Source organism: Podarcis vaucheri (assembly GCF_965113315.1).
Source record: "Podarcis vaucheri genome assembly, chromosome: 16".
Lineage (NCBI taxonomy): Eukaryota > Metazoa > Chordata > Lepidosauria > Squamata > Lacertidae > Podarcis > Podarcis vaucheri.
Window position 1 is genome coordinate 17141654 of NC_138754.1, and position 211595 is coordinate 17353248.

Below are 211595 nucleotides of genomic sequence, written 5' to 3' on the forward strand. Positions count from 1 at the left end.
AGTACTTAACCTGAGGTACCACTGTACAGTGAAACAGAAGTCACCAGATCCTTATATATAGTGAGAGGGTGGGGAGGGATATTACTCAGAAATAGACTGGAAAGAGAAGTTGCTGAATTGCAACTTATTACCAAACTTAAAACCATGGAGAGACCTGGTCTGAACAGAGACATTGGATTCTTATCTCATTATACATGATACAGCTATTTTTAGTCATCTCACCCCTTGCTTTTTCCTGTAAGACCAATTGCAGTCGTTAACAGTTGTCAACAGGTTAACCACACTTATCAGCCAATCACCCATTCCCACCACCCTTCTGAGTAATACCCCTCCCCACCCGCTCACTATATATAAGGGCCTGGTGACTTCTGTTTCAGTGTATCTGAAGAAGTGTGCACGCACACGAAAGCTCATACCAGTAAAAAACTTAGTTGGTCTATAAGGTGCTACTGGAAGGATTTTTTATATATATTTTGTTCCAAACATCCACACTAGATCAAATTGTCTCAAATGCTGAAGTGTGGCTTAGGCATCACAAGATCCTGAAGATTTATTGCAAGCTTTTTTCATTGGCGTTCATGCAGCTATTTTTAACAATTTCATAAGTGTCAAAAAATATCAATGGCTACTGAAGAATAGCTGAAGAAGCCACAAAGAAAAGCATTGCATAACACATCTGGGATGGCGTTTTAATGGCGGAAATCTTTTGGACTCTACCACTAAACCTACACGGGCAGCACCAAGGTCACACCCATACCATACACTTAATGCACATTTATAGCATATGGCTTCTCCCAAAGAATCCTGGGAAGTGTAGTTTGTTAAGAGTGCTGAGACTGGTGACTGGGAGCGGCCGCAGAGACCACATAACACCGGTCTTCTAAGACCTACATTGGCTCCCAGTACGTTTCCGAGCACAATTCAAAGTGTTGGTGCTGACCTTTAAAGCCCTAAACGGCCTTGGTCCAGTATATCTGAAGGAGCATCTCCACCCCCATCGTTCTACCCGGACACTGAGGTCCAGCTCCGAGGGCCTTCTGGCGGTTCCCTCACTGTGAGAAGCCAAGTTACAGGGAACCAGGCAGAGGGCCTTCTCGGTAGTGGCGCCTTCCCTGTGGAACACCCTCCCACCAGATGTCAAAGAGAACAACAACTACCAGGCTTTTAGAAGGCAGTCCTGTTTCGGGAAGCTTTTAATGTTTGATGTATTATAGTATTTTAATATTCTTTTGGAAGCCGCCCAGAGTGGCTGGGGAGGCCCAGCCAGATGGGCGGGGTATAAATAATAATAATAAATTAATAATTGTAGCTCTGTGAGGGGTAAACTACAATCCCCAGGAGTTTCCGGGGTGAAAGCCATGTGCTTTAAATGTATGGTGTGGATATGACCTAAGTCTACACTAACCTGCTATGAGGAAGTGTCACCAGTTAGTTGTAGGACCCCCCCCCCCCCATTTTACAACATTTGAAAATGGGAACAACTCAGTCCTTGTAACACCCCCATTCTCACACCAGTGACCAATCTGCCCCCTTTTTCCACTCTCCATATGCAAATCACGACAGGTTTTTCTCTCCTGGCGTGCTAATCTTGGTACTATTTGGCTAGCCACATACATTTCTTGCTATCTTTTTTACACTTCAGTCACCCAAAAGGCCGCTTAAGCCATTTCCAAGCGGGGTCAATAAACAGTTTCACAGACACAATAAGTGTTTTTCAAATGCTCTGCTTTCTGAATTTAATACACACAAACCGAGTATAGCCTGCACTTGACATCTGAATATAAAAATGCATTGACTTAAAGACTGTTGCTTTTTTCCCTGTGTAAAAGAGAATCATGAGGCAAGACATATGGACTTCTGGGATAAAATGTTACTGATATTGGGCCAGTGAATAAAGTTCATGCAACAGTATTCCTTTGGGCTCTCTACCGGAAAGAGGGACTAACACAGGTATTGCCAATCTGGAGCTCTCCAGATATTTCTGGACTACAGTTCCTATCAGCCCCAGCCACCATGTGTCCAAGTGCTGGCTGGGGCTGGTGGGAGTTGTAGTCCAAAACATCTGGAGGGCCCCAGGTTGGCAAAGGCTGGACTAACAAGCCACCCCAAGTACCAGGATCCAGGATATTCTGTCATCCACAAAGCCCATGTGGGCGATCTTGTGTCCCCATATTACATCCTGCAAATTCTTGAGTGCAGCATCATGGTAGCCACATACAAATATTCATTACTACCAACCAAACAGCATGGACTTTTATTTTCCAATTCATAGTGGAGAAACACTGTTTTGTCTGGTAACTGTCACTCATTGCTTCTGGGATGTTTGAGAGCTTCTAGGTACATACATGATCCCATGTGCATGTCTACATGCAAAATCCTTATGCATGTTTATACTTAGAAGTAAGTCTTGCATTGCTGAGCGGGACTTCCTTCCAAATAAGTATGCAAAATATTATGACAGCCTCAACCTTCAAGGCAGTGATCTCGCTCAGTATCCTTCAATGTTTAAAGAGAGAGCTAAACAGAAATTTGTCTCTTGCATCTATAAGTACATTCAGGCCTTCAGGGTAAAAGCCGAGTGGGATGTAGGCTATATAACAGTTCTACTTCGGCCTCATTCACACCATACATTTAAAGCACCATGATACAGTTTTCAACAGAACATGGCTGTAGTCGTTAAGGGTGCTGTTAGGAGAATCCCCTATTCCCACCCAGGGCTAGAGTTCTTACAGTGCTTTTACTGGCATTCCCTCCTCACAGGGTACTCTGAGAATTGTACTGCTGTGAGGGGAATAGAGGCCGCCTAACAACTTTCAGCACCCGTAACAAACTACGCTTCCCAGAATTCTTTGGGAGAAGCTAAGACTGATTAAAGTGGAGCTTTATATGCAACCATGCAATATGTATTAATAGTTAAGGGGATGCCTGCCTGCACAGAAGATACACACATTCCAGAATGGTAAACTTACAGTATTTCTTTTCTTTTCTCTTAGTCATTTCCGTCGCATCGATTTAAGCCTACTCACTCACAATAGCATTTATCCTACATCGCTATCTACCACCCTACCTACCGCACAGGACTCAAATCTGAGCAGCTACCCCAATTTGCAGCACCCACGTGACATGTTGTATCACCCGTGGGTGCAGCTCCTGCAGCTCTTGCTTTCTCAGGCCCTGCTTGTGGACTTCTGGCTGATCTCTGCTTGAAGCAGATGATTCTTAGCTAAGGTTGGTTTGTTCCAGCAAGACTCTTCTTCAGTCCTTTGTGTCCTGATTGGGTGGGTGGGGAGGTGCCACATCAGTGCAGAAGTCCAAGGTCACAGCAGCACCAGGCAGCACAGTTGAAGGCCAGATTTGAGAACCAGCTGCCAAAGCGAATCACCTCCGCTGCTGCTGTGCTGCTAAAAGCACCTCTTCCGAGTTGGACGCACGTCGCCCTGCCTTCGTCAAGCTCAGTTTTCTCCTTGGCGGGAGATCCTGAGGAAGGGACAGAGCTTCCAGGCTTGGAGAGAGTTGGCCTTCTGGGATAATGTCAGGCAACGCTGGCGCAAGAAGCGGCTTCCCCGGGACAAAGGCATCTGCGGCTGTGCCTGCGCAGGACAGGGGTCTCAGGGGCCGCTGCCCCAGAGGCTTCAGGGCGGGCTTGGGGTTTGGGGGTGGCTTCTCTGTTCTGGGAGGGCCATACAGCCCCTCCACATCGCCAAAACAGTAGGTCTGCATCCTCCTCATTGGGGCCTGGCCCACGTGTCTCTCCTTGGCAAGAGCGACAGCCTCGTCAAATGACATGCTGTTCCCGTTGCGCCAGCTGGCCCATCTCTGCTTCTGGGGAGCAGCCCCACCAGCCTCACCAAGTAATAGAGGCGCTGGAAGTTGCTTTTGGGAGGGCTCACCCTTCCCTTCTTCACCCCTGGCGGTGGTAGTGCTGCTGCTGTGTTTATCCAAACTTTCTAGCAGAGAGCACTTTGTATTAGGGAGCTCATCACTGCTCTTGGGCCAAAGGCTGCATTTGTCCAGTGGGGAGTGCAGTAGCTTTGGGACCGCGTCTGCTCCTCTGCTCTCGTCATCTCTGTCATATTTCTCTAAACTCACAGGCAGGGAATTCCGCTGCTTCCGGAGGGTCCCTGAATCGCCCAGACAGTAACCTGGAGAGGTGGGCAGCTTGGAAGAAGCCAGGGGAGTTTTTACATTTTCAGTGCTATCTGGAGTGCTGCAATGTACGTCCAGGCTGGCTGGGCGAAGGGGCCTGTGCAGAGAGCCTTCGCTGGGCCCCTCTTTTATCCCATTTCTACAGTTCTTTTCTGGGACAGGTGGGCTGCACCACATGAGGGAGGCTTCCTTGGTTGGAGATATTGGCATTAAGGACGGAGGGATCTTGGCAAACTGGGGTTTCGGAGGCACGACCGGGAAAGATTTCGCCTGCTGCACTCTGATGGCATGCGAGGTCAACCTCATGGAGACGCTTCCATCAGAGAGGTCGTGCTTGAGGGCATCGGAGGATTTCACCGGCATTGAATGTGGTGGTGTCTGTGGAGGACTTTCTGGGCAGCCCTGCAGAGAAGGGGCCCCGAGCGACGAGGCTTCAGACCCACTGGAATTGTCAGGCGAGGAGCCACCAGGAGGGGCTCTCTCAGCTGGAGCATCTGGCTCAAGACTCGGCGCAAGCATTGGAGACATATCGGAAGAAGCATTTTCAGAGCAATTGTCCATCAAAGAGGAAAGAGGAGTTCTGTGCAAATCCGGGGGTGAAAGAACTTTTGCTGCCTGAGGATGAAGAGCAGTCTCTCCTCTCTGTTGCTGCTCTGCCGCTTGTAATGGGAACTCGTAGTCTGGGTGCCAGTCATACAATCCATCCACCTCCAAGGTAGTTCCATCTACCTCCATGCTGGGGATGCAAGGAGATCTTGCAACCTGCTCAATGCCTAATGCATTGTGTCGTTCCCGCTCATTTTCAAGGCTTGGTTGGACTGCATGGCTTTGATTCTCTTGAACCGAAGATCTTTGCACAGGGTTTTCTGGAATTCCATCGGGGCATTTGGCATGCATCAAGCACCCTGTTCCTAGAAGCAGGTCATCTTCACCTCTGGCGTTTATGCCTTCCATCTGCAACGCTGCCAAGTCAGGATCTACCTGGGTGGTCTCAGCTTCAGCCTTCATGAGTGTTTCCAATTGACTGAAATCACTACCAGAATCCAGGAAGGCCTGCAACTCTTCTTCAGATGGATTGCCTGAATCTGGATCCAGCTGAGAATTGTCTAACCTGAAGTCGTGAACTGGAGGACCATCCAGGAGAGGTTCCTTGTCAAGTTTAAAGAGATGGGAGCTGTCTGGATCTTCAGGTGAGGGCTGTCCGGCCAGACTGAAGGGCTGATCGTCCAACGTGCTCCTTGGGAGACGGGTGTCATCAAGAGCCTGGTCTTCATCTGGCTGCTGGAAATGCTGTAATTTGCCAGCTAAGGGGCTGAGGTCATCAAAAGCACTCAAGTAGACCTCTTCACTGTCAACCTCCTTAGAAACCTCTTCGCCATCTGAACATCCCACAGCCAGATAATATTGGTCATCTTCCTCTTCCGAGTGCTCGTTCATACACTCCTCAATGGACAGGTAATCTAGTGGTGAAACAGCTGAAAACATCTCCAGCTGGAGTTAGAGAAATAAAAGAGTTATAAATAAGACTCGTCTTTGGTTCAAACACACCCGTCTTTCTTTCTTTCTTTCTTTCTTTTCCCTTTTAAAAATAATGAATATAGCAAACACAGAGAACAACCTCCCTTTCTCCATATGTTTAGGCACCCAACAGCAAGGCGCTTTGAACTACAACTCCCATCAGCCCCAGGCCTGTTTTGCCTGGGGCTGAAGGGAGCATAAGAAACTGCCTGTTTCTTTATTCATTGCATTTCTCTCCTGCCCTCCCTTCCAAAAAAAAGCCCAGGGCAGCAAAACCCCAAACCAATACAATTAAAAAGTAAAATAAAAACTTACTTAAAACACGCCATGTGCCCAAATCCAACTACTGTACTGGATTTTAAGGGGATTTATGGGTGGAATTTGTATGAGTTTTAATGTGTTTTAGTTTACTCTACAGTGGCTTTAAATTACACTTGTAAATTTTTAGTTGTAATTTCATTGTTTTATCTTGTATGTGAACTGCTTTGAGATATTTTTTCCTACTATCAATATATAAATTTTATGAAATAAATAAATAATGAATGAATGAATGCTAATAATGGTCCTCTTAGCCCATCACCCTGTTCTCACAGTGGCCAACTAGATGTCTCACTGTGAAGCCCCTGAGCAGGACCCAGGCATAAGAACCCTTTCCCCTCCTGTGGCTTCCAGCAACTGGTATTCAGAAGCTTTGCTGCCTCTGACCCTGGAGGCCAAGCATAGCCATGAATTTTGTCCAATCCTCTTTCCAAGCCATCCAAGTTGGTGGCCATCACTGCCTCCTGTGGGAGGGAGTTCCATAGTTTATGCACTGCCTGAAGAAGTCCTTTGTTTTATCTGTCCTGGGCTTTGCTCACTTTGGATCACCTCTGCTGCTGAGCACTTGTTTACGTCTTTTAACACACTTGCGTATTGTCTTTAAAAAACAGCCCCATCCATTATATGCAAGATTATATGCCAAAAACACGCTTAATGTGTATAAAAGGGTCAACGCCCATGCTGCACTTTATTTCTGCAGCATAATTTTATATTAATGGATCCCCGCCCCCACAGAGCTCTATGCATTGTTGTGTGTACCTGCTTATGGAGATTGTAGGAGCTGTCTAGCTCCAAAGGACTCTTTCCTACCTTGGAGCTGCCAAAATGGTCTGGTAGGAGCTGATGTGCAGCTCCTGCTAGGACAGAGACTCAAGGATGGGGTGGAAGAGCACCTGCCTTTTTAACTAGGTAAAGATTTTGGGTGACATAGTCATGGACCTCACCTGCATCCCGCCTCCTATCATCTCATTCATGAACCCACTGCTCATGTCGTCCTCCGTGAGTGGGGAACTGTCCACACCACTGCCTGCAAAACCAGGCGCTATGCTGGTGCTCTTCCGGGGCTGGTCTCCATCCATGCTTTCACCCAGCCAGGCATCTTGGCTGTCCAGGAAAGAGAAGGAGTCCTGGACCTCCAAAGACATCTGGTTTTCTTCCGAATCAGACAGGCCTCCTGCCTTTGCATCTGTTTCAATAAGGGGAAGCAGAAGAAGAAGAGGAAGAAGAAGAAGAAGAGAGCAAGTCAGTTCTTTGCGACAGGGACTAGCTCCTTGGTGAGCCCCAAGTTCTTTGTAATGCAAGTATTTAGGAAAACTGCAGATGGCGAGAACAATCTTAGGAAGAAGGGGGGGGACAGCACCTCCCTCCCCTGTGAGAGAAAAGGGGGGATACTTGCTCTGACCCTAGTCTGCATCACTTAAAAATAAAGTAAGTTAGTAAGTTAGAACTATTGGGTTGCATCCCATGTTAGCCATACTCAAAGTAGCAATTAGTGGACATGGTTAACATTTGCCCATTACTTTTATTATGTGTAGAGCTTAGTTGAATACAATCCATTTTATTTATTATATACACATTTTTGCAGATTTATTTGATGAATCAATGAAGATTCATATAGGTAATCAGCTAAGATTCCTCTAGTTGATTAAATATGGCACATTTCAGGTGTTCATCTATTATTTTGGGAATACCTAACAACTGTAAGTAGGGCCAGTTCCCAGGTCAAGAAGGGTGCCACCACGGAAAAGTCCCTCTCACCTGCTGTCATCTGTTTAACTTCTGAAATGGGGGGCACCTGGGGCAGAGCCTCAAAAGGGTGATGTTAAGGAATGGGCAGGTTTCATGCAAGAGAAGATGGTTCTTCATGCAGCTGTGTAATGCACCAGTAGGCACAAACTGGGGAATCTGGCAGCAAGGCCCAAGTGCCACCAGGAGCAGAGAACCTCTAGCCTGCAGGCCTATCTTGGCTCAAACCACACTCACCTGCCTATCAGCTGACACCACTCGTGACAGCTGATCTTCAGCTGATGGGCATAGGTTCAATCCTGCAGGATTCCATGCATACTTTTTCCTGATTCAAGTAGGGGGCTTGCATAGACCCCTGCCTGGTAAAATGAAGGTTGGGGGGGCAGGGAGAACTCTGCCAAATTTGGCTCAGGAGCCAATTTTGATAAGGATCTGGCCCATGGAGCCAAAAATAGTTCCACACCCCTGGTCTATACCACCAAGGCAGCTTGTAGATGGAAGAAATGGTGGGGAGATACTTACCTCCAGCGTCTTCCTTGTTTGTGAGGCCGGGTGTCAGCTTCTCCTCAGATTCTTTCTGCTTAGAAGGCTCGTCCTCTTTGGCCTCAGAGGTCTCAGAAGGGTCCTTTTCCAAGGCACAGTGGCTCAGGGCAGGGCACTCGAGCCCCCGGGTTAGCCGGGACAAACTGAGGTTGGAAGTGATGTGGAACGGGACCGTGACAGAGAAAGGCCCAGAGATGTGGACGCCGGCGCACTTCTCTGCGCGGTTCCGCCCAGTTTTGGGGGATCTCCCTTGAGGAGCCACCCCGACAAGGCTGGACCTGCTGGCTTTCGGGGTGGTGGGCTCCGACTTGGCAGTGGCTTCGCCCTCCGACTCGCCTTGTGCTTCTTCGGCCTTGGGCCTCTCTGTATACTCGTCAGACTCCGACAGCAGGAAACTGTTATCGAGAGAAGCCGGGCCATCAAAACTCTCACGGCACAGAGTGAGCTGCTTCTGGGAGATTTTCCTCCCCAGCTGAATGTCATCTGCATCCAAAGGAAAAAAGCTGGATCAAAGAGGGTCCCAAAAGACAGGGCCTCATGCCTGGGCCCCAAACCTCTTCCAAGGTTGCCTTCCAGTAGCCTTAATACTGTGATGAATTTGCTATGAGATTACTGTGAATAGGTATGCTGCTGGGTTTTTTAAAATTATTATTATTTATCGGTCAACCCAAAAAAGTGCAAACATAACATAAAGAAAGAAAGCAAAGGATCTGAAACTTAAATTGTAAAGGGTCACAGCCTGGAAGGACAAAAGTACAAAGATACGGCACAGCTCCAAACGGATAATTAAGTATTAACTCTTAAAAAGATTTCCTTTACAAATAGTAAGGATGTATGAGAATAAAAGTATTATCCATCTGTGAATTCCATCATTATGGAGAATAAAGGTTCTATATAGTATTAAATGAACTAGACGTTTGAATATGCCAATGTGCCACAATATTTGTATAAGAAATCATGTCATATGTCCAAAAGAATTGAGTTCTGCCCTTTAGATACTTTTAGTTTAAGGAGATACCTTTTCAAGAAGGGCAATCTGCCAAACCCTTGAATACCAGCAATCCAAATTATTAGGATTAAAGTCCTTCCAGGATTTGGTGAAACACCCAAGTCCTTCTGTCTCCTCCATCTCTATGCTCTAGGAGGAATAGAAGTGGGGCAAAAGCCAGCCAGGCCCTCGGCAGTGAATGTAAACAACCCCAGAGATTTCTGCACCTACCATCGCTGGCACATGGCATGGAGCTGAGGGAATCCATGCTTTTGGCCGGCCGCAGACGCATCTTTCCCATTTTGTCATCTGGAACAGAAAGGCAGGATTGAGCCAACCAAATCCGGGCCTCAAAAAACAACAACCTTTTTTCAGCTGAATTTTAATAGTACAGTGGTGCCTCGCAAGACGAAAATAATTCGTTCCGCAAGTCTCTTCGTCTTGCGAGTTTTTCGTCTTGCGATGCACGGTTTCCCATAGGAATGCATTGAAAATCAATTAATGCGTTCCTAGGGAAACCGCCTTCAGACCAGGTCCGGGGACAGTCTGTCCCCGGACCTCTTCTGAAGGCTGGGGGGGGGGACAAGGGCTTTTCTTCCCACCCCCAGCATTTTAAAAAACCCCGGGACAACGGAGGACTTCTCCGCTGTCCGGGCGATCTTAAAATGCTGGCGGGCGGCATTTTAAAATAGCCCCGGGACAGCGGAGGACTTCTCCGCTGTCCGGGGCGATTTAAAAGCCCCTGGGAAGGCAGGCAGGGGGGACAAAGACTTTCGCCCCCCGCCCGCCTTCAGAAGGTGTTCCCGCCCCCCCCGCCCCGCTTCGGAGCAGCGTTCCGAAGCGGGGTGGCTGGGGTGGGGGTTCCCGCCCCCCCCGCCCGGCTTCGGAGCACCGGGAGAGGCGATCTCCCCGCAGCCCCTTGCTTCAAAAGAGGTCCGGGGGCAGCGGGAAGCGCTTTCCGCTCTCCCCGGACCTGGGGCTGCGGGGAGAAGATCGCTTCTCCCCGCCGCCCCTTGCTTCAAAAGAGAAGACCCGCTGTCCCCGGGGCAAGCTTCGTTTTGCGAAGCAAGCCCATAGGGAAATTCGTCTTGCGAGGCAACTCGAAAACGAAAAAACCTTTCGTTTTGCGAGTTTTTCGTCTCGTGAGGCGTTCGTCTTGCGGGGTACCACTGTATATATTTTTTCCTTTTACAGGCAACAAAATAAAAAAGCAACATAAACATAACGAACCAAAAGAACCGCAGGATGCATACAAAAAGTGGGTATTTATTTTTCATAGAATTGTCATTGTATCCCTGCCAATGATTTCAACTGTTTACAGAGGTCTTTTAAATATATTACAAAGTTATTCCAATCTTTTAAGAATACTTGATCTTCCTGGTTTCTGACCTTTCCCATCAATCCAAATTTATATTTTTGATGTCGGTGAAGAGTCTCGCATGTTGGCAGATGAAACATAAGATATAAAGTCCCACCACATTGCAAAGAAATGTTCAGGAGATGTTTTTTATACTGTACCATAGTGCTAAGCTTAAATCTTTTAGTGTCTTCCATTGTTGTGTTAACAGAGATTCTAGCAGTCAACATCCAGAAAATTAATCCTTTAGAGAAAAAGTTGTCTCATATATCATGGTCCCATATATTTAATAAAGCTCTTTAATAAAGCTCTGGTGGAATCTACAACCAAAGTGAGTGGTTCTGCCCCCTGGAGGCAAAGGGGTGGCAGGGGGGCACTAGAGGTGTAAACGACTATCAGACTCTGAAAAGCTGCTATCACTGTATCGAGTTCATCCATTTTGTTGAATTAATTAAACGAAATAGTTTTAATTGCATTTTGAATTAAATGTGCAATTAATTGTTACTGTTTTGAATTTTATTGTGTTATTATAGTCCTTCCATTCTGAACAACGGTTTTATAGGGCAGTGGGCACTGGGGATGAGTGTATAGAACCAAAGGTACAGTGGCCCAAAATTTCATGGGAACCATTGATCTGCACTATAATGCAGCACTTGGTGCTTTTGTTGGGAAAAATAATCAATGAGATAGTGACAGAAAGACCCACTTTTAGGCCATATATGTGGCACACTTAACTCTTAGTCCTCTTGAACAGTTACAGTGAGCTTTAGCGTTAAGCCTTTTACCTTTGTCCTCTGGCTTGTTCAACTTGCGTTTGGCATCATGGCTGGATCGGCCAAGGTTGAAAATTGACTTCCATTTCTTTGCCTTAAGGGATCCTTTTCTTCTGTGAAGAATTTGAATGGAGGTTATAAATTTTGCATGCAGGATGGTCACCATGTATCTAGAGCCACTTCCAATGGGATCCTTAGGACTCAGAAGTGAGGGGAGAGGGAAAGGGGTTCCCTGTCTGGCTGCAGCTAAAATAAGCATCAACAAATCTCTGTGCACGGATTTACTATTCTCATTCATGCAAGAAAAACAACAGCAGATAAAATAATCAGGGCCGGGGGCAATTGTGCAGTTTGCTGGGAGATGAAGCGGTCTGGAATAGCTGTGACCAACGTTGCCCAGTCTGGGGGCAACCCCACCACATAGGTAGGGATGTGCCTTTTTCTCTGCAGCCCAGCCAGCAAAATGGGCTTCATGCCCTCTGGTTGTAGTCGCTTTGCAAAATGGGCATCCGATGCCATCCTTTGTAACTAGAATCTGGAAATTCTCAGCAGGCAAATACAGAAGTGAACATGGGAAGGGGAAAGAGAGGGAAGGGAGGTGTGTACTTGTTGTCGGTGAGCTCGATGATGGTGTGGTAGGGTCGCATCTGCGGTGGGCCATCCCCCTGGTTCAGCGCAGTTGGGATATTGCAGGAAAAGGAGTATTTGTCATCGCCAAAGGTCACCGGTGAGCTCGCAAGGAGAAGGGACTTCCTGAGAGATTCACGGCTCCCGGCTATAGCAGTAATGGAGGAAAAACAGCATCATCAGAAAATTAAGTGAGCGCAGGAATAAAGCCAGACAGCTAGTTTAGTGCAGGAGAGACAGTGTGGTACAGTGGTTAAAGAGTATTGGACTAGTACAGTTGTACCTTGGATCCCGAATGCCATGCAAGTCGAACGCCGCAAACCCGGAAGTGAGTGTTCTGGTTTATGAACATTCTTTGGAACCTGAATGTCCGATGCCGCTTCCGATTGGCTGCAGGAGCTTCCTGCAGCCAATCAGAAGCTGTGCCTTGGTTTCCGAATGTTTTGGAAGTCGATCGGACTTCCAGAACAGATTCTGTTCAACTTCCAAGGTACCACTGTACTTGGGAGTTTAAATCTCCCCACTCGGCCATGAAGCTCACTGGGTGACTGTGGACCAGTCACCGACTCTCAGCCTAACCTTCCTCACAGGGTTGTTGTGGGCATTAAATGAGGGAGAGGAGAACTTTGTACAACACCTTGAGCACTTTGGGAAGAAAGTTGGGGTATAAATGCAATAAATAAATTAAATAAACAAACCTTATGCTGTCACCACAACCTCTCTCGGGAGGTCCTCAGATTTTGAAAGCTCTTTGGGAAGTTCATTAGGGCTGCTGAAGTGCCCCCCACCTCCAGAGGCCCATGTACTGAACGTGTATGGAGGGGTATTGCAATGGAGGGCACTACAGGAAGTTCCAACTCTACATTTCTATAATTCTATGGTATTCGTCTGTCACACATAAAGACCTACCACAGAGAGGGACGTTATTGAAAATCTGATCCACATGGGTGAGGATAAACTCCACCACAATGGACTGGACGCGGACCTCCATGAAGGCTGCTGTGCCATTGAAGCCACACGACTCAATGTCCTTGGACCTGAGAAGAGAGGGAGATGGGGTGAAGCCTAATGAAGCAAAGGTGCACACGGGAGTGGGTGTGGTGGGTCTTGCTGACACTCGTTCGTTGAGCAAGAATCTCCTGATTGTCAGGCCAGTCTTCTTCCTCCTTGTTCAGAAATCTAGTTTTCCAAATTTGCCTTTGTTTCAGTCTAATCCCCCTTCGCCAGGCCTTAAACAACGTTGCTGTCAATGATGGTTCACCAAGAACTGATAAAAGCTGCTGTGTCTCACCTGAGCAGGTTGGGAGCCCAGACGATGGCCAGGTTCCGTACGTGCATGTTGGTCTCGGAGCTGAAAGAGGCCATGTGAACTAGATGCTTCATCAGGAACTCCAAGGTCCTTGTGGTGGATGCGAAGCCAAAACAAAGATTGGGGGGGGGGGACAGATTGAGGGTCAACTGAATTAGAAATCACAACCACCTGCATCCATCAATAGGAAGTGGACTGTGAAATCTCCTTACCAGCCATACTAGCATTCAGTAATCCTCAGGGGGACAAAAACCAGGACACTCCTTTTTATGTCCCGAGCTCTCACACATGTGCGAGACCAAAAGACGCTATGAGGATTGAGCTAGAAAAAGGGCTTTTTGGCCCTTGCAGGTACCTGTAGTGGGGCGCTGGGAGTTCCTTCAGCACATCCTTGATCTTTTCCAGCCGACCCTCCTCCATCTGGATGGCCACAGCATCCTGGGTGAAGTGGGAAAGAGGTACTCAGCTCACCATTTTGTTTGCTCAATTCCACAGCATGCCTCCCACCCTGCCATGCAATACCAAACGCTGAAAGCAAATAGTTTTGGATATTGGGTACAGTCCTCTGCCAGACCTGAGCCACAGTTGCCATTGCATTGCAGGGGGTTGGACTAGATGAGCCTTTGGGTCCCTTCCAACTCTACAATTTGATGATTCAATGAGTAGCATGCAAATCTATACACAATAAGGGCAGATCCACACCGTACATCCAGTGCACATTGAAAGCACATGAACCTTGGAAACTGCTGTATTGGTGAGCACAACAAAGCAACCCTTTATATGTATTAGGGCAGGGAACAGGGAACCTCACACCCTGGGGGCTGAATGTGGCCCTTCAGGACTCTCTGTCTGGCCCTCGGGAATCTCCCTAGGCCACACCTCCTCTCTCAAGCCACATCCCTCACTGGCCCTGCTTTGCCTCCTTCTGCCTGGCTAGAATCTAACCTTGACCTCTGATAGCGACTTTCAGGGAGGGGGGTAGGACTAGATGACTCTTGGAGTCCCTTCCAACACTGTAATTCCATGACTCTTGCTTGAGGCAGAGGTGGGTGTAGAAACTAGCCTGCTGTTCAAAGCTGAAATTTAAATCTGTTGCCCTGCCCTTGGCCCCACCCACTATTGGCATATGGCTCTTGGAAGGTTCCACAGAAGAGAATGCGGCCTTTGGCCTGCCCTAGAGTGAAGGCCCTTAGCGCGAAATATGCCCTGGGTCAGCCATACTCACGGCAAACTTATCATACAGCTGATAGGTGAGGAGCGGGTTGGGCAGCTCCCTGAAGTAGGCTTTGCAGAGCGAGCTCACGCAGTGGATGTCCTGGAGGTACAAGTCTTTGTTGAGGTCAGGGGAGCCCCGGTCGTTGTCAAATTCCAATCTGCAAAGGGCCAGGAAAGGGGAGGAAGGAAAAAGGCAATGGAATACTGTATATAGTAACACCAGAAGATCTGGACTGTCTGAAGGGCTGTCACATGGGAGATGGAGCAAGCTTGCTTTCTGCTGCTCCAGAGGGCAGGACCCAAACCAATGGATTCAAATGACCAGAAAGGATATCCCGGCTAAATATTATGAAGAGCTTTCTGATGGCGAGAGCTGTAAGACAATGGATCGGACTCCCTCAGAAGGTGGTAGATTATCCATTGTTGGAGGTTGGGTGGCCATGTGTCAGGGATTCTTAAGCTGTTATTCCAGGTAGGCTGCTTTTGGGCAGGGAGGTTCCATTTATGAATCACAGCTTACAGCCATCAGTTGATACCCCCTGCTCCTCTTAATTTTCCAAAAAAAATCCTTTTTTGAAAGCCATCTAAGCTGGTGACTCCAGTACCACATCTTCCCGCAGTGGGTTCCACACATGAATAATGGCAGCTGGCTTTTACCTCAGCTTCTGGATGTTCGATGAGACTCCCGACAGCCGGTAGATCCCGTCCACGATTCCGTGCTGCTCCACAAACTCCGTGCAGCTCTTCAGAACCTGAGGAACTGGGAAAGGGTTGAGAGTCAGCCTGGGGAATGGTGGTGCCTCTTGACAGATGGCCAAAATCACCCTGAAAGGCAGCCTGCTGTGGTCCCAGGGGGGCTGGCATCATCACCACCCAGCAGTGCTGACCATGGGGCCTGGGGCCCACCACCAATGGGACCTCCATTCTGAACAGCCACAGGGCAGCTCTACACCATACATTTGAAGCACATCCAAAACACATGACTCCCCCACCCCCCCAAAGAATTCTGGGCGCTGTTAATGACACTGGGAATTGTAACTCTCTGAGGGGCAACTACAGTTCCCAGAATTCTTTGGGGGAAGTCCATTGCAGGGATAAGTAGCAACAACAAAACCCACACCCCGTCTAAATATTCACCAGTTGATTTAGGTTTACCGACCGAAAATAAGATCGAACAGTTTTTTAAAATCTCCAAATCCCTGACAGAAAGGGCAATATAGCCAGTGTGGTGCAGTGGTTAGAGAGATGGACTAGGACCTGGGAGACCAAGGTTCAAATCCCCATTTGGCCATGAAGCTCACTGGGTGGCCTTTAGCTTATTCACAGTCTCTCAGCCTAACCTACCTCACAGTTTTCTGTGAGGATATAAATAGGAAAGAGGCAAATTATGTGTGAGGTGAGAAGCCTGCCTTTTGGGACTTCTTTATTTTTGCGGCAGGGGGATTTGCAGGCTGGTTGAGTTAGTAGATTCAGGGCTGTTTTAAAACATGATTGTTTGCACTTTTGTTTCATGATTTTGTTATCACGCTGATTTTATATCATATGGTTTTAAACAACATAGCTCCGTTGAGCAGCTGGAGGAAGTGGCCTATGCGTATCTGAAATAGCTCCTTCATGAAGTAGGGAAGGTAGCAGTATACAAACCAACTGAAAACTGAAAACTTGCTTGTATTTGCTTTTTTATGGGGATCTTGAATGAATCAGAAGTCCATTCTAGTGTCAGAGATGGGCAGGCTTGGAGATGCTTGGAACCCAGTTAACATTGTCCGCTGGGGCTCTAATGTCAAGTTCTACACTTAATAGGGAAATAAAATAGATCTGATGTGCAATGTGCAATGTGCAAGTGTGGAGACACACACACACACACACTCTCATCAAGGGTAGATGTCTGGGTGGAGTCGCTGGGTGATTTCATTTCCGAAGCAGAGACAGGAAGCAAAATGCACACAGAAGGAGAACTGAAGCTCTCAGCTAAGTTACGGTATGGTATAGCAGTTTTTAAGAATGCGCTTCCAAGAAATTACATATTCTAGATGTAAAGGCTGCAGCCCTTCCCCACTTTTTACTCCCCTCCTTCTACCTCTGCGTTCAGAGGTGCAGAGAGACTCTGTAGCCGCCTTTGGAGAGAGTGCAGAGATGGTCAGAGAGTCTTTTTTATGGTTTTTAAAAGGGTTGCTTTGCACACTGTCCCCAGAACACAACCCTTGTGTAAGTTGCAAGGCAACTGTACTTGCACGTGAAGATTATTACTTCATGGATCTGTTGCAATGGACTTTATCTCAGGAAAGCTCTTGGAATAATACCTTGATATGTCTTTAAGGTACCACAACAAGGTTCTCTGCTGTTTATCCCTCAGGGATGTCCAAAGGGTATGCTCCACTGCAGATAGGGCCTTCCCCACTATTTCTCCCCAGCAACATGTACTTAGAAGTGCCCTGCCTCATTCATGAATAAACACAGGCCATGTTCACACCACTCATTTAAAACACTACGGCGCTACTTTAAACTACCTCTCTCACTTACCCTCCTCCTTTTCACCTGGGCCAAAGCCATACCATGCACTGAAAGCACTCTGACACCATTATAAACATGTCATGGCTTCCCTCCCCCAAAGAATCCTGGGAGCTGTAGTTTGTTAAAGGCTCTGACAGAAGGTTAGAAGGTGAATAGAGTTCACCTCACAGAGCTACCACTTTCAAAGCACTTTCCTCACAATAAACTCTGGAAAAGCCTGGACCTGTGTCTAGATGGAAACACAGAACAAAAGGATGTACGGATGAGCTGCTCAACTCATCCCTAATTTCATGCAGCTAGAGGGCATCTGCCTCTAAATCTGTGTGTTTTTTGGACTGTTGATAACATGCACCGATAACCAAAAGAGCCATCCCAATGCATCTTTAACCAAAAGAACAATTATTCTACTGGCTATTATCAATGGACGGCAAGGGTCAATGGATACAGCAGACAGGAGGAACAAAAGAACATAAGAAGAGCTTGCAGGATCAGACCCAGGGTCCATTTAGTCCAGCATCCTGTTTTCACAGTGGCCAACCAGAGCCCAAGCACACTCTCCTGTCCTGCCATTTCCGGCTACTGCTTTTCAGAAGCATTACCACTTTCAGTTGTGGAGGTAGAACATCGCCTTCATGTCTAGTAGCAATCAGCAGTTTCCTCCTCCACGAGTTTGTCCAATCCTCTTTTAAAGCCATACGTGGCCATCACTACATCTTTCGGGAACAAATTCCACAGTTTAAGCACTGTGTGAAAGACTTCCTTTTCTCTGTCCTGAATCTTCCAGCATTCCACTTCCTTGGATGTCCACGAGTTCCAGTGTTATGAGAGAGGGAGGAAAGCTTTCCTCATGCCGTGCAGAATTTTATAAACTTCTAACAAGTCACCTCTGTTATGTATTGAAGTGACGTTCAGTGATTGGATAGTTTTTATGCAAATGAAGGATCGAAAGTGACGTTCAGGGATTGGATAGCTTTAGAAAGTTGCTACAGTAACTGTTGTACTGGAGCTCTATATAAGCAGGCTGACTGAGCCCTTCAGTTCAGTTCTGTTCTGGCATCTGAATAAAGAAGAGCTGTTTGAAGAATCGCTGTGTTGTCTGATATGTTCGCCCACAACTTAACAACACTCTTACTCACCCTTTCTCCAAACTCAAAAGCCCCCAAACGCTGCAACCTTTCCTCATAGGAGAGTTGCTGCATTCCAAAACTTCAGTTTTAGAGATTCTGGTAATGCCACAGAAGGTATGGAGGTTTCAAGCAGGCCCTTATTTTCATCTATGAGATTGCTGCAGGGTTTGAGCTTCCTAGGAATCTATCAGCTCCATCCTGGCAGCTCCGCCCCGTTAATGTAACCGGCAAGGTCCATCTCAGGTATGCGTGCCTAGAAAAGTGACACCTTGTCTTTGGGAGATCTGCTTCTGCTGATTGTCCCCCGATTGCGAAGCAGCAGCCCAGGTGTGCCAAAAGCAGCCCTGTCATTAACTGATACCATCTAATTGTGCTCATTACACACCTCCTATCGCTCTTCCTTGAACGCTTTCCCGAAAAGCGGAGCGGTTGTATAAACCTTGACAGTGGCCCACATGCAGCGCCCAGAGGACTGGATTAGAGCATGTCATGACATAAAGGGAGCTTGCTCAAGAGCACACCACCCCCGGTGTAAACCTTATCCCATCCTTCCGCTAGAGAGGGCCTGCAGGAGCCTGGGAGAACAAGAGCAGGGGTCTGCTTCTCCCGCACGGGCAAGAGCTGCTCCCCAAAAGCTTTTGTGCAAACATGCTTTGCTTTGCAGAGGTGATAAAAAATGTTGGGTGCTGGGTGGGAGAGATGAGCTGTATTCAGCTGCGGTTGCCACCTGTTTTGATGTGCTCTGCTCCTCTGCCTTTTAACAGCAATGCAGAGACTTAGCAAGTGAAGCTTTTCTTGGTATGGAGATCAAATGATGGAAAGGCCTCACCTGAATTTGGGCATGCCCGGAGGCAGTCAAATTATGGCGTACAATTGTTGTACACCGGTTATTATGCTGCTCACTGCCTTGGGCTCTGCTGAGAGGGAGGGTGGTATGTTAATGAAGATAATAACAATACTAATACTAATAGGCAATGGGAAGACACACAAAGGGAAGGGCCACAGCTCAGCGGTTGAACACCTGCTTTAAGTGCAACCTGTGCCAGGCTCAGTCTCTGGCATGTCCAAGCAAGGCTGGGAAAAGGCTCTCTGTCTAAAACTCTGGAAAGCCGCTGCCAGTCAGTGTAGACAGTACAGAGTTGCATGGACCAATGGTCTGACTCAGAATCCCACACCCCACAACACTCCTCAGATGAAAACAGGGACATGTTCTGCATCAGTGTCTCTCCCCTGCACCTCTTCCTCAGAGGATGGGTCAGGGATGCAGACGCAGCAGCCATAACAGCTGCTCTTCAGCGCCCACTAATGCTTCCAGCCCTGCCCACCACAAACATGAGGTCCCTGGGGCTTTCCATACAAGGGCTGAAAGTTCCCTACAAATTTTTCTTGGGCTGAAAAACACACTCATACTTTCTGCATTGGGGACTGAAGCTCCCTGTAGAGAAGTAACTCCAGGACTTTGGTGGTTTAAGCCAGGGGACCATTTGACCTGGCTGAGCACGCAGCTGATGACTTACTATGTTTAACTGAATGTTTTACTGATAGCTTCTCCATTTTTACTTGTGTATATCTTTGTATTTTTTGTTTCAAACGTTGCATATGCATTTTTCTCTTTCTTGTTCTAATTATCTTACTGCGTTTTATGCTTAGGGATCTTGCATATTAAATGGGCACATAAATATTAGGCAAGGATTGCCTAACTTTTCTGTTTAGAAAGGTTACAGCATTTTTGTATGTGTGTTCAACAGATAACCTTTGCCTTCACCCGTCCTTTTGAGGCACTTGCTGTCTAGTTTTTCTATAATTTACAGTTTCAACTAAAGGCGTTTTGTTTGCCTTAACTGTTTCCAAGTTTTCTTCCACCTAAGCTAAGCCCTGGAAATGTATGCAGGCATTTAAGGCAGAAGGTTATACCAGGACCTGGGAGAGACCGGGGTGGAAATGCCCACTCAGCTTTGAAGCTCACTGGGTGACCTTGGGCCCGTCACTGGCTCTCAGCTTGACCTACCTCACAGGGTTGTCGTGGGGATGAAATGAGGAGGGGGAAGAACAATATAAAAGCCGTAAGGATATAAGAAGAGCCTACTGGATTGAAGGAGGTGAGGACAGGTGATCAGGCCAAAGGGGCCCCATCTAGGCCAGCATCCTGTTCCCACAGTGGCCAGCAGAATGCCTGAGAGAAATCTGCAAGCAGCAGTGGCGTAGCGTGGGGGGTGCAGGGGGGGCCGGCCGCACCGAGCGCAACATCTGGGGGTTAGGGTTAGGGGGCGCAAATCCATGGGTTAGGGGGCGCAAATCCACGGGTTAGGGGGCGCAAATCCACGGGTTAGGGGGCGCAAATTACTTGCCTTGCCCCGGGTGCTGACAACCCACGCTATTCCACTGGCAAGCAGGACCCAAGCACAAAGAGCCTTTTCCCCTCCTGTGGTTTCCAGCAACTGGCCTTCAGAAGCATTGCTGCCTCTAGCTGTGGAGGCAGAGCAGAGCCATTGTGGCTAATAGCCACCGATAGCCCTCTCCTCCATTAATCTGCCTGATCCTCTTTTAAACCATCAAAGTTGGTGGCCATCACTGTATGAGCTCTTTGGGGGAAAGGTGGAATAGAAATGCAATAAATAAATAATCAAATAATTGTATTGATAGTACAGTGGTACCTCGGGTTACATACGCTTCAGGTTACATACGCTTCAGGTTACAGACTCCGCTAACCCAAAAATAGTGCTTCAGGTTAAGAACTTTGCTTCAGGATGAGAACAGAAATCGGGCTACGGCGGTGCGGCGGCAGCAGGAGGCCCCATTAGCAAAAGTGGTGCTTCAGGTTAAGAACAGACCTCCGGAACGAATTAAGTACTTAACCCGAGGTACCACTGTACTACTAATAGTATTAAGTAAGCAGCCTCCGGCATGCTCTGCCACTGTTGCTTGTTGTGTCTTCTCTCGCTTGCTCAAGCACCTAATTGATGCAATCGCCAAAATTGGACCAGCAAAACAAGGAAGTTGCAGGAGCCACCTCCCTTCCCTTCCCCTCCCCTTGCAAATTCAAACAAGAACACCAGAACACCGCTTGCTCCCCACAGCTCACTTCCTGTGTGTCTCATACCCTACCAGCCCCTGATCTGACAGCTCACAGGTCTCAGAGGCATGAGAAAGAGAGAGGGAGGGAGGGAGGGAGGGAGGGAGAGAGAGAGAGAGAGAGAGAGAGAGACTTGAGTGGAGTTTTCCACTGGGGGTTTGCTTCTTTGCTGCTTCTTGCTTCTAAAACCTCATCCCAGGTGATGCAATAGAGATCCCAGTGCTGCTGAGGGTGGTTTTTTTACCTGCCAGGTGAATGATGGCTGCCCTGTTTTAGATGAGATTGCCCTCCATCTGAAGGAACAGGTGTCTATACCCTTTTATCCATTTTTACACACTGGAGGTACAGATTGTCTCTTTGGTACGGAGCCCCTTTTGCCATAGCTCAGTGGGTAGTGCATCTGTTTTGCACGCAGAAGGCCCCAGGTTCAATCCCTGACACCTCCAAATAGGGCTGGGAATGTCCTCTGCCTGGAGAGCTGCTGCCAGCCTGTGCAAGCAACACCGATCTAGATGGACCAAGCACTTAGAGAAAAGACAAGCAGGAGGTGACAAGACAGCGGTTTATAAAATGACACCTGGCATGGAGAAAGTGGATACAGAAAAGATTTTCTCACGACACTAGGGTCTGTGAACATCCAAGGAAGCAGAATGTCAGAAGAATCAGAGAAAAGAAAGTACTGTATTTTTCCGTGTATAAGACTATATTTCCCCTGTATTTTTTCAAGTTTAAAATTGGGGGTCGTCTTATACACGGATAGTGCATATGGGGGATTTCTTTATTTGGAGTCCCAAAAAAGAGGGGTCGTGTTATACACGGAAAAATACGGTACTTCCTCACACTTGCTCCCACAGGAGGCAGTGATGACCACCAATTCAGGTGGATTTAAGAGAGGATTAGAAAAAAGACATGGAGAATGGCCATTGATGGCTACTATCTCAGATGTCTGTGCTGTGCTTCCACGGTCGGTGGGAGGGAGTAATGCTTCTGAAGACCAGTCGCTGGAAACCACAGGAGGGGAGAGGGCACATGTGCTCAGATCCTACTTACTGGTTTCTCACAGGCATCTGGTTGGCCAATGTGAGAACCTAATCCTTAGACTAGATGGGCCATTGGCCTGATCCAACAGGTTCTTATGCACTGAATCAGTTAGTATAAGGGCTTATCCACACTTAACTTTTGCTCTGCACTTTCCAGGCACAGGCCTGTGTTTAAAAGCTCCATGTCTGAGTGTTCCCAGCTCCCCCCCCCCCCCGCCAAACTTTCCCTGTGAAAACCCACTCTTTAGCTCTCAATCGCAGCAAACATTCATCTGGGTTTTCTATGGCTTGCCATTTCCTCTGATTGAGCTTTAAAGAGCAAGTTTGCATAGGGAAAGCTCTGGGGCAAAATAGAAAATGCTTGGCCCTAGAATCTTTAAGCGTGAATCATGCCTGAAAAAGAGTGGAAGAACATATTAATGTTTAAAATAATTTATTCTTTAAAAAATCCCGAAGCCTTTCTTTTAGGAATTCTAGGTGCCGAAATCCCAATGGAGCAGAAAAGATTATTTATGTATGCGACCACGGCTGCGCGGATGTTATTGGCCCAGAGATGGAAAGAAGTCCCGACCAAGAAGAATGGCAGATTAAATTGCTGGATTATGCCAAAATGGCAAAAATGACCAGAAGAATCAGAAATCAAGAAGACCAGAATTTTAATAAGGAATGGGGGAATTTATAATTTATCTGAAGAATCATAGTAAACAGTTAAAATTGTTAGTAGGATTAGAATGGCACTTGTAGTTTCATGGCGAATTTTGGATATAATGGAGATGTAAAAGATTTGGATTATCATAAAAGATGCAGGAGGAAATGACTAACAATAGGAACCACAAAGGGGAGGAGGGAAGCCTAGGAGATTCTATGGAATTTTGATTTTATGATGTATGTTGGATATGTGAGTGTAAAAAGTTAATTTGAGAAACAAAATAAATAAAGTTATATAGAGAAAAGAAAAGAGTGGAGGAAAGGTAGGTGTGGATAAACCCCAAGACTGTTTCCTATATCCCTACATTGCCCAGGTTAGGCTGGTATGCCAGCTACAACCCAAAATATACATGAAAAAATACGGTATATCTCACCTATCTGACTTGGTTGCACTCTGGACAGCTTCCAACATAAATAAAAACATACCGGTAATAAAATGTTAAATATTTTTTAAAAAACCTCTATACAGGGCTGCCTTCAGATGTCTTCTAAAGGTTGTATCTTCTTGACTCGGGGTTCACATAACTCCATCCTCTCCAATGAAAATAGGGATGTCCTACCATACCCTCCAACATTTCTCCGATGAAAATAGGGACATCCTTAGGAAAAGTGGGAACGTTCTGGGATCACATCAGAAACAGGGATGGCTTCTGTAAATCTGGGACTGTCCCTGGAAAATAGGGATACTTGGGGGGTCTGCTAGTGCTGGGCCAGCTGCTCTGGCTCCTGGTCCGCGTCTGGGATCAATTCAAAATGCTGGCTCTGAGCTTTAAAAGTCCTTCACACCTTGGGACCAGGATACCTAAAGAACTGTCCATCTCTGCACTGAGACAGAAGTGGGCAATTTCTACACCATGAGCCATTCTTGGACCACCCCATTTGGCTTACCAGACCATTCTAGGGAAGACATTCTAGGAAAATATATTTGCCTTGTGTTAAACCTTCTATCTTTAGGCACCTGGTTAAAACAACACTATTTGTATCTGCTTTTAGAGAACGAGGATGTTGAGATTAGCATGGCCGTTCATTCTTACTATCTGAAAATGCTTCAGACACCCTTTGCTTTATACTATTTAGTTTTACATTTATGCTGATCATTAAAAAATATATATTCTGATTTTTTATTATAGTCACATTTTAGAAGCTGATTTGAGATTTCTTTTCTGAGGGAGATGGGGAATTAAAAGGCCAGGGCACATAGCTGCCAACTCCCTGAGGCCCTGGGTGCCCAACCACCCACAAAATTCCCCTTGAATGCGCCGGACACCCACAACTTTCAGTGCGAGGGCCTTCACGCTGCATGGCACCCATGGCCCGGGCACCCACAGTCACGAGGCCAAGCTGGCACTCCTGCCAGGGCATGAATATTCTAGATAAATAATACATATATATTTTTAAAAAATGAAAACTGGGCACAAAATCATGCTGGGTGGTACTCCCCCCCCCCTTGGTACTGCTTGGGGGGGGGGGGGTTGTGTGTGTTGCTGATGGACCAGGAGACAGATACCCATAGCAGAGTCTCCTGTGTGGGTTCCAACAAATCCATGATACCCCACCCCCAAGTTTGGAATACCCTCCCCAAGGAGGTGCTGACATTGCAATCTTTTTGGTGCCAGATTAAGACGTTTTTAATTTGACCAGGTGTTTTAAATTGGTTAGGAACATAGTGAGCCAAGCTCCCAGTTCATCTACTTCAGTATTGTCTACACTGACTGGCAGTGTCTCTCCAGGATTTCAGAAGAGAGACAAACCCAATCCTGCCTGGAAATGCCGGGAATTGAACCAGAGTCCTTCGGTGTGCAAAGCGGATGCTGTATCTCTGAGTTATGCTTTCCCCCAGGATTAATGGCTTCTGTTATTAATAGTTTTGTAGCCGCTCAGGTGCTTGTATATAATAATATAATATAGTATAGCATAACATAACATAATATAATATAATATAATATAATATAATATAATATAATATAATATAATATAATATAATATAATAGCATAACCATATATCATCACCCTGGACTCCTTTGGAGGAAAAATAAAATTACAATATATAATATATTATAATAATGTGCCATCGTACATTGTCCTGGAATCTACTGAATGAAGGGTGGTTTTGAAAAATGTTTCAAATAAATAAAAAACAATCAAGTTTTTGTTTTGTTTTGGGGATGTCAATGTCACAGTCAATGTCACTCATTTTACAATTTCAAGAACTTACTCACAAATGCAAAGGTTTTACAAAGCACTTTGTTCTCAATGCCTTTGTGGAGCTTGGAGCCAGCCAGGAAGGAGATGGCGGGACCCCTCTAGACGCCCAGCCCAAGACCACTGAAGCCGAATAAGGTGTTCTGAGCCACCCTTGAGGCGCAGGACCCCTTTTCTCAAACCATTTCCTACTGGGGGCAATGGATGCTGTACGCTACCAGGTAAAGACATTTCCGGCCTCCGAAAAGACAAATCACTTACCATCCCGGCCAGATAACTGCAGATGCTCTATTAGGTCACACCCAAAGACCCGATCCTTGGCCTGTCCCTTCCGCTTCACCTTCTGCCGGGCTTTCATGGCGAGTGACATGTGTGTTGAGGCGTGTGAGCGCTCAGCCTTCAGTGGCTCTCGTCTCCTTCTGCCCCCAAGGCCACTGGGGGCTCATTGGGCCCCCTGTCCTCTCTCTGCAGAAGCTGTTCAAAGGCCCTCCGACGCCGTGGAGACCTTCTGCTTCCTTAAACCCATGGCTGCTCCCCGTGCCATCAGCTCTCCATGACGAAATGGCTCTAGGCTATCCAGAGGCCGATGCGCTCCAATATTTTTTCCAGGTTCTGCGCGGAGAGGCACCCCTTGACCAGCGCTGCTGCAACGAAACGTGTGATCTGGGTGCAGGGAGGAAACTGCTGAGGCCCAGGGCCCAAAGTAAAGTGTGGGGACACGAGAATTGCTACGCTTCTGTTCTCACCCAGAGCCCAACAGGAAGTGAGTTCAGCTTTGCCTCTAAACCCCAACTTCCCGTTCAGAACATCTTTGAAACCACAAAGAGCAAGCTAACTCTTGCGCAAGAAACTCGTTCAATCTCAACCACACACACACACACACACTTGCCAATAGACCCATGGACGTAGGGTTGGAGGACTAGGCCACATGGCCACATGTCTCCTTTATCGGTCCACCCATCACGAATTTTGTCGAAGCCTCTAAAAAGGATGAATCCAGATTTTTGGCCCACGGGCAGAAATGTTGTGAGGGTCCTAAGCAGGTGTGTGGGTGGGTGGGTGTGTGTGTGAAAGAGAGAGAGAAGTTACTTGAAGACTAGTCAGGCACTGCATCAGACTTTTAATAGATGAGGTGCTAGCAGCTTTTCACTTCTCTTCTTTATCTTTTCCACCCTTCCAGAAAGTTGGTAATTAGAAGAACTGCTCTTCACACGAACTTGTAACTTGTACTGTACTTGAGTTTGCCTCTTTTCCCTCCCTAGTCAAGTTTCCCTTTTGTGTCTTGTTTGCAGTGACCCGCAAGCCACTCTGAGGGCCTCGTTTGGATGGAGGGTGGGATAAAAATGCTTAAAATATAACGTAATATAAAATAAATAAAATCCAGAGGCTGTTATGCCAAACCAGCAGCAATGACATTCTTAATCTGCTCCATGGCACTAAAGTCGGGGCTGACCCACACATGAGGCAAGGTGAGGTGTCCGCCTGAGGCAGCAAATTCCCCGGGGGCAGCAGATCCGGCCTCCAAGGAATGCGTCGCCCACTGTTGTTGCTGTTACACTTCCCACTTGTTCCCAATGTAGATCTTTATTTTCTTCATTCCTGAAGTAGGTCTTCACTCACTCCTTCTTCCCTGGCAGGTTGGGAGGGTGCCATTTTGTGGTTTGCCTCAGGTGCCGAAATGTCTTGGGCCAGCCTTGCCTAACAGTTATCTTCAATGGGACCTTAAGGTTCAGTTAGGCTTCACTGGGGTTGATACAATTGCAGTCTGCATCTCCTACAAGGAGTAGCGTGCATGGAAAACAGTTTAGCATGTGTGAGAGTGTGCATTTCAGGAACTGCCTTCAATCTGCTGCATTGTATTTCACACATTTGGTCTGATCCAGCAGCCAGGCTTTCCTTACACCCTTATGGATACTTAAGGTATCCATAAGAATAGCTGCTTCTTTTGATAAGGAACCGATAGTGGTATTTACGTCATATTTTAGCACAGGGGATCCATTCATTCATGGGTGTAGCCAGGCCCTTGATCAAGTAAAACAATAGGAATACTTAATTAACTGACCTAACAAAAGTCCTGCTGCCCCAACCACGTTTTGCTCCCTCCCCTAACAAAAACCCTGGCTACGCCCATGCATTCAGCCATCAGAGACATAGCCTCAAGGCCTGACTTGAAATCTCCAGGTTTGCCTGGCGCCTTCCAGGTAGAAGCTGGAGGGTGAGCAGGAGTGCCTTTAATGTTTTAAAAATAAAATAAGAAGGCTGTGCATGCAGCTTGCAACTTTCAGCCCAGCAGAAGCTGGATCCAAATTATTGCATAGAAGGGGGGGGGGCGCCCTTCTCCACTCCACTCTCCCAATTAACCTCTGTCTTCAGGATCCAGCCTCTGACATCACCCCTAGGTTTCCATTATGGGCCCTGAAATCTGAGGGTCTGGGATGTTCTTGGCCTGGTAACCTTACGCACTGGCAAAGCTTCCTTGTAAATTTGGCCATTTTTTAATGCAGTTTATGCTAGTGAACATCGTTACATCTTGTGGTGGTGAATCCCATAATTATGAGTTGATGCACATTCTTTGGCCTGAAATTTTACTTCTGATCCATTTCCTTGGGTGGTTTACTAATTTTCTAGGATTGGATTATGAGAGAGGAATAGAAAAAGTCTCCCCGACCACTTTTGCCAAACCAGGCAAAAATCTGTAAAAATTTACAAATCCATCCAACAACACACAAGTCCTGGGGTGCCAAAGGTGCAATTTATTTACAACAGCAGAAGTGCATGTAAGAGCGCCCCAAAGTCCCTTCCTATACACAGAAAGACACTTGCATAATATTTCTCTATATATATCTATACACACACACACACACATTCACAGGCATCCATTGCTAGGGATTTTATATACACATTTACAGATTATACAAGAACCTCAAGGGTCCTAGAAGCAGATGACACAGCCTTTTCCTAAAATTCTTTTAAAAAAAAGACAATCAAGAAATCATAATAATACATGTAAAAGGACGTAAAAGAGAGTCATATAAATTCACTTTGGAAGCGCCTTATCCTTATGGGTGCAGAATAAATGCATCCTCTTCGGGATTGAGGCAGTGGGCACGAAATTTGGGCACAGCCCTTGCTGGTGGAGAACAATGAAAACAAAAGAGGGGTTGGGCCACCTGAATTCCCTGTATTGCTCTGAGGTAGATCAAGATGTCTAGCAACTTGACTGCTTGGAGTTTGACCACCCATGGTTCACTCAAAACCCTATTCAACTTCAAAGCTCACTGAGCTTGGTGTCCCTGGACATATTGTAGTTTATCAGTTTTGGCCTACCTTGCTGGGGTGCCATTACAGTTGGTCAGCTGGTTAGAGAAATGGTAGTTCATTTGGACCGCAGTCCTAAATGCACATTACAAAGGAGTAGGCACAGTTAAAACAAAACGCTGTGTTGTTGACCTGGAGTCCAAAGGATCTGGAAGTTATCAGGTTGCGGGGAAGGCTGAACTATAGACTTAAACTGGCTTAATAGTCAATTTCTTCCCAGGAAGCTATAATTCTATGGCGGTGCAGACACACAACTCTAATATTCCCAGTGTTCAGTCATGAGTGCTATTGCTTATGTCCCCAAAGGACTGGGAGCCCAAAAACAGTCCAGTGAGGACTGAGTGTGACCATGGAGAGTTGTTTTTTTCTTGAGGGGGCGTGCAGAAAACATGGAGGGGAAATAGAATGGAGTAAGGTACAGCTTGGCTGGCTGGCATAGTGAACAGGAGCGCTCACACAACAACATTTTGGGTTGAATCCAGCGCAAGTCATGCTAAGAGTCTACCCACTGAAATTAATGAACATGACTAACATGGGTCCATTAATTTAAATGGACCTACTTTGAGTAGAACTTAGCTGAATACAACCCTTCATTTCCAGTCCCACTTGTAGATCTTCTAAACATGAAATTCTGAAGGCCCACATCAACTCAACCCACAGTTCCTTGGGTTCTCTGCAGGCAGGCATGACGGCTAAAGTGGTATTAAACCTAAGTTTGTGGTGCAGACTTGGTTGCCATTTTAAGTGGCCCAGGCCAGGCCACAACAAGCTTTTGGAGAAAAACTGGACGGATGGATAGGGAATAGATAAATCAAATAGACATATAGATATATACATACATACATATGACAGATGCACATACTGTATAAGGGATCTGGATGTATATATATCAAGAGATCCCTATTCTATCTTTGTTCTAAAACTTTTGGTAAAGTGTATTTATAGTTATTTGTGCAAGAGAAGCTCCATTTTGGAGTGTGCGAGGAATTCCATACCAAAATTAGCTTCTGCCCCCTTTCCTGGGTTTAAGACCTTCCTGTCAAAAAGGATGTTGGATAAACCAAAGCATAATAAAGACTTGTGTCCAGAGACTTCAGGACCAGATGAGTGACAAACCTTTGAGAACCAACATAAATCTCTTGTAAACAAATGCTCCGTTCATCATTTTGTAAAGGAACGGCTTCAATTAGATGCCTCTTTGACCACTAGATTAGAGAAGAGTTGCGTAGATGGCAGATTTGTAGGCATGTCTTAATTGTGGTGATACTGCTCTGAGTTATGAAATTCTCTGACTCGGTAACTCTGATGTCAGTTTGTGACTGGATCTTTTAGGGTAGGTTTGTGACCTCATGGGGAAAAACACCACCACTCTTCTCAGTTTGTACAGTTGCAGTGTCTCAGAGTTTGAGGTTTCTGAAACTGCAGGGTTCTTGCCTTAAGAGCCTCCAGGAGATGGAGTAGACTATCAGAAGCGGCTGAATCACATGGGAAGGCAATTCATGGCTTGGGTATAAAACGTTTGCCTTTAGCTGCACTCTCCTGTCCACGAGGCTCCACTCTGACTCATCACGCCCAGGTAGCCTCCTTCCCAGAACCTACAGGTGCTCTGTTAGATTTCATCCTCTCAAAAACCAGACTCCACCCCTAATCTGCCCTTGAGCTTCTAAACCCCTTCCCCTGTGTCTTGGGGTCTGAGCCTCAGGAGAGCGGTGGCAAGCACCCCAGCTTGCTTTCTCCTTCCAAGTTAAGAGCTGCCTTTCGGGATATCAAGAATAGCTGCAATAAGACATTACAACACCATACTGACAAAATATTACACTAACACCGGGGTGGGGGGGTGGGCTTGGCCTGAGAGCCTGCGCCAGACCCCTTAAACTGCATTTTATGGCAAACATAACTACCATTATTGCTACAAAACACAGCTGAAGCACTAAGTGTGGCATGGCTAAGCACTACGGAGGCTTTTGAGGGCAACCGTGCTTGTCATCAAAAGTGTGATCTTAGCAGATTTGGCCCACTTTGTTGCTTCTTGTTCAGTGCAGCTAACACCTTATTTCATTCATATATCCATTTTATCCTTCCAACAAACTCGTTAGGTTACAGCTAAGGGTGACTGGCCCAAGGTCATCTTTTGAGCTTCCCAGCTGACTGCTCTGAACTTGGATCTCCCTGGTCCTAGTCCAACACTCTAATCACTATTATTTATTAATTTTATAAAATTTATATGCCACCTGATTGTTTAAAAAACCCCTCAAAGTGGTTTGCTGCATCACTGACTATATCACTGTATTACTTATTATTAATCTTTTCTTTCTTTTGTAGTGAAATAATCCCCAAGACATGCAGAACAGGAAGCAATAAAATACAAAGAGGAAGCTTTTAATGAATGCTGTAAGGGCTCCTTGTCATCCCAGAAGGATCTCAATGCACTGCATTGGGGCACATTCCCACCATTTAGAGTGCTATGATACCACTCTAAACACTCCTGGATTCCGCCCCCCCCAAAGGAAATCTGGGAACTGTAGTTTGTGAAGGTCGCTGAGAATTGTTAGGATGCCAATATTGCCCTCACAGGACTACAGTTCCCAAAGTTCCCTGTGAGGAGGGATTGATTGTTCAAACCAGGGCTTTTTTTCCAGCTGGAACTTACTGGAGCCCAGTTCCTCTCAGGTGGGTGCCATTGATATTACAAGAGAACAAGGTGAGTTCTGGCACCTCTTTTCCTAGAAAAACAGTGCTGGTTAAAACATTCTGGAAATCATGGCTTTGGGGGAGGAATAGGGGTCTCCTAACAACTTTCAGCACTTTTAATGAACTACAGCTCCCATAATTCTTTGGGGAAGATATGAGTATTTGAAGTGGTACCATAGAGCTTTAAATGTATAGTGCGAATGTGGCCTAGGTGTTGTGTTGGAACTTTCATTTTAGTTCAACCTCCCACTAATTGCAAAAAAGCAACATTTCAGCTCACCCAGGGTAAGCCGGAAGCTCCTATACTAAGACTATATTTTATGTGATCATTTTTCTTAATGTACGTTTACTCCTGGCACGGGATACGGGGCACCTTCGTGGAACAAAACTTTAGGTATGCAAAGCTACCCTTAGCTGCCATCTGCTTCCGCAGAACTTTTCACAGAGGCGTCACCCAAGACATGGGCATAGCCAAGTGGGGGCAGGGAATGGAAGCTGCCTAAATCAATAAAAATCAATAAAAATACATAGCAAACTGAGGTTCTGCGCCCCCCCCCCAAAAAAATCCTGGCTATGCGCATAACACAAAGTACCTTGAAATGGTGTTTGCTAACATAAAGCGGCCGGATTCTGACCCAGTATGACCTCCCTGCAGTCTGCAGCGCATGGATGTTGTTCAAAAGCACCAGCAACATACCTCCCCATTTACTAGTGAGTACACAGTCTGGGGGATTTGAGGTTGTCCCCGTTGGGCAAAAACAAAAACCGCAAACAAGGACCTGGTATGCTTTTGCATAGACTGGGAAATGGCAGAGCTGCGACTGCTGCGTTGCAGGGGGTTGGACTAGATGATCCTTGGGATCTCTCCCAACCCTTCAGTTCTATGGTTCTACATGTTGGAACTGCTTGAGTCAGAAAGGCTAAGGGTTAGTTCCTACAGCCTCTCCGCCTAATTAAACTTAGCACGTGTATGACACCATTTGAGCGCTCAGAAAAACCTCACACACATTATTTCTTATCACACCAATCCGGTAAGGTAGAACAGTATTCTTATCCCCACGCTGTAAACAAATGAGACCAGGGGCTGGTATAGTGATTCAGCATCTGCCTAATGCTCTCTGGTGGCAGCGCTCACAATTTGCATGTGTGAATGGGGCCATCTCAGATCTAGATCTAACTTCGTGTCCTGGCAAGCACAACCCTTTTCCTGAGGAGACACTTCAAACATTTGGCTTGAGTCCTTGTGGGATAATCAGACGCCCAGTGGGGGAACACGGAGAAGCACGTGTGCTTTCATGCGTGTGCAGACACGCACCCCTCGGGGCCAGCTCAGCCATCTGTGACACCTTGTTTGATGGCTTCAGCAGCAGATGATTTTTTGGGGGGTGGGGGTGAACCAGCCATAAATCTCCACCATGGAAATTTTGTGACACCCCTCGCTCCCCCTGCCCCAAACAAACACACAATAGCTCCAATGCAAAAAAAAGGTTTTCAAAGGCACCAGTCGACTTGTTCAGCTGTGGCCCCTTGAGAGATGAATAGCCCAGGGGTTATATGCACATGTGAAACCAACTTAAGAGAGGGGATGAGAGAGAGAATATGATACATTGCACAAAACTTCCAACCTTCTATGACTGCGGATATACAAAGGGCAATGAGACCCACAATCCCCCTTTCCCACTTCACCACCCAAGATGCAAAAATAAATCTCAGAGTATCCTGGCATTTCACTGTTCCCCGTTCCATGGTGCTGGAAAGTCCTGCTGTCTTCCTGCTTTGGAAACAGTTTTGGTCTGCGTAGCTTGTACGAGTGGCAAGGGGTTTGCCCAAGCGAAAACCGATCTCCAGGTGGTTGCACTGGAAGTGGTGGCACAACCCACCCTGGTGGGATAGGGCTGCCAGATGTTTCATCTGCCAAACTGGAGCTGGAGCTGCTGGAATCCTTTGCATTCATGCACAAGTTGCGCTTTGGATGGGGCTGGGTGAAAAAGCATGTATCTCATATCATCCATGCAGGAATCGTATCAAGGACTGGGGAGGGTGGAATCCTGCCCACGGGCATCTCCCAAGCAGGGAATCTCCCTCGCAGGGCTCCCCTGAGGCCCGCCGGGATTCCTTGTCTCTGTGCCTACATTCAGTCTTTGGGAAGCTAGCCTTTCCCTTTCAAGGTAATAATAATTATATAAAATAAAAACAATGATTTTATTGCTTGCCTCGGCAAGACTTTGGGGAGCTTCTGTCCATAACCGCAGGGGGCTACAAACATTCAACTAATAATAATAATATTAATATTAACAACAATAATTAGAGGGGGAGGCACAATAGTTTCATGGTTCTGTCCCTGAGCCAAGATAAATGCGCTGCTGCCTGGTGGCATCCTCAGAGTCGTTTGCTCTGTATGTGTGGCCTCAAAACATTTAAAAAAACAACACGACACAAAAACACAGGCCAGGTAATGTCACTGTCCCGCCAAAGTCAGAAAAGAAAAGGGGTGGGGGAAGCTCTCCCAATTTCCGAACCGGCTGTTGATCCACCCCACTGGGAATGAGTTGGTTCCCTTCTCGAGTGGACGGAGCAAGAGAAGACCATGGCCAGGATTCCCGGGGAAGAAGAACGGGGTGGTGAAGCCTGCGGAGATCTCCAAGGGCAGCTGCATGGCGGCCGGGTGGCTCAGAAGGAGGTGACAGCCTTGGCTCCCTTGCCCAAGGGAGGCTCCGGCAGGCCATTGGGAAGTGGGTTCAGTGCTCTGTCGGGTCCTGGGGCTCCGTGGCAGGGGGCAAAGGTCACACCAGGTGTCCCCGGCCATTGATGTAGATGCCGTTGGAGGTGGGCTTTGCCCGGAGGGTGCCGTTCTCTTGGACAAAGTGGGTCATGGCTTGCTTGATGTTTTTCTCGCTGTCCCGCTGCTCCTCTTCCTCCTGCTCCTTCTCCTCTTTCTCCTTCTCCATCTGGTCCTCCTGGACAGGGGTGGGGGGTGGCGGGGGGAGCTCTGTCTGCGTCTCGATCTCCCGCACCGTCGACAAGGTGGAGTAGCTACGTCCTTCGGCCTCCTCGCTCTGAGCCGGAGAGAGAAGCAGGGTGTCAGATATTTCTCCCATACGCACACAATGCTTTTTTTCTGGGGGGACGGAGGGGTATGCATACCCCTAAACATTTTGCGAATCTCTGTGCTTTTGTCCATTTACTGTATTTATTTTCCCTAAAAAATGGTGATTTTCTTGAGTCAAAATAAGAGTACCCCTAAACATATATTTTTTTAAGAAAAAAACTATCATCTATCTATCTATCTATCTCTCTATCTATCTATCTATCTATCTATCTTCTATCTATCTGTCTGTCTGTCTGTCTGTCTGTCTACCTACCTACCTACCTACCTATCGCAACAAAGTGGTTCACAACAAAAATACATGACACCAGACAATGAAAACCATATTTTAAAAGTTAAGATTTTTTATCTTTTAATTTGCTTTAGGTCTATTGCTGTTTTAACTTTTCAGAAGTCTTAAATGGTTGTTGGCTATTTTTCTTGCTAATAATTTTTTTATTTCTGAATTTATTTCTATTTGTTTTCAATCCAATAAAAGCCTCATTGTAACAATGCCAAATTATAATACCGTTAAAAATGCCACTCATTCAAAAGACAAATTATACAATATAGGTGCCGCCCCCCCACATGCTGCAATTGATGGTTTGATGATTTACTATACTTCTGCGTTCCAAAATCTTACAAATCTCCATTACACTCCAGTCAGAATAACAAACCCTTGGACCGCAGCTGTAATCATTTTATTGTCGCTGTTGATTTTCCTTAGAGATAACTTTCTTGTTTTGATTTTTTTTTGCAAACCGCTTTGAGGATTTTTGCAGACAAGTGGTGGATAGATTATTTGCAATAAATAATATATAGATCGACCATTGTGGCAAGATGTGCTCTTAACTGCCTGCATAGGCCTGGCAGAATAGAATTTTTTCCAGCAAGCATGTCATGCTCCAGATTGCTAGAGACTGGCTGGGCAGAGAGCAGCAGTGGGAGGCACCAGCCAAGGAACCCCCTGAGGAGGAAGGCTCAGAGCCTGGGGATTGGTGGTGGGACACAGAGGAGACGTCAAAGGGGGAAGACCGGGAGGAGGGGCTGGATACTGAAAGGACAACAGGGCTTGGTGCTCACCATGACAGAGCAGAGGCTGGTTTCACGCAGGCTGTCTGCCCGGAAGCTGCCCTGCCGGCTGTCCCGGCAGAGGCTGTCGGCTCGCAGGCTCTCCCGGCAAAGGCTGTCCCCACGGAAGCTGCCCTGCCGGCTCTCTGACCTCAAGGGAAGGTTTTCTTCCATCTGAAAACAAATGAGGGCATGGGGAAGGGAAGCGATGGCGAAGAGATGGTAACAGGGAAGTGAAACTTGCAGCGCTTGTTAAAAGTTGCCCACTCCACAATTAAGCCACTCATCCGTTCTCTCTTTCTTTCTCTCTCTCTCTCTCTCTCTCTCTCTAACCTACCACGCAGGGTTGTTGCGAGGTGGAAATGTGGGGGGGATGAAGCCACCCACATCTGCTGCCTTGAGCCCCTTGCAGGCATATAAGGCAGGGTGTAAGAGTCACATATAAATATTACTGAGCTGATTTGGTTCTCAAATCATGCCACCTGAGCTCTGGAGAACCTGGGGACTGACTGTGTGCAAAGCCTGCTGGAGGAAGCCAATGGTTCATCTAGTTCAATATCCTGCACTCACAGTGGTCAAGCAGACTCCATCCACCATGGGGAACCCGCAAGCAGGATCTGAGCCCAAGAGCAGCACTCTCCCCTCCTGTGGTTTCCAGCAACTGGTATTCAGAAGCACTACTGTCTCTATAGACACAGCATAGCCACCATGGCCTGTAGCCATTGATAGGCTTCTCCTCTATGCATCTGTCTCCCTTACGGCCATCCAAAGGGATTCTTTAGCTGCGATTCCTGCATTGCAGGGAGTTGGACTAGATGACCCTTGGGGTCCCTTCTCCGTGACTCTAAGTTGGTGACCATCGCTGCCTCCTATGGAAGCGAGTTCCATAGTTTAACTAGCGCTGCGTGAAGAAGTCACTTTTTAAAAAATGTGTCCTGAATCTTCAGTTTCACTGGATGCCCACGCGTTCAAGAGTTATGATGAAAGAGGGAGAAAATATTTTCTCTCTCCACTTCCTCCATGTTGTGCATGATTTCATAAACTTTTATCGTGTCACCTCTTCCCCCCGCCCCACCTGTAAGCCCCAAATGCTGGAAGCTTTCTTTGTAGGGGAGCAACAGCTCCATCCCCTGGATCATTTTTGTTGCCCTTTTTCTGAACCTTTCTTGCAACTCTGCAATATCCCTTTTGAGGTGAGGCAACCACAAGCATTTCCCAGGTCAGAGAAGGTGGCTTCAAGTAAGATCTGAGCTCAGCCCTTCTCATATTTAGAAAGGTGGCTTGTGTGCGTGTTTACATTATTCCACTTGCTCCCTCTAGAGGGTGCTGAAGGACTTCCATGGGCTCAGCTCTGCAGCAAAGGAAGAGGAGAAAAAGAGGCTTCAAAGTTCTATCAACTGCAGGCTTTTCATCACTTACCTTTCCTCTGTTCTTTCCAGGCACTGTCTGTGCTTTAAAGCTCTGTGTCTGAGCGCCTTTTTTTTTCTTTTTCTTTTGCACTGGAGCAAAAACCCTCCCTTTAAAGCTGAATCGGAGCAAACGGAAAACCCAGATTGATGCTTGCCCCAATTGAGCAAAACACTCAGACATGGAGCTCTGGAGCTCAGAGTTGTGTGGGGAAGTCCTGCCACGAGCCATGGATAAATGGGTGCCTCCAAGTTCAGAGGCAGTCTACCTGTGCAGACCAGGATGGTGTCTGAGCCTCCCAGAGCCATCTGGCCAACTGTATGAGACTTGAGATGCCCAGATCAAGCAAAGCATTTCCTTCAGCGGTGGAGGTTTTTGAACAAAGGTTGGATAGCTTATCAGGGATTCTTTAGCTGGGATTCCTGCATTCATTGCAAGGGTTGGACTAGTTGACCCTTATGTTCCCTTCCAACCCTACAGTTCCATGAAAGGAGAGGGGGCTCTCTATCCCCACCCACTTCCTCTCCATGCAAAAGCCCAGTCTGTGCCTTCTTATCCCTTCCCAGCCAACCCACAGGGACCCCCCACACTCTCTTTACCCTCACCTGATTCCGGGTGTCAGTGCTGTGGCTGGAGTGGAGGCGCCGGATGGAGTTCTCCCTGGTCAGGGTCAGCTCTTCTTCGCTGCCGGACACAAGGAGGGGGAGAAGCCAGGTGAGACAGCTATTTCCCCCCCTTGTCCTCTGCCTAACAGGAATATCTCAGACGTGGCACCAGGGGGCATCTTAGTTTGGCCAGAAGGTTCACCGTTCAAATTAATTTAATGAAGCCCATAACAACTTAGTTCCAGGGTGCCTTAGGCACAGCCTGAACCCAGAGAGCCCAGCTCAGCCCCTGAGATTATCTGCAGAAGTGCTGTTGGTCATACCCTGAGCTGGCAGGGCTCATTTGACAATGACGAGAAACCAAGCCTTTGGTGTAGTTGGCCTGGTCCTACAGGACACTCCACCACTAGAGATTCAGCAAGGTGTGATTCCCAGAACACAACCCCTGCGTAGGTTGTATGACATCAGGGGTGGGGCAGGCAAGCATGTAGCTGGACCAAAGGGCACTGACAAGCCCCGATGATCAACTGATTGCCCGGGCTTGCACGCCTCTGTACGAGGTGCTTTGCAAGCCCCAACCATCAGCTGATTGTCCATACAGGCGTCATCGTGATGCCAAGTGATTGGCAGGTGGGTGTCCCCACTCATCTGTGAAACTTAGCCCACAGTGGGGGAGGGGGGAGGTAAGGATCCAGCCCACTAGCCAAATCTAGTTCCTTAGTCCGGCTCAAAACGTAACGGGGGGACCAAGGTGATTACGGCTGGCATCAGAGAAGAGGGCTAATAACACCAAAACAATGTCATGTGAAGTGCTAGATGACACTTTGGGTCCCTTCCAATTCTATGGTTCTATCCCCATTTGCTTACTATTTCTCAGTGATGCGTTTAGTCTTCCTCTTGTGGTAGCAAGTCATGAGTATGACCACCAGGACCAGCAAGCCAAGCAGTACTACAGAGATGAGTCCTGCCCCAATCATGGAGATGGAGACCACGTCCACCTGCTTGGCCCGGTTGCCTGTTGGGAGAGATAAGAAAAGAGAGGTGAGTAGGCCATGGCAGTGATGCATGAAGTCCACTTTGAGCTTCTCTGCATGGGACTGGAAGAAACCCACAAATCACCCCCTTGCCCAAAGTCCTACAGCACCAGTTCCTCTGAAGTACAGATCTTTAGAGAGTTACAGAAGGAGTGGCTTCCTTACAAGGAGAGGCAAAATTCTCCTATGGCTGCCAGGTGAGAGAGGAGGGAAGGCAAGCCCTTTTATTCCCCCACCACACATCGGGGGGGGGGGAGGACCTAGTCCCCTATCTTCTCCCCTATATCAAATTCTGAGGAAACAAAAAATGTGTGTGTACAGCTAGTGGTAGGCACAGTACTGATTGGCTAGAAATGGGCACGTCACCAACCCTCAACACTGGAGCAGGTTTCTTTTAAGTTTTAAAAAAATATTTTACTTTTAAAAGAAACATTGAAACGAGTGTTTACAGAGGTATGATTCCCAGAGTGGTTTAACAGTCAATCCCTCTTCCCAGGGAATTCTGAGACCTGTAGGCTTTGTTAGGGGAATAGAGGCCTCCTAATTACTCTCAGTACCCTTCATGAACGACAGCTCCCAAAACTGTTTGGGGGAAGCCATGGCGGTTTAAAGCAGTGCCCTAGTGCTTGAAAGCTATGGTGTGAATGTGGCCTGGTTTGTTGTCTAGCATAGACAAGCCAAATCAGCTCTGCCGCCCGTTTCTGAGCTGTCCCAGAATGGTACCTTTTATGCTGATGGTCGTCTCAGCCTCCTTGGTTGCAAAGCCATTGGCCACCTGGCAAACATAGACGCCTCCATCTTCAGAGTTAAGGGGTCTCTGGAAGAGCAGGGTGTCCCCCTTGATTTTCACTCCGCTGGGGAGGGGGTCATTGAGCCTGGGCAGAGAGAGGAGACCAAGTCAGGAAGGGGTGGGGAAAACATCTTTATCTCTGCGGACCCAGATTCTTGCTGGGTCTTCTTTTAACACCTAGAGTTTAGCCATCATTCATTCATTCATTCATTCATTCATTCATTCATTCATTCATTTGCATTTATATCCCAGCCTTTTCTTTAAGGAGCTCAAGGTGGCATACACAGCTCTCCCCCTCCTCATTTATTCCCCACAACAACCCCGTGAAGTTAAGTTAGGCAGAGAGGCCACGACTGGCCCAAGGTCACCCAGTGGACTTCATGGCCAAGTGAAGATTTGAACCCTGGTCTCCCAAGTTCTAGTCCAACACTCCAACCACCACACCATGTACTCTCTGTACTCAGAGCCATGTATGTATATTTTCTACTCCAGGTTTATTTATCTATTGCATTTCTATACACGATTCTTTTCCAAGGACCTCAAAGTGATATACAGTGGTACCTCAGGTTAAGTACTTAATTCGTTCTGGAGGTCCATTCTTAACCTGAAACTGTTCTTAACCTGAAGCACCACTTTAGCTAATGGGGCCTCCTGCTGCCACTGCGCCGCTGGAGCACGATTTTTGTTCTCATCCTGAAGCAAAGTTCTTAACCTGAAGCAATATTTATGGGTTAGCGAAGTCTGTAACCTGAAGCATATGTAATCTGAGGTACATGGCTCTCCTCCTCCTCATTTAATCCCCACAACAACCCTATGAGGTGGGTTAGGCTGAGAGGCAACAGCTGGCCCAAGATCACACCCAGTGAGCTTCATGGCTGAGTGGGGATTTGAAGCCGTTTTATGCTGAAAGGGGAAGGGAAAATGTCTCTTTCTCCACTTCATGTGTAATTTCCTACACTTCCATCGTGTTGCCTCTTCTTCACCTTTTCTCTTAAAAACATTGCAAGTATGTCCCTATTTTCGGCTGCAGGGTGTCAGAGGGCCTTTGCCAGAGGGAGAGGCACCGCCCCAAAGTCGCCTCGCAAGAGGAAAAGAGGAATGGCAAGGGCCAGGAACTCCTGAACCAGATGCTCTCGCCCTTTCTGCCGCTTCCCCGCCTCAGCAACATGTCCAGGCTCGTGAGGGGAGGTGTGGGGCACAAGGGGAGGGGGGGCAGGGAAGAGGAGGGCGGGGTCAGCCATGACATCATGAACAATAGGTGCTGAAATCAAAGGGATCCCTTCCCTTTTCCCACGGGTCTCTTGCATAGCTGAGCTGGGTGCCGGAGCGTGTCCAGACAGCACCCCAAACTCTGCGCAGAGATTCGGCAAAGCGTCTGAGCCGGCGAGCAGAGCCCGGCCGAGGCAACAGCGCCGTGCCCTTCCCAACCCGCACGCACACGCAACTGACACATATGCACATGTGGGAGAAGACATCTGCATGTGGGGAAAGACGAGGACATATGTGCAGTGCGCATGGGTGCATCAACAGGAGCCTCTTGTCCACACACACATGCGTTTAACAGTGTTTGCAAAGGGCAAAACTTTCCTCCCTTCCTTTAGCTCCTTCCTCCCACCGCCTTTTAAATTTATCGATTTGTTCACAGCAAACATGACAAAAGGAAAGAAAACAAAGAATCAACATTTTAACTCAGATGTTTTCAACCTTTTTGAGTCCATACGGTTCCCTTGACCAATTACATTCTTTTTGCGGCACCCCTGTGGGGCTCAGGAGTCCAGTTATGGACAGCTTCACATCCTATTTTGAACACCCTCCCTTGTGGAGTGTTCCCTCAGCCTCCTCTCTTCTCCCTTCTCCTTGGGAGTCTTCTGGGCAGCCGCCGCTGCCCCTCATCTCTGAGCTACCGCCCTCAAAAGAGAGGTGCCTCCTCACATTGCCCCACAGGGGCCTGCAAAGCACCCCCGACCAGCCCCAGAGGCACCATTCGCCTGGGGAGTGGTAGCCAGGGCTGCTGCAACAAATAGCTGTGCAAGCTTTTGGGAGGCAGAGATGTGAGAAGGCATCAGAGGGACAGAGGCCAGTGTTGCTTGTGGCACCCCTATCGTTCAAGGCACCCCAGGGTACCACGGTACATGGGCTGAAAACCCCTGGTTTAACCAATAAAGCGTTGCAGTACAAAGACACACCACAGCCCCAAAGGAATAATAAAGTATTGATTGGATATTCCCTTTCCAAATAATAAAGTGTTTTTTTTAAAAAAAAATAAAAATAAAAAAGTATTCTCCACCTGTGAGTTCCATCAGTTTTATTGAGAATCAAGGTCCTAGGTAGTTTTAAATGAGCCAGACATTTGCATATACTGATGGCGCCTCAATATTTGCGTAAGAAATAAAATCATGCCATATTTAAAAAACAAATGGTCACCAAGGTCTGCCCTTTAGATACTTTTGCTTTTAATTTTAAAAGGCAATTTTGTCCAGGGTACTCCAAATGTGTCCTGGGGGCATGTGCAAATCTCATCTCAGAGCCTCCAGGGCAAGGAACCCACCTTCCAGCTTTCTACCCACCACCCCACCCCATTTTACAGTTCATTTCCAGCATTTGTTCCAGGATAACTATCTACCCTGCCTTCTCACTTTTTCTGCAGAAAAGGACAATAGTCATACCTTGGATCCCGAACACCTTGCGAGTCAAATGTTTTGGGTCCCGAACGCCGCAAAGTGAGTGTTCCGGTTTGCAGACATTCTTTGGAACCCGAATGTCCGACCTGGCTTCCAATTGGCTGCAGGAGCTTCCTGCAGCCAATTGGAAGCCACGCCTTGGTTTCCGAACGTTTTGGAAGTTGAACGTACTTCCAAGGTATGACTGTACTGACACTGAGTCCTCTGCCTTTGCAGGCGTGCCAGCAGGATGAAATCCTGGCCACTTCCTGGCCGATAAGCAGCTGTGCAGCTCTCTACAGAGGCCTTGTTTCCTGCTGAACGGCTGCACCTCTAAAAAGGCAGGCAGACCTCAAAAGAATCTCATTCCTGCCCCCCCCCCCCCCCCGCCAACAACCTGGCCTGTGCAAAGCCTCATCCATCCACCACGCCCACCCCCCAGCCCTGTGCTGACTTGGCTGGTTTTTCACCGTCTCTCTCTCTCTCTCCCCCCCCCCCCCCGCCACCTTCGCTCACCACAAAAGGCTACAAGGTGCATCTTGGCCCGGGGCTGCTTCCCCGAAACCCACAGCAAGTCTCAGCCAGTCCCTTGGAGCACAAAAAAAAAAGAGCTCAAGAGGCAGGCCGGGATGGCTGAGTGATGAATAAGTGTTTATGGAGGATCAGCCTTCCCTTTGAATGGGATCCGTGGGAGCTCTCTGCGGCAGCCAGCCCAGTTCAGGTGCACCGCTGGCTGGCTGGGAATGGAACGGCTTGGCGAGCAAGTGGTTGCCACTCAGACGCACTGCTGCAGCTGCCTTTTAGGGGGCAGGAAAGAAGGATCCCCAGCTTGGGTGCCTGGGGCAAGAGGGGCTGCCAGAAGTAAGCCTCGCCAGCTCTCTGTGGGACGTCAGGAAACGCATCTTGTAGCTGGCACCCAGACGGTGTCAGGCGGGCCAGGCAGGCGTCCAAGGCTGGCGCTGGGAGATGCCAAGCTGCCCCAGACTCCTCTGGTGGTGCAATCCTGGATTTGCATCCCAGGAAAGTGTCACGGGGGTTAGGGATTGCCCCAGGGGCGGGTGCTTGAGGGGTGGGGGCTGGCTCGGCTGTTGCTCGCCCCAACGGGCACAGGCTGCCTCCAGAGGCTTCCAGCGCTAGGGCAGGATTCATTCCCCTGGCTTCAAGCTGAGCTGCCTGCAGAGAGGGCACTCTGCCACAGAACTCTTCCCAGCCTGCCATGCCCACTTTGTCCTAGTAAGCCCGGGGTTCTTAAACTCTGTTTTTCTAGGGCATCTGTGAGGAGCTCCTTGGAAGCCTACTGGGGACTGCTTACTGGGAGAAGCTTACTGGTGCAGCTGGGTCATTTTAGAACCTGGCCTTAATGGTCTTGCAAGGCGCCCCCTTTGGGTAGCCAGTTGTAAAGCACCTACTTCCCATTTCTGTACTCTCTCTCCCCTAATTCCATGCTTCTACATTCTTGGTATCTCACAGCAACAAACCAAAACAGTTTGCCAACTCTGGATTTATTTATTTATTTTTCTTTTAATGCTCTGAGCATGTTGCATGCCTGCCTTGAATTCACAGCACCATCATGACTACAGGGGAAAAAATGGCATTTGCTTCTGCTGCCATGGGGCTAAATACATTTTACCCGGGATTAACAAGCACCATTGTGAGAATCTATTACCATGTGCATTCATGGCCGCCTTAAAAAAATACAGAAAGGATTCTATAGCAACCCACATCTGCCCCAGTGGGCCCTGCCTTGCTTCTAGCAGCCCAGGTGCCAATGCCAGGCTTGTTGGCTGTGGCTCCCATAACCTGCCACTCTCTGGGTGGTCACCTGGGGACCTTCTGGCTCCAAGACCCAGCTGCACTTCTGACCAGGCTCATTCTTTGCTCATGTCAGACAATGCTGAGGCCCCATGAGGCCTAGTCAGCGAAGTGGGAGCCATAGTTCTCAACTTTCAGATTTGAAAATAACGGATCAGCAGCCTCACCTGTCCCAGGGACAGTCTACGGGATATCTAACAATCCGGGATAGCAGCGGGAAGCAGCGCTGGAATAAGGGAATTTCCCGCAAAAAAAGGAAGGTTGACAGCTATGGTGGGAGCAGAATGGACTTGTGAAAAACACACCCAAGAATCATCTGCAATGCACAGGGCTTCTGTAACACATGGAGGCTAGGATATAAGAACATTTGAAGAGCCCTGCTGGATTAGGGCCATGCCCCATCTTGTCCAGCATCCTGTTCTCAGAGTGGCCAAGCAGGTGCCCCCAAGGGATGCCCACAAGCAGGACCCAGGAACAAGAGGCCTCTCCTCTCCTGTAAATGGTATTCAGAAGCATTACTGCCTCCAACTGTGGAGGCAGAGTACAGTCTCCATCGTGGCTATAGCCTTCTTCTCCATAAATCTGTACGATCCTCTTTTAAAGCCAAGCAAAACCATATATCCGAAAGGCACCACGGTCTCCATTGGCACTTCATTCCAAATAAATTAAGCCCTGGGTAAGTGCAGGCACCCTTGGAGTCTCTCACTGTTTGGAGACTGGGACTGACTGCAACACTCTTCTAAAAGTCAAGGTAGTGCCTGTCCTGCAAAACGCTTTTGCCCATTTTCCATGTGCGAAACGGCAGGCTGACCACAGCATGCCACCTTAAAATTAGTGTGTGTACATTGTTGCATGAGTGGGCAAGAGATAAAGACACAGCCACGCATTATTCAGAGATAGGGCATCTGCGGAATTCAAAGGTGGAACCTCCTTCTTTGGAGGTCTTTAAGCAGAGGCTTGACAACCATATGTCAGGAGTGCTCGCATGGTTTTTCCTGCTTGGCAGGGGGTTAGACTCGATGGCCCTTGTGGTCTCTTCCAACTCTATGATTCTATGATTCTATGATTCTATGAAATCGATTTTAACAAAGCATCCTCCAAAGAAAAAAACCTGGGACAAGATCAAGACTTGTGATTTATCTGGGACGCAGACTAGACAAACTGGCTCCTACGGCAAGCAGGGTTTTCAAATGTTTCAGCTGGAGAGATGGGCTGTTGATGTTCTTATACAATTGCATTTATGGATTTTTAATTGCATTTCTTATTCCGAATGCCTAGAGGCTCCAGGGCAGGCAGCATACAAATTTAATAAATGACTACTGCGTAAATTCCTGGAATTAAAAAGTCAGGTATACATTCTTTGATTTTAAAAAACTCCGGACGATTCACATTCCTATCCTACCTTTCCCTCAAGGAGCTGGAGGCATTCACGACCCATGCATCCTATTCGTCCCCCCACCACCACTGCCATTTTATCCTCACAACAACCCTGCGAGACAAGTTAGGGTGAGAGAGTCTGATCGGTCCAAGCTAAACCAGAGAGCCCCGTGACAGATATGAATCTGGCTCTTCAGCGTCCTTGTCTGAAATTCTCATCTCATCACCACGAAAGAGGTGGGGCTGCATCCCCAGGAGCCCAATGTGGCCCTTGGCACCTCTCTATCTTACCCTCGGAGTTCTCTTTGGGCCATGCCCCCCCTCCCAGTTTACACTTGCTCAGGGTTCCTGGTCCATGCCCTCTCAAGTGCTTTTGCTGGAATGTATGCTCAAGATGTGAAAAATGCCTTTTGCTTAGGTGTGTGTAGGAATGCCTTACTTTTCTGAGGCTGGAATGTAGCCTACTGTGAAAAGGTAAAAGTCATAGCCATTAATCCACCTGCTTTTGCCTCTGGCCACACCCACTACCTACCTATAGTCACCCCCACTGGCCACACCCACCCTTGGCCTCTGGCCACACCTACTTTTCTGCCCCTGGCAACTGCCCCATGCTGAATAAAGAAAGAAAACTTCAGGCCTCTTCCCTGTTTAGAAAGAGGAAGCCATCTCTTGCACCACAGAAAAGCGACTGACCGTGTCCAGTTGTAAGTTGGTGGGGGGTTCCCATCTCCGAGGCACTTCAGGAATGCCCCTTCCTTTCCTGCGACCCAATCTTCCCCCTCTTCGTGGCCCAGGACTGAGGCATCCGAGAGATCTGCGTGGAGGCAATGTTAAGAGAGGTCAAAGTGGCAGAGAGGAGAGAGCAGCCCACACCCCCTGCACTGTGCATTTTAAAGCAGAATCTCACCACTTTAAACTGCCACGGCTTCCCCCAGAGGATCCTGGGAAGTGTGGCCTGTTCAGGGTGCTGAGAGTTCTCAACAGAGTTCCCCTCAAGGAGCTGCATGCTCAAAGGTCTCAAAGACATCCCACGTGTGTGTGCGGAAGTCGGAGATTAACAGCGCAGGCCTGCTCATGTCTACTCAGAAGCTCAGGAATTACTCCCAAATAGATGCTAAAGAATCATTAAAATGATTCGACAAAATTTGCAAATTGCTGGATCAAATTCATGAATTGTGCCAAATCACTGTTTAGCCTTAGCTTTGGGCCGGATATCTTGGTTTGACAGTGGTGAGGCACGACAGGCCCAGGTCAAAAGGTGGCTCCTTTGGGCTTTCCTATCTGGCCCTCAGGACTGTCCTCATGCCATGTCCACCTCCCTAGACCCCACCCCTGGCTGGCTTGCACAGCACCCTCCTTGGGTCCTTTTTCGTGGTGGGAATGTGCCTTTCAACTGTGATCATGCCTCTTGCTTGCTCAGATGGAGAATCGAGGGGTGTGCATGTGTACACAGAGAAAACTGACTTTCTGTGTACAACAGGCCACACACCATACACCTAAAGCACATCCACTGCACATAACTTCCTCCCAAGAACTCTGGGAACTGCAGTTTTCCGTGGATTATGGGGAAATGTAGCTCAGTTGTGGAAACTACCGTTCCCCACAGCCGTTTGCTTTAAATGTGCCTTAAATGCATGGCCTAAACTTAAGAGCTAACCTTGTGGCTCTGGCTAGTTTTGCCTCCGGCCACAACCACCTGAAACACATTGTCCTTGAAAGGTAGGTCCCTGAGGGGATATGAGTGACTCTTGTGCCCAGAAAGTCCCCACACCACCCCTTCTGTGCGGCGATGGTTCGACCCACCCCAGAGGGCCGGCAGATACCCACATGCCACGTTGAGGGTGTGCGTGATCCTCTTCTTGTGCTGCAGCCCCGGGTGGGAGACGATGCAGGTGAGGGCCTTGCCGTGCATGCTCCGCCCGGGCACCACGTAGAACTCGCTGGTGACGGAGGCCGAGCGGGGGTGCGAGGAGACGCGGCTGCTGTCCGTGCCACGCACTTCCGTCTCCCAGGTCACTGTGGGCACGGGGTTCCCTTCCGCAGTGCAGGAGGCAGCCAGAGTCCGGCCCTGCCCCTCCTCCAGCGGGGGGCCAAGGTTCAAGGTGGGCAACGGGGGAACTGCAGCCAGAGGAAGAGGAAAACGAGGCTAAATATCTGGAAGAACTTTCCGAGGGCAAAGAGCGGTTAAGACAGTGGAATGGCTCCGAGACCAGAGAGAAGAGATGGTGGAAGAAGATTGGAAGACGTTTAAGGAATATTTGAAAAAAATATGTTAATATTTAAATCTTAGAATAGCTTTGGAAGTGGATTTAGGCTGCAGGGTTAGAAGTATAAGATAGTGCATTTTAAAATAGTATTATTTGCAAGTGATAAAATGTGAAGATTTTTATGGTTAAAGTAAGTGTGATTTAAAAAATGGTTAGAAATTATTATATATGTAAACTACTAAAGATGAGGTAAAATGAAAATCAGATAGGGGGGACTTGGGGAAGCCCACCTAGAAAAATAAGGATAAGACAAGAATCTATTTGTATTGTTTGTTTTCCTGTTTGTGTTGTTTATTTGTGTTATAAAATGACTAAAAACTTTTTTAGGGGGGGAAAAGATAGTGGAATGGCCTCCCTGGGAAGGTGGAGGGCTCTCCTTCGCTGGAGGCCTCTTGCCAGCGATTCTTTAGTTGTGATTCCTGCACAGCGGGGTGTGTGTGTGTGTGTGTGTGTGTGTGTGTGTGTGGTGGATTGTACTAGATGACCCCTTGGGGATCCCTTCCAACTCTACAAATCTATGATTTTATGAAAAAAGACCCCCACAGTGGTTTAACAGCCATGGTGGGTAACAGATTTAGTGTGAACATTCCCAGAAACTCGGCAAAGTAACTGGTTCCCAACTGTCAGATTACACCAGGATGAAGTGTGTGCTGGTGTGTGGGTGTGGGGGGGAGGTTGTGTACACGTTGAGTCTCAGACTTTAGGCTGCAAGCAGAGGTTGGGGTATATGAATACTTCTCCATGCAAAGACATACAGTGGAACCTTGGTTGTCGAACGTCATCCGTTCCGGAACATTCGACAACAAAGGATTAAAGGGCTGCCAGCAAGTTCAATGGAGAGAAAAGAAAAAAACTCCCCAGAAGCCGTTTGACTTCCAAAAAATGTTCAAAAACGGAAGCATTCACTTCTGGGTTGTTGGCGTTCAGGTTCCGAATTGTTCGGCTTCCGAAGCGTTTGACAACCGAGGTTCCACTGTATATGCATTTTGTCTCATTTCACTTTTAATTTGTATCCCCCCTTTCTGCACGGCTATACCCAAGGCAGTTTGCTCACCGGTAGAAAGCACAAAATATGCAACAAGGGTTGCACATCCCATAAACAACCCAATTCAAGGCAAATCAGTCACGATAAAAATATGACTTTAAAATAAGCAACTTCTATCAGATAAAATAATATCCAATAATCCAATATATGCATTTTAAAAAATAATAATCCCTGAAGATAAAACAACAACAACACTAGCATGTCAGGAAGATTAATGTAAGAGCGTTTTCCCTGACATGCTAGCTTTGTATGTGCAGGGATTGGTTTTAACTGCACAGCATTCATTTCTGCGGACCCTCACCTGAAGCCAGCCCAGACAGAGATCTACCACCCAAGTCAGACCCAGGGCTCGGTTTGAGGGTTCATTAGGAGGTCCTTACCTAGGATCTTGAGGGTCAGGCTGGACTCAAAACTGCCCCTAGGGAAGGTAATGAGGTGGCACTCGTATGCCCCCTCGTCGGCCTGCACCGCATTCTTCAGCAGGATGGAGCCATCTTCTAGGGATCCTTCGGACTGTCGCAGCACTCGCCCTGAATAGGCAAGCTGCACGTGGGTCCCGTGTTGCCAGTTCAGCACCGCCAACTCCTGCGCTGTCCCGTCCTCCCGCCGCTTCATCCACGTGATCTGAACCACCCTCTCGCCCTCTGAGACCTGGTAGGAACAGGGGAGGACCACATCTTTGCCAAGCACTGCAGTGATGCTGTTCTGGGATGCCAGGATTTTTGCCAGCACACCTGAGGAGACAGGGAAGGGTTAAGTGACAACCCGCAAGCTCATCTGTGTGTAAGTGGCATAGAAATAATAATAATAATAATAATAATAATAATAATAATAATAATTCCACTTTTTCACTGGACTGGGACTCAAGGCAGCTTATGCTAACAACAACAACAACAATTTGTATACCACCCTATACTCACAGGTATAGGGATAATATACAAAAAAGGGTAAAAAACAAAAAGCTAAATTCATATGAAACATAATCATTAGAAAAAATATTTACACCATAATATAATTCAAACAATACCCCAAAAAGTCTATTAAGGGCTCATCCTCACTTGAATCTGCTTGTCCCATTTTTTCTACGCACAATTCCGAGGTTTCCCACTTCCTCCAGGGAAACCAGTTGTTTACCACTGAATCCTAAGGAACGTCAGTCAGGTTCCCTGCAGATTGACACTTGTCCCAATTCAGCAGTAAACAACGGGTCTTTCTCAGGGAAAGCGGAGAGGGCAAAAGAAAAACTGCTCGGACCAGTGCCTAGAAAGCATGGGGAAAACAGAATAAAATGTGGCCCAAACAGAAGAGCCCTGAAATAGAGATGATAAAAACATCACTAATCTGGGCAATGTCAGTGCTACCCAAGGTCCAAGCATTCCAGGACAATTCAGCAGAATGTTGAGCAAAACAGCAGCAGAGCGGAGAAAATCCTGGGTGTGATGCTGAAGCCTCAAAGTCTGCAAGCTTTAAAAGTACAGTGGTACCTTGGCTGTCAAATGGCTTGGCTCCCGAACAAATTGGTTCCCGAACACCACAAACACAGATTGTTTTTTGGAAGCCGAATGTCCGACGTGGCTTCTGATTGAGTGCAGGAAGCTCCTGCAGCCAATCGGAAGCCGCGCCTTGGTTTTCGAACGGTTTTGGGAGTCAAAACGGGCTCCCAGAATGGATTAAGTTCAGCAACCAAGGTTAACCTTGGGTTAAGAACTTAATTCATTCTGGAGGTCCATTCTTAACCCAAAACTGTTCTTAACCTGAAGCACCACTTTAGCTAATGGGGCCTCCTGCTGCTGCCGTGCGCCAGAGAACGATTTCTGTTCTCATCCTGAAGCAAAGTTCTTAACCCGGGGTACTATTTCTGGGTTAGCGGGGTCTGTAACCTGAAGTGTATGTAACCTGAAGCATCTGTAACCTAAGGTACCACTGTATCTAGCTCACTCTCTCTCTATTCCTCTCCCCACCTTGCCCTGCTGCATCCTCTTAACAGCCATCCTGAAGAAAAGCTCTGGAGGACACAAAAGCTCACTCGCTTGTCACTTTGCATGAGGTTTTAGTTGTTGTTGTTATTACAGTGGTACCTGGTTTACGAACTTAATCCGTTCCGGAAGTCTGTTCTTAAACCAAAGGCGTGCTTTCCCATAGCAGCGGGGGACTCAATTTACAAATGGTACACACTCAATCGGAAGCAAAACATGTTCTTATTCCAAGGCATAGTTCACAAACCAAAACACCTACTTCCGGGTTTGCAGCATTCTTAATCCAAGTTGTTCATAAACTAAGCTGTTCTTAATCCGAGGTACCACTGTATTTGCCTTCATATTCCACTTTTTTCTCTGTGGAGCTTACACGGTTCCCCCCCGCTCAATCCCCACCATAACAACCCTGTGAGATAGGTGAGAGCAAGAGGCAGGGACTGGCCCCTGAGACCACCTCATGGCAGCCGGGTGAGGATAGCCCTACAGCGTGGCTTGTGGGTGGGCTTACATTTCTTTCTTTGCCATTAACTTATTTCTTTGTCGTTAACTGGTGACATTTTAACATGGCATTTTAACAAAACACACGAAACAGAAAAGCAGGAACCAGAAAGGACCCTCGCTGCATTTGAAGGAGACCTTGTGCATCTGGCTGCATTTTTATGGCATGTTAGAAAAAGGGCCTCTCTGCCCCCCTCCCTCTCTCCACCCCCCCCCCAGCTCCCACCCCACCTCAAGCCCTTCTGCCCCTGCAGCAGAGGTGTCCTCCTTGCCTGGCCTCCCGTGGATCCTTTCCAGAGCCGGAACCACCGGCTGCAGAAGGCTCCTCCTGCCTCCAGGGAAGCGGACAGGCCAGAGAGTCCAGGTAAACCTGCCTGCACAGATACCTGGGCTCTGCCACAGCTTGTGGGATCTCCTCCCTCCGCCTGCAAACTGCCAAGACTTCCCCAGGCAAGGAGGGGCTGTGCGTGCGGAGCTCCCTGTACAGGAAAAGGGATTCACCAGGTAGTGTAGATATTTTTTTATTTTAGGGCCCCATTGTTTTATTTTATTTTTAAACACAGCCTATAATTGCTGCATTTCTTAAAAAAAATATGCAGCTTATCATTGCCGTAAACTCTCTGCTGTTACTTATTTATTGCATTTATATCCCACCTTTTCCCCCCAAGGAGCTCAAAGTGGCTCGCATGGCTTCCTCCCTATCTCATTTAATCTCTACAACAACAACCTGTGAGGTAGGTTAGGCTGAGAGGCAGTGACTGAGCTCAAGGTGACCCATGTCTCCTCAATGGCCTTTTAATTAAGTAATCAACACGGTGTACAGTGCAACCCTACACATGTTTACTCCAGGGAAAGTCCGACTGAGTGCAACAGGGTTTACTTCCCAGAACGTTTGCACAGATTTGCACCCAGAAAGGCACTTTGCTGCCTATGTTTTCTCAGTAACCTTACAACAGCCCTGCAAAGTAGGGTACCATGATTACTGCTTTACTGCTGAAGCTGGGGGAAAGGAAGGTAGCAGTTTGCTGGAGTCCCTGCACCTCGCCGGCCACAAGTTTTTGCCCTGCTTTTCAGCCAAAACAGCTTTCAAATGTCAGTGGTAAGTCGGTTCCTGCCCTCTGGCTTAAAGACACAACACAAAAGGAAAAGGGGCTGGAAAAGAGGAGGAAAAGAATAATTTCGCTCAGGTACTATTTCTCTGTAACAGCTCTTGCAATGACCAGATGGAATGGAAATATTTCAGGCAGAAGTAAAAAGATGCTGATCTTTTGGCAGAACGGCCAGAGAACTCTACAGGCCTGTCCTTCTCCTGCTCTTATATCCCAATAGAACGGCTGCTGTAGATTATACCTTCATTGGGGTCTCTCCCTCCACACCACTTTCTTCCGCAGGAAGGGTGGGAAGGTAGGATGGACAGTTAGTCCGGAACAACACGCCAGACATAAAGACTGGGTTAAACTGTAAATTGCAAGAAGGAGAAAGCTGGAGGGTGGGCCTGGTAGCTTCTCACCCTGAGGAAAAGTCTTGTCTCAGAGACCCTGAGGTGAGATCTGCACATGCCCCAGAATGTGGTGGGAATTAGGCTGTATGAACATCTGAGGTGATATAATGGATTACAGTACTTCAGATGCCATGTGGAGGGTTTCCCTTTGGTACGTCCCCTTGCATGAAATAAGAAGAGTAGAAGAAGAGTTTGGATTTGATATCCCGCCTTTCACTCCCTTTAAGGAGTCTCAAAGCGGCTAACATTCTCCTTTCCCTTCCTCCCCCACAACAAACACTCTGTGAGGTGAGTGGGGCTGAGAGACTTCAGGAAAGTGTGACTGGCCCAAGATCACCCAGTAGCTGCATGTGGAGGAGCGGAGACACGAACCCGGTTCCCCAGATTACAAGACTACCGCTCTTAACCACTACACCACACTGGCTCTCAAGGAGTGAGTTTTCTCTCTGCAAGGAGAAAACTAGCAGATCTAGGGCACAGGCTAAGGTGCTATTTTTCTAGAAACATTCAAATTGGCATTCCCTGACTGTGGCTTGAAACATCTCAGTCAGTTTCACTTCACCTCAGAATCCAACCCCCTCATTCTCCCACCTGCACAGAGCCAAAACCCTGAAATGTTAAGCCAGGCCAGGGGACATAGTGATCCTGGATCAAAACAAATCTTCCAAGTTTAGTCCCATCCTGTTCTGTTTCAAAGAGGAAACCGAGGCACAGGAGGAAGGACTTTGTGGCAAAGAGCTGGCCTTTCCTTTAAGACAGCTTGCACCGATGGGGTGCCTCCAGATGTTTCAGACTACAACTCCCATCAGCCCCCACCATCATGGCCCTTCTGTACTACAACTCCCAACATCCCCTCTAGCACTGGTTGGAGTTAATGGGAGCTGTAGTGCAAAACATCTGCAGGGCACCAAGGCTACCTGACACCTAAACATTCCCTTGCCCAGAGGAACCTGGCACAAGAAACCTGATATGTGTTTTTTAGGTGGTGTCAGTAAATGGTGTTTGCTTAGGACTCTGCATTCAGTCAGCAAAGAAAACATAACCATGAAAGAGAAAAGCCTCTTTTGCCACACGGCTGCATCCGAGAGAGAGAGAACTCAGCTTCCTTCCTCATCCCTTCTCATGCCACCTGACTGAATCAGCCCTCTCACACCCAGGGAACGGGCGCCTGGCCAAAAGATACCTGGAAGGTAAACAGCAGCATGCAACACCATTTCAAAGGCGGCAGAGGCGGCAGGGATCTCAATGGTTAGGGCCGTCTGGAGGCGGGGAACCCAATTCCAGCGAGAAATGTGGTGCTTGTGCTTTTGCCAAAGCTGACTCAGGAGACAGAGCCTTGGCTCAGCTCGCAGAACTGTTTTGACAAGGAACCGGGGATGAATGCTTCTGCTGAGTCAGGCCAAGGGTCCAGATAACTGGTGTGGTGTAGTGCTTAGAGCACTCAATTGGGGCTTGGGGGACACCAGGGTTCAGAGACCAGAGAAGAATAAGCTAGAGTCTTTCTCCATGACATAATCGTTTTCAATGACATAATGGTTTTCAATGAGCAGAGGGGTTCAAGTGGCACAGGCAAGAGACATGGGCTCACCAACTCTGTAGCAGCCCTTAGAATAGGACCCCAGGTGCTCTGTTATGTTCTTGAACCACCAACTTTCTGTTAACAGCCAGATGCACTGACCCATTGCGCCACAGGGGGGAAGCAGTTCTTTGGGACACAAACCGTTTTGTTGTCATGCAATACTGTAATTATATCATCTTAAAGCAACCTTTACTAGCCTGCTGCCCTCCAGATATTTTGGACTACAGAAATAATAATAATTGTTTCATTCTTCATCTCACAATACAAGTGTATGGTTTTACAGCCAGCATTCTTTCCCAGTAAGCTCTAAATGCAGAATCCTTTATTCTCCCCTGCCTAAATTCAGTGCCCCAATCAAGCAGGTGGAGTATGACATATATTCCAGGGGCTTGGAATAATCACTACCACATCAAAAGGTAGCACTCAATATTGTTGTTTGTCGAATTGAGGGGAGGGACTGAGGGGGGGGGCTTTTTCATAAATCAAGGAACTTTCCAATTATTCCACAAAGGGTGTGTGACAACTTTGGCTGATGAGTTTTTGAAATTCCCAAACAGATACTTTTCTGGCACCCAGATATAGACTCTTGGAGGGAAAGGGTCTGCCCACCTCTGCCCACTCCTCTCCTCTCCCAATTAAATTCCGTCTCCAGGGCTCAGTGGTGGGAGGGAGCACAGAGGAAGAATCACCAGGGGCCAACTCTGTGACATCACCCAGGTCTCAAGTTTGAGCTCTCAAATCTCAGGGTCTGGGATGCTCCTGCCCTGGCAACCCTATTCAGAAATGGCTTATTTCCACTTTTTCATCACATACCTGTAATGAGTGAATTAGGGATCTTAAACCTTGCTGGCACTTGTGTGTACGAAACCAGGCACTGTAGTTACTTCAGATCACCCTTCACCAAATGTGAAGCCCTACAAATGTTCTGAACCACAATTCCATCAGCCATAGCCAGCACAGCTGGAATAGAATTCCAAAGCAACTGGAGGGCCTCAGGTTGGCGAAGCCTCCTTAGGATGAATTAACACGGCGTACGAGGATATGGTCAGGTACATTGGATGTTGTAATGAACAAACATTTCTGAAGAAGCCAGTCATGCTCTTGTTTGACTTCCACATTTAGAATGAGGAAGAAAATGCGACATCCTCACTGTTTGAGTCCTAACATGTTGGTACATCAGATAAAGACGTGAGTACCTGTCCGGTGAGTAAGTGACCTTCCTCCGCTGGCCCAGGAGGGTGTGAGCTGTGTCCTGCATGCGCTGCACTGCTTGGCCAAGGGATATTTGCTGATGTCATGCCATAGCACACATCCCAAAGTCTCATCATAACGTCAGCTTGACTAAGACTGACATAGTCAGTGGCCCAGGGTCAACATCTTGACCAAACCCTAACCGTGGAGTGGTTCAGGGCAGAAAATACTGAGTAGACACATGGCTCCCTAATAGAGTTAGTCAACAGTAAATGGATCTTGGAAGCAGTGTAGGAACATTGAATAGAATCACAGAATCATAGAGTTGGAAGGTACATCAAGAGTCCTTTAGTCCAACCCCCTGCAATGTAGGAATCACAGTTAGAGAATCCCTGACAGATGATCATCCAACCTCTGCTTAAAAAACTCCAGTGAGGGAGTCTGTTCCACTGCCAAACAGCTCTTAGCACCAGAAAATTATTCCTAACGTTTCATTGGAATCTCCTTTCTTATCATTTGAATCTATTGCTCAGCACCTCCCCTCTGGTGCAGCAGAAAACAAGCTTGCTCCATCTTCCATGTGACAACCCTTTAGATATTTGAAGATGACTATCATATCACCTCCCAGTCTTCTCTTCTCCAGGCTAAACATACCCAGCTCCCTTAACCATTCCTTATAAGGCTTGGTTTCCAGACCTTTTATCATCCTGGTTGTCCTCCTCTGCACACATTCAAGCTTGCAAATATCCTTCTTAAATTGTGGTGGACACAAGACTCCAAGTGGGAGCTGACCAAGGCAGAACAGAATGCAACCATGACTTCCTTAGATCTGTATACTTCTGCTTACGTAGCCTCACATGGGAAGGTTCCCACGTCAAGCCACTGGTCCACCTACCTCAGGAGTCATCAGCATGGTGCCCTCCAGATGTTCTGGACAACTGTCATAATCCATGGTGGCTGGGCATGCTAGCTGGGGCTTATGGGAATTGTAGTACACAACATCTGGAGGGCACCATGTTGGCTACCCATGACCTAGACCACAATTTTATCTTCAGGCTGGCAGAAGCCCTGCAGTCTTATTTGGGCCCCAGAAGAGCAGTGATGGAGAAGAAGCTATTTTTGAATAGCAAAAAAATTACACCAGAAATGGTCAGATCCAGACTGAGACTTGGGAAGTCAGTATTCCTCAAACTTTTGATTAAGAATTAGAGGAATTATGTTAAGTTCACATTGGAACCAAATCATTTTCAGTCATTTTACATTTGACAACAATGGGTACACTGTACAGTATTATATATCATCAGTGTATAACGTTGAGTACATTTCCCCAAATTCTTACTGAAACTTATTTAACGGGGGCTTTTACCCAATGACCTTTGATAATTGTAATTAATACCGAAGTGGTGCTTGGTTCCATGAGCCTGGAAAAAAGGCAGCTGAATGGTTAGAAGCCACAAGAAGAAGATGGGAGCATCCTCAGGTGTACAAATGACACACCCAATCAGTGCTAGTAATTGGTGACTATGCTGAACAGGATATGATGTCTCAAGACAAGGCCCACGTCTTCTCCTGCACAAAAGGCAACACTCTTGTGCAATGTCAGAGCACATAGCTATACTGTTCCTCACCATTGTACAGAGGAGGAACATTTAAATTACATATTTGCCAGCATAACCAGGAAGGCCAACATACAAAGCACTAGAAGCCAGACTACTGAATGGAAAAGGTTAGGGGGCAGACCCCATATCAGGGGTAGTCAACCTTTTTATATCTACCGCCCACTAATGCATCTTTCTTGATGGTAAAATTTCCTTACTGCCCACCAGTGCTCGATATTTGAAGGAGGATTCAGCTTGTGCCGTAGAACCCCCTGCCGCCCACCTAGAATCCTGAAATGCCCACTAGTGGGCGGTAGGGACCAGGTTGACAACCCCTGCCCCAAATGCATCTACTGTATTTTTCTGTGTATAAGACTAGCCCCCCCCTAAAAATAATGTCAAAAATTAGGGGGATACACGGATACATCTTCCCCCATTTTCTTAAATCTGAGTCCCCCAAAATAGGGGGTGTCTTATAGACGGAAAAATACGGTATTTCTAACCTGTATAGAGCCCCTGCTCCCTTTGGGTATTTTTTCAGGGGTTCCAGAGAATAAGTACAGTGGTGCCCCGCAAGACGAATGCCTTGCAAGACGAAAAACCCGCTAGACGAAAGGGTTTTCCATTTTTTGATGCGCTTCGCAAGACGAATTTCCCTATGGGCTTGCTTCGCAAGACAAAAACATCTTGCGAGTCTTGCGATTTTTTTCGCTCCCCCCCTTTTCTAAGCCGCTAAGCCGCTAATAGCCTTTTAGCCGCTAAGCCTTTAATAGCCGCTAAACCGCTAATAGTGCTAATCCGCTAAGCCGCTAATAGGGTTGCTTCGCAAGACGAAAAAACCGCTAGACGAAGAGACTTGCGGAACGGATTATTTTCGTCTTGCGAGGCACCACTGTATTCATTCACTCAGAATTTTGTCTCATGACCGTCTCCATCACTACCCCCCACACACACACGAGTGCAGAATGAGGGCAGGAAGCATTCCCCTTTCTCTGAACTGACTTCATGATGATACCTCAGAACCAATCAGATTTGACTGCCTGATGATATCAGACAGACAGCTGAGAGTGTGTGTCTTCATTATGTTTTGACTTCATAATGATACCAGGTAGCCAGTCAGATTTGTCTATAATAGGGCTGTCATATTTCAAAAGGTAAAAACCCAAAAGTTGTTGAGCTTTTTTAGATACAAATCAAAAAAGTCTTCTTGGCTCCAGAAAATTGCACATTGTTTTGGGGTAAGATACATTTTGAAATCATGCATTTTTAAAAACTGTAGACTGATGTGTAAATGAACATAAAACAGGCTTCTGAATGAACACATGTGAAAATATCACTAGAAGTAGACTGATCTGTTCACCCCTGCCCTAAACAGATGGCAAACAAAATGAACAAGAAAACCGCAGTGAAGGGGAGGTTTTCCTGAAATCTTTCACATGCATCCCAGATCTTTCTTACTAACCAATAAAGTTAATTTGACTCAGCCCTAGGAGAGATTATATGGGAAACGCCTAAAACAATGTTAACTCCAAGGTTCAGTAGCCATTTAAAACAGGGCTCAGCAATTTATTCCTGGCCTCAGACCATATTCATTACAGCACTCCTTGAATCTGAATTTGAAATTGGTATTCATGAATTTGAATACATTGGCCATCATTGCAAGTTTCAGAAGGCACCCAACCCATTTATATGACATGTCCAAGGCACTTTATGTACACATCCTCCTAGGAATCTTGTCAACAACCTTGGATGGTAGTCCAGTATCACAATCCCCAGAAGCGGAAAGGTGAGGGGCCTTGTTTAAGTCATGGCAGAGGTGAGATTCAAACTGAGAACTTCCTGATTCAGGATTCAGCAGCCTTTGCCAGCCAGATATGTTGGTTGGTGCCGAAGGGAGAACAAAACATGTGGAAGGCACCAGGTTGCTGAGGGACAGGGTTGTTCCAACATTTTTTCCTCCATTACTTCTATTCTACATCACTTTCAGTCCTGGTCAGCACTTTTTTAAAAAACAGAAAAGGGGTCTCAAAAGATATAATCAAATAAGGTTTTAAGCAGGTTACCTGCCAAGGACTGAAAGTGCTTTGAATTTTTTCTATAATCAACTGCTGTATAGATTTAATGAAACAAACAGTTATGACATTCAGAGAAGTGCAAAATCTGTGTTCCCACCCACACATTCATCTGCAAAATTTGGATCAGGCCATTTCGGAAAGGGGTTCATGAAGGCTGAATCTCTCAAGATAGATTCAAGGTAGGTCCTACCATAAAGGCTTTTAATGTTCAAAGCAGCCAACCTCAACCTGGGTCCCTGTATAGATACCTGGACTACAGCTTCCATCAGTCCTAGCTAGCAGTCCATCTTGGTCATGCTGTTTGAAACTGCAGCCTAGATAGCTCAGTTGGTTAGAGCATGGTGCTTGATGATGCCAAGGTTGCAGGTTTGATCCGCATATAGGAAAGCTGCATATTTCTGCATTGCAAGGGGTTGGACTAGATGATCCTCAGGGTCCCTTCCAACTCTACAATTCCATGATCTATGATGGGAGCTGCAGTCAGAAAGATCTGAAGGCAACACGGGCAAGGCTGTTCAAAATTCAGTATTAGAATCCCGAGACTTAAGAAAGAAAACCAAACCACATCCTTACAAGCTTCCAGAAAAGGAAAAAAGGAGAGGGAGGAACCACCGGGATGAATTAGTTAGCCAATATGACTTGGAGGAAGGATTTAATCCCAGTCTGAAAACACACTAATGAAATCTGGTTTTGGACATTCATGAATCTGAAATTTTGGTGAGTGTTAAACGTTATATTAAAAAAGCCCAGTCCATAAATCAAAACACGATGTTCAACTGCATTCCGATGAATGATACACTTAATTAAAGGCATGCAAGAGGCCTATAACATGAAATTTGAAAATTAGGTCAAGCCGCAGCAAATTAGAATGAATATCTAGTTGGCAATCTGAAGTGCTTTCAATATGCAAATTCTCAATAAAATTTTCTTCTCTCATAAAATGCAATATAGCACCATCTCATAGAAGCGAATTGCTTGAGGAGGGAGATGGCAGCACTGGAACACCAACTTCCAGTTAAGACTGGTGGTGACGTTCCTGGGGGAGAGGGACACTTCAGGCACTGTGTACTGCAATGGTGTCTTGCCCTTGAAGGAGTCCTCTTGGTGCCAATTTTTGCAAATAGCAGCCAATTCAAAGTGCCTGCTGTGGCTTTAAAGTCCAAGCAGGTTTGGATAATTAAGACAAACAAACATCCCTGCAGGACAAGTCCAGACAGTTGCCTAGTCCAGGCCAGATAGCACAGTTGGTAGAGCATGAGACTCTTAATGGCTTGAACCAGAGCCAGGGCCTTTTCAACTCTGGCTCCGGCCTGGTGGAACGCTCTGCCTCATGAGACCAGGGCCCTGCAGGGTCTGATTTCTTTCCGCAGGGCCTATAAGACAGAGTTGTTCTGCCTGGCCTTTGGCTTGGAGCCAATTTGATTTCCCTCCCCCTCTTTCTTTTTTCTTTTCCTTTCTCCTCCTGCGATGAGGCTACATTTTAATATTTTAATGTTTTAATATTTTAATGTTGTATTTTAATTTTGTTTTTAAGTTGTATTCATTCAACTTATTTTTATTATTGCTTGTTAGCCGCCTGAGCCCGGCCTTGGCTGGGGTATAAATAAAAATTATTATTATTAATCCCAGGGTTGTGGGTTTGAGCCCTGCATTAGGCGAAAGGTTCCTAGATGACCCACGTGGTCTCTTTCAACTCTACAATTCCATGACTCTATGATCCCAGCCAGGGCCACTTATTTGCCTCCAGTAAAAAAACCCCTCTGTGGGGGCATTAAGGCATTAAGTCCTTTTAAACTGTGGAACTCACCTCCCCCCTTCCCACCCATTAAGGCATTAAGTCCTTTTAAACTGTGGAACTCACCTCCCCCCTCCCCACCCAGAAGCAGTGATGGCTACCAGCTTGGATGCCTTTAAAAGAGGATAAGGCAAAGTCATGGGAGGTGCTACTAGCCAGGGTGGCTATGCTCTGCCTCTGTGGTCTGAATACCAGTTGCTGGAAACTGCAGGAAGAGAGGGTCCCTTTGCGCTCGGGTTGCCCTTGCAGCTGTGGGTAGGCCCGACGGGCCGTGGAATATTAGGGGGCATCAAGTTAGGGAAGGCTGCAATACCTGCGAGATCACCTTACCCCATATGTGCCCTCTGCATAACTGGGACTGTTACAGGGGGTGTCATCTGGGGTTGGGAACCAAGAGGTCCATCTCCCCCCCCCAAAAAAAAAATTCAAGCAGGGGGCCAGGACCCCTCAATATTCCATGACCTGTTGGGCTTACCAGCAGCCACCACGGCCATGTTGAGCCTCCTCCCGCCTCTTCCCATTTGTGAGAAAAGCCTTTTTTTCATGTGGCAGAACCCATATTTTGGAACCCCCTGACTACTGATATCAGGTAGGCACCTTCACAGTACACTGTTCGGCGCCTGCTAAAAACACTTTTGTTTAGACATGCCATGTATGGAACACTGGTCTGTGTCTTAATCTGTTTTTAGTTTATCACTGATTTTAACTTTTACTTGAATGTTATTGAACAGTTGTTTTTAACTGTTTTGGCAATGATTTTGTTGCTTTTCTCTCTTTGTCAACCACTTTGAGGCTTGTTGCAATCAAGCGGTTTGTGCATTTTATGGGGGTGTGGGGGAAAGCGAACCTCAAATGGGAGATTCTGATCAGGAAAAAATAATGTGAGGGGGATGGGTCCCCCTGTCCCCCAGTGCTTATGATTGATTGATTGATTGATTGATTGTCACATTTATATCCCGCCGTTCCTCCAAGGAGCTCAAGGTAGCGTACATAGTTCTCCTCCATTTTTATCCTCTCAACAACACTATGAGATAGATTAGGCTGAGAGTGACAGCGAGCTTCATGGCCAAGTGGGGGATCTGAACCCTGGTTTCCCATATCATAGTCTGGTACTCGAACCACTACACCACACTGTCGTTCCTGATCCAATCCACTGCCCCATTGCTTTTAATCAAAGAATACACCACCACTAGACAAGGCAATGACAGACTTTTCATGCCGTGTCTAATTTAGCCCTCACATCCTTAATTGTCCGTGATTATGTACATGTCACTGCGTGCCCTGACAACCCTTGCCTCCCTCCTCTCGCCTCTCCCTTCCCTCCTGTGACTGTCTAGCCACACTGTCAAAATTTTGCACTGTAAGATCCCGAGGGCAGAGACCTGTTTCGACGTTTCCTGTGGCTGCAAAGCACCAGGCCACATGTGTGGATGACACACAAAAAGAAGCCACGTTAGCTGTCAAAGGCAACCACAGCTCTTTGCTCCCCTGGTCAACACCTGCTCAGGAGGGATCATGGCATTCAAACTTGGGTCTCACTGAGGATGTTTTTCTTTCTTTTCTTTTTTTTTTAAAAAAAACCTCCATCAAAGCATCTGGATTCCAGCACTTTTCAGCTTCTGGGAGAGGAGCCCTTCCTTGTGCGTGACTGCAGGTGTTACAAAAAATAATAACCTTTCCAGCCGGTTCCCTTCTTGCCTGCCGCCGTCCCATCGCCCAGAGGTGTCTCTCCACCAAACCCAAGTGATATATGTACATATATATATATATATATATATATATATATATATATAGCCTCCAAATGAGAAAAAAGGTGCTCCTGAAACTCACCTCTGAGTGGGAGTTACGTGAGAAAGGAAGGCACCCAACCAGCCAAACCAGATTTCTCCAGGGTCATTTCTCTTGAACCCTTAATCCCACCCACCCCCCGCCAGCTGGGCTCCCTCCCTCCCTGCTCGACAACAGTCTTGCCAAACCTGCTCTCCGTGGGGAGACACAGCGAAGGAGAGCGGAGCATGCGCAGAGAAGGCGGGGAAGGCCAAGACGGATCCTGTTGCGCATGACTCACAATGTGCTCATGCATTTCTGGGGCCTGCTGGAAAGGTCAGTAGGGATGCTTTTTGCAATTGTAATAGTAATAATAATAGTAGTAGTAGTAGTAGTAGTAGTAGTAGTTGTTGTTATTACTATTATCAGCTGCAGTTCAAGAGGCTGGCAAATTCCATTCACGGAAGCCACACGAGTCACTCCCTACCCCCAGCTACATTCTTACTCTGTAATTTCTCCAAGATCAATTTATATAAAGGCAGGTTTCCTTGGATTCCTTCTGCTGTCCTGGGACAGGAAGGGTGTGTGTGAAGCAATGTTAGGATCCACTTGCTGATCTTTGGCTGATTTTAAGCAAACTAGCCAGGCTTTCCGACTCCTAACTGGTGAACAGCAGCAGCAACACCAAAAGGGCTGTGGATCCACAGACAGGTTACATATCCAGACCTGTGTTGTCTTCTCTGACAGGTGTGTGTGTCAGGCCACAAAAAGGGCCTTTCTCATTACCTGAGGCCACCTGGAGGTTCCAGGGGTTGGGCCAGGCCTTGTGTCACTAATTCTGGATGAAAACCCAGGGGGGGGGTGTTCCCAAAGTGTGGCCCACAGCCAATGGTGTTGTGGTGGTTACCGTGCAGGACTACTAGGTTTTCGGAGAGACCAGGGTTCAAATCTTCACTCATCCATGAAACTCACCAGGTAACTTTGGGAGTGCCACTTGCCTCTCAAATGCTCTACCACTAAGCTTCTGCCCTTACAAATCTATCACAGCAAACCCATCGCAGCTCGGCACACATTTATCATAACCATTGCATTGGGTGTCATTTCATGACCCCATTAAGTTTTTATTAATCAATCTTTCAATTAGTGCTAAAACATTTTCAGAACAACGTATTGCTATGCGTTTGTTGGTGCCAGAGTTTCTGGGTGTCAGACACCTATAATTCCTGAATTTAGTAAGTGTTGGGAGTGTAATCAATGCTTGGAGTATTAAGATGGGCTGTCAGACACTGGATTTAGCAGTGCCAAAACACAGGCCAAACAAGTTTTTCCATGCTCAGGAAATCACTTGAGAGATGGGCCATCATCAGCAGAGAACAAAGACAGGGAGGTGGGCCACCGGCAGAAAAGAGACTCTGTGGCAGCCAGCAAAGGAGGAGAGCCCCTCCCTGAGCTCTGAGATCGTTAGTCAGAAGACAATGCCAGAGTTTTCATTGGGAGGAAGTTTTTAGGATTTTAGTTGGCTGTGGTGTGATCAAGGTGAAAAGGTGTTAGTTTATAAAATACAGCAAGCTACAGAGTCAGAGCCATGGGTGGAGTCTGTTTGGATCCAAAGGTACAGCTATGGCAGAAGCAAGACTCGCTTGGCGTGTAATGCTCTGAACCCCTCCATTGCTGACTTTGTTGAATGTATGTGTAAATGAACCATATATCATAAAGACACCACAGTCTCTGCTGTGTCTCATTACCAAAAGAAACACGAACCAATGGGTAAGGGCTTGGACCTCTGGAATATCGCACCGCTTGAAGATTGGGGTGGCATGTAACAATATTTTCCCCAGAAAAAGAGATATAGCACCATAAACAACATAATGCTATAATATTATCATTTTAAAAAAACAAAAACTTTCTGATCATTGCCATTTACCATGCTGCTAAAACAGCAGTGAGTCAAAGAGCTTTTAAAAATCACTTCTAAAAAAAGTGATACAATTATGGTATCTCAGCACTATACCTCACTTTCATTTTCTCTCTTTTAATTACAGCCAGAGATGTGTTTCAGACCTAATTAAAAGACTGATTATTTTAAATAAAAAGTAATAAAATGGTACCCACTGCAAGGGTTATAGCGGCTGTGCCCTAACTTTCAAAAGCCCCGCCCACTGTACAAAAGCCCCGCCCACTGTAGTTCTGCCCCACCCACTGTAGTGGTCCCCACAGAGCAGGGTCCAAACATCATATGTGTTTGCAATTCTGCTTGCAGCTTAGAACAGAAGAGCAACAGGACCCGCCCAGCTGGAAGCAGGCCACAATCTCTCCCAGGAACACTCAATATCAGCGCAACAATTCTGACCTAGCTTATGGGGTTGTCGCAGGGATTGCAATATAATGCAGGGAAGGATGAGTGCTTTGATGCACTCTCTAAATGCTCGGAATTCCTGAGATAGGTGCAGTTTCGCTTGCATTGCAAGACTTTCCCCTTCCTTTCCCCTCCCTGGAGAGTCTCACAAGAAGCCCCCCAAATTTGCCTGGGGGGAGGGGGTTCCCCTGTGGGGGCAGGGAGAGGAGGAGGAGGAGGAGAGGGAAGACCTGCTACATGAGCAGAAATCTGTTCCAGCTTGGAAACGGCAGCGCTGGATACGACTCACCCGTTTTGCTGACGCTGCAGCTTTTTATGATCCTGCCTCCAGCACAGTTACCCTGCCCAGAAGTTTGCACAGTTATCACACAGTGGCGGACTGGGATTTGTAGCTGTGGCGGCAGATCAGTGGAATTCACTTCCAAAAAGAGAATGAAAGGAAGATCGCCCTGCAAACTTTTCTATTGAGCCAGCTGTGGCCCTTTTCAGAGGTGCCCCTTTGGCACACAACAGTAGCACCCTAAGGCGTGTCCTAGCGGCCCTTTAGGAAGGCGACTCTCACGAGCCCTTTGACAGTCACAGAGGTGTGCAGGGAGCAAGAAGATTTCGGGACGCGGCTCAGACTCCTGCTGTCTGCTCAGCAGTTTTGTGTCGACAGAGTCTGAGATTGCACCAGCTTAGTCAGAGCAAAAGACTGGCCCATTGGTTGCATGGCTGGCAACCGATATCAAACACACACACACCTCTGTTGCACTTGGCGTCAGGCAGACCTGCCCTCTCTGCCCTGCAGGAGAAGAGTCATTCACAATGCCCCCCCGCAACACTGTAGGAAGATTCAAGACAAATCAAAGAAATGTCTTCTTCAAGCAGCACGTAGTTAAACCATGGAACTACCTCGTGAAGGCAGCAATGGCCACCAACCTGGATGACTTTAAAAGAGGATGGGACAAAATCATGGCAGAGAGGGATATCAATGGTTACTAGCCAGGATGGCTATGATCTGCCCCCACAGTCAGAAGCAGCAATGCTTCTGAATACCAGTTGCCACAGGATCATAGCTGTCAACTTTCCCCTTTTCTTGCGAGGAACCCTATTCGGAATAAGGGAATTTCCCTTTAAAAAAGGGAAACATTGACAGCTATGCACAGGATGCCATAGGGCTAGAGAGCTCTTGTGCTTGTGCCCAGAGGAGTCTGGTCAGCCACTGTGAGAACAGGATGTTGGACTGGATGGGTCATTTTCTTATGTTATGACACTACTTCTCCATATGCAGAAAAATCCATGCATATTAAAAACAACAGCAGGCCTGCCAGGGAGTTGGGTTCTAAGCCCTATCCTGGGGTGTGCACATTTCTCCAGGAGGGCACAGTGAGGACACAAAAGGGTCGAGGGAAGCCGCCGCCATCACCACAAGCCCCTCACTTCACTCCCTCTAGTGAGTCACGAAAACCGACTTTCTCTCTGCTCTGTTTTCTCCTGCTCCAGGAGGCTGCCGCTGCCGCCAAGGTTTTACCGGCTGGGGAAGCTGCACCCGGAGCCAAGGGTGTGCCCAGCCTTGCAATGAGAAGCCACAGCGGCTTTGGGGTTTCGTACATTGCTTATTTCCTTGCTGTTGCAAACCCAGCCTCTTGCTGGGGCTGTGTCCCTTGCTCCGAGGGCTGTTGCTGCAGCGACAATGGCCGTAAACAGAACAACAGGCCCGGTTCCCTGCTGTCACCTTGTCACTGTGACAAGGAGCGAAACAGGAAAGCCTGGGCGAACAGGGAGGCCAGGATGCTGCTGTCCCAAACCCTGGAGCTACCCACAGCCGCAGAAGTCAAGGGAGCAGCAGGCAACATTATCCGTTTAACAAGCTCAAACTGTCCTTGTTTCCCATGCATAGCTTGTATTTTGGGTTTCGTGTCCCTGGTAAATCGCCCTCCCTAGCTGCATTCACATGGCAGTTTATTCTACGGTGGTACTTTGGTTCTCAAACTTAATCCGTTCCAGAAGTCCGTTCCAAAACCAAAGTGTTCCAAAACCAAGGTGCGCTTTCCCATAGAAAGTAATGCAAAATGGATTAATCTGTTCCACTTTTAAAAACAACCCCAAAACAGCAATTTAACATGAATTTTACTATCTAACGAGACCATTGATCCATAAAATGAAAGCAATAAACTATGTACTGCAGTCACACAGTCAATCTATCAGTAACTGAACTGGGTTCCACACAGTCACAAAAACAAAACAAAAAGAGCCGCAAAAACAAAAACGCAAAATAAATAGCAAAAACAAACAGACCTCAGGGTAACACTCAAATTGTCAGCGTAACACTCAAAATGGAAGCGTAACATGCAAAATGGAGCACGTTCGGCTTCCGAAAAAAGTTTGCAAACCTTACTTACTTCCAGGTTTGCACTGTTTGGGTTCCAAGTTGTTTGAGTACCAAGGCGTTTGAGAACCAAGGTACCACTGTATTTCCCTAACTGTTAATTTCTGTTATATTTGAGGTTTCACACAATGCAAAAGCCATTTCCAGAAAATTAATGGAAAACAGTGCATGTTTAGCGTTCATTTCTGTGTTCTTTGATTCCAGGGGGGAATCCATTTGCAGTCCCCTGAACCCAGAAAACTGCAGAAGTAAACTAACGAAATTTGGAGTGGTCATGCTAGTATGCAGTTCTTTCCTGCCATTTTCATGGGGGAACAGAAGCAGGCATGTTCAGAAAGAGTATAGCGACGTTGTCCAATGACATTTGTCATTGTGTCACTTTGTGTTCACATTGTGTGAATTAAATTTAACGTGGCATTCTGCTAAATCCATCAAAAAGCCATAATCCCATAAAGCAACAGGTGGCGTTGTGTGAAAGGAACACTAGAAAACGGGGTGGAAGCACTAGCATTACAATCAGGAAAAACAAATGCAATATTCTCTACTTCTAAATGCACCCCGTGCTTTGTCCCTGGGGATCCATTTGGCAGGATGTCTTAGCATTCTTTAGTGTGAGTTGCTAGCAGGGTCCTTCAGGGTTCAGAGTATCTAGAAGGAAAATCTCTAAGCAGCAGAAGGGTTTCACACATACATGCTTCAATGCACTTCAATGTGCGCACGTAAGAACGTAAGAGTAGCCTTGCTGGATCAGGCCAATGGTCCATCTAATCCAGTACCCTGTTCTCACACTGGCCAGCCAGGTGCCTCTACCTGCAAGCAGGATTTGTGTAATGCATCTAAGTTGGTGGTCATCACTGCCTCCTGCAGGAGTGAATTCTACAGTTTTAACTATGTTCTGAACTGTTGTTGTTTATTGTAAATCTGTATACCCCCCTTTATCCTCAAATCTCAGGACAGCTCACAGCTGTTGACAACCAATTATATTTGTAAAACTAACCTTTAACGGAAAGAACCAAGACCCTCTTGGCTTTAACCAGCAAAACCTGTTTATTTACAAATGTAGAGGTTGAGCTGGTGGGAAGCAAATCAACAGCCAAGCAGTTATGAGCCCCAAGGCAGCTTCAGTCTAGCATCCTTGTATCCTAGAAGTTACTTCTGGAATGCAAAAAGCTCTTCATGATAGCAACCGGTCCATGTTCAAGACTGCAAAATTCTAGTGGCCTTGATGAAGCAGCCACCAGGGATTGATGACCATGAGCCAGAATGAATCAGCTGTCTACTCTCAAGAGCCAGGCTATTGAAAGACTAAGCCGGGGTGAAAAGGGGTGCAATTTCCCAAAAGTAAGAGCATATTTCTCGTCATGTTCAAGGGTAGAATGTGCCAGTCCTACACAACAATGAAAAAGGAATTTAGCCCACTTCCTATGTTCTGCTCTTTACAAAGTTTTTAAAAAGTCACTCTCTCACACACACCCCGATTGGGACATCTGGTTGGTCACTGTGATAACAGGATACTGCACTAGATGGGCCTCTGGCCTGATCCAGCGGCGACTCTTATGTCCTTATGCTTGCTGCAGGCGTTCTCCAAAAGAATTTGATGATACATGATTTCAGTATTGGATACATGACATCTGATTCCCCCACCCACAACTGAATATTCAGCATGCAGTGGTATTTAGCACTTTACAGAGACTTGCAAGGGTGCACATAATTTCATAGCATAGACAGTGGCTACGTAATAATAGTGGGTTTCGGGAATGCTTTCCACTTGCCAGAGAACTGCTACATGTTAAAGGATTCTGGGGAATGTCCTATGATGAGTACAGTGGTACCTCGGGTTAAGAACTTAATTTGTTCTGGAGGTCCGTTCTTAACCTGAAACTGTTCTTAACCTGAGGCACCACTTTAGCTAATGGGGCCTCCTGCTGCCGCTGGAGCACAATTTCTGTTCTCATCCTGAAGCAAAGTTCTTAACCCGAGGTACTATTTCTGGGTTAGCGGAGTCTGTAACCTGAAGCGTATGTAACCCGAGGTACCACTCCACTCACATCAGACAGACACAAAAACAGTAGAGTCATACACCCTCACAGTTATTGTTGACACCTCCAGACTAAAACTGAACTGGATTTCCTCTCTTGACTTTTGCAAAGAACCTAAGTTTTTCACTATAGTGATACCCAGGGAAAGAGTTTCCCAGCTCTGCATCCATATAAAATCACTGGCCTTTGTATTTCAGGGTGTTTTTTTACTGGAAAAACCAAACTGCCTAACACTCTATTCTGAGACACTATGGTTCACATGGGCCAGTGCTGGGTCTCACCATCACAGAGAGGGGAATAGACACAATATGCCGTGTTGCACATTTTAGATAAAAATAACCAGTGATGATCAAGCACACTTTCAACTGCTTTTCTTGTTAACAAAGCCCTGCTTAGCTTTCAACTGATTCCCTAAAGTCTGCAGCACATTAAAGTTGACCGGATCTAAAGGACCCCTGGATGGTTAAGTCCAATCAAAAGTGACTATGGGGTTGTGGCACTCATCTCACTTTCAGGTCGAGGGAGCCGGTGTTTGTCCACAGTCAGCTTTCCGGGTCATTTGGCCAGCATGACTAAACCGCTTCTGGCACAATGGGACACCATGATGGAAGCCAGAGCACATAGAAACACTGTTTACCTTCCTACTGCAGCGGTACCTTTTGATCTACTTGCACTGGTGTGCTTTTGAACTGCTAGGTTGGCAGGAGCTGGGACAGAGCAATGGGAGCTCGCCCCATTGCAGGGATTCGAACCGCCGACCTTCCAATTGGCAAGCCCAAGAGGCTCAGGGGTTTAGACCACAGCGCCACCCATGTCCCATATGACAGGATCTATTGTCAGTATGTGCCACATCATTAGATAGCATTTGATCATAAACAGAGAAGTTAATAGCATTTGATAAATAACACAAATCAGTCATTAAGCTCTAATGGTTAAAAGCCTATGAGATTTTCATACTGGAAGATTGCCAAAATAAAATAAAACAAATCAAGGCGAGACCAAGAATTCTAAAAACTGCGTACTGAAAAGGTATTCAAAAATCTGCACAGCAGAACTGAGAAACCTATCATATCTCCAAATATTTGTTTTGGCATTGGATTAGACTCTGCAACTGCATCAGGAGCCTGCTGTTTAAATTGGAATTTACATACCTCTTCTGAATGAGGTTTGACAAGAGTACTCTAACCTAGCAGTTGCTAACAGGTGTGAGTTTCCCTGGAATATGCTTATCCACACCAGATGCAAGAATCAGCTCCCTTAGTCACAGTGAAGCGGGTATGCAGTTCCACAGGTGCAGCCAGCATAGTGTCCAACTAGGACCTGGGAGACAAGGGTTGGAATCCCCACTCAGTTTTGAAGCTCACTGGGTGACCTTGGGCCAGTCCTGGTCTCTCAGCCAAACCTACATCACAGGATTGTTGTGAGCATAGAATGCAGAGAAGGAGAAGTCTGTAGGCCACCTTGAGCTCATTGGAGGAAAAGGTAGGATATAATTCTAAGAAAAGATTAACTTGAAAAGATTAGAGAAGCACTTGGAACTCCAGGTGGCAAAGGACAGTTTCATCAGTGCCTAACACGGGTCTGGAAAGGAAGAAGGAAGTTCATGGGCTCTGCATTCCAAAGCCACCAACTTACAAATCGCCAGATCTCATTGTTTCTGAAAAGTTATGCCATGAACACATCGATGCATCACTTGCGGCAAATTATGACTCAACCAAGTTCCAAAAATAAACAAAACAATTTGATAGGCAATTTTAATGAAGAAACAAAAGACACAAATAGTGACACTGAATGAGTACCATGTTAATTTGAAGATGACTACAGGTTGTTTGCTCAGATGGCATTATATAGCTCTTCCTGTAATTTAACCACTTAATTGCTTGCAAGATTTTGGTGGGGCATGGCATGAGCACACTTATGCTTGTATAAGAAAATAAGAAGAGCTTGCTGGATGAGGCCAACGGCCCATCTAGTCCAGCATCCTGTTCTCACCGGACACCTGTAGGGAATTTGCAAGCAGTCTCCCAGCACAAGAACACTCTCCCTTCTTGCTGTTTCCAGCAACTGGTATTCAGAAGCATTGTTGCCTCCAGCTGTGAAGACAGAGCATAGCCACCATGGCTAGAAGCCATCAACAGTCCTCTCTTCCATGAATTTGCCTAACCCTGGCTCTGATCATGGAGACACAGCACAGGCATCCTGGCTAGTAGCCACTGACAACCTTAACCTCCCTGAATTTGTCTAATCCGTGTGTGTTTAGGTAAGCCACGTCCTGAACACCTGAATAGGGTTTACATTCCATCAAATTCAGCAGGATTGATTCCTGAGTAAGCTTAAGATTGCAGTGTGTGTGTGTGTGTGTGTGTGTGTGTGTGTGTGTGTAATTGTTAAGGGGAGTCAATGCCTATGACATGATTTGCATAAAATCTCACGATTTAAGCCTCTCTCAAATGTTGGGAGCTGGCACCTCCACTTAACATCCTTTGCCCTTCGCTTGAGAGCATGTACAAAGGCTGCAGTCCAGCACTGCTAAGCTCACTTAAATCTCACTTGTCGCACTAGGACTTAAGTGTACTTTGCATTGATCTGGATAGCAGCCAGCCTCTCTCCTTTGCAGTGGCCAAAGGATGGCCCATCCAATTCCACTGCCTTTCTTGTTGGCCTGGGGCATCTTGTTTCCTGCAGTGGAAAGTGTTGTCCGAATAATTTGCTCACTGGTAACAGAAGCCACTATGGCAGCTGACTCTGCTGCATCTTCCCATTGCCTCAGTTTCCTCCATCTTCCCTTCTCTCGCCCTCTCTGGCTCTCCAGAACGTCACTGTCCTGAAAGTTACTTTCCCTGTCCTTTCTCTCCTTCATCCTCAGAACCTATGGACAGCCCTGCAGCTGGATCAGGCCACAGGCCCATCTAGTCCAGCATCCTTTTATCACAGCCAATCACAGCACAAGAGCCCTCTCCACTCCTGTGGTTTCCAGCAACTGGTATTCAGAAGCATTTCTGTCTCCAACTGCAGAGGGAGAGCATAGCCACTGTGGCTAGCAGCCTCCTCTGAAAACTCTTGCGTAATCTGGCACAGATCTCTAGCCTTAATTCAGATGATCTAAAATACCTGGAGCTGGGAGGAGGACTCCATATTCTACACATTGACCACTCCTTACAACCTGCATTTTAACAGAGCAGAGATACTGTGCAGGCATAGTTACCTAACCCTGAGTAACTTGTTCGGAGGGGTAGGCCCAGGGGAGTCAGGGGCAAAGATGGCCACAATGACTCTGACTGCCCTATGGCCAAATGTCCAGATGAGCTTTTTTCTCTCTTAACCTTGCTCTAAAGCTGTCTATTACTAATTTATTACTAATTTAATGTTATGTTTATTGAATTACAATACATTAGTCATCTTTTTTTGCATTATGATGATAGTTGAAAGGAGAAAAGAAAAGAAAAAAAACACAGAAACATTTCCCTATCACACCCACTTGAAATGATACGAGGATGACTGTGTTAGCAAAAAACAACCATAGTCGCTCCTGTGTGGATTCCGCACAGTAGTATTATCTATTGAAAGAGTTATGGAAGGCTGCCATATTTCTATGAAGTAGTCAGCATTTTGGGTGGAGTTTAGAACTTTTAGCTGCTCAGTGGGTTTCTCCATTAATACATACTTTTTGTCTCCAAAGGGAGTCCTATTATTACTATCTACCCTTCACCAGCAGGACAGAGGCCATTCTCACTTTTTAGTTCTTCTTGTGCTTTACTGGGTTTTTAAAAACCATTTACAGTATCGCAAGCTGGCTACCCCCAAATAATGGCCCATCTAGTTCAACATCCTTTTATGATGGCAGCCAGCCAGACACCTCTATTAGGAAACCTGCAAGCAGAGCACTCTTCCCCTCCTGCAGTTTCCAGCAACTGGTATTCAGAAACATTGCTGCTTCCAACTGTGGAGGCAGAGCATAAGCCATCCTGGCCAGGAGCCACTGAGCGACTTATCCTCCTCCGCGAATTTGTCGAATCCTCTTTCAAAGCCAACTACTGTAGGTTGGTGGCTATGACTGCCTCCAGTGGGAGTGAGTTCCACAGTTTAACTGGGCACAGCTTCATTAGATGAAACACTTTTTTTGTCTCTATCCACTTTCTCCGTTCCGTGCCTACTTGTGTGAACTTCTATCATGTCACATAAATCGGACAACCTCCCCTTTTGACTCCTGTCCTTTGGTGGTGCATTATAAAAATCAAAAGCACAGTGTATAGTGAATACTTATCTACTTTTAAAGTTCTCATTCTTGATCTTATTTCTTCCTTTTCTTTATCTTCTTGTTCTTTTCTTTTATATTTTACCTTTCATTTGTTTTCTTTATTGTGAATATTGTTTTGTAGAGGTGTAAATAATTGTAAATATGAGAAGAGGTAAAATGTTTTCTAATTTTCTCTTGGTTACATGTATTTTCCTTTTTTTTTTGCATATTTGTATTTTTTTCTAATTTGTACTCAATAAAATTAATATTAAAAAAATCAAAAGCACAGCCTCGTTGTCAATGTCTCTGTCTCTCTTTCACACACACACATGGGCATCGCCTGCACCCGTCTCACATACCTCCGCGGCCCCGATCATGCATACGCACACACAGACACAAAAGCACCGGCTGTCTCCGTCTCGCACACACGCCCAGTATCAGCCACTCGGCAGTTTTGGAGCTTTCTGACAGATTCATAACAAATTGCCCAAGAACAGGCAGCACCAGCCAAACCGGCTGGCTGTCCCCGCAGGGAAGGGGCGAGGGCTTGGAGAATGCACGAGGCAGTGGCGGCGGCGGCAGCAGCAGCAGCAGGGCAGGGAGCCCAGCTGGGCTGGGATGGTGCCGTGTCTCCAAGGATGGAGCTCAGTTGCTGTTGCTGATGCTACCCCTGCAGGAGATCAGCCAAGAGTGGGGTGGGGTGGAGAGTTGCTTCCCATTCAGTGTCACGCAAAGCAGAACATTAACCTGTGGAACTCATGTCTACCATACCTCAGAGGTTTGAGGTGGGGTTTTGTATTAGTTGTCTTTGTTTTTTTAAGGAAGGATTGGAAGCAGGCAGATTCAGGCTTGCAGGGTCTCTTGCTAGGAGCCTATAAGGCCCAACAACCTGAGCCAGATATAAAATGTAGGTGTGGACAGGGCCTGGTGCAAAATGATGGAGCCAGTTACCTGCTGAAGCCCATGAGCCACAACTGCCTGGGGTGTTTTGTTTTATTTTCAATATCTGTATACAGGTAACTCGCAACCTACGTGTCTTTAGCTTGTGCAATTTCAGTTTTATGCAGTTGAAGGCCGGCCAGTTGAAATCACACAAATTAAATGCACCGAAAGGCGGAGACCTTAAAAGCTTTTTCTGAGCAGCGTTTTCCTGGCATGAAAGAGCTTTTAAGCTCTCAGACTCATTCACAGGGCTCCGAGAGGCTCTGGCGACATCTCGGACAGCCCCGTGAAATCTCCGGTGAGCCTCCCAGAGTCTGGTAAGCAAAGCAAAGAGCTTGAAAGCTCTTTGCTTTGTTTGGTTGGGAGTTAAGACGCATTTGGTGCGCTAGCTCTGAAAGGTAAGACTTCTCGTGTGGGGCCAGTTCCAACGGGGTGATTCAAGTATGTGCATTTTTGCATCTATGCGCTATTCCCAGAATATAACCTCCAGGCAAGATGCGAGCTACCTGTACTGCCCAATAACGAAAAGATTCTCTGGTTGGTTTTAAGCATACAAATACAGTGGTACTTGGTTCTTGAACTTAATCCGTTCCGGGAGTCCGTTCGACTCCCAAAACGGTTCGAAAATCAAGGCACAGCTTCTGATTGGCTGCAGGAGCTTCCTGCAAATAATAATAATAATAATAATAATAATAATAATAATAATAATAATAATAAATTTTATTTATATCCTGCCCTCCCCAGCCAAAGCCGGGCTCAGAGCGGCTAACATCAAATGTATAATACATTAACATAAAACCAGACAATCAATTAAAATACATCCTCAAATCAGATCAGGATCAGAATAAAATCCAATCGGAAGGCAACCGATTAGGGTTGGGGACCTTAAATGCAGCGGAAGCTGCATCTGATGTCCAGGAGCCGATTCGTTCAACAACTAAGCCATTCAGGAACCAAGGTACCACTGTATGCTAAAACAAGTACAAAATCTAAAATAACAAAACCAACAGAATAGACCCAGGACAACTTGCGCATACACACAAATTCCTGCACTGCAGGAGGTTGGACCAGTTGACTCTTGGAGTCCCTTCCAGCTGTATAGTTCTATGAAGTCAATCTCTGAGATGCTACGGATTCCAATAAAAAATTATTTAACAATGGGCAGCAGAGCTTCGCAAAGACCTGGTCAGAGGCAACCAATTCATAGTCATATTTTACCTGTGAAGAAGATTAGGGCTGAGAGATATACGATCAGCACAAGGCCAGACATGGCAGAATTTGTTTTTGCTTGCAGCAAATTGTGTCAGCAGCAGCACATTTTAAGATCCCATTTTACAGCTGGGGAAGACTGAGGCTCATAGCTAGATAGCTATAGATATACAGATATAGATATATATCCTGCCTGTGGATCAGATGAGTTAAGTATGCAGAGGCTCCTGTTGTCCAACGGCAAAGGAGTCATAGAGACTTGCTGGTCTACTCTGAGTAACCCAGAGATCAGCAAGAGGATCCTAACCCTGTCTTACCACCACCACATTCATTGGAGTGAGGCCTAACTTTCAGCCTCAGTTATTTTACCTTGGGCAGCAAAGCAGAGTTGAGATAGACACGCCACCGCCAAGGAATGCTGGGAACACAGAGACCAGGAAAATTGGCGTTTTATGCCAGCCTACCTAATTTGTACGTTCCAAAACAATACATGAACTGAAACTGGGTTATCCTCCGAAATCCGCACGTCTCTGAATGTTGCAATGCAGTTCTCCAACCACGTAAACGTATATGTTAGAGGAAATTGTGCATAAAAATACATATATCAGCTGAAATATATATTAGCTTAAAAATGCAAGTAACTTAGAAAAGTGCATTATATGGGGGGAAATGGCTTGCAAAAATGTGTGTACAGTGGTACCTCGGGTTAAGTACTTAATTCATTCTGGAGGTCCGTACTTAACCTGAAACTGTTCTTAACCTGAAGCACCACTTTAGCTAATGGGGCCTCCTGCTGCCACCGCGCCACTGGAGCACGATTTCTGTTCTCATCCTGAAACAAAGTTCTTAACCTGAAGCACTATTTCTGCGTTAGCGGAGTCTGTAACCTGAAACGTATGTAACCTGAAGTGTATGTAACCTGAGGTACCACTATACAAAGCAAGATGGCATGCAAGGATGTGTTAAATAGAAAAAAGGTGACCTGAAATGCAGGCAAATTTTCAAGAGGACTTTTAAAAAAAATGCTTTTTTTAAAAGAGAGAGAGAGAGAGAGAGAGAGAGAGAGAACACACAAGACTGGCAGATTAATCCAAGGGCAATGCCAAGGGGGTGAGGAGCAGGCAAGAGCCCCTCCAAACAAGGAGCACACCTGCCCAATTTGTATGTCTTGTTTGTTCTTCTTAGGGGGTGATGTGAAGTTGCTGGTGATGCTGTGTGTCTCTCCCAGCCAAAAGTACAGTATATCACAGAGTCACTGCAAACCCTGGAGTTCGGATCTCGCGCACGGCAAGTTCAGAGAGGGCAATCAAAGAAAAGAAACCAACCAGCGCTGAGCAAGTCCAAATAAGAAACCCGACTCAGGGTGATGGAGGGGCACAGGAACCAGAGTAGGAGGACCCATCATCAGAGCCAGAGGGGCCCCTGACTCCACAAACACGACAGGGTCTGAGGCATAGGGAGCAGTAGGCAGGGCGCTCCAGGAGGCTGAGGCAAGCAAGGGCCCACAGCCCAGCTCCTTAACTGTGTGTGCTTTTATTTAAAATGCATCTCTGGGTTATTTGTGGGGCATAGGAATTTGTTCATATTTTTTCCCCAAAATATAGTCCGGCCCCCCACAATGTCTGAGGGACAGTGGACTGGCTCCCTGCTGAAAAAGTTTGCTGACCCCTGCTCTACTGACTAAGCTACCCATAAGACACCTCAAGTATCAAAAGTCAGGGTAAGGAGGTGTATCTTCAGCATTAACCATAAGCTGTATAGTAAAGGTGACTGACACAGCTCTGTGGAGAGGGAGTTCCTGAGCTTATGCTGCCACAGAGAAGGCCCTCTCCCAGGTCACCACCACCCTAAACTTCTGAGGGTGGTGGAACCACCAAGGGGCCCCCCTCTGCCAAGCTCAGCACCCAAGAGGGTCTCTAGGGAAGGAGGTTGTTTTTCAGGTATTTGGGGTCTGAGCCATTTAGGGCTGTGCTGTACAAACTAAAGCGAGCACCTTGAGTTGGGCCCAGAAACGAACGAGCAACTCGTGCAGCTGTTTTAAAACAGGGCTTATATGAGATCTACTGGTAAATGCAACCCCAACCAGTAATCTGACCTCTGCATTTTGGCCAATTGAAGTTTCCAAGTCGTCTTCAAGGGCAGCCCCACACAGAGCGTGTTGCAGCAGTCCAGTCTGGCAGTTACCAGAGCACAGAGTACAGTGGCCAAGTTATGACTCTGGGAAGCTCACAGGAAGCCACACCCACTGCTGTTTGTTCCCAGTTTCTGGAATTTATTCAAAGGTATAAAATTGGAAGAGGTGCCCTTTATCTCTCACAGTCATTAACACAGACCTGTCCTCCATGGATTTTTGCTACGCCATTTAAAAAGACCTCAAAGCTATAAGCCACATCACTGCATCTTGTGGCAATGCAACACATGAGTTCATTGTGAACAAGCCACTTTCTTTCGCCCAGTCCTGAACCCATTGCCAAACAATTTGTAATCATTTGCTAACCCTGAGTTCCAGCACTATATGTGAGGCAGAAAAGTTCCCTGCCTCTCCACAATATCACAAATGTCTACTTTCATTCCTAATTTGAGTTTTTTGTACACAGCCAGCACAATTTCAAAGTAATCTCAGCAATCATGAGGACAAGCGGCGTGGGTTTGTTTTTAATGAAAGCTGTGGCTTTCAGAATGACAAATTCCATGCCGGTTGCTGAACTTGCCTAGCAAGCCACAGGCATAAGGAATGTGATGTAACCATGACCATTTTATATCCTTTGGAAGGTTCTCCCTTGCTAGGCTTCTGCACAATAATGAAATGTGCAAGGCTAAGGCAGGCTCTCTCCAGAGTCAATGGGGTCTCCACTCCAGTCCCCCAGCAGTCGCTGTTGCGGCTACCATATTAGTTTTCCACTTTTATTTTTATTTTTGCAATGCCCCATATATTTGTGAGAGCCGCAGTTAGGGTTGCCAGACTTCCAGGTCTGACCTGAAGTCTCCAGGGCTGGATCTAGGCACATTAAAAAAATGTTTCTGGAAAACACAGTTGTAAACTTTATAATGGGGAATCACGTTGCCGAAAGACGGAACTCCACAGTGCCATCTGGTCTCACAGTGCTATAACACATTTAAAACGCTTTAAAAAACCCCCAAAACTAATGTAGCTGAGTCCCAGGTTTGCTGAGATTGAATATCCAGGCAGGCAAGGATGTGTGTGTGTATTCATGTGCACAAATTATGGCACAAATGCTCGGGGGGGGGGGGGTCTGCCTTCCTCTTCTCCCCTCTCCAAAATTATCACCATCTCCAGGGTTTGGGAAACCTCAGCGTCTGGGATGCTCCTGACCTGGCAACCCCAGCCTTGACGGCTTTTTAAAAATGCACAATGCAATATCATAATAGAACTTCTGGGACACTGCATTTTGGCACAGCCAAGACTCGCCAGCTGCCACCAGAACTCCTGACTCCTCAGCCCTGGTGCTGGCACCGTAAACAAGAACAGAGAGGAAAAACTGGAGGAAGGACAAGATAATTTTGCAACCCAGTGTCTCAAACACACAGCAATAAGATTCCTTTACATTTTTACCTCAGTCTTTTGGTGGCACCTTAAAGGAGGCTAAGGGCTATTAGCCACAATGGCTATGCTCTTCCTCCACTTTGGGAGGTAGTCACTGAGCCACAACGTCCCTCACATAGGTCAGGCACCTCAGTGAGAATTGGGCCTTGTCCCTTGTACCACCCCACAACCTTCAAGCCCCACGCCAGGCCCCAATCTGCTTAGGTGGGCTTTATTCCCTTCCAAGAGAGCCCTCTCCAACTCCTCACCCCTTTCTGCACCCTCTGAGGCCTGCCACAGCCCAGGGGGAATACCCGCCGGGGGGTACAGCTGGCAAGATGGAGGCAAGAGTTGAGCACGGCACCTGCCATTACCTGCACAACCCAAATCCCCGGTCTTATCTGAGGCTTCCCAGCCCTGCCGGGACTAAGCCCGTCGTTTTAAGGGTTTAGCTGATCCCAGACGCCACATTTGGGATCCAGGAACCGCAATGGAGTGGGAGAGGCACCGTTGCCTCAACACGATAACAAAGTCCTCAGGGAGGAAGAGTCACAGGAGGGACATCCCTTGGGGCACAGCTGCAGGCTTCTCCCAGTGCTTCAAAATTCTGCACCATGCTCTAAATTCTACACCACACAAACTTTAATGTTCTTCAACATTTCTCTGACCACAGAACCATTTTGTGGGCATTGTACACCCGCACTACAGACCACATCCTGTGCCTCAAACCATATACTATCATGCATCAGCCCCATTCATGTGACCACCAGTGTAAAGTTGATACACAAGACCAGGTGAGGTGGAAAGCAGCAGGCCACACCACCCCTGGGTGTTCACTGTGCACATTGGTTTCGCCACACAAGCAGGGACTGTTCACATGAGCACTACCATAAGGACATAAGAGCATCCTTGCTGGATCAGACCAGAGGTCCGTCTATCCCAGCAATTCCTTCCCACTCAAAAGCCCCGAGGAAGCCTACAAGCAGACCATCAAGGCAATAGAGCCCACCCCTAGGGTTGATCCTCAACTACTGGTGTTCAGGGATACACTGCTATTGAACATGGAAGCTCAATGACGGCTCACAAGGCACTAAAAAGCCTGTCCTCCATGGATTTGTCTAATTCCATCTTAAAGTCAACGTCCTCCCTGCATCCTGTAGGGTCAGGCTGGGTGCTGCTGCCAGTCGGAGCTGAATCCAGTGCCTATCTTTCAGCACAGTTTGGAGACAACATCTCTTTGCCCAAGGTTCTTGAGGGCTCTGAGATTCAGCAGCCTGCTGTGAAAATACAGTTTTGAACTGGAACACACAGTTCTAATTGCTATTTTTTTGATGGTGATGTGTTTTTTGTATTGTAACTAGACCTATATGATGGTGTGGGACAGAAACTGACTGATGGAATGAGTAATAATTTCCTCCCTGTCATGAACATTAATTGTTCACTTGTAGACATGGGAACAGAGTTATTCTTGAAGACTCTGTACTGTGTCCTTCTGTTTCCTCCACTGACTGAAAAGCTAGGCGATGGACATAAAATGGCTGTGGTGGTTGATGGGAGTTGTGGTCCAAAATGGTCACACTGGCTGGGGGCTGATGGGAGTTGGAGTCCAAAACATCTGGAGAGCACCAAGTTGGGGAAGGCTGCTATGGAAATAATTGCCCTACAGTAAGTTATGACTCTTTCAAAGCCTCCCACAGCAGTTGAACGGGTGTGCATTGCCTGGCGCCTTTAGCACTCATGCATTTCAAAACACGGATGCACATTAGAGAGACATAATGAATCCACCTATCTACGAGGATGAGCCGAATGACCACACTAGCAACTAATCAACTTTTCACATAAAGCAATCCCCAAAGGCAGAAATTAGGACAATACAAGACGTAATAATTTCCCTGGGGAAGGTAGAAGAAAACAGGAATTGTAAACTGGGACAGTTGGAGCCTATGAAACCCTGGGTTTTGCATATGCAACTGAGGTAAGTCTCCATAATTGGGCTTCTGCATGGTGTTTTTGCTTGTCATGGGTTGGGGGGAGTCGAGTGAGAAGTCTGAAGCACCCTATTCAGGCACCATTCTGGCTTCCACCTAGCATTACTGGCCCTACACTACGGGGCTGTTGTAATGGGGGCGCATATTCAAAGCTTGGGACACTGCATCAAAGGCTCAAGGCGAATAATAAGTATAATTGTTAACTGGCAGTTCTTGCAACAGAGTGGAGACTGGGGCTTTTGAATTTAAGCATATATGATCTGGAGTGAGGGGTGAGCAATAAGGTGGATAAGTTTGCTGGTGACATCCAGTTATTCGGGGTGATAATTACAAAACAAGCTTATAAAAAACATCAAAATCTTCTATGGCATTAAATGGCACATGTGGTTCAGTGCAAATACGTGTTAAATGATCACATCCTAACGTCACATTTGCATTGATGAGGTCAGAACTGATCAGGAGGTTGCCAATAGTGTTGCTGTTGCTGTTGTAATTTGCTCAAGGGTGCTGAGAGGTGTTAGGAGACACACACACCCTGAATTCCCCAACCACAGCTACAATTCCTAGAATTTCCTGGGAAGAGAGATTGGTTCTGCAAGGGGAATAGGGGCCTCCAGCAACTCTCAGCACCCTACAGCTCCCAGAATTCTTTGCAGGAAGCCATGACTGCTTAAAGTGGGAACATAGTGCTTTAAACATATGGTGCAAATGTGGCATTTAAGGTCTCGGTGTTGCCCTCCTAGAACTCAGCAGGGAATTGGAGGAGGATGGGGACAAAAACCAGGACTAGCTGGCTCTGCCTCCAGCTTTCTGGCTCTGCCTTCCACGTCACCCATCCTAATGGGCACCAGCCTTCACTGCCCCAGTAGGAAACAGGATGCTAGACTAGTTAAGCCTTTGGTCTGATCCAGCAGGTCTGATCTTCTGTTCTTATATTTGCTGTAATGACTCTCACAGCTCCATGCTTCTCCTACAGCTGGCGAACTGCCATCCTCTGCACAAAAACACACACAGAGATATGATCCTGGGCTCTCCAGCCCTGATCTTCCAATAAGTGCCCCATATGCTCCAACCTGGACTAAAGATAGTCCCTGGGATGGTTTTCTTTTGGGGGGGAGGTCTTTAAGCCAAGTAAATCCATTCTCCCCATTTCCCCCCAAACTGTAGGATGCCTTGTTGCCCTTCTTTACAGAGAGTTGCCAGCATACTCATTCTTCAGGGTCCAGACCAGGGTCTTTAAGTGGCAGGTAGGCACAGGTTTTCAGCATGAACCCATTGCCTGCTGTACAAAAGACAATTCCCAGAGTTCCCTGGGAAGAAGGACAGACCGTTAAACCTCTTAAGAGAATTCAAGCTCTTGGAGGGTAACAGGGGCCTCAGCACCCTTAAACAAAGGACAGCTCCCAGAATTCATTGAACTGTAGAGCTGGAAGGGACACCAAGAGTCATCTAGTCCAACCCTCCTGCAATGTAGGAATCACAGCTAAAGAACCCCTAGCAGATGGGCATCCAACCTCTGCTTTAAAACCTCCAAGGAAGAAGAGTCTATCACCTTCCCAGGGAGTCGGTTCCACTGTCGAACAGCTCTTAGCATCATGAAGTTCTTCCTAATATTAAGTGGAAATCTTTCTTGTCATTTGAATCCTTTGGTTTGGGTCCTACCCTCTGGAGCAGCAGAAAACAAGCTTGCTCCATCCTCCATGTGACAGCCCTTCAGGTCTTCAAGTCAGCCTCCTCCTCACCAGGATGAACATACCCAATTCCCTCAACGGTTCCTCATAAGGCTTGATTTCCAGAAGCTTCATCATCTTGTTCCAGCAGTATAGTAGGCAGCAAACATGGCCACCTTATTTGCTCACCCCTCACTCCAGATCATATATGCATAAATGCAAAGGCGCCAGTCGCCACTCCTTAACCCCTCTGTTGTGAGAACTGCCAATTTATTAATATACTTATTATTCATCTTGAGCCTTTGATGTAGTGTCCCAAGCTTTGGACACTGTTGACTCATGTTAAGCCTACGGTCTACAAAGACCCCTGGATGCTTTTCACATCAACTGCTGTCAAGCCAGGGGCCCTCTGTCCCCATCTGACCATTCATACATAAGTGTTGGGCCTTACATTTGTCTCTATTCTTTGGGGGAAGTACATGTTGCCCCAGCAGGCACAGAGAGCCTGAAAAGCTGTATCTGATATCAGTTTTATCGCAGCAGCCCCGAGCGCCAGCTGGAAATAAGTGAGGTGGGGAGAAGGGAGCAAGGCCTCTTGGGAAGGACCAGAAAACAATAGAGTGAAGCTTAGAAAACCCCCAGGAAAGGGGGGCACGGTGACTGCCAACCGTTTGAGGCAAAGTTTACATTAATTATGAGACTTAAGCCCTCTAAATCCCCAATTCCATTGACTCATCGTCAGAGGGCACACAATGCAGGCATTGGCGCGGCGGGTGGGTAGGTGGTTTGGAAGAGAGGATGAACTCACCGGTTTGTCTCAAGTGAGCCCCCCTCCCCATCCTGCCACCCCTCTGCTCCCAAATCCTGAAAAACACACAGTAGGGGGGCGGAAAAGAGTGCAGAAATCTTGGCTGTCTTGCTGGAAGGTTTTATGCTGGAGGTGGGGGGGGGGGAGGGAACCATTTTCATGTGGTTTGGTGACGCTCCATCATTTACTTAATTTTTTTAAAAAATAACCCAGGGTCCCTGCGAGCACAAGATAATCACAGCACAGAAGACTTATCTCTGCAGTGCAACCTAAGAGCATAGGAACATAGGAGGAGTCTGCTGAATGAGGCCAGCGGCTCATCTAGGTCAGTATCCTGCTATCACAGTGGCCAAACAGATGCCCCAATGGGCAGGACACAAGCCTCCAGCACCTGGTATTCAGATGCATTTCCGCCTCTGACCGATCTAATCCTCTTTCCAAGCCATCCAAATTGGTGGCTCCTGCGAGAGCAATTTCCATAGTTTAACTGTGCCCTGTGTGAAGACGTCCTTCCTTTTATTTGTCCTGAATCTTCCAACGATCAGCTTCGTTGGATGTCCACGAATTATAGTGTTATAAGAAAGTGAGGGGAACTTTTCTTTATACACTTTCTCTGTTGTATCTTGGCGGGTTTGTATTTGGCTCAATCAGATTCCACAAATATTTCTCTTTCTGAAATAGACACACACACACACACAAAGAGCTTCAGTGGGTTTTTAAAAATGTATGGGCCAGAACAATAGAAGCTGGGGCCCTGAAAACAATACCGCCCCCCTCCTTAATGAACGTCAAGCCTGGTCTTAAGGAGAATTAACGCTACTGACGTAATGCCTCTCATCCACACTCCACCACACCTATTCAGCATTGATGTCCCTGCCCTTTTAATTTACAAAGTGCCTCACAACCCTGTCACTTGTGTGTGCCCTTCCTAGTCCATGGTTTGGCGGTGGGGACTGGAAGGGTGGGGCAGTTGCTGGGAAGCACTTCTGGGACCCCCGGAGATTTGGGAGAAAATCTGGGCAGCTGGGTGTTTGCTCGGATTTTATTTAGTGATGTACATTAGGGCTGTGCATTTATCTGAGACAGTTAAGGGCCCACGGAGCACTGTAAAACTCTCCCCGCCAGTCAGTAATTAATTGTTTTGAAATGAAAGCAATTTTGGGGATACCTTTCAACTGTAAGATTCTAAACCAAGTACACACGACATTAGCCACAATCCACAGGTATCCTGTAGCTGCTGGAGAAATATTGCTGTTTGATATGGACTGAGACAGACTCTTGGTCAGAAACGCTGGGCAGCTGGGGCCAATCAGTGTAGACAATGCTGAGCTAAATGGACCAATGATGGCCTGACTCAGTATAAGGCAGCTTCCAATGCCCCTGTGCTCCTGCCCTTCGGAGAATTCCAGGTTCTCTGGGTCTCTAGAAGTCAAATCTCTGAGTAGCCGATTGGACAGCCATCTCTTGTCTTGAGCATGTAAACACATGCGCATGAATACTACTAAGGTCATGTGCAGCCTGCCACTCCACACACACCTATCAGCTACTGACGGATATTCTGAACTGTTGATAACATCCGGTCAGTAGGACAATTGTGTATTCCAAACACATCTTCAATCTAAAGGGCAGTCAGGCTTTTGGCTTTCCAATCGACGAGAGGCTATTGCGTGTCAACGTTCAGAGCAGTTTACACACCAAACAACGAAGTCAACTGCTGCAAACTACATAAACTGCACCAAATACAGTCAAACAGCAGCCAAGAACCAGTGAGAGACAGTGCGGTGTAATGGTTAGACCAGGACCTGGGAGACCACAGTTCGAATTCCTACTCGGCCACCATGAAGCTCACTGGTCAACCTTAGGCCAGCCGTTGCCTCTCAGTGTAACTTACCTCACAGGGTTGTTGTAGGGATTAAATGAGGGAAGGGGAGAAACACATGTGCCACTCATTGGAGAAGAAGGTGGGGTATACAGTAAATGCAACAAATAAGTCACTGCAGACTCAGGCTCTGGAGCAGAACTTGTACCAAAGGCATCATAAAATAAAACTGTTTGTGCCTGGTGCTTCAACAATGATAGGGACCAAAGAAACGTCTCTGTGGAGGGATTGCGCCTATTTTTTATTTTATCTTTATTTGGAATACTTATAAGCCACTAAAACGTTACAAAACACCACAGCAGTATACAGCAATAAAAATACAAGTTAAAAACCATATAAAATAGTTCTCAGTAAACGAAAGCAGCTAACTGCCCACTCATCCTCCTAGGGAAGCCTGTAAAAATAAAAGTAAAAATTTCTCAGCTTCTAGATAAAACTCTAAATTTAAGAAAATGCAGCCCCACCACAGAAAAGACCCTGTTCTCCAACCGTCTAGGTTCTGAAGGTAAAGGGACCTGAAGCAGGGCCTCCAGGATGATCCAATTGGTGTACAGGTTCATAAGGACATCAGAAGAGGCTGCTGGATCAGGCCAATGGCCCATCTAGTGCAGCATCCTGTTCTCACAGTGGCCAATCAGATGCCCCAGTGGGAAACCCCACAAGCAGGACTGGAGGACAAGATCATCCGAGTTCTCGAGCAACTGGCATTCAGGAGCATTTCTGCCTCTGACCGTGGAGGCAGAACATTGCCATAATGGCTAGTATCCATGGATAGCCTTATCCTCCATGAATCTGTCCAATCTTCTTTTAAAGCTATCCAGGTTGGTGGCCATCATCACTACCTCCTGTGGAAGCAAGTTCTACAGTTTAACAATGCACTGTGGTACGCTGGGTTAAGTACAGTGGTACGTTGGGTTAAGAACTTAATACATTCTGGAGGTCCGTTCTCAATCTGAAGATGTTCTTAACCTGAGGTACCACTTTAGCTAATGGGGCCTTCTGCTGCCGCCGCAGCGCAATTTCTGTTCTCATCCTGAAGCAAAGTTCTTAACCCGAGGTACTATTTCTGGGTTAGTGGAGTCTGTAACCTGAAGCGCCTATAACCCGAGGTACCACTGTACTTTCTTTTTATCTTTCCTGAACCCTCCAACACTCAGTGTCATTGATCAAATGCCCACAAATTCTACTGTTATGAGAGAGGGAGGAAAACCTTTCAAGCTGGAAAAGGCAGGTGTTCAGAACTCAGACACACGTGCATTAGAATCATAGAATTCTAGAGTTGGAAGGGACCCTGAGTGTCATCTAGACCAACTCCTTGCAATGCAGGAACCACAGCTGATGAGAAGGGAAGCTGAAGGCAAAGGATCAATTGTGGGGTCTTTAGCAGTCTCCGGCCCCCAGCAAATGCCCCACCCTGCCTGTTGATGGTACCTGGTTGTGGTGACTCCCAGCAAGCGGAGTGCACCTGATATTTTCTGCAAAGAAGGCTCAGGGTTCCGAAATACTAGCTAGGCAAGGAAGTGTAACTGTGGCCGGGCAGCAAACAAGGAAGCTGTTAACAACATCAGAAAGGAAACCAAAAGGAATAAAGGGAGGCGGTGCGGCAGGGGTGGGGGGAGCAGAAGGAGAGGAGCCAAACAAGTTCAGCTGGCTCCCCAAAGCAGCCTTTTGTATGTCAGCAAAATGTGCGCCGCCTGCCCTGATATCTCTGCGTGTTTATAGGAGAAGTGCCCATGGGGGGGGGGATGTAATAAAGTTAAATCAGCGCAACCGCCAGCTCAGGGTAGAGGCAGCCTGTGACGCTGCGCCTTGTGCTGAGTCAGGCCTGGGTCCACCAACCCCGCCATCCTCTGCTCCAACTAGGGAGAAGGGAGGAATCACTTTGGGTGGAATAAGCCACATTTGAATGCTCCAAACGAACATGAGAGCCTGAGCAAAAGCCACATTCACACCAAGCATTTAAAGCGCTGCGATACCACTTTAAACAGTGATGGCTTCTTTCCCCCAAAGAATCTTGGGAACTGTAGTTTCTTTAGGGGGCTGAGAATTGTTAGCAGGCTGCATCAACAGCCTCCAACATTTCACTGATGAAAATAGGGACATTCTCTTCCATCATAATGATGATGATGATAGTAATCTTATTATTTATATCCTGACCATATGACTGGGTTGCCCCAGCCACTCTGGGCGGCTTCCAACATGTATAAAAACAAAATGAAACATTAAACATCAAAATAACTTCCTTATACAGGGCTGCCTTCAGATACCTTCTAAAGGTTGTGTAGTTACTTGTCTCCTTGGTTCAGGGGTCGCATAACTCCATACCCTCCAACATTTCTCCAATGAAAACAGAGACATCCTAAGGAAAAGTGGGACATTCTGGGATCAAATCAGAAACCGGGATGGCTTCTGGAAATCCAGGGCTGTCCCTGGAACATAGGGACACTTGGAGAGCCTGGACGTATAGTGTCCCGATCAGGGGAAGTCAGAGTCCGGCTCTATTCCGCCTTGCTCAGGCCACACCTGGAGTACTGTGTCCAGTTCTGGGAACCACAACGTAAGGAGGATATTGACAAGCTGGAACATGTGCAGAGGAAGGCAACCAAGATGATCAAGGGTCTGGAAACCAAGCCTTGTGAGGAACGGTTGAGGGAGCTGGGTATGTTTAGCTTGGCGAGGAGAAGGCTGAGAGGAGATATAATAGCCATATTCAGATATCTGAAGGGCTGTCACATGGAAGATGGAGCAATCTTGTTTTCTCTTGCTCTGGAGTCTAGGACTTGAACCAATGGATTCAAGTTACAAGAAAAGAGATTCCAACTAAATACAGTGGTACCTTGGGTTACATACGCTTCAGGTTACAGACTCCGCTAACCCAGAAATAGTACCTCGGGTTAAGAACTTTGCTTCAGGATGAGAACAGAAATCGTGCTCTGGAGGCACGGCGGCAGTGGGAGGCCCCATTAGCTAAAGTGCTTCAGGTTAAGAACAGTTTCAGGTTAAGAACGGACCTCCGGAATGAATTAAGTACGTAACCAGAGGTACCACTGTACCAGGAAGAACTTTATTGACAGTTAAGTGCTGTTCGACAGTGGAACACACTTCTACACTAGGTGGTGGACTCTCCTTCCTTGGAGATTTTTAAGCAGAGGTTGGGTGGCCATCTGTCATCTACGATCTAGTTGAGATTCCTGAATTGCAGGGGGTCGGACTAGATGACCCACGGGGTCCCTTCCAACTGTACAATTCTATGAATCTATTATTCTACTTTCTATTAGGCAATATTCTCCCCATTTTTCTCTTTGTCAACCACTTTCTGGTTTTGTTGACAACCCAGCGGCGTATAAATTTTATGAAGTAAATAAACAAGAGGCCAAAAGGAAAGTGAGGAAGGCGGAAATCTCCCGACGCTGGAGTCAGGCCCAGCCAACTCTGGGAGATGCTATCGCAAAAAAGCATGACAAGCACGCAGGAGCAGCTCTCCTGGGCACGCAACTCTGAGGTTGGTTGCCTCATGGGAACATTCCAGCCAGGGCAGGGAGACGCTTTCCTTGGGAGGGAGAGAGCGTGTCTCAGCAGAATAACTTAAGAAGAAGGAGAAGACAAGGAGGCTGGAGAGAAAGAGGGAGGGTGGGCAGTGATCCTGCCGACCTGACTCCCCACCCCACCCCCAGCCTACAACTCCCATGCAAACTCCAGAAAACCTGCAATGAAAACCTCTGGAGGGAAGGTGATATGGAGCCTTTGCAGAGAATATCCTTCTCCCTCCCTGGCCCGAGGGCTCTGGGCGGGTTACGAGCTGCTCTTATCTCTCGCGCTATCCCTGCGAGGGAGGTCAGGCCAAGTGACGTGTCCCAGGCCACCCAAGGAGGCTTCATAGCATCAGAGAGCTGGAAGGGGCCTTACACTACCTAGTTTGTCGGCCATCTGGCGGGTAAGAAATAGGAAGAGTGGGAAGGAGAATGAGGTATGGCCACATCCACAACAAACACTTAAAGAGCTATGTCGATACCGCTTTAAACAGCCATGGCTTCCCGCAAAGAATCCTGGGAGCTGTAGTTTGGTTAGGGTGCCGAGGATTGTTATAGGGACTCTGTTTCCCTTCGCAGAGCTACAGTTCTCAGAGTGGTTTAACAAGTCATTGCTTCTACATGGGGAACTCTGGGAACTGTAGCTCTCTGAGGGGAATAAGGGCCTTTTCACAACTCTCAGTACCCTTAATAAACTACAGCTCCCAGAATACTTTGGGGGGGAAGCCGTGGCTGCTTAAAATGGCATCACTTTGCGTGTATGGTGCGAAAGTGTCCTATATGTACGCTTTTAGTTTTTGATTTGTTCTATACTGTACCAGGATAATTGTCACATTCACCACCACCGCCCCCAAAATATGCAAATGGTTTAGAGCATGTGCTAAAAAATCATCTGTTAAAAAGAACTCTTCACACACACACACCTCCCTGCAAAACTTTACATCTCAGCCAGGGCTCAGTTGTGAGAAGGAGTGACTGTCAAACCAGTCTGGCTGCCATAGCAAAGGAAAGGATGTCCCAAGACAGAGAGAGAGAGGAGGAGAAAGAGGTACAATGTCTGCTAGAAGGAAGGAAACCAGACTCCTAATAATATGTAGACACGGACTGAAGGTCTTTCAGCCTAGAATGTAGGCAGTGAGTTTTGTGCTTCTAATCTATGTACAGCACTTAGTACGTTTTAGGTGATTTGTAAATTTGGCACGGGCATTCCTTCTTTTTCAAGGGGTATTGGTGGTAACCTGGTAAAATCCCTGTCCCTGGGTTTGCCTTCAGGGGACGGGGTCTCCATGTTAAAACTGGGTGAAATTTAGTCAATGGCCTTGTCCGGCCTTCCAGCTTGTTTTGAAATTCCTCCTCCCATCCGTTCCAGTCAGCACTGCCATGCTGGCTGGGGCTGAATGGCAGCATAAGGAAAGAAAAAGAGCCTGCTAGATCGGGTCAGTGGCCCATTGAGTCCAGGATCCTGTTTGCAGTGGGCTAAGCAGAGATGCCCATTATGGGATGCCCACAAGCAGGATTCGAGCACGAGAGCAACTCTCCCCTCCTGTGGCTTCCTGTAACTGGCATTCAGAAGCATTATAAGCATAGCTATTGTGGCTAGTAGTCACTGTTAGCCTTTCACTGCATGAATTCATCCAGTTCTCTCTTGAAGTCTTCCAACTTGGTGGCCATCGCCCGCCTCCTGTGGCAATGAGTTCCATAGACTGCGCAATGCAAAGATGCCCTTTCGTTTATCCATCCGGCATCTTCCAACATTCACCTTCATGAGATGTCCATGGCTTCTAGTGTTATGAGACGGGGAGAAAAACGTTTCTCCAGCCACTTTCTCCATGCTGCGCATCATTTCGCCTTTTCTCTAAACTTAAAAAGTCCTATAGTCAGAAACAACCAGAGTGCACAAGGATGGGGAAATATTTTGCTCCCTCTGCAGGATTTCCAGAACTCCAATCTCAGAATGGGGAACAGATGCTGGTCTCTTCTCAAATGCCCATGCCCTTCAATGAGAGCATATGGACATCAAGGCTCTATGCGCAGCCCCGGATCAACAGCCTCTTCATTCAAAGATGGTGGCAGCCTTGCAGCAAGAGCCAGGTTACCAGCAGGCCTCTGAGCATGTGCAGAGCGACTCTTCCATGCACCCCTTTCCCTTACTGTGGAATAAAACCACCCAGTTCTCGGGGAATGCTAAAGGGATGACTTTCCAGGAAAGACTGAGAACTGGAGCCTCTCCTTTCAGAAACAAAGCGGGACGACGTTCATAGCCCCGGCCCCCACTCTGACTCTGCGCCTTCACCAGAGCTGGAGGGGCTGGCAAAGGGCGACATATCCCCCTTTGACATTTCATGCCTTGCACAGATGCAACAGGTGACACCAGCATGCTGGAACCTGAAAAGCGCCATTCAGCAGCGCTAAGGCTCCCCTGCAAACACCCCCCCCAAAAAAATAGATCCAGCCAGCTGTCCTGCCTTACCGTTCCTTTTCCTCTTGCCCCTCTAGCCAACTTTAGCCTGTTGGGGCAGGAAGCTGTTCTGATTGCAGTCTAAGGGCACCCACATGCCTTGCTGTGTTATTTACCGTATTTACTTATTGGTTTGTTTGTTTGTTTTTTACTTAGGCCACATCCGCACTAGCCATTTCTGGTATCTCTGGTTACGTACTTAACTCATTCCAGAGGTCCGTTCTTAACCTGAAACTGTTCTTAACCTGAAGCACCACTTTAGCTAATGGGGCCTCCCGCCGCTGCCGTGCGTGATCTGTTCTCATCCTGAAGCAAAGTTCTTAACCCGAGGTACTATTTCTGGGTTAGCGGAGTCTGTAACCTCAAGCGTATGTAACCTCAAGCATATGTAACCCGAGGTACCACTGTACTTGAAACAGTCATGGCTTACCCTCAACGAATCATGGGAACTGTAGTTTCTTAAGGGTGCTGAGAGTCCTTAAGAGACCCCCCCCCCGAGCTACAATTCCTATAGTTTCCTGGGGGGAGGGACTGGTTATAAAACCACTCTGGCAACTGTAGCTCTCTGAAGGGAATAAGTCTAGAATGATTTTGACACAGATGCTAGCTGCAGCGAGAGCTTTTCTTGGCCCAGAAACGGAAGATGCTACAGGAGTTAAACCTCTTGTAGTGCTACAAGAATATGTGGACTTTGGCTAGTGCAGAGAAAATAACTCACTTCTCAGCCTAACCTACCTCACAGGGTTGTTGTTGGTGGGGAAAAGTGCGGAGGGGAGGGGAGCAAGGAACCACGTAAGCTACCTTAAGTTCAATGCCAGAAAAGATGGGATATAAATGCAGTAAATAAATAAACATGTGGCAGCCTTCAATTCCCCAACTATTTTCCTCAATGGGACAAAACCCCTTCATCATTGGCCTCACACTTGAAATGCTATAATATGATTAACCATCACAAATGCATAAGGTTCTTTATACCAGCACTTTCCCAGCTCCCTCCCCACCTTGGGTCCTGGCAGACTACTTGATGATTTTTCTGCCTGCTGTAGTGATTTTAATGTGTTGTGCTAGACGCTTACTACTTTCTTCTTTACTTCTTTGATTTATTATATATTGCATTGCAATTTGAATTCAAATTGTAATGTGATTAAAAATCAACAGGAATGTTTGATGCAATCTCTGCTCTTCAACCACAAATCAACAGACACGTCACAGACCATCTGAATGAGGTCCACAGACAACAGTTTGGGAACTCCTGCTTCTTACAAAGTAAGTGCCCTGCACTTTAAAGCACTGTGTCCGAGCTTCCCGCGCTTTTTTTTTTTTTTACTCTGCCACTTTCCCCAGGAAAACCCACTCTCTTAACAGTGAAAGAGTACAAACAGCAATTTGGGTTTTCTGCAGACTGCCATTTGCTCCAATTCAGTGGTATAGAATGAGTTTTGATGGAGAAAGCACCGGGGCAAGCAGGTGGGGAGTACTCGGACACAGAGCACTATTTTAGACTACAGTGGTACCTCTGGTTACGAACTTAATTCATAACCTGTCTGTTCTTAACATGAAACCGTTCTTAACCTGAGGTACCACTTTAGCTATTGAGGCCTCCTGCTGCCGCCACGCGATTTCTGTTCTCATCCTGAGGTAAAGTTCTTAACCCAAGGTACTACTTCCGGGTTAGCGGAGTCTGTAACCCGAAGTGTTTGTAACCCGAGGTGTTTGTAACCCAAGGTACCTCACATGATGCCTCACATGATACCTGTCCCTTGGTCACACTGGCTGGAACTGACTGAGAGCTAAGTAGATCCTCCAGAGCCAGAAGCAGTCTACATCCAAGTACCAGCCATGGGACTGAAAGACCACTCCGGCCTGCGCTTCCTAGGCATGGGGCAAGCAGAAGTGTGGACAAGCCCTGAAAGATCAATTTCTCACAAATGCAGAAAAACGCATTACGTAGCCACTGTAACAGTGCCAGTTCCGCAGATCAGAGCAGCCCAATAGACATATGCAAGGCCAAGGCCATCTCATAGATAAACTGGTCCAGAGTTGTTCAGAGCTTTATATACATTGGGGATGGCCTGGCAGAAAACCGGCAACCCACGCAGATGTCCACTGCATAGGCACATATCCACAGTGAATGGGCACATATCCCCACAGGGCCTTGCTGGAAGTATGCCAGGGTCTCATCAAAGGGGGCTGGAGCCCCTGGCCTGAAAATGCAAACCCCCCCTCCCTGCCCACAATGAAATGGAGTCCTTCTTCATGCAGCACATTATTTAGGGCTACCATACTTCCGGATTTTCCCAGATATACAGTGGTACCTCAGGTTAAGTACTTAATTCGTTCCAGAGGTCCGTACTTAACCTGAAACTGTTCCTAACCTGAAGCACCACTTTAGCTAATGGGGCCTCGTGCTGCTGCTGTGCCGCCGGAGCACGATTTCTGTTCTCATCCTGAAGCAAAGTTCTTAACCTGAAGCACTATTTCTGGGTTAGCGGAGTCTGTAACCTGAAGCGTATGTAACCTGAAGTGTATGTAACCCAAGGTACCACTGTACACAGAATACTGCAGTCAGAAGCAGTGTCCTGGCGGAAATCAGGAACCCATATCAGCACTGTCATTTTTGCTCGACAACCTTTCACTTTTTTAAAATATGGCAACTCCAACGTAGTTAAACTATGGAACTTCTTCCCGCAGCAAGCAGTGATGGCCACCAACTCGGACATCTTTAAAAGAGGATTGGACAAATTCACAGAAGAGATGGCTATTGATGGCTACTAGTCATGACAGAGGCTGTGCTTTGCCTCACAGTCAGAGGAAGCAATGTTTCTGAACACCAGTTGCTGGAAACCACCAGTACTTGGGTTCTGCTTGAGGGTTTCCAGCAGGCACTTGGTTGGCCGGTGTGAGAACAGGATGCTGGACTAGTTGGGCTACTGGCCTGGTATGTTCCTACAGATCCCCTGGGAGCATGTGCCACCGACTCCTAGGCAAGCCTTGCCACCGCCAGCCGGGCCTCAGGCGTCCAACCTGAAGGAGGAGGGAAGGAGGCATCAGGAGCCACCGCCTGTTCCGGCTTCTCCTGCTAGCAGGTATTGTGTGTGGTTAGAGAGAGAGAGAGAGGGAGGGAGGATGTGCCTGGACACATACAATAGGCAGCCAGGGGGAGAGGGAGAGAGCGAGAGCGTGAAGGGAAAAGGGTGGGGACAGGGGAGAAACAAAAGGAGATGCAAAGGTGCCTCCACTCCCCTCTCCGTCCTGGAGAGTCCTGGGCGAAGAAGAGCAGAGGCAGAGAACAGGGCTTGGCTCAGGCGGAGGAGAGGCAGTCGACAGCCAGCCAGCCAGCGCTGCCGTTTGCATCAGAAGCGCAGAGCTAGTGCTTTCCCCTGGCAGGCATTTTGGGCGAGGGCGAGAATTAGATTAAGGGAGACACGCCAGCAGCTCTGCATCCCAAAGGCTGTTTCCAAAGGACACCTCTGCCACTGCTTCCTGACGCTGCCCCTGGCCAAGTCCCACATGCCAAACTATGTCATGGTGAACTTTCTGAAACCACCGTCTTGGGGTCCTTTTGATGCAATTTAATATTTGCCTTCTGCTTTCCCAGCAACGGATGTACAAACACTGCAATGAGCGCATCCTCTTCCCAACGTTTCTCCGATGAAAATAGGGACGTCCTATTCCATACTCACCCAACATTTCTCCAATGAAAATACAGCCGTACCTTGGAAGTCAAACGGAATCTGTTCCGGAAGCCCGTTCGACTTCCAAAACGTTCAGAAACCAAAGTGTAGCTTCTGATTGGCTGCAGGAAGCTCCTGCAGCCAATCGGAAGCTGTGGAAGCCCCGTTGGACGTTCGAGTTCCAAAGAATGTTCACAAACCGGAACACTCACTTCCGGGTTTGCAGTGTTCAGGAGCCAAAACATCTGAGTACCAAGGCTTCAGGATCCAAGGTATGACTGTAGAGACATCCTAAGGAAAAGCGGGATATTCTGGGATCAAATCAGAAACTGGAATGGCTTTTGTAAATCCAGGACTGTCCCTTGAAAACAGGGACACTTGGGGGGGGGGTCCTGTCACTGTAATATCAAATACAGGCAACCCCTGATTTGTGCAGGGGATGCATTCCAGGTCATCAGACACATTGGCAGAGTGCATGTAAGCCCAGCCTGCCCAGTTCCGCCCCTGCCCCATTCTGCCCTCTTCCGGGTCCAAAAACGGCATGCACGTTGCACAAGCTTTGAACGCACGCAAAATGGCCATTCCCTGCACAGTAGCATGTAAATAAAGAAAGCAATAACAACAAATCCATCAAAACAATGACTACAACTCAATGAAGTCATGGCAATTCAAAATATAGGAAAGAGTTGCTAAGCACCAGCCCTTCACGACTGTTTCGGGCTCATGGTGCTATCGGGGCAATTATAAACAAACCCACTTTCAATAAGAAGAAGCTAAGAAGAGCTTGCTGAATCAGGCTAACGGCCCATTTATTGTCCAGCGTCCTGTTCTCACAGTGACTGACCAGATGCCTGTGGGCAGTCCAAGCAGGATTCAAGCACAAGAGCAAATCTCCCCTCCAGAGGTTGTCAGCAACAGGTTTTTAGAAGTACTGTACTGTTGAAACAGCTCATAGCCATCATGGCTGGTAGCTATTCACACCCCTCTCCTCTAAGAATTTGTCTAATCCTCTTTTAAAGCCATCCAAGTTGGTGGCTATCTCTTCCAAAGTTTAGCTATGCATTGCTTGAAGAAATACATTCATTTATCTGTCTTGAATATTCCAACATTCGCTGGATGTCCACAGGTTCTACTGTGACGAGAGAGGGAGGAAAGCTTTTCTCTATCCACTTTTTTCAAGCCCATGTGTAATATTATAAACTTCTATCACGTTGCCTCTCATGTGCCTTTCCTTTAAACTAAAAAGTCCCCAATGCTGCAACCTTTCCTAATAGGGGAGTCGCTCCATCCCATCTATCATTTTGGTTGCCCTTTTCCAAACCTTCTCCAACTTTACAATGTCCTTTTTGAGGTGAGGAAACCAGAACTGTACACACGATTCCAAATACTGTTAGCATCTGCAAGTTTCAAGGTGAATACACTGCTTTGTTTCCAATCCAACTGAAATCTTGCAGCTTTTCATACCACAAATGGTTGGGGGTTAGTTAAGCTTTTGTTGTGCTACTGTCCCGGAGTGCTCCTGCAGATGACAATAATGCAGTAACACTGGGGAAACATCACAGAACAATATAGTGGAATGATGTGCGGACGATCCAGTATAAATCCACCACAAATGTATTACTGTGTCAATTACATGTTGCAGAAGATGCCCCCGCCAGTCTGGAGGGGCTCTTACTGCCTTCCCTCCAATCACACTAATTTTTAAAATAAGATTTACAGTAATTGAACATGAAGGATTTTATTATTATTATTATTATTTTAGCTATTTCAGTCAGCTCCCTTACCCCAGTGCAAGAAGGAACAAGCTCCGCAAATATTGAATTGTGGCACAATTTCTGCAGCAGAAAATTCAATTTAAGGCGGATCTGCGGCCAGGACCTCCTAGCTGCAAATCAGTAACTGGACTGAATAAAAATGATTGACTGTGGGACCAAAACTGACAGAGGAAAGGACTTCTCCACGTGAGTCAAAGCTTTGGAACTCACTGCTACAGGACACAGCAATGCTGAGCCTTCATTAGACTAGGGTTTAGGAACCTTTTTCAGCCTGAGGACCATATTCTCTAGTGGAAAGCTGGGGGGCATGTGCCAATGGTGACTGGGGCAACATAGGTGACTCTTTGCATTGTGGACCACAGTTAAGGACACAGTCCGCCCAGGCGGAATAATTGGAGACGAGTGTGGAAGAGGATGGGTGAGGAAGAGGAGGCGTGGCCTGGCCCAGGGGCCAGACAGACAGAGAGACTTGAAGGGCTACATTTGACTCCTGGACCTGAGATCCCCCACCACTGCCATTAATATTTTAATATTCTTTTGGAAGCCGCCCAGAGTGGCTGGGGAAGCCCAGCCAGATGGGCGGGGTATAAACAATAAATTATTATTATTATTATTATTATTATTATTATTATTATTATTATTATTATTATACAAATTGGTGGGGAGGTTTCTTGCGAAGCTCAATAAAAGAATCAAGTGTTATCTTAGAAGCGATGAAAGCGCTGCATGGACATTGCCTTGGAATCCTCACAACAGCCCTGTAAGGCAGGCCATTGTCATTACCCCCCTCACTCCGACCTTGCAAACAGGAAAGGCTGAAGCGGAACAGTTGGCCTGAGGCCACCAAGTATATCCGTTGACAAAGCAGGATCTGAGCACCAATACAGTGCCCGGGCTGGACTGACTCAGCCTCTGCTCCCTTCGTGTGCCCAGAAGCTAGGTCATTACTAAAGAAAAGATGATGAGGTAAATAGCACGCAAGCACTTGACCTTTGTGGCTGAGGTGCCTGGCTATGCTCTTGATTTCTATCCTCTGCCGGCTTCAAGGTGGTTGCAGGGTTTGCTCGAAGTGCCCCCACCCCACCACCCCCAGTGCCTGGATCATTAAGCTCTTCTCCCAAGAACCATCCGAAATATCTGAGCCTCACCAAGCTCATCTTCTCATTCTAACACTCCCAGAGAACTGTCTGCCAGTATGCTTCTTACTCTGTTTCTGCTATGTTTTTATAATTGTTGTTTTATAATGTGTTTCTAATGTTGTGCACTGCACTGAGATCTTCTGATAAAGTGTGATATATAAATGGAAATTTATTATTATTAATAATAATAATAATAATAATAATAATAATAATAATAATAATTACCATTATTTATTACTGGATCAAGCCTACAACAGAGCTGCCTTTTCCAACAGTGGCCAGATGCTTCTGCAAAGACTACAAAACAAGGCCCCACCCACCCACCCTCTCCTATTTAGCTAGCCTGAGCAATGTTTACAACTCTTATAGCCCACCTTCTTTCCCCTGAGGAGCTAAAAGTAGTGTATATAGGTTTGCTCTCCATTTTGTCCTCCAACAACAACCCTGTGAAGTAGCTCCAGCTGAGAGTGACAGTGACTAGCCCAAGGTCAACCACCAGTGAGCTTCGTGGCCGAGTGGGGATTCGAACCCTGGTCTCCCAGGCCCTAGTCTGACACTCTTCCCGCTACACCACACTAGCTGCTCATAGCTCTGTCCAGAAGGAATTTCTCACCTCATCTAAGGATTGGGAGCTTACCAAGCCTCTCTACCTGCCCCTCAGGACTTGACACCTTTCCCAGTCATGCCTGCTCCTGGCACACCCTCCTTGAATGGTGGAATGTGCCCCTGAATCCTGATAACCCCTTTTCCTCATTCAGATGGAGGATAGAGAGGTGTGGGCATTTATCTACAGAGACAAGCCTACTGTACCAAGATACATTTGCATCCGTTGCTCCACCCCTGTTGTCTCTGGCCATACCCACCAATGGCATGTGGCCCTCAAGAGGCTGCCTAGAAGGGAATGCGACCCTCAGGCTGCAAAACATTCCCCACCTGCTGTCTTAACCCTGTCTAAACATCCTGCTTTCAACAGTGTCCAGACAGATGTTGTATAGAAGCCCCAAGCCGGGTCACAAAACGAGGAACTTTCTGCTACTGTTTTTCCTTCGGCAACTGATATTCACAGATAGACTGACTCTGGACAAGAAGGTTCTTTTTCGGGCATAAACTGCTTTGGCCTCACCTATCCTTTGTGATCCAGTCACGGCTCGCTTGCAGGTTTTCTGAGTACAGCCAACTTTCGTTGGCTTTGGGCCTTACATTTACTGCTGGAGGGCTTGGAAAGGTGTGGAGGAGCAGGGGGGAAATCAAATTTCACACTGTCCAAAAGGAATTGAAGGCAGGAAACCCACACAGGCGAGAAAGAGGCATGCTGTGCTTCGCTGTTGTTTTCCTGCCAGCTGGTTCCGGAAGGCTCATGGGGAATCTTTAAACCAGCCTTTGCCAACCTGGTGCTCATCTTGATGTTTTGAACTACAACTCCCATCATGCTGCCTGGGCCTGACGGATGTTGCAGTCTAAAATGGGTGCACTGTCTGCAACTGATGGGAGTCGCTGTGCAAAACATCTTCAGGGCACCTAGATTGGCGGAGCCTGATTTAATTTGAAATGGACAGCATTTTTACATCCCTAATTAATTTATTTACTACCATCAACATCCGTATTTATGCTCCGAATGGATTTAGCCACCAGGCAGCACTTAAGTATTGATTACAAGTTAACGTAGGGAAGCAGCAATTATAACCAAGCTTCCAGAATTAAGCACACCAGCGTCACAGTGGAGCAGGGGGCCCATGCCTGGAATTTAGAATCCAACACCCACCACCATCAGAAGGGGTGGCGATTTCTCCCCCAACCACTTAACCCCAATGCATTTTTTTATTTTTTGAGGACAAGGTGGCGGTTTGGGGAACTGGGACTGTAAAGCTCTTCCTGGGCACCGTGCCCAGTGCTGAGGAATCACAGGGTTGCCACCCTCTTTAATGAGAACCTGGTCCCCGAGGAACAAGCCCAGAGAACCGGCTGGGCAGGGGAGAGTCACCACCAGCTAGCAGGGCTGGGATGGCGAGCGGGCGGAAATTGCACTCCTGCCTTGCAAAACAACTTTCACTTCACCCAGGGAGCAGCAGGAGGCCCAAGGCACGAAGCCATGGCAGGATGAGCCTGGTGCACGCAAACCCTTTAAACCATCCCCATTTACCCAGGACCCTGTCCCTGGCAAATCACTGCTTTTCTTTTCTTTTTTCTTTTGCTCCTTCTGGGGATGCCTTCTGGAACATCTTGCAAGCTTCTGCTCCCATAGGAAATTAGGCCGATGGCTACTGCCCTTTGGCCTCAGGTTGCCCACTCATTTTTACAGCGCTAAGTGCTAATCCAAACTTCATTTTGTACTGCATTTCTAGGCACAGATCCAGGCTTTCCTGTTCTGTATCTAAGGATTTTTTCCCTCTCTCATCCTGACGCTTCCCCCCAAAAAAATCCACATTTTACCAATGAACTGGAGCAAACGGCAATTGGGTTTTCCACAGATAATCCATACTTACCCTTCCGCTACTCTTTCTAGGGACGGCCAGCGATTTAAAACTCCATGTCTGAGCATGTTTGTTGCCCTGAGCTTTCCCTGTGAAGACCTGATCATTGAAGCTCAATCGGAACAAACATCAATCTTTGGAAAACCCAAATAGCTGTTTGCTCCAATCATCTTTAAAGAGCGGGTTTTTGCTGGGAAAACCTGGGGCAAAGCAAAACCACACTTGGGTGTTGAGCATTAAAGTGCGGAGCTTTGCCTGGAAAGAGCGGGACATAGGTAAGTGTGGATAAGTTGGTACAATGTGGGTTTTCCTAAGAAAATGCCACAACAAGAAAAAATCCACTTGGACCTGGACCTGGAAAGCGTGGAGCAGCATGGAAGAGCCCTAAGGTTGCATTTTTAAAGCAGCCCCCCCCCCCAATTTCCCTGGCATTTCCCTGCTAATTTCTGCACTGCATCTGAGCTTTCACATGATATAAAATCCAAAAAACTAAATGGAATATGGTGCATGTTTAGTGCACATTATTTCTGCATTATTTCATTCTGGGGGTGGGGGAATCATTTGCAGCCCCCTTGACCCAGGAGTAAATCACAGGAGTAAAGTGACAAAATTTAGGCTGGTATACTGGCATGCGGTTTTTTTCTTCCTGTTTTCATGGAGGAACAGAAGCAGGCTGTGCGGAAAGGATGGGTGTGTAGTGATGTTGCCAGTGTTTGCTGTTGGTCTGAGCTCAACATGCCGGTATATGGGTGAAAAAGCCAGAGTTCCATAACACAATAAGTACTGCAGTGTTGAAAGGAACATTAGAAAACGGGACAGAAGTAACGGCATTATAATTATAGGAAAACTAATGCAATATTCCCCATGACTGAAAGCACCCTTGAGGCTGCAATCCTATTCACACTTGCCTGGGAGTTAGGCCTAGTGAACTAAAGCCTTAAGGGAAGGGCTCTGTGGCTCAGTGGTAGAGAACCTGCCTTTTATGCAGAAAGCCCCAGGTTCAATCCCCACCAATGGACCTGCCTGTAACTCTGGAGAGAGCCACTGCTGCCCATTGGGGCAGACCAGTGTTTCCCAAACTTGGGGGTCTCCAGCTGTTTTTGGACTACAACTCCCATCATCCCTAGCTAGCAGGACCAGTGGTCAGGGATGATGGGAACTGTAGTCCAAAAAACCAGCTCGAGACCCAAGTTGGGAAAACACTGACATAGACAATACTGAGCTCGATGGACCGATGATCTGATTTGTTATAAGGCAGCTTCCTGGGAATCCTATGAAATAGCCACCTGTGTGCAGACACACACAAGAATGCAGTGCCTGATCCTCATGCTCGGGGTCTCTGCTTAAGCCCCTCACTCTTCCCATGTGCACACAGCAAATGGCTCTTCTCCACCTGCTCTACTCTGCATTTGCTCGCTCTTCTCCAGCAGCTTCAAAAGCAGGAGCAGGACACCCAAGGGTGACACAACGTAAGACGTCTCAAACATGGGTGGTTCAGTCCTATGCCTCGCCTTACATTCAAAGTGAGCCCCACATTGTATTCGACGGGGTTCACTCCCACGTCAAGCATGCACCGAATTGCACTGCTTTCTGTGGATCTGGTTTCCACAGAAGCGTAGAATGGCAGAGTCCAACCCCTGGCAACACATGAATGGCAGTGAAAAAAAATCCCTGACAGACAAGACATCCAACCTCTCTTTGAAAACCTCCAATGAAGGAGAGTCCACCAGCAGCATCCTGTTCTCACAGTAGCCATCGAAGCCCTCGCCTTCATCGATTTGTCCGTGGAAAGGGTGGCTTGGTGCCGGTTGCTAAATGCGTGAATCGCATTTCCACTGAGCTCAAAGTTATTAATCGGTCTCAGCCAGCATCAGATATCTAACTTCTGTCTACGCACCTACAGGAAGGCACCGAGAGAACCATATCACACATATTCCCATAGCAGAGAAGAGGAACTTCAGGCTAAATGTGGCCCTTCAAGCTGCTCTACCTGGCCCTCTGCAGGCCACACACCCCTACCAGCCCTGCTTCACACCTTCCTTGAGTGGTCTTGCCTGGCTGGGATTTGTCCTTGAGCTGTGATCAGGCCTCTTGCTTGCCTGCATGGAGGGCAGAGAGAGAGGGAGGGAGGGGTGGGTGTGCGCGTGCATGTGCACGCACGCAAAAAAGCCAGCTTGCTGGACAAAGGTGAAATCTGCATACGTTGCTCCTCCCACTTTTGCACTTGTCGTGTCATATGGCCCCTGGGAGGTTGCCCAGAAAAATGTGGCTCTTAGGCTGCAAAAAAAGCCCACCCAACCCTTGTCCTGGCAGGCACCAACATTTTTGAAATTTTTGAAAAACCTGGCCAGCAACCAACTGGAAAAGAGGGATCGTTTGAGTCTCTGCTTCTTGGATCCTGGATGCAAAGAACCACCTGGCCCCACCCACCTATTTCAAAGTCAGAGCAGCTCTTTAAAAAGAAAAAAATCTGGTTGCCCGACAGGTTCCTGCTGCCACCATGGCTGCTCTTGCACAATCGGTCCAGCTGGGACATTTATGGGCTCACTTGCTAACTTTTGTTTTGCAAAAGCTGGACAGCTACCAGGGAAGTGTCCATTAGCCCCCTTTTACAGCTGCAGGAGCAGCTGCGGAGAAAGGGAAGAGGCAGTTTGCAGCTGCTTTAGGCATAATGTGCACCAGAGATGTTTCAAAGGAAAGCACAGATGCAAGAAATGTGTGTCTCTCAAGGATGCCAGGCAGGATCTGGGCTGGCTTCTGATCCCTGGTGAGCATGGGCCCAGGGAGGGAGGTGGGTCTGTTTAGCCTGGAGAGGAGATGACTGAGAGGTGCTATGAGAGCTCTCTTCAAACATCTGAAGGGCTGCCCTGTGGAAGATGGAACAAGCTTGTTTTCTGCTGATGCTCTGGAGGGGAGGAAGAACTTTCTGACAGCAAGAGACATTCAACAGTGGAACGGACCCTCTCAAAAGGTGGTGGACTCCCCTTCATTTGAGGTTTTTAAGTAGAGGTTGGATGGCAACCTGTCAAGGATTCTTGAGTTGTGATTCCTGTGTTGCAGAGGATTGGACTAAAAGACCCTTGGAGATCCCTCCCAGCCCCATAATTCTATTATTCTATGCACTTTGTTGCAGTGTCATAGGACAAACTGCAGTTTAAATGTGGCTCATCCAAGCGTAGCTTCACCACCACCACCTGGAGCCTTAGAAAATGATTCTTGCTACAATCTCTGTACAATGCATGATTGAGAAATAATACATAGGCTAGAATACTCATTCACATTACTAATGCCCTCCCTTCCGGTTTCTGTTCCACACCAAAAGTAGACATTCATTCACATAAATAGCAGGAGGACTCAAAGACAATGCAACTTCCTGCACAATGTTTTGAGCCCAGTTAGCGTACAGTCATAGAATCATAGAATCATAGAGTTGGAATAGACCACAAAGGCCATCGAGCCCAACCCCCTGCCAAGCAGGAAACACCATCAGAGCACTCCTGACATATGGTTGTCAAGCCTCTGCTTAAAGACCTCCAAAGAAGGAGACTCCTTGGCAGCAAATTCCACTGTTGAACAGCTCTTACTCATTCTCCTGTTTGATGGACTGGTGATTGATTGAGGTTTCATCAATAGGAGGCAATGGCTAGCAGAAGGACTCCTGATAGCTGGGCATCTCTCTGTGTTTCCTGCATGAGATACCCACCAAGGCTTGGAAGAGGTGAAATTAATCCAACTGAGGGAAGGGTGGAAGTGTGTTGTGTGTATGCAGGAGAGAGGAGCAAAACAGCAGGTGCTTTTAAGAATCGAAAGGCAAAGTTTCTAGATGGAACTAGACAAAAACTGACCACCTCACTGAACAACCACGCACTTGCCCCTGGATGCACAGGAATATCTCTCTTGCTCCAATATTATGAAGACCAGGGTTCAAATCCCCACTCGGTCATGAAGCTCACTGGGTAACCCTGGACCTGTCATTGCCTTAGCTGAATGATGGAAGATTTGGGACATGTAAAAGGAAGTGGCTCTTTATGCAGCACATGGTTAAAACTACGGAACTCACTCCCAAAAGAGGAAGTGACGGCCACCAGCCTAGACAGCTTTAGAAGAGTTTTAGGGAAATGAGCCCCCTTTTCCAGGGAAAGGGCTAAAATCTCAGAGTGAGACTTTCTGCTTGGCCCAAGGGGGTTCTCTCCTAGCTCTGCCCCCCTTTTGCCCACCAGGCCCCCAAGAGTCTCAAAAAGGGGGTGCCACATTCCCATCTGCAAGCCCCATCCCTAGCTTATCCCTAGACACCACTGCATATCTTATGAGGAACAATTGAAGGAGCTGGATCTGGAGAAGGTAAGGCTGGGAGGTGGTACGAGAGCCATCTTCAAATATCGGAAAGGCCGTCCCATGAAAGATGGAGCAAGCATATTCCCTGCTGCTCCAGAGGGTGGGACCCGAACTGATGGATTCAAATCACCAGCAAGGAGGTGCTGACTCAAAAATAGGAAGAACTTCCTGACAGTAAGAGCTGTTTGACAGTGGAAAGGACTCCGGCAGAAGGTGCCCCCCACTGGAGCTTTTTAAGCAGAGGTTGGGTGGTCATCCATCAGGGATTCTTTAGCTGCGACTCCTGCATTGCAGGGGGTTGGACTAAATGACCCTTGGGGTGCCTTCCAGCTTGACAATCCTATGATTCTTCCTCCCACAGCCAACCCGCCCCAGTCCCAGGCTCCAGAGCCTGCCTGGCAGCCCCATGGACTCCGTGGACTCGCTCAACCCTGAAGCCTTTCCCAAACTGGTCTCTGTGACTCACAGAGCTGCTTTTGCGGCCTGCGAGTGGTTGTATAAGGCACAAACCCCGAGTCAGCATCTCTTGCAGGGCTGGAGCTCCTTCCGGAGAGAGTAATGAAAAACCAGTCAAGTCACTTCAAAGCTGCTGGAGGAAGGCAACTGGGGGGGGGGGGAGAGGCAAAGAGGCAAGTGGAAAAGGCAAAGCTAACCGACCCCCTCCTCTAAATGACACCCCATGATGCCAAATCTTATCCAATTGGTGAAGCAGACTGGAGCCCAATGGGGTCTCTCAGATTAGGGAGGTTCGCTGTGGTCACTCTGTGGTGAGAGGGGAGCAGCCTGTTCCCTCAGTTTATTTGCCCCTGTGCTCTGGGCAGGCAGAAATCCAACTGGTGAAGCTTTCCTCGGCATAGCAAGAAAACACCCTGTTGAATTCCCGCTCTTCAGGCTGTACAAAGAACAAAGCGGCAACGTCAGGGCTAGCCAATGTTGCGGCACCCTCCAGATGATGGTGGAGACCCCCAGCTCCCATCAGCCCCAAGCAGCAAGGTGAACGGTAATTGATAGTTGGGGTTGAAATCTGACAACACCTGAGAGTCACTGCATTGGCAACACCCCTACCGTACACGGTCAGAGAACTAAAATTCCCAGAGTGGTTTAATAACCAATCCTGCTTCACAGGGAGCCCAGGAAATTGCTATTCTCTGAGGGGAATAGGGGTCTCCTAACAACTCTCAGTACCCTTAACAAACCACAACAATTCTTTGGGGGAAGCCATGACTGTTTAAAGTGGCATCATTGTGCTTTAAAATGCGAATGAGGTCCATTAGTACTTCACGCCTCCAGATCCTGAACAAAATATATTCGGGCACCAAGGCATCCCACATAAAATCACTGGGGTGAGTTGTTTTCATGGGTATGTTACTGATGGCTTCCCCTTAGCTTCTTTCAGGGAACTCCAGACTCAGCTAGATTGGTAAAGAAAAAACGATTCATATGCATTGTATATGTGATATAGTATTGTGCCACCAGATGTCGCTGTGGAGTCCGGTTTTTCTGTACCTGTTTTCCCTGTTTAAATTTACAACGCATTTAACTGAAATGCTTCTTTGATGTGTCTAGATCCAGCCTCCCTCTCCTGAGTCTTCTATTGACACTCCACCAAACGCCGCAACTTCTCAGCCTCCGCAACACCCAAGCAAGGCAGGAAACAACATTATTTCAACAATTTACAGAGCAAGCAGCCCACAGAGAGGAAGACAGGGGCTCCTGGCACAGAATAGCCTACCTTCCCATGTGGGAGGCAAGCCAAGTTCAGTTATTGTGAAAGACACGGCAAAGGAGGAGATGGCATTTTCCCACCAGAAAGTGGTTTTCTTTGCAACAAAAAAAGTTAAGCTTCCTGCATCCTCAGCCAAATGGACCTCGTCTTCTTTTTTTGGCAACAGGTTTGCTTTTTCTAACTTTCAAATGTCATTAAGAAAATGAAGAAACCAGGAAATCCAGGAAATCTGTTTTTGGTGTTGCCTTTACGCTTGTCATTTCAAGGGAAGAGCTTGTGAGTGTGTTGACGGCTGCAAGAAATAGGGTGGCCCATCCCTCTCCACACCACTGAAAGGACCAACTCCCCCCCCCCCGGGCACAGCAGCCTGATATTGGGGGGGGGGTGTAGCAGCTTCAGTTTTTGACACCCAATTGGTTTCCACTCCAGGAAAATGAAAAAACATCACTTGCTGAATTTCCTTGGGTCAGGTTACCTCAAGAGCACCAAACAGGCAACGCATCTCCAGACTGCAAGCCCTCTTTTTGTTTCACCCTCCAGCAAGAAGAGGGAAAAGAGAGAGGGATCCCATCCCAGCTTCCCTTTGCAGATGGGATCAAGAACCTGGGATGCTGAAGCGCCTCACTTCCCAGGAGATCAGGGTTGGAAGGCACTCAAATGGTCATCCAGTCCAACCCCCCACAATGCAGATGTGTAGAACTATCACAGGCCAGTTCGTTCTGCAAAAGGTACTGACAACCGTCCATCTTTCCTCCAAAATCCTGATACATACATCCCCAGGCATCTCATTTTCCAGCTCATCTCCCCTTAAGAATCTGCCTTGTGCAAAACAGGCTACATCAAGCAGAGGCTCTTTAATCCACAGCAAGTCAACAACAGGGGATCAAGCAATGTCTAGGATCCCTAAAACACACAAACACACCCTCTGCCTTTCCCATCAGGTACATAAAGGAAGGCTTAGGAAGGTGGGTGGGTGGGCCTGGAACGAAACCGAAGCAGGACTTTCCCCATCCAAAAGCATCCCCCCCAAAGCCCAGCAGAGATTAGGCAAAGCTATCATTACCCAATTACTCACTAAGTCGGTCTGTGGGAAATAAAGGAACTACAAAAAAACGATCTCTCTTTCAGAGAGCTCAACAGTCAACGAAAAGTGTGTGTGTTGTAGAGAAAGTCGAGGAGGGGGTAAAACGGAAAGGAAAAAGAGCCCAGAGGGTGAGGACTTACCGGGGATAGCCAGCAACAGAAGGAAAACTTTCCGGATCATGGCGCAAGGTGGAACCAGCTGATTCAGCTGCTGCTGCTGCTGCTGTCAAAGTGCTTTCCGCAGGCTTTAGAACCAAAGTGGCCAGCTGGGTAGTGGCGAAGAACCTCTCTTTGCCTTCTCAATGACAACAGTGCCGAGTCAAGGGGTGGTGAGGAGACAGCTACTCAGCTTTTAAAAATAAAAAGAGCAGGGCGAGAGGGATCATGCCAGCTGAAAGGGGGACAAGGGGGCTGCCATCCTTAGGCTTGATGCTTCTGTGACTCCTGGGAAATGGGTCTTTCTCATGGGGTGTCCGGGAGAGGGTGGTCAGGTCCCCCTTTCTTCGGCGGCGTTGGTGCGGTGGCTTGCTCCTTGATGGTGCTGAGCAATCGCTGCTCTGTTTTGAAACTCCACAACCTGTTCTCCACGAACTGCCAGAGGGAGGGGAATGGAGAGAGAGAGAGAGAGAATATTAACCTGTTTGGCAAGTTTAAACAGGTGTTTCTCAAGGGGGGGGGGGAGGCGGGTTTCGTTTATAAAAGCGAAGGGAGTTCACAGCCCAGTGCCAGAACAGCTCACCAGCGGTGTCAAGGCATCACCTTCCTGGGTAAAAGCTTCCCAGCTCCGATCCCAAAGGCCAGAGCTTGCCTCCCCCTGCCCCACTGACCCATTCCTCAAGGGCCAAAGGGAAGGCCGGACACAAGGAAGTCAGGAGATATGTGGGTCACTCAGTGGCGTAGCGTGGGGGGTGCAGGGGGGGCCGGCCGCACCGGGCGCAACATCTGGGGGTTTGGGTTAGGGGGCGCAAATCCACGGGTTAGGGGGCGCAAATTACTTGCCTTGCCCCGGGTGCTGACAACCCACGCTACGCCACTGGGGTCACTCAATCCTCACTGGAAAAGCTCATCCTGGTCAGATTTTGCTCCCCCCCCCACGCACCACACACGATTTTTTTTTTCTTACAAGAAAAATCAGCTTGGTCCTCTAAACCTAGACATCTTTCCCCTGAAGGAGCACTTTTCTTGAAGCAGTAAGACAGCCTTTGCCAACCTGGTGTTTTCTATGGGAGTTGCTGTCCAAAACATCTGGAGGGCACCAGGTTGGCAAATGCTACTGTTTCCCAGGTGTTGAGACTGCATTTTCTCATTGTTTGGAAACGGCAGTCTTCCATCCTTTGGGAAGTGCATCCATTTATAACGGCAAGCATCAGGTAGTAGATGTTGTTCTCTCCACCTGCCACCCCGCGTTGTTGTTGTTGTTTTTTTGTTGGTTCAGCATCTAGTTTGCTGTTTGACTGCCGTTAAAAACACCAGGAGAGCTGTGCTGGATCCAACCATTTAGTCTTGCATTTTGTTTAAACAGTGCCATGGAAATGCCTATGGAAAGCCCAGAAGTGGAACACGAGAACTGCAGAACTATTAACTGGTCTTCTGGGACATCCCGTCACTGATACTGGAGACAGTCATAAGAACATAAGGAGACCTTGCAGGATCAGGCCAATGGACCATCTAGTCCAGCATCCTCTTCTCACAGTGGTCGGACAGACAGGATCACAGAATCATAGAACTGGAGAGTTGGATGGCACCCCAAGGCTCATCTAGTCCAACCTCCTGCAACGCAAGAATCTCAACTAGATCAAACATGGCAGATGGTCATCCAACCTCTGCTTAAAAACTTCCAAGGAAGTAGAGTCCACCACCTCCCAAGGGAGTCCGTTCCACTGTCAAACAGCTCTTACTGTCAAAAAGTTCTTTCTGATGTTTAGTTGGAATCTCCTTTCTTGTAACTGGAATCCATTAGTTTGGGTCCTGTGCGCAAGCTTGGAACACAAGAGGCCTCTCCCCTTTGTGGTTTCCAGCAACTGGTATTCAGAAGTATTAGTTCCTCTGACCACAGAGGCAGAGCAAACAGCCATCATGGATACCAACCACGGATAGCCTTATCCTCTGTGGATCTGCTCTAAAAGTTCACCTGCACTGATTAGTTTTAAAGCCTCCTTGAGGAGCAGTTTGTTTAAAAGAAATTAATAAAGATCAATTCTCTATTGTATGTTCAATCTATTTTAACGATTTTATTGAGAACTGCCTTGAGAGGTTCATTAAAGGCAGTATATTTTAAACAAACAAAATACTGGAGAATGCTTGGGCTATTAGCCACAGGGCCTTTCTCAGGCTGTTGCCATTTTGCGGGAGGGGTTCAAAAGGCATACCAGGAAACGTAGGTTGGCAAAAGTTAAAGTGAATCAAAGCTATGTCTCCATAGTGCAACAAATCAACTTCAAGAAATAAGAAACTGGACTCTTCTTTTGCAGTTAGGATAGTGAACTGGGAAATGCACTGAAAAGTGCGGAATGAGTGAAAGGATAGCAGGAAGACGTGTAAACACCCTGCAAGGAAATCAGGACAAATGTTGTTGTCCTATTATTACCCTGCAAACAAATCAGAATGAAATCTCAATAAAGACTGGATATGATCTTGCTTACGTCCGTGTAAGCAAATCAGGAGGCATGGGTTCCATAAACAGGCATGGGTTCCATAAACAGACCTCTTCCACACAGGGCCTCCACCCCACCCCACCCATGACCACATTTTATCATCATTCATTAAATGAAGTTCCTGTACGGGAGGTTAATCAACCTTGTTGGAAAATTCAAGACAGATAAAAGGAGGCAGTGACGCTACCAACTTGGATGGCTTTAAAAGAGGGTTAGATCAATTCATGGAGGAGGTAAACTATTGATGGCTACTAGCCATGATGGCTGTGCACAACTGCTCCACAGTTGGAGCCAGTATAATGCTTCCGGTTGCTGGATACCACAGGAAAGTGCTGTTGTGTTTGACTCCTACTTGCAGATTTCCCAGCAGAGGCGTCTGGTTGGCCACTGTGAAAACAGGATGCCGGATTAGTTGGGCCATTGGCCTGATCCTGCTGGCTCTTCTCACATTGCTGCAGATCTTTTCCATTGTTGGTTAGTCTTTACTTTCTTGGTGTAATTCTACAAACACAACCGTTCTAGGAGTTGCTTATGGGGAACTCCAGTGCCCAAGGTGCCCAGGCACAGAGGCATCCTGAGATGTGAGGGCAACATAATCTGCTAGGTTGTATGGCTACTCACTGCCAGCTCTGCCCTTACTCTACCTGCAGGCATAGGTTGATGATGTCATCGGCCCGCGCCAGCAGCTGGAGTGCTGGAAATGCAAAGTTTCTGAAGGCCAGTAGCTTCAAGGCAGTGACCCAACCCATCAGAAAACACACATTTCAAGTGCATCGAGAGATCTCTGGCATCTCCAAGCAGAAATGCCTCCTAAATGATGCTCCCAAGTGTGCGGGGAAGGGTTGCAGCTCAGCGGTAGAGCATCTGCTTTGCATACAGGTGGTCTTGGGTTCAATCCCGGGCATTTCCAGGGCTAAGCACAGCGCCTGGCTGCTGCAAGTCAGTGTAGGTTAAGGATAGCCAATGGGGTGCCCTCAATAGCTACCAGCCACAATGTCTGCATTTCACCTCCATTGTCGGATACAGTACACCTCAGAATACCCATTGCTGAAAACTGCAGGAGGGGAGAGTGATCTTGTGTTCAGGTCCTGTTTGTTTCCGAAAAGACTACATGATCCAGCAGGCTCTTCTTATGGAAAACCCACCCACCCCCATCCAGAGGCAGTCTATCTAGAGTCCTAGGTCCTTATGGGAATTTGGCCACCATGAGAACTTAGTTTGGGGAGGAAGCCTATCCGTGGTGTCCTCCAGATATCTGATGGACTACAACTCCCATCATCCCTGACCATTGGAGATGCTGGCCAGGGGTATGGGAATGGCCAGTGTGGGGCCGAGGTTAGAGTGTTGGACTACTAGTATCTGGGAAAGACCAGGGTTCAAATCCCCACTCAGCCACAAAACTCACTGGGAACCTTAGGCACTGCTCAGCGCACCTCACTTCACAGAGTTGTTTTGGGGACTGAGGAGGGGGAGAACCATGTTACAGCTCCTTGGAGGGAAAGGTGGGATAGAAATGCAATAAATAAATAAATGGGGGTAGCCTTCCTCAGTCTAGTGACCGCCAGGTGTTTTAAACTATCAATTCCGATTTATTGATTTATTTTAAATGGGAGTTGTAGTCCAAAACACCTGGAGGTCACCAGACTCAGGTGAAGGCGAATGCCGCATGCCCTATGCAGCAGTGGGAGCTTGTATAAGGTGGAAGGGACGGCCGACCCCTCTTTTTGCATTCAGAAGCACAAGCCGGGGAAAGGCGCCTAGTGGTTCTCCGGAGAGCTGGAGAAAAGCAGTCCCTCTGCTGGGAAAAGCGGCTCATCTCCGAAGTACTTCGCTGGCTTCGAGCCCAGAAAGTTTTACCTGTCGCAGGTTGCTGCATTGGAAGGAAGGCAGGCGGGCAGGCAGGCAAGCAAGCAAGCGACTGCAAAGGGGCTCGCGCGTGTCCCTTCCGCGCCTCGCCGCCGCTGCAGGAAGTCCCAGGCCCGCCGACGCTTTGGCTCCGCAGTCAAAAAAGGGAAGCGCCAAAAAAGCCCCCACCTGCTCTTTTCTTCTTGCCAGGCTTCCGCTCCACTGCGCACGCGCCCCGACCCCCCTCGCCCGCAACCTTTGCTCCAGGGTTAGGTGGCCAACTTTTTGGACCAGCCCGGCTCCTCTGCCTCTTTAACAACAGCTTCCAGCACGTGTTCGCCCTTAGTGCTTTATTACCCAATAGGCAGGCTTAGCTGGTGTTCAGGGCACCAGTAATGCAGGGGCACATAAAGAAACGGATTGTTGTTATTATTTTTAATTGGCATTTGATTATTTCAAAAGAGGCATCAAAGTAGCCATCATGGGGGAGAGCAGAACTTTGCGAGACTTCCTTATGCTCCGCTACAAACTCCCAATTTTCTGTTCTCAATTTTTCCCTTATCCTCACCTAAACCAGGGGGGTACCCTACTAATATAGATTGAAATAATGTGAGGAAATCAAACCTTGTCACGTGTTGCATGTGATGTACACGCATGTACATATCAGCATACATGCAATTTCTGTGTCCGTTGGAAAAATACATGTTATTTTACAATTGAATATTGTTTTTATTTTTTAATTACATGGGGGAACACCATAATTTTTTCAGTGCTTAGGGCCTCTAAAGGATTTAATCTGGCTCTCCATGCCACCACCTTATTTCTGTCCCCCAATTTCCTGTGCAAAGGAGCGGGCCAAGCTGCCTGGCAACCCTAATCCAATCCACAGATGACCCCCCCCTTCCCACCCCTGATGCTAGCAAATTAATGCATTCAAAACAGCAGAAACAGGGCAGCAGATTGGTGAAGGCTGAAGCACGCTGGCAGGATTCCTGTTCTAAAATAGCACCTTCTTGCTTTCTCCCACTTTTGTCAAAACAGTTTCTTTCAGAGAGATTCTTTTCATGGCACATTGTGAACACCGTGCATGGGACCGAAAGGCCTTTGGTTTCCGGGAGGAAAAGGTCCCAGGAGAAAACTGTGGTAATAAAAGCTGCACTTTGAACTGTGTGTAAAATCCTGAGCACTGCGGCGCTTTGCTTTCTTGAAACAGTGTGTGCGAAAAAGAAAGTGACACCCATCCGCCAGAGTTGCCAGCTCCTGTTTCCCATGCCTTTAACAGCAGCAGCTCGACTCCACAACATGAAAAGTCTCAACCTTCTATTTCTGCACCTGCCAGGTGCTGCGAAAGGCTCAGGAGTGAGCAGGGCAGCCTTCCACCCCTCCCTACCCTGATCAGTTGGCCACTGCCCACCTGACCTACAGCAACTCACCCAAGAGTGACTGGAAGTTGCTATTTTTGAAACCCAGTCCAGTGTGATTTGGTCCAAAGGAATATTTTGTTAGGTACAGATGGGTAGCCGTGTTGGTCTGCCATAGTCAAAATAAAAAAATTTCTTCCTGTAGCACCTTAAAGACCAACTAAGTTAGTTGGTCTTTAAGGTGCTACAGGAAGAAATTTTTTTATTTTGTTAGGTACTTCTACATGCCACATGTGGTCAGTCATGGGATGATTCCCACAGTCGCCTACTCCATCCGTGGCCTGATTTGCAGGCAAAACATGAATGGCCCACAAGTGCTCCCCGGTGACTAAGGAGGTGTGTGCCTTGTGAATGGGCCCTGTGAATCACAGCTCAAGCAAACACTGGAGAGAAAATGGGTGTTTATTTTTCCTGTTCAATGCAAGGACTTGGGAAAACAACGTGACCCTCTGCACAGGCCCTTGGTGAGGCAGCCCAGGTTTTGTCCAAAATTGACAGGAGAGACTGGCTAGGTTTGCCTTGTCTCCACTCCAGCATCCAAAAGCCTTTTTCCTCAGGCTGAACACATTGGGAGCATCAGCAAGCACACTGACATAGATTGAGCACACACCAGACATTTAAAGGACATGGCTTTCCCCAAAGAATGCTGGCAACTGTAGTTTACTCCTCAGAAAGCTACAATGCCCAGCACCCTTAATAAACGATTATTGGGGGGGGGAGGTCATGTGCTTTAAATGTTTGGTGTGCAGACCACCACATGCACTTGGATTACATCAGAGGTTTGCTGCTTGCACATTGCTGAATCCTCCACTGGCTTGGTAGCTGCTGCCCTCTAGTGAATTTATGTCACAAATGTCATGAACCTGGACTAGAGAGCTGAGGAAGGACAAAGGCCTGGGGAGAGAAATGACAGCGTTTCTGCACCAATAACAAGAATGCCGTCGTGGCTGAACCACACTTATTTACTCATTATTCTCCTAGCATCATGGTTTTTTACCTAGCCTTCCTCCCAGTTATTTTGCCCGGTGCAAAAGAGGTGGAAACAGGGAGTCTAAGTTATAGTTTACCTGGGAGAGAAGCAGAGGAAGCCTATTCCTGTTTACTCACAAGTAAGTCCCATTGAATTCAGTGACGCTTAGTGCCAGATAAACTGGTATGGGATTGTAGCCTTATTGGCCTGGGGATGAATGCGCTCGATGCGAATGCAGTAGTAAGTATATGGATCAGCCTTCCTCAACTGAGTGGCCTTCCAGATGTTTTGGACTGCAATTTCCATCATGCTGGCTGAGCCTGATGGACGGTGTAGTCCAAAATGGCTGTGCTGGCTGGGGCTGATGGGAGTTGTAGTACAGATCATCTAGAGGGCACGGGGTTGGCAAGGGCTGTTGCAGGGATTGGCTCATGGAGGACTCAACTGGAGTCCCTTGCCAAGGCCATTGAAAAGCCAGCTCCTCCCTAAAAATAAAATATAAAAATGGCAGTGCAATTCAATCACACTTCAACCACTCCTTGAGAGTGTGGCAATGACATGGAGAGCCATTTCTATAGGGTTTTCCCCAGCATCTCAATAGCAACCTTCTTGACTTTTTGTGTAATTGTTGTGCAGATCCAGAAAGACAATCTGGGGAGGGCTTATGAGGGAAGAGGCAGCGACAAAGTCAGGAGTCCCAAGTGGGAATAATCTCAGACATCTAGACAGGATGGAATTGGGCCAGCGTCCCACAGGGTCAACCGCTTGCCACGTCAGAGCCGTCGGAGGATGAGTTCCTGGGGACAGCGCAAATGTGGAACACACCTGAGGAGAGAACGGGGAAGCCAGTGAATCATGAGAATTATAGTTATTGTTATTATTTATAATTTATTACCTGCCCTTCGCCCTAAGGTCACAGGGCAGGTTACAATAATTTAAGCCCAATATTAAAAACAGTTTAAGACAACTTAAAAAGCTCAGAAAGAAGGTGGGTCCTAAAATATACACCCCATGTGTCAAAGGCCAGGGTGTGTCTTCAGCATTTATTGGAAGCTGTGTAATGAAGGCGCCAGGCATATTTTTGTGGGCAGCTTAGGGGCTGCCACAGAGAAGGCCCTATCCCAGCCTGCCACCCCCAAGCTTTCAAAGGTAGTAGAAGTAGCAAGCGGGCTCCCTATCCTAACCTTAGCATAAATAAATAACATAGGAAAAGATATGCAAATAAATTCCTTTGGAAATACCATATGCCCCTTGGATCCACACCCATGTTTGGGGTGGAGAAACTGAGGGGCACTCCTGGTACCTGCTGAGATGGTGAGGATGACAGCGATCCATCCCAGAATGTAGGACCAGGAGAACCTCCATTCGGCGTAACGCTTTCCGTAGAAACTCACTGTCACTCCCGTATACACCGAGATACCCAGCAAAGCAAAGAGTCCTGGAGGAAGGAAGGGTAGACAGGGAAGGAGCCCAGAGTGAGGTTGTGGGGGGACCATCCCATTCCACACATCCCATTTTCTCAGCAAGGACCTTTGGCCAACTGCTGGGATTTTTAGGGTTCTTGCAAGTAGAGGTTTGGGGGTTATCGGAGCAGAAATGCCACACAAAAATTCTGAAGGGCACCATGTAAGCGAAGGCTGGCAAGTAGATCTGGTAGTGGGGAGGAGAGGCATAGTCAGCCGGGGGCTGACAGCTGCCCTATGCATAGTAGGCTAGTGTTTCTGCTCTGGGTTGTTCAATAATCTGGATTCCTCCAGCCTGCTGCACGTGTTATGTATTCAGTGGTCTGTGTTTGCTTGAGCTTGAGTTTTGGACTAAGGATTCTGAGCCCCTGTGTTCTGATTCGATACATGATATCCAATCACAGAACATTTCAGGATTTGGGCCTCTGCCATTGGCCCTTAACCTCTGAGTTATGATTCGCAGCTTGGAAGTTTGGACAGCCAATCACGTTGGGAGTGGGAGTGGCCCAGGCCTTCAGAAATGTATATAAGCACTTGCTTTGCCCCTGTTGTCCAGTTCTGTTTGTTCAGTAAGGGTTCTTGCTGTTATCACCGTGTCTGGCCTCGTGGGAACCCACCTGCACTTCAGCACATACCTGCGATCAAGAGTGTGATTCCTGCAGAGCGAGTGCGTGTGGATCGGGCACTACTGGAGTAGATGGTCAGCCCCAATACGATCCCGGCGAAGGAGGAGAGGATGGAGAGGAGCATGAAGGCTCTGGTGGCATCCCAGAATGCTGTGCAGGGAGGAAGGCACCGTGAGAAGCAGCAATCCGGAGATGCAGGCTGGGCAAGGGCAGGGGGGCGGCAGAGGCATAGGAAGGAGGGTGCGAGGGGGGTGGCCTGCCCTGCCCCGGGTGTCATCCCTGAGGGGGTGACAAAATGGCACACCGCACGGGCGGCACTTACCGCAGGGCCTGGCCTGCAGCACGCCCAAGCCATGTGTCTCTCCTGGGACTGACACAGTGGCTCAGGGTCCAGCGCTGCCCAAAAGGGCAGCATGGGGCTTGTGTTCACCAGGTGGACTGCGTGGGCAGCTCATTGTGCCGTGCCTCACCGCCCCCCCCCCCGGGCAAATCGTCCCGCCCCTGCCACTCTGGGTGTCAGAGCAGCTAGCTACACCCCTGTGGGGTGGACCTGCAGGGGCAGTTGTTGTCAGCCCCGCCCAGCCCAGCCCTGCCTCGCCTCAGGCTAGAAGTTTAGGAGTTTCTCCTCCGCCTCCTCAAGATGGGGCTCAGCTACAGAGCACATCTTTTGCGTGCAACCCCCTGTTCAATTCCCACCGGCTGTCGGTAGGCGTGAGAGGCCAGGCAGAGACTTAGCTTAACCTCAAGTGGGGTTAGGAACACAGGAATCTGTCCTTGTAGTTCAGTATCGTGCACACCAACCAGCGGCAGGTAGATCTTTACTTGGAGATTCTGGAGATTGCATACAAAGCTGATGCTCTACAGCCACAGCCCCAAAACCCTATCAAGGTGACCACAGCAGAAGTGGAGGAGATCACAATATGCAGGCATACAAATTCTGGTATGTAAAATGGGATTATATCAACAACCATGCCGTGATTTTAGAGTTAGAATGAGCCATTCAACTTGAAACATAAACTTCGTCCGAGTTTCCCAATTGTGAGGAAAGTACTGAAGATGTAAATCAGGATCTTATATCCCTGTAAAAATTACAGTATAGAAGGACATGCGCTAACATTTGAATTGGGCCACTTTTGCAAAGACGGATTCTCAGGTTGTCAAGGCAGCCTGCTGGCTACACTTGGCTTCCATAACTGCTTTTGGCAAAGGATTGATCCACCTAGCCATGAAAAAAACATCTAGGAACATTAGTGTTGCTAAATAGGTTGATAATTATTACTAGGCTGTAGACCAGTGGTGAGCAAACGCCTTTTGCCATGAATTTGCTAATGAATTTTGCAAATTGGGATCTAGAAGTCCCTCTTTAAGATAGCTGGGTGCTTTTTCTTATTCAAGTGGCAGGACATAGGGTAGTAGTGATATTAACTTAATTTTTTAAAAAATTAGCCAAGAGTAAGGATAATTATCAAGCAAAGCTAAGGATAAGTTAGCCTAAATCTGTTGAGGATACATTTAGGCAAAGCTGGTCACTGATTGCAAAAGGTGGTCTGGAGAGTTGAATCCACAAACTGACCTCATGGCTACATTGTCAGCCCAATTTTTGTATTATATATTTTTTTAAATCCTCCTCCCCCTCACTCTGTTGTGTGTAACCTCTTGCATGGCTGGTCCCAATAACTATTCCACAACTGTGATTTTGGACCAAAATGGCTACCTTTGCTCTTTATGTACCCACAAAGACAGTGGCTGGCCCAAGGTCACCCTGTGAGCTTCATGGCTAAGTGGGGATTTGAATCCTGGTCTCTCCCAACTCTTGGTCCAATGCTCTAACCACTACACCACCTCTGGTTCTCTCACACCCTGGCTTCCTGCCCAGAAGCGGGTTGCCTGCAAGCTAATCATGTGTTCTCACGGGCATCACAAACCACATTTCATATGAGGGATCCAAATGCAGTAAATAGCCTTTTTCTTAAAAGTTGTGCAGCGCCCCATTACCGAGTGTGATGGTGTGGGGGTGGCACTTGTTCCCCACACAGAACCGCCAGAGGCCTTGGTTGCTGAGGTTGCCTGAGTAGCGGTACTGCATCCAGAAGTCTGTCGCTGTGGCAACGATGAGGAGGACCAGGCCGGAGGCTGCACACAACAGCCCACCTCCCATCAAGTTGAACATCACGGACCACTCACTGGTCTGGGGCTCGGGAGGAGGGCCTTCCTCCTGCAGAAGGACCAGAGGGGAAGGGTCTGCCTGGGGAGGGGGCCCCCAAAGGCCAGGGTGTTGTGGGTAAGGAGAGAAGAGTTATCACCACCAGGTATTAAATTCTTCAGAAAGAGAAAAACTGAATTCTGAGAACTGTGTCTTATAAGCAAAGCAAAGCATTTATTATTATTTTTTCCAGTCCCCCCCACCCTTTATTTTGTTTTTGCTAATCCTGAGGAGAGACAAGTACGCAACATTGCAGGGTGCTCAAAGACCATCTATCACCCCACAAAATCATACTCAACTAAATACAATTCCTGATTCATACAAGAAGACTCTTCCCTCCTGTGGTTCCCAGAAAGTGGGTATTCAAAAATATTGCGGCTTCTGATTGTGGAAGCAGTGCATAGCCATTGTGGCTAGTAATCATTGATAGCCTCTTTTGAAGCCACCCAAGTCACAGCACCCTGTGGGAGCAAGTTCCATGGTTTAACTATGCACTGCATGGAAAAAGCCCTGAATCTCCCAACATTCAGCTTCGTTGCATGCTTTGGGACTCGGCAAGATTGGAAAAGAAAAAGCGTTTTATATGCGTTGTATATGTGATATAACACTGTGACACCAGATGGCGCTGTGGAATCCTTCCTTTCCCTACCAAATTACTCTGTATGAGTTTGCAACACCTTAACTGAATTGCTTCTTTGATGTTTTCTAGGTCCAGCCCTGGTGTTATCAGAGAGGATGGGGAACATTTTTCTATCCACTTTCTCCATGGCATGCATAACTTCTATCATGTCACCTCTTCCTTGCCTTTAAACGGAGAAGTCCTAAACATTGCAACTTTTCCTTATAGAGGAATTTCTCTACCCATTTGATCATTTTGGTTTCCCTTTCCTGTAATAATCCTTTTTGAGGTGTTGAGACCATAACCATACACAGTATTCCACATGCACCATAGATTTGTATAATGGCATTATATCGGCAGTTTTATTTTTAGTCCCTTTCCTAATGATCTCTTAGCATGGAATTTGCTTTTTTCGCAGCTGCCACGCACAGGGTTGACATCTTAATTGAGCTGTCCAATATGACCCCAAGTTCTTGTTCCTGGTCAGTCACCCCTGTGTGTGTGTGTGTGTGTGTGTGTGTGCATGCGCACGTGTAATTAAATGTTCTGTTTTACAGTTTAAAATACTCATTTAAACATCACAATTAGAGTTGTCAACAGGCTCTCTCAGCTATCTGCCTATCTCCCATTCCCACCACCCTTCTGAGTAACACCCCTCCCCACCTTCTCACTATATAGAAGGATCTGGCAACTTCTGTTTCAGTGTATCTGAAGAAGTGTGCATGCACACGAAAGCTCATACGAAGAACTAACTTAGTTGGTCTTTAAGGTGCTACTGGAAGGAATTTTTTTTATTTTGACTATGGCAGACCAACACGGCTACCTATCTACTACTCATTTAAACATCGTGAACATATAAATGACTTCCCTTCTTATCTTTCCATGGTTCATTTTGCGTATAATAAATCCCTGCATATTTCACAAAAACTAAACCATTCAGTATTCCATTATTGCATCCATCAAAACTTATTTACACTGTTGAATTTATCTTAATGCTGCCAACGTTTTCAGGTGTCCACAATTCCCCCCATATATTCAATAAATATTTTCCAATCTTCTCTAAACGTATGCTCTTCTTGTTCTCTAATTCTATATGTTAAGTCTGCAAGCTGCGCATATTCTGTCAGCTTAAGTTGTCATTCTTCTTTAGTTGGGACCTCGCTCATTTTCTATTTTGGGGCTAATGCAATAGTAGCATACATAAATAACCTTTTTTTGATACCTGGGAATTTCAGTCTGAATCATCTCCAACAAAAAGGACTCTGGTTTTTTTGGGAAAGTACTTTAAAACATTTCCCCCCAATTCATTATGTATTATGAATTGATTAACAGTCACCCCAGTTTAGACCCCAGGAGCTTATATGTGAAATTAAGATTTTTGCATAGAACACTCCCTGGTTCCAATCAAGCCTTATGTTTCAGCTTACCTTCAGTGCTCAATCCTCAGAATGACCATTATCCAAGAAATTCAGAGAGAAATAAAGAAACCCAGCTAACAAGTCTAAAAGTTTTCTGCTATCACCATTAACTATTCTCTCTCTCTCTCCTCTGACTTTTCTTTCCCCCTCTGAAAACAAACAGAGAGCAAAAATGCTGTAAAGATGGGACTTTTATAGAGCTGCCTCCTCTGTCGCTTTGTCCGATGGATGACCAGGCTGACAATAGCCAGGAAGCATCTCGCACTTTCCCTCTCTGCAGGCTTTTGCTGATGTAGGATGTGTGGAAGACCAGGTGCCAGATTGGGGGGTGGGGGAGAGAGAGTCCTTTCTCTTGTGGTGGGAATAAGCAAGGCAGGCAGATCCTGTGACCCCCTAAACTCCCCTTTTCCATGACCCACAGGGATCAGTTGCTGCATTGTTTAGAAGATGCTTCCCAATTGTTATATAGCTGAGCCACACTCGTTTTGTGTGTCCTCCCCACTCCCCAATTAAAACGTTGAACTGAAATTTAGGGTGTGTACAAGTGGAATCCTCCAGTTGAGCCTCTGCTCGAGTCCCTGTTCTGACGGAAAAGAGAAATGCACGGGACACAGCAGGCAGCCTCTGCCATGTAGGAGGAGACAGCCAGAGCAGTAAATCATGCAGAGATGCAGCCAGCGAGCAGCGACATCTGTGAGAAGTGAATGATTGAAGAGAGAGTGGTGTGGTGGTTGGTCATCAGACTAGGACCCAGGAGAGACCCGAGTTCAAATCACTGCTCAGCCATGAAACTCGCTGGTGACCTTGGTCACTGCTTTCACAGCTTAACCTACCTTGCAGGGTTATTGTGTAGATAAAATGGGGAGGAAGAGAATCATATATGCCACCTTGCGCTCCTTGGAGATAACATTGGGATACAAATATGATCAATCAATACGTAAAATAAACAGATATGGGTATCCCTGGTTTCACATATGGTCAGTTTTTGTTCATAACTATTGGGTATCGGGGGATGCGGGTGGTGCTGTGGGTTAAACCACAGAGCCTAGGACTTGCCGATCAGAAGGTTGGCGGTTCGAATCCCCACAATGGGGTGAACTCCCATTGCTCGGTCCCTGCTCCTGCCCACCTAGCAGTTCGAAAGCACGTCAACGTGCAAGTAGATAAATAGGTACCACATAAATAGGTAAACAGCGTTTCCGTGCGCTGCTCTGGTTCGCCAGAAGTGGCTTAGTCATGCTGGTCACATGACCCGGAAGCTGTACGCCGGCTCCCTCGGCCAATAAAGCGAGATGAGCACCGCAACCCCAGAGTCGGTCACGACTGGACCTAATGGTCAGGGGTCCCTTTACCTTTATGGGGTATAAGAGAGGTTAGAAGGGGTTAGAAGGGGTTAGCAGGGAAAAGCAAGTACTTGGCCTAACCCAGGACCAGCTTCCCCCCTCTTTACCCCTATGAGTGAAGGGGGTGTGGGAGCAAAGATAAAAAGAAAGAAAAGGGGGCAAAATAGCAAGAAACAAGGGGACCAGCTGCTAGATTTCTAAGCCGTCCACTTATGCACATTTACTTTCATGCAGTGTGCACTACAAAATGCTGGTGGCAGGTATTGTTATGGGGAGAGACATTGGGGCAGGCGGGGGGGAAGCTATTCCAAATGCCTTGCCCCACCCATCCCTCCCTGGGAATTGTAAAAGGACAAGCTGCTGTTTAAGTTCTTATTCTTGCTCTCTCTTCCGACAGCTCACCTGATTTTTGTCATTTTGGGAGTGCTAACATTCCTTGTTCTCAATTAAGCATTCCTCAATAGGATTCAGGATCTGCAAAGCTCTGACAGTAGGGTTGATTTAGGAATTGAGCAGAGCACACAGTTTAACCAGTCATAGCCCACCTCATCTGACCACGCCATCGATAAGGTTTTTTTTTGTTAACGTTTTCATATAATGAGTTATGCAGAAGTATAGATGGATAAACCACATACTCAAATTTATTCAAGCTATGCAAATTAAAAACCTACAAACAAATCCAAAGGTTTGCACCTGAGTCCTTTGCTTCCAATATTAAAACTGCTACCAAACAGCCACACGTGACTGGTTACAAACTGTGATGGTGTCAGCCCCCAGCCCCCTATTTGACATGAAAAATGAGCTCTTAGCAATGAGTTCTTAATTGGAGCTGTTACATTGCCGCCACCCTGAAATGTGAAAAGTCCTGCTGCAAATCACTCAAAGTTTTGAGTACTCCAAGTCCTCCTTTTTAGTCTTCCAAGTTGCGGAAAGCATTCTGCATTTCCTCGCTAAGCTGGGCATAGTAAGCTTTGATATTTGCCTCTCCTTCCTTCCCTGGATCCTGGATAAAGAGACAAACCATGATTTATGAATGGCAGGCTGAGGACATATTGAAAGAAAAGAAAAGAAAAGAAAAGAAAAGAAAAGAAAAGAAAAGAAAAGAAAAGAAAAGAAAAGAAAAGAAAAAAGAGCTACTAGGAGAAGCAGCACACTTTGGGCTATCAAATTTCTTTTTCTTTTTAAAAAGTAATTATTTTTATTTGTTTTTACAAATACAAAGTTGTAGAGATCCAAATATATATCCATATACAGAGATTACTCCAACTCTTGTGACTTCTCCCCACCCACTCCATGGGCTCCCATTTTAAACATTTACAACTGCATATTCTTCCATACTCTAAATATTATATAAATCCATATTGTCCATGGTACAAATGGAATCAAAATCCTGTCAAAGTTTCCATCTGCTTACAGCGGTCTCCTAAATAACTTATAATTTTCCCCCGTTCTTTTATAAAGTTTTTGTCCTCTGAGTTCCTGAGTCTTCTAGTCAGCTCTGCCATTTTGGCACAGTCCAACAGCTTGGTTTGCCATTCCTCTCTAGTAGGGACTTTTTCTTCTTTCCATCTCTGGGTGGGCTCTCAAATTTCAACAGTGTCCTATGTGACACTAAAATCTCTTCCCCACCATACCTCTCACACCCCGTTCTACAGCTCTGTTTTGGTGCCCCCTGCAGCACATCACCCTGTATGACCGCACAGGTTGCGCCACCCTAAAACCGCCTCTGCTAGGATGGAGGCAGGTAGAAATAAAAGGGAAGCTGCAATCAGCTCGTTAAACTGAAGATAGACGGCCCAGCCTCACCTTGAACTTCATGGAGCTCAGCTTGTACATGATCTCCCCAAGGTTCTCACGGATGACAGCCCAGGTGATTTTGTGCTCGGACTGAGCAGTGGACTCTACTGCATGGCGGGCCAACTCATAGAAGCCAATCATGTTCTGGAGCATTCCTACTGTCTTGTAGAAAGGGCAGAACCTGGAATCGAGAAGCATGTTGAAGTACTTTAATGCACGCTCAGTGGTGAGCGAATAAATCAGAGCGCAAGTGCTGTGGAATGTCTTGAATTTTTTTTTACTGGGGTGCTGTTTGTGGGAGGCACCCTCCTTAGTTATTTGTTTCATAAAATTTGTACATCGCATGACTGTAAAAAACAACTCTCAAAGTGGTTTGCAAAAAAGATAGAAGGACAAAGTTATCAATATGAAAAATTGGCAATAATTTAAGACTTTTGAAAAATTAAAACAATAGACTAAAACTCACATCAACTTCAACTTTCTGGGTAGGCTTGTCTAAACAAAAATGTTTTAGCAGATGTCAAAAAGCACCTGCCTGATGTCAATAGGTAGGGAGTTCCTCCCCAAACCTATCACCTGCATACCATTATGTCTGTCAAATAAGAAAAGGTACATTTGTTTTGCTACAGAAAAGTGGAAAGGATGAATAATCAAGGAAATAGTATGGGTAGGGCCTATGGACAGGAAGCTAGTAATTAACATTGGAAAGGCTTTGTGCTGATCAGACTCACTCCCATGTCGATACATCACTGAAGAATCTTGGTCGGGAGAAAGGAGCTGCTGTGCAACAGGGCTAGGGAACCTTTTGCCCTTTGGGTGTTGTTGGGTAGCAACTCTGATCACCCCTGACCTTTGGGCATGATGGCTGCAGCTGATGGGAGTCCAACAACACCTTAGTGTGGAGAACACCTCAAGGACTGCCTCTTTCCATATGAAACTACCCGGACTCTGAGATCATCTTCTGAGGCCCTCCTTTGTGTGCCTCCTCCCTGAGAGGTCCGGAGGGTGGCAACATGAGAACGGGCCTTCTCTGCAGTGGCTCCCCATCTGTGGAACGCTCTCCCCAGGGAAGTTCGCCTGGTACCTTCATTATACACCTTTAGGCACCCGGCAAAAACGTTCCTTTTTAAACCAGGCCTTTGGTTGATCTGATTGACATCCTATGCCCTTTTAATATGTGGGGGGGGGGGTTGGTGGTGGTGGGGCTATTGGATTATTGTTCTTATTTTGATTTTACATATTGTGGTATTTTCTGTGAACCACCCTGAGGACCTCTGGGTATAGGTCGGTATATAAATAAAATAAAATAAATAAAATAAAATAAAATAAAGAAGATTGAGAGGCAATACGATAGCCATCTTCAAATATCTGAAGGGCTCTCACATGGAAGATGAAGCGAGCTTGTTTTCTCCTGCTCTGGAGACCCAAAACAATGGATTCAAATGATGAGAAAGGAAATTATGTCTAAACATTAGCAAGAACTTCCTGATGGTAAGAGCTGTTTGACAGTGGAACGGACTCCCTTGGAAAGTGATGCTCTCCTTCCCTGGAGGTTTTCAAACGGAGGTTGAACGGCCATCTTTCAGGGATTCTTTAGCTGTGATTCCTGCATTGCAAGATGTTGGACTAGGTGACTCTTGGAAATCCCTTCCAGCTCTACAGTTCTATGATCTGGAGGGCCACAGGCTCCTCATCCCTGCTGAACAATATAGTACTGCATTGAAGTGTTGTGTTGGGAACTCCACTTTAATTCTGTTTTCAGCTAATTACAGAAAAGCAACACCTTGGCAGAGCTAAACGAGGAAAGTAGAACTTGGGCAAAAGTGCTGTGTGGAAGAGAGAGGTCCAAATATCGAGTCGACTGGTGTTGGGTTACCTGTCATAGGAAGAGTAGCCGTTTTGCTGCAGGAAGTCATCCTTGATCAGTTTGGCCACCTCCAGGGTGATCTTGTCCGTTTCAGCAAGAGACGCCTGGACAAAAGCAATAGTTATAAATGGGGAGCGGCAGCAGGAAAAGAGTGAGGTTGGGGAAAGAGAAGAATCAGGACCTAGGCACCTTCAATAGCCCTGCCTGCCATCTCTCTCAAACAAAACACTCGGTGCTTAAAAGAAGAGGTGCCGAGGTTCAAACCTGCCTGGAAATTACACCTTTTCTTCCAGGCATTCTTTGCATAATCCCAGATTCCCCACCCAGCTTCATTTCTCCCCAACAGGGAAGTGCAGCAATGCAAGGCACACTGTGCACAGTCAGTGATCTAGGCTTAAGCCCTGCTGCGATTGGAAACAGATTCCAGGGCTTTGTAGCCATTTTGGGGTGTTTTGACCACTTCACATATTTTATATCAGGAATACTCACAAAAACCCTGTAAGATGTCTATTTTAGCAGTCTGGGTGATTTGAGTATAGCCAATTGCATTTGAGTTAACAATATATTTTGAAATACCACTTGCACTCGCATCACTGTGACTTTTCAAAATAAACTGCAAAATCAGGTTCCTCTAATCCTTTCAAGGCACAGAGCTACAGCGCCAGGGTTACAGGCAAGGCAAGGTCTCAACAAACTGGAATGGTGAAAAATTTGTGATGGCACAAATACCATCCCACTGAAGCGATAATGAGGCAAATGAAGATTTTTAAAGGAACAGAAACAAATTGATGAGTAATGATTTTTCTCTTCTCCCTCTGCAGACACCCTTCTGTTCTCCTCCTCACCTTTCCAACCAGCTGGACAATCTCTGCCAGATCTTCCTCCTCTTGTAGGATCTCCTTGGCCTTAGTGCGCAGGGAGACAAACTCCGGGTAGTGCCTCTCATAGTGTTCATCTAAGGCCCGCATGTATTTGCTGTAACTGATCAGCCAGTTCACTGATGGGAAGTGCTTTCGCTGAGCTAGTTTCTTGTCCAGCCCCCAGAAGACCTGGAATTATTGGGACCAGAAGAGAGGTGAGGAGTTAGCAGGACCATGTCAGGTAGTGTCAAGGAGCTGGCAACACTCTAGGAGAGAGACTCACCTGGACGATCCCCAGCGTTGCTGAGGTGACTGGGTCAGAGAAGTCACCGCCAGGAGGGGAGACCCTAGGAGTCAATGAGAAAGGTGAGATGAAACTCCCAGCAAGAGCTCAGTTGAGGATCTGATCCCTCTGGAAGCTGGCAAGCTGTGGCCAAGCACACGCCAGGTATGAAACCAACAGTTACCTACTTACTAAAAATGCTGGCCTCTTGCAAGTCTGAAAAAAGGAGACGTGTGTAAAATTCAGCCTGAGTCCACAGAGAGGTCTTTTTAAAACAAGAAAGCAGGACTGGACCCTGAACCTGGGACCTTAGGAACACCGAGCACCTGGTCTAATACTGACTCTGGGGCTGATGGGAGTTGTGGTCCAATATGGCCATGCTAGCTGAGAGCTGATGGGAGGTGGAGTGCAAAATGGCTGTGTTGGCTGGGCTGATGGGTGTTAGAGTCCAAAAGGGCCATGTTGGCTGAGGGCTAGTGGGAGATGTAGTTTCAAACTTCTGAAGGGCACTAGGGTGGAGAAAGCCATCAAAATGAATGGATTTGACGATTGGGGCTGATGGACACTTTAGCCCAAAATATCAGAGGCCACCAGGCTGACACGAGGCTGTGCTAAACTCACAAAATAAAATTTACTGCAAACACTAAAGAACGTTGATATTATTTTTAATATACCAACATCCACACACCTAGAGCTTTACAAAAACCAGAAATTACGTGACGCAAAATTCAATGCAAGGAAGGAAGATGGCTTATCTCTCTTCCTGGTTTTGGATTTTAGATAATAGGTGCTATCTTTAAAAACCACCCAGAGTTCTCTTACTCAATAGAAACTTGTCTGTCACCGACGTTAAGCACCTTTAGAGAGGTGTTGAAATAAGTAAATGATATCAATTAATTGCTTGAAAGGCAGTCGGTTTATCCACTCAGAGATCTTTAACCAGGTTTAGGAGTCCCCTGCTTCACTTCTCTCCACCCACACCCTTGGTAGGGCACCGAGGTGGTGAAACTTACGCTCCAACAATGCTGACGCTCCCTTCCCGCTCTGGACTCCCCAAGCACTTCACACGCCCAGCCCGTTCATAGAAGGAAGCCAGGCGGGCACCCAAGTAGGCCGGGTACCCGCTGTCTGGAATTTAAGAATGTAAACGTAAGAAGAGTCCTACAAGGTCAGCAGCCCATCACCAGTTCTCACAGCACTCTTCTGCTCTTGTTCCACAGCAGCCTGGATTTAGATAGCACAGAGCCAAGATCGCCAGTAACCATGGTTATCCTCCGTGGATTTTGCCTAATTCCCTTTCAAAGCTGTCCAAAGTGGTGGCCATCTCATTTTGTATTTTTATGTTGTGAACAACCCTGTGATCTCCAGACAGTATACTACTACTACTACTACTACTAATAATAATAATAATAATAATAATAATAATAATAATGGTGTGCAGGTTTACAAAGGATAAGGGACAGGAAGGCGCTGAAAAGCTTACATTGAAGGTGACTGCCTGATGTCAGGGTGCAAAGGGGGGGGGGATCAAGATGATCAAGGGCCTGGAAACCAAACCTTATGGGCAATGGTTGAAGGAGTTGGGGTGTTTAACCTGGGAGGTGATAGGCGTAAAGGTAAAGGGACCCCTGACCATTAGGTCCAGTCACGAATGATTCTGGGGTTGTTGCACTCATCTCACTTTACTGGCCAAAGGAGCCGGCGTACAGCTTCCAGGTCATGTGGCCAGCATGACTAAGCCGCTTCTGGCGAATCAGAGCAGCGCACAGAAACGCCGTTTACCTTCCCGCTGGAGCAGTACCTATTTATCTACTTGCACTTTGACGTGCTTTCGAGCTGCTAGGTTGGCAGGAGCTGGGACCGAACAACGGGAGCTCACCCCGTCGCAGGGATTTGAACCGCCAACCTTTCCATCGGCAAGCCCCTAGGCTCGGTGGCCCTTTTAGGTGATAGGCTAGCCATCTTCAAATACCTGTAGGGCTTTCTCAAGGAAGACAGAGCAAGCTTTTTTTCTGCTGCTTCAGAGGGTAGGACCCAAATCAGTGGAATCAATTTACAATAAAGGAGATTCCAACTAAACATTAGGAAGAACTTTCTGACAGCAAGAGCTGTTGGACAGTGGAATGGACTCCCTCAGAAAGTGATGCTCTCCTTCACTGGAGGTTTTTAAACAGAGGCTAGATAGCTGTTAGGAATTCTGTAGTAGCAGTAGTTAAATTTATATACCACCCTTCATCTGAAGATCTCAAGACAGTTCACAAGATAAAGATACCAGACAAAAGCACAAAACAGCTAAAACAAAACAATAACCCCCACAGCCACAAACACATTTAAGAATGCCGTAGAATATTAATCAGCCAAAGGCCTGGTTGAAGAGGAACATTTTCACTTGGTGACTAAAGATGTATAGTGCAGTTGTGATTCCTGCATTGCAGGGGGTTGGACTAGATGGCCCTTGGGGTCTCTTCCAACTCCAGAATTCTATACTGAACTGGCACTGTTATATTAATTAATATATATATTAATGTGGAAGCACTCACACACTTTGGAACTCCCTGCCCAGTGACATCAGTCAGGAAGGCACCCTTCATTGTAATGTTTTTGGTGTCTCCCTGTCCCTTGTGTGTCATGTTTTTCTTAAGACTGCAAGCCTGTGGGCAGGGACAGTCTTTAAACTTTAAGCTGATTGGGGCGACTTTTTGGCTGAAGATTGAGGTACAAAGGCTCTACATAAATTCAAATAAATAAACAAGAGTCGGGGGGGGCAGGATCGCTTGTCCCACGCTCACCCTATATAAATCCCCTAGACTTGGGAAATGAGGGAAGTCTCGAAAAACAAAAAGAGGGTTACCTGCAGGCATTTCAGCCAAACGCCCAGAGATCTCACGGAGTGCCTCTGCCCAGCGGGAAGTGGAGTCGGCCATCATGCTCACATGGTAGCCCATGTCACGGAAGTACTCTGAGAGTGTGATCCCTGGATGGAGTGGGGTAAACAGAAAAGAGAAAGAGAGAGAGAGGCATTGTGGATGAGAGGAAGTCCCTCTGAGGAGCAAGCGTCTCAAGCAGAAGAGCCGGGAAGACAATAAATCTTCCAAAAATATAGCGTGAGAGAACATCTCTTCCCTACCCCAAATGCAGGGAAGAGGTTGAGATCATAAGATGATCTCGGCTCAGGGCCTGCCTGCCTGCCTGTGAGGTGAGGTGAGGAAAATGCCACAGGTGGTAGCCCCCTCCCCCGCAGTGGCAGATCCGGGCTCTGAGGAGTGGGCTGCACACCTGCCTCTGTGTGCTGCTTGCCCACCACATGACAGCGGTGGGAGGGCGGGAGGCAGCGGCATGCATCCCATTCCTTGGAGTGTGGATCTTGCCACTGTGGAGAAGGAGGAGGAGGTGGGGAACGGCATTTTCAGTTTTGCCTAAGCTGTTGTAGGGTACCAAAGATTCACCCAGCCCAGCATCCTGTCTCCAGCAGAGAGTGGCCTGGCTGGTGCCACTCCTTGCAGCTGAGGAGCATTCATAGAGAAGGCTGACATCGTATGGAACTAACAGTGGGATTATTTGGATGCCAGGGAGCCATTTTTATACATTTGATAAAACAGGGCGAGAGACGGGCAGCCTCACCCGTGTAAATGGAGGCCTCTCGTGCAGCCACAGGCATGTTGGACGTGTTGGCAACAAGCGAGGTGCGCTTCATGATGGTCTCCGTCTTGCCGTCCACTTCCATCGTCAGCTGAGAGAGGAAGCAAAGTGATTACAGGGCAGGGGAAGGGCTGGGGGTGGTTTCGGGAAGAGTTTGTGGGGTGGGGAGAGCTAGAGATTGGGGCAGTGCATAATAATGCTATGTTTGCCTTAAGGAATAAGGATTTGGGAGCAAAGAACCAGGATGGCTCCGCCCACAGCACAAAACCTCGCCCATTCCACTGATCTCACCTCAGGGAAGTCCCTCAGCACTTCAGACATCTCATTGCCCCGCTCACCGCAGCCCACGTAAATGATGACATCGCTGTTGGAATACTTGGATAGTGACTGGGAGATGACTGTCTTGCCACAGCCAAAGGCGCCTGGGATGGCTGTGGTCCCGCCTTGGACACACCTGTGGGAAGAAGTGGGGGGGAGAGGATAATGGGGGGGGGGGAGGGAAAGGTTCTGCAGCCCAGCCCGCCCAGCCTCCAAAATGGTTTGGTGCCTGGTGGAAGATATAATTGCAGTGAGATTCAGGATCCTCTTTCCCTCTGGCCCTGCCCATTACTGGCATGTGGCCCCTGAAAGATGAATGTGAGTGTGGCCCTCAGGCTGAAAGAGATTTTCTCCACCCCTGGCTTACGGGAAGAGGGCGTCCAGGACCCTCTGGCCAGTCAGCAGCGGATGATTGGCCGGGAGCTTCTCTGACACGGGACGGATCTGCCGGACAGGCCACACCTGCACCATCGTGAGTTTCTCCTTCACTCCCTCAAAGTCGAGTTCCAACACCACATCCTTCGGGGAGAAAGGCACAGGGGTGAGAGTGGCCACGGTGCAGTTGCCAGAGACTGGCTGTTCAAAATCGCCCATTTCAGTCCAAATTCACTATTTCCACCTCCCATTCTACAACATGAGAATAATAAGAATGACAACGGCTTACCACCTTACAGAGCTGTTCGAATGATTCCTGAGCTAATGTGACGTGCATTGGATGCTCTAAAAGGCTACATAAATGCTTTATATTGTTACTGCTGTTATCATCACTATGGGACACAGGTGGTGCTGTGGTCTAAACCACTGAGCCTCTTGGCTTGCCAATCAGAAGGTCGGCGGTTCAAATCTTCGCAACAGAGTGAGCTCCCATTGCTCCATCCCAGCTCCTGCCAACCTACCTGTTCGAAAGCACACCAACGCAAGTAGATAAATAGGCACCACTGCGGCGGGAAGGTAAACGGTGTTTTTGTGCACTCTGGTTTCCACCACAGTGTTCCGTTGCGCCAGAAGCAGTTTGGTCATGCTGGCCACATGACCTGGAAAGCTGTCTATGGACAAACACTGGCTCCCTTTGCCTGAAAGCGAGATGAGTGCCGCAACCCCATAGTCACCTTTGACTGGACTTAACCATCCAGGGGTCCTTTACCTTTTACCTTTACATCATCACTATTAAAAGGGAAGGCTAGAAAAATGTCAACGTCTGCATTGTATGGCTAAAAAGTAACAGTGTCGACCAATTACAGAACTCCCAGTCAATTTAATGTACAAGTTTTAGCCAATTAGTCGAATAAATCTGCATAGAAGAAGCACACATAAAACACTACCTACCGAAGTATCATACTGCCCAGCCGGAGCAACGTGGGTGACTGTGCCCCGGCATCTGGGGGGCACCATGATCATATGCTTGATGAGGGAGTTTTCGCGCACTGTTCCGTAAATATCGCCGCCAGTTACATGGCTCCCAACCTAAAGAAGTGGAAAGGAGAACAGCAGAAATGATTAAGAAGCACAACAGGATCTCAACATAAAAGAAGACCCAAGACAGGGGCTGGATGTGTTCTGTGAGAGTTCACACAAGCACAGAGAAGTCACATAAGGGGGAACTGGCTTAAGCATCCTGAGAGTCTTGGCTTTCATTTGTCTTTGCATTTAAAGCAAACTTCTAATCCTCATGAGTGTGAAAACTGGCTTTGAAATGTATGAGAAACACCTACTGAAATCAACAGCTATGTTGCTGCAGGAATGCCTATGGGGAACTGTCCCACTAAGGATTTGAAGCCACTTTTCTGGATGTCTGATTCTTCTTCTTTTTAAAGTGAGCTTCTAGCCTTATTTGAGAAGATATAAGGGAGAACACACAGGCAGTGTCCACTGCCCAAAGCCTTCATAAGGAGTTAACTTTCCAGCATTCTGGCCAATGAATGAAATGCCCCTATTTAAAATGTTATAAAAAGATTTACACGTTATAAAATTTACATTCCATTGCATGGACATATAACACAATACAATCACAACGTGATTCCTGTATTGCAGGGGGCTGGAGTAGTTGACACTTTGGGTCCATTCCAACTCTACAGTTCTATGATTCTGCAGTAAATGTTAGTCTACTATTATGAAGATTGCAGTAAATCTGAATTGATTCTCTCTCTCTCTCTCTCTCTCTCTCTCTCTCTCTCTCACACACACACACACACACACACACACACACACACACGTCTTCTTTGGCGATCACTCATAGCTGAGTAAGATTGTCTTCCATAAAATCATGTCCACTGTCCCCCTAGAAGGCTGAAAACCATTTTAGGATTCAGGAAGGGTCACCTCGGATATTGTTATGAGACGGTTTGCTAAGATCCTTGCAATAATTTTGCCGGCCGCAGCTATGCCTCAATAGTTTCCACAATCAGTTCTGTCACCTTTTTTAAAGAGATCGATAATTTTGGCACCCCTAAAGTCTTCTGGGATTTCTTCTCTTTCCCAGATTTTTTCGATGAGCTTGTGAAGTTGTTGTGTAAGTTCAAATTCCGCCCACTTTGAAGATGTCGGCAGGTATCCCATCAGGTCCACTGGCTTTGTTGCTTTTAATTTGGTTAATAGCTGTACACAACTCTCCCAGATTTGGAGATACTGCAAGCTCATCTCTAACTTGTTTTTGCAGAATTTGTGAGAGGACCTCAGTAGCCTTGGGGGGGAGGGGGGGTTGTGATTAAGGAGATGTTGGTAATGTTCTTTCCAGCGCAGTGAAATAACTTCTTTATCTTTTATAAGTGTGATACTGTCTGCTGAGCATAGGGGGCATATGCCATGATTTATTGGCCCGTAGATGGTCTTTGTGGCTTTAAAGAAACTCTGTGCATCATGAGTGTCGGCTAAGTGCTGGATCTCTTGAGCTTTTTTTAATCTATCAGGTATTTTTTAGTTCTCTGGTTCTTCTTTGAACCTCAGCCTTAGCGTAGGCATAGGTTCTTTTCTTAGTGACACACACACACACACACACACACACACACACACACTCCTGCACATTTTCATTATTAAATTTCTGGCCATCAGCCTGTAAATCAAACATTTACAAAAGCACCTGGGTTCAGTTCCCAGCATTTCCATGTTAGGGCTGGGAGAGACCCACCTCCCATGTCTGAAAGCCTGGGGAGCCACTGCCAGGAAATACATACTGAGATAGATGGACAAATAGCCCAATTCAATTTAAGACAGCTTCCTATGTTCCTATTGCAAGCCAGCAGGCTGGAGTAGACAGAAAGTTGGATTAGGGTAGAAGAGATCCAGCTTCCAATATTCACTCAGCCAAGAAGCTCACCTTAAGGCCCAGTGGTTCCCCAAACTTTCTGGGGCCACTGCCCCCTTGGTTTCATAACTCATCCCTATGGCCCAGGGCCTTGTTGCGTCCCAAAACCAATAGCTTGTCTCTTACCCGGATGTTTGGACTGGGACTGAACTCCCATTTCAGGTCCTTGGACAAAGCCGAGATGTTGATGCCCCGGGGGATGTAGATGCTCTTGGTGAGCTCTGTGATGTCTTTCAGGGGCCGCTGGATCCCGTCAAAGATGGACCCCATGATGCCTGGGCCAAGCTCCACCGAGAGCGGCTTCCCCGTCCTCAGCACGGGATCCCCCACGCAAACACCCGCTGTAGCAGTTACTCAGGAAAAAGACTTTGATAACAGAGAGCAAAGAAAGAGCAGAAGGGGGGAGCAATGGGGTTCCTTCCCAGCCAGGCTGACCTGAAATAGATACTCTCATATTGTCATCTACCTTTGCACAGGTACTGCTTTGAACTTTGCCTTTTGGAAAGGTAAGAGGAGACATGATGCGAATTTATAAAATTCTGAATGGCGTGGAGAAAGCAGGCGGAGAATAAAATTTCTTGCTCTCTTATAATATTAGAACCTGTGTGTTCCAGTCCTGCTTGCTGGTTTCCCATTGAGGTCTCTGGTTAGCTACTGTGAGAACAGGATGCTGGACTAGATAGGCCATTGGCCTGATCCAGCAGGCCTTTCTCGTGCTCTTAATACTTCCAAGGACAGTCTTCACTTGTGCCTTGTGACCGCCCCTCAATGGAGTCATTACTTTTTGGAAATGTAATCAGAGTCCCCACAACACCGTTAGAGCAATGGCTGGCTGTTTATGTGTGCTAAACATTATTTGGTTATATCTCCTCTTTCAAATTTCTACACCTCCCATACCTCATATATATATAGTGATTTCAATACATACGCGTGATTGTGTCTGGGGGGCGGGGATTAACAACAAGAAGAAACAATGGTTGGATCCAGAAACATAAAAAAAAAAATGTTTCAGGAAAACACAGTGTAAAACTCATGAGAAATCACATTGCAGAAGGACTGGACTCTACAGCGCCATCTGGTGTCATAGTGTTATAATGCATTTGAAACGCTTTTTTTTTTTTTTAAACTAATGTAGCTGAGTCCAATGATTGGTGCAATGGGCCCTTCTGTACCTTGGCTGAAGGTGGTTTGTGAACCCCACATGTCTCCTTTGATTCCCCCTCGACCATGTGGCGTTTCCCTCCATCTACTGCTATCCTACATTTTCTTCCTCCTAAATTGCTGTAGCATTCCTGTTTGGATTCTCTAAGATTTAAGGGAGGAAAAGGTGGGGCAGCATAGGGACGGGCCCAGTCATAGTTTAAAAGGCAGCATGGAGAACAACCCCGACAGAATTTGTAAATCCGTTGAACTACGAAAAGCCTTGTAGAAGTAAAAGGTCAGAGGTGTTCCTTGCAACCAGGAATGCAGGAGAGGTGCGTCTTAGGAAGGCGAGGCCCAAAGGTGGTTGAGAGATGGAAACACAAGTCTCAAAAGGGACTGTGGAGGGAGGGAGGGAGGTAAAGGGAGCAGGTAGACTCAGGGCAGAGGAAGGGAGACAAAGGAGATAATGAGCCTAAAAAGCTGGAGGAGGCATCATCTTCACCCTTTCCAGAAAGATACAGGTCTCCTCATAGACTTGGATGGTAGCCAAATCACCCTCCAGACGGATTATTTCGCCCACCAGCTCAAAGTGTCCGACGCGCACCAGCTCGTACATGGCAGCCCCAGCCATCTTGCAGGCAATCACCACTGGCAGTGGGGAGAGAGAAAGAGAGAGTCACCCCACCATCGATCACAAGCTTCCTTGCTTCTCCAGCTAGTGCCGGCCCTCAGTATCTGCCTTAATTTAAACCACAGTTACACATGTGCAGATAACTGGGCTTGCAAACCACGATACAAACAAATATCAGCGTTTCAGTTCTCCACGTAAGCCCTGTGCAGTAAACCAGTCTGGAAGCTAAGAGAGCATGGAGAACAGTGGCCAAGTCATTATTCTCCAAAAGGAGCTGGAAAGAGGCACTCATGATAGTAATAATAATAATAATAATAATAATAATAATAATAATAATAATGTATTTATACCCCGCGCATCTGGCTGGGCTTCCCCAGACACTCTGGGCGGCTTCCAACAAAATATTAAAATACAGTAATGCGTCAAACATTAAAAGCTTCCCTAAACACTCCTAACCACTCCTGACCACTGAGGTCACCTGAGCCTTCAATGGCAATGTTGGATCCAGGAGCACTCCATTTCCCCCAGCAAAGCTATGGTCCTGCTCCTTTCCCAGGGGGAAAGCAACCTTGTGCAGAACAGGCCATCTTGACTCCAGCAGTGCAGACAGAAGCAGACTTTCCCTTCCAATCCCAGCCCCACCTCTTTCAAAACTACCAGTTATTTTAACCACAAATGTTGCAGAAAGTGTTAGAAGCCAAGAGAGGGGGATACTGAGAATGGGAGTCCAATAAAAAAATCTTAGAGGACCACAGGTTCCCTATCCTTGTTTGTAGTTAGCACAATCCAGAGGTTTTAAATGTTGATTAACAGACTGTTCAAACTTTAAAAGAAGAAGAAGGAAGTGTTATGTTCAGTTTGGTTTACTAACATGCCTTGCTACACAAGTTATTCATTGAGTTATTCATTGCAGAGTAAACTCATTTGCTCCTATTTTCCACTTTGGTTGTTGGAGGGTATTATTAAGCTTCTCCAAGTGCCAGAGAACCTACCTGGTCCAGAGACACCATGCACAAATCCCATCTCACTCTCCTTCTCTGCATCCCCAATCTTCGGAAGTTTGGAGAACTCCATGATTCTGGAAGGTGAGATGAGGCCGCAGGGTAGGACTTTCAACGGCAACAATACCTGCATCAGAAATGGGGTGGGAGGATGAATCAAAGCACAGGGTGGTGGGATCCATGCCCTGGGTCTTTTGCACTGAGTTTCAGATTTCCTGCTGCTTTCAGAAACTTTTGTATATAAAATATGCTCACACAGGGCAGTTTAGCACATTGCTGGTAAGACCACAGTCACCCAACATCTTAATTTGCCCAGACAGAAAGCACATACAGTGGTACCTCAGGTTACATATGCTTCAGGTTACATACACTTCAGGTTACAGACTCCACTAACCCAGAAATATTACCTCAGGTTAAGAACTTTGCTTCAGGATGAAAACAGAAATCGTGCTCCGGCAGCACGGCAGCAGCAGGAGGCCCCATTAGCTAAAGTGGTGCTTCAGGTTAAGAACAGTTTCAGATTAAGAACGGACCTCCGGAACGAATTAAGTACTTAACCAGAGGTACCACTGTATAAAATTAGCAAGTGTGGTGTTGTGCCATGGGCTTGCACCCGAGTCTTTCAGCACCCAGCAACCCATCTGCAGCCCATCCCTGTCCCCACACATCTTCAAATGGTGGGTCACAGCTGGGGAAGAGCTTCGCCTAAGCTGGAGTGTACCTTTTGCTATGGTTGCCAACTTTCTTTTCTAGTGGGGCTTCTGTGCCTTTACAACAACAACACTGCAGCGCAGGTGGAATGCTCACCGGTGAAAGCTGTTTCTGTGTGGAGATAAAGCGGCTGGAAAAATATTCATCAGCCTGTCATGCACCCGTTAATGGCACAGGAGCCCCGTCAGAAATACATGGAAAACACACCATTGGCAACTGTGGTCCAAAGCTGTGAAGAGTACCCATTCCCACCCACACTGAATTCCTGAAGGTCAAGCCTTACCTTTTGGAAGAGGTGCCAAACTATTTGGAGACGAGGAGTGAGAAAGTCCTTCCTTGCGTGTGGATGCTTAGATCAGCCTGACCTCTCTTTCTGCTCTCAAGGCTTAGTCAGGCTTGGCGGGGTGGTGTTCCTACTTTTGGGAGGGGGGATGTTATTATTATACAGGGAAAGTGGTCAGGTAAACAGGTATGGCACGACCGCTTTCTGCTCTGAAACCAGTTCCGACCAGAGCAGGCCACAGAGAGCCGGGGAGAGGCTGGAGGTCACTGGGACAGGAGGAACGGAGCAAAACCTTACAAAGCGACTGCAAACAGTCATTCTGTGTACTGTCAACAGTCCACTGGATTCTCCTTCCTGGTGCTTCAGGGCGGGGGGCTGCTCTGTTCTGATCCCCTTCCATAGGAAACAGAAACTCAACAGTTTTCTCCATATAGCCACATCTCTATGTGGGGTGGGGGGGATGTACCTGTTGAATTTCTGCCTGCCATGTATCTGTTAAAGGCAGAGAAAAAGAGTGGCTTTGGATTGCATGGGAATAGCAACCCTCTTTGATAACAAATAAATTTCAGGGAGAATTTTGTCAAGGAGCCATTTAAAACACAGGGTCCGAATCCCGCAGCGGGGTGAGCTCCCGTTGCTCGGTCCCTGCTCCTGCCAACCTAGCAGTTGGAAAGCACATCAAAGTGCAAGTAGATAAAATAGGTACTGCTCTGGCGGGAAGGTAAACGGTGTTTCTGTGCTCTGCTCTGGTTCGCCAGAAGTGGCTTAGTCATGCTGGCCACATGACCTGGAAGCTGTACGCCAGCTCCCTCGGCCAATAAAGCGAGATGAACGCCGCAACCCCAGAGTCACGACTGGACCTAATGGTCAGGGGTCCCTTTACCTTTATAGGATCAGTGCTGGATTGTCCAATAGGCAGACTAAGCATGTATTTAGGACACCAGCAAAGCAGGGACACACACAGAGACACACACAAAGAGAAATGAGATACTTTTTTTGAAAGAATTTGACATAGATTTTTTTAAAGCATCAAAACAGTCCTTATGGGGAGAAACACAGCTTTGTTAGTTTTCCTTACACTCCACCCCACGCTGTTCCCCCATTTTTCTGTTCTCTTATTACTTATCCCCCCCTAAACCATAGGGGCATCCTACTAACGTTTATTGAAATAATACTAGGGAATCAGGTCCCATGCATGTACATTTCAGCATACATGTAAGTTTTGAAAAAGAAAATTTTATTTTACAGTTTAGTATTGTTTTTATTTTGAATTACATATGGTGGAGGAGGGACCATAAACTTTTCAGTGCTTAGGTCCTCTAAAGGGCTTAATCCAGCTCTGTACAGGATACATGCGCATTTTAGACAGCATTGTGTGAACATGGGTTAAAAATCCCATAGGAATGCAGTGAGTGTGTACAGAAAACAGGAATGTAAACATGAAGGTTGCCAGGTCAGGAGCATCCCAGATCCTGAGCTTTCAGGCTGCAAACCTGAGATCTAGGGATGGCACCTGGTGAGTCTTCTTCTGTGCTCCCTACCACCTCCCTGGAGATAGAGATGAATTGGGAGAAGGGAGGTGGGTGCAGAGAACGGCAGACCCTCATCCTCTCAGAGTCTATGCAATAATTTTCAGAGGTGGAGGTTAATTGGGGAAGAAGGGCAGACCCCACCCCCAAGACTCTATGCAATAATTTGCAGGCTGAAGCTTGCAAGCTGCACACACAGTATTCTTAATTTTGCTTTTGTGGGTTTTTTTTTTAATACACTCTTGTCCACCTGGAGATTCAATCCCTACCCCTGCCACCTGGAGGGGGGCAGGCAAATCTGGATACTTCAAGTCAATCCCAGAGGTCTGGCAGCTCTAGTGAGCACAACTACAGCTCGCGGTTTCAACTTTTTTGAAAACAAATGAAGGAAGCTCTATGATACTACCACCTCCAATTCCCCCCTGTCACCCCCAGCTCATCATTTTTGCCATCAATGGTTATTGTTCCTCGGCAAATCCCAATTCTTTCCAGATTCCTCGTGACGCCCCTATGCTGGCCGTAAAACAAACACACACACACGGATTATTAATGCTCCTGCTAACTTTACCACACTCAGCAAATGCTTTCTGGCAGGGCCTGCCTTTTCCTGTAAGCCACAGAATCGGTTGCCAAGACACATGATGGGGTTGCTAGGGGCTGCCTATTGCTAGGCAACCAGGCTTTCTGCTCTGCAGAGGCTTCTTCTTTTAAGGTAGGCCCAAATGACTGTTTCTGAGATTGATGACACAGCCATTCCTGCATGCACACACAAATCTGGTTTGAGAGGTTATTTGGGGGGGAATGGGGAGGGACATTTATCCAGCATAACTGGAAAACACACCCTGGCAGTGTGCTCAGAGGTGTTTGTGAGCATGTGCACAATAAGCTTTTTCTTTTTGCCGGCGGGGGGTGGGGGTGGGGGTGGGGGGAGACAAGCCTTGAAGTTTGTGATCTGACAGCTACCATATGAAGAGGAGGAACGTTATTTTGGAGTAGGACAGGATGGATTGTAAAAACAAAACAAAATTAATTGCACCAAACTCCTTGCACAAATGCTTCCACCCTTCCTATTTACCAGAGGAAGGGCACCCTTTCTTAACCTGTTCCTGGTACAACATGCTTGTTGTTCCAGCTCTTGCCTTTGGGCATGCTTTGGTAAAATGACCTGAGCTTGGTGGGGGCAGCCAGGGAAAGGGGCATTGATTTTCAGTTTAGGCTCAGTGGTGCAGGGACTTTTTAAACCCAAGTACAAAAAAAATAATAATGTTTATTCTTATTTTAGTTTTTGGAGGGGTAGGAAGAGCGTGTCAGGGGTGAGGATGCATATGCTTGTTTGTGTATCGTAAGGGTAGGTTTTCAGTTCAGTTCATTGTTTAAGTGAAGTGGTCTATTTACATTTGGTGTATGGTGTATTTACATGTGGTGTGCTCCACATTCCTGGAGTCAGTTCAGCCATGCATTTAAAACACTATGATACTTCTTTAAACAGTCATGGCATACACTGAAGGATTCTGGGACCTGTAGTTTGTTAAGGGTGCTGAGAGCTGTTAGGAAGCCCCTCTTCCCCCTCTTAGAGCTACAGTTGCTAGAGTGGTTTTAACAATCAATCCCCCTTCCCAGGGAAGTTGAGGGAGTTGGGTAAGTTTAGCCTGGCACAGAGGGGACAGAGGTGATATGAGAGCCAGTTTATGAAGGAGTGTTGTTTCATTGGGCATCTAATAATAAGACCTGTCAGTATTTTTTATTGTTGGTAATCTCCACATCTCTCCTCTTTCCTGCAAGAAAAAATTGTTTTCTTGAATTATTTTAGGTTTGTTCCAACATGGCTATTTGCAGTTCATTAAGATGAATAAATAAAATCCTCTTTGGATTGTCCACTACCTGGTCCCTTGACCCTTCTTGCTTTGCCCCCTGCAGGTCAAACCTGGCATGGCAGCCACCGGCCGCAGCTGGGAGTGGAGGCCAGTGGTGTGCAGTGACCTCCTCGGCCGTGCATTCCACTCGTGCAATGTGGTGCAGGGCAAGCTCCTCATCTTCGGGGGCCTGAAGTCGCAGGAGACCCAGGAGCCGCCCCTTGGGGATGTGGTGGCCTTTGACCCCTCACTCCAGACGATCAAAAGGATGGCTCCCGAATGCGAGCATCCCCGGAGCCACCATGAAGCTGTGGTCCTGTCTGACCGCTTCCTGTGCGTGGTGGGGGGCTGGGACGGCTCCCGCCGGGTCTCTGACGTGTGCTGCTTTGATGCCGAACAGGGGCAGTGGGAACGCTGGGCTGCAGAGCCCTCCAACCAGGCCCCTGTGGGGCTCAGCAGCCACACTTGCACTAAGCTCACGGACCATGAGGCACGGGTGGTGGGCCGCGAGGGCGGGCTGCGAACTCAGCGGCGCTACGCCAGCATCTTCACGTTGCATCTCAACCCTGTCAGCAAGACCTACTGGTAAGACCTTGCCCAGAATACCGAGCTGCTTGGAAGGACTTCAGTCCTACAAAGGTTTTTCACCTTCTCTCATAACACTGGAACACATGGGCATCTAGAGAAGCTGAGCGTTGGAAGGGTCAGAGCAGATGAAAGAAAGTACCGTATTTTTCGCTCTATAGGATGCACTTTTCCCCCTCCAAAAATTAAGGGGAAATGTGTGTGCGTCCTATGGAGCGAATGCAGGCTCCTTGGCTTCAGCGATAGCAATGCGAAGCCTCCGAAGCGCAAAGGGAGTGCTCCCTCCACGCTCCGGAGGCTTCGTGTTGCTTTCGCTGAAGCCTGGAGAGCGAGAGGGGTCGGTGCGCATTGACCCCTCTCGCTCTCCAGGCTTCAGGGATAGCCGCCTGAAGCCTCCGGAGCGCAGCGGGAACTCGCGCTGTGCCCCGAAGGCTTTGGGTTCCTTTTGCTGAAGCCGGGAGAGCAATACTCTCCCGGCTTCAGCAGAGAGGGAGAGCTGCGCAGCGCCCCTTCAGCGAAGCGGGAGGAGAATTGGAAGGGACCCTGTTTCTCCTGCCACTTCGCACCTAAAACAAGGTGCGTCCTATGGTCAGGTGCATCCTATAGAGTGAAAAATATGGTACTTCTTCACACAGCGCATAATTAAAACTGCACAACACAGAATGACTTTAAAAGAAAGTTGGACAAATGGGGGAGAAGGCTAGCAATGGCTACTAGCCGTGTTGGCTATGCTCTGCCTCCTATGTCAGAGGCACCAATGCTTCTGGATTCCAGAGGGGAGAGGGCTCTTGTGCTCAGATCCTGCTTGCAGGTTTCCTACAGGCATTTGGTCGGCCACTGTGAGAACAGGGTGCTGGGCTAGATGGGTCACTGGCCTGATTCAGCAAGCTCTTCTTCTTTTATGTGGCTGCACCTACAAGCTTAGATGGTACAGGCCAGACTTAAATAAACATCTGTTAGATTTAGCAAGCAAGGGGGATCCTCCAGATGTTCTTGGACTCCAACTCCCACCATCTTTGACCATTGGCCACAATGGCTGCTGGGAGTTGTGAGTCCAACCGCTGGTATAGGAAAACCAATGTGGCATAGTGGTTAGTCTTGGTCCTGGGAGACCAAAGGTCAGGTCCCCACTCAGCCATGAAGCTCACCAGGTGACATTGAGCTCACTCACTGCCTATAAGCCTAACACACAGGCTTGTTGTGGGGTTTAAATGAGAGAACCATGTGCACACCTTGAGTTCTTGATAGAGGGCTTTCTAATTTCCTTTTGTTCTAATATACCTTTATAAAAAAACCCGAAGCCTTTTTGCTGGGGATAATTGGGGAGGAAATCAAAAAGGAAGATCAAACACTCTTTCAGTACGCGACAGTGGCTGCTAGAACACCTAATAGCGCAGAATTGGAAGACATCAAAAATCCCAACTATAAACGAGTGGCAATCCAAACTAATTGATTATTTAGAATTGGCAAAAATGACACATAAAATAAGAAATCAAAAAGACATAAAGTTTAACAAAGAATGGAATAAATTTATGACATACATGGAAACAGAGGTAAAAAATCTAAAAATTACAGTAGGTATGACGTAACACCTGTGATGTAAAGAGTTTTTTAAGGAAAAGAAACTGCAGATAAAAAAATCATATAATATATTCTGAAACCGAGATGAAGGGAAGTCAATTAGTGTTGTGTGTTATTTAGTAAATGTAACCTAATTTGTTGGTATCTTATGTTAGGAGATGTTTTTTCTTTTGTTTTCTTTATTATCTTTTTTCTGTTTTATGTATTTCTTTTTTGTCTGTATGTGTGATGTATGTTTTTTCGTTTGTTTTAATGTTTGACGTAGCAAAACAAATAAAATAATAATAATAAAATAATTTTAAAAAATTTCCTTTTGTTCTTTCTTTCTTTTCGCTTTCCTCTATTTTTCTTTTCTAGATTAGTGTGATTTTCATTGTATTTTATGTTGTATATTATGTTATATTTTCATTGTATTTTTATGTTTTAATTGAAAAAATATTATTATTTTTAAAAGAGCATCCTTTGTCTCTCTCCTCCTGTTGCCAGGTACAAAGAAGAGGAATCACGCACGGCCTCCCGGGCCGGCCATTCTGCCATGCTGCTGCGCGAAACCACCCCAAGCGGGAAGAGCAGTGGCTACAATCTGGTGGTCTTTGGAGGACGGGACTCTGCTGACTTCGACATAGCTGGACACTGGGGGAAAAGCAAAATCCATGTGAGTGTGAGTGGGGTGGGTGCACGATGTGGCCTTGCAGAAATAGGAAAGCCAAGATCCCCTCACGTGTGTATGTGGAGGTGGGCTATAGCTCAGTGGTAGAGCATCTACTTTACTTGAAGAAGGTTCCACATTCATCACCAGGCAGGGCTGGGATAAAACTCCCCGTCTGAAGTCCTGTAGAGCCTCTGGCAGTCAGTGTTGACAATGGTGAGATGAATTGTCTCAGTATAAGCAAACAAACCTAAAAGCAGTTGCAATTAAAAACATACTTCCACCTAGTGATCTCAAGGATTGCCAGGCACCACCACCAAGGCCTCCCCTGCTAATTGTAGGGTCCAAATGGCTGGTACTGTGGAAAGTGCTCTTTTGGGTTCAGATCAGGATGTGAAATTGAGCCTCTTGGAGTGCTACCTTCCTCCCCTTTGCATCAAACCCTTTACCCTCGAGCTCCTACTGCTCTTGGCATTCTCAGCCTGTCCTGTTGTCCTCAACATCATCCATTCAACCATCCTGCCCCATTGGAATCCAGTCCCTCCGCTTAACAATCCATATTCTCTCAATAAAATTAAGCATTTTTAATCCACATTCTAATAAAAGAATTTAGCGACGCTTAAACCTATACAGCCTCCATCTCTCTGCACTTTTCAAAGTCTGCCTCACCCTTTCCCTCCCTCAGGTTGATTCTGTCCATGCTCCTGGGCTGACAGAGAATCTCTCTCGCTTGGTCAGCACTGAAAAGGGATCCCGGCAGGGTCCCAAAGGCCTGAGGCACCAATCTTGCACTGTGGTGGGGCCTTTTGCTGTCATCTTTGGTGGGGAGACTTTATCGACCGGCAGGGATGCCATTTGCAATGATCTTTACATCCATGATACAAGTAAGTGGCATCTTTTTGCAAAGAATCTCTCTGGCCAGAAGCTGGGACAAATATTGGGGGGGGGGCGCTTATTAGAACCACGCATGTAAATTCTCCAGCTACGTAGCATCTTCCACACACCCCCATTGCAATTCTCCACTTGCCCGAAGGGTTGTTGAATAGGGAATTGTATGCCTAGCAAGCCACGATGAGGAACAAGTACTCCTCAGATAAAATGTAGGGGGGAACTGAAGTAACTGTTAACCAAGACATCTTGGCCTATCCCATCTCTCCACACAAAGAAGGTTCAGGTATGAGCCTCTTTTGCACCCAACCAGCAGCTAGAGTTGATGGGATAGGAAGTTTCTCCCAAGAACCTCACAGAGCTTGTCTCTTCTCTCAGGGTCTTCACCAGCAAACTGGTTTCACTTCTCTTGCTCCAACCGGGGCCAGAAGAGAGTTGGCCACCGCACCTGCCTCTGCAATGACAAGCTCTACCTCATCGGAGGGTTTGGGGCTGATGGAAAGACGCCCTGCCCAGAGATCTGCAGCTTGGAGTTTGCTCTGTGAAGTCTGAAGCCGCTCGCTACTGGCTCTCATCAACACCCTCAAGTGGACAGCGCTCTCAATTCTGCTCCACTCTCCTCTTGCCTGCAGGGGAAAGTGAGCCCCTGGGCCATGTGAAATAAAGCACCCCTCTGGCATGTCAGAAAGACTTCGATGCTCTTTCTGCAGGTAAATGTACAAGAGGGGGAATTGATCAGACTGAAGGACAGTAGGAAGAAAGTGCCTCATCGGGCAGGGGTGTAAGAGTCCAAAATTATGAATAAAGGTTTTCCGTGTAAACATCTTCCTGATTTCTGAGGGCCTTCAGTATTGAAATCTGATCCATGTTTATCTGCACTCTACACTATTTAACACACCTTTTGCAATGGCAAACAAAAGCTGAATTCATCACCCCGTCTATGCACATTTGCCAGATTTTGCTTATTTGGGGGAGTCTGGTTTTAGCAAATTAATATGAGTTTTAATCACCTAAGTCTACATACATGAACAGTTTTTTGTGGCACGGCAGGGGTGGGGGTGAAGCATATTTTGATTCACATGATGCACACCCCATCTTGAAAACACCAGTGTTCCTGCAAGAGATGGGGAAATGCCTTTTAAAGTGACCCCTGTATTGACATTTTTTAAAAAGGGGTGTTCCCCAACTATTTGGGCTTTTGACTGAGTAATAGATTTAAGCATAGTAGCCACTTACTTTGGATGATTCCATTCTTTTGATTTATGATGATTGCAGCACATAACTTTGTTCCGCTGTGCTACTTATTGGAAGGGTGTGGGGCAAGGAGGTCAATTCCTACACACTATGTAGGACATTCCTCATCTGGTTTCTCAGATTTTAAGTATATATTTGTGCCCAACATGGGCTAGAAACTCACTCTGAAAGCAGAGATACTGAAGAAGCCAACAGCTCCTATTTTTCTCTAGCAAAATCTTGGCATTCAAACACCAGCCCTATAAGCTACCTAGCCCAACTTCACCAAATGTTTTGGACAACTCCCATGTGGCTGGGGCTAATGGGAGTTGTGGTTCAAAACATCTGGGGAGCATTGGGTTGGCTTTGGACTAGCCAGGTGGGAGCCATTAACTGGAGATGCTGGAGGCCAAACCTGGGACCTTCTGCACACCAAAACATGTGTGCTGCCACACGCCTTTGTGCCTCCCCTAGCCTTGTGACGTCTCTCGAGATATCATTCCCAGCCCTGCTGTGTAACCTCCTTTAACTAGGGATGCCAGTGACTGAAGCTAAGGTTTCCTCCACTGGGAATGAGGGAACCTGTGGCCCTCCAGATGTTGTTGGATCTCCCATCAGCCCCAGCCAGCAAGACCAATGACCAAGGATGGTAGGAGTTGGGTGTCCAACAACATGTGAAAGGCAGCAAGTTCCCCATCCTTGGCTTCCATGCAAAGCACATGCTCTAGCCCTGGGTGATGGGCAGCATCTTGTAAAGGGATGGGTGGCGATTCAGCACAGCTGCCAATGTTCGCACTGGTCCCAAAAGTATGTGACACACCAAAAAGTTTTATTTAACAAAAAAATATCGTCAGAGTTGACACCAAAATAATAATAAAGTTAAGCCTTTTGAGGTCAAGAGCCATAACTGTAGAGCGAGAGGCGGTAAAAAAGTCCTTTGGGAGACGGCTGCTGTGCCCACTAGGAAACGAGGACCCCTGTGGAGCTGGCCTTGCCGCCTGACCCCTCGGCGCTGTCCTTGGAGGGAGCCTTCTGGTCGTCCTCGCCCATCAGGCGGATGTTGTGTTTTTCCCGGAACTCGTTCAGCTCCCGCCCTTTCGTCTGCAGCTGCTGGGTCAAGGTCTCTATGATCTTGTTGATCTGCAAACAGGGAAGGAGAGTCAGGACGGGAAAGATGGAGCGCCACATTTTATCTGGGGAGTGGCAAATGAGGGCTCTGAGCTCCCCGACATCCTCCCAAGATCACTTTGCATTTATTTATCCATTTTAAAGGCATTTATAAACCGTCTTGACATTTCAAAAATCTCTTTTAAGAATTCTGTTGTGGGCAACCTTCCAGGAGCCACGTGCCAGGAGTGGGTGAAGTCAGAGTGAAAAGTGGGCAGCACAATGGATATGACTCTTCTCTTTATACAGTAGCCTGAAAACTCAAGAGACTTTTGACACCCACTCCATACACATGTCTCTTCATCCTCCCTCCAGGAAGAAAAGAGGCATTAACAGGGTTCAAGGACACATTCCAGCCACGCAAGAGCACTGGAGGAGGGCATGGAGCAGGGGTGTGTGTAGCCCAGGAAGAGGCAGCAGGGCCTGGTGTGAAAATGCACATCTTAAGTGTCAAAGGCTAAGGTAACTAGGAGCCAGTCGTTTCCCCACTTTTCCCCCCATGGACCACTTGAAAATTGCTTGAGGATCTTGGTGGATTACTTAAATGATTTTTTCTGCCGGCTGTAGCAATTATAATTTACTGTGCTAGATGCTGTATGGTTTTCATTTGTATTTTTACAGATGCACCGTGGGCCATCTGAATGAAGTTTTGGGGCCACTGGTGGGCCACAGACCACAGTCTGGGAACCTTCTGCTGTTTTCCAGCACCATCATTTAACACATCACTATCTAGAACAGCTCTTCCATACGCAGTCCTACAACTCCCATCAGCCCCAGCCAGCATTGTGTTAAGATGCAGGGGTTGATAGGAGCTGTACTGCAAAATATCTGGAGGGCAGCAGGGTGGCAAAGTTGATGGAACTGAGAGAAGGGGCTCACCCAAGGATCTTAGGGAGATAGGATCTTTCAGGGAGCCTGGGCTCAAGTCATGACTGAGTTGTTTTTACATTCTCTCTGAGAATTTGGGTAGCAGTGGGAGCGGGAAAGAAATATAACCAAGTTGCATAATGAAGAATCTCTACACACACAAAAACACCTGGACATTTGATTGCTTTTTACTTATTCTTCAGCAGTGGCCAAGAATGACAAATGGTGGCAAACAGAAGAATTGAAAACAGCATATATATTTTTAAAAACAAGTCATAAAATCATAGAATTGTAGAGTGGGAAGGGACCCTGTGGATCATCTAGTCCAACCCCTGCAATGCGGGAATATTTTGCCCAACGCTGGGCTTCAACTTATGACCCTGAGATTAAGAGTCTCAAACTCTACAGTGGCGCCTCGCAAGACGAAATTAATCCGTTCCGCGAGTCTCTTCATCTTGCGGTTTTTTCGTCTTGCGAAGCACGGCTATTAGCGGCTTAGCGGCTATTAACGGCTTAGCGGCTATTAACGGCTTAGTGGCTTTAAGAAAAAGGAAATAAACTTGCAAGAACTCGCAAGACGTTTCGTCTTGTGAAGCAAGCCCATAGGGAAATTCGTCTTGCGGAACGACTAAAAAAATGGAAAACTCTTTCGTCTTGCGCATTTTTCGTCTTGCAAGGCATTCGTCTTGCGAGGTACCACTGTACTGTGATCTAGTGATGATAGACCAATATGTTTTATGTGAAGTTCATTAACTTCCACTCACACAATGGCCTTTGGTGAGTAAAAATCTGCAGCAGGCGAGCAGCTAGAGAAGTTCTTGTAAACTGCAAAAACGCTGGGTCTTCCTTTTCTTTCCAGCCTTCAGATGCCAGAAATGACTATCAGTTATATATTATTAGCTTTCCTTATATATATGCACCTTTTTATCAGTTAATTCAGTTGGCATACTTAGTTCCTTCCTTTTGCCTCACAACAACCCTGTGAGGTAGATTAGGCTTAGAGAAGGTGACCGACCCAAGGTGACTTACCCCCCACTGAGTTTCATGGCTGAACAGGAATTCAAACCTAGGTCTCCCTAGTTTTAGCCATGATAACTAAAGGCAAGTATTGCTGAGGCTAAAGGGATTCCCTGTTCCAAGGAGAAGCAGGGAGTCTGCTCACTGCCTGCAGAGGCATTACCTGCTCTTTGTTATTTTCCAAGGCTGGGAGAACTTCTTTCACAGTGCGCTCTACCAACACACCTCCCACCATCCGGTAACATTTCCTAGTAGGGTCCACTTCTTGGAGTGTTTCAATTACCAGCCTGCAAAGTGGAAGAAAGGAAGAATATCTTAGCATTGTACACCAGCTTATGATAAGGACAGTATCAAAGGATCTAGAAATCCACATGGCCAGGAAGTATACTTGTGACCAGGAGCCTCAAGACTGCAGGGAAAGACATGACACATTGCTGTGCTGCTATTTTATTATTTCCAAATCTAGCAGTCAAAACTCTGAATTGGGAGCACTTTCGTTCAAAGATGGAAGAAACAAGGCAAAGTTCACTGGGTGGTTCTGGGAAGCTGTGAAGGGTATCAATGGCTACTAGCCATGATGGCTGTTTGCCATTAGAGGCAGTTTGCCTCTGAGTAACACTCGCTGAGGTGCACAAGTAGGAAAAGGACTGTTGCATCTTCTTCCTGCTTGCAAGCTTCCCAGAGGCATCTGGTTGGCCACTGTGAGAACAGGATGCTGGACTAGACCTGCCCCCACCCCCACCCCTTAGCCTGATCCACCAGCCAGACCAGGGGTCAGCAAACTTTTTCAGCAGGGGGCCGGTCCACTGTCCCTCAGACCTTGTGGGGGGCCTGGCTATATTTTTTTTGGGGGGGATGAACTAATTCCTATGCCCCACAAATAACCCAGAGATGCATTTTAAATAAAAGCATACATTCTACTCATGTAAAAACACGCTGATTCCTGGACTGTGCACAGGCCGGATTTAGAAGGCGACTGGGCTGGATCCGGCCCCCGGGCCTTAGTTTGCCTACCCATGAGCCAGACTCATCTGATGTTTTTTCTCAATTCTATTTGCAAGGCTGCTTCCAAGAACAGAGAAAACTGCAAAACGACCAAGCAGCAATATCCAAAATTAGCAGGGGGAACAACGTTCAAATCCACTGCTTACTTGTGCTCATTCAACTCCATCTCCAGCTCAGCTGCCTTTGAGGCTAGACCTCGCTGCTCCTGACGCAGACGGTTAAATCCAGCTACCACCTAGAAGGGAAGAAACGTCAGTCACAGCAGGCAAGGGCTTGCACCAGCCACAACTAAGTTAGCATTGACACAGGGACTACAGTGGTACCTCGGGTTACATACGCTTCAGGTTACAGACTTCGCTAACCCAGAAATAGTGCTACAGGTTAAGAACTTTGCTTCAGGATGAGAACAGCAGGAGGCCCCATTAGCTAAATTGGTGCTTCAGGTTAAGAACAGTTTCAGGTTAAGTACGGACCTCCGGAACGAATTAAGTACTTAACCTGAGGTACCACTGTATTCACATTGCCCCTTGCTGCTTTTACTTTCCCCACTCTCATACTATAAGGTTCCTTGGGGTTAGAAATCTGCCATGTTTTACTTGAATTGCCAACTGAGGCTGCGGTATACATCACAACCATTCCTACCTAAACCCTCCTGAATCACTGCTAAGGTGGAGTATTTTGCTCATGGATCTCTGGACTTTCAAATCATTCCATCCCACAGCCCTAGGGTTAGACCAAGTGAGAAAAGAAAACATGTGTGCCATACCTAAGGGTGGTTTATTTCGTTTTTTTGGCAAGATAGTTTTAATTAATTTTCATCTTTAAACTGTTTAACATGGTTGCATTGAGATATACATTTACATTAGAGGATATGGCATGCAACAATTATATAAAATTAAAAATAAAGATTAAACAATAAACACTCAGAAAAACATTTCTGAATACAGTAACAAAATTGTGTCAAAATATATATACCAAAATTATATTGGTACTGTTCTACCATATGCCCCAGTATTTGTGTATACTGCATACAAATTGTCATGCTACTTTTGGCTTCTTGCTAATTTTAATTTTTGTGTCACTTTTTCAAATAATGTTTGATAAATTGCATAATACCATTGGTCCATAGTTAATAACTGTAATGATTTCCATGTCCTAGCAATGGCTGTCCTTGCAGTGGCTAATAGATGTATTATGAGATCTTTGTTTCTAATTTGCAACATATTGTGATTATACAAGTCCTGGGGTCATGGGGGTTGTTTGCCTTGTGAGAAAAGATATTTCTGTAAATAATTTTTCCAGAACTTTTCAATTTTTGGACCCCCTCACCACATGTGTTGATATGTCCCTCCAATGGGACATCCTCTCTAACACGTGGGAGAAATGTTTGGTTTCTATGGCCTTTTAAACCAGAAATAGAATATTGTGGATGGTATTGTTTTTGTTTGTTACTATGTTATGCATTTCTTATGCTTTTATATTGTAAACCAGCCTGTGATCCCCGGATGAAGGGCAGTATAATACATACATATACACATACATACGTAGTTAAAAAGGACATATTTGAACATTTCCCACCTGAATTTGCATCTCATTAATGGTAAGCAGTTGTCCATCTTTGTAAAAATTACTTCAAACAATACAATTGTGGGTTTTTTCAGGTATCTAACTGTATTATAGGCTCTATATTTATTTTTGAAAACCGGGTGGAACTGTAATGGAATAGTAGGTGAGAGGCCTGGGACCAAAAACTTGAAAGTTGTGAATGTGAATGGGTTTGTAAGCAAATGTAAAGAGCAGATTTTTTTTTAAAAAAGTATTACTTTTATAGGGACACCATTTACTTCTAAGTTCTTTAACCTGCTCCACTGAATTCCCTTATTGCCAAATATTATGTCTGTCATGTGCTAAGTTGACGTGTTTTATTAGCAGTTTAGATTTTGGAATCCCCATCCTCCAACAATTCTGTGAACAAACAGCAATTTTTTTTAATGCTTGGTTGGTCTGATTGAAATATGCCTATGTTGTTTTCTTTGCCATTTGGACTTATGGGCTGGTGGAATAAGTATAATTTTAGTTTCGGCCAGTCAGTCCGTGATAGAAAATTTCATTTTCTTCCAGCATCATATAACCATATTTATTGATTTCCATACTTTGCTATAATGCGTTTAAATTACAGGTAACCTGAATGCCTAAGTAGCTTAATCTTTTCCTTCCTATTGGGAGTCATATCTATGTTGTTTTAATCTGTCTTTTAATATTGTGCTTTAATATTAATATTGTTTTAATTGTTGCAATCCGTCCTAGGGCCTTGGGATGACAGGTGGGTAATAAATTGCAACAATGATGATGGTGGTGATTATTATTATTACTACTACAGTATTAGGACTTCCCCGATGAAATGTTAAAAAGATTCCGAGTGTTTTTTCTCCACTACTACAACGTCCACAGGAGCGGCGCCACCCCTAATAACGGCACCCTTCGCTCTGCACATGCTCAGAAACCCTCCAGCGAAACACGCGGAGGCCAAAGCGGGCTACGGGTTCGGGCTGTTGGACGTCGTGACTTGACGCATCTCCCCCCGGGAAGGGGAACTCTGCACATGCCCAAAGGCGCTCCCTTTGCTCGCCCCTCCCCGGTACCTGCTCCGCCGTCATGGCCTTGCCGGCGCCCCCAGCCGAAGCAGCAGCGCCGACGCCGCTGGGAGGAGCCGCCGGGCCACTTTTCGTCTTGCCGCTCTCCGCCATCTTCCTTCACCTGGCCAGGCCCTCGAGAAACAAGGCCAGCCTAACAACGCCACAACTTCCGGAGCGAGAGAGGTCACACCCTTCCCTCGTGACCGGAAGGTTCCCCGTTTCTGCTTCCGTCGACGCACTTTGGGGCTTCAATCTCCAGCCACCATATTTGTTAAGGGCACAGGTGAAACCCAGTAGAAGTAAGGAGCCCGAAGCTTGCGAGGACGACGCAGAATAAAGTCACAGATAAAGAAATGGTCATTAATTAAATTACCGAAAACATACGAACTTTATAGGTAGTGGTGGCGGTGGAGTCCTTTCTTATGTAATCCCAAAAGCGCCATTTTGCTTGAGGGCGCGGCTTTATCAAATCAGCACCATCTTTGTTGCGGGCTAGAAGTTCCTCGCGCCGCCCTTTTAAAAGCCATGATTTCTATTCGTTGGAGTCAGGAAGAGATAAAAAAGTGTAGAACTGCACATGGACTTATCAGGCTGGAACATTTCCGAGTTTTCTTTGGAAATTTCTAGCGGGGTCAGAATTGCCAGTCGTTGATAGAAATCAATGGAGAAATTCAGGATTTTAAATATAACTGCGCTAGTTACAGCAAACGCGTTCAACAAACCGTCAAGCAAAAGCCAACAGTGAGGCGCTCAAGCATTTTCTGACTCTGCATCTTATATCTTATTTAGTGTGTGTGGGGGGGTAGAATTAAAAATACTGTATATATTTTAAAGCGTTTTTCTGGGTGGGGGAGAGATCCCTGCCGATGTCAGAACACATATGTTAGCCCCATATTTGGGAGATGGACTGCGATTTTTAATTTATCATTGCTTTTTTAAATGTTTTACATAGTTGTTTTTACCAATATTTTTAAATTGTTTTACAGTATTCTTTTTCTAAACTGCTTTGAGGTATATAAATTTTATTTATAACAAAATACTTAAATCGAGTCTCACTCTCATATCCTCTCCCAGCCCAAATTCAGAGCTCAGTTGCATGCAGAACCTCACATGCAGACACTTTTAAATGTCTAAAAACTTTAAAGGTTTTCTAATCAGAATAAGAGCTGAGGTAGAAGGAGGATGAGCTCCTGCCTTCCTTGTTGCTTTTTAGAATTATTATTTTCAAAAAGTTTAGCTGCTGTGCTCCCCAATCACTGCTATGTTAAAAATACTGGATTTCTCCACTGGTCTCTGTGATGAACCTTCACACACAAAAAAACCATTTGTATAGACACCTGAAACTGGCCTCACTTGTCAATCTATTTGGAGTATTAAGTCCAAGTAGAGATTTTTTTGCCCACCATTTTTAGTATGGGCTCCACTACGCAGAAGCGCCATATTTGTTTGGGGACAGGTCTACTTCCGGACTGGACTTTTCCCCCCTGGCTTTTAGGGACGCACCGGCAGCTGCTGTCATTTTTTCCTTTTGCTCCATGTAATCACTGCGGGTGAAACTTTTGGAGGGGGAGTTTGTTAATGACTGTAATGGGGAAAAGAGAAAGTTGACTGTTACTTTTTGAACTATAAAATATTAGCTGGGAATTGGAAGGGTGAGATAAGGGGAGGGGAATTTAAAAGCAGCCCTGAGCAAAATGATGCAAGAGGCATGAAAGAATAACTATAATATAATAAAAATAATATCAAGTAAACCTGATTTATGGAGGGAGGTGGGAAGAAGAAAGGGAAGTCCAGAGAGAACATACAGTAATTGGTTTTGCCCTGTGGAACTCCTTGCCCATGTATGGTGAAGGGTAATGATAGGGTTTGACACCTTATCCTTTTTATTTTTGTTTTAGATTTATTTGTTATCTTTAATTTCCAGGTTTTTTTAATCAGGCCCTTCTCTTGCCCTTTTAACTGCACCCATCCGTCAGGGATTCTTTAGTTATGATTCCTGCATTGCGGGGGGTTTCCAACTGGATATGATTCCGTGATCCTGACACATAGGAACACTGGAAAGCTTTTCTCGGGGTTCCTCTGACAAATTTTAGCTGCAATGTCTATGTGTTGGCTTACTGTGAAAAAGCAGAGCCTGCTGGCTTTGGGTTAACTTTTCCCTGAGCAGAACCACCCTGAGACATTTCCCCAACCCACCTGAAAGGTGTGCTACAGGACCTTCAACATCTCCCCTGATGTGAGGGATACAAGGGTGCAGCTATCTGACTGCGTCCCATTTCCTTGGCAACTGGACCAATGGGTCTTTCTCATCTCTTAAACTGATGGGGACTGAGCCTGCTTCTTAAATACTTCTGGTGCAAGGAATAGATGTCACTCAGAGCTCTGAGTCGTTTTCTTCTCTGTTTTTGCCCTTAGCCAGAAGTGGCTTCTGCAGACTCCCTGTCTGCGTAGGAGAAAAGCAGGCAAGGGGAGGCCCTCCCTCTGCTCATTTTCCAGCTCCAAATCACCCTCTTCTCTATTGCTTTTCTGCCTGTGAAAGAACAGATGAGGGAGACCCAGTATCTTTCCCCCTGAATCTGTGTATGACTGAAGGAACAAAGGAAAAAGGTTAGGCTGTCATATCCAGCTGGACTCATTTACTCTTAATTTACTCCTAAATTGCTTTTTAATACTTTTGTTTCATTTTTAAAAAATAAAATAATCAGAGGCAAGAAACACAAACCCCCTTATATCTAGGTGAATCCTGCAGTGTTCTGCTTTGTGGAACACTATTTTTCTCTCGCTGGTGGCTGGTGGGAGTCGTAGTTCAAAATAGCCAGAGGGCACCAGGTCAGGGAAGGCTGTTCTAGGTCCCCTTTGTGTTGGAGGCCTGCATTTCCCAGATGCTTCGAAAGAAGATGTGTTATTTCCCCATTGTCTCATCTAGGTTGAGAGCGGTGATCCAGAAGCCATTGCAAACACTTTGCCTCGCTGGTGGGAAGCCATTTGCAAGGATCCAAAGCCGAACCCGTGGCCACAGGTAACTGGCCTCTGAGAAGAACTGACAATGACATTTGTACATTTTAAGAGCTCAGGGTCTCTCCACCACTCTATACGCCTGAGAGGTAGTTTCGGCTGATACAGTACAGCCCCAGGAGATCAAGCAGCCTTCATGCTTGAGCAGGGATTTAAATATCAGAGCGTATTTGCACGAAACAAACCATAGTTAGTCAAACCAGCCTGTGCATGAGCTCAAACTTTCTCTACATTGCTCTTCCCTTTCTTGAGCAGGGAGACAAACCACGGAGTGGCTGGCTTAATGTGGTGCTTGTGTGGGTTTTCACAGTCCATTCTGCTCTCTCCCCTGCCGCTCCAGATTCAAAGCCATGTCTACGAGGGGTGCAGGACCCCTGAAGCCCCTTATCGCCGTCTGCCAGATGACCTCCACTCCCGACAAAGACCACAACTGGGCATCCTGCTCACAACTCGTCCGGGAGGCTGCCCAGAGGGGGGCCTGCGTCGTCTTCCTCCCAGAAGCCTTCGACTTCATTGGCAGCAGCGTGGAGGAGGCCCTGAGCCTAGCTGAGCCCTTGGAGGGAGACCACCTGCAGCGTTACATCGGGCTGGCCAGGTAGGACTTGTTGGGGCTGCCCTTTGTGGATGTGGCAGGGCTTTGTGAGAGTGTGGCAGAGGCAATGGCCAGGCACTTGCAGGTAACCCCCCCTCAACCCCCCCCATTTCTCCTCTTTTGACAGGGAATGTGGCGTCTGGTTGTCTCTTGGAGGCTTCCATGAAAGAGGCAGTGATTGGGAGAGCACAGGAAGGATCTACAACTGCCACCTCCTCTTGGATCCCAAAGGTGACGAAATTGTCTTCATATAGGATGCCTTCTCTCCCCAAACTGCCCAAATCTCCCTAAACCACTCCTTCCTTCCCTCCCTCTTTCTCGCAATCAGTTCTTCACTAACCAAATGGCACATTCATTTTCAATTTAATTTACAGTGGTACCTCGGGTTACATACACTTCAGGTTACAGACTCAGTTAACCCAGAAATAGTACCGCGGGTTAAGAACTTTGCTTCAGGATGAGAACCGAAATCGTGCAGCGGCAGAGCAGCGGCAGCGGGAGGCCCCATTAGCTAAAGTGGTGCTTCAGGTTAAGAACAGTTTCAGGTTAAGTACGGACCTCCAGAACGAATTAAGTTCTTAACCCGAGGTACCACTGTATTCCATTTATATCCCGCCTTTTCCTCCAAGGTGGTGTACATCCTTACAACAATTCTGTGAGGTAGCTTAGGCTGAGGGATGGTGACTGGCCACGCTGAGCGGGGATTTGAACCCCAGTTTCTCCCAGGTCTTAGTCTGACACGCTTATCTGCTACAGCATACTGGCTGTCTCATGCAACACTGGTGTCAGAAGAGCTCCCTCCTGAAACCAGCCAGCAGGGAAGGGATAGAAACACTCTGGCCTGCCTCTTCCTTTCAGCTTCCCTGCAGCTCCCATGGCTAGCCTCACTATGTTGATGCCCTAGCAGCCATGAAACCATAAGGACCACCGGCCCCCGCCTTCCGAATCTCCTAATCTTATCCTTCTCTCCTCGGGGAGGCTGGCCTCAGGAACCCTGGTGGCTGCCTATCGGAAGACTCATCTTTTTGACGTAGAGATGGAGGGGCGAGTGTCCCTGAAGGAAAGCGCCTTCACCAACCCAGGCTCCAAGATAGTGGCTCCTGTGGAGACCCCGGCCGGAAAGGTACGTGCAAAATATTCCAGAGACAAGTGTTGGTTACGTCATTTGAGACCAATAAGCTAAGCAAAGTTCAGTGCAAAGCGTGGTGGTGGTTTTTTAAATTTTAAAAAATATGTTTGTAATTAATCTGGAGTTTGGGATGAGCAGCGAGGTGGCCAAGTTGGCTGATGATCCCAGATGGTTCAGGATGGTTAAAATAAAGAGGGATGGTCAGGAGCTTCAAAAAATATCTCTCTAAACTGGACAAAGGAGCATTAAAATGGCAAACGTAGTACTGCAAATCAGGGCAAAAAAAAATCCTAAAATTCATATACGCAGGTGCAGGCAGGACAGACAAGAGAAGGCACAGTACTTCATGATGCAGCACAGAGTTAAACTATGGAACTCCCTTCCACAGGAGGCAGTGCTGGGCATCAACTTGAATAGCTTCAAAAGAGGATTAGAACAAATCATGCAGGAGAAGGCTATCAACAGCTATGGGCCACAGTAGCTATACAGTCATACCTCATGTTATGTTTGCTTCAGATTGAGCGTTTTCAGGTTGCGTCCTGGGGCGACCTGGAAGTACCGGAAAGGGTTACTTCCGGGTTTCGCCGCTCGTGCATGCGCAGACGCGCAAAATGACGTCATGCGCAGAAGCGGCGAATCGCGACCCATGCAGACGCGGGTTGCGTTCTGCTCATGTTGCAAACAGGCCTCCGGAACGGATCCGGTTCGCAAACAGAGGTACCACTGTATTTTACTTTCACTGTCAGAGGCAGTTTGTCTCTGAATGCCAGTTGCAGAGAATCACAGGTGGGGAGAAGTCTGCGCTCAGACTCCCTTGCTCTGGGGCTTCCCACTGGAGCATCTGGTTGGGCCTTGGGAGAGCAGGATGCTGAACTAGATGGCCCATAGGTCTGATCCTGCACCCAGGCACTTCTTATGTTCAGACTTATGTAGGCTGCCAAAGGCTCTTCCCCAACATAAAAATTTGGAATGATTCATTATTGTGGTCTACAGACTAAGATCAGGAAAATCAGAAATGTAGATACAGTTACTATATAAATGAGGAGAATATAAGTGGGATGAAACTGGTGCTTTCTGCCACTGGCAGGTACAGGGTTGTCTTAAGCATATGCGGCGCCGGGGTGCAAAGATCCAGTGCTTACTAGCCTCCCCCTCTGTCCTCCCTCTCTCAGGTTGGTCTGGCCATCTGCTACGATCTCCGCTTCCCAGAAATATCTATCGCTCTGGCCCGGGAAGGGGCAGAGATTCTCACCTACCCATCAGCCTTCACTGTGACAACAGGCTCTGCCCACTGGGAGGTAAGTGGATCCAACATTGAAAGGAACAATTGGGAGTTGCTATAAAATTATGGACATTGGGATGCAGAAAAGGGGGGGTATGGGGGAGTCCCGGAAAAGAGGTTTATGAAAAAATGTTATGAAATTATACGTATTTGTATGTCTTTTTAAGTGTTTGTTTGTTTTTAAAAAACTTTGTAAAACCAATAAAAATTTTATATATATATAAAAAAAGTGGATCCAACATTACAGCGGTTGGGTGGGGTTCTTTCCAGGAATCCTTTCAATTAGAGCAGGCATAGGCAAACTCAGCCCTCCAGATGTTTTGGGACAACAATTCCCATCATCCCTGACCACTGGTCCTGTTAGCTAGGGATCATGGGAGTTGTAGTCCCAAAACATCTGGAGGGCCGAGTTTGCCATGCCTGATTTAGAGGTTATGGGGATTGAACCTGGAGCAAAGTGTGCCCTGTACCGAGCTATGAATGTGCCAACACACTTTTTAGAAATAGTAGCTTGTTGCCGTCACATAGGGCAGTTTGCCCATGCTCAGACAACCTTGTCCTAAGAAGAAACGCCTTTGTTCTCTTGCATTAGTGCAGCAAAAACGACAGTAGAAGGAAGGAGGAGACAGCATAACCCAACAAATAACATTGAACTTCTGCGTTTGAAATTCCTCAGTGAAGGACTTAAGTGCTCAAAAACATATTGGGCATCAAACTGTATCTTCTACCCCTTTGCTTCCTATTTCCCCTCCCTGCTCCTCCTGTTCTCCCACATCAGTGGTTCCCAAGCAGTTTTTGGCAACTACCCCCTCGGTTCCATAAACCCATCCCCAGTGCCCCTTTTTAACCTATAAAAAGCATTATTCAGGATAGTGGTTTGCACAGCCCACTAAGGAAGGTAATAACACAATAAGATTCAAAAGATGAACAATTCATTGCACATTTATTCAAAATCCAGTTGAAACTATTTAGTTTAACAAACTTGACCCAGCAGTGAGATCTGCTTTTCAAGGTCTGATAGCCATTTACACCCCCAGCGCCGCCCTAGACCCTTTCTGCCTCCTGACCTAAGTGCCCCTCTGATACGTAATCCCACTGCCCCCCTGGGGCCAGTACCGCCCACTTTGAGAACCACTGTCCTGAATCAACGTCTCTCAACCTGTTACCCTCCAAATGTTTTGAACTACAACTCCCAAAGAGTACCATTTTTAATTTTTGGGTGGGGCAGCTGCCCTACAAGAGCAGGGACCCTCTGAACCAGCTCAGAGGCACTCAAAGCCCTAGATTTCCGATAATGTAAGTTTACATGCTAGGGATAGTTAGAAAAAGGATTTGAAAACAAAACCATCACTACCATAATGCTGTTATACAGATCTGTGATGTGACTGCATGATAGCATTCTGGTTGCCTCGTCTGAAAAAGGGCAGTGCAGAGTTGGGAAGAACGTTCAGAAAAGGGCAACCCAAATTATCAAGGGGGATGGAGTGACTCTGTTGGGGACTTTTTGGTTTGGAGAAAAGGTAAGAGGTGACAGGAATGAAAATTACACATTTGCATGGAGAAAGTAGACAGATTCCTTGCCCCCCAATAACACTAGAACTTGTGAACATCCAGTGAAGATGAATGCAGGAGGGTTAAGGACCAATAAAGTCCTTATTCACACAGCATATGGGTCAAACTATTGAACTCTCTCCTACAGGAGGCAGCAATGGTCACCAACATAGATGGCTTTAAAAGACGATTGCACAAATTCATGGAGCAGAGGGCTATTAATGGCTGCCTGCCAAGATTACTATGCTCGTCTCTAGACCTAGAGGCAGCAGTGATTCCAAATACCAGTTGCTGGAAACTGCATGAGGGCAGAGGGCTCAGGCCACTGTGAGAATAGGAGGCTGGACTAGATGGTCCAGTGACCTGGATCCAGCAGGCTCTTAGCTTGTAATCAGAGTTGGAAAGAACCCAAATGTCTTAAGTCTTAAGACAAAAGATCAAAGATTATTCATGTATGCCACAGCTGCTGCAAGGACTTTGTTGACCCCAAACTGGAAATCACAAGAAGTTCCTACCATTGCGGAGTGGCAGACGAAAATGATGGACTATGCGGAGTTAGCCAATTCGGGATCAGGACAATCAAAGATTCCAGGAAAACTGGAGTAAATTTATGGTATATTTAAAGGATAATTGTAAAAACTTAAAGACTCTAGCAGGATTGAAGTAACTCCTACAACGTAGGCAGGATGATTAAGATGTAAAAAGATAAAATATGCGATAGGATGTGATAAGGGATACCAACTGAAGGGAGGGAGGGAAATCCTAAGCTCGGCAGAACAAAAGGTTTATATGTATTGTAAGAATTAATGTGTAAAGAAAATAATAAAAAATTATTGGGGGGGGGGGGAGGAAAGAACCCAAATGGTCGTCTGGCCCAACCCCCAATGCAAGAGTCAAAGCTCAAGAATCCCTGACAGATGGCCGTCCAACCTCTGTTCAAAAACCTCCAATGAAGGAGAAACCACCACGATCTGAAGTCATCTCTTCCACTGTTCGGATGTGTTATGTTCTCATGTTAAAATTTGCAGTGGGCGGAGACACCGCAGGCTCCACCCCTGACTCTTTTATACTCCTCCCTCCTCTGCAGGTGCTGCTGCGAGCTCGAGCTGTGGAGACCCAGTGCTATGTGGTCGCAGCTGCTCAGACAGGAAAGCACCACGCAAGCCGCACCTCCTACGGCCACGCCATGGTAGTGGATCCATGGGGCAGCGTCATCGCCCAGTGCCAGGAGGGGCCGGGCGTGTGCTACGCAGAGATTGACCTTGCCTACCTGCACCGCATCCGGCAGGAGATGCCAGTCTTCTCCCATCGCCGGGCCGACCTGTATGGCCAGGTGGCTGCTCAGAAGGGACCCCCATTCCCATGATTTGCTCGGGTGCTGCTGGACCAGCCTCCGGAACCTCTTATCCTTCTAATGACCTACCTGGGTGGATTTTCGCTCCCTCAACCAATTTGGCACTCCAGCAATTCTGCTAGGGAGTGGATGATAAGTAGAACGACTGAGAGAAATGTACCCACTCTCCCAAGTGGACCCAGGAAAGGGCACCTCGCCCATAAGCCTGGTGTTTTATTCCACCTGGGAGGGTGCATTTGCTCAGATGAGCTCCAGTGAATCCTTTGCCCCTAAATTAGGGGTGGGGAATCTGCAAGCCCCCAGATCCTGCTGGACCTAAATTCCCATCAGTTCCAGCCAACGTGGAAAGATGAGAGATGCAGTCCAGGAAGATTCAGTGTGTCAAAGTTCCCCCACCTCTGACTGAAATAAATCTGCCCCTGCTGGATTCCCACACTTCTTCCTGTCACCCAATAATCCATTTATAATGGGTACAGTATTGGGCTCAGAACCCAGCTGGCTTCCAATAGGGTTCTGCCCCTTAGGCAAACCATACTTTGCATTTAAGTTTCCATCTCTCTGCTGCTAAGAGTCAAGTATCACAACTTGCACACATGATGCAAACTTTACGGATCACTTTATTTCGTGCTGAACATCATCCTTCTACTTGATTGCAACTTAGAGATGAGGAATAAGATTTTAGCAAATAAATTTGTCACTTGCATGCATGATGCAAATTTGGAATCTCTCTTTTTATTTTGCATTTTCTGCACTTCTGGTAGTCACAGGGAGAGGCAAGGGCACTGGCACATTGACCCTGACTGCTGGGATCTTGTTCAGCAACTCCTCCGAGGCAGCTTTACTTGTATTATTTTTCAAGATCTAGAAACTTGGTTTTAAAAACAAACCCAAGGTCAGGGTGCCCAGACACCTGCATCCTGTGGCCAAATCATAACTTTCTGCAGAGGGCTTTCCTTTTTTTGCATGTGCATTGTTAAAACCAATTTAAAGCTAATGATTTTAACTGTGTATTTTATCTTGTTAAGTTGCTAAGAGAATGGGGTTTGTTTTTGGTATAAGGTAGCTAACAAATGTAATAAATAATGTAATGGCTGTTCATGCGCAGTATTGCCACATGCACAGCTAAGCATGAAGTAGACACTTTGAAGACCTTTTTTTTTAAAAAAAAAAAGTTATTTCACACAGCACATATTTCAACTATGGAACTCACTCGCACAAGAGGCAGTAGTTCTCACCAACTAGGATGGCTTTTAAAGATCGGACAAATTCATGGAGGGCTGCTAGCCATGATGGCTTTACTCTGTCTCCACAGTCAGAGGAAGAAAATGCTTCTGAACACCAGTTGCTCAAAATCACAGGGAGGGAGAAGGCTTTTGTGCTCAGCTGCCGCTTGTTGGGTTTCCTACAGGCATCTAGTTGGCCACTGTGAGAACAGGATGCTGGACTAGATGGGCCACTGGCCTGATCCAGCAAGCTTGGCTTAGATTCTAATTAAATGCAACCCCCACAGAAGGTGTTGCTGAATGGGAGCCAGCCATCAAGGTCCCCTAGCTTCAGAGATTGCTGGTCACCAACAGCCACTTTTCCAAACTTCTCAATGCTAAATTTCTCCACGAATTTGTCTAATCCACTTTCAAAGCCATGTTGGTTGGGGAGCATCACTGCCTCCCAAGGCTGGAAGATCCATAGCTTAACTACGCACTGTGTGAAGAAGTCCGTTCTTTCATCTGCCATGAATCTTCCAACATTCAGCATCATTGGGTGTCCACAAGTTCTAGCATTATGCAGGAGAGAGAGAAAAACCTTTTGTGTCGCCTTTCTCCCTGCCATGCATAATTTTATAAGCTGTAGTTGAACGACTGAGGCTGAAGAGTAACATTTCAAAAGATCTGGTGGGCACCCAAGTTGGCAACAGCTAAATTCTAGCCAGCTGTAAATGGGTGTTTTAGTGCCCAGATTTGTATCATTTCCCCCCTGAAGTATTACCAGTGGGAAACCTCATTTAAATGAGCCTTGTTTCCTTGCAAATTCAAACAAAGGATGGAGAATTTGTGGCCTTCGTGTTGTTGGGACTCTGGCTCCTATCAGCCCCAGTACTGCCACTGGCCAGAACTGATGGGAACCCAGAGGTTAGCTTCCCGTGATTTAAAATAACCCAGGCTAGAGAACAGAATTGGGGCTTCATCCTTGCCCTCCCCGCTCTTTATTTTCTGTCCCCCAAAGCCACTGCCAGAAGTTTTTTGACCGGCTAGAATAATCTACACACGCAAAGGAAAATGGTGTCTTCAGGAAAACAGAGGTATTGGGGTACCAGGGGAAGAAAAGCCGATGTAATCTGGGCATGAGCCACTAAAGGTTCATCCAACGCATGAAGTTTTTGCCTCAACTGGAAGTTACCATTTTCTCTTGCACACACAGGTGAGCAAAGCACAGACCCCTGACAGTAGCAGCAACAAAAGGCAGAAGATTTTTATTATTATTATTCTGAGGAAAAACAAAGCTACACTGGGATTATGACCAGTTACACTGGAAGTTCCTTAAAAAAAACCAAAACAGAAGTCACAGATTTTACACAATTTGTGCCAGATGTGTTCTGAAATGGGAAGTGTGTGTGTGCGTGTGAGTGAGGGGGGTACACAAAGGATAGCGGCAGGGGCCCTTGCACACTTTGCCAAGATACCTTGTACAGTTGACCTTTGGCAAGCTTGTGCCCTCTGGATGTTGCAGGATTAACACTCCCATTGGGGCTAATGAGAGCTGTACTCCCACAACGTCTGAAAGATGCCAGCTTGGCGAAGGCGGTTGCAGAGCATAAGAGACATCAGATACTTGCACATCAAGGGGAATATTTCCCAACCAATGCAGGATTAGATTTTGGCTCAAAACCTGTTTACGCAATTGATCGACTCGAGTGGCATAGCTTACCCTGGACTGTACCAACTTCAGGCTGAAACAAGGGTTGCTATGCAAGAGTGGCATGTCAAGGAGAAGACTAGGGCAAAATACCCTCTGCTTTCTTCCTATCATTATTAGCCTTTTCTTTTTAAAGGCTTTTTTTTTGTCCTTTCTAGCCCTTTCCTCTCTGGGTTTTTTTTTTTTAAAAGCAATTTACAGAATGCAAGGTAAGAGTTCTAGTTTCTTTCCCCCCCAATAAAACAAATATAAAGACCATGTCTTAAAGCTAAATCAACATGCCCTTTGTTTTTCTGTAAATTTAAAAAACAACAACCAGTTAAAATGGTACAGCCCAAGGGTAAAGAGCAATGCCACTTGATTTTGCCTGCCAGTCAGATAAACCGCCCCACCACTGGAATGCTCCTGTTCATACATTTCTTAGATGGAGCCTTCTTGTTTGACTAGTAAGCCAGAAAGAGAAACTTGAAGAGGAGTGGGGGGAAGTGAGTGAATACTACCATCTGTGCCATCTGAAAGAAGTCGGGGGGGGGGAGGGGGCTACCAAGATTATATTGCTTGGGTTGGGGGAAACGATGCTGTTCAGAAGTTACATGTTTTCTGGAATAGGCATCCAAAACCCAAGGGAAACACCACCATGGCTTGCCAAGGCGATTTCACAATACGTACTTCATGTAATCCAATGGAATCCCAAAAGCAGCATATGTAACTCACCCAATGGAAACACAAAAAATCAGGAGCAAAACTTTAAAAAAATAAAGAAAAAAGAATAGATAATCCCTTTTAAAGAGTGACTTGGGATACTTGAGCAGGCTTCTTCCTACCAATACATATGCATTTATAATAAAAAATAATAATTGATTTCCCCCACTAACGGAGCCTAAGGAAGTCCCAATCCATCTCCTGGGGCAGGGAGTCACCCCATCTCAAGTTGCAGTCTTACCAAAACCTAACAGTGCATTTTAAGCCCACCTGTCCCACCCAACAATAAACCACCAGGGTCCTCTCTGTCCCCAGCACTGGAAAGGTTCACCCCTCAAGCTTCTCCCAGCAGCTCAAAAAAAGAGAGGGGGGAAAAAGCTTATTTAATATAGGACAAGACACAGGAGGCAACTGCTGTGGTGCCCAGCACCACGTGAACAGAAGGCAAGAGCGGAAGGAGCTCCTGCCACACATCCCTTTTGCAGCCTTCCCAGGGGAGTAAGCCAAGAGCCAAGCCCAGATCGAGAAACTGGAGGATCACGTTCCTGGGAAAAAACCACAAAATGGCAAAGGAGGTGGAAGGCTGGACTGCCTTGTCCACCTGACTCTGATCTGACACAGCCATTCGCAGCTGGAACAATCCCTTCCACCTCCTCCTTGCCCTTTGCACCCATGCAAGGCCGGCCGTGGTGCTTGTGTGGTTTCAGAGAGGTGAGAAAAGGCCTCAGACGGGTGGCCCTTTCTCTGTTGTCTTTGGAGGCAGACGATCCCTCCACCAAAGGTTGAGGGAAAGGCACACACAGTGGATGGGGGGGGGCTGAAAATACTCTCTGCTCAGGACACACGTCAGGGGAAAGGGTTAGGTGGGGGGGAGAACAAACACTCAAATTTAATTCAGCTGAGCTAGCTGGGCTGGGACAATGCACGCTCTTCCCACACGCACAGAAGAAAACAGTCTTCCAGAGCAGCTAAGGTCCCAAAGACCATTTCATCCCTTGTGTCTGGACCCCCACCCTTGCTGCAACTTCCTTCTAGGCGAGGGTCCTTCCCATCCACACTCCCCACCCGCCAACAAAGTCAATTGCATAACCCTTCCTAAATCCAACTGGCAGGCCTTGAGTGTCACTTTTAAGAACACTGCTACATAGAGGGGGCAGGTGGTGCGTCTGGTTGAGATGCAAGCGCTCTCTTCCCCAACTCCACTCTGAGAAGCCCCGTTCCTCCCCCACCCTGTCCCACCACCCATGGAACTCACAGCTTGAAAGAAAATAACACCGGTGTTAAGATGTTCCTGGCACAAGAAGAGCCACGTTCAGGTTTGCTTCTTATTTTTAATATAAAGAGTGGAAGTCTCGCCTTCTGGACCTCGCGCACCTGCTTAGACCTTTCTGGGCAATGGCACACCACAGGACAGTCTAATGTTTTAGAGAGACAGTACCAAAAAGAAAACAAAAACAAAAAAACCCAGGAGAGAAGTAGACAGCACAAGAGAGAATGTGGTTAAGAAAAGACGAGAGACCAGAGGAGCATCGGTCAGCGAGCGAAGATGCTCAGCTGGCCTGCAGGGAAAGGGCCCCTGCATCTCCCTTGCAGGCAGGGAGGAGCCCAGGAATTTCCATCTCCTGTTTTGGTTCCCAACTGGGGGAAAAAGAAAAAACCAACCACAGCGCTCATCCTCGTGTTGAAACAGACCGTACAGTTACTCAGTACATGGCAGGGAGCTTGAGGTTTCATTCCTTTTAAGATGTTTTTTTTCCTTTTCTTGAGAGATAGAGGAAAAAACCCGGAAAAAAAATCATCCAAAGGAGAGGCAGAGGACAGGGTGGGGGGAATAACAGCAACCGAGGTTCAAGGTGCCGTCTGCAGCATCAAGTTCCTCAGGAGTTTCTGACGGCCCACCTCGTAATCCTCTTCGTCCACGTTGACCAGGAGCTTGATGGCCTCGTGACCCACCGCTTGCTTGAGCGAGTCTGTGATGAAGACCCCCTTGAGGGCCTCCAGTAGCGAGCCGTTGATGTAGTCGCGCCAGAAAGCGTCGAGGTAAGTGAGCTCCGAAAACTTTATGTCACAGATGATGGAGCCCAGGTCCCGGGATTTCAAGATGGTGTTGGCCTGGCTAAAGCGCTCAAACTGGCGCTCCAGGGGGTCCTGCTTGTTGGAGAAGACGTTCCCCTCCAAGGCCGTTTCGTGCTGGCAGTACTCCGCTCGGACTCGCAGGCGGATGTCTGGAAGGGAAGCGCCAGGAGACAGGAGATACGTTAATGCTCTCTCTGCTCGAAACATCCAAATGTCCCGGATGTGAGATCTCAGGAACCGGTCCTCTTTGCTAAATGGTAGGAGCAGCTAATGTGGTGCCCTCCAGATGTGTCTGGACTACAACTCCCATGGTCACTGACCAGTGGGCCATGCTAGCTGGGACTGATGGGAGTTGTAGTCCAACTGTATTGGCTACCTCTTCAACTGGTGGGTCAGGACACGTTAGTGGGTTGCAGCCTGATTCAAGGTGGGTCATGGCAGGAGTGCTAGCACCATGCAAATATATTGTGACTGATTTAAGAAATGGGTCCCCAAATGCATACAGTTGTACTTCGGCTCCCAAACACCTTGGGAGTTCAACGTTTCGGCTCCCGAACAATCAAAAACTGGAAGTGATTGTTCCGGATTTCTAACGTTCTTTCGGAAGCCGAACGTCTGACAGGGCTTCCAATTGGCTGCAGGAGCTGCGCTTTGGAAGCTGAACGGACTTCTGGAACAGATTCTGTTCAACTTCTGAGGTACAACTGTATCAATCAAGAGCGGTCCTGCTGCACCTCTAGCTCCAATATGCCCTGCTGCAAAATCCTATGCCCAAAATGTGTTCCTCATTTCATACCCTCTCTTTGCCTTTGGCAATACTGGGAGGGGACAGACTTGTACCACCAGCATCTTGAGCTGCTGATCCCCAATGCTGTGGAAGGGTCAACAGTGTAATGTCTCTGTCTCACACACACCCCACATCTGTCTCAGCATAGTAGATTGTTGGGCTATGTGATAGTCCTGGGTCTTAGCAAGACCTGCATTCAGAGCATCCATCTTGGGAGGGGACTCAAACATGGCTGCCACGGCGCTGCTACTGTCAAGATCCTTACCGCACGTCTGTTTGTCTTTCGGGTCTGGCGTCACCGACTTCCTCCTTTTCCGCTGGCTCCCAAGGAGGGCTCGTCCCCGGCCAGGTCTCTTGGTGCAGATCTGGGGGCCTGAAGAGGAGCAGCAGACCAGCGGGTGGTGGGGAGGCACTGGGAGGAGGCACAAAGGTGAGGGCTCAGACAGCTCAGTGCAGGACTAGAGGCTGGGAGTTATTATTATTATTATTTGGTGGGTGGGGGAGTGCACAAGTCCCACTTCACAACCCCAAGAGGCTCTCAAGGCAGCTGACCAAGAAAAGCCTCACGACAATAACACTCACAGCCACATAAAAGAACAGGAACAGAAAGAAGCAAGGTTTTTATTTTTCCTTGGGGATAACCCCTGGTCTTGCTCATCTGGCAGCATCACACTGGAACATAAGAGCCGGCTGGATCAGAGCAACGGCCCATCTAGTCCAGCAGCCTTTTCTCACTGTGGCCAACCAGATATCCATTATGGGAAACCTGCAAGCAGGACCCGAGCACAAGAGGATACTCCTCTCCTGTAGTTTGTATTCAGAAGCATTACCTGCCTCCAACAATGGAAACAGAGTATAGTTATCATGGCTAGCAGCCATCAGTAACCCTCTCCACGAATTTTTTGTCCTCTTTTAAAGCCATCTAGATTGGCAGCCATCACTGCCTCCTGTGGGAGCAAGTTCCATAGTCTAACTATGCGCTGCATGAAGGAGGATTTTCTTTTGTTTGTCCTGAATACTGAGGACTAGTGAGGCAAGGGCCCTCAGTAAGACAGAACTTGCTCCATCCTTAATGGAAGCAAGCCTAGTAGGCTGAAGCACCATCAGAATACAATTAAATACTGTGTAATCTGCATCCTGCCTATCCCGCTTGGAGCCTAGGCTAGTTTGGTGGTGGTGGTGTGGGGAGGGGCTCCCCATTTTAGCCCGGCCAGCTTCTTCCACCCACACAGACACCACTTCAAACCTGCAAATCAAATCTAGAGAGAGTCTTCAAGATCTTAAGATGTTCCATAAAAATGACAAATGCGGGGGGGGGGGGTAGGCTTATTCAGAGACCTGGTGACAAAGCAATCTAAAGATCTTAACAGTGACAAAATTAAACACAACTTCCAACTGTCTGGAAAATAATGTTGCTTTATAAATACTATGTCTGGACTGCTAAATTGAATGAGCAGAACTGACAATATTTATTTCACCAGGATTACAAGACCAGGACTGGCTCCTACTATTGTCATTCAATACAGACTTCCCTGGCACTTGGAAACAACGCCTTCAGAAACCTTTCACTGGGGCAAAGAACAAAATTCCTGGTTTCAAATTGGTGCTGCGTCTTCTCATCACTTTTTGGCTTTTGCCTCACTTGAAACAGGAGTGGGGAACCTCAGGCCTGAAGGCCAAATGTGGCCCTCTGCCCCTTCCTTTCTATCTGGCTAAATTTGCACTAACAGCTAAGAAGTTGTGATCTAACCATATCCAGAATTATAATACATTATAATTTTTAATCCAATATTGTTATCCTTGGATGGTATACACAGCAATTAATGGCTGCCCAGTGACTTTCCGTAACGCATTTCTATTTTAATTCATATATTGGTTTGTAAATTCTATATTTCATATAGTGTAAAGTATGTACAATAAGCTTCACTGACTGACTGCCCTCATAACCAAAGATGAGTTGCAAATTTTTTTTTTTTATGGTGGGGAAGAGCCAGCCAGACCAGCTTGAGCTTATCAGATAAAAGTTTGGGATAAAAAGTACTAAAAAGTAAATATTCTGCCCACCAGCATCCCAGGCCTTTTATGTTGATAGCCAAGATGAACAAGACTCTGGAGAAATGATGAGGAACCTAGGACTCTCACTGGACACAGCAACCCCATCTCCATTCCATCCTCTGCATCTCAACAGACGAGGCTTTTGCCCTTAAAAATGATTCCTGAATTCATGAGGACTAGACACTCTCACCTTTTATGTAAACAGCTTACAGATTTATTTTTACATCAAGTGCTCTAAATAAAAGAAGCTGCCAGAAACACACAGATACAGGAAGCAACTCAAGGTTACTACCGCCAGCGTTTAAAAATCACTCCTCCCTCACGTACTCTGGTCTCCAGAAAGCAACCAGAGAGTAACAACCTGCCGCCGTTGAAGTCTGGCTTTCATCAAGGAGCAAATCAAACCTCATGGGATCAAGAGGCGAGAAGCTCTGTGGTGCATAGAATCCAATGCCTTTCTACTGTGGCAAAGGGCTACAGCAAAGCTGTGATTTCTACATTGTAGGGAGTTGGACTAGACACTCCTTTGGGTCCCTTCCAGCCCTACAATTCTAAAAGAGCACCTGCTGTGCATGCTGAAGTTCAATCCCCCCAGCATTTCCAATTAAGGAAGATCTCTGGTAGCAGGACTGGGAAAGATCCTCCTTTGCCAGAGACCCTGAAGGACAACTACCAGTCAGGGGCAGGTGGACTAGGTGGAACAACCGGTCCAACTCTGTCTAAGGCAGCTTCTGGTGCTCATCCAGTTCTCTGGATTTGGCTGGGAAACAGACATTCAGGAACAGAGCCATCAAGCAGATGTGGCTAGTGAGGCCTGCCTGTAGGGAAGAAGACACAGAAACTGTACAAAAAGCTGGGTCTGGATTTCTTTTGAGGTCCCAAAGGCCTGCATTAAATGCTGAGGGCAGGAATGCCCAGAACACAGATGCCTGGGCAATGGAGGGCACTGAAGGAGACTAGCTGGACAAAGGCTCCTGACATCTATCTGGCCGCAAAGTCTCACCAGATTTGTGTTGGTGGGAAGGAACGTGCTCTGCGCTGCTGTGGGCTCGCGGCGTCACGTAGCGAATGGACGTCTCTTCTAGGTACTTGTCTACAAGATCCGGGCACACTGCGGAAGAAAGGAGGGGCATGTTAATCGGTGGGGTGGTCAACAAGTTAAAGTTTACCTATGAGATCATCTTTTGCTATATATGTGCACCCACTCAACTGCTTCAATCTGCAGAATTGGCCCTGTTACAGGTGCCACATAATGCCTGTTCTGCATTTGTAAGAAATTGATCTACTGTGGCAGAACCCACACTTTGGACCTCCCTGCCTATTGGCATCAGGTGAGCGCTGTCACTGTACTCTATTCAGAATTAAGTTAAGTACTTAATTCATTCTGGAGGTCCGTACTTAACCTGAAACTGTTCTTAACCTGAAGCACCACTTTAGCTAATGGGGCCTCCTGCTGCTGCCGCGCCGCAAGAGCACAATTTCTGTTCTCATCCTGAAGCAAAGTTCTTAACCTGAGGTATTATTTCTGGGTTAGCGGAGTCTGTAACCTGAAGCATATGTAACCTGAAGCGTATGTAACCTGAGGTACCACTGTATATTTTTTGTTTAGACAAGCCTACCCAGATACTGTGGAATGCTGGCATGTGTTTTAATCTGTTTTTAGTTTATTGCTCTTCTTTATTCTTTTTTAAAATAGTTGTTTTTAACTGTTTTGACTGATAATTTGGCACCCGAGTCTCGCCTGCCACTCTAGGCCACTCTTCATTCTTCTCAGGAGGCTAATGGTTTTTAAATCCTTGACATTGTTTTTCTACCAAAGGGTTTTATAATTATAATAACTATTATTACTACAAGCAGTGACCATTTTAGGCACATCCAAATGACCGGCTATTGCCAATGCGCAGGTCCTTTTGTACCTAGAAGCAAGAACGGGAGTGGAATGGGGGGCGGGCGGAATGGGCCATGGTTATGCATTCTCTGCCACTGTGTGCAGGGGCTGGGAACCCCCATGCAAAATGGTCGTTGCCTGCACTACTATTGCTACTCGAGGCATACAATTAAATATTGTGGTTAAAAGGGACAAAAATACAAATAAAAAGATATGATGGGAGTTCAAATAGGCAATAAAAAGCTAAGTGGTATTTAAAAAAGGAAGAAGTGCCCTCAGTCTGGATAAATACATCAATACAGTTATGTAAGGTGACAAGGTGAGAGATTCCAGGGAGGGGAGGAGAAAAGTAGGCCAAAGTTTCAGACGGGCTCTGTGATTGGTGGTGGAAAGAGGAAGGCGTGGCAAGTGTTCTGAGAGATAAGCTCATGAGATCTACTACCTTGTCATTTCACACCCTCTCCTTTTCACTCACACCCCCTAATTCAGCACAACTCAGCGCTACTTCTAAAAAAGACCAGGGCTTGTAGAAACTGCTGCAGAGCTATAACACGACCAGTTATTTCAAACACTTGGCTGTTTCTGACAATGCCTGACGCTCCCTGACTGAATCCTTTTAGATTGGGCTGAAGACCCAGCTGTAGACTTGCACCTGGTTCACCATTGGGATAAAGGGTATGTGTGTGAGTCAGCAGATGGGCTACATGCAGCCTGCTGTAGAAGACCGCCGAACCAGAGAGGACCTACCGGCCTTCCTCCTCTTTAAAGTGACATAGGGCAACAGGTCGTGGCGGGTGATGATCCGCAGAAGCTGAAGCACCTGGCGGAAGTTGGTTTCGTCGCAGCGGCCCTGCCTCTCCAGCGCCAGGAGGAAGTCCCGCCCACTGCGGATCATCCCCCTTTCGTAGTCGTCAATGACGTCCACAAAGAGGAAGGACAAGACCCGGACGTCGCGGTGGGTCAGGTGGGTGCCCACGATGTCAAACATGCGGTGCAGGCTATAGAGCCCATGCTCCCGGTCGCCCTCCTCTTCTGGCCAGGCCTGCCGACGGCTCCGTTTGAAGGCGGCCATCTCGAGCGACTGCAGGGCCTGCTCGGGGCCGCCCAGTTTCCACGGGGCTCGAGGGGGGTGGGGTGGCTCCTAAAAGTGGGACACTGGAAAAAAAAGAGAAAGACAAGATCTCTTCAGAGCTCTGCTCGCTGAAAGGTAGGGAGGGTGTATGTCTACACACAGCACTACAGTGGTACCTCGAGTTAAGTACTTAATTCGTTCCGGAGGTCCGTTCTTAACCTGAAACTGTTCTTAACCTGAAGCACCACTTTAGCTAATGGAGCCTCCCGCTGCTGCCGCGCCGCCGCCATGCGATTTCTGTTCTCATCCTGAAGCAAAGTTCTTGACCCGAGGTACTATTTCTGGGTTAGCAGAGTCTGTAACCTGAAGCGTATGTAACCTGAAGCATATGTAACCCAAGGTACCAGTGTATTTTATGCTGCAATCCCATCTGAGATTCCTCTCCCACGCTCTTCATACAGGTACAGAAGTGGAGTGAATGAGAGAGGTTTCTTTCCCCCAGGAGATTTAAATTCCTGACACACTGACAGTATGACTTTTCAGAATAATGTTAAGAGCAGCTTGCTGGATCAGGCCAATGGCCCAGCTAGTTCAGCATCCTGTTCTCACGGTGGCCGACCGGATGCCTTGGTGGGAGTCCCCCAAGCAGGATCTGAGCACAACAGCGCTCTCTCTCCTGTGGCTTCCAGCAACTGGTATTCAGAAGAATTGCTGCCTCCGATTGTGGAGGCAGAGCAGAGCCATCATGGCTAGAAACCACTTGTCCCCCAAGTTGGCATTTTGATTGTACTTTTGTGCACCCAGCAAAACAGGGCTGGGGAACTTTTGGCTCTCCAGATGTTGCTTGAACTGCAACTTCCACCAGCCCTAGCAAGCATGGCCAATGGTCAGGGATGGCTGGAGCTGTAGTTCAGCAGTATTTGGAGGATCAGAGGTTCCCCACACCTGCATTAACATTAGTTTTATTAGACGTGACTATTTTAGCTCTGGGAAGCTATTGCAACATGGAATGCCAAATAAAATATTGTAGATGGGCAGTCTTTCCTGCGAACAGTGTGCTAAGCTTTCATTTGTGAACCAATTGCATCAAAACTGAGTACATGTTACCCCCCAAATCCCACACTGTTGATCCCATACCAATAGCCCCCCAAAGGTCTCCGTGAGGCTGGCTAGGCTAAGAGACAGAGGCTTCTTGAGGCCAGCCCAGTGAGTTGCATAGGGCTTATTTACAATAAATCCTTTAGTTGCTTTTTAAAAAAAATGAAATTCTCCAAGTCCCATTTACATGGGTTACGTAAGAAGTGCCTGACCATGACAGTTTTTATACTTGCATAGGTGGCATACATTATCACAAGGGGATGTTTATAGATGGTAGAAACTCCTGAGAGAGAAAAGGCAAAAGCTCTGCATGCCCAGTTTCAGGTCATATGCAGTTCTGTCTTCATCCCATGATGCAAACTGAAAATAAGGGACCTATAACTTTCTTATCTCTTTTTCCTGGAGTGGCAGGGGGAGCAGTCATCACCATTTAGAACAGCAACTAACTGCTATATATATTAGAATCATAGAATTGAAGATCTGGAAGGGAACACAATGGTTTTCTAGTCCAACCCCCGGGAATGCAGGAATCTTTTGCTCAACGTGGGATTTGAAGCCATAACCCTGAGATTAAGACCTCATGCACTACCAACTGAGCTATCGCATATATATATAATATGTATATATATATTTAAATTGTGCTGTCCAGATCAGCAACCTGATCGCTTCACCAGTAAACTAACCTAGGCTTCCTAGAGCTCTATAGTCAATGCTGACATTTGGAGAAAGCAAGCAGCAGCACGCACTTCTCCCAAGCTGTGCGAAAGGATCTTGTTGGTTCTTACCTTATCCATTCCCCTGTGCAACTGAGAGGGGACTTTGCTTCTCTCCTAGTCTGTGGCCCAGGGGAGGGGAAATGAGTTGGTAGCAAACCACAAAGAACAGCTGGCTAGAGTAAGCTAAACTGACATGCATGAACACTAGATCTCGTCCTCTGATCTGAGAGATTCCATCTCTCAAAGCCCTTTAACACAATCACTGGCATGAACTAGAACCCGTACTCTACCCACAAGCTTCTATTAAAATGCCATGGCATGAAATGAAATGTGTGAAAATACACTTTGATTTCCTACCTACCTCAACTCCAAGGGGAGCCAGCAGTTGGTTCAAAAGTTAAGCAGGCTGTCTCCCATAAGGGATCTGCTGCATGAACCCTGCAACTATAGACCTCCCCCGACGCCCATTCTCTGCTCCCATTTCAGACCCTGTCCTACTTCACTTTCAGCACAACTTCCTGATTCAGTCCCTGATCCCAGATTATCTCCATTTACTGCCACACGCCATGCCTCTGACCCTTCAAGACAGCTGACCTAGTTCATGGCTTTTCCATGGCTCGATCATGACCTCTGGCGTAACACTGGAGTCAGAAACTCCCAAAGGCTCCTGTTTCAAACCCCATTACTAATACAACCCAAGAAAACCCCAGGTCGCTTGTGTGCGTCTTTTGGAAAAGCAGTCACTCAACACAATGAAAGAGGATCCCTCAAAACTCACAGAAAGGACGCTCCATTAAATTGGCTGCTATACAGCAGAAGTGGGCTGTTAAGAGATAAAGTTTGCTTGTTTCTCTAAATCTGATTCAAAAATGAGGTCCTTGTATTTTGTCCTGGCACTGCCACTGTAATGTCATCCGATTAGAAAAGTATAGTTTCACAATGCATGATTATGCTTAATAAGCTGGGCAATAGTATTTCTTTTCAAAGCTATCACTGACAGCCTGAAATCCATGAACTCTGGCAAGCGGGAACCCCAGGCCACAAAGACAACTTGCCTTCCTGATTTTGTTATTTAAAAAAATCACCCTCAGAATTGTTCCACACGTTATAACAACAAACCAGGGGCTCGTCCACATGTACACTCTGCTACTATGCCCCAACCTCCCACCTACAATATTTTTTTCTTTTCTGGGGGTGGGGGGTGGGGATCACACTGGCCTGCCTTACAGTACCTATTGCAATGATTACTGAGAGAATGCACTTGAACCTTCAATTCACACTCCCACAGGCAATGCACCCGCAGCCTCAGTGTAGCATGCACTCCACCCAAAGCTGACTTGTACAAAAGCCAGACTGCTGGCCAATCTGGATGACCTCCTCTCACAGGCAGCAGGTCCCAAGATGTGGGGCAGAGGCGACCTTCCCAGCCCCACTATTAAAGAGTATTTCAGCTAACTCTGAACCTGGGGCCTTCTGCATACAACTGAGGTCTACAATTCTTCCTGCTGAAGTTCACCGTACTCCTGACAAGGGCACCAATTCAAATCATATATAATGAGTGCTGAAGGAGAGGGGTATGGGATGAAGAGAGAGAGAGTTGCCAACAGACCACAGCTGAGTCCATAACTGAGCTCTTAACTACAAACTCTTTTTTTCTGAAAAATCACATACACAATAAGGACATTCTAATTGACTGCTCTAAGATTATCTCAAAATTCACAGAAAACAAAACAAGGGAGAGGAGCCACACATTGTGCCCTGATCCGATACGCCCCTAAATCCTTGTTTGAATTTGTCCAAGAAGCAAACAACAGCTATGTTTCATTTGCACCAACCAGCATCCCCCATTCTAGTTGAGAGCTCATTTACAGTGCTGCCAAGAATCACTCTCTGGAAGGAGGTTCCTTACTTCCAGCCACTAATTCCTGGACAGCTCCAGAAACTCGGTCAAGCTCCACACTAAAGGGCAGGTCAATCAACAGGAAGGCAGTTAGTCAACCACTGCCTTGCTCTACTTATGTTAATAAGCACCATGAAGAGCAACGGAAGGGAATGAATCACCACCAGGCATGTCACTGCAGAGTTTGGCACAAGTTATCACCCAACAACATACCGTACCTTATGTCTTCTTGTTTTCTGGAGGTTCCCTCTTTGCCGCGTTTAGATCCAGTCCTGCACAGCTGACGGGGCACAGAGGCCAAATGTGAACATACGAAGTCTCTAGTCCACTTTGCTTTACTTTTTTAAAATTAAAAAAGACAGACCAAAAAGAAACACAAAACTTGGCAAATGGATTTCATATATGGCTCACAGGAGGACAGGACAACTTTTTTCTCCTAAAGTTAAAATTCTCACTACATGATTCTAGAGCCCCCAGTTTCCAAACCCTCTCCATCTCTCTTTGGCTTTAAAAAGAAATTCCACATAGGAAAAGTCCCAAAACCATCCAGTAAATTCTGGGGGCATTGATTTATTTTCTTTTGTTCTATCTTAACTTCTAGCTAGAAGACCTTTCCTAGCACTCAAATACATATACAGAGTCACCAGATTCACCAGATTAGCGAGGCTAATAAAAAATAAAAATAAAACACAAACTTATTATATGCTTAACTTTCAGCTGTAGTACACTATAAAAATATTTCATGGCTAATATTTAGTACTTCTCTCACGTACACACACAATTCTACTTCATCCAGCAGATTAGAGTCCTCGCTTCCCCCCCAAAGCAGAAAAGTTATTGATCAGTTCTTAACTTTTCATATCTTAAAAACCTAATTTGAAAGAGATAAACCTCCTGAATAAGAGCAAAACACATAGCTAGCTCAATATAGGATTCATCAGGAACCCCTAGCATATTAATGCTCAATATTTAAACTAAAATACCTACAACTGGTTTCTCTCTCTTATTTTCATCAAGCAATTAAGAACTAAATTCATTCTTTGATCTACAGTACATTAATATGTATCCCTTTGTTCAAAAGCAAGGAAATCTAGGCTTGTTTATTTGAAACACAGAGGTGAATATTTTTAATCTCACACAGAGCGCCTTGCTTTTAAGTCAAAAAACCCAGCCCACACTGTGCCACATCCACCTCCTCTTTTCCTGTTACCTTATTATTCCTTCCTCTGCTGCCCCTTCTGCTTAATGATGAATGGGGGGGAAATTAAAACAAAAATAAGGAATGACAAAGTAAAATGTCACAAGCGTGTTAAGAACCACCAACGCGTGAGCTGGGTTTCCTGGGGCCAGGTCCACTACCTCCTACAACTGCCCTCTCCCCTTGTCAACCCATCAATGTCTCAGAACCCTGTGCCCCCCAAATGTTTCCCACTACCCCCCCCCCAAAAAAAGTCCAGGGGAAACAGAGTTGGTGGGGCAAATGCTTTAAAGGGCCTCCCCTGCCCCTCCAACCTTTGCCAAACTCCCCAGCTCCCCTCAAATAAGATAGGAGAGGTTAAACTTCAAGGGGGCGACGAAATAAAAGGGGTGGGTTTCTACTCCCCCCCTTACCTATTAATAAATTCCTCATCAACTGCCCCTGCCCACCCCTAAACCACCACCTTACTCAGCCCTACCTAACGGGCAACTGGGGAGGGGGGAGGGAATACTTTAAGAGGGTAGTTTTAAATCAAAGGGAGGCGGAGGGGGGCTTGTATTTCTCCTCACCCCACCCCCACTTTCCTCCCCCTGGCTGATGGGGGTGGGCCCTTCCGCAGCTGGGGTGGGGGGTGGGAGTGGCCCTTCCCTTCTCCCCACCAGTGAAGGGTTCCCTCTTCCCCAGCCTGTGACCAAACGGGGTGGTGTGGTGTCTCCTCCTCCCCCTCCCCAAAATAGGCCTCAGGGTCCTGCCCCCCCTTCCCTGCTCAGGGCCTGGGTCGGCTGTCTAGGCCTCTCACTCTCTCCTCAGGGCCATCAGGGCAGCCATATTGGATCCATCCGCTCCTCTCCAATCTCTCTTCCTCCTCCTCCTCCTCCCCCCGCCCGGCCGGTTCTGACCCGAGCCTCGGCCGCGGCTGGAACGAGAGGAACATCCGGGCAACCGGCGCCTCCCTCCTGCCGAAGCAGGGCTGCCCACATCCGGGCATCACCCGACCTAGCGACCTACTTCCTCCCGGTTGGGGTGGGAGGCGGCGAAGCTGCCGCCGCCATCTTTCGTGATGGATAATAACCTAAAGGCAACCATGTTTGTTACGGGCGAAAGGGCCCGGGGTGAAGCTGCCCGCGCCATCTTTTGTGATGGATAGTAACGCTTTCAAATAATAATGGTAAAAAGAGCGTGGGGCGGCCATGTCTGTTAAGGGCGACTAGGAGGGCTTCACTGCTAATAGAAATAATGGGCGTTCGAAGCAAACTCGGGTGTGGAAACGGGCGGAGAGGAAAAAGAAGAACGATTAAATCCAAGAGGGGAGGGAAAGTGGATGTTTAAATGGAGGACGGTTTAAAGACAAAGCGGAAAATAATTAAAAAAAATGTGTCCGGGGTGGGGCTGGGGAGGGAAGGAGAAGAATTCAGCGCCAGCCCCGATTTCCTTTTGGTCCTAGGATAAAGAATGGTGAGCAGAGTGCCTCTGAGCTGGTACAGAGTGCAAATAAATGCACCACAGGATGCTCGAGAGTCGGTTTGTTTAAAAAAGTGAGCCCTCAGGGAAAACTTAACACTCCCAACATTTCACAGATGAAAACAGATGGTGCTTGTAGCACTATGTTTCGTTACTATTACAGTATTATTAATTACCCGCCTTTCACACTAAGGTCCCAGGACAGGTTATAACAATTAAAACGTAATATTAAAAACAGTCCAAAACAACTTAAAACTGTTGTTATTCTTATATTTTCAGGATATTATGTTAATAAGTGACTAAAGTGCCTCTCATCCATAGAGCAGAAAAATAAAGCATAACCAGTAAAACGCCTCGAAGACACAAGTCTTTACCTGGTGTCTGAAAACTGTTAACGATGGTGCCTGCCACTGAGGCAAGCATTCCAGGGATAGGAAGCACCAGCTTAAAAATACTTAGCAATTTGTTAGTTCCACCTCCTCTACTATTACACATTGGTGGAGAGTATTTTCTGCCTGCAGTAACAATTTACTCTGCAGCAACTTACAGAGCAAAGAAGATTTGTTGCTTAATGTTAAAGATATACTAGCATTTTATCCTTTAAAATTTGACAAGGCAATGCCAAGGGGCAAAAAATGATAAATGCCAGAAAATGTGACAGCAGGCATGTTTTGGGGAGGCAACTCTATATCAATTTGACACTTGGAAATGTCCTAGAGCTGTATGTGTGGCCACAGGTAAGAGAACACAGACAATTGCTATTAATACCTGTGTCCAAATTTTCCTTTGGCAGTGACAAGCTGTAGTGAAGTTTCTTTACATCAATTTGACAGTCCTTAAGATTCTAAGCTCCTGCCAACCTAGCAGTTCGAAAGCACGTCAAAGTGCAAGTAGACACGGTAAATAGGTACCGCTCCAGCGGGAAGGTAAACGGCGTTTCCGTGCACTGCTGTGGTTCGCCTGAAGCAGCTTAGTCATGCTGGCCACATGTACTCCGGCTCCCTCAGCCAATAAAGCGAGATGAGTGCCGCAACCCCAGAGTCGGCCACAACTGGACCTAATGGTCAGGGGTACCTTTACCTTTACCTAAGATTCTAAGCAGAAGTCCAAAACCATCTGTGAGGTTACAGGGAAATGCTGATTATTATTATTTTTTAAAGGATTAACTTTCTCAGCCATCCCTACTTATGAATAAGCCTTACCCTGATGTTGGGAAAGATGGAGGGCACAAGGAGAAGGGGACGACAGAGAATGAGATGGTTGGATGGTGTTCTTGAAGCTACTAGCATGAGTTTGATCAAACTGCGGGAGGCAGTGGAGGACAGAAGTGCCTGGCGTGCTCTGGTCCATGGGGTCACGAAGAGTCGGACACGACTAAACGACTAAACAACAACAACAACAACAAGGAACTTAGAGAAAGACAGGCAGCTCAGTTGAAAGGGCAACACTGCTGGAGATTGTGTTCTTTAATTACATCATATTCACTAGAAACAACAGTTGTAAAGGAAAAAATAGATAATATGGTATTGGTTGTACTTAAAAGTGACCCATCATATTAAACATGAAAATGGCTTAGCAACATGAGAAACTGCCTTGTATGGAGTCAGACTTAGCTCAGTATTCACTGACTGGCAGCAGCACTCCAGGGTTTCAGAGATTCCCTACAGATGCAGACCCTCCAAGTGTCCCTATTTTTAGAGAAGCTGTCTCGGTTTCTGATTTGATCCTGGAATGTCCCCCTTTTTCTCAGGATGTCCCATTTTCACTGGAGAAATGTAAGAGGGTATGGTGTTGTCTGACCCCAAGCCATCTGAAGGTAATCTTGTATAGGGAAATTTTTGTTAATGTCTAATGTTTTATTATGTTTTTATATATGTTGGAAGCTGCCAAGAGTGGCTGGGGCAACCCAGTAAGATGTGTCAGGTATAAATAGTAAAATTATCATTATGGAATGGGACACCCCTGTTTTCATTGGAGAAATGTTGGAGGGTATGCAGATGTCAGGGATTGAATTTGGAGTATCTGCTTTGCATACAAAAGGTCCCAACTATGAGCAACAGCCCTTACATTTGAAATGCTTACGGTATGAACTTCCATCAAAATATGCTGGTATCGGGGTGGGTCCCAACCCCATTATTGCATTTTAAGCCTCTAAAATAAGGAATCAAGCACTACTCACCCTCTAAAAATGATAAAAGAAAGGAGTGATAATCTGAAACAGAAATTTTGCTTTCTCAAGTAAAGAAAGGCTGACACAAGAGACAGACACTATTCTGGTGATTATTGAAAGATTAACTGCATTTATTTGTATTCTTAGCTGAAGCCACTTGCAGAATAGCTGTTAAGTATGTTAACTCACAAATATATCCTACAATGTCTCAGGAAAGCATGCACAGGAGTGCAGCTGGGAAAGGCCATCCTAAACTCAGAAGTCCTGCCAATTCCATTAGCAGTCATGCTCTGATACACAGTGTGTAGGACAGTTTAGGACTGATTTTTGTTGAGCAGCTCAGATTTTTTTTTAAAAAACCAGCGAAGAAACAAATGTGGTCAAAATGCCAAAAGCTTAAGGGGGTGGGGAGAAGTAGTAGTTAAAAGAATTACAGCCTCCCATTTTAAATGTGGAGAAAAGATTGTGGAGGATATTATGTTAAACACGCAAACAGGTAGCAGTTATACAAATTATGCTAGGATCCCCCTTCCCCTTGTTAAGATTTTAAAAGCCCCTTGCAGTTTGATTTAAAACAGTTGCCTTTTCTGGAGTTTTCAGGCCACATATCAACAAAAAATTAAGATGGAGATAGTAGGCAGGTTTCTGCAACACGCAATGAGGATTCGTGAATGCCGTGTTACAGAAGTGTTAGATGCAGGATTTTTTATTTTTTTTGTATTGAACCCTATTGGAATCTTGTACACAATAAAGGTTTGAGAATAGGGATATCAACAAATAATGATTTTTAGAACGCTGCTGTTAACAGCAAATGAACCCACACCTTCGCACCCGACTAAACAAGCCTTCTTGACCCATCTCCGGAACTCTCTGCTCTCGCCCAAAGCCAGCGCCGGGTGCCTATTTACGCCAGCCCGGAAGCACCGCGTTTAACCCGGAAGTGGAGCGCCGGTAACCAGGAAGTGCCACTCACCTGAGCCTCTGGCTCGCAGAGACGCCATTTTCTCAGCGTCCAGCCGCGTCCATGGGTTCGTCGAAGCGGCACCGGGAGCGGGGCGAGACCTCCGAAGAACCTCCGCCTCCTGCCTCCGGCACCGGTGGCACCGGGACCTCGTCGTCGTCGTCGTCCCGCCACCGCGAGCACAAGAAGCACAAGCATCGGAGCAGCGGCGGCGGCGGCAGCAACAATGGGAGCGAGCGGCGGAGCAAGCGGAGCCGGAGCCGGGGCGAGCGGAGCAGCCGGCGGAGCGGCGGGGATGAGGCGGCCACCGCTACCGCCTCCTCCTCCTCTTCCCGGGGAAGCCGTGCTGCTGCTAGCGGGAGCCAGGAAGGCGAGGTGGGGAGGCGGATCAAGCGGGAGAAGCGCGACGAAGGATATGAAGCCGCCCAAAGCTCAGGTGGGGGAAAGTGGGCAAAGGGAAGGCGGGGGGGGGGGGTCCGGCCCACCCCGATACTCAAACGGCAACGGGTTTTTTTATTGTCGTTATTTGTTAAATGTGTTGGTCGCTTCTTTCCCGTCCCGCACTAAGGTAACTGAAAGTGACTTGAAATACATGAAGGATCACATACATTAAAAAAACAGCCCAAACAAACAAAAAGAGGCATCTTTTTAAAAAGGCAGGATGGAAACATCTCACCCACCCACCCAAAGCCACTGTAGATAATTGAAAGCCAAATGCCTGGGTTAATATGGATTGTATTCACCTGGTGCCGAAGATATGTAGTGACGTCACCAGATGAGGGCCCCCCCACTACATTTCACAGATGGGGAGCCGCCACTGGAAAGGCCCTGTTCTCATGCTGCCACCCTCCACACTTCCCAACGAGCAGATTAATGAAAAGGGGCCTCAGGTGAAGGTTGAAGGGTCCATTTTGGTGACCTTATATGCCACTCTTGAGTTCCTGGGGTGGAGGAATAGATATCTGAGCAGCCAAATAATAAGCAAGGCGATTCAAATGAACCAGTATCCTTTACACCAGGGCCAATGATCATGTACTATGAACTGTAGCCTAATAACATCTGGATGCCACCATGAGGGCTATCACTGCTTTACACCCTGGGAAAGGGTGGGACAGGGGAGGAAGAGTAAGGCTGGAATCCTACTCATCTTTATCTGGGAGTAAATGTCACCAAATTCAGTGAGGAAAGACTTTAGCTCTGTGGTAGAGCATATGTTTTGCATGAAGAAAGATGAGCCAATGCAGCATTGAGCCAATGCTCCCATTGTCCTGGTGGTATTGTAGTCCAAACCAACCAGGTTGGTGAAGGCTGCAATACAGTTTTCTGTATTCCTTTGTTCCAGCAGAGCCCACACCTTACAGATTCCAAGACTTCACTGGTAGAAAATAGGAATGTGCTTGGATCACCAAGCATCACTTCCTGAGCTAAATCCCTTCCCTAGTTACACACAATTAAAGGCTCTTCATTCCCTGTCAAGATGTACCTAGTGAAGTGGATTCCAATCCACAAAAACTAATAAGGGTAATGTGCTTGTTAATCTTTTAATGTGTCACAAAACCCTTGTGTTTGTTGCAGCAGACTTAATATGGCTTCTTCCTTGGAAGTCTGTAGCAATACAGTATTTACTCTGCAAGAACCCAGTCCTCAACTGATTTAAAAGCCAGGAGGGTGGGGGTTTAGGCCTTAGAAAAACATGGCACATTATCAGTTATTGGAGATGTACCTTGAGTATTAATTGGCTCCCCGAGTCTGAATCCCTGGAAAGCCCCTGCCGTTCAGTGTAAGATGGACCAGTGGCCTGACCTGGCAAAAGGCAGCCTCCTGTGTTGTGGCCTAAAACTGATGTCATGGGAGTTGTAGTCCAAAATGTCTGGAGGACACCAGGTTCAGGAGGGCTATTTTATATCGATTCTGTGTTCTTGTAGATATATATCATGAGAATTCTTGTGCTTAATGATCAGGAAAGAGAATGACATGTTAGGTGTCCCTGTGTGCATTTGCATGGCTCTAAGAGGTTTCCCCTGACATTGAATTCAGGCAGACTGTGAGCCTGGATAGGGTCAGAGTGCCCTGTTGCAGCCGTGCATGTACTGGCTTAGAAAGAGGGTCATTTGAAGTGAATTCTGGGGGACAGGAGTCAAGCAGGGAATCCTAAGCATGCTTTTCAGGGGTGTCTGTCCCACAGAGTACATTGCAATATTTAATAATACTTTTGGATAAAGAAGAGCAGCAGGAACATCTGAGGACCATAGAGATGACATTTTGCTCAAAGCCCCCGCTCCAGTTGTTAGTCACTAGCTCTGCTTCATTTTCTTAAATATGTTAAATGTTGTTTTAGTGTCAGCTGCATTGGAGCAGAGATCGAGAACCTGTGAGGCCATTAAAAAAATAGTCAGCTGACATCACTGGAATGGAAGGGGACATCAGCTGATGGGGGTGGGATTTGATTCTATGTTGGTTGTGAGCACAAGGCATGTACAGTGAAAGCTCAGTGCAGTGATGTGTGAAAGCCCTTTTGCAAACTGCCCCATGCTTGGGAGGTTCAAAGGGTAACGTAGTGTTGCTTGCAAAATGGCTTTCAAACAGCCCCACACTGTTCTTTGAAGTCCTGACCACCTGGGCTTCAAAGCAGTGTGTCACTATGTTGTTGTTGTTGTTGTTTCACCTTGGTGCTGCTAGTGCAGCATTATCTCTCGAGGCAAATGGATGCCAACAACAAAATTAGTTATATTTATAAATCACCCTTCATCCAAGGATCACAGGGCGATTTAAAATATAGAAACACAAAAAGACATAACGCAATAGCAAACTAAACAATAACTCCCCACCCACCACCCCATGTAAATCCCACCCTGACTGCCTTTGAAGAAGGTTGGAATCTAAACATGGTGGGAGAAATGCAAGAATGCTCATAACTTGGACTAAATATTTTTTTCCGTTTTAACTAACCAAACTTCTCTCTGTCTTTATTCCCAAACAGTTGTCGGTCCAAAGTCTAGCTCGGGAGATGCTTCCCTCAGCATTGAGGAGACAAAGTGAGTGCGACAGAGCCTGATGTCTTTCTGTATCCCTGTAGTTTTGAAAATGCCTCCTGCTGTGATCTTTTGACAGCTGGCCCTGACTAATTAAAACTGGTGCATTTGAGAGCTGCTAACTCGGATTAAAATATGCGACTGGATTTGATAAGGGATACCAGCTGAAGGGAAGGAGGGAAGTCACAAGCTCGGCAGAGTAAAAAGGTTTATATGTTGATTAATGTACTGTAAGAATGATTGTGTAAAGAAAATTAAAAAAAAAATTGAAAAGGGGGGGGGGAGAGAGAGCTGCTAACTTAGAGCTGGGCAGAAAACTCCCCAGAGTGATCTCTGAGAAGCAGGAAGTTGCTGCTTAGGCAATGGAGCCATTGTGACTTGTAATGATTTGCTGAGCAGGGTTTGATATTTCTGCCTTTCTCTCGACAGCAAGCTTCGGGCTAAACTTGGGCTGAAGCCTTTGGAGATCAATTCTGTCAAAAAGGGTGAGTGATTCCGGTTTCTGTGCCACATGGCTTCATGGCCTCAGACTCCATTCAGAGAATAGCCCTTGGTGTTCCTCTGCTGCTGCTGTACCTTCCAGGATTCTTGCCTCCCCGCTGCTGGCTGCTAAAGCAAGAGGAAGCATGGCCTGCTGGTTAAAGGGGAACACTAGCCCACACACTGTGGCTCTGTTGGTTGCCCAGGCTTCTCACAGGTCCTAGTGTAGTGTAGTGGTTAGTGTGTCGGATTAGGACCTGGGAGGCCAGAGTTCAAATCCCTGCTCAGCCATGAAGCTCACTGGGTGACCTTGGGCCAGTTACCGTCTCTAAGCCTAACCTCCCTTGCAAGGTGGTTGTGGGGATAAGATGAGGAGGAGGGAGAACCATGAACACATCATTGAACTTTTTGAAGAAAAAGGTGGGATAGAAATGCAATAAATAATTAGCTGAGCAAATAGGGTGGGGTGGGGAGGCTGTGGGGAGTGCTGAAGGTTCTCTCTGTCCCCCTGCCTTCATAGCCGAGTTCCTAGGCCTGCCTTTCTCAGAAATAAAACAAGGTGAAAGTAAAAGATGGTTGATCAACGCTTGTGGGGCTAGTGCTTGGGGGATTTTCTCTGCCTCCTTAGTTGCTGTCTAGGGCCTAGATCCGGGGGTGGGGGTGAGCATCTGTACCTGGAACCAGACAAAGGGAGTATTTCCCTGTTTGCCCTGCCAGTGCTTTTGATACCATGGTCTCCTTAAGGGATGTGACTTGGAAGCTCCATTTTAAGGTGGTTCTCGTCTTCCTTGAAGACCCAGTACATCCTAAAGTGCAATTTACCATCTCTTTTTTTTTTTAATAAAATTTTTATTGGGTTTTCACATTTTTTTATAGACAAACAAACAGAGAAACAAACAGACAAAAAAGACACAAAAACAAGAAAGATATAAAGTTTCAAAAAAACCCCACTTATTTTCATAACCCTGGTCCCTGACTTCCCCCCACCCCCTCCCTTGCATCCCTATTCCCAGAGTTGTATCAGCAAATTGTCGTTTCTCAACATCCTAACCTTCTCAATAATAGCCCTTTTAAAAAGAAAAACAGTTGTTCTAAGTTGGACCTCAGTTCCCTTCCATCGATTTCCCATTTTGTCTTTAATATCGGTCCTATTGATTAATTTCCATTGTCCTGAGTGTTGTTAAAATTACATCCTTCCCTCCCTCCCATCCCCGATTTGCGTCCCATCCCAATATATGTCCAAAATATCAGTTCTTAGCCTGGGTTTCTCACATCCGAGGCTCTCCAATCTCTCACAGTCCCTCTCCGCCGGTCTTGTTGGTAGTCCTTTGTGTCGGTCATCAAATCTCGAAAGAGTTCTATCACAATCCATCCATAGTCTCTTAAGTACAACTGCTGAAGAATTTCCACAAGGCATGGATCTTTCAAATCATAGTCAGAGTCAGAGTCAATGTGGAGGCCCCAATTATATTTCTTTATTTTAAATTCTTGCATTCCATAAGCTTCCAGGGCCTCCACTTTCGTCTTTTGCATCTTTCGTAGATTTGTAGTAGATTTAATCCAATAGTCTCCTTGCTTGTATTCCGCAGATGTCAGATTCTGGTTAGTATTTCCCAGCTTTACTTTCTCTTTCTCTTGTTTTGTCTCCTTTTCTTTGATTATCATTTCAGGTTCAGCTGTGGGTTCTTTCTCATTCCAGTCCTCCTTGCAATCAGCAGAACTACTTGTTTCAGTAGTCAAGGTCATCATATGTTTACTCATTTCCGAAATATGCTCTTGTAAGGTTCCCACCAAATAGAACATCCTTTCGATTTGCTCCAGTATCTTTCCATCCACAGCCATTGTAATTCCACAGAGTTCCCCCTAGAGGGAATCTGATTACTTGACGTTGTTTTCTCCAACAGTCCTCTTTCTTATTTTTATTACTTTGTTTCCAACAATTTAAGTTCAATTGTAACACCTTTTATTCCAGAGGGGTCTTATGTAGCAGTTTTTTTCCTGTAGACTGTATATTTGACAGCTTTGACAGCTGTCAGATTCTGTGCTTACAGGCTCCACAATAGGACGCTCCCGGGCCCGGGGGGGGGGGAGGGTTGTTTACAACAAAAGAAGAAACCTCCAAAACGTCACTCTCCTGCACAAAATTGCTTTTTTTGCCCAATCTTGGAAGTTACTGTCCTTTTAAACTCACCCTTTGCAGGGTAGGCTCTCCAGCTTAGTTCTTACGTCGTTGCTTTAGCTCGTCTGCAAGGGGGGGATGCGGACTTCCTTTTAGCACACCCCCCGGTCGTCTCAAATTCAAACAGGAAAATCTTAAAGTCCAATTCCAATTTACTCACGGGTTGTTCTTTTCAGCCGAATTTCAAGGAAGTAAGTAAGCGCTCTCCGGTCATGGCTCGCGGCTTCGCTCAGCGGAGGTAGCGATGGACTCTCAGTGCCACGCCACCCCCCGTATCCCCTCCGCAGCCTTTAAAAAGGCTCTTCGCGAATCAGGGGGGGCGCTTAAGGCACCCACCGAGTCTTCAGTCCGCAGGCTTCCGCGCCTGCGGTTTTAAGGGTCCCCGTGTCGCCGGCACGGCAAAGACCCGTCCCCCGCTGAGCTGATTCCCTCCGGAGCTCGGAGGGAATCCGCCATTCCCAGATCGCGCCAACCCCGGAAGTCCTCGCAATTTACCATCTCAGGGTCGAGTAAGCCTTAGCTACTGGGGGCTCAGAATTTGGGTACTGCTGCGAACCCAGTGGACTCTTGTAAGAAGAGGTTTCCTCCATCCTAGTCCAGTTACTTATTTTTAAAAAGAGATGACTGAGGAGCTCTACTGTTTCTAAGGCAGCCATCTTCCCATCCTCAATGGCCCTTTGATAACCTCAGGGTTTTTTTGCCTTGCAGAAACTGGCAGCAAGGAGGACCCTGTGGCAGCTGAGGTCATCAATCCAATAGTGTTGAAGCAGAGAGAGGAGATCCGGGAGAAGCTTGCTGCTGCCAAGGAAAAGAGGCTTCTGAACCAGAAACTAGGGTACTATTTTCAGCTGCTCTATCTAAATCAAAGATGTAACTGTATGTGTGTATGACTTCAACTCCCATCATCCTAATCACTCACCATATTGGCCAGGGCTGCTGGGAGCTGGAGTCCCGCAGCCTTTGGAGGGCACCATTTTGCCCTACCTGGTTATTCTGCCCTCAGTTTTTTCTGGGGAGGGATATCTCTGCTTTTGTCTGGAAAGGGACATCTCCTTTGAGGCACTGACCTGGATCTACTCTGATCCACTAGCAGATCAGGTTTCCAGCTTGGCTGACTCCTTACTCCAGTGGTTGGCAATTTCATCATTTAAGCTGCTTTTCTGAGTTATTTAGTTGTTTAATATATTTGTATCCTGCTTTAACTGGAAATTACTTGATGGCAACTTATTAACTAACAGCTTTTAAGCTAATGCAAAAATAATTAACAGTTAGCCAACTCTGTGCAGGTGGATGCAGCTGTAGTAAAGTGAGCAGAAAGTGGCTGGATGGTTACGTGGGAGCCGGTTGAAGTTAAATCCTTCGAAGACAGAGGTCCTCTGGCTGGGGCGGGACGATATGGGATCGAGGGGGCAACTCCCATCTCTTGCGGGGGTGCAATTAGTGCCAGCACCGGCCGTTAAGAGTTTGGGTGTAATCTTCGATACCTCCCTCTCTATGGAGGCACAGATTACAGCTATAACAAAGGCGGCATTTTTTCATCTCCGCCAAGCTAAGCAGTTGGCCCCTTATCTCTCTCGTCCTGACCTAGCCACTGTGATCCATGCGACGGTCACCTCCAGACTGGATTATTGTAACTCGCTCTACGTGGGGCTGCCCTTGAGACTGACCCAGAAACTCCAGCGGGTGCAGAATGCCGCGGCGAGACTCCTTATGGGGTCTTCGCTGCGAGAGCACATTCATCCGGTATTATACCAGCTGCACTGGCTCCCAGTGGAGTACAGGATCAGGTTTAAGGTGCTGGTTTTAACCTTTAAAGCCCTATATGGCCTAGGACCCTCGTACCTACGGGACCGCCTCTCCTGGTATGCCCCACAGAGAAACCTACGGTCTGCAAATAATAACATCCTCAAGGTCCCAGGCCTCAGAGAGGTTAGGCTGGCCTCAACTAGAGCCAGGGCCTTCTCGGCTGCGGCTCCAAACTGGTGGAATGCTCTGTCACAAGAGACTAGGGCCCTGCGGGACCTGACATCTTTCCGCAGGGCCTGCAAGACAGAGTTGTTCCGCCAGGCCTTTGGTCAGGGCGCAGCCTGACTCCTCTGGCAACCTGCACAGAATTTTGCTTAATTGGTTGCCATCAATTTGATTTAATTAATTTTTATAATGAAATATTTTTAGATTGTGTGATTATTTGACTGATTATTTGATTGTTGTTAGCCGCCCTGAGCCCGGCTTCGGCTGGGGAGGGCGGGATATAAAAAAAATTATTATTATTATTATTATTAAAGTCTCAACAATCAGCACACTAAATAAAGAGACTTTAGAAGAATTGTATCTATTGTATATAATGCTAATACATAAAATCAACAGCACAAGCATTTTACAAACACACAAAATCCCAAATGAATACGATGAACCACCTGTTAAAAAAACTCCAATAAGTTTCACTGAGGAGTCTTTCTGAGATCAAGCAGCAGATTGATAGCTTTTTGGTTCCTCAGGAAAAGTTCTTCATCAGATTCCAGCTTGAATCAGTAAGTCCTTCTGTGGTGTTGTTTGATGGCTGCAGTTCTCCAAACTTGCCATGTCATTTAAAAATTAATAATAATCAATGGCTTCTTATTACTAACTGTGGTTCTTGTTACTGAACTGAAGTCATTTTGGGGGCTTATGAAATGAAGACTGTTTTTCAGGCAGATTATACTTTATACAGAAATGCAGTTGGTAACAATAAAGAAGGTCTCTGCCTAGCACTTAAAGGAAAGTTGGCTGGGTTTTCACTCTGTTCTAGGTTTGTGAAGTCCCCTAGCTGACTTAGCTCATTGTTCTCCTTTAATCTTTTCTTAACGCCACATTCCTCCAAGTCCTCTTCTTGCCCTCCTGTTCCACCCTATCTTTGGTGAAAACTTAGGGTCTCATTCAAATCTTTGGGGTGACTGGGGAATCCTTGGGGTGATCATCTTTGAGCAGGGTGTTCTTCTTTTTTCCTGCCCTCAGGAAGATCAAGTCGCTTGGTGAAGATGACCCCTGGCTCGATGACACCGCTGCCTGGATTGAAAGAAGTCGGAAGCTGCAGCTGGAGAAGGATATGGCTGAGAAGAGGGTTAGTATTGCCCCCTTTGAGACCCTGGAGAGCTGACTGTACTTTGACAGGAGGTGGGGGCGGGGAGCCTGTTGTACCATTCAATGCCTGTGCCATCCTTCACGAAATTTGGCAGACAGTATTCTGTCCTGCATTCCTGGCATGGTAGAGAGAGGGAGCCAGTTCACCAGTCCTTAATGCTAACTGCTTTCCCCCATGCATTCGCTTTGCCCAAACCACTGGACATGCACTTCCCCTACCTCTACACCTTCCTTTCCTCTCAGTGTGTCCTATCTAGAGCTGTACTCCATGTTTTGTATTCTTTCCTGCCTTGCAACAGGCCAAGCTCTTGGAAGAGATGGATCAGGAGTTTGGTGTCAGCAGCCTCGTGGAGGAGGAATTTGGGCAGAATAAGAAGGTGAGGAGAGCAATCCCACAAGCTCACAGACATGAGTTGGGTTCATGTCCCAACAGAGCATCCCATCAAAGGGATAGAATCTTCAGTTATAATAATAGAATTGTAGGAAACATGATGATTGCCTTAGCTGTTCTGATGCCTGCTTTTAATCCTCTTCCCTGCAGGTGAGCTACAGCTCACGGGATTTGAAGGGTCTGACAGTAGAGCACACCATTGATTCCTTCCAGGAAGGGAAGACGGTCATCCTGACGCTCAAGGACAAAGGTGGGGGGACAGAGATTGCAACACTCTTGGCGTGTCCTCTGGCTTTTCCATCCAGTGACCAGGTTGCAGGCTGCAACTCTTGCTCCCACACTTGTACACATGCAGTCACATACAGTCTCTCTCTCTCACTCACTCTCATGCAGGGACACAAACACTCTTTCAGCATTTCCATCTCCCCCTACCCAACCTCTGGGGTGCATGGAAACTGGGGGGAATTCAACATCCACACCCTGTTCTGGGGGGTTCTCCTGACCTTCCCCCAAGCCAATTTCGGGAGGGGGCATGGGGAGGGGGAAGCCCTGTTTTGCTAGCAGAAGTCCATTTGAGATTTATTCTACATATTCACTCTGTTCAAAATAAAGGCGTTTCCACCCTTCTGCACTTTCCCCTTGCCCACCCTGCCAGAGATGGACCTTTGGGGTCTTTCCAATGGGAGGAGATCTCTGAACGGGCAGCAGTAAAGAGCATGGCGAGCAGGTCCTTATGTACAAGGGGAGGGTCAAGGTCGGCGTCCAATGAGACACGATTCGGGTTCAACAATTGGTCAGTAGCATTAGAAAGAGTTGTGTTGTGAAGTGGCTGACTTCAAGCTGACTGCCAGCTTCCTTTTAGGAGTCTTGGAGGAGGAGGGCGGCGATGTGCTGGTGAACGTCAACATAGTGGACAATGAGAAAGCCAAGAAGAACGTGGAGCTGCGCAAGAAGAAGCCGGAATACAAGCCCTATGAGGAAGAGGAGAGCGTGGACGACATGGTGCTCGTAAGGGAGCTTCCTTGTTTTGTTGTTTATGGGAGGGAACCAGGCAGAATATACAGAATAAAGCATTGGGATAGAAAAATAGGCGTGGCATGGCAGCAGTGGATAGAGCTGTCCCGGAGCTGTTTTGGGCTGCAGCTCCCATCAGCCCCAGGCAGCACAACTGTATGGGACCTGGAAGCCCAAAACATACAGAGGGCACCAGGTTTGGGTACAGATATATATTTCCCTCCCTCTGTAGTAGCTCAGGTTGCCCAAGGAGAGCATCTACAGCCCACAGCTGTATATCAGGACGAAGGGGTCAGGCTCGAGTGTTGGGAGGAAGTGACTTGCTGGCAGGCTTGGGAGATTTCAAGTGTTGCTGCTCTTAAGCCTCCTGGCAAGTCCCTCGGCTTTCCCCAACAGCCCCTTCTTGTTCCAGGCCCCTGGAGCTCCTCTCACATTGGTGAGTCCCCCTCATCTTCTCTGATCCCTTCTTTTTTCTCTGTCTCCAGTACAAGCACAAGAGTGTCCTGTCCAAGTACGATGAAGAGATTGAAGGGGAGAAGAAGAAGTCCTTCAAGCTGGACTCGGTGGGGATGGCGGACGGGTCTTGGGAGCGAGAGCTGCAGCAGATCCGGGACAGCCTACACAACCGGGCTCAGACCCTGGATGTGCCGGGCCTCCGCCTGGCTTCAGAATACTTCTCGCCAGAGGAGATGGTAAGGCAGGGATCCTCTATCCTCATGTGGTTCTTGGGGGTTCCTTGAGTGTTTTTGTCCACAGCTCATAGTCCTAGGAACTTAGGCTGGAGGAAAGAGCAGGTGTTCTGGACCCTGGAAGATTAGAGGCAAGGGGGAAAGTTCCTGTTGTGAGAAAAGTCAAGAGGGGAAAAGGGAGGTCTCAACAGGCTGTCAGCAGCAGGGCACAAGAATGGAGGAACATCAGGAAGCCTTTGGAGTGGGGAGGTCTCCTCTCCCGAGTCTCCTTCCCTTAGCTCTGGCCTTTGCAGTGGGAGGGGATGAATGAATGGTTTGTTGCAGTCAGGAAGTGTAGAAAAATGCAAATGTATCCTCCCTTTCTGGACATCAGCCCATAGAATTGTAGAGTTGGAAGAGAGCCAAAGTTTCACCACTGCAGTGCAGGAATCACAGCTAAATAATCTCTGAAAGATGGCCATCTAACCTCTGCTTAAAAGCCTTTGGAGGTAGTCCATTCCCATTGTCAAACATCTCTTACCATCAGAAAGTTCTTCCTAATGTTTAGTCAGAATACCCTTTGAATCTATTGCTTTGGGTCCTTCCCTCCAGATACACAGAAAGCAAGCTTGTTCCATGTGAAAGGCCTTCAGATATTTGAAGGTGGCTATCCTATCTGCTCTCATTCTCCTCTGCTCCAGGCTAAACATCCCCAGCTCCCTCAACCATTCCTCATAAGGCTTTGTTTCCAGGCCCTTGGATCATCTTGGTCACAAAACCTCTGCACATGTTCCAAGCTTTGCATTCAACTGCATCAAATATTCACGTCCATATAAATGGCCTGCCTTCCTCCACACCATGTGGCAAAATCCTTTCCTAAGGAAACTGAGCTCTCTCCACTTGGGAGCTTAGCCCAGAATTCAAGATGGGAATGCCAGACGCATGTTGGACCCAAGGACTTTGCTTTATAGCCTTGAGTAGCAGAAGGCCTTTGGGGTGGGAGAATCTTGTATGGGTGCAGGAGGGCAGGCCGGCAGTTCTCCCAGAGGCCTGGGCTTGCTTTTTGATGCTTCTGCTCCTTGCCATAGAACGTCACTTTCAAGAAGACAAAGCGACGGGTGAAGAAGATCCGCAAGAAGGAGAAGCCAGTGAAGGCTGACGATCTCCTGCCGCTGAGCAGCATGGACAGCGAGAGGGACTTTGGTTCCAGGTAACAGGGGCAGAATGGGGCTGGCTGAGCAGGGGAGGGGCTGCAGAAGTCTTCTGTGGCTCTTGAGTGCTGCTTCCCACCTCGCGTGTTACCTCAGTTGGTGAGCAGGCAGGGGGTTTATCCCTCCTAGACCCCTCTACCCAAGAAGTGTCTCCGTGCTAGGTCTGGGGTGCAACAGCTTTTGATCACATCACCTCTGGTGCAGAGAACTGCTTCCTGTGCTCAATGTCTCCCCTGCAATGGCTCTCTAGGGCTCGTGGCCGGGGGAGGAGGAGGAAGACTGCCGTGGTGGAGGAAGAAGAGGAGGATGAGGATGGTGAGGGCTACACGGAATATGCCAGGAATGGAGCTTCAGAGCAGTTGCCCCAGTCAGACGACATTCGGGTGGAGAGAATGGAGATCAGCAGTGAAGATGGTGAGTCTGCTTGGGGATGATTGGGTGGCCGAAGGAGAGGGGGTTAGAGGCATTCTCAAAGGAAAGTGCATAAAGGATTGGCTGAAGGTGTCTGTGTTTTATTTTCTTCATTTTAGACCTGTGGTGTTTTTTTTACACAACTGAAAAAAACCTCTGTACCGTCATACCTTGGTTTTCGAACAGCTTAGTTATCAAATATTTTGGCTCCCGAACGCCACAAACCCGGAAGTGAGTGTTCCGGTTTGCGAACTATTTTTGGAAGCTGAACCTCCAATGGAGCTGCTGTGGCTTCCAGTTGCCTGCAGGAGCTTCCTGCAGCCAATCAGAAGCCGTGCTTTGATTTTCGAACGTTGTGGAAGTTGAACGAACTGCCGGAATGGATTCCGTTTGACTTCCAATGGTGTTTGGGTTGATTTACAACAGGGATGGAGAACCTGTTTCAGGTAGAGGGCCACATTCTCTTGGCCTTATCTGCCCCATAAACTGAAACACTGGCTCTGGCATAGCCTGCCTTAACATTGCTCCCTTCAGAGGTTTTGGGTTACCAGCTACAGTTAGCCCCGGCCAACACAGTTTTGCTGATGGGAGTAATTTTATAACCTATCTTGTTATATAGTATTTTATGTATAGTTACTTTTCTGTTATTTTTATTTATTATAGTCTAATAATGATTTGTTGCAATTGTTGAGAGTGAATTTTGATTTAATTATAATTTTTGGATACCGTACCTTGAAGGTCCATCTTATTATGCAGGCTACTCCACATTTACGTGGGGGCTGCCCCATTCTGCCCCTGCTCCATTCCTCCCCCCCCCCCCCCCGTTCCAGCCCTGCCCCCTTGTGGTGGCCAAAACGGCACAGGCGTTAGTGGTTCAACACGCAAATAGGGAGTTGCCTGTATTTAAATGGATTATTGAATACTACATTATTTGATAGGTTATTGTAAAATCGTTTTTCCCCATTATGATTTATTTGCATTGGGTTGGATTGTTCTAGGATGTGTGCTCTTTCTTTTTACATTTTGTTTCAACAGGCTTGTAAACTGTGTTGTGTATAACAGCAGTATAGAAAGGTGGCATACAAATTAAAAGTGAAATGAAAATGAAAGGGGGAGTTGGTAGTCCAAAATATTTGGAGGGTGCGAGGTTGGGGGAAGGCTGAACCTAGAAACTTGGGGGTGAGGGTTAAAGGCATGGTCCATTGGGAGGCAGATCTTTCTGAGCGCAAGGGTGGGGAATCCAGGGTGAAACACTGTGGAAATACAGTGGTGCCCCGCAAGACGAATGCCTCGCAAGACAGAAAACCCGCTAGACGAAAGGGTTTTCCGTTTTTGAGCTGCTTCGCAAGACAATTTTCCCTATGGGCTTGCTTTGCAAGACGAAAACGTCTTGCGAGTGTTCCGATTTTTTTCCGCTTTCCCCCCTTTTTCTAAGCCGCTAATAGCCTTTTAGCCGCTAATCCGCTAAGCCTTTAATAGCCGCTAAGCCTTTAATAGCCGCTAAACCGCTAATAGCGCTAAGCCGCTAATAGGGTTGCTTCGCAAGACGAAAAAACCGCTAGACGAAGAGAATCACAGAACAGATTATTTTCGTCTTGCGAGGCACCACTGTAAGACCTTTTCGCCTCCTTTTCTCCCCCTCTTTCTGGCAGAAGACGCTCTTGCAGGCCCTGACTCTCCTGCTGCCCTGGAGGAGGATGAGGCGGAACTGGAGCTGCAGAAGCAGCTGGAAAAGGGGCGGAAGCTGCGGCAGATCCAGCAGCTGAAGGACAGTGGGGAGAAGGTGAGGAAGCGGAGGGGATCCAGCTGCCACAGAGGCTGACCTTGTAAAGCGGCAAGAAGTTCTCCTTGGCACCTCAAGGGCAAGAAGTGCGGGTGCCATGGGGCCTGGGTAGCTAGCAAATATACTCTGCATCAGCTTCTGAGACCATCTCCTGAAGGTTGTTTTTTAAAAATATATATATATAATTTCAGAACAAACAGGGGGGGGGGGGGAAATACTGTATTTGGAACTCAGAAACTTCAGTCCTGCCACCGCCCCCTTTTCTAGAGAGCTTAATGCTGCCGGAACATCCAAAGCATTCTCATTTTACTTTATCGGGGAGCTTTTAATGTTTGATGTATTGTGTATTTTCTTACATTCTGTTGGAAGCTGCCAAGTGGCTGGGGCTACCCAGTCTGATGGGTGGGGTACAAGTAATAAGTTGTTGTTGTTGTTGTTGTTGTTGTTAGGATTCAATGCATGCATATAACTATCAGGCCAAACAGATTTGTGCTTGATTGGAAGCAGTGTATTGTTTATTTTGTTTATTTATGGCTTTTACATGCCACCGTTTTCTCCAAGGAGCTCATTGTGGTGTATGTCTTTTTCCCCTTCCTCGTGTAATCCCCACAACAACCCTACGAGGTAGGGTAGGCCGTGAGGCAGTGACTGAGCTCAAGGTCAACCAGTGAGCTTTATTGCCAAGTGTGGATCCCTGGTCGCCCAGGTCCTGTTCCGACCACTGCACTATAGTCAGTGCCCCCACAAATGGATCTCACTTTCTTCCATCCCTAAGTACTCTCCCATTTTCCAGGCAGCCTCCTGGAGGCCTTTGGATCCTAGCTTTTTCAGTGTTACTAACCCTCCCCTGCCTGTCAACTTTTCAGGTCATAGAAATAGTGAAGAAGCTGGAGACCAGTCGAAGCCAAGAGGACGACGATGAGCTGGAGCGGAAGGGGGCCATAGTCTTCAACGCCACCTCCGAGTTCTGCCGCACACTGGGCGAGATCCCCACCTACGGGCTGGCCGGCAACCGTGAGGACCAGGAAGAGCTCATGGTAATAAGCCCCTAAGGGATGCTGGCCTGGTCAGTGCAGATGAGACCCAAGTGGAATTGCTAACCAGCACCCCGCTCCCAGTATTGTGTTCCAAGAAGCAGCTCTCCGATGTAGCCATGGCTCTTCACACAGTGCAGCGTTAATTTCCGGAACTCACTGCTGCGAGATAGTTTTCATTTATTCCATAAAATGTATGCACCGCTTGACTGTAAAAAAAAGGGGCAGGGGAATCCTCAAAGGAGTGAATGCGGAAGTGTGGTCTAACCTGGTTTTAGTTCATTGCTGGTTTTCATTATTATTTCAGTGTTTTAAATAGCTCTTTTTAACTGTTTTTATAGGTATTGTTATGTTCTCTTTGTAACTGCTTTGAGGGTTTTTTAAACAATCAAACGGTATATACATTTTATGAAATTAAATAAATTAAAGTGTGACGGATGACCATAACATGGGAAGTTGCCTTAGAGTGAGTCCATCTAGTACTGTCCACACTGATCAGCAGCAGCTCTTCAGGATTTCTGCTAGGGGAGGGGTCTCTCTTCCAGCTCTACCTAGGGATGCCATTGGGGTTTTGACCCTTCTGCATTCCAAGCAGTTGCTCTTCCCCTGGCTTGTAACACAGTCTCCTCCTCCTTCTCCCTTTATCCCTTCTCAGGATTTTGAGCGAGATGACGAGAGGTCAGCAAACGGGGGCTCAGACTCAGACGGGGAGGAGAACATCGGCTGGAGCACTGTCAATCTGGATGAGGAGAAACAGCAACAGGATGTGAGTTTGCCTTTTGTGTGTGTGTTTGGGGGGGGGTGTTCCAGGCTGGCGCTCTAAGATTCTTTGGCAGCCACTTTAGGACTGGCATCCCTTCCCCTTCTTGCCAGCAGCGGCAGTGAGCCCAGAGGCCTTGACAATATATAGAATATAAAATCTCCAACCCAGTTCATGAATTTAAAGAAAAGCTAGATATGAAATCATAGAACCACCGGCAGTAACCATGTACACCATCCTGCAGGGGTAACAAAACATTGGGGTTTAGATATATAATACATTATAATTCCTGATACAGCCACGTTTCTAAGCTGCCAATGCAGATGTAGCTACCAAGCGTATAATGTGCAGTTGTCCATCAGCTTAGAAGTTCAGTGATTACTTCTTGAAGTTACTGATCTGGATACAACTGAGGATCAGGTGAGAGGAATTTCCCTGTGGGCTCCAAATTCAAAGGAGAGAACAGCAAACAGTGCATGGTGTCTTCAGTTGGATTCCACTAAGATATACATTTCCTTTCTGTAACTGGGATTCCAAGGGATCTCCCACCTAAATGTGCTGAAGTCATCTGCTGGAGCCTAAATTCCAGTGGGTCAGTACAGGCAGGGTGAACTGAGCGTGATCCCTCCCCCTTTCTTTTTTTTTGTTACGCAGTTCTCAGCATCCTCCACCACCATCTTGGACGAGGAGCCCATTGTGAACCGGGGCCTGGCGGCTGCTCTTATGCTCTGCCAAAACAAAGGTAAGACGTGTGTGTGTGTGTGTGTGTGTGTGTGTGGAGGGTGAGGGGTTGGCCAGAGCCTTCCTGCCACCTGCAGGCCTGTGTGTAGGTCAGCCTTCCTTTGGTGTAGAGAAGGGGGCTCCATCTGCATTTCGTGTCCGCTGGCACTCTTCCTCCAAGAGGGCTGCATGAGTAGGATATTGCAAGTCCATTTTCTTTCTCTCTCCTCCTCCTCCTCACCAGGCTTGCTGGAGACTACCGTACAGAAGGTGGCAAGAGTGAAGGCACCCAATAAGTCTCTGCCATCGGCAGTCTACTGCATTGAGGACAAAATGTGAGTGGCTTGGTGGGTGGGGGAAGGAGCTCCTGGCTCTCCAGTGCAGATCAGGCAGGCAGAGGGTGGAGGTGGGACATCCCTGGAACTAGATAGCCTGGGTCAGGAAATTTCTAGACATGGCGAAACCAGCAGAGCTGAATAATAATAATAATAATTTATTATTTATACCCCGCCCATCTGGCTGGGCTTCCCCAGCCACTGTGGGCGGCTTCCAAAAAAAAATATTAAAATACTGTACTACATCAAACATTAAAAGCCGCCCGAAAAGTCTGGTATTTGTTGTTCTCTTTGACATCTGGTGGGAGGGCATTCCACAGGGAGGGCACCACTACCGAGCTGAAGACTCTCTATTTGCCAGGCTAGGCCAGTGAGGTTAAGGCTGCTCTGTTCCCTCCTCCTCCTTACAGGGCCATTGATGACAAATACAGCCGGCGTGAAGAATACCGGGGCTTCACTCAGGACTTCAAGGAGAAAGACGGTTACAAGCCAGATGTGAAAATAGAATATGTAGATGAGACTGGGCGCAAACTCACACCCAAAGAGGTACTACTAGGCAGGGCTATCAGCCCTCTTCTGGTATGATAGATGGCTTATATTGTGGTATACTATGCATATGGTATAATAATACCAAGCAGGGCAGTTTTAACGGAGCAGCTTCCTCACTTCCAGGAGGGAGTAACTGGTTCTCAATAGGGCAGCTGCCTGATAAAAGAATTTTTTTGTGTGTTGGCTGGTTAGTGGAAGCTGCTGTCCAAAACATCTGGGGGGGGGGCTGGTTGGGCAAGGCTGGCTCAGTCTCAACTAATAGGCATCTGTGGTCCTAGTTCTCAGCCTTGGTCTGCTTGAGGTGCAGCAGCCAACTCAGCTGAAGCTGTTTAACCCTCCGGTCTTCTTCTTGCTCCAGGCGTTCCGACAGCTCTCTCACCGCTTCCACGGGAAGGGTTCTGGGAAGATGAAGACTGAGCGGCGCATGAAGAAACTAGACGAGGAGGCGGTGAGTGAAGGGAGAGGGAGGCACTGGCCAGTTCCAGTAGCGTGGAGAATCTGAGACCATCCCACTTGCCTGTTCCCCAAAATGATTGGTCTCTCCAGGGCCTGCTGAAGTGTGGCGCCCATTTCCCCTTTCAGGAGGGGAAGCTTTTGACCAGCCGTTGAAATGTGCCTCTTTACATTACTGTGTGAGACATCAACTAGGGAGAGGAATTATGCAGAGGGCAGGAGTACAGGGATGGTGAGGGAAGTGGTCCTGATTGGATCTGTCTCCTCTTCCTCCAGCTCTTGAAAAAGATGAGCTCCAGTGACACCCCTCTGGGCACGGTGGCTTTGCTGCAGGAGAAGCAGAAGGCCCAGAAGACTCCTTACATCGTGCTCAGTGGCAGCGGGAAGAGCATGAATGCGTAAGGAATTGCAGGGGGAGGGGATGTCTTGGGGCTGGTGTGAGAGAGAGAGGGGTGCCAGGTGGGGGTCCTTCCTGTTAAGGAGAAGGGAGGCAGCCTTCTCTGTGGGCGAGACTGCAGCTGACTGTTTGACTCGCCTGTCTGCCTTGATAAAGTCCTGAAAATATCTCCACAAGTCACTCTCAAGCAGCCAGTCCTCACAAAAGTTTGCTGATCACATCTGCAGAGTGGGGCAGTACTAAATGCTCATGGTGTGCTGGGCACCCTAAGCCATCTGTACGAGGAAGCATGTGGCTGAGGCTTGAAGGATTCTGGCTTCGTAGCTGCTGTTTCCACCCATTTCATTTTCCCTGCTAGGGGAGAGGAGCTAAGAGCTTCTCCATTCTCTGGAGGAGTGGGCAGGTGGCGTCTGTCTTGCTTGCTGCATCCAGGCCTTTTGCTAACTGGTTTTTCTTCTTCCTTCACAGAAACACCATCACCAAATAAAGGTCTTTGCTTTCTGCATCGGAGAGAAATGTTTGCTCAGGATTCTGCGGAGCAGTACTGTGGTCGGGGTCCCCGCAGAGGGCCTAGGTCCATTGCTTCCTGAAGGAAACGTGTTCATCATGTCCCTTCCCCACTTTGAAATATGGGGAGGGGTGTATATAGTCGTGGAGCTGAGTTTTTAGCACCATTTTTTTGTATCTATATATGTGAAACCAAATAGCTTAAGTAAAAGTAACTGCTTCCTCACTCATTGTTGAGCCTCTTCCTTCTACTGTCCCGGTATGAACAAGAGTTTAAAATGCTGTGTTTGGTGGCTGATGAAATGGGAAGAACACACTGGGCTACATATAATCTTCTCTATCACTTCAGATTGCAGCTAAGAGGCTCATGGGACTGACAGCTCCTTGCGCATTCCCTGCATATAGAAAATTGGCTTAGTCAGGGAATGTCCAGTAAGCCTCCACTTGAAATGGTACAAACTTCAGCAACTTTGGTTCCATCTAAAGCTGTTTGGCAGCAGAGGGCAGGAGAACAAGGGGACCTGCTATGCATGCAGAAAACCTTCAGGTTCTCTCCCAAACAGGACTGAGAAAGAGCTGCAGCTGCTCTGCAACTCATCCAAAAGCTACATAATCCCCACCCCCAAGTGTGGTCATACATGGAATGTATAGGGGCATTATGATAGTGGCAGTTTGTTTCATTTCCTAATGATCTCCAACACAGAGTTCACACTTTTCACAGCCACTGCTTGATTAACAAGTTCAAACTTATCCACCTCAAGCCCCACATCTCTTTGCTGGTCAATCACTGCCTGCTCAGACCTTATTAGCATCATTTCTTTATTTTGAACCATCTTTAACATTTTATTACCCAGCCACCGTTCAAAGAGATCATTTCAGAGCTTTCTGCAACCCCTTCTTTGTTTTAACCACCCCAGACAGTTTGGAGTCATCGGCAAACCTTGCCTCTACTATTTACGTCTGATTCCCTTCCTAAGAAAGTCTTTCAGGCATGGGGTGCTGCCCTGCATCTTTTGCCTTGAAGGCAGTTGGAAAGAATGCAGCTTCTCTACAGTCGCCCTTTCCTCACACAGTAAATCATTTAATCCCCTTGTCTAAAGGTCCAACTGTCCCCCTAGCTGCTTTCCTGTATTTACATGGTTTAAGAACTTCACAGAAAGCCATTTGCACAGGTTTTTTTAAGATGAACCTTCCCCTCCTTCCTCTGCTTTAGCAAGCTCACAAAGGCCACACTTGTAAACAAGAGTGCTCTCACCCCAGTCTCTCTTTAAAGTTTATTGAAACATTTGCTGAATATTACAATACAAAAGAGAAGTAGTCCCTCACTGTGGGTGTCCCCTTTCCTCTCAAGAGCCAAATCTAGCAAATGTGAAGGAGGAGAAATAGAAGGCAAGATGATTTGAGCCTAAAGCAATACCCGGGAATGGCTTTGGTGCAGAGAATTTGGATAGAAAGCACTGAGATCAGCCCCAATACCATCTAATTCAGCACCTGCCTATTAAATACGACTTGCTCTTGGATACTCCCATTGTGTGCTGACCATCTCTTAATGTAGGCCAGCCCACTTTTAGAAGAAAGGAGTGCCACTTCAAAATGATCAATGTATCTTGAAGCTTGTGACCTACTGCAAAACTGCTATCTGGCATGCCAGGCAGTGTCTGGGTTTGGGACATACACATTGTATTAAATAAGGCAAAGGGAGAAAGGGAAAGAGGCCTGGAATACAGTAGAGGCATCTGGTCAAGACAGGGTCAAAGTTCCTCAAGGAATGAGCTATGGCTGCTGCTAACAGGCTGAGCCAATTTTTGGTGGTTGTTGCCTGCAATACAGCAGCTCCAAAATGCTCCTGCAAGTACAAGCTCCCCTCCAGAAAAAGCGGACAAACAGCTAACCCTATTAGACAAGAGGATGGGGTTTGAGGCGATGCCCCTTTTCTCTGAGCAAAGTTATGGAAGCCCCCAGGCTGGCTTGACCTGTCACTTCTCCTCATCCGAGTCACTGCTGTCTTCACTCTCCAGGTAGTTGTAGTTCACCCTGTTTGTATTCACAAACAAGTCTGCATCATCGTCCTCGGAGTCTTCCTCCCCCGCAGAACGTGGTGGGCTTTGTGGCCCATCCCTGCTAAAGGAGGACAGACAGAAGGCGCTCTTAGCGTAAACAACTCTCTAATGATTACCTCCATTTATTATCTGCCTTTCATGCTAAGGTCCCAGGGCACAGTTTATAACAAAACACAAGATTGGAAGCAAAGTAGGACTACTAACAGCTGGCCCCATGGCTACAACATCCAGCCTAATTTTTGTACTTTTATAACTTTTCCTTGCCTCCCCTTTTTCTTGCTTTGTGCAATTGTGTAGCCTGTTGTGGGTAATGTCTCTGTCAAAACGCAACAGACGTCCATGATCCGCACTTTCCAGAAGCAGTTGAAGACATTTTTGTCCCAACAGGCTTTCTCAGCTGGATAAATGGATCTCTACCACAAGTGTCCACTTGCTAGGGTTTTAATCTGGTTTTAAATGTATAGTTGTACCTTGGAAGTTCCCAAACGTTTTGACTCCTGAATGCCGCAAACTCTGAAGTGACTGTTCCAGTTTGTGAACTATTTCTGGAAGCTAAATGTCTGACAGGGCTTCCGTGGCTTCTGATTGGCTGCAGGAGCTTCCTGCAGCCAATCAGAAGCCACACTGGACTTCCAGAACGGATTCCATTTAACTTCCAAGGTACAGCTGTATATGTTGTTCTTTATTTATCTTATGTGGTGGTTTAGAAGGCAATAAATTAATTGTAATAATTAATAATAATACTTACATCACAACAACAACATCTTAGAGGTGAGAGACAGGAGGTCCCTAGTGTGCTCTCCCACCCTCCACACAAACACATCGCAGGAGTCCCATTCCCAAACTCACCTGTCTTTAGCACTGCTCTGAGCTCCTGCCGCACCACCCAAGAAGGCCTCAGGCCTGCAGAAAGAAACAGGAGAGAGAAGGGCAGCCTGGGATATTGGTAGCTTAGTAGTTTGGAAGGTACATTTGAGCCTACAAAGGGATGGCCCCAAGACAAAGGTGGGAGCTGCAGAAGAGATGGATCATTACATAAAACTAGTCAGGAAAGTGTATCACACCAGCAGCCTGGACATACCCTTCACCCAGTCTGGTGCACTGGGGTGGTTTAAACTCCCATCGGCCAATCAGGTCCAAAGTCAGGGATGATAGGAATTGTAATCCAAAATATTAGGAAAGCACCAGGTTGTGGAGGAGGCTGGCCTAGCAGGCTTCAGGGGTGTTGTCAGTAGCAACTTTCCTGCTACAGTGGTACCTCGGGTTACATATGCTTCAGGTTACAGACTCCGTTAACCCAGAAATATTACCTCGGGTTAAGAACTTTGCTTCAGGACGAGAACAGAAATCGTGCAGTGGTGGCACAGCGGCAGCGGAAGGCCCCATTAGCTAAAGTGGTGCTTCAGGTTAAGAACAGTTTCAGGTTAAGAACGGACCTCCGGAATGAATTAAGTACTTAACCCGAGGTACCACTGTACTGCTGGAGGGAAGACAGCTGGGTGGCAACAAACCTATCAGCAATTGCATGAGGGTTTTTTTTTGGGGGGGGGGTCCAACATGATACCCACAGACACCCCCTGGCACCCTCCAAGACCTCCTACCCCTTCCAGTTTCTATCTTTTGTTGTTGTTTGGCTGGGAGTGAGGGGGGGGGTGTTGATTCCTGCTTCTCAAATCTGGGTTGTGTTTTTGGGGGGAGGCAGGTTGTTGAGGGTTGAGCCCTATTTTGGTTGCAGGGATTTTGAGTGTCACCAGTGGGTATTTGGTCCTTACCAGTATCCTTCCTTTTTCAGGTAGCGAACATGGTCCTTGTAAAGGACAAAACTAATCTCGGCTTTCACTTTCTCCCCTTCTTCTATGGGATCTACCAGCAGGAAGTCACCTGGGAGGGGAGAAAAAAATAAGTGTGTGTCCATGTAAGCCCACAGCTTATGCACCTTTACCTTGTGTGTATTCAGCTTTATGTGCATGGCCAAAAATTTAAAAGGGGGAGAGGTTCTAGGGAAAACGTCACTAGCAATCCCACCTGCCACTGAACTCAATAAGTTTGGACTATGTGCAAGGTTGGCTTTAGCCGTGATCTGCAGAATGTAACCCTTGTATAAGTTGTGGGCTTACTGTACATATTACACACAGACACAAACTTGCAGGAACTGGAAAGGAGGAGGAGGAGGACACAATTTCCATCACTTGCTATGAGGACAGTAGCTTTTGCCACTCACCTCTCTTGATCCAGATATTCTTGCGGAATTTTGTGGGCATGCTCACAAGAAACCGCGTCCCTTCAGATGTCTCCACCTCATGGAGATTGTTGCCAGGGGTCCCGACCACCTGGAGGAAATAGGCAAAACAAACAACAACCACACTGTAAAGTTGTGCTGGGGTTTGTACCCACAAACAGCAACCATCACTGTAAGTCCATGAAAAGGGCCCTTTCTGTTCGACTGGCTTGAAACCCACCCACTCCGCTTTCCTCTCCTGCAGGGGAGGAAGAGCCAAACCTCTTTTGAACTGCCCAGCTATAGACAAGATGAACAGAGGGAGGCAAAATAATCAGAGAACTGTAGCTTTGGAGTAGACACAAAGGATAATCTAGTACAATCTCCTGCAAAAAGCTGCCCCAGATCCATAATCAGGGTTAATGCAGATCTAAGACAGCCCTCCCCAACCACCAGATGTTTTGGGCTATGAATTTTGTGATTCCCAGCAAGCTCAGCTGACAGCAGTTGTCCAAAGCAGCTGTACTAACTGGAGCTTGCTGAGAGGTATGATCCAAAACAACCAGAAGGCACTAGCATGAGGGATCAAGATGTACAACAACCAAGTCTACAGCTGTCTTGGGTGGAACACAGCTGCTAGAAACTGCAAAATCAGGACAGAAAATGAGCGATGACATCTGGAAGCCCATGGACAGTCCAGGCTGGAGATGCACAGTGGGGAGGCCTCTGTTCTCACCCGGACGATCTGCTGCCTCTCTGAAGGCACCACATACTCTTCTAGGACTTCTTTCACCACATGCTTGCGTTTTGTGGCCTGGGACATGCTGTTCTGTTAGCCCTGGGGAACCGTGTCTCTGCCGGGGGCGGGGTGATGCAAGGAGCCGTTTGCAGAATATGTCCACGTTCTAGGAGGCTGCCCAAAATAAAGTGAATTGAATAATGAATGGAAGAGCATCACAAGTGCTTTAGCAGTGGAAATATCAACTAGGACAGGAGGAGCACTGCATGGGACTGGGAGATAATGGAAGCCAGGTCCAATTGCTCTTCATTTTTAATTCATTTAGTTTAAATATTGCTTCTCACTACTGGAAGGAGTTGCAAAGCATTTTACAGAGACAATGGCATGCAAAATATACCAGGAGTAGCCAATGCAGTGGCCTTCAAATGTTCCTAGACTACAACTTCCATAAGCTCATTCCAGTATGGCCAGTGGTGAGGGGAGTTGTAGTCCAAAACATTGGGGCACTAGGATGCTTGCTCCTGAAATATACAATTTTAAAAATCAGAATGAAAAATCTATGCTAAAAGTGTTCATCCTGTTCTGCCTACACCAGGAATAGAGGTCTTCCTCGACATCGCAGGGGAAACTCATTCTTTGAATTCCTCTCTGGGTGGGAGAGGAACAGGGGTCTAGATATACTGTATAATTTAGTATTTTAATAATTGGTTTTAATAACTATTAATTGGATAAAATTGGCATTGTTATAATGAGGCTGTTATTGGAACAATATTGAGGAAAAAATATTTAGATGGGGTGAAAAGTGTTCATCTAAAAATATCATGCACCATAAAATAGCCAGCCAATCTAAATTATGAACAGATATAAAAAATAAAAGAGCAAGCACCAAGGAGAATAAAAACATCTTCATCTGGTGTCAGAATGACAATGTCAGTGCAGGTGAGCTTCCCTGGGGAGAGAATTCCATGATCAGGGGGCACCAGAGAAAAGGCCCGTTCTCTCACTCCACCCTCCTGCCCACAACTCTTGGAAGACCTGCCAGATAACCCACAGGTTTAAAACATAAGAATGGATGGGACCAAAATACCTCCATAGGAATTCGCTTGTGTTCAGTGATGGGGAGGTTCTTTGTATAGGGGTGGGGGTGAGGGTCCACAGAAAACTGACCTGTTTCCAACAACAGCCAACGTCGTCCAAGTTCAAGGGCTGTGGATCCAGTGCTGATTTCACTCTCTGGTACATTCACAGTTCTGGAAGAGCTTGAAGGGTGTGTGTGGAGAGATGTAATAATAGTATGTCATCATACGCAAGGGCAGTCTCAGGGGCTCAGAGGTATACTGCTTTTGAACATGGATGTTCTACCACTGCCATTGATCCTTCATAGATTTATCTACTCTGTTACAATTACTGCCTTGCTGGATCTGAAGAAAAGATTCATCTGGTCCAGACTTCCTCAAATGGCGCCCTCCAGATGTTATGGGCTACAACTCCCATCAGCTCCAGCTGCATGGAGTTGTAGCCCAAAACATCTGGAGGACACAAAGCATTGGAGTTTTTTGGGGGTGCATGTGTGATTTATTCCAACATCCTCTATCCCACAATGTCTAACTATGTGCTGTGTGAAGAAGTCCTTCTTTTTATTTCATCCAATATGCAGCTTCATTGAATGTCCCCGAGTTCTAGTGTTAGGAGAGAGGGAGAGAGGCTTTTCCTTATCCACTTTCTCCATGCCATGAAGAATTTTATACACTTCTATCATGTTGCCTCTTACTTGCCTTTTCTCTAAACTAAGAAGTCCCAAATCTCAAGGCCTGGGATACTTCATATCTGGCAACCCTTGCTGGGAGTAAGCTAGTTGGATTCCACTCATAGAGCTTACTTAGCACTTTGGTGCTCTATATTTCAGCACTCAATGCGCTTCGCGTGTTAACTCTTAAAGTCTTAAATTACTGTTTGTTAGTTTTTCTTATTGATCATTCTATTGGGGGGCGGAGGGTTTTGTTGTTGTTGTTTTGCAGACCGCTTTCGTTTGTTTTTTCTTTTACAATCAAGCCGCGTATAAATTTTATGAAATAAATAAATAAAAACTCGGCAAGCACCACAACAGCCCTGTGAGGTAGGACCGGCCCACCCCCCGCCCTTAGGAAGGCAGTATCGGGCTCTCATCTGTTTTTGAACCTACCCTTTCAAAGCGTCCTGCGCCCCCAAACCTGCAGCCTAGCCCTCCGTTTGGTCGATACCTGCTTAAGAACTGGCGCCTTCTCGTCCTCTCCGAAGCGTGAGAAGCGAGAACTTCCTACTTCCGACTGCCCTGGACTCGACTTCCGGGTGCGTCACGCTTTTCCTTCCCGGAGTGCTGCGCTTAAAAACTTCCCCGCCTCCGAGGAAAGCTGCCCTAATTGGACTATATACCTGTGTGTTAAGAGCACTATATACCTGTGTGTTAAGAGCACTGCGGGTGCAGCCACTTCAGAATTGACTTGTCAATGACTTGTTGTGATATCAGCCTTGCTGATTTGTGCAGGAGAGGGCGAAAGAGAAACACCGATTAGATCACGGAATGACCAGAAGAATCAGAAATCAGAAAGACCAAAATTTTAATAAGGAATGGGGAAAATTTATAATTTATCTTAAAAACCATTGTAAACAGTTAAAACCGTTAGTAGGACTGGAAAAACATTTGTAGTTTAATGGTGAACTTTGGACATAATGGAGATGTAAAATATTTGGATTATCATAAAAGATGCAGGAGGAAATGATTAACCATAGGACCCACAAAGGGGAAGAGGGAAGTCCAGGAGATTCTTTGGAATCTTGTTTTTATGTTGTGTATTGGATATGTGATTGTAAAACTTTGATCTGAAAACCAAATAAACATTTTTTTAAAAAAAGAAAAAAGCACCAAATGAAACAAAACAAAAATAACCCAAGTATCCGTTTTGTCCTAAATAACCTCTCCAAAAAGAAACTTGAGTGATTGCGGGGGGAATATGTTGGTACAGATCTGGCCATGTATGAAAAGAAGGGGAACTAGACATAGAATTGTAGAGTTGGAAGGGACCCTGAGGGTAGTCTGGTCCAACCCACTGCAATACAGGAATCTCAACATACATTTCCATGTGGCATCTCATCAGGTTTTCAGACAAAAGTCTCTTCTCAAACTCTTGCCCGTCCATCTTTTCACCCAAAGGTTGCCTGGTGTTTTCCACTGAAAGGCTATTTCCATACAAGCTGCTGCTAATAACACCACAACTAACTCATTATGTGCTCCTAATGTGTCCAAAGCTGAAGCAGGAACTAAAACAAAAATTGTGAATTGGAACACAATCCTATCACATGTGTTCAAGAGAGCCATCAGTGCCACCCTCTCTCCAATATGGGGTGAGATTGAGTTGTTAACAAAGTGGAGCTTTAGGGTGTCCAATGCCATCGAAAGAGCGCTTTAAGTTCTGCCTTTTATATTCAAGTTGTTATTTTTAAGCCGGCCTTGGACTATGTACCCATGTTGGTTCACGTTTCTCCAAAGCCAGCCCATCTTCCCAAGCCCATGACGGCAGTGATCAATATTCAGGAGGATGGATTCAAATATCTGAAGATGGAGCAAGCTTTGTTTTCTGCTGCTCCAGAGGGAAGGACCCAAACCAATCACTTCAAATGGCAAGGAAGAACTTTCTGATGGTAAGAGCTGTTCAACAGTGGAATGCAGACCTGGCCCACTTGAGGCAGGGTAAAGCAGCTGCCTCTGGTGGCAGAAGCCCCTGAGGCAGCATCCCGCCCCTGGCATTTGTGCAAATTTCCAGCGGAATCTTGTTGGAAGTCAGTGTCAATGCTGGCACCACTTCCCCACCCGTGGCAGAGGCAAGCAGTTCAGTGGTGGGGCAGCACTTCCTATTTCGCCTTGTGTCACCTCTGAGCAGTATTTTTTTCTGGGGATACGCAAACCCCTAAACATTCTGTAAATCTAAGTTTGGCCTCATTGAGGGGCAGTATTTCAATATGAGTAGGAAAATGAGAGTACTCCTAAACATTTTTTTTAAAGAAAAAAAGCACTGCCTCTGAGATAAGCCTCTTCTGATGACTTCCCACCCACTTTGTCTCTCATCCGCCTTGGAAGGATGCTGGCAAGACCTACTCAGGAGTACTCAGCAGAAGGTAAACCTAGTCTTCCACTCTCAAGACTCCAGGCGTCACACTGCCCTCACCCCTGAAACACACAGACACTTTAGTTCAGAGTCCATCAGTATTTATTAGTGTGGAAATTACAGAAACACCAAAGGCTGCGTCTTTAAAGTAACAGACAGAAGGCACAGCCACCTGAGCAGCTGCGTCTTCCAGAAACACTTTTTTTTTGCAGCCACTTTCAGGCCATTCTGGCTGAGATTAGAGTCCCTGAAGGGGAAACAGCTTTTTCAGGGTGGGGGTGGGGTGTTCAGAGCAACAATCAAAGGAAAAACACTTTCTATAGCATGCCTTCCACTCCCCCAAAGCCCTCAGTGCAACGGGGCTGGGGGGTGGGGAGTGCTCAAGTAGGATTCCTTGGAGGAAAAGGTTTGGGTGGTGCTTAGGAATGACCAAGCTAGGGATCGTCTCTCAGCATTGCCTTCAAACCTTCCACCAATATTTCCATT

General features: G+C 47.0%; 9 protein-coding genes across 38 annotated transcripts; 3 read left to right on the forward strand and 6 right to left on the reverse strand.

The window, feature by feature from the left end:
• Nucleotides 1–1708: 1708 nt before the first annotated feature.
• Nucleotides 1709–26276, reverse strand: ARHGAP30 (Rho GTPase activating protein 30). 2 transcript variants are annotated; one of them, XM_082202871.1, is made up of 12 exons: nucleotides 25466–26276; nucleotides 15198–15300; nucleotides 14551–14698; nucleotides 13681–13763; nucleotides 13308–13415; nucleotides 12926–13053; nucleotides 11996–12164; nucleotides 11402–11499; nucleotides 9491–9568; nucleotides 8251–8754; nucleotides 6927–7168; nucleotides 1709–5637 (listed from the first exon to the last, which is right to left on the reverse strand). In XM_082202871.1, the coding sequence occupies exons 1-12, from the start codon at nucleotides 25572–25574 to the stop codon at nucleotides 3379–3381; spliced, it is 4029 nt and encodes a 1342-aa protein (XP_082058997.1). In that variant the 5' UTR covers nucleotides 25575–26276; the 3' UTR covers nucleotides 1709–3378. The 2 variants fall into 2 exon arrangements, with proteins under 2 accessions (XP_082058997.1, XP_082058996.1); XM_082202870.1 differs by having other exon boundaries at nucleotides 11402–11502.
• Nucleotides 26277–27937: 1661 nt separating this feature from the next.
• NECTIN4 (nectin cell adhesion molecule 4) lies at nucleotides 27938–112221 on the reverse strand. 2 transcript variants are annotated; one of them, XM_082204296.1, is made up of 10 exons: nucleotides 112092–112221; nucleotides 107722–108171; nucleotides 48747–49100; nucleotides 46882–47172; nucleotides 45748–45868; nucleotides 39139–39290; nucleotides 38249–38396; nucleotides 37382–37460; nucleotides 35382–35543; nucleotides 27938–34269 (listed from the first exon to the last, which is right to left on the reverse strand). In XM_082204296.1, exons 2-10 carry the CDS (start codon nucleotides 107759–107761, stop codon nucleotides 33997–33999), a joined length of 1620 nt encoding a protein of 539 aa, XP_082060422.1. In that variant the 5' UTR covers nucleotides 107762–108171; nucleotides 112092–112221; the 3' UTR covers nucleotides 27938–33996. The 2 variants fall into 2 exon arrangements, with proteins under 2 accessions (XP_082060422.1, XP_082060423.1); XM_082204297.1 differs by lacking the exons at nucleotides 107722–108171; nucleotides 112092–112221 and adding an exon at nucleotides 73709–73745.
• Nucleotides 112222–113884: 1663 nt separating this feature from the next.
• LOC309521409 (lens fiber membrane intrinsic protein-like) lies at nucleotides 113885–120955 on the reverse strand. Of its 2 annotated transcripts, XM_082203851.1 has the most exons (5): nucleotides 120809–120955; nucleotides 118555–118804; nucleotides 116569–116709; nucleotides 115774–115908; nucleotides 113885–115295 (listed from the first exon to the last, which is right to left on the reverse strand). In XM_082203851.1, the coding sequence occupies exons 2-5, from the start codon at nucleotides 118727–118729 to the stop codon at nucleotides 115228–115230; spliced, it is 519 nt and encodes a 172-aa protein (XP_082059977.1). In that variant the 5' UTR covers nucleotides 118730–118804; nucleotides 120809–120955; the 3' UTR covers nucleotides 113885–115227. The 2 variants fall into 2 exon arrangements, with proteins under 2 accessions (XP_082059977.1, XP_082059978.1); XM_082203852.1 differs by lacking the exon at nucleotides 120809–120955 and having other exon boundaries at nucleotides 118555–119876.
• A 1812-nt stretch (nucleotides 120956–122767) lies between these two features.
• Nucleotides 122768–140176, reverse strand: LOC309521433 (V-type proton ATPase catalytic subunit A-like). 8 transcript variants are annotated; one of them, XM_082203915.1, is made up of 16 exons: nucleotides 140074–140176; nucleotides 137977–138109; nucleotides 136974–137109; nucleotides 135870–135998; nucleotides 134334–134548; nucleotides 132233–132370; nucleotides 131274–131425; nucleotides 130880–131042; nucleotides 130571–130679; nucleotides 129801–129923; nucleotides 127963–128077; nucleotides 126950–127013; nucleotides 126652–126855; nucleotides 125816–125910; nucleotides 123949–124120; nucleotides 122768–123145 (listed from the first exon to the last, which is right to left on the reverse strand). In XM_082203915.1, exons 3-16 carry the CDS (start codon nucleotides 137053–137055, stop codon nucleotides 123053–123055), a joined length of 1854 nt encoding a protein of 617 aa, XP_082060041.1. In that variant the 5' UTR covers nucleotides 137056–137109; nucleotides 137977–138109; nucleotides 140074–140176; the 3' UTR covers nucleotides 122768–123052. The 8 variants fall into 8 exon arrangements, with proteins under 8 accessions (XP_082060041.1, XP_082060046.1, XP_082060045.1 ...); XM_082203920.1 differs by having other exon boundaries at nucleotides 137977–138106; nucleotides 140074–140155; XM_082203919.1 differs by having other exon boundaries at nucleotides 137977–138106; nucleotides 140044–140152.
• KLHDC9 (kelch domain containing 9) lies at nucleotides 140147–145886 on the forward strand. 6 transcript variants are annotated; one of them, XM_082203965.1, is made up of 5 exons: nucleotides 140147–140217; nucleotides 141423–141943; nucleotides 144011–144179; nucleotides 144859–145057; nucleotides 145440–145886. In XM_082203965.1, exons 2-5 carry the CDS (start codon nucleotides 141435–141437, stop codon nucleotides 145604–145606), a joined length of 1044 nt encoding a protein of 347 aa, XP_082060091.1. In that variant the 5' UTR covers nucleotides 140147–140217; nucleotides 141423–141434; the 3' UTR covers nucleotides 145607–145886. The 6 variants fall into 6 exon arrangements, with proteins under 6 accessions (XP_082060091.1, XP_082060090.1, XP_082060089.1 ...); XM_082203964.1 differs by lacking the exon at nucleotides 140147–140217 and adding an exon at nucleotides 140235–140497; XM_082203963.1 differs by lacking the exon at nucleotides 140147–140217 and adding an exon at nucleotides 140236–140282.
• A 1216-nt stretch (nucleotides 145887–147102) lies between these two features.
• On the reverse strand, nucleotides 147103–179271 carry LOC309521455 (death effector domain-containing protein). 9 transcript variants are annotated; one of them, XM_082203979.1, is made up of 9 exons: nucleotides 178327–179103; nucleotides 177335–177454; nucleotides 173078–173485; nucleotides 171446–171553; nucleotides 168653–168799; nucleotides 167424–167749; nucleotides 150497–150585; nucleotides 149509–149632; nucleotides 147103–147434 (listed from the first exon to the last, which is right to left on the reverse strand). In XM_082203979.1, the coding sequence occupies exons 3-9, from the start codon at nucleotides 173400–173402 to the stop codon at nucleotides 147255–147257; spliced, it is 1299 nt and encodes a 432-aa protein (XP_082060105.1). In that variant the 5' UTR covers nucleotides 173403–173485; nucleotides 177335–177454; nucleotides 178327–179103; the 3' UTR covers nucleotides 147103–147254. The 9 variants fall into 9 exon arrangements, with proteins under 9 accessions (XP_082060105.1, XP_082060104.1, XP_082060098.1 ...); XM_082203972.1 differs by lacking the exons at nucleotides 147103–147434; nucleotides 149509–149632; nucleotides 150497–150585 and adding an exon at nucleotides 179114–179271 and having other exon boundaries at nucleotides 166836–167749; nucleotides 177335–177396; nucleotides 178327–178354; XM_082203974.1 differs by lacking the exons at nucleotides 147103–147434; nucleotides 149509–149632; nucleotides 150497–150585 and adding an exon at nucleotides 179114–179271 and having other exon boundaries at nucleotides 166836–167749; nucleotides 177335–177449; nucleotides 178327–178354.
• Nucleotides 153608–165003, forward strand: NIT1 (nitrilase 1). 5 transcript variants are annotated; one of them, XR_014214671.1, is made up of 8 exons: nucleotides 154385–154536; nucleotides 155913–156005; nucleotides 156342–156596; nucleotides 156721–156824; nucleotides 157583–157716; nucleotides 158895–159020; nucleotides 161643–164002; nucleotides 164037–165003. XR_014214671.1 is itself a non-coding variant. In XM_082203958.1 (7 exons), exons 1-7 carry the CDS (start codon nucleotides 153648–153650, stop codon nucleotides 161919–161921), a joined length of 1053 nt encoding a protein of 350 aa, XP_082060084.1. In that variant the 5' UTR covers nucleotides 153608–153647; the 3' UTR covers nucleotides 161922–165003. The 5 variants fall into 5 exon arrangements, 4 of the variants coding, with proteins under 4 accessions (XP_082060084.1, XP_082060086.1, XP_082060083.1 ...); XM_082203958.1 differs by lacking the exon at nucleotides 154385–154536 and adding an exon at nucleotides 153608–153709 and having other exon boundaries at nucleotides 161643–165003; XM_082203960.1 differs by lacking the exons at nucleotides 161643–164002; nucleotides 164037–165003 and adding an exon at nucleotides 161019–161366 and having other exon boundaries at nucleotides 154053–154536.
• Nucleotides 179272–182916: 3645 nt separating the features above from the next.
• SART1 (spliceosome associated factor 1, recruiter of U4/U6.U5 tri-snRNP) lies at nucleotides 182917–202176 on the forward strand. The gene is made up of 20 exons (XM_082203847.1): nucleotides 182917–183342; nucleotides 185887–185941; nucleotides 186368–186423; nucleotides 189306–189432; nucleotides 191592–191697; nucleotides 192017–192094; nucleotides 192259–192358; nucleotides 192971–193116; nucleotides 193608–193814; nucleotides 194879–195000; nucleotides 195252–195415; nucleotides 197065–197195; nucleotides 198062–198232; nucleotides 198885–198995; nucleotides 199644–199731; nucleotides 199954–200044; nucleotides 200455–200590; nucleotides 200952–201041; nucleotides 201323–201444; nucleotides 201912–202176. Exons 1-20 carry the CDS (start codon nucleotides 182970–182972, stop codon nucleotides 201928–201930), a joined length of 2493 nt encoding a protein of 830 aa, XP_082059973.1. The 5' UTR covers nucleotides 182917–182969; the 3' UTR covers nucleotides 201931–202176.
• Nucleotides 202177–203210: 1034 nt separating this feature from the next.
• Nucleotides 203211–209313, reverse strand: EIF1AD (eukaryotic translation initiation factor 1A domain containing). 3 transcript variants are annotated; one of them, XM_082204000.1, is made up of 7 exons: nucleotides 209208–209313; nucleotides 208135–208226; nucleotides 206965–207141; nucleotides 206232–206340; nucleotides 205783–205891; nucleotides 204860–204913; nucleotides 203211–204068 (listed from the first exon to the last, which is right to left on the reverse strand). In XM_082204000.1, exons 3-7 carry the CDS (start codon nucleotides 207049–207051, stop codon nucleotides 203927–203929), a joined length of 501 nt encoding a protein of 166 aa, XP_082060126.1. In that variant the 5' UTR covers nucleotides 207052–207141; nucleotides 208135–208226; nucleotides 209208–209313; the 3' UTR covers nucleotides 203211–203926. The 3 variants fall into 3 exon arrangements, with proteins under 3 accessions (XP_082060126.1, XP_082060124.1, XP_082060125.1); XM_082203998.1 differs by having other exon boundaries at nucleotides 203211–204071; XM_082203999.1 differs by having other exon boundaries at nucleotides 203211–204071; nucleotides 209150–209299.
• Between the last annotated feature and the right edge of the window lie 2282 nt (nucleotides 209314–211595).

Bases quoted from the DNA above. Each gene is read 5' to 3' on its own strand.
- ARHGAP30 (XM_082202870.1), bottom strand. From the start codon at position 25,574: ATGTCACTCGCCATGAAAGCCCGGCAGAAGGTGAAGCGGAAGGGACAG. The intron at 11,503-11,995 runs GTACACACCTCC...AATTCTTCACAG, and splicing joins ATCGAGCTCACCGACAACAA to AAGAAAAGGATCCCTTAAGG. The intron at 5,638-6,926 runs GTGAGGTCCATG...CTCTAACTCCAG, and splicing joins TGATAGGAGGCGGGATGCAG to CTGGAGATGTTTTCAGCTGT.
- NECTIN4 (XM_082204296.1), bottom strand. From the start codon at position 107,761: ATGATCCGGAAAGTTTTCCTTCTGTTGCTGGCTATCCCCG. The intron at 37,461-38,248 runs GTAAGCAAATGG...TGTGTCCGGCAG, and splicing joins AAACGCATCACTGAGAAATA to CGAAGAAGAGCTGACCCTGA. The intron at 35,544-37,381 runs GTGAGGGTAAAG...ATTTGTTTTCAG, and splicing joins GCACTGACACCCGGAATCAG to ATGGAAGAAAACCTTCCCTT.
- LOC309521409 (XM_082203851.1), bottom strand. From the start codon at position 118,729: ATGTTCAACTTGATGGGAGGTGGGCTGTTGTGTGCAGCCTCCGGCCTG. The intron at 116,710-118,554 runs GTAATGGGGCGC...CTCCCTGCACAG, and splicing joins CCCCCACACCATCACACTCG to CATTCTGGGATGCCACCAGA. The intron at 115,909-116,568 runs GTATGTGCTGAA...TCCTTCCTCCAG, and splicing joins AATCACACTCTTGATCGCAG to GACTCTTTGCTTTGCTGGGT.
- LOC309521433 (XM_082203914.1), bottom strand. From the start codon at position 140,145: ATGTGTCTTGGCAACCGATTCTGTGGCTTACAGGAAAAGGCAGGCCCT. The intron at 131,043-131,273 runs GTAAGCCAGGGG...TTCTTCCCACAG, and splicing joins GTCCTGGACGCCCTCTTCCC to GTGTGTCCAAGGCGGGACCA. The intron at 124,121-125,815 runs GTAACCCAACAC...TCTCGATTCCAG, and splicing joins GGCTACTCTTCCTATGACAG to GTTCTGCCCTTTCTACAAGA.
- KLHDC9 (XM_082203961.1), top strand. From the start codon at position 140,558: ATGCTTCCACCCTTCCTATTTACCAGAGGAAGGGCACCCTTTCTTAAC. The intron at 140,615-141,422 runs GTACAACATGCT...TGCCCCCTGCAG, and splicing joins CCTTTCTTAACCTGTTCCTG to GTCAAACCTGGCATGGCAGC. The intron at 141,944-144,010 runs GTAAGACCTTGC...TCCTGTTGCCAG, and splicing joins CCTGTCAGCAAGACCTACTG to GTACAAAGAAGAGGAATCAC.
- NIT1 (XM_082203957.1), top strand. From the start codon at position 154,400: ATGGGCTCCACTACGCAGAAGCGCCATATTTGTTTGGGGACAGGTCTA. The intron at 154,537-155,912 runs GTGAAACTTTTG...TGTCTCATCTAG, and splicing joins GCTCCATGTAATCACTGCGG to GTTGAGAGCGGTGATCCAGA. The intron at 157,717-158,894 runs GTACGTGCAAAA...TCCCTCTCTCAG, and splicing joins TGGAGACCCCGGCCGGAAAG to GTTGGTCTGGCCATCTGCTA.
- LOC309521455 (XM_082203979.1), bottom strand. From the start codon at position 173,402: ATGGCCGCCTTCAAACGGAGCCGTCGGCAGGCCTGGCCAGAAGAGGAG. The intron at 167,750-168,652 runs GTAAGGATCTTG...CTTCCCTTCCAG, and splicing joins GAAAGACAAACAGACGTGCG to ACATCCGCCTGCGAGTCCGA. The intron at 150,586-167,423 runs GTGGGCCGTCAG...CTTCCCTTCTAG, and splicing joins TGGACGAAGAGGATTACGAG to GTGGTAGCTGGATTTAACCG.
- SART1 (XM_082203847.1), top strand. From the start codon at position 182,970: ATGGGTTCGTCGAAGCGGCACCGGGAGCGGGGCGAGACCTCCGAAGAA. The intron at 200,591-200,951 runs GTACTACTAGGC...TTCTTGCTCCAG, and splicing joins GCAAACTCACACCCAAAGAG to GCGTTCCGACAGCTCTCTCA. The intron at 201,042-201,322 runs GTGAGTGAAGGG...CTCTTCCTCCAG, and splicing joins AGAAACTAGACGAGGAGGCG to CTCTTGAAAAAGATGAGCTC.
- EIF1AD (XM_082203998.1), bottom strand. From the start codon at position 207,051: ATGTCCCAGGCCACAAAACGCAAGCATGTGGTGAAAGAAGTCCTAGAA. The intron at 206,341-206,964 runs GTGAGAACAGAG...TATTTCCTCCAG, and splicing joins AGAGGCAGCAGATCGTCCGG to GTGGTCGGGACCCCTGGCAA. The intron at 204,914-205,782 runs GTAAGGACCAAA...TTCTTTCTGCAG, and splicing joins CTGAAAAAGGAAGGATACTG to GCCTGAGGCCTTCTTGGGTG.